The sequence below is a fragment of the Oenanthe melanoleuca genome, chromosome 1 (genome assembly GCF_029582105.1).
Source record: "Oenanthe melanoleuca isolate GR-GAL-2019-014 chromosome 1, OMel1.0, whole genome shotgun sequence".
Lineage (NCBI taxonomy): Eukaryota > Metazoa > Chordata > Aves > Passeriformes > Muscicapidae > Oenanthe > Oenanthe melanoleuca.
Genome location: NC_079333.1, coordinates 900531 through 1115394, shown reverse-complemented (window position 1 = coordinate 1115394; position 214864 = coordinate 900531). Strand labels below are relative to the sequence as shown.

Below are 214864 nucleotides of genomic sequence, written 5' to 3'. Positions count from 1 at the left end.
GGGGGGTTAAATCCCCTTTTCTTTCTCTGAACACACAGTTCTGTGTTGCAACAGCATCCAGGGTCAGAATCCTTCTGCCACAAGCCAGACCCAGTTTATTTTAGTGCCAGCAGAAAGCTTTGCTTTCTTACATTGCTTAGGACTAAAATAGCCTGGCTCAGTTGCAGAAGTCACAAATTGTTGTGGCTGGTGGGTTGTTCAAGTAAAAAACACAAAGAGACCAGTGCTGATTTCACTGGGAAAGAAAAGGAATATTTCTGAGACAGCACACCAAACTTCCCTTATTATGGAATGGTTTGGGTTGAAGGGACACTGAAGATCCCCCAGTGCCACCCCCATGTCCTGTCCCCCATTCCCTGTGTCCTGCCCCCATTCCACATTCTGTTCTGGGGAAATAGAGACATTTCTACCCCAGAAACAGCCAAGCTGCTTCTTGGTAACTTTTCCAGAAAGAAGAAGCTAAAAAACAAATTTATTCAAGCCCTAAGAAATTGCCTTCAGAATTTTACCTGTGCTCTACTAGACCATCATTAGTGACAAAATAAATCTTCAGTGATTGCTGAATTCCTGATTAATTTATGGACATCTCTTTGAAAAATGAAGGCTAAAATATACACAGGTACATGATAATAAATGATGGATTTGAGGAGGGACATGCAAAGGCAGGAATCTGAGCAATCATTTTTCTCTTCTCCATCGTTTCAGATGGAGGATCAAGCTACAATGAGCTCAATATATCACAACCCTGCCTGGGAAACTTTCTATGATTATTAAAAGTAGGAAATATTAAACAATGCAAATGTTTTCCCCTTATTCTGTGCATGTCACACCATTGCACACAGTGAATTTTTTCATTATGTGTGTTAACTCTTTTTTTTTACCCAATTCCTTGCCAGCCAGCCTGGTTTTCCTCTTTATGTGTTACAGGAATCCCACTGCTGCAGAGATCCTTGTCTCCACAACAGCAGATGTGCTGTGGATTCCCTGCACTTTGAGTTTTTCTCTGGAGCTGAAGTGTTAAAAAGATGTTTTAAAGCTCTGCACAATATTCTGACAGCCCCTCCTCCAGGGCAGAAGGATGTTTCTCACACCTGGGCTTTTTTTAGCTTTTATATATATATATATATATATATATATTTTTTTTTTTTTTTTTTTTTTTAACCCTCCCAGCCCTGCCTGAGCTGGTTTGTAGCTCCAGGAAGGTGTAACAGGGTGGCACACACACAGATATCATGGACTGTGACAGGAGGGGCTGCCTTTCCAACCTAAATGATTCTGATTTATGGCATGTGAGCAAAGGTTTTGAGCTCAACAAACAAGCAAGTGCATATGTAGGTCACCCCTTGTGGAGCTCATGCTTTTCCTGCTGAATAAAGGAAGAAAATATTTTTACCTCATTGTGCTGTTGCACAGAGGAAATGTTTAATATATTTAGAAGATTTTTTCAGCACAAACCCTTTGTCCCATTTTTAATCTGGTTTAAGCTGGCTTCTCACCTGGATCTGACTTCTGAGCATAAGGAAAGATGTTTCAACTGGCAGAGTCATCAAATGCTGGCACAGCTGCCCCTGTCCTGGGGGACACTGGAAACCAGCCTGGAAGTGACCCTGAGCACCCTGGTTTGGGAGGAACCAGAGGATCCCCAACTTCAGCATCCAGAGGGGATGCTTGGCTGTGGATCCCACAGTGACCCTGAGCTGTGACTGTGGATCCCACAGTGACCCTGAGCTGTGACTGTGGATCCCACACTGACCCTGAGCACCCTGGTTTGGGTGGAACCAGAGGATCCCCTAAATTCAGCCACTCTGGGATCCAGAGGGGATGCTTGGCTGTGACTGTGGAGCCCACAGCCCTGAATTTAGTGGGAACCTTTGTTAATGATGCCATTGAATGCCTGGTTTTGGAGCCAGATGGAAACACAGGCATGGGAACATGACCTGACACCCCAGCAGGGCCTTCCCAAGGTTTCTCCTCCAAGAAATCCCAGGTGATTATTGGCAGAAGGGCACCTGCTAGCCAGAGCACCTCAACAGTGCCATCCCTTCCATCTCCTTCTGTTGATATTTTACATCTGGAATCTGCCCTCAGCAGCACAGGCTGGCACAGGGAGGCACACAGGGCTGCTCACAGTTATCTTGCCCTGAGTTCTGTGCACAGTTCTAGTGCTGTTAATGTGGATAATCAGGGAGGCTTGTAACAGATCCACTGACAGGCACAAAATAATGAAGCTTTCTCTGCTGCTTTGGGTTTTTGCCCAGTATTTTGTGTGATACCTCTCCATTCTGCTTTCCTCCTTGGTCAAACACACAAAACCAGGAGCGAGAAACAATTTATTTATCATGGTGAGAAAATCAGATTTGTATAAATTACACAAGCAGGAGAGAATCAGGAATTAGTGCTGTGAAAGAAGATTTCAGTAACCCAAAGCAATAAAAATAACTGTGCTGATTAACTTCTCAGCTTGGGCAAGCATTTCATTCATTCCTAAAGACACTGCACAGCCACAGAGGCTGCCCTACATCAACTGGAATATTTCCATTGCACTTCAGGCTACTTAAGAACCACAAAAAAAGTGATCTAGGAATGCTGGCCTTGGGTTTCTCAGTTCCATGGTTTCATAGCTGCTCATCTCCTGCCCCTGCTCTGGGTCACAGAATATCAGTGCCAAGGCTGGAGAGGGAAAAGATGCTCAGAGGCATCTGAATTTGTTATGACAGGGCTTTTTCCAAAGGGATATTTCAGCAACTGATGATGCCAGCCCTAATTTTTTGGCACAGTACAGGGAGGAAAAAGAAGGAGTTTGGGCAGAAATGTGTTATCCTGTCCCAGTTCCAGCAGCAAATGCCCCCAGTGGGTCAATCATGGTCTCTGCTCAGCTGGCTGCAGAGAGCATTCATGCAGCAACACAATGGAGTGGGCAGAATGTGAATTAGCCAGGACAAAAAAAGCCCAAAGCAAACCCAAAAGAGGCAGGACTGGAGGGCAGAGGGAATGTGACTCTTCACCTCACAACACAATGCCAACACCAAAGTCCTCAGCATGGTGGCAAAAAGCAGAACGTGCAAGGAGGGTTTGCAGCTGTGCCAGAACAGCTGGAGGTGGGTGTGAGCCCTGCAGGGAGCCCCAGGACAGCCACACTGCAGGCAGGATGGGCTCTGGGCTGGGCAGGGTGTCCAGCCACACTTCAGGGTAACACACACGTGGGTTCAGGATCTGTTTGTCCCCTCTCACCCCGACTGCAGGAGCTGTGCTCAGGCAGTGTGGGGTTCAAATTGTTGGTTGGATCGTTGCTGGACAGACTCAGGAGCTCTCTATCTTCTGTTCTTCAGGTTTGTAGTTTATTATAAAGGTGTGGGTGTAAGAGAGAGTGCAGAGCATGGAGAGTGAGAGAGTGAGAGATGAGAGCAAGGGGTGAGAGAGAGATTTCCCATTTACAATACAATAAGAATTCTTCTATGATGAATATTCTCATTTCCATTAACCAATCTAATACAACATACTGATTTCCTAATATTTGCATGCAACCTATAGGAACTACTCAATTCCCATGTTTTCTGGCTTTCTGATCTGTAACCCTTATCTCCAGACCTTTCCTGCCAGCCTTGGGACAGGATGTCTGTTGGTTCTTTGGTGTTTGTGGCATTTGGTGTCATCTGAACAAAGGGAGAGGCCTCAAACCTTCCCATGGCTGTTTTCAGCCTCTATGTCAAAGTGTGCCAACATCTCTATTTCAGAACTACTTGCTAACCACTCATAAGATTTTTCTATTCCCTCCCCAACAAGGCAGAGCCCCTCTTGCCATCACAGGTGAGAAACAGCCCAGACATCAGAACACACAGCAGAGCTTGGTGCCAGCCCTGAATCCAGCTCCCAGGATTAAAGTGGCACCTTTACATATAATATATACACAGATTATATTTTGTGTGCAAGGGTGGAATGCACACATCTTAAAATGTTCCAAGTTTCCTTTCAGTTGTGTGCTGGCACATATAAATTTAGACCTGTTTATGCACATACTGAAAAGCCCATCTATTCCTTTTATCACATCTTTTACCTTACGTGGGTATATAAAATAGATCACACAAATGCCAAGGGAGAGACAAAACCCTCCCAGAGTCATCCTTAGAATGCAGAGATTTGGGTTTATTTTGCCAGGGCTATGTAAATGGTGAGGTGGGCTACCAAAGCATGTATTGTTTAAATGGAAACATTCCTGCTTGTGAGCAAACTCTCAGTAATCCTTCAGCACTGGAGCATTTTTATTTTTTTTTCAAACCCCTGTCCCCCATCTGTGGATGAATGGAGAAGGGTCTACAATGCCAGGATGAGGTGAATAAAGTTAATAAGGTGAAACACTCTCTGGTTGGTAAATTAATAAGGTGAAATACTCTTTTGAAGTTAAGTGTGGAAGGAGAAAAATGAGTTAGGACACATTGCAATGATGCTGGCAGAGATTTGGGACAGTCATTAATTCACCCCACCAGCTTGCTCATAATTAAGAGCAACTAATGGCAGAAAAGAGAAATATGCACTGGGAAAACAGAGCAGCAGAATAAAAACACTCAATGAATTCTATTAAATGAATTCTTCTTCTTTCCTCATTATCTGCTGGAAGGTTGTTGGTTTGGGGGGTTGATTTCTCCTGTAAAAAAGGAACTATGGAAAGAGCTCCTTGGAGCAGAAACATAGTTTTGAGTTTAAAAATGAATTTTACCTCCTCACTTACATGGAATTCAGGGGTGTTTTAGTCAGGTGTGGTTAAAGAGAGAGGGGAAAAAATATTCTTATAAAATATTCTTATAAAAATATTCTGTAGTACCTTAAACTGGGCAGGGCCTGCTGGAAGTCCTGAGGGCAACAGGGTTAAAATTTCTCAGAACTTGACCAAAAAAATTGAGAAAACTCTCAGGATTTTTTTTTTAACTTCTACATTTCCCTACACATTAGAATAAACTTGTTTTTGTGATATTGAGGCTGCTCCCAAACTCCAGCCAGAATTCTGGAAGGATACAGAGTGGGAAGGAGGTGTTTTACATCCCCAAATTCAGCCATGAGAATTGCCCAAAATTCAGACCAGGTTTCATCTATCAGTTATATAAACTGCAATTTGTGTCACAATCACACATTGCATCCACCTGGAGTTCCATGTTGTGGAACAAGAGTGAGGACTTCAAATTCCTGTGTAAAGGGCTCTGTCACTGTTGGTAATATCAATGTACACCTGGGTAAACAAACAGGAATTTAACACTGCTGATTTTGGGAGGAAACTGTCCCTGGTGAACCCAAACCATGCCAAAACAAGTGGGGCCCTGAACCCCAAAATACAACATGAGAAATGCAGAGTGGGGCCCTGAACCCCAAAATACAACATGAGAAATGCAGAGTGGGGCTCTGAACCCCAAAATACAACATGAGAAATACAAAGTGGGGCTCTGATCCTCAAAATACAACATGAGAAATGCAGAGTGGGGCTCTGAACCCCAAAACATGCCATGAGAAATACAAAGTGGGGCTCTGATCCTCAAAATACAACATGAGAAATGCACAGTGGGGCTCTGAACCCCAAAATACAACATGAGAAATACAAAGTGGGGCTCTGTCCCCAAATTAGTGTGCACAAAAAATCAAGGGTATGAGGAAAAGTCAGATTTAACATTAAACTACAAAAGCACGAGAGGTTTTTGGCAAGATTCACTCTACTTACAAGAAGGCACAACAAGGAGAGCAAGCAACAACAAAACCAAACAAACCCAGGCAATCAAAGCAGAACTGAATTGAAACCACCTGGGTGTGTGTGTGCTTGTAAAAGTGTAAATAAGGATAAAAACCCACAGCCTAAAGCCTAACAACACTTCAACTTAGCAGTACTTTATCCTCACTGATACCTTAATCTACAGCTTAACCACAACAACATTTAGCAGCACCAGCCTAAGTTAGAGCTCCAGCTTAACCCAGCTTCAGATTTGCTGTGGCACAGGGCTGAGGGGTGCACACGGTGCAGAGGAAGGCAGCTGAGGAAAAACCCCTCGGGGCATCACTGCATGTCCCTGCACCTCCTGGTGGGTGGGTGACTGCTGTGGGGGGATCACAGCCCTGCTGGGCTCTGCTGACAGGGATCAAACCCATCCCAGACCATTTGGGATCACAGCCCTGTTGGGCTCTGCTGATGAGGATCAAACCCATCCCAGAACATTTGGGATCACAGCCCTGTTGGGCTCTGCTGATGAGGATCAAACCCATCCCGGAGCATTTGGGATCACAGCCCTGCTGGGTTCTGCTGATGAGGATCAAACCCATCCCAGAACATTTGGGATCACAGCCCTGCTGGGCTCTGCTGACAGGGATCAAACCCATCCCAGAGCATTTGGGATCACAGCCCTGCTGGGCTCTGCTGGCACGGCTGACCCCGGGCACAGCCGGGGCTCAGTGGCAGTGTCCCAAAGGAATGCTCTGCCATTCCGGCCGCAGCAGGGCTGCTGATGGCCAAAGCGGAGCTGGCCGGGAGCAGGATTTTCGGCAGGCTCGGGGGGAGGCGGGCAGGTGCTGTGAGCAGCCTGTGCCGGGTTACAGCATCCCGGGAAGAGCCGGAGGCAGCGCGCCCGGAGCGCGGAGCGCGGAGCGCGGCTCGGACCGGGATGCTGCCGCGATCTCGGCTCCGGGAACGCTGCAGAGCTCCGGGAACGCTGCAGAGCTCCGGGAGCCCTGCACTGCCCTGGGAACCCTGCACTGCCCTGGGAACCCTGCACTGCCCTGGGAGCCCTGCACTGCTCTGGGATCCCTGCACAGCTCCGGGAGCCCTGCACAGCTCTGGGAACCCTGCACAGCTCTGGGAACCCTGCACAGCTCCGGGAGCCCTGCACTGCTCCGGGAACGCTGCACAGCTCCGGGAACCCTGCACTGCCCTGGGAACCCTGCACAGCTCCGGGAGCCCTGCACAGCTCTGGGAACCCTGCACAGGTCAGGGAGCCCTGCACAGCTCCGGGAGCCCTGCACTGCCCTGGGAGCCCTGCACAGCTCCGGGAGCCCTGCACTGCCCTGGGAGCCCTGCACAGCTCCGGGAGCCCTGCACAGCTCTGGGAACCCTGCACAGCTCCGGGAGCCCTGCACAGCTCTGGGAACCCTGCACAGCTCCGGGAACGCTGCACAGCTCCGGGAACCCTGCACTGCCCTGGGAACCCTGCACAGCTCCGGGAGCCCTGCACGGCTCCGGGAACCCTGCACAGCTCCGGGAACGCTGCACAGCTCCGGGAACCCTGCACTGCCCTGGGAACCCTGCACAGCTCCGGGAGCCCTGCACAGCTCTGGGAACCCTGCACAGGTCAGGGAGCCCTGCACAGCTCCGGGAGCCCTGCACTGCCCTGGGAGCCCTGCACAGCTCCGGGAACGCTGCACTGCCCTGGGAGCCCTGCACAGCTCCGGGAACGCTGCACTGCCCTGGGAGCCCTGCACAGCTCCGGGAGCCCTGCACTGCCCTGGGAGCCCTGCACAGCTCCGGGAGCCCTGCACAGCTCTGGGAACCCTGCACAGCTCCGGGAGCCCTGCACTGCTCCGGGAGCCCTGCACGGCTCCGGGAACCCTGCACAGCTCCGGGAACGCTGCACAGCTCCGGGAACCCTGCACTGCCCTGGGAACCCTGCACAGCTCCGGGAGCCCTGCACAGCTCTGGGAACCCTGCACAGCTCCGGGAGCCCTGCACTGCTCCGGGAGCCCTGCACGGCTCCGGGAACCCTGCACAGCTCCGGGAACGCTGCACAGCTCCGGGAACCCTGCACTGCCCTGGGAACCCTGCACAGCTCCGGGAGCCCTGCACTGCTCCGGGAGCCCTGCACGGCTCCGGGAACCCTGCACAGCTCCGGGAGCCCTGCACTGCTCCGGGAGCCCTGCACAGCTCCGGGAGCCCTGCACGGCTCCGGGAACCCTGCACAGCTCCGGGAACGCTGCACAGCTCCGGGAACCCTGCACTGCCCTGGGAACCCTGCACAGCTCCGGGAGCCCTGCACGGCTCCGGGAACCCTGCACAGCTCCGGGAACGCTGCACAGCTCCGGGAACCCTGCACTGCCCTGGGAACCCTGCACAGCTCTGGGAGCCCTGCACAGCTCTGGGAGCCCTGCACTGCCCTGGGAGCCCTGCACAGCTCTGGGAGCCCTGCACAGCTCTGGGAGCCCTGCACAGCTCTGGGAACCCTGCACGGCTCTGGGAGCCCTGCACTGCTCCGGGAGCCCTGCACTGCCCTGGGAGCCCTGCACAGCTCCGGGAACCCTGCACAGCTCCGGGAACTGCCGGCGGCTCCTTCCAGGATCCACTGGAGGCTGCCTGGCAGACATAACGTGGATGGTTTCCTTTCACTGGACTCCAGCATGTGCTGCCACTGCTCGGAGGAGCTAATGTCTGCAGCAATAGTTAGGCAGGCAGGAGAGGAATACTAAGTAAACAAATCTGAATTATTTCGGTTTTGGATCTCAGCTATGCAGTTTTAGTTCTGTTGCTAGGTGGGAGTCCTTCTCCTCTGGTGGTGTTTTCTTTTTTCAGAGCAGCTCATGACCCATATGTTTACTGTATGGTGAAGCACTCTGACTTTCACTGAATCTTCAATAACCAGGTTAAAAAAATTACTTGAGAACACCAACAAGTCCGCAGGGGAAAGCGATCCGGTGGCCAAGCCAAGGCCAAGGGATGTTATGATCCCTGTGACTGAGAGCTCAGAATCGGCCGGGGGGATTCATCCATGGACACCTGGCCCCAGCCCCGCCGTCCCCTACTGAGGGGACACACGCTTGGGGACAGGCGCTGCGGGGACAGACACATGTCCCGTCCCTTGCTCGGCCGCAGGGCAGCACAGACCCTGCTGGAAGCGCTTCCTTCCCTTCCCCGCGCCCCCAGCCATGTCCCCCAGCCTGCAGAGCTGTGCACCGTCACCCTGGGCCGTGCCAGGTCCGGGACCGAGCTGCCCGCACAGGACACTCCTCCAAAGCCTCGTGCCACCGGGAGGCCAAAAATGAGGAGCTGCGGGGAGAGACCCCGCGGCGACAGGGACAGCCCTGCTGCTCTCCCTGTCCCTGTTTCCCTGTCCCAGAATCACGGAATCCCAGAACCCCAGGGTGGATGGGGTTGGGAAGCACCTCTGGAGAGCGCCCGGGACAAACCCGTGTCGCCACCTGGGGCAGGTGACACAGGCACGCGTCCAGGCGGGTTTGGGATGTCCCCAGGGCGGGACACTCCACGGCCTCCCTGGGCAGCTGTCCCCGTCCCTGTCCCTGTCCCTGTCCCTGTCCCTGTCCCTGTCCCTGTCCCGGTCCCTGTCCCTGCGCGCCCGGACCGCTCCGCGCGTGTGCGCGCGCGTGTCCCCGTGCGCGCGGTCCCGGAGCCGCCTGGCCCCGCCCGGGGCCGCCCCCGGGAGGATCCTCCCACTCCATCCCTCCCTCCCTCCGTCCGTCCGTCCGTCCGTCCCTCGGGCGCGGGGCGCGGGCAGCGCGGCGGCGGCAGCCGGAGCCCCGCGCCATGGGCGGGCGGCGCGGAGCGGCGCGGAGCCGGCCCGCCCGGGGGTAGCCGGCATGAACTGAGCATGGCGAGCGGCCTCGGCCCGCGCTGGCCCCGCCGAGCGGCCCCGGGCGGCGGCGGGGGGCTGCTGCTGCTGCTGCTCTGCGCCGCGGCGGGGCTGCCCCGGAGCGCACAGCAGGTGCTGCGCATCGGTGAGTGCCCATCGCCGGGGCGCGGCGGGGCCTGGCGGGGGCTGCGGCATCCCCCGGCCCGCGGGGGGCTCGCCCGGGCGAGCGGCGGGACCCGCGCGGCTCCCGCTCGGCGCAGCCGCCGCTCCGGAGCCGGGGATGCTCGGGATGCTCGGAGACGTTCAGGGATACTCGGAATGTTCAGGGACGCTCGGGGATGCTCGGGGATGCTCGAGGACGTTTAGGGATGCCCGGGATGTTCAGGGATGCTAGGGATGCTCCGGGGTGCTCGGAATGTTAGGGATGCTCGGGATGCTCGGGGACGCTCGGGGATGCTCGGAATGTTAGGGATGCTCGGGATGTTCAGGGATGCTCGGAATGTTAGGGATGCTCGGGATGTTCAGGGATGCTCGGAATGTTAGGGATGCTCGGGATGTTCAGGGATGCTCGGAATGTTAGGGATGCTCGGGATGCTCGGGGATGCTCGGGATGCTCGGGGACGCTCGGGATGCTCGGGATGTTAGGGATGCTCGGGATGTTCAGGGATGCTCGGAATGTTAGGGATGCTCGGGGACGCTCGGGATGCTCGGGGACGCTCGGGATGCTCGGGATGTTAGGGATGCTCGGGATGTTCAGGGATGCTCGGGGATGCTCGGGATGCTCGGGATGCTCGGGGATGCTCGGGGATGCTCGGGGATGCTGCGCTGCCGGGGCTCCGCGGGGCCGCTGCCCAGAGTTGGCCCCGGTGAGCGCTGCCGGGGAAGTTGGGCGCGGGGATCCCGGCGGAGCATCCCCGGAGCCTGCGGGGCGTCGGCTGCGGGCGCTCCGCGGGACACGGTGCGCGGGGCCCCAGAGCCGGGCGGGCACCTCTGTCCCCGCCGCAGGAAGGGCTCGGTGACCCCAGAGTCTGTGCCGAGGGGTGCGGAGTGTCCCGGCTCGGGGCGCAGGTCCGGAGGGGAACTGGGGGGATGCGGGACGTGTTTGCACTACCCCCGGGCAGGGGCGGCTCCGCGGGGCTGCGCGGAAAACTCCGCGGAACGGGAATTTGTTTTTAAATAGAAAACTCCGCGCCATGGAGACGGGCTCGGCTCACAGGAAGCTTCTCTTCCTACAGTGGGTTTCTTGTGTCAGTCAAGTGAGACGGTGAATACCAAGTATCGGAAGGGTTCGGGGTTAGGAGAGACTGTGGGAAAGATGTAGGCAGAACCTGGCACGCTGCTGTTTCTGTCTATCCCTCCTTCGCTTAGCTAACACTGAACATGAGGCGGGGGAAAAAGGAAACAAACAAACAAACAAAAAAAAGAAAAGGAAAGGAAAGGAAAGAAGCTGTTTGTGGCAGCGGGAGAGCATCCCACGATTCCCAGAGGCGCGCTGCCCTGCGGAGCTAAAGATCGATGGCTTTGACCCGGCAAGCTCAGCTCGCCCGCAGCAGCGCTCCCCGAAACACCTCGGGAGGGCTCCCAGGGCCCGGAGAGCCAAGGACGCGGGGCCGGAGCGTGTGAATGAAGAGCGGTAAATGAAGGAAAGGTGCAGCCCTGCCAAGGGCTGGGCGAAGGCAGCGCGGGCTGCGGGAGCAAAGCGGGGGCACTCAGCGCCCCGCGGCTCAGGGTGTTCCATCAGCTCCCGGCTGTCCCGATTGGGGTTCAGGGGCTCAGGGTGTTCCATCAGCTCGGGCTGTGCCGATCGGGGTTCAGGGGCTCAGGGTGTTCCATCAGCTCGGGCTGTGCCGATCGGGGTGTGCTCAGGGTGTTCCATCAGCTCGGGCTGTGCCGATCGGGGTGCTCAGGGTGTTCCATCAGCTCCCGGCTGTGCCGATCGGGGTGTGCTCAGGGTGTGCCGTCAGCTCGGGCTGTCCCGATCGGGGTGTGCTCAGGGTGTTCCATCAGCTCGGGCTGTGCCGATCGGGGTGTGCTCAGGGTGTTCCATCAGCTCCCGGCTGTGCCGATCGGGGTTCAGGGGCTCAGGTGTTCCATCAGCTCCCGGCTGTGCCGATCGGGGTTCAGGGGCTCAGGATGTTCCATCAGCTCGGGCTGTGCCGATCGGGGTTCAGGGGGCTCAGGGTGTTCCATCAGCTCGGGCTGTGCCGATCGGGGTGCTCAGGGTGTTCCATCAGCTCCCGGCTGTCCCTGATCGGGGTGTGCTCAGGGTGTTCCATCAGCTCGGGCTGTCCCTGATCGGGGTGTGCTCAGGGTGTTCCATCAGCTCGGGCTGTCCCTGATCGGGGTGTGCTCAGGGTGTTCCATCAGCTCCGGGCTGTCCCGATCGGGGTGCTCAGGGTGTTCCATCAGCTCCGGGCTGTCCCCATTGGGGTGCGCTCTCCTTTCCCGAGGGTCTCAAGTCGAGTTTGCCGTTTGTTCCCTGCTCGCCCCTGCTCCGTGCAGAGCTGGGTGATCCCACAGACACCGGGGGCATTCAGGGAAATTCCCCAGTGGAACCTGGGGAAGAAGGTGACGTTCAGATCCCTCAGGCACAGGCACCAGCGGGATGCTCTGGAAATGCACAAAGCGCTGCCTCAGCTTTGGTTTGGTGGGAATAGCCTGGAAGGAAGGAGAAGCGTGCCGGTGTCAAAGGGCTTGAGTTCAGCCTAAATGCCCGTGTGCCGGACCAAAGCTCGGCTTACAGCTGCCTCCAGGCTCGCAGGGAGCCGGGCAGAGCTTTGGGGTCCCCCTTTGCCCCCCGACCCTGCAGAACTCCCGTGCTCCTCTGGAGTGCCCAGCACTGCCCACGCTGCGTGGGGTGCAGGCTGTGCCGGGCGATTTCGGGTCAGAATTGCTCTGAGGGCACGCAGGGATGGAGCCCAGCGCTGACACCCGCGACTGCCCCAGGACAGAAGGAGCCGTGAGCTGACAGACTGCTCTGCTCTCAGTCACACCCATGGACAGGGATGGGCAGGGGAATCGGCGCTCCGGGGCTGGGAATGCATTAAATATTGAGTGTATTCTTCCTGCCTGTAGAGTAATGATGTTATAAAATATTCATCCTTCACATCCCTTAACAGCAGCAAAGTTTCTCCGAGGAGCCTGTCACTCCTGGGGGTGGCAGAGAGGAGGAATGGCAGTAACTCCCCCAAATCTCTTTGTGATAACATCATAAAAATCATCCCAAGCATTTCTGACAGTGGAGGAAATGCCATTAAGCCATCAGATTGTCTTCTCCGTGTTTTAGTTAATTAAGGGAAGAAAAGCCAGACAATGGTGCAGGATTCATACACTGGAGTTTAATTGCATTTGCCACTGTCAGGGAGCTTGTAGATTTATTTTTTATTAGTGTTTTCTTTCTGGCTTGTAATAGAAATGAATGGATTGTCTTGCTGGTGTGTAATTAGTTGAGAAAGGACACGTGAGTGATATGAATTCTAGTTATTCCTCAGCATCTGACTAATGATTCCTTTTCCAGCTCTCTAAACAAAAAATGAGGGATGGCAATGTGACCAGCAAAACTGACTCATTAGGATAAAAGTAATGGATTTTGAGATAATATAGAGTTTTCAGTTTCAGTATTAAAATAAAATGCTGTTGTCTTACTGGGTATTTCTTCCCCACTGCTGTTCAAAATCTTTTCCTTTGGCACATGAGCTAATGGAGCTGTCCAAGGAAACACCAACTTTATCTGCACACCAGATTATATTACATAAAAGTGTATTTAAAGTTCACGACCCCAATATTTCTCATTGAATTCCAAGGAATTTTCAGTTTTTACACCAAGTCCTTCTTATCCATGCTACTTGTACCACTTGTGAAAAATAAAAGATTTCCAAGGAAGAATAGTAATGAACAGGAGCAGATGCTCAGGTGCAGAAACAGCTTCCAAAGACATCTCAGCAACAACAGAATAATCCATTTGTTAGTGCTGGATGCAGAGCTATAATTCCTGGATGTGCATTACAGATCCTGAATTGGTTATAAGGGTAAAATTCAGTGATATTATGTGAAAATTTACAGCTGAGCCCCATTCTGGGTTAGAACTGACCAGCAGCAAGTTCTTAACAAAGCTGGAGTTACTAAAAAAAAGGAATAAGAAGTTGCTTGGATGAATCTTGGAATTCTCTCTGAAATTACCAGCTCCTGGAAATGAAGAAATGGGCAGGAATTGCTCAGGGTGAGGAGATGGAAACCAGGAGGATCTTCAGTAATTTGTGTGTTTCTGTAAATGGAATATTTACATAAGGGTTTGTCCTTTGCACTGGTTTACTCCAGCAAAATCCCCAAATGTAGTGAATTGTCTTTTCCACAATTCCACTGGCCCCATAACGTTTATCTCCAGCTGACAAATATCAGATTTAAACCAAACACGTGCAAGTCACCCTAACCCCCAAATATCAATTTCTAATAAGTTGAAATTTTCAGTAGAGATATCAAAACCTCTGTTGGGTTTCCCCAAGCAGGGCTAAAGCTGTGAGCTCTTTTCCTGTGTGAAATTGCCATTTTCCCCTGATGAGAATGATGAAGACAGAAACCTCATTAATTTCTCTGCAAACCTGCTACCTTTTGCCAAGGTTTTTTAGATTTTATTTGTGAAGGGAATGTTACTAACACACTTCTGAGCTCCATCAGAGTGCAATGGAAAAAACCCTTCTTGGGAAATCTCTTCATGTATTTGTACATCACAAATAAATGTTCATTTACAGGATTTGTTACTAGATATCTACAAGTTATTCTATTTTATGGTGTTATAGGAAGTGGAGATGCATTTTTCTCACCAGATGATGAAACATTAAATAGATTTTGTTCACTAGACTCTGAATGCTCAGTGGTTTATCAATTCTTTGTGATACACTTTGACCAAATTTCCTTATTCTACACTTAGGGAAAACTATTTTGCTGCAAATATTTTTAAAGAATTGTTGCCAAAGCATCCAAAATTTGATTTTCACACCTCTCCCCCCACACTGGATTGAGAGCACTGTACAAGTGGGAGGCAGGGCAGTGTTTGTCTGGCTTCAAATGGGTAATTGAGTTAAAAATCCCTGAAAAGGGCTGGTGAAAAGTGCTGTGCACCCCCAGCAAGGGAGCTCCTGCTGTCCTGGTGCTGGGGGGAGAAAGGGCTGCTCGGGGTTTGGGGAGACTGGGAGGGGACCTGCACTCTCCAGGAAATCAGAAAACTTGGGCCTCCTGTCAGAACATCCCAAGTACCTCTTTGGGCAGGAACAGATGAGCTGGAAGGGTGCAGGATAGTGCTCAGATACTGCACAGAGCAGGGGCTGGGTGGGATTGCAGCACAGATCAGCTGTGCTAACCAAACCAAAGGTGCTCAGATACTGCACAGAGCAGGAGCTGGGTGGGATTGCAGCACAGATCAGGCTGTGCTAACCAAACCAAAGGTGTGAGTGGCTCCTGTGCTGTCCCTGGGCTGCTGCAGGCTGAGGGAGGCAGGCTGGCTTTGCCCAGCTTGGGCAGAGCTGGGGTGGTTCAGGCAGGGCTGGGGGAGAGAAGAGCCTGGAGAGCACACAGTGCAGTGAATCCAGATGTGGCAGGGCTGCAGTGCTATCCAGATGTGTCAGGGCTGCAGTGAACCCAGATGTGTCAGGGCTGCAGCACTCTGTGTCCCCCCAGCCTGGAGCAGCTCACACACACACAGACACACTCACAGAGACACAGAGACACAGACACACACACACAGAGACACAGACAGACAGACACACACACACATACACACACACAGAGACACAGACAGACAGACAGACACACACACAGACACAGACAGACAGACTCACACACACACACACACAGACACACAGAGACACAGAGACACAGACACACACAGAGACACAGACAGACAGACAGACACACACACACACACACACACACACAGAGACACAGACACACAGACACACACACACACACACAGACACAGACACACAGACACACACACAGAGACACAGACAGACATACAGACACACACACACACACACACACACACACACACAGACACACTCACACACTCACACACTCACACACAGACAGACAGACACACAGACACACACACACACACAGACACACAGACACACACAGACAGACACACAGACAGACAGACACACAGACACACACTCTGGGATGTCTGCCATGGGGTGCTCTGGCAGCAGGACGCTCCCTCCCCGCTCCCGTGTGATTCCCAGTCTCTCTGTCTGTGGGGCCCAGGTGTGACACTGCTCCTGGGCTGCCCTGGCTCCCCCAGCCCCATCTCACCCACCCACAGCCCCTCCCCTGCTGCAGCTCCCAGCTCCCCACATGGCCCTGCCTCTCTCCTTCCATCTGGGCTGCAGGCACAATCCCAATGCTGCTTTTCATTACAGCCTGTTCCACAGATCCTGGGCAGTAATGAACCTTAAATCCTGCTCCCCCCTCAATACTTTAAACAACTGCCTCTAATCTTCTTTTCTCAGAAAGGCTTGATTTGACCAACTCAACTCTAGATTGTCCTGCAGCAAAAGAAACAAATCCCATCCCAGAACTGATTAGTTTCAGTGCACAGCTCTGGGGCTGGGACCAGCAAGCCCAGTCTGTCCCAGTTTGGGCTGGCTTTAGGCTTTAGTTGCACTAATGAGTTTATGATCTTGGGCAGGCTTTGCACTGGGAGGTTATTGCCCTTCCCTCTCTCCCTGCTGAAGGTTAGAGGGTATTTTCCAGGACACGATGAGCTCTCAAACGATGAATTTGCTTTCTCAGGGCAAAATCAAAATTCCAAATTAAAACGGCTTTGTTATTCCACACTGGCATTGTTTGCACTTCTGCTACAGGAGCAATTATTTGATAGGGCTGTTAAAGCTTTTCCTTCTTTTCTTTTCTTTTCTTTTCTTTTCTTTTCTTTTCTTTTCTTTTCTTTTCTTTTCTTTTCTTTTCTTTTCTTTTCTTTTCTTTTCTTTTCTTTTCTTTTCTTTTCTTTTCTTTTCTTTTCTTTTCTTCTTCCTTCCTTCCTTCCTTCCTTCCTTCCTTCCTTCCTTCCTTCCTTCCTTCCTTCCTTCCTTCCTTCCTTCCTTCCTTCCTTCCTTCCTTCCTTCCTTCCTTCCTTCCTTCCTTCCTTCCTTCCTTCCTTCCTTTTCTTTCTTTCTCTCTCTCTCTCTCTCTCTTTCTCTCTTTCTCTCTTTTTTTTCAATTCTTCTGACAGTGCAGCAGGTTCCTTAAATACCCTTAGAGCTTCACTAAATTAGAGTGGCACAGAGAGTGGGAAATGGGAATCAGTTCTGTGGCCAAAGAAGCAGAACTGGTGTCCAAGGCTGAGTTTTGAGCTTCTTTTCTGGTTCCATCAGGCTTTTTGCAGTCACACCTTCTAGTTGGGCTGTTGTTGGTTTGGTTTTTTTCCTTTGGGCTTTCAGACTGCACAAGTTTAGAAGAGGAGAGTTATAAACTCCTCTAGCACTGGGATTGTTCCCACATCCTGTCCCTGGCTCTGCCCACCCAAGCTTGGCCTGTTTGAAGGGAAATTCTGTTTGCAGCAGCCTGAGTGTGGCTGGGGCCAGGGCAGCCCTGCTGCAGGCTGGCTGGGGGAAGGGACAGGCAGGAATTGCAGTTTGGGTGGGCAAAGAGCAGCATTACCCCAGGGGCAGTGAGATCAGCACACTCCTGGCTCTGCTGTGGCTCCCAGAGCTCCAGACAAAGCAGAGTGAATGGCAGAGCCCAGGCAGAGCCACTCAGGGCACTGCAGGGATCCCAGGCTGCCCAGTCCCACAGCAGTGTGCTCTTCATCAGAGATGTGGGGCAAGGACCTGGGTCAGCAGGACTGCAGCAGGCAGCTGTAAGAACAGACCTGGCTGAAGATCCCTGTTATTGTCCTCCATGGGAGAGGGAAGGAGCAGGGTCCTGCCAGGGCTCTGGATTAGAAAAGTCAGGATTAGTGTGCTTCAGCAAGCCAGGACTGAGAAGAAAAACTTCTACACCTTAAACTCTGGGATGGTATCATTAGAAGGCAAATCCATGGAAATTGGTGCTTTTGGCCTCTTACAATGCACATTCCCCCCATTCTGACACTCCCAGAGACTTCTCCACCATGGCACACAGGCCTCTGCAATCATACAGAGTTTGGGTACAGCAGCAGCTTTGGGGTTGAAGCCTTTGCAGAAGGGTGTTGTGCACTTTGGGAAGGGAGTGGAGGATTTTCCTGGTCTGTGCTCACTGGCAAGCACAGAGCTGCCCTGAGCTGTTCCCTGCTCGTGTCTGCTCCTGAGCAGAGGCTGCAGGAGCATCCCCAGGGCTGGGGATGTGGGATGTGCCTCCAGATCCCCATCCCACAGCTGCTGGGTGCTCTGGCCTTGGGAGGGCACAGCCCAGTGCTCACAGTCCTTGGCTCTCTCTGCCTCCCTCCCAGCCAGAGGCAGGTCTGCAGGCTGGGTGCACTGACAGGGAAAACAGCCCCACAATAACCTTTTCTGAGCTCCCACCGGGGAAGGAGTGCTGTAGCCAGGTGCACTTTGGAGCTGCTTGCTGTGGCACAGAGCTGCTGCTGCCTGTCCTGGGCAATGCCAGGAGCTGGGGATGAGGGATGGAGCAGCAGGTTCCAGGAGCAGCTCCCAGAGCAGCAGGGCTGCTGCTGACATGTACAACTGCCCTGGCACGTGAAATGCTCCATCAGGAACTTCAGCATCCCAGTGGATCAGCTTAGCTGGCCACAGAAAACAATGGGGCAGCAAACCACCAAGAACTAAGCAAACCATGAGCAAGCCACCTCAGAGTTCCTCCCTGCAGTTTGGAGACAAAATGACAATTCCTGACCGAAGTATTTTTGTTTTGGTTTGCTTTGGCTTGTTTTAATTCATCTTGGAATCGAAGGGATGCTCCTTGACAGCCTGTTGGAACAGGGGAGGAGTGAGTAAATACCTGGTCCAGGCACAAGGAGCAGGCACTGCTGGGCTGCTGGCTCTCAGAATTGTCCAACACACTCTGTGTGAGGAGCTGGGCGTGGGCCCAGCAGCTCCAGGCTGTCTGAGCACAGGGAGTGCCTGGACACCCAGGCCAGGGGGTCCCTGGGGTGCCCAGTGGCTGGACTGGGTGTCCAGGAGCCCTTCCCAGCACAGAGGCCTCAGAGGCTGCTGCAGGCCCAGTTTACTGGCTGCTTTACAAATATGAGATGCAAAATGCCACAGAGAAGGGCTGCAGTAAAAGAGGCAGAAATCCTGTGGTGTGCACAAAAAGTGGAATTTGGAGCTGCTCAGTCACATCAGTGTGTGTTTCCCATCCTCTGGGCTTTTTACACCTTGCATGTTTCTGTTAAAGGCTTGAGGCCAGCCCTCTGTCCCTGTGTGAAAGACCCAGAGTGGTTCTGAGCCTGCCCTTGTCCTGCTGCCCCTCCTGTCCCAGCTGCCTGGCACTGCCCTGGCACTGCCCTGTCACTGTCACTGCCCTGTCACTGCCCAGTCACTGCCTGTCACTGCCCTGTCACTGCCCTGGCACTGCCCTGTCACTGCCCTGTCACTGTCACTGCCCTGTCACTGCCCAGTCACTGCCCTGTCACTGCCCAGTCACTGCCTGTCACTGCCCTGTCACTGCCCTGTAACTGCCCTGTCACTGCCCAGTCACTGCCCTGTCACTGCCCTGTCACTGCCCTGGCACTGCCCTGTCACTGCCCTGTCACTGTCACTGCCCAGTCACTGCCCTGTCACTGCCCTGTCACTGCCCTGTCACTGTCACTGCCCTGTCACTGTCACTGCCCAGTCACCGCCCTGTCACTGCCCAGTCACTGCCCTGTCACTGCCCTGGCACTGCCCTGTCACTGCCCTGGCACTGTCACTGCCCTGTCACTGCCCAGTCACTGCCTGTCACTGTCCTGTCACTGTCACTGCCCTGTCACTGTCACTGCCCTGGCACTGCCCTGGCACTGCCCTGGCACTGTCACTGCCCAGTCACTGCCCAGTCACTGCCCTGTCGCTGCCCAGTCACTGCCCTGTCGCTGCCCAGTCACTGTCACTGTCACTGCCCTGTCACTGTCACTGCCCAGTCACTGCCTGTCACTGCCCAGTCACTGCCCAGTCACTGCCCTGTCACTGCCCAGTCACTGCCCAGTCACTGCCCTGTCGCTGCCCAGTCACTGCCCTGTCGCTGCCCAGTCACTGTCACTGTCACTGCCCTGTCACTGTCACTGCCCAGTCACTGCCTGTCACTGCCCAGTCACTGCCCTGTCACTGCCCTGCCACTGCCCTGTCACTGTCACTGCCCTGTCACTGTCACTGCCCTGGCACTGCCCTGGCACTGCCCTGGCACTGCCCTGCCACTGCCCTGTCACTGTCACTGCCCTGTCACTGCCCTGGCACTGCTCTGGCACTGCCCTGGCACTGCCTGTCACTGTCACTGCCCTGGCACTGCCCTGTCACTGCCCAGTCACTGCCCAGTCACTGCCCTGTCGCTGCCCAGTCACTGTCACTGCCCTGTCACTGCCCTGTCACTGCCCTGTCACTGTCACTGCCCTGTCACTGCCCAGTCACTGCCCAGTCACTGCCCAGTCACTGCCCTGGCACTGCCCTGTCACTGTCACTGCCCTGGCACTGCCCTGGCACTGCTCTGGCACTGCCCTGGCACTGCCTGTCACTGTCACTGCCCTGTCACTGCCCTGTCACTGCCCTGTCACTGTCACTGCCCTGTCACTGTCACTGCCCTGTCACTGTCACTGCCCTGTCACTGCCCAGTCACTGGCCAGTCACTGCCCAGTCACTGCCCTGGCACTGCCCTGTCACTGTCACTGGCCAGTCACTGCCCAGTCACTGCCCTGGCACTGCCCTGTCACTGTCACTGCCCTGTCACTGCCCTGGCACTGCCCTGGCACTGCCCTGGCACTGCCTGTCACTGTCGCTGCCCAGTCACTGTCACTGTCACTGCCCTGTCACTGCCTGTCACTGTCACTGCCCTGTCACTGTCACTGCCCTGTCACTGCCCTGGCACTGCCCTGGCACTGTCACTGCCCTGTCACTGCCTGTCACTGCCCTGTCACTGCCCTGTCACTGTCACTGCCTGTCACTGCCTGTCACTGCCCTGGCACTGCCCTGGCACTGTCACTGCCCAGTCACTGTCCTGGCACTGCCCTGGCACTGCCTGTCACTGTCACTGCCCTGTCACTGCCTGTCACTGCCCTGGCACTGCCCAGTCACTGCCCAGTCACTGCCCTGTCACTGCCCTGTCACTGTCACTGCCCTGTCACTGGCACTGCCCTGGCACTGCCCTGGCACTGCCCTGTGCCTCAGCTCCTCCCCACCCAGCCCTGCAGAGCTCTCCTGTAAAATGATGTCTTTCTTCTTGCTATCTCTGATCCAACAACTTGTACACAAAAAGCTTTTCATTCTTCCTACACCACTTCCTTTCAGCTGTGCCAAACCACCCCAAAACCTTATCAGTGGGCACTGCAGCTGCAGTCTAATGTGAGCTCCTGCTTCCCTGGCTGTGCCTATCTCAGAAAGTTCCAAATTGTTTACTTATCTGCCAGAAACACTCGCCTGGGGGAGTGCAGGCTCTGCTGCCCAAGGTGCTTTTTAAATCAGGGGAGAACTGCTTCAGATATTTCACATTACATCTCCCAGCTTTATCTCTGCTGTAAATTGTGGGGCTGCTCCATTGAGCTGAATGAAGATGAAATTTTGGAGCAGTGTTTTCTGAAGAATGGTGATTTTTCTCTCTGAAATGAAGAGGCTGTCGTGCCCCAGCGTGGCTGCTCCTGCTCTGCTGCCCAAGCCTTTCCTTTCCCTTTCCCTTTCCCTTTCCCTTTCCCTTTCCCTTTCCCTTTCCCTTTCCCTTTCCCTTTCCCTTTCCCTTTCCCTTTCCCTTTCCCTATTTCCCTTTCCCTTTCCCTATTTCCCTTTCCCTTTCCCTTTCCCTTTCCCTTTCCCTTTCCCTTTCCCTTTCCCTATTTCCCTTTCCCTTTCCCTTTCCCTATTTCCCTTTCCCTTTCCCTTTCCCTTTCCCTTTCCCTTTCCCTTCCCTTTCCCTATTTCCCTTTCCCTTTCCCTTTCCCTTTCCCTTTCCCTTTCCCTTTCCCTTTCCCTTTCCCTTTCCCTTTCCCTTTCCCTTTCCCTTTCCCTCTCCCTTTCCTGCTCCAGCCCAGCCTGCCTCTGCTTGTTCTGGCTCCTTGTCCCCTTTCACCATGTTAGAAACCCACTGGCCACAGGCAGAGCCCAGTGAACTCCCAAACAGCTCCTCCAGGAAATTTCAGTGACAGGAGCTTTCAATTTAGTAAATTCAACTGCACAACTTCTTTCAAATCCAAGCCCTTGCTCTTAGCTGTGAGTTCTTACAGAAATCTGTGAGAAAATCGGGCACAAAATCATCCCTTCTGGCTCCCTGCCCTTTGTTTTAAGTGGCAGAGCACTTTTTCTCAGGAAAAAAAAAAAAAGAACAAATGACCCAAAGACTCCTTTAGCTCTGCCTGTGCTGGAGTCAATGGAGCTGCAGCAGTTTATAGTGATGAGGTTCTGGCAAGTGCATTATTCTGGCAGAAGAGAACAGTTGGGCAATTTACTGCAGCTCATCCAAACTGCAAATGAAGGTTCTGTATTCCCTCAGTTTGAGGAAATCAGCAGGAAAAAGCCTTCACTTTTTTTTTTTCTATCTCTTGACGCTGATTTTGCCCAAGTTTCCCACTTCTGCCAAGGTTTCCTTCCCTGCCCTGCCTTTCTCAGCACAGCAGGGAAAGGATGCCAGAATTCCCTGGCTGGAGTAAGAAGCAGTGCTGGTTCCTGGCTGTGAGTTATGGAATTGAAGATGGAATTGAGGAGCTGGGGTGTCTTTTAGCCACAGTCTCTAGAAAGAACATTACTGCTCACATGCACCCCCATGGCTGGAGCCAGGGCAGCAGCAGAGAAGCACAAACCTTTCCCTGGAGAGAAAAATGTTCTCAGAGGAGAATCTGTCCCTGCTCTGTGCAGCCCAGCCCAGAGCTGCCAATTCTGCACACAGATTTATCAAACAGGGTCAAGCATGACACAATTCTGGTCATGCTGAATTCCTGCAGGAGCTAATGTTGTCCCAGCCCTGCTGTGGCTGACATAAAGCTGTCACTTCTTCAGCAGGGTGATTCATGAGAGGCACGGGAGGATCAGTGGAGATAAAAACAGGGAGTGCAGGAGCAGCATCCATCTCATCACCATTTTGCTGGTATTACACTGAGTAACTGATTAAAAGGGTCATATTTAAGCATCATGTGGCTCAGAGAAGAGGGAGAGGGGAGCCCAGCCTGGGGAGCCTTGGGGTGGGAATCCCTCAGCCCTGGGGAAGGGCAGTGGGCACCCCTTTCCCAAAGCCTGGACTCAGCTGCAGAGCTGCAGCAGCCTGGCACACTCCTGCCTGGAGACAGCCAAACTGGAATGGAAAAGGCCCAGAGCTCTGTGCTCAGAGCAGAAAATCCCCTTTGTGTTCATGCCCAGGGAATATTAAAAAAAAAATAAAAAATTCCCCCCAGAGTCAATCTCTAAATGCACAGAGATACTTTCCCCCAGAAAATCTGTCTGAAAAGTGTTTTGGATTTACCTTGCCCATGATTTAGCTCATACCTGGAACAGCCACAGGGCAGGCTTGCCCAGGCTGCACTCTCAGAACAGAGCTGCAGGTGAGGTTTGTGCTTTTGCTGAAGTTAGCTCTGCTGGGATCCTCTTCCTGCTGGCTGAGGTGTGGTGCTGCTTCCAGCCAGGCATGCAGGACTGCACCAGCACCCAGCCCTGGGCGTGGGCACCCAGCAGGGGGAAGAGCCTGGCAGCAGCTCTGGAGCCTCAGCAGCTCCTCTGCCTGCACTGGGGCAAACTGGGATCCAGGGCAGGGAGGCTCAGGAGTGCACTGGTGCTTGTTACTCCATCTGCATCCTCCCCACAGCCCCTCAGCACTGATCTGGGCATGATGAGCATGAAATAAAGAGAGAATTTCCCTCTCCCCTCTGGAGTGCTGCTCTCCTGGCTCAGGGCTGGAGTCCTGCAGCAGCTCTGAGCTGCAGCCTTGCCATCTGTCATCATGGGCTCAAGCACTGGCACACCAAGGGGATAGAGAGGAGGAAATAATGGAAAAAGGCTCAGATAAGAGGGAATTGGCAGGTTGATGATAATCTTAAGTGTGTGGGGCTGTGTTTGTGCCCAGTTTCTAGTGAAACTCCAGTGCTCTCCAGCACGCTTAAGAGATTATGGGATTTAGTGCCAGAGCTGCCAGGAAATTCTCAAACACTCTTCTCTTGCCCTGGCACGTTGTGCTGTGCCCCAGCTTGGGAGAAGGCTGCAGTGGGAGCTCAGGGGATGTGCTCAGAAAACCTGCAGGGCAGCACCAGAATGGAGCTGCAGCTAACAGGGAGTAAGGGGTTCTGCTTTTCCCTTTGGGGATGCTTCTGAATTGAGGCTCAGACATTCAGTGCTTCTTGCCAGGGGGAGGAGAAGCTGTGGCCAGGCTGTGAGGAGTGCAGGGACCCTGTCTCTGGAAGTGCTGAGGTGGAGGGTGGCAGTGCAGGGCAGCCCTGGGGTCACTCACAGCCACCTGCAGGGTTTATTGGGTTTACTGCAGAGCACACAGGCTGCTGCAGGTGACACATCTTTACACGGGGCAATCACCACGGTTTGAGGCCTCTCCCTTTGTTTGGATGACACCAAATGCCACCAAAGAACCAACAGACATCCTGTCCCAAGGCTGGCAGGAAAGGTCTGGAGATAAGGGTTACAGATCAGAAAGCCAGAAAACATGGGAATTGAGTAGTTCCTATAGGTTGCATGCAAATATTAGGAAATCAGTATGTTGTATTAGATTGGTTATTGGAAATGAGAATATTCATCATAGAAGAATTCTTATTGTATTGTAAATGGGAAATCTCTCTCTCACCCCTTGCTCTCATCTCTTACCTTTTACTCTCCATGCTCTGCACTCTGTCTTACACCCACACCTTTATAATAAACTACAAACCTGAAGAACAGAAGACAGAGAGCTCCTGAGTCTGTCCTGAGCATCCAACCCACAAAACCAGCCCCACATCCCACCTTCCTGGAGCCAGAGGGGGTCTGCAGGGGGCCAGGCTGAATGAGCAGGGGTTTAACCTCTCAGGAGGTTTTGGGGACACTGAGGTCACACAGCCTGGCCAGGGGGCTGCAAGTGGCCCCCAGGGCTGGCTCAGAGTCACTGTTGGCTCAGAAACAGAAGGTTAATTTTAGCCAGGTAAATACTGAAATGCAGTTTTACCTCCAAGCTCAGGCAGTTTGTTTTCAGAGAATGGGCACTTCCCAGAAATGGTTCATAAATCAGAGGAATTACAATATGAGCATCCTCTGGAGCTTTTTCATTTGGGTTTTCAATGTCAAACAGCGTTCAGGGGTAGAGGTTTGAAAGGCTGAAATTAGCAACCCTGTAATGGAGTACTATGGAAAGATGTCCCTCAAGGCAGCTCCTCACCCTCCAGTGAGCTCTGCATTTAGTCTCATCTCTGTGACTGGGCTGTTCTCACCCTCCCCAGCCCCTCTTTTCCCGAATCCCCAACCCTGAGGATCACCCTGCAGCAGCACCTTCCCCAGTCAATTATCCTTGTAGCAAACTTTCTTTTATCCCTTTCAAACTCGGCGCCTCCCGTTTCTCCGAGCATCTGTATCCACCGAAATGGAAGGGATCAGCTGGAGAGGATCATCCTCTGCCTGTATCCCTTCTGTTTTCTGTGTCTGCATCCCATTTTCTCTGCCTGTTCCCTCTGGTGGCTGCTCCATCCCCGAAGGCTGGGAGCTCCTTCCCCTCAGTGTTAACTCAGACCCCGTTTTAGTTGGGGTTCAACAAGATGCTTCTCTGCTGAGAGGGGAGCAAAGAACCAGCTAAGAGAACAGAGGGAGGTTGATTTTCCTCCTGGAGTCATCCTACTGGGAATATTTTGGTCCTGAAGGAGGATTCCAAGGTTAAATAACAGCAGCAGGAATTCACAGCTTGGGGTGTGCATCTGTGCTTTTGGTCGTGCTCCCTCTGCTCCCTTTGCCAGAAAAGGATGTCCTGAGAGGAGCAGCATCTCTGATCTCCCCAGATCCCCTTTTCCTGAGTGCCCTGCTGAGGCTCTGTAGATTTTTGGACACAGCACTTCAAGGTGACCCCCCAAGGCACAGAGAGTGTTCCATGTGTAAATCAGGACACAGGGACAGCACCAAGCTTTGCACCCACCCAAAGTTCCCCTTTCTCCAGGGCTGTCCCACTGCAGGCAAGGTTTCCTTTGGGAACAGCTCCCTGCCTTCCATGCAACACTCTGCCTCCTTTTCCTGCTCTGGAGGGGTTTGGTCTCTTTAGGAGAAAGAGAAGTTGGATTCTTGCTGGCTGTGCTTGTCCTCAGATAACTCTGCAAAAGGTGTTTATGAACCTACATGGGAAACACACAGGGACTTTGTGCTTACAGCTATATTAATATTAATATTAATATTAATATTAATAGTAACAGTAACAGTAACAGTAATAGTAATAGTAATAGTAATAGTAATAGTAATAGTAATAGTAATAGTAATATTTTCCAATCCCATTGCTTTCAATTCCCATGCAGGAATTCTGGCACGTGCAGGGCTGCTGAGAATCCATGTTTTACATAAAAAGGAGTTCTTTAAATCCTGAAAGCCACGTCAGGAAGCCATTCTTGGACTTTTTGTTGTGGGGTTTTTGGGGGAAGAGGGATGATAACGGGAGGGATTGACACAGAAGGATCCCTGAGATCATGACAGTCGATTATGTAGCTATTCCCAAAGGATTAGGTATTTACACCTGTTTTACAGCCCCACTGAGGGGGGAGTGCTCCTTTCTTTCCTGACTAGAGAACTGGAATGGGGAATCATTGGAGAACAGAGAGCACAAACCAGGCTGTTTGCCTTTGTTCATGGCCCTGGCCCATGGGCTCCCAGAGCTTCAGGGAGTTCTAAATCCATCCTCCTTTGCCCTTTTGTTTGTCCCTTGTCACAGGGTAAGATGCTGGTGTGGACTCTTTGTTCTTCTTTGCTTTCTGTATTTCCCAGAAGAGTCTGAGGAAGGGGCTGGGAACTTTCCCCCACTGAAAATGCAGTGCAGGGTGAATGCTGGGGTGGTTTTCCCTGGAAGCTGTCCCAGCTGTGTGCTGCTACACAGAAGCTGAAGAAATAGAACTAGAGGATTAAATCCTATTTATACATCTCAATCCTGTGAGTTATAAAGCTCTTTTTATTTTTTTTTTTCCTTGTAAGCTTTGTTTTTACTCTTTTTTGTGGGGTTTTTTGAGGTGTCAGTCACTCAGGTTTGGGAAATGTGCTGGAGTTGTTTGTTGTACAAAGGAGAGCATGGTGGGGAAACCCTTGAGATGAGAATCTTCAGACAGAAGCTCCCCATGAGTGTTTTTGCAATGTGCAAACACATTACCTGCCCCTCAAGCCTGTCTGCATGGAGAGGAAAAAATAATGGCTAAACAAATGAATAAAACCCAAAGAGGCAAATCAAATACTCAGTGAGCCTCTGAGAATGTCCATCCTTCTCCTGAGCCCTGCCTGTGGCTCAGCACTGTCTGGCCTGATGCAGTGCTAAGCACTGAAATGTCACTTTTAAAATTGAAGTTTGAATAGTTTTCCAGAGATAAATGATTGTGGAGCAGAGTGTGGAGGTCACTTGGTGCCTGTGCTGCCTGCCCTGGGACTGGAGGGAGGAGGGACCCCCAGCCAAGCCCTGCCCAGGTCCCACTTCCAGCTCTGTTTGCCAGAACCTCCTCCAGGAGCTCAGGTTTGTGCCAGGATTGTGACAACAGTGGCACACAGTGCTTTTCCTGAAAAATCTGGCAAGATCCATCAATCCCCTGGGATTCTCCCGGCTGCCTCCAGCCCAAATGTGGGCACAGTTCCCCCTCCTGGGTTATTCCTTCCTCTGTGTTTGCTTAGAGATGAACATCAGTCTGCTGCCCTCACATTTAAACATTATTTTGTTATAAATAAGAATATTCTGCTGTGGGGGTGTCCATCTGCTAAAAGCAGAGTTTGTTATGTTTGATTCATGAATAAATAATGAATTTGATGGTTTGTTTTCCATTCTCCTCAATGTCTCCAATTTTCTAATTCCTTAGTCAAAGAAAATTGAAGGATAAATTGCAGTTTGATCTGATGAGGCATTTCCTAGAGGCTGCATCAGCCTCAGGAGCTAAAGTGACCACAGAGGAAGTTGGTGGGGGGAAGAAAAAGCCACTTTGACAGGAGTCATTTGTCAGGATCAGTGGAGTGCAGCCCTGGTAGCTGCAGCTCGTCCCTGGGGAATTGCAGTGATTTTTCCTGCTGCTCTCCCAAGGAGTGTGAGCAGTGCCAGCAGTACCTGTCCAGCCTGAGAGGTACTTGAGTGGCAAATAAAACCTAATTCTCTGAAGGGGTTTTTGTTGTAAGTATGGATTTCACCTAATAGCTTAAACCCTGAGAAATTGCTTCAAATTGCATTTTGTGCTTTGGTTCTGGTCCAGATATTTCTAAGCAGATGTGGTGCTCAAGCAGAAATGAAGTTGTTGGCTCTGCCCTGTGTTTATTTAGTTTTCCTTGTTGCCCTGTGTTTCCACAGTGGCTTTTTCAGCAGAGATGCAGCAAACTGGGCACTTCTCTGCAAGCAAACCCCAGGGTGGGCTCAGCAGGGGAAGGGAAATCAGCCCCTGGCACAGGAATGGCTTTGGTGAGTGCCAGGCAGAGGAGCTGGTGCACGGTGCCTGCAGAGCTGCTCCTCTGGGGATGATGTGTGTGCTCTCAGGTGTGCTGGTCCTGCAGGGATGCTGCTGCTCCTCTGCCTCTCCTGGAGAGCTGGCAAGTCCCTTGGAAGTGCTGCCTCAGCAGAGCAGTGGGTAAGCTGGTGCAGTAATTCCAGTGTGGATAATTTGGTTTTTTGTGGAAAGGCTGCCCAGGGAGGATTGGAGTGCCCAGCCCTGGAGGGGTCCCAGCAATTCCAGCTTGGGCTTTATCTTGGAGAGCCCTAGGAGAGCTCTGGCCACATCTTCCTGGTGCTTCCTTTTCCTCAGGCACAGACTTGTACAACTGGCAGTTTTCCCAGCCAGGCAGGGGCAATGGCATCGTTGGCATATCCTGTGGTGTGTGTCCATCTGTGACAAGGAGTTCATGTCCCTTGGGACAGTCAGTGTCTCTGTGGTGTTATTTCACTGCACCACCTGCCTTTCAGACAGGCTCCCTGACCTCTGTGGCACCCTCCTTTGTGTGAGAATTAGAAGTGAGAATTAATATCCTCTTCCCAGCCTCTCTTCTGTTCTCCCCTCGCTGGTTTTGTTCCCCATCGTGGCCCTGGCACCACACTGGCTCTTCTTTGCTTTCCTGGTTTTATGGATTTCAGCTCCCTGGTGCACATCCACCCTCCCTGCTCAGCCTGCTGCTCCCAGTGACTGTGAGCAAAGTGCTGAGCACTGCACTGAGTGTTTGGGAGAATCAGTGTCCTTCCCTGCTGACTGTCCTCTGTCCCACGGCCCCAGAGGGGGGCACAGTCACCCCACCAGGCTCACACCCCTCCATGTGGAGCAAAGCATTTCTCCAGGAGATTTCCCACTGTGCAGCAGAAAACATCTTCCAGCAGGAAATACCTTTTGTTTTGTAGTCATCAGTTTGGGGCTGGGAAGAAAACCTGCACCCAGAAAATAATTATATGGATGGATATCTAACAGGAGAGAGATCCCTTCTGAGAAATGAGGCTTTTCCTCAGCACTGCTGAGCATGCTGCAAAGATGTGAGACTCAGTGTGCTGAGGAACCTGAGCACACAAAGCATCTCCTTGTTTCCTTCCCAGAGATGTGGCATCCTTAATTTGGGAAATGTGCGTGGACAACACTCCTGGGGATGCACAGAAATATGAAATCCCAGGGAACCCCCTCCCTAAATCTTTGGAGGAAAATGAAAAGAGTGACCCAAAGATTGTATTCCTCCCCTGTTCTTCTGAGCTGATTTTATTCCTCTTTCTGAGGAACATAAAAAAATGAATGAGCCCCAAATTCAATCTCTTCCTTGTGCTCTTATCACAGACATCTCAGTCTGGTGCATTTTTTCTCATCTTGTGTTTGCTGTAAAACTGTAAAGTTGAAAAGCACAAGTAGGAGATCTGTGCCTACCCAAAAACTCTTACGACCCCCAAAAGATACAAATTTAACCCCAAAAATGGTTTTTTTTTCCACTTGTGGCAAGACAAGGAATTTCTTTGTGCTGATAAATCCATGATTTTGCATCCTACTTGATCAAAGGACAAAATAAAAATCAGTTTGCAAATGATTACAATTCATTAAAATGCAATTATTTGTGTACTACCCTGAACTGATGTTCCTGATGAGCTGAGCTAATCCTGTGCCTCTTCCAACCTGAATGGAATTGAAATGCAGAAGTCAGGAATGCCTGGGGACTTTTGGGTAGATGCAAACCATGAAAAGATGAAACATTTCCTGGGACTTAAAGGCCAAGCCAGAAAGCCACAAAAATCTTTAGGTCTCCTAAACATCCTTAGGGATGTTTTGGTAAGAGCAGGAAGGTTTCTGCTGGTGTTTCACACCCACTGGAAGCTGGAGGAGCAGTCACTGCTGGGTTTATCCCAAATGTGCCCCTGCTCTCATCCCTGCTCCCTGCTCCCTGTGCCCTGTGCCCTGGCTGTGCAGCTCTGGTGAGGTGGCACTGAGGTGCCCTGCTCAGCTCAGCTCTCTGCAGAGCTCCCTGGCAGTTTTCTGTGTGGACAGCCCCTCCTGATGAGGAAATCCTGATGAGGAAAAAACACGAGAGGAGGGACAGGGACTGCTTACAAGCAGGGACAGGCCAGGGGAGCAGCTTCCATCTGACAGAGTAGGTTTGTGTGGGGTGTTGGGCAGGAATTGTTCCTGGCAGGGTGGGCAGGGCTGGCACAGCTGTGGCTGCCCAGGACCCCTGGCGGTGCCCAAGGCCAGCCTGGATGGGTTTGGAGCAATGGGACAGTGGGAGGTGTCCCTGCCATGGCAGGGTGGCACTGGGGGGGGTTTAAGGTCCCTTCCACCCAAAGCACCCATGGCTCCATCATCTCCCACAGTCCCTGTGTGCTGGCAGGGTCTGGAGCAGAGCTGCAGTGGGAGCAGCTCCAGTTCTGGCCCCAAGATGCAGCTGAGTGCTCTTTGTGAGTCTCTTTGGCTTTGCAGCCTCATTGTGCCCACGGGGGGGGTTTAAGCATTCTGGATGAATGCTCCTGTGTCCTGTGCTCAGTGATTCCTGCCTATTCCAGGCCCATAATAACAAGGTTTATTATGTTCTTACCCAGCGTGTTGTGACATTATTGCAAAATTATTGTTTTGTTTCTCCTAAACTCAAGATTTTTTTTGTATCAGTAATAATAATAAAAGGCATGCAGGCTGATGAATTATCCACCCTGTCAGACTGCAGCACAGCAGAGTCTGAAATAGCTGAGAGAGTAAAACAGAAAAACATCTCAATTTACGAGTGAAACACTAACACACACTAAACTTTTGCTGCACTATTCCTCATCTGAATTTTAGTTTTCTCTTCACAAGCAGACAAGACTTGGGCTTCTCAGGTGATAAATCCCAAGCAGATTAAAGGGATATTCAGCACAGGCCTTTGGAAAGCATGAACTGTGGGTTTTGTGCAGGGCAGGCTCAGGAACAGCACTGCTCCTCAGCGTGGCCAGAAATGCATTTCCAGATGAATAAACAATCCCAGCTGGTGCACAGGAGATGAGAGATAATGGCTGGTGTGATGTGCCAGGTAGGATGGTCTGCACTGGGCTGCTGCTGGCCACAGGCAGTGGGTGTTCTTCAGGGTGTAACTCACGGGAGGTTTGGGTGTTCTTCAGGTGTAACTCACAGGAGGTTTGGGTGTTCTTCAGGGTGTAATTCACGGGTGGTTTGGGTGTTCTTCAGGGTGTAATTCCCGGGAGGTTTTGGTGTTCTTCAGGGTGTAATTCCCGGGAGGTTTGGGTGTTCTTCAGGGTGTAACTCACGGGAGGTTTGGATGTTTTTCAGGGTGTAATTCACAGGAGGTTTGGGTGTTCCTCAGGGTGTAACTCACGGGAGGTTTGGGTGTTCTTCAGGGTGTAACTCACAGGAGGTTTGGGTGTTCTTCAGGGTGTAACTCATGGGAGGTTTGGGTGTTCTTCAGGGTGTAACTCACAGGAGGTTTGGGTGTTCTTCAGGGTGTAATTCACGGGATTGGTTTGGGTGTTCTTCAGGGTGTAACTCACGGGAGGTTTGGGTGTTCTTCAGGGTGTAATTCACAGGAGGTTTGGGTGTTCTTCAGGGTGTAATTCACGGGATTGGTTTGGGTTTTCTTCAGGGTGTAATTCCCTGGAGGTTTGGGTGTTTTTCAGGGTGTAATTCCCTGGAGGTTTGGGTGTTTTTCAGGGTGTAATTCCTGGGAGGTTTGGGTGTTCTTCAGGGTGTAATTCCCTGGAGGTTTGGGTGTTCTTCAGGGTGTAATTCCTGGGAGGTTTGGGTGTTCTTCAGGGTGTAATTCCCTGGAGGTTTGGGTGTTCTTCAGGGTGTAATTCCCGGGAGGTTTGGGTGTTCTTCAGGGTGTAACTCACAGGAGGTTTTGGTGTTCTTTAGGGTGTAATTCCCTGGAGGTTTGGGTGTTCTTCAGGGTGTAACTCACGGGATTGGTTTGGGTGTTTTTCAGGGTGTAATTCCCGGGAGGTTTGGGTGTTCCTCAGGGTGTAATTCACGGGATTGGTTTGGGTGTTCTTCAGAGTGTAATTCCCGGGAGGTTTGCGTGTTCTTCAGGGTGTAACTCACAGGAGGTTTGGGTGTTCCTCAGGGTGTAATTCACGGGATTGGTTTGGGTGTTCTTCAGGGTGTAATTCATGGGATTGGTTTGGGTGTTCTTCAGGGTGTAATTCCCGGGAGGTTTTGGTGTTCTTCAGGGTGTAACTCACGGGAGGTTTGGGTGTTCCTCAGGGTGTAACTCACGGGAGGTTTGGGTGTTTTTCAGGGTGTAACTCACAGGAGGTTTGGGTGTTCTTCAGGGTGTAATACCCCGGAAGGTTTGGGTGTTTTTCAGGGTGTAACTCACAGGAGGTTTGGGTGTTTTTCAGGGTGTAATTCCCGGGAGGTTTGCGTGTTCTTCAGGGTGTAACTCACAGGAGGTTTGGGTGTTCTTCAGGGTGTAACTCACAGGAGGTTTGGGTGTTCCTCAGGGTGTAATTCACGGGATTGGTTTGGGTGTTCTTCAGGGTGTAATTCATGGGATTGGTTTGGGTGTTCTTCAGGGTGTAATTCCCGGGAGGTTTTGGTGTTCTTCAGGGTGTAACTCACGGGAGGTTTGGGTGTTCTTCAGGGTGTAACTCACGGGAGGTTTGGGTGTTCCTCAGGGTGTAACTCACGGGAGGTTTGGGTGTTTTTCAGGGTGTAACTCACAGGAGGTTTGGGTGTTCCTCAGGGTGTAATTCACGGGATTGGTTTGGGTGTTCTTCAGGGTGTAATTCCCGGGATTGGTTTGGGTGTTCTTCAGGGTGTAACTCACGGGAGGTTTGGGTGTTTTTCAGGGTGTAACTCACGGGAGGTTTGGGTGTTCTTCAGGGTGTAATTCACGGGAGGTTTGGGTGTTTTTCAGGGTGTAATTCCCTGGAGGTTTTGGTGTTCTTCAGGGTGTAATTCACGGGAGGTTTGGGTGTTCCTCAGGGTGTAACTCACGGGAGGTTTGGGTGTTCCTCAGGGTGTAATTCCCGGGAGGTTTGGGTGTTCCTCAGGGTGTAACTCATGGGAGGTTTGGGTGTTCCTCAGGGTGTAATTCCCGGGAGGTTTGGGTGTTCCTCAGGGTGTAATTCACAGGAGGTTTGGGTGTTCCTCAGGGTGTAATTCACGGGAGGTTTGGGTGTTCTTCAGGGTGTAACTCACAGGAGGTTTGGGTGTTCTTCAGGGTGTAACTCATGGGAGGTTTGGGTGTTCTTCAGGTGTAACTCACAGGATTGGTTTGGGTGTTCTTCAGGGTGTAATTCACGGGATTGGTTTGGGTGTTCTTCAGGGTGTAACTCACGGGATTGGTTTGGGTGTTCTTCAGGGTGTAATTCACAGGAGGTTTGGGTGTTCTTCAGGGTGTAACTCACGGGAGGTTTGGGTGTTCTTCAGGGTGTAATTCACGGGATTGGTTTGGGTGTTTTTCAGGGTGTAATTCCCGGGAGGTTTGGATGTTTTTTCAGGGTGTAATTCACGGGAGGTTTGGGTGTTCCTCAGGGTGTAACTCACGGGAGGTTTGGGTGTTCTTCAGGGTGTAACTCACAGGAGGTTTGGGTGTTCTTCAGGGTGTAACTCATGGGAGGTTTGGGTGTTCTTCAGGGTGTAACTCACAGGAGGTTTGGGTGTTCTTCAGGGTGTAATTCACGGGATTGGTTTGGGTGTTCTTCAGGGTGTAACTCACGGGAGGTTTGGGTGTTCTTCAGGGTGTAATTCACAGGAGGTTTTGGGTGTTCTTCAGGGTGTAATTCACGGGATTGGTTTGGGTTTTCTTCAGGGTGTAACTCACAGGAGGTTTTGGTGTTCTTTAGGGTGTAATTCCCTGGAGGTTTGGGTGTTCTTCAGGGTGTAACTCACGGGATTGGTTTGGGTGTTTTTCAGGGTGTAATTCCCGGGAGGTTTGGGTGTTCCTCAGGGTGTAATTCACGGGATTGGTTTGGGTGTTCTTCAGAGTGTAATTCCCGGGAGGTTTGCGTGTTCTTCAGGGTGTAACTCACAGGAGGTTTGGGTGTTCCTCAGGGTGTAATTCACGGGATTGGTTTGGGTGTTCTTCAGGGTGTAATTCATGGGATTGGTTTGGGTGTTCTTCAGGGTGTAATTCCCGGGAGGTTTTGGTGTTCTTCAGGGTGTAACTCACGGGAGGTTTGGGTGTTCTTCAGGGTGTAACTCACGGGAGGTTTGGGTGTTTTTCAGGGTGTAACTCACAGGAGGTTTGGGTGTTCTTCAGGGTGTAATACCCCGGAAGGTTTGGGTGTTTTTCAGGGTGTAACTCACAGGAGGTTTGGGTGTTTTTCAGGGTGTAATTCCCGGGAGGTTTGCGTGTTCTTCAGGGTGTAACTCACAGGAGGTTTGGGTGTTCTTCAGGGTGTAACTCACAGGAGGTTTGGGTGTTCCTCAGGGTGTAATTCACGGGATTGGTTTGGGTGTTCTTCAGGGTGTAATTCATGGGATTGGTTTGGGTGTTCTTCAGGGTGTAATTCCCGGGAGGTTTTGGTGTTCTTCAGGGTGTAACTCACGGGAGGTTTGGGTGTTCTTCAGGGTGTAACTCACGGGAGGTTTGGGTGTTCCTCAGGGTGTAACTCACGGGAGGTTTGGGTGTTTTTCAGGGTGTAACTCACAGGAGGTTTGGGTGTTCCTCAGGGTGTAATTCACGGGATTGGTTTGGGTGTTCTTCAGGGTGTAATTCCCGGGAGATTTGGGTGTTCTTCAGGGTGTAACTCACGGGAGTTTTGGGTGTTTTTCAGGGTGTAACTCACGGGAGGTTTGGGTGTTCTTCAGGGTGTAATTCACGGGAGGTTTGGGTGTTTTTCAGGGTGTAATTCCCTGGAGGTTTTGGTGTTCTTCAGGGTGTAATTCACGGGAGGTTTGGGTGTTCCTCAGGGTGTAACTCACGGGAGGTTTGGGTGTTCCTCAGGGTGTAATTCCCGGGAGGTTTGGGTGTTCCTCAGGGTGTAACTCACAGGAGGTTTGGGTGTTCCTCAGGGTGTAACTCATGGGAGGTTTGGGTGTTCCTCAGGGTGTAATTCACAGGAGGTTTGGGTGTTCTTCAGGGTGTAATTCCCGGGAGGTTTGGGTGTTCTTCAGGGTGTAATTCCCGGGAGGTTTGGGTGTTCCTCAGGTGTAATTCCTGGGATGTTTCCAGCCCAGCCGGGCTGCTGGTGCCATGGTTTGGGCTGAGGGCAGGGCAGGGCTGTGCCTGTGCCTGCTGCCCACCCAGGACAGGTTTATCCCAGCACAGCAGGGAGGGGCTCCAGGCTGCCCTGCCCTGCTCTGCTCCCACAGGTGAGGCTGCAGCCCCTCCTCAGCCTGTGGGACATTCCCAGCTGGACCCCAGCTCTGGGACTGGGCAGGAGCCCTCACTGCCACTGCCCCAGGTGTGTCCTCAGCCCTGAGATCACCTCTGCAGGACATGCAGGTGGTCTGGAACCAGCTCTCTCCAATGCCCATCAATGAGAGACTGCAGGAGCTGTTCTTAGAGGTTTTCATGGTTGTTTATTCTTCCTTATCTCAGGAATGCTTTGTCCAGCCAACAGCAGTCTGCTCGCCAGACGTCCAGGGCAGAATCTGGCTGAGAAAAGCAGGACTTATCTTTTATACTCTAAATTACACACTAGGTATTTACTATTATTTTCCAATACAATACAGCTTTGTTAAACTGTCCAGCTTTGTCTCCATCCAATCTGAAAGTGCCAACGTGTCACCCAGCATGGATGGCACGGAGAAGAAGGAGGAAGAGGTATCCACACCCCAAATTCTCCATGTTGGCCACGTGTCCCTTATCACAAACATTCTAGAAATCTGCTAATTCTACATTCTAACAGTCTAATTTACACTCTATTTATTTTTGTGGCTTGCATTTCTTCTCTCAATGTGGGTAAATTGTTCCAAGCAGCTAAATCCAGCCCCTGAGACACCTGGGTCTCATTTGAGGGTCTTTGGGGGATCTCAAACCTCCCAGGGAAGCCAGAGGAGCACTCTGGGCTGCCACTCTCCCTGCTGTGGGGCTGTGTGAGCAGGAGCTGCCAGCTGGAGGATGGGTGCCCTCAAACCCTCAAACCCTGGCTGCTGGGGAGAGGAGTTAAGTGTCCCCCCAGCCCCAGAGGTGCTGCTGCACTGCCTGCCTTGCAGGTAAATCCCCATGGACATCAGGAGCATGGATAGCTGAGATACCTGAAAAAATTCCTAGCTAAAGGTGGGAGTATTAACTTTCTGGCAAATATGACTTTTTCCAAAAGGAACCAGGTGAGGTTTAACATCCCTGTCCGTGAAAAGATTCCTCCAGACATCCAAAGCCATAATTTATGCAGATCTGCTTCCCTGTCCTTCCTGTTCATCTGCCATATGCTCCACGTCCTCAGTGGATCCCTGTGTGCTTCCCCATGTGCAGAGCCAGCAGGAATCCTCACTCTGGCTGCAGAGCTGGAAGGCAATTTGGCTTTGATTAATTCTGGCTGCCAGTGATTGCAGAACGTGTGTGGGGGCAGCTCCCCTCTAATCTGTGCTCATCCAGAGCTCCCAGCACAGAAATACCAATCATTACCTCCAACTGCACAGGATGAAATGCAGGCTCGCTGATTATGGGGGAAATAACTTTATCACTTGCAATTGGGGAGGTGATGCTTAGTGTTATTGCACTGCAATGAAAAGTGCTTTTCTGTGCAGAAATCCTTGAGGACTGTAAGAGAAGGAGGCCAGGGAAACTACAGGCTGTTTCATCCATCCATCCATCCATCCATCCATCCATCCATCCATCCATCCATCCATCCATCCATCCATCCATCATCCATCCATCATCCATCCATCCATCCATCCAGCTCGTTTGGTGTCACAGAACTCTGGGTGTGGGACCTTTAATGTGCTGGTGCCCGTGGAAGCAGTGGCCAGGGCACCACCCCTCCCACTGGGGCTCTGTGTGGCCATCCCTGCTCTGCCAGGCTCATCCCCTCTCAGCTCTGAGCCAGCAGCTTCCTGCCAGGGCTGCTTCCTCGCTGGAGATTGTGCAGGTGGTTTCAGCAGGAACGGATGAATTGACTCTCTGGGGATGGAGAGGGTGTGGTGGAGTCATGGCAGGGACCCACACTTGCTGTGCCCCCAGTTCTGTCAGATTTACCCAGCATAAAGCAGCTTTTCCTGTCCCTGTGCATTCTGAGGCTCAGGGGGTCTCTCTGTCACTCACCATGGCTGTGAGCAGCCAAACTCTGCCCTCAGGGCCCTGCCAGGGCACCCAGGGATGCACACTGGGATGGAGGGAGCCTGGTCTGGGAGGAAAGGACTGATGGAAATTGCATTCCTGCAGAAAATCCTGCTGCTGCTGAGCAGGACCCAGCTGTGCTGCCTGAACTGAGAAGGGAAACACCAGCTGAAGGGAGTGGGACACAGCAATTGCAAGGCTTTGATCTGGTTTTTACAGCCCATTTGAAACTGATTTTCTTAGCAACACTTCCCCTAAGCTGGGGTTGGGTAAAATAGGGAGTTACTGGAGCTGCTGGTGATTCACATTTGCACAGCATCTTTCCTATGTCTCTATTAAAGAAGGCATTTGGAAGTGCCCCAAATGGTTCAGGTATCTGATTAAGGGACTCAGAAGTGCTAAGCAAAAGTAAACACCAGAAATCACATGTCACAGAGGAAAATGGAGGATATATTAAAGGCAGCTTAATTTTTAATAAGAGTTTTAATTACTTTTTCTTCCACTGTGTCAACATTACCACAGGAAATCCAAAGCCTTGCCTCCTTCTGTGTCCTTTTCAAATAAAGAGCTGCAAAAAATCATTTTTCTCCTCTGTGAGACTGGAGTACAGATCAAGTTCAGTAAAACTTGTCTCTGATCAGACTGCAATAATTTCTCCAAATGGCTCTATAAATTAAAATATTTGCTCTGTGTTGAGCAGCAAGGGAAGACAGATTGTAGCTCATTCACCAGGAAAGGTCAGCAGACCCAAATGAAAATGCAAAAACATCAATTGTTTCCATTCACTAATCACATATAATTGGTCTGGCTCACCTGAACTAGAACACATTTGTTATTATAATGCATAATTAAAGTTCTTTTCATTTTGCTGCTTTCCAGATGCAATTATCTTTCCTTTAACAAAGGCAGAGGAGGAAACTTCTTGTAAAACTGAAGGTACATTTGACAAATTAGTATAATTAAGAAAATGTCCCTGAAAGAGGAAAAACTTTCTAAGCAGGAGCACTGTCAGCTCCCAGGACTTACTGCCTGTCCTTTGTGACTTCGTGGACAGAAGGAATTCTGATTTTTTGGGATGGAAGGCTCTGAGTCAGCAGGGTGAAACATGAACCCCTTTGTTCTGCAATCCTTCCATTCTGCTGTCCCTGCCCAAGGAGGGCAGAGGGAACAGGGGCATCTCTCCCAGCTGTACCCACAGCTTCAGTTCAGTCTCACATTCTGAACCATCTTGCCTCTTTCTGGTGCATAGTTTTGCCTTCTTCTGGTGCATAATGACTTCCTGTAACTTACAGCTGATTTTGAATAACCATGTTAAAGCCAATGATGGGTTAGAGTATCTTCAGGGATCTAAGATTAAAGATTATAATATTAAAAAAATGCATGCAGCCATTAATGCAATTTTGAAGTGTAAAGCCTGTCTAATCTGATTTACTATATTACAGTATGAGCTATAATTTTGACTAATTAAATGTCTCTAGTTAAGCTTCGATTGACCAATATTTACTTTGTTAGGATAGGATTAAACAACTCTGTTCCCAAGAAAAACCTTTAAAAAGTCAAGCATCCCTATTTCCACTGGAGCAAGGAAGGGAAGCCAAGAGCCATTTCAGAGAACCAAAATGTGCTCAGACTGAGCACTGTGTTCACCTAACAAGCACTGTCAAGCTGGTAAAATGAATTAATGGGATGTTTGCAATGCAGAATTTAGGGTGCAGGGAAAGCACATTGCTGTGCTCTGGTCTGTTGTGCAGCTCCCAGAGGGAGGCAGCTCTGGGGCAGGTGGAGGTTCACCTTCTGTGGGTTATTCCAGCCAGACTGGGTAATCACTGTTCTGTGTGCAGAGAGGAGGCTCTGCAGGGAGAAAATGCAGCAAGGCAATTTATTGAGCCCCTCAGTGCTGGTCAGTGCAGAATGGAAGGGGCACTTACAGGCCAGGGAAGGCATCAGGAGATAACAGATAAACAGAGCAGAGAGCCCTGCCTGCACTGGGCTGCCAGCAGCTGTTTCATGGAGCTCATCCTCACCTTTCTAACACACCTGTTCTCTGGAGGAGAAACACCCCTCAGCAACGCCAGCAGCTTCTAACCAGCCACCGAAGGGCAATCACTGTGTGAGTGTGCTGAGTGACCCTGCTCCTGCTCCTGTTCCTGCTCCTGCTCCTGCTCCTGTTCCTGCTCCTGCTCCTGCCCCTGCCCCTGCCCCTATTCCTGCCCCTGCCCTGCTCCTGCTCCTGCCCCTGCTCCTGCTCCTGCCCCTGCTTCTGCTCCTGCTGCCTCCCTCAGCCCAGCCTGCGTGGTCTCGGGGAGGGCAGGACTGGGGAGTGAAAGAGAGGACCTTTTCCCCTTTTCCCCCTTTCTGCTTTTCCCCTTTTCTTTTCCCCTTTTCCCCTTTTCCATTTTCCCCTTTTTCCCCTTTTTCCCCTTTTTCCCCCTTTTTCCCCCTTTTTCCCTTTTTCCCCTTTTCCCCTTTTTCCTTTTTCCCATTTTCCCTTTTTCCCCTTTTCCCCTTTTCTGCTTCTCCCCTTTCCCCCTTTTCTTTTCCCCTTTTCCCTTTTTCCCCCTTTCCCCTTTTCTTTTCCCCTTTTCTTTTCCCCTTTTCTTTTCCCCTTTTCTTTTCCCCTTTTCCCCTTTTCCCCTTTTCCCCTTTTCCCCTTTTCCCCTTTTCCCCTTTTCCCCTTTTCCCCTTTTCTTTTCCCCTTTCCCCTTCTCCCCTTTTTCCTTTTCCCCCTTTAACCCATGTTCCAGCTGGGATGGGGGCTGCTCCAGAGCTGCCTTTGGTTTATTCTCTATGCCCACATCTCCTGTGGCTGTGGCTGTCTCCAGCCTTTCCCTCCACCCAAACTGGGTTCAGGAGGAGAATCCTGCTCTTGCAGCCTTTGTTCTGCTCTCTGAAGGAGCCTTGCTCACCCATCCCCTGCTCCAAAGATGGATTTTTCCATCTGGCACTTGGCATTTCTGCACACCTTGTGGGCTGTGCAGTGCTGGGACAGTGTGCTGGGAGCTCTCAGCAGGAGCTGACACTCTCTGGGATGGAGCATGCAGACACTCCACTCTCCTTGCTGATGGGAGCCCAGTCCCACAGGACAATAGATTTCCACAAAAACCCCAGTCTGCTGCAGCTTTGGCACCCAGTTTAGAGGCTGCCCCTGCTCCAAAGGGAACACAAACATCACCTGCCCCTGCCCAGTGCCCACCTGGGCCTGACTGCACAGGGCACAGCTGAGTTTGTTTGTTTGTTTGTTTGTTTGTTTGTTTGTTTGTTTGTTTGTTTGTTTTCGCCTCTGCCCTGCCCATGGTCATTTTGTTTGGGTGTTCTCTGCAGGCAGCCCTGCAGGGAACAATTCTTTTACTAATATTCCTCATCCCTTACAATTCTGACTCAGCAGACTGTAGCTGGGCTAGCACAGAGCAACTGCAAACAAAGCACAGGGAGGGTTTTCCCCTGAAAATAATTCCATTTCAAAGCATTTTCCTCCCACTTTGCAGTGCAGTGTGCCCCAGTTCAGGAGTGTTGGCAGTAATTGGTTGTGTTTGGTTTGGTAAGGTGTGACCAATGGCACATGCAGCAGTGCACTGTCTGTTTTGGCAGTGGGACATAAATGATCACATTAAATGGATATGATTGCAGTAAATATTACTGGGATGGAAATACAAGTTTGAGCAATTATAGTGAAATGAAGTTAAACCTGAAACGGAAAAATTTCTGTAGCGTAACTGCAAAAAATTCTTCCATAATGTTCTGGATCTTCCACAGCTCTTGTCAGCTCTTACAGTGCTTGCACCTCACTTGAAAAATGATGTTTTCAGCCCAGAGCACTTTGTAAGGGAAAATGTCTTGGTCCCTTGCTGATGAAACAATGCCAGGAATAATGTGCAGGGATGTTTAGCTGTGGGCTGGGACCCATAGAAGACTCTGCATGTGATGGGAATGGCCTGGGGGATGCTCTCCTGGCTGTGGCACAGGGAGGGGATAAATGGACACTCACCAGAGCTCTCCTGTCTGCTGGATCCCAGCCCTGGCAGGCACAGAATGAGCCACAGCCCAGGGACAGCAGTGCCAGCTCCTGCCTGGCTTCTCCCTGGCACCCCAGGAGGGGCCAGAGCTGACCTGGGATGGAATCCTAAATGAATCCTTGCACAGAAAACTGCCTGTGGGTGCAAACCTGAGAGCAAACATCCTATTGCTGATGGAGCATTCTTTGGAGGAATTAGCACCTCCTAATAACCATGCCTGGAGGAATGGGCTCATATATCATCATGCTAAGGATATTTATAAATATATTTATAAGCAGGAGGAGAAGTAGCAGGCAATTTTGCTTCCAGAACATAAGTCAAGTGTGTATTATTAAGCCTAAATAGCCTGGATTAATCAAATGTCATACTGGCACTTCTAATAATGACTTTACATTGCAAATTCCATTACCTGGCTTTACCAGCCAGGAGAGGAGCTACAGAAGATCAATTAAACAAACAGGAAATTACCTTTTCTCTTTATAGCCCATGACTTTCAGCACTTACAGTGGTGCCAAGATCCTGAAAATTAAGCAGCATTTGCATAAGATTAATAACTCCCTTGCTCTCTCCCCGAGTCACTGTGGCTTTTTTAGGACCCCAGAGTTATCCAGTGTCTGCTGGAGAGGCTGGGGATGGTGGGAGCAAATTAAAAATGGCTTAATGTGTCAGAGAGGATCCAGCATTTGAGCAGGAGCTGTGCTGGTGTAAATGCACCTGCAGCACCCCAGAGGTGAATGGTCTCAGCAGGGTTCATGCAGGAGGATGCTGCCTGCAGGTGTCCCTGGGGAATTCCCTGTCCTGGAGTCTTTGTGTCAGGATGGACGTTGTTAGGGACAAAACTCATTCACTCTGTATAAGCTCAAAGTTCCTGTTGCATTTATTGTGAGAGTGAAAGTACAGAGAGCTGGATTGAGTGCTGCCAGCTGCAGCACAGGGCAGGACAAGGAGTGAGAGGGGTTAGAGAGAGCAATGGGATAGAGAGAGAGAGAGCCAGAGGGAGGTCAGAGAGGGGTGGCAGCAGTGAGAGTAAGAGAGCAAGTAAAGAGAGAGATTTCCTGTTTACAATACAATAAATCTTCTTCCATGATGAATATTCTAATTCCCACTAACCAATGTAATACAAGATACAAATTCTGTAGCATTTACATACAGCCTATAAGGATCCTTATATTACCATAGTGTGTTACACTTTAAACTCTAAAAACTGCTCTTTGGACTTGCTCTCTGGCAGAGGGTATTGTTCTATCAAGAGGGGATTACCCCTAGCTGGCTATCCCATTGTTTCATGGTAATTCAGGAACTAAGGCTTGGCATCTCAAACGTGGCTTTCATTTCAATCTGGTTCATGGTTTCTATATTCCCAGAATCTGAGCATTCATATTTGTAAGGTTTTCTTGTTTCATCTTCCCCAGCAGCCTCCCTGTGCTGGGATGGCTGGGAATGATCCCTGGAGAGCTGCAGGGCTTGGGGCAGCACCACTGAGCCATGGGCAGGGAGCAGGGCCAGGCTAATCTCCAGCAGGGCTCATGCTCCTGGTTCAAACCAGGTTCATTCCAAGGGGGCTCTTCAGGGGATTTCTTCTGTCCCACAGAGTTTCCCAGCCCAAGGTTTGCCTTGCTCAGGATGGGGTTTTTGCCACAGCACAGAGGGCAGCAGGTCTGGGATGCTCTGAGCTCCTGCAGCTCAGAGTGTGGCTCAGGCTGGTGCCAGCAGGCACAGGGGCCCTTTGGGGATATCTGGGCTGGGGAACACAATAATCCTGTAGGGAAAACCCAGGGAATGACCATTCTGGTGGCAGATTTGCACACCCTCACCCAGCAGGTCAGGATTTATCTGCAATGGAATAGATGCTGTGGCTGTTCCTCCTGCTGCTCCCCAGTGCTGGTGCTCCCAGCCTGGCTCCTGCAGGTCCAGATGGTGCACTGGGATTACTGGGAAGTGCTTTCCAGAGGGAGCTGAGCCCACACAAACAGCTCCAGGTGCCTGATCTGGTGATCCAGAGCACAGCATCACCCCCAGGGGGGCACTGACCCTAAAACCCTGCAGCTGCCCCTGGGTGTCTGCAGAGCACAGCAGAGCCCTCACCTCTCTGAGGAGGGCTGTGCAGGGGGCAAGGAGGCAAAAGTCCCTTTAGGGCAGCTCTGGAGAGCAGGCACAGAGTGTGGGAAGGCAGGAGATGTGGGGGTGAGGGCAGAGATCCTTACCAATCCAAATGAGAATTCACTTTTGCTTAGGGTGAAGAATTACAGGCAGCTTCATAAAAAAAAAAAAACACCCAAAATCCAAAAAACCTATAATTCCTCATTTTGGTACATGAAATGAATAGACTTAAAAAAAACCCCAGATCAACCAATGAACCAAACCAAATACCCCCAGCAGGATTTGGCAGCTAATTCCTCTGTGATTAAAGGATGCCCAAACACATGAGGCAAAGCCAGGCTCTGAAATGAACCCAGAGACATCTGATAACTGCACAAGCAATTTACTGAGAATGTTCCTTCTGATTCTGATGGCTGAAGGAACATAGGTTTGAGGAACCCCCAAACACAGATTTTTATGTTCATATGGGTGTACAATAGCTGTAAAATGGGAGTTGGAGAGTTTGTTGCTGCTGGGGTTTGGTTTGTATTCTGTGTGTGAAAGGAGATCCCAGCCAGGCAGGGAGGCTGGAGCTGGGCAAGGACTGGGTCTGCAGAGGTCTCTTGGTCCCAGAGTGTGTACAGACTATTTGGGGCAGCAGTGCCTGGATTTTCAGAGTAAGGGAGGCTCAGCAAACACAGCAGGGGTGGTGTGAAGGCTCCTCACACCTCCTGCACTCCAGGTGCAGGGAGGGCACTGGGGGGCTCAGAGGGGCACTGGGAAGTCCTGGGAAGGGATTTGGGGCAGGGAGGGCACTGGGGGGGCTCAGAAGGGCACTGGGAAGTCCTGGGAAGGGATCTGGCAGTGAGGAGGGCAGAGACAGCCCTGGCTGGGGGAGCTGCCCCTCTGTGAGGGTAGGGCTCAGACCCCACTGGCACCAGCAGCTGAACCTGCCCAGAGCTCAGAGCAGCTCCAGGGCAGCCCCAGCATGCTGCTATTTGGAAATATTCAGTTAAATCCTTCTAGTTAACAGTGATCTGCCTTTAAATTAACGAGATGTAGGCACAGCTTCTATGCCACCTTAATCTGCTTTTGTCCCAGCATCTCCTTGGTTTGATTAAAATTTTAATAACTTGTGAAGCAGGGGAGTTATGGCTGATACTGAGTTATGGCTAGGTTAGGAGCTGGTGAGGCTGGAACCTGACTCAGTTCATTTCATTCACAGTTCCAGACTTGATTGTATAGACTGCTTTTACTCTCCTTTTTGGGCTGGAAACTCTATCTGCAGTTGATTTTGAGAATAATAGCAAATTAGGGCTCTTATCTCTGTTCCATTATCCAGCCCCAGGCACCCACTGCTTTGGGATGCAGGGATGAGTTATCTCTCTATCCTTGGCAAAACCTGTGCCAGGAGAGGGAAAAAACTCTTGGATCCTCATGGAAAAGAGGGGGAGAGAGGTGGGGCTGCAGCAGAGCTGCAGTTGGGAAATACAAGAAAAGCTGTGTGGCTGAGGAATGGAAATATAAGGGGAAAAGTGAAGGGGAGGAGGTGAAAGTGAAATGAAAAGTGAGAGGGAAGGGATGGTAACAGAAGGATGATGTGAGCTAAAAACCAAGGCAGGGAGCAGAACAGCTGAATAAGGGCTTGAGAGGAGAACTGTGGAAGCTGTTACCACTTTGGGGCTTTTCAGGGAAAATTTTCTGCAAGAATAAAGAGTAAAATGTGAGATTCAAAGTAATGTTGGTTGGGATGCACTGGAAAGGGAATAAAGTGATTTAGGAAGGAAAATATTGGCAAGGAAAGTAAATATTGGCACAGGGTAAAGGAACAGAAGGGATGAGGGAATAAAAGCAGGTATGAGAAACAGCCTGGGGCACAGAAGGAAACCAAATGGCTTTTTTGGGAGCAGGGACCAGGGCAGTAGCAGGAAGGAACGAGGGGAAAGGAAACTTAATGTGTATACTTTGGATAAAACTTTAAATCCCTCTCCATTTTGGATGGAATTCCTGGTTTTTAGCACATTTTTTATTGACTGAAGTTTCTCCTGTCTGGCATTCCCCAGTAGTACCAAATGGAGGATATGGTGAAGAACATGAAGGGCCCCACTCCAAACATTCCAGTGGAGATCCCAGTTTGAACCCATGCACTGGATGCTGCCCTGATTTAGCTTTTCCTGGGAAATCCATGGAATATTTATGGTTTGAGCCATTTTGCAGGTTTGTGGGTACACATATTGCAATATTCACCAGTTCTGTGGTGCTGACATTAAATCTCAGTGCAGCTGCACCATCTCTGGGAAACAAAAAGTCACCCAGTTATAAAGCAAAGATGGGGCAGGCTACAGAATGGGAGCTCAGCAGGAGATAAAGTTCAGTTTTTCTGAGTGCACTGGGTGCCTCCAGTGGGTCAGAAAACACAAAGAGGTTTTGCTGAGAGGACCTTTCCTGCAGCTGGGTGCAACCTGCAGCACCAGTGCAGGGATATCCCAGCTCCTGGGGTCTATTGGCAGTGCTGCCTCAGGGTCTCACTGCTGCAAATCCACCCACCTGAGGGTGGGGATGGCACCATTCACATGGCAAAAACTCCTTTTACTTTTCTCCAGGAGAGGTGACAGCCCTGACAAAGATGCTGCAGCTGCATTGTGGCTGCACAGGTGGGAAGGGCCCATTTCAGCATCTCCTGCCTCTTGCATGTTGAACAGCAGTGCTGGGGAGGAGGGGCACTACAACCCCTGTCAGACTGGTGGCAATCTGAATTACTCACAATATTAGATGTAAGCACTCTCAAGCCTATGGAGAAGCCTGGAAATGAAGCTTTGTAAAACCCCTGATGCTTTACCTCCTTTAACATAACACCTTTTTATTTTTGTTGTTGTGCTTCTTTTATTTTTTACTTAATGGGGGCCCTATTTCCTTTTTGTAAGTTTACTACTTTAAAATAAAATTATATAATACATATAGCCCATGCTTCATAAATCCAAATGCTGGAAGATGGAAATAGTTTTTAGAACAACATTAAGGAAGATCTGTCTTTTTTATGTGCACCAAAGGCACCACAATGACATTTTTAGGTGAGGCACATAAGTTTGCCAGTGCAGCAGACCCCAGGGAAATTATGCTAACAATAAAGTGCGTATTTAAGGAAAGATTTTAAAGATTTTTAAAGCTCTGTTGCAAAAAAAAAAAAAAAAAAAAAAAAAAAAATATATATATATATATAGTAATTGTATAATTACTGTTTTACTTTTTTGAAGGGTGGGTTTTTTGAGAGGACTTCAAGTCAGGCTCTGATTTTATGGGAGCAGTTTGCCAGAGACAGATTGCTCTGGGAACATTCCCTAGCACAGAACATCTTTCTGTGGGATAATCAGGTAGGCAGAGCCAAAACCTGCCCTTGCCCCTATCTGCCATAAATTGTAATTATTTGCAGGCACAGAGGCTAATCCTGAAAACTGGGGCCATAATACTTGAATAATTCATTGCAGATGGGTTTGGGTGGTTGCAAGCTGTACAGCATCCTGCAGCATTCCTGTGTCCATGTGGAACTGGCCAGCTTGGCTGTGAGAGCAGTTTCATGGTGAGGAGGCACGAGGGCTCTCCCTGGAGTTTCCCAGGCTCTGGGTCAATCCTGGATCCAGCCTCTAACCTGGCACAGACATGCCTGGAGGTCCTGCTCTGCCTGAGCCTCCCTGCAGAGCTGGGGATTCACTCCCAGCCCCTCTCCCTGCCCTTGCAGCTCTGCTCCTGTGGGTTCTGTGGGAATGTTCAGTTCCCTCCCAGGGAGCTGCTGAGCTCTGGGCTCCCCCCCAGCCCATTCCATGATTTGTGCCGTGGCACTGCCCCAGCCAGGAGCCCTTTCCCAGCTGAGCCTGTCCCAGCAAAGCTCCCCAGCTGTCCCCAGGGTCCCTGAGGCTGGAGGGGCCAGGATGGGGATGGCTCTGAATGTCCCTGTGCAGCAGCTGGAACTTCAGCATCACCTCTGCTGGGGAGGGAACAGAAAATGTTATCAGTGCCTGGCAAGTCGTTCTGAAACAAGAGATGAAATAGAGATGTTGGCACACTTTGACATAGAGGCTGAAAACAGCCATGGGAAGGTTTGAGGCCTCTCCCTTTGTTCAGATGACACCAAATGCCACAAACACCAAAGAACCAACAGACATCCTGTCCCAAGGCTGGCAGGAAAGGTCTGGAGATAAGGGTTACAGATCAGAAAGCCAGAAAACATGGGAATTGAGTAGTTCCTATAGGTTGCATGCAAATATTAGGAAATCAGTATGTTGTATTAGATTGGTTATTGGAAATTAGAATATTCATCATAGAAGAATTCTTATTGTATTGTAAATGGGAAATCTCTCTCTCACCCCTTGCTCTCATCTCTTATCTCTTACTCTCTCACTCTCCATGCTCTGCACTCTCTCTTACACCCACACCTTTATAATAAACTACAAACCTGAAGAACAGAAAATAGAGAGCTCCTGAGTCTGTCCTGAGCATCCAACCAACAATTTGAACCCCACAACCCTCAGGTTCATGTTTTCACAGGAATGGTTCTGTTTCCATGGAACTCCTGCACTGGGTGCTGCAAACAGCTCCCCACGGAGCAAAGCTCATCCCTCTGCCTGGGGCTCCACACCACTCTGGATGTTTAAAATAAAGCAAAGAGAAGTTCCCAGTGTTTGCTGGGCTGTGTCCCAGCCTCTGCAGCACAAGGTGTTTTGCTGGCTGAAGAAATCTGTGATTAATCACCACCAAGCCTGAATAATGCAAAGGAAGCACTTTCATCACAGAGCTCCCCACACGAAGGAAAACCTTATTTCTTTAATAAAATAATAAATCTCTGAGTGATTTAATCTTTAAAACCCCACTGCTGCTCGCAGATGATTTAGATACAAGGAACATCTCCAGCACATGCATGATTCAAATACTCTTTTCAAATAAAGTCTTTGGGTGGAATGAGGGAATTAAACATCAAACCCAACATCTCCCAGTTGCCAGAGAGTCCTTGGTGTGACAGCTGGTCAGCTGAGCAGCAGAGAGCTGACAGCTCCATCACTCAATTCATTATTCAAATGCCTCACAACATGGATGATTTTATTAAACCAGTGATGCCCAAGAGAGCAGAAAATGCTCCCTAAAAGCAAAAGAGAAAACACCAAAAATGTGTTTGGCACTCTGGATGGAGCCACACAGCTTCCAGCTGAGCTTTGCTTTTTTTTTTTTTTTTTTTTTTTTTTTTTTTTTTTTTTTTTAATCCTAATGCCACAATATAATTTCATGTGCTAAGGAAAAATCAGTCTCACTGTTAGAACATCAAAGCAAGCCCAGGCCATGCTGTGTTTTAAATAAAAGGACAAACCTTTGGATTCTTCATTTCCTCCTTGCTGCAAAGCTATATCAGCATCTTCCAAAGGCTTGAAATGTGGAAAACACTTTTATTTTTTTAATTTTTGCAAATTCCACTGATTTTCAGGTGGTTCTCACATCTCTCCTTTTTCACTGGAGGATAAAAAGAGGGAGAAAATGAATTAATTTAAGTTTGCAGTGCTGTTGTACAACCCTCCTGATTTCTAATGTTTATTTTGATGCATGTCATGGGGCAGGTTGGGTAAAGTTCATGTCACAATTTCCCAAATCATTTGGATTTGGGAAGGGCATGTGGCCACATTCTGCCCTTCTTGCAGGGCAGGAACAGCATGAAATCCATTTTTACACCTTGGTGTAAAAAGTGCACAAGCTCCACATCAGGAGATTTAACGATCTCCATCCCTTTGAGAAGATGCAGGATGCTCCAGGAGCTCACCAGAAAACACTGCAAGATAAACAGTGGGTTGAGGCAACAGGAGCTTGCCAGTCAGGAACTTTTAGTGACCTTTTTCCTTTTCTCCTGCTCTTCATTTCCTGCCAGTTCTCACACATTGATGGAAATGTGTTGAGGACCAGCAGCAATTTCCTACATTAATGATCTACCTTGGCCCCCTGCTGCAGCTTGAGTGAACAAAAACGAGTTCTAAATGCCCAATAATGTATCTTTGCTGCCTTTTCTGGAATTCAGACTTCAGTCTGCTGCACTTTGGGGTGGGAGTTCCCCTGGCACCCAAATTTCCCTGGTGCCCAGGGCAGAGCCTCCCTGCCCTGCAGAGATCAGCACTGCACCCAGTCTGTCAATTAAGGGTGCCTCAATTCCCTCTTCTGAAACAACTGAGCATTTCCAAGATTTCATTGCTTCAATGGGTGGGAAGGCAGAGGTTTGTCTCAGGAAAAACTCCATGTTTTGTGCAAGGGAGATGCAATAATCATTAGGGAGCAAGGAGGAATGAGAATGAAGCTTTACAAGACATGCACAGGCAGCAAAGTGTGAGATTTCACACTTCCAGTTCTAACTCCTTTATTTAAAGAAGTTTGGTGTTTGTTCTCCTCTCCAGCCCATTTGGCTGATTCCTGTTTAACTCCCTTAAATCCCAGCTGCTTTTCTGTACAGGATTCACTGAGCAAGAGATTTTCTGATGAGCACAGGGCTCAAGCTGGCAGCTCCCTCCCCTCAGGAAAAGCATTTCCAGAATGTTCCTGGGCTGGGGGGGTGCAGGTCTCCCCTGCAGGGGCTGGGTGTGAGATAAAGGGCTCTGGGGGTTTGGGGTCCCCATCCCTGCAGCTGCCCAGGGAGCCATGGACGTGGCACTCAGTGAGAGTGACCCAAACCTGCTGCCAAGGTGCCTTCAAATACTGCAGGTGTTACAATCAATTAAATTAAACAGTCCAGTACCAGGATAGAGCACTTGTGTCCTGGCACCTGCTTCTCCAGCAGGCTCTGGTGGTATGGAGACACAAAAGGGTGGCAGAAGCCCCCAGCTGAGACCCTGCAGCAGAAAAATGGGATGTAGGCAGTGGGTGATCCTCAGCTGGACACAAGCTGCAGGATAAAACATAAGCTTCAATCAGCTCTTGCAAATAATTTGAGCCCAATGCCATAAGTGCCTTAAATTAAATCCCTCTCAGCAGCAGCCAGTCCAGACATTGGAACATGTCACAGAGTGAGCCCCACCACCAGTACAGCCCTGCACACAGCTCCAGTTCCACACTGGGACATGTGAGCCCCATCACCAGTACAGCCCTGCACACAGCCCCAGTTCCACACTGGAACATGTGAGCCCCATCACCAGTACAGCCCTGCACACAGCCCCAGTTCCACACTGGAACATGTGAGCCCCATCACCAGTACAGCCCTGCACACAGCCCCAGTTCCACACTGGGACATGTGAGCCCCACCACCAGTACAGCCCTGCACACAGCCCCAGTTCCACACTGGGACATGTGAGCCCCATCACCAGTACAGCCCTGCACACAGCCCCAGTTCCACACTGGGACATGTGAGCCCCATCACCAGTACAGCCCTGCACACAGCCCCAGTTCCACACTGGGACATGTCACAGAGTGAGCCCCACCACCAGTACAGCCCTGCACACAGCCCCAGTTCCACACTGGAACATGTCACAGAGTGAGCCCATCACCAGTACAGCCCTGCACACAGCCCCAGTTCCACACTGGAACATGTGAGCCCCATCACCAGTACAGCCCTGCACACAGCCCCAGTTCCACACTGGAACATGTGAGCCCCATCACCAGTACAGCCCTGCACACAGCCCCAGTTCCACACTGGAACATGTGAGCCCCATCACCAGTACAGCCCTGCACACAGCCCCAGTTCCACACTGGAACATGTCAGAGTGAGCCCCACCACCAGTACAGCCCTGCACACAGCCCCAGTTCCACACTGGGACATGTGAGCCCCATCACCAGTACAGCCCTGCACACAGCCCCAGTTCCACACTGGAACATGTCACAGAGTGAGCCCCATCACCAGTACAGCCCTGCACACAGCCCCAGTTCCATACTGGAACATGTGAGCCCCATCACCAGTACAGCCCTGCACACAGCCCCAGTTCCACACTGGGACATGTGAGCCCCACCACCAGTACAGCCCTGCACACAGCCCCAGTTCCACACTGGGACATGTCAGAGTGAGCCCCATCACCAGTACAGCCCTGCACACAGCCCCAGTTCCACACTGGAACATGTGAGCCCCATCACCAGTACAGCCCTGCACACAGCCCCAGTTCCACACTGGAACATGTGAGCCCCATCACCAGTACAGCCCTGCACACAGCCCCAGTTCCACACTGGAACATGTGAGCCCCATCACCAGTACAGCCCTGCACACAGCCCCAGCTCACAGGGAGGGCTGCAGGGGGTGTTTGGATTTTCAGTGCTCTGTGTCTCAGTGAGAGCAAGGCTGGGCTGTCACGTCGTTCTGTGGCACCCCCAGCTCTGCCAGGAGCATCCCCCTCCTGCCTGAGCCCCTGGCCAGGTTCAGTGATTTCAGATCCTCTCCCAGCATGAACCAGCAGATTCCTTACCCCAAAATGAGCCCAGTCAGTTCTGCCAAAGACTGAAACCTGTTCAAATGTCAAATCACTGAATGCCCTGAGTGGGAATTCTGACACACACAGAGCAAAGCAAGGAAAAGCATCCCATGTCTCCTTCAGCTGCATTTTAAATTTTAGTTTGGAATTGTTCAATCAGGAGATTGAGGTGATGGCCATTTTGTTTCATCAGTTATGGAAATACTTCATTGAATTGAAGCCCTCTTTACACACTGTACTAATTACAGTTTCCTCTTCGTGGCTAGAGAGTTTCATGGACTTTTGATGGAAATTTATTTCTTACAATGAAGTTACAAGGCTAAAAAATAAACCCTGCAGTATTTATGCCCAGTATCATAAGCTTTTGTATTTTAGAAATATGAGTAACAGTTTAGTAACTCAGATATTCACTTTATGTGGCCTGGAGATGTTGTATTAGTTTTTCAGATAATTGTCTTTTTCTTTCTTTAATATTTTTTATTAATTTTTTAATACAGTTTTAACCCCTGGGTAAAATTATCCAGGATTTTCCTGCTGTTTTTTTCAAAGTATATATTTACTTCCCTCTCCATAAGTCTAATAATTACAACTAAGAAATCTTTTGATGCAATAAATGTAATAACTATAACTACCACGTCTAATTAGCACTAATAATTCCTATAAACAGTGAAGCTGCTGCAGTGGAATGTCCCAGTCTGAGTGTGAGTTGTGGTGAAGGACACTCCTGTGTGCAGATTTGGACATTTTGTGGCTGGGATTTCTCTGGGTGTGGCTCTGCTGCCCCAGGCTTGCCCACACTGCAGAAGGTGTCTCAGCTAAAGGATCCTCCTGTGGCACTGGGTGGGATTTAGGGTCCCTTCCCACCCAAACCAGCCTGGGAGTTCCTTTTTGAGGGAAGCATTCCAAGAAGAAAGTGTTGCTGGAGTTGTTTGGGTTCCCATTCCATCCTTCTGTACAGCTGAGCCCTTGGTGTGCAGCTGCCAGCAGGTGCAGCAGGTTTTGTTTACACCTGGTGCTTTAATATTTGCAAATGTTGAATAAGGCATTCTTCAGACTCAAATGGCCCTTGGTAGGCTGAGGAACAGAAATGTTCCAGGCTGATAATTACCAGGAAAGCTTTAACTGCAGGCAGCTCCTGTAAGTGTCTTTTCAAGAGCCAGCCATCATTATTGTGAGGAAATGGGGCAGCTCAAAGCACAGGTGCTGATTAAACATTCCTCACAAGAGTGGATCTGTTGGAAAATCTGCAGCCCCACCTTGAGAGCATCATCTCAGATGAGCTCCTTGGACACTGCACTTGCCATGGTTGGAAAGGTGCCTTGGTTTCCTTTAAAGCAGCTGCTGCTGGGGCTGCAGGCAAACCATGCCCTGCTTGGGAGGATGGCAGCCCTTTCCTCTGTGTTCCTTCCTGGGACCTGAGAAATGAAGGATGGAAGTGCAGTAATGCCACCAAAGGGAGGCAGAACCATGGGGAAAATACACTGCTCTGAGGTTTAGAGAAAATCCTGAGCAAGTTTCCTCATGTCCCCCAAACACCAACAGTGTGTCTGGAGCTTCAGTGGGAATCCTGGCAACACTGGGATTTACATCCTTCCTCTATGCCAAGGAAAGCTAAAGGGGGGATTTATTTCTTACAGTGAAAATCAATCAAATCACTTATGCCTCTCTGCAGATTTTATTTTAAACTTAAGGTTTATCCTTAATGCCAGGCATGATCTGGAGAGAAGGAGGGATGGGGACAATCCCAGGTGAGCTCCTCTGCACTTTAACTGAATGATTTTAAGCCTTTTCTCCAGGGTGAGAGGAGCAACTCCAAGCCCCAGCATTTTGGATCCTCAGTGTTGGAAGTCCTGCTCAGGCTGTGATTTTTGTGATTTTTTGATGGCTCAAAGTGTGCAGAGCAGTTTGCAGCTGGGGGATCTGCTGCAGCTCCCTCCAGCACCCCTCTCTGGAGGGATGAGCATGGGGACAGTCTGTGATCTGATTTATCTCTGCTTTTTCAGGATAAACTCGGATTTCTGCAGCTTTAATAAAGACCTTATGTTCCTAAGCATCTTAGAGATAATAGTGCTTAATGGGCACTCAGGAGAAGTCAGACTGTGTCATTTTTAAAGATATGACCCTGACATTTATGCACAAAAATGCTGTTTGCTAAATAGCACTCATTTCAAAGCATTGTCTTGGATTTCAAAATGTCTTTCTATTCCTGGCTAACAGCTGGAGAAAGATGGCTCATCCTGAAGCAGTTCCACTGCAAATGCAAACTCCAACTGCTCTGTAGTGGGGCTGCCTTCTCTCCCTGCAGGGCTCTCTCTGGAGTAACTTTCCAGGGCTCTGTGGAGTGAAGGGTTCTGCTTCTAAGGGTCATCTGCTGCCAGAAAAACCTGTATTTACTGCTGCTTTCTCAGTGTCACCTCTTGCAGTCCCTGCAGTGGAAAGCACTTTCTGTACAGATACCCTCCTGATTTAACCAGGTGTCTGTGTCAAAGCAGTGGCAAAACCCCCTCTGAATTCAGTTTTCCTGGCTCTTGTTTGCTGTGGGGGTCTGTATGGCTTTGTTTGGTTGGAGGTTTCCTCAAGTGCAAGGTACAGTTGTGCTGTGCCTGCCCAGAAAATCTCACTGTATTCATAAGGAATTGGACACTTCTGAGATGGACTCAGCTAAAGCAGTAACAAAAACTCCAGCAGTGCCAGCAGTGCCAGCAGTCATCATCCCACCAGCTTGCTTCCACTCTCCTCATCTGCTTTTTACTTCTGCCAAATTCCTTCCCCCTTCCTTTATTCCTCAGTATAAACATTGATTTGTTTCCCTGTGATTGTTCCTTCGTCTCTGCTTCCCTGTTCTCTCTCCATTTCCAGCACTGAGTGTGTCAGGATGTCTGGGTGTCTCACAGGGAAATCCTCTCTCTCAGACACTCAGGAAAAGCAGACCTGTGAGGCAGGGCTCTGGAAGGTTTAGAAAAACAGCAGAAAGCAAGTTTCTTTTCCAGTGGGACTATTTAAGTAGTTACAGCATGGTGGGAGGAATGCTCAGCAGTGAGGGAATTTGATCAAACCCTGCTGGAATCAGGAGAAATGTTTGAAACAGCCCATGGCATAGTGCAGGCAGAGGGAAACAAAAAATGTAAAGGAGAAAAGCAACAGTTTTTAAAGTTCCTATCAAATTGAGAGCTTGCACCCCAAAAGTGATGCTTTAGTTCCTGCCTGCCTAAATCAGGTCAAACAGATTTTTTCACTGTTAGTAGAAAGGAAAAAGTTCATTACTTAGAAATTCTGTAACATGAATCATGCCAATTGTGCCTTTGGGAAATATCTCCACTTGCAAGCTGAAGTGAAATTAATCCCATTGGAAAGGGCAGATCCTTGTATCTTAATAAGCTCAACTTCCTCTATATATACACACACACGTGTATTCTTATCCCTCTGCTTTCCAAAGGATGGCATCAGGGCTGAATGCACTTTTCTGGAGTGCAGACAATTAGAAAAGCCTGCCCTGGCTCTCGTGGGGATATTTTGGGTGGAGAAGCTCTTTGGCATTTGCATTGAGCCCTTTTTTCCTGGGTGATGGGCTCAGCCCCCTCGTGGGGCAGTCACAGCCCACCCTGTCTGAGCCCAGAGTGGGATCTGCAGCAGTTCCATCTCTGGAACTCACCCACACTGCATGAAAAGGGCAGAAAGGCTGAGTGCCCCTGAGAGTTCAGCAAAAAACCAGCAGATTTGGAGCAGCCTTGTGACAGCAGGGAGCAAAGCCTTCACAAAAGCAGCTGGAATAAAACCACATCTGGAGCAGGGGGCTGGATTTGGGCTAGGCAGTTTGGAACGGAGCAGATACCAAATCTGACAAACAGGCAGTGACCTTGCTATAAACAAGCCTGCTCTTCTTTATAAAACCCCATTTGCTGGGTTTGACACTTGGGGCTCAGCCCCTCCCCTGGTCAGGGTTTGGGTCCTGAGCCTGTCCCAGGTCTCAGCCATGGAATGGAGAGTTCAGCCATCACCCAGCCCCAGGGCCAGCCCTGCATTTATTACATTTAAAATCAAAATTTACTCTGTTTGCCTGCAGATTTCTTACAGTCTGGAGAAGCTTGCAATCTGCAGGGACAGGGAGCAAATAACTGCAGAGTTATTTGGGGTGAGGGAGGCTGAGATCCAGGGGGGGTCCAGAGTGGGGCTTTTGCCTTTCTGTGCTCACCATATTCCTCTGAGATTCTATGGCTGAAAACGAGGAGGGGAAGGGGCAGGAAGGACGGGGCAGAGCCCTGGGGTGTGGTTTGAGTGCACCCTGGAGCAGGAGGCACAGACAGTGATGGGGCACAGAGGGGAGGAGGGTCTGGGGGGCACGGGCAGGGCAGTGAGTGTGGCAGGATGGAGCACTCAGGAGGGGACTGGGGCAGCCTGGGCAGGGCAGGGCAGGCAGGAGGGATGCCAAGGGGGGCTTGGGGAGGGTGGAATGGGCTGGAGCAGAGCACAGTGCAGGGGAGGCCTCCAGCACAGCTTGTGGGCAGATTGGAGAGGGGATGCTGCTGGGAAGGGGCTCTGGGCTGCAGGGTGTGTAAATGGGGTGAGAACAGCCCTCAGTCCTGGCTGCTGCAGGCTCAGCCAGGGCCCAGAGCGCTGATGGGCTCAGCCAGGCACTGCCTGTGCTCCAGCTCCAGCAGAGCTGGAAATGCAGGCTGTGAAATGCAAACTGCAGTTCCTGCTCCTGCAGGGCTGGGGATGGCTGCTCACCGTTCTTCCTGAGAAACACCCACATGAGAGCAGCTGACACCTGTCTAAATTAGAGCTAAAGCCAGGTCCTGGATGGCCTTGCACTGCCAGGGAGGGGAAGATTCTGCTGAGCTGTGAGCAAGAACTTCTTTGATGATTTTCTGGGGAGGTGAGTGTGGTGAGTGCACAGGTCCTGGCTCCCAGCTGGGCACCAGGAGAATCTGTCCTTTGCTAAGGGATAAGGATGTGCTTGGAGGGGGCTCCCAGCAGCAGGTGATTTCAGTGCAAGTGGAGCTCTGTCAGAGGCAATTATCTGGAGCAAAAGACTTTCCTCAGCACTGTTCTGCTCCTTTTTGACCCCTCACTCCCACTGAGTGCATGTGATCCAGACTCTATGGAGCCCAAACCCCTGTCAAAGAGCCCAGGGGCAAACCATGTGCTCATTTGGCTTCCTGGATCCCTGACATTAACCTGGCAGCAGCACACAGCTCACTCACATCATTAGGATCTCAGCTCTCTTTCCCTCCAGTGACTGACAGGTGGGTTTTAACGAGGTCTCATGGACCTGTGGAAAGGAGGGGAGGCTTCTCAGAGCAGGAATCCCTGCAGGAAAGGATGTTCAGCTGCTTCCTGCTGGCAAAGCACCTGCCTGTCCTGGCCTGGGAGCTGCTGGTGCTCCCAGCTCGGGGCTGGAGCAGCCCCAGCAGCTCCTGTGCTCCCACATCCCTGATTCTGTGTGCCCAGCACCTGGAGCAGCCCCAGCAGCTCCTGTGCTCCCACATCCCTGATTCCATGTGCCCAGCACCTGGAGCAGCCCCAGCAGCTCCTGTGCTCCCACATCCCTGATTCTGTGTGCCCAGCACCTGGAGCAGCCCCAGCAGCTCCTGTGCTCCCACATCCCTGATTCTGAGTGCCCAGCACCTGGAGCAGCCCCAGCAGCTCCTGTGCTCCCACATCCCTGATTCCATGTGCCCAGCTCCTCCCCAGCTGCACAGCCTGGGGAGAGTCCTTGGAGCCAGGACAGCAAACAGGGATCTCAGCCTCGTGGAAGCAGGGGAAAGAGCCACAGGCTGTAGGATCCCCCTTTGGAAATGGGCTCAGCCCTGTCCTTTGCTGGAACCCCTCAGTCCCTGATGACCCCCTGGAATGGAATATTTGATATTTGCTGTCTGGGAGAGCTGGAGGAGGTTTTGCAGGTGTGCCTGCTGAAGTGAGCTGTGCAGCTGGGACATTTTCCTTGCTGTGGGGAGTTCTGTGCTCAGAGAGGATGGAGCTGAAGCTTTCCCTGTCTGTCCCTTTGCCCCATGGCTCAGCCCCTTTTGGCACTGTCATCCCCTCTTCCCTTCCACTGCTGAATTCCAGGAGGGCAGATACTGGGTTTTCCTTCATCCTTGAAGAAATCATGTTACAAATGAGTTCTGTAAGTGAAAAGTCAGGTCTGCCACTGACCAGGACTCAGCAGCCTTTGGTTTGTTGTGGAGGATTCACTCTCTGACTGAGGGAGGAGGGAACTGAAAGGGAGGACTCCAAAATTTACAATTTTTCTCACCTAAGTGCTTCAGCAGCTCAGCATGAAAGCCAGTGCTTGTTTTCACACTCAGCAATAACATCCATTCCTGGAACATCATTTATGTATTGACTTAGCATCGATTTCTTCTTCCTTCCTTGTATAATGTTAATTTGTTTTTAAAATGTTGTACAGTAATTACTTTATTTAAATGAATCATCTGACAAGCTGCTTCTTCATCAAACTTGTCACTTACTCTGCAATTTTTCTTTTAACCTGGACTTCACAATAAATTCTGAGCTTGGCTGTCAGTCATCAGCAGAAGGAGGAGAGACTATTTCTGGAGTTGCTGGATTTCATTAGGGATGTATGGATGAAAATGTACAGCACAGCTTGTTTGTGATGCAGATTTATTGAGTAATTCAGCTCCTTTTCAGCAGTGGAATGGGCCTGAAGAGAAGAAGCAAGCTCTGATAGGTACAGGCCAAGCCTTTTGAGTGCAATATCCCCAGCTCAGTCACAGGAAGGAATTATTGCCTCCATAACTCCCTCAAGGGCTTTGGCCATGGGATGAGCTTTAAGGGCCCCTCCAACCCCAACCTTTCCATGTTTTACCCAGGATGTCTCACCAGCAAATAAAGTCTCACTCAGAATTCTGTGAGTGCTTTCCTGCTCCCTTAAGGTGTGCAGAAGGAACCTGGAGTGCACTGATGGTGCAGAGTTTGGATTTGTTTGCCCAGGAAACTCATCCACACAAAACTTCCCCTCTTTCCATCACTCCTCCTCTCCCTCCCCCTTCCTGCTGCTCACTGAGCTTGCACTCTTTTCCAAAAGGAAAAATCTGGCAGAATTCTGCTAATGAAGGATAAATAGTTCCTGGTTACACATCATTAATTAAAATTAATCTTCCTTTAATAGGCAGTTGATTAGAGGGATGGAAATAGTTCTGGCCCTAGAATGAGGCAGGGATTGTGTACAGCCAGGTGTGAAGGTTGCCTCAAGGGTGGTGGAATGAAGTAGTTTTAATTAATTAAAAAAAAAAAAAAAAAAAGGCAGGAAGTGGTGGAATGCACAGCAGTAATTTCTGAGGTGGAGGGTTTTTTGCCAGGACCAAATGGCAAGATGCCCATCCTGTTGGGAGTGGGGGGACTGTGGACACCCTTGTTTCCAGGTGATCTCAGGCTGTCCCTGGCTGTGACATCCTGTCCTGATGGAGCAATGCTCTGCAGGGACTCAGGGAAAACAGCACAGCAGCCTTTCTGGCCAAGCCAGGCTGGCATGGCAGCAACTGGAAAGGATTGTCTGCCTTGGGTGAAATGAGGGAAGGATAATTGAATTTAACCACTAAACTTGCTGGGATCATGGTTGGGATGAGGAATTGCAGGACTGGATCTGAAAGGACAGCCTTTAGATTGTTTTCCCTTCAGGTGATCTGAAGTTTGCAGCTCTGGAAAATCCTGCTGGTTTTTAGCATTCCACTCAATGTTTGGCTTCCAAATCCTGCACTTAGACTTTTTTTTTTTTTTTTGGCTGTTTTCGTGTCTCACACTCTCTTGAATTCACTTGGATGTTTTCTGAGGAAGAGGGAAGAAGTGTCTAAGGTCCTGATACCTGCACATTGTACATGAGAAATCCATGGAGGGTACAAGACAATTACTGAGGTTGGCAGATGGTTTAAGCCATGTCAAGGCATTGCTGTGTGTGGGCTCAGGAGATAAAATAATGCTGTTTATTCCAGAGAAGCCAGGGAGAACATCACCAGACTGGGGCTGGCAGCCTCCAGGGTCTTCATTGCTGGATTAAAATTCAAACCAGGCTTTGATTCCAGTGTGTTCCCATTTCTGATAGTCAGCTAATGACTGGACTATTCCTATGTGGGTGCCACCAGAACTGCAGGAGATTGCAGCTCATGAGCTGAATGCATTCAGATGGCCAGAAATTACAGAGAAAGGGGCCTCAAATTCAACATGGGCAAAGGGGAAATATGTAAGTGAGAAATCCAAAGCATTCCCTAGTGACTTGCACTAAATGAGTAAATTATACTTGCAAAACCAAGCACTGAAGCTGGAGATTGCTGTTTAGAGGAGCTGCTTTTTAAAATTAGCTGTGTTTGCTGTGCATTCCTCAAGTCCCACTGCCCCTGGACAGTGGGAATGTGCTGTTGGCATGACAGGGTCTCTAGGGGCTGGAGGTCAGACATCCCAGCCTGGGACAGACACCCTCCCCACCCAGGATGCACTCCAGGGAAGATCACTGCACCTCAAAATTCGGGTTATTTGCAGCCCTCTTTTGGAAGGCCTGCTCACCTCCTTTTTGGAGAGCTGGGCACATGCTGTGTGCACAGGTTCAGCTCTGTTTTCTTGGGAAAAGCAAAACCATCCCCTGTCCCTGAGCAAACTGAGGGGTGACCAGAAAGGCTGCCTGAGGTTTGTGCAAAGCCAGAGGGCACAGAGAGCTCAGGAGGGTCTCAGTGTGTTTGCTCTCAGACTCCTCAGTGGCTCCTGGGCTGCAGAAACACTTCAGGAACATCCACACACCAGTTCCATCTCCAGGTGCAGGTTAGACTGGAGCAGGCAGGGCAAGAGCCCTGCCCATCCCTCCCTGCACTAGCAGGGAGCTGGAGAGTTGTCAGGAGCATTTAGAATGCCCCTCTGAGAAGGCTGGACCATGAACATGTGTCACCTTCCCCAGATGTTTGTGGGCAGCATCACAAGGCTGAGTTAGCCCCAGGGCACAGCAGGGAAACCTGAGCACTGTGCTCTGCTGCAGGCTCTGGGCAGCCCTTCCCTCTGCCTAGGAAAACACTAGGAAATTATGCTCAGCAGTTACTGTTCCCTCCTTCTCATTAAGAGGTGAATAATGCTTCTCATCTGTCTCTGTTCCAACAGGAGGGATATTCGAAACTGTGGAAAATGAACCTGTTAATATTGAAGAATTGGCATTCAAGTTTGCTGTCAGCAACATTAACAGGAACAGAACACTGATGCCTAATACCACATTAACCTATGACATCCAGAGAATTAACCTGTTTGACAGTTTTGAAGCCTCCAGAAGAGGTAAATGTCTCAATTCCTGTCTCACTTACATACCTGCTCTGCACTTTGTACCCTTCCCCAGCCTGATCTCCTTTCCTGCTCTGCTTGTTCCATGTGCACCATGGAATTGATCTCAGAGTGTTTGAACTGAGCACCAGGCTGGGCTTGGGCCTGCCATGTGCTTTCTGAGCAAACCCCTACATCCTGTCTGCATGCTAAGAGCCCCAGATGGCAGGTGGCAAGGCCAAGCCATTTTTCTGTCCAAAAATTAGATTTGCCACCTGGAATTCTGCAGAAAAATGATCACAGACTCGCAGGAAGCACAGTGGGATGTCACAGCCCATAATTAGCACAGATACCCATTACTGGTAATTTATTTCTGTTGTGTTTTAAAGACCAGAGGCCAGTAGCCCCCCTGCCCTGAAATACTAATGCTCAGTGGCCTGGAGACTGAAATAAATTTCTCTGTTATAAACAGCTCTAAGAATTGCAGTGATCAAGTTTGGAAATTTTTTGCCTTTTCTGTTTTTGTTTTTTTTCTTGAGAAGGAAAATCATGGCCCAGTTTACTCCCATCTAATTGACTTGCAGGCCAAAACCAGAGAGGGGTAATAAGTCACAACTTTCCTTAAGCTCCAAGTGTTTCTTGGCCTCTAGGAAGCAAGCTCCAAGTTTGATAAAATGTTATGAAGAGCAGTTCCTGGAACTGGAACATAAAAATCAGAAACCTCATTTCAGAAACCAGGCTGGTGAACTGTGACCATTCAAACATCTACACTACCAAATTTTCCTTGTGCCACTTCAGTTTCTTAGTAAGAGTGGAGAAAAAGAGAATGATTTCAGAGAACATCAAGAAGAGCTTTAATGGCTTTTTGCATCCTTTTTCAGTTATCAGCTTTATTCTGGAGCTATATGCTACAGGATCTCAGGCATGGTGGATTTATAACCCATATATTCCAGGCTGATGCAGTATTTCAGATTCCCTGTAGGGTGAGAATCTCTTCTGTTGTGAAGGTGCCTTCTCTGTTCAATGTGTAGGAAGTTGTTAATCTACGTGCAAGAAACTCACACAGACAGCAGTAATTTCTTCTCATCATGAATTATTGAAGTTATTTATGGAATTTGCACATTAGAACCAGTGTTCCCTTAGAAAGGCTTCTGAATTAAACCTGGAAAGCCTGTGCTGTCTGTGAAACACTCATTTGTAGAATGGAAACAGAAAATAATTGATTTTCTGTCATATTCTATTACAGTCAGAGAGCTAAATAAGATTTAAAGAACCTCAGCTCATTGTGGAAGTTGGTGTACTCAATGTTTCACTCAATCAGAGCAATTTCTCAAGTCCCCACCCTCACAGGGAGAGCAGCCCTGCAGCTCAGGGCAGGGCTTTGTCCCAGTCAGGAGCCTTCTTGGAAACACTGCAGTCAATTTTACCAATGGGCAGAAAAAACTGAGATTACTTCATCTCCTGTCTGTCAGCCTGCAGAGACACAGGAGAGAAAGAAATGCAAAGGCAGCTCTAGGCAGGGCTCTCCAGGCTGAGGCATGGGCACAAGGAGAAGGAAACCTTTGTCATGTGGCTGATTTGGAGGGGTATAAAATGTCAGTATGTGCATGTTCTTTATTTCCCTGTGCTGTTGCCAAGGGCTTTGGGCACTGCTACCTGCCTGGTAAGCACAGCTGATTCTGGAGAGCAGTGAACCCTGTGCCCTGTGCTGCCCCTGCAGCAGCTGAAGGAGAGCAGCTCCCAGGGGCAGAGAGGTGCCAGTCCCAGGGGATCCCTGGAGAGCCTGCAGGGCTCCAGGGGTGCAGTGCCTGACACCTGGAACTTCATTGCTGTGGCTTTCCTTTGGCTCCTGCCTCCTCCAGCATAAAGCCATTCTGAGAAAGGCAGGTCAGGAATCCATGTGATCTGCAAGGCAACGAGCAGAGAAGGTTTTATTTGTAGCAAGCAGGGTCGAGGGTATAAAGCTGATCAGCAAAGCTGTTTTCAGAGCCACAATCAAACCAGAATCACTGAGGTTGGGAAAGATCTCTGAGCCTGATCCCCACCTTGTCCCCAGCCCAGGGCACTCAGTGCCACATCCAGGGATTCCTTGCACACCTCCAGGGATGGGCACTCCAGACCTCCCTGGGCAGCCCTGCCAGTGTTTAAAACCCTTTTCCATGGGGAAATTCCCGTGCCTTGCTATCCAAGCCTCCCCTGGCTCAGCCTGAGGCTGGTCCCTCTCCTCCTGTCCCTGTCCCTGTCCCTGTCCCCCCCGGCTGTCCCCTCCTGTCAGGGAGCTGTGCAGAGCCACAAGGTCCTTTTCTCCAGGATAAACAAGCTCAGCTCCCTCAGCCTCTCCCTGAGCCCTCTGAGTGACCCCTGAACCCCTGGGACCCAGTGGCACATGTCTCATGGGTCTGGGACAGTGCATTTTGGAGTGATGGGGATGGATGGGGATGGCTGGGGATGGATGGGGATGGGTGGGGATGGATGGGGATGGGTTTGGATGGGTGGGGATGGATGGGGATGGATGGGGATGGATGGGATGGATGGGGATGGATGGGGATGGGTGGGGATGGATGGGGATGGGTGGGGATGGATGGGATGGATGGGGATGGATGGGGATGGATGGGGATGGGTGGGATGGATGGGGATGGGTGGGGATGGATGGGATGGATGGTGATGGATGGGGATGGATGGGGATGGATGAGCATGGTTAGGGATGGCTGGGGATGGGTGGTGATGATGGGGATGGGTTTAGATGGCTGGGGATGGATGGGGATGGATGGGATGGGTGGGATGGATGGGGATGGCTGGGGATGGATGGGTGGGGATGGGTTTAGATGGCTGGGGATGGCTGGGGATGGCTGTGGATGGATGAGCATGGTTAGGGATGGCTGGGGATGGGTGGTGATGATGGGGATGGGTTTAGATGGATGGGGATGGCTGGGGATGGCTGGGGATGGATGGGGATGGATGGGATGGATGGGGATGGCTGGGGATGGCTGGGGATGGATGAGCATGGATAGGGATGGCTGGGGATGGAGCTCGGCGAGCCCCAGGCCCGCTGTGCCCCTGAGAGCGGCTGTGTGTCCCTGGCTGGCAGCCTGTGACCAGCTGGCCCTGGGCGTGGCGGCGCTCTTCGGGCCGGCGCACAGCTCGTCGGTCAGCGCCGTGCAGTCCATCTGCAACGCGCTGGAGGTGCCGCACATCCAGACGCGCTGGAAGCACCCCACGGCCGACAGCAGGGACGCCTTCTACATCAACCTGTACCCCGACTACGCCGCCATCAGCCGCGCCGTGCTGGACCTCGTGCTCTACTTCAACTGGAGGGTCGTCACCGTGGTCTACGAGGACAGCACGGGTGAGGGGCAACGCGGCCTGCGCTGCCGGGAGGGCCCGGGAGATCCCTGTGTGCCTGCAGCTGGCCTGAAGGACAGGGGACACCCTGCCCTGATCCCTGTGTGTGCCTGCAGCTGGCCTGGCTGACAGGGGACACCCTGTCCTGATCCCTGTGTGTGCCTGCAGCTGGCCTGAAGGACAGGGGACACCCTGCCCTGATCCCTGTGTGTGCCTGCAGCTGGCCTGAAGGACAGGGGACACCCTGCCCTGATCCCTGTGTGTGCCTGCAGCTGGCCTGGCTGACAGGGGACACCCTGCCCTGATCCCTGTGTGTGCCTGCAGCTGGCCTGAAGGACAGGGGACAAACTGCCCTGATCCCTGTGTGTGCCCACAGCTGGCCTGAAGGACAGGGGACACCCTGTCCTGATCCCTGTGTGTGCCTGCAGCTGGCCTGAAGGACAGGGGACACCCTGCCCTGATCCCTCTGTGTGCCTGCAGCTGGCCTGAAGGACAGGGGACACCCTGCCCTGATCCCTCTGTGTGCCTGCAGCTGGCCTGAAGGACAGGGGACACCCTGCCCTGATCCCTGTGTGTGCCTGCAGATGGCCTGAAGGACAGGGGACACCCTGCCCTGATCCCTGTGTGTGCCTGCAGCTGGCCTGAAGGACAGGGGACACCCTGCCCTGATCCCTGTGTGCCTGCAGCTGGCCTGAAGGACAGGGGACAAACTGCCCTGATCCCTGTGTGTGCCTGCAGCTGGCCTGGCTGACAGGGGACACCCTGCCCTGATCCCTGTGTGCCTGCAGCTGGCCTGAAGGACAGGGGACACCCTGCCCTGATCCCTGTGTGTGCCTGCAGCTGGCCTGAAGGACAGGGGACACCCTGCCCTGATCCCTGTGTGTGCCTGCAGCTGGCCTGAAGGACAGGGGACAAACTGCCCTGATCCCTGTGTGTGCCTGCAGCTGGCCTGGCTGGCAGGGGACACCCTGCCCTGATCCCTGTGTGCCTGCAGCTGGCCTGAGGGACAGGGGACACCCTGCCCTGATCCCTGTGTGTGCCTGCAGCTGGCCTGAGGGACAGGGGACAAACTGCCCTGATCCCTGTGTGTGCCTGCAGCTGGCCTGGCTGGCAGGGGACAAACTGCCCTGATCCCTGTGTGCCCACAGCATGTGTCCTGGCTGACAGGGGACACCCTGCCCTGCTCCTGCCATGGTTTGGGAAAGCTGCTCACCTCACCAGGCCTTGGCAAGGAGCCCTGGGCTTTGGACAGCCAATCCCATTTTGCTTCTGGTGGTGGAACCCATAACACAGCCTCAAACTGGAACCAGATTCTGGAGATCACCCAGCCCAACCCCCCTGCCAAGGAGCAGCTGCCACAGGAATTTGGGATTCTGGGATGTCCCCAGAGATGGAGACTCCACATCTCCCTGGGCAGCTGTTCCAGGGCTCTGCCCCTCCATGGACAGAACTTCTCCCTCAGGTTGGGCTGGAACTTGTTGTGTTCCAGTTCCTGGCCACTGCTCCTCATCCTGTCACTGGCACCACTGAGCAGAGTCTGGCACCTTCCTCTGCCAGCACTTGGGGATATTTGTGCAGATGATGGGATGTTTGTGTGGATTGCTGGGATATTTGTGTGGATTGATGGGATATTTGTGTGGATTGCTGGGATATTTGTGTGGACTGATGGGATATATGTGTGGGTTGCTGGAATATTTGTGTGGATTGATGGTTCCCCTCTCAGCCTTCCCTTGCCCACACTGACCAGGCCCACTCTCACAGCCTCTCCTCACAAGAGAGATGCTCCAGCCTCCTCATCCTCTCTGTGGCCCCCACTGGACATTCTCCAGTAGCTCCTAGATAAACCTTCTACACAGAATAGAAACAAGGAGAGGTCTTTTCCAGCCCACCCCATAACCAAATTGGCATTCCAAAACAGCAAGTGCTGTGTACCTGCTCAGCTACAAAAATGCCTGGTATTAAAGAGATTTCATTTGCAGAGGTATTTACAAAGCAAATTATTCATCAATCATCTTATTAACCCAGAGTCAGGGAAGTAAACATGTCAGCTTTGATCAGTATAAATAGTCCTTGGATTTGGGGTTAGGGTGATGCCAGTCAATGCAAGCTCTTTTATTTCTCATCCCTGATGTTTGACATTGTTGCACCACGAGAAATAAAAGCAGCTTGGCCAGGTTGGAGGGGCTCAGAGTGCCCTGGTCTCGGGGGAGGTGTCCCTGCCCTGGCTCAGGGGCTCAGGCTTTTGCCATGTCCTCCAGAAACACAGCTGCAGTTCTTCCCACTGCTGCTTGCTTCTCCAGGACACACATTCACACCCACACAAGTATTATCCCCACTCCAGCAGGAGAGGCAGGAGTCCCTCCATCTCAATAATTTGTTTGATTTTTGTTCAGGAAGCGCTCCTTGCCTGGGTTCTCTCTCTGCATATTTTTAAGGCAGCCTTTTCCTTTCCCTCAGCAGGAGATCAGGAATTTTTTGTGGGTGAATTGCATTCATGGGTAATGAGAGGCTGTAATCACACACCTCCAAGAGCTCTTAACTATCTTCCCTCGGTTTTGGAGGCAGTGCAAATTACACAGGAGTGCTGAATTTGCCAGTGGAGCTGCACTGTGTCTAAACACTTGGACAAGGCTCTGGCTGAGCTCCACTGACTTCAGCTAAGGCATGTGAAGCTGTGCCAGCTGAGCTCTGAGCCTGAGAAATCACCTGTGCTTGAGGAGGTAGAGCTGCATCTCAAAAGATTCTCTAAGATCTCAGCTGCTGAGGACACCAGGCAGGGAAGTTAGGAGGAGGTTTCCTCAATTTTATCTTCTTGCTGTTTGGTACTGGAATAATAATGAGCTGCACAGGAAGAAGCCTTATTTGCTTTTTATGTCTCAATTTAAACATACTACAGTATGTTTATATTGTATTACATCAATGCAAACACATCCTGTAGTCAACCAGTTAAAAACACCTTTCAAAATATTTGGATGTTGAAGCCAAGTACAAACATGGGAATGGAACTTCTAATAGTATTAGCTAGGAAGGTGGCAAATATGGAAGCAGCAGTTATCCTCAGGGAGTGAGGAGTGTGAGAGACCCTGCTTAGCTGACAGTCAATGCTCGTGCCACAGCATGGTGACTGTGTCCCTGCCTGTCCTTTTGCAGGTCTAATCCGGCTGCAGGAGCTGATCAAAGCCCCCTCCAGGTACAACATTAAAATCAAAATCCGGCAGCTGCCCCCTGGGAACAAGGATGCCAGGCCCCTGCTGAAGGAGATGAAGAAGGGCAAGGAGTTCTATGTGATATTTGACTGCTCACACGAGACAGCTGCAGAGATCCTCAAGCAGGTACTGGGGAGGGGGCAGAGCCTGTGAGCACCAAACCCTGACCCCTGCCAGCCTCTGATTGCACTGCTGGGAGCACCAAACCCTGACCCCTGCCAGCCTCTGATTGCACTGCTGTGAGCCTTGCACCAAACCCTGACCCCTGCCAGCCCCTGATTGCACTGCTGGGAGCACCAAACCCTGACCCCTGCCAGCCTCTGATTGCACTGCTGGGAGCACCAAACCCTGACCCCTGCCAGCCTCTGATTGCACTGCTGTGAGCCTTGCACCAAACCCTGACCCCTGCCAGCCCCTGATTGCACTGCTGGGAGCACCAAACCCTGACCCCTGCCAGCCCCTGATTGCACTGCTGTGAGCACCAAACCCTGACCCCTGCCAGCCCCTGATTGCACTGCTGTGAGCCTTGCACCAAACCCTGACCCCTGCCAGCCCCTGATTGCACTGCTGTGAGCCTTGCACCAAACCCTGACCCCTGCCAGCCCCTGATTGCACTGCTGGGAGCACCAAACCCTGACCCCTGCCAGCCCCTGATTGCACTGCTGTGAGCCTTGCACCAAACCCTGACCCCTGCCAGCCCCTGATTGCACTGCTGTGAGCCTTGCACCAAACCCTGACCCCTGCCAGCCCCTGATTGCACTGCTGGGAGCACCAAACCCTGACCCCTGCCAGCCCCTGATTGCACTGCTGTGAGCCTTGCACCAAACCCTGACCCCTGCCAGCCCCTGATTGCACTGCTGTGAGCCTTGCACCAAACCCTGACCCCTGCCAGCCTCTGATTGCACTGCTGTGAGCACCAAACCCTGACCCCTGCCAGCCCCTGATTGCACTGCTGTGAGCACCAAACCCTGACCCCTGCCAGCCTCTGATTGCACTGCTGGGAGCTCCAGGCCCAAGGGCATCCCCAGCCTGGGCCAGGGACAGAGGTGACAAGCTGAGGTGCAGCAGCCCAGGGCTGCACAGAGCCACCCACATCCCCAGAGAGCCCCAGGTGTTGCCCACAGGAGCAAACAGGCTTTTCTTCCTGACCTTCCATGTCCTGCCTGACTAGGGACATCACCTCATGTGTTCAGCTTGTCCTGGTTTAATCAACAGAATAACAAGCTGTTATTTCTCCTGCCAGTCAGTCTGATGGGATACCCTGATCCCAGAGGAGCACCAGAGGTCTGCTGACTAAATGCCCATACAGGTCCCTTTCTGTTCCCAGCCCAGAAATATGAAATTACTGAATTACTGAAATATGTAAGTTCTGCAGAGCAGCTTTTTGTGCCAAAGTTGGTAAGGCAGGTTACTGCATTTGTGTGTGCAGCCTGGAATCTTCCTCTCCAGGCTGGAGAAACTTGGGCTTGCAGAGTCCTAGAGCAGCTGCAGCAGACAGTTCCTGTGAGCTTGCAGGGTGAGATTCCTGCTCCAGGAATGCTGTCCTGCACCAAACGTTAGGGTTTTCTCAGAGTGAGTGATTTGAGGTGCAGGGCTGGGAGGGCACTGCAGCAGCACTGGTTGGGCAGGGGAGAGGGCTGTCCCCCCACTCTGCTCCCTGCAGGCTGCCCAAAAGCATCCCCAGTTTTGGCTGCTCCAAAAGGAGATCTGTGGGGGAGGAGTTAAGTTGACAACACAGATTTTGAAGGTGCAGATGTCTGGCACCCTGCAGGAGGCACAAAGCTTCCAATATGCCAGGCTGAGCATGGAAACAACCCCAAAAAAACAAAACCTGGGTGTCAAAGGAAGAGGAGGGAGTGCTGAAAGATGCACTGAAGCAGGGCAAAGCAGCAGAGAAGTTTGTGTGGGATGTGGATCAACCAGACAAGTGACAGGCTGCAGACACAGATAATGCTCTCCAGTGCCTGAAGAACTGGGGGAAGGAGGGGGAATGACAGTGTGGGAGAAAACAGGAAAATTGAGAGAGGTGCACCTGTGGGTCAGCACTGTGGGAGAGGAAACAGCATAAATATAGGCTAGAAGGAGAGGAGAGCTGCCTCTGTGGCTGAGGGTAGGTGCTGGAGCAATAACTCAGGGTTGAGCTCCTCCCTGCCAGGGGCAGCTGTGCCTTGTGCAGGTGTGGAGGGCTCTGAGCTCCTGTGGGACTCCTCTGATTGCAGGTTACAAGAGCAGCCCTGCTTCACCTCCCCATCACCATCCCTGCACTCACCAGCCCCTCTGTCATTTTACCTTGGAGGGAAGAAAAATACCAAACCCTGGAGAAATCATTCCAAGGGAACTCTGTGGTGTCAGTACAAGATATGTTTGACTTTGCAAACAATCCAGCAACCATCACAGGAAAAGCAGGTGTTGTTGTTAAACTGTAGATTTCTAACAGGAGCAGGACTCAGGGTCACCTAAAGCTGTCCCCAAGCAACTCCCTCTTGTCTGTTGAGTGTATTTAAGTAATGCAGTAGGTGTTTAGTGGCCCATGGAGCAGGGAGGGGACACCAGCCATGGCACTGCTTGTGACCCAGGGAGAGGTGCCCCAAAGCTCCTCTGGGAGCAGGATTAGCCCAGAGCTCTGCTGGAGCTGTGCTGCAGTGTGTGCACCAGGCACCTCTCCACTCACCTCCTCCAGCCTCTGCATTACAAACCACCACAAAAGACAGACTTCTCTAATTTCTGCTTATTTATGGCTTCCCCTAAAACCCCATCAAGCCACGCTGCCCTGTGTGCACAAGAACAGGTGAATCAATCAAATCAGCCAAAATGCAGAGTCTGAAACAGCTGAACAAGCTGCTCCCTGAAGCATTTCCCCTCATCTCTGACGTGCCCAGAGATCTGGATTTCCTCAGGGGCCTGGCCCTCCTTGCTGGTTATGGCATTGCCTGCAATAGTGGGTGGACAGAGGGCTGGTGCTCTGTCTGCATTACACACACACTCCCTAGTCAATTAAATCTGGCTCTTGTAAATTCTGCTTTATGCACAAATCCTGCAATTTATCCTGCACACTATTCAGTCTGATGTTGCATTTGTATGAGGAACTTGGCTGAAGGGGTTGAGTTGTTGTGCTTAACCCTCAGTTTGTGCTGACACAGGAGTGAGCACAGATTTCACTGCTAGGCAAACTCACCTCAGAAAGTTTGTCCCTGCTAACCTTACATTACCTGCTCCTTTCTTCACACCCCCAAGGTACATTTGAGGAAGCATGCTGTATATTTAATCAGCTTTAAGGCTCTCACAGAGCATCCTGTACAGAGGATGTGACAGACAACGAGCAGAACCATTCATTCAGTTCCTACAGAAAAGCAGGTGTCAGCACAGAGTGCATTCCTGGTACAGTGATAGAAGTGAGAACAGCAAACTTCAGTCCTGACTCTGCTCCTTGGAGGAGCCTGGCAGGTAGGCTGGAGCCCACTCACTGCTAAGAAAAGGCAGGACTAGCTCTGCTCCCACTTCCACAGGAGAAATACCAGTGGCAGATTCCCCAGGTGCCCCATGTGGGTGAGAGCAGGGATGGGCTGGCCTGAGAAAACAGCAGGGCTAATTAATTGGAAAATGAAATGCATTTAATGGTTATGAAATTGAATAATGGCTCGAGTGAGGGAAATGCAGAGTGAAGCACAGGATTTGGTGCAGATCCCACTAATCACTTGCCCATCATTCCAGTTCCAGCCTGCCTCCAAGGCAGACTGACAATGGGTCTAAATGAGGCAGGGAGTTTTTACAAGTTGAACAATTGCAAGTTAGAGCTGGGATGTGATTCAAGCCAGGAACAGGGCACCCAAAAGAGATTTTCAGACATAAGAGAGAGTATTTTTACCCAGGCTCTGCCAGCTCACCATATATAATTTGACCACTGATACTTCCTGGATGCACTTCGTGGTTCATGACCCACAGCTGAAAGTGCACAGCTGCAAGGGACCAGGCTCCTGATCTGGAATGGATAATTAGAGATGGAAGTGTCTGTATCTCCCATTGTCCAAGCATATCTGAGTTTGGCTGAAGAACAAATGTTATACAGGGAAGGCTGGGCAGGAGATGTACAAGGAGAGTATTTGAGGCTGATTTCCCTAGTTTACATTCATCTGAATTCCACTGTAAGTAAAAGCTATTATTATTCAAATAGGACATTTGTATCAGGTGCATAATGATTTACATAATCAGATGCAAAGTTATTTAAATAGCAATGTGCAATGAAACCTCATCCCAGTTTCCTGTGGGCAGGCACACAGACAGAGGGGTTGCCTTCCCCTCTCTCTCCTGGGCTGCTTCTCTTGCAGGTCACCTGTTCTGTGGGAAGCTTTTCTGGCTGCTTCAGGGGTGGCCCAGGCTGAAATCCATCCTTGGTCCAAGCAGGCTCTTAGTGTGCTGCTCCTGGGAGCTGCTGGGAGCTGCTTTCCTGTGTCTGCTTTGCTGCAGGCACTCGGCAGGAGAGCCCTGGAAACTCCTGTTTACACTGACAGGAGCATCCAGGGAGTTCAGGCTTGGAGTTAGTGATGCTTTGGGATGTCCAGCATGATGCTCAGCATTCCTCTGGCTTTTCCTTTCACTCGATTCCTCCTCCTGTTTTCTTGCATCAGAGCATTACATCGTCCTTCAGTGCAAATTTTGCTTAGCAGCCATATTTCTCTTAAACATAAATTATTATTGCAGTCTGTTTGATCCTCGAATAAAAAGCCCCTATTTAGTATCTAATGCACAAGTCATAGCAGTGTGACATGTCAAAGTGCTAAATAGCTGTTAGCTAATTGTCATCCTTAATGATTGAGCCAGGGGAGGACATCCAGGTGAGGCTGTTCTCTCCGGGGCTTTATTTGTTTGTTGTGGGGCTTGGGGGTTTTGCTGGTTTGGGCATTTTTTGTCCCTTGTTTCAGGTGGTTTTGCAGTAAAGAACAAACCTGTAGCATGGCTTGTGCAGCCATGAGCATTCACAGCTGTGTGTGCCCTGCCAGCTCTGCTCACAGATATATATATATATGAATATATTCTCCTGAAGGCTTTCCCCAGAGGGTGTCCAGGAGGCAAACACTCCTTCAGGCTGCTCCCCTGCACCTGGCAGTGCAGCTGCAGCAGCAGAAGCTGGGAAGTGCTTCCCAAACAGACCCCACTGGTAATGGCTGCAGTAACTGTGTCTGGCTGCCTCATGGAAATCTGTGTTTTAGGGCAGGATTGGGGTAGCACTGTCCATGCAGGCAGGCTGGGGTTTGCACTCTCTGCTGCCACAAGTGCAGTGGCTCTCAGCTCTCCTGTCTCAGGCTGCAATCCAGGCTGGGAGGAATCAGAAACTTCAGCCTGGGCACTTGGATCCCCCCGTGTAAACTGGTAAGAACTTGTTTTCACCCTAAAGCACCACCACGGATTGGCTGCAAACATCCTGTAAAGGACCAAAGCTTTGGGCATCTCCTGGGCTTAGACCACGTTTGTTTAACCTGGCAGCTGCCCTGAGCCCCACGGGGGCACAGCTGGGCTGTTCCAGCACAGCTTCAGCTCAAAGGAGATCTGCACCATAAAAACCCCATAAATTTGGCACCTCCTTCAGAAATCCAGTGGCTCCAGGGAGGGGGACTGAGTCCAGACAGGTCAGCTGGAAACAGAGCACACAAGAGTTCCCCTGGAAGAGCCCTGTGTTGTTATCTGTGCATAAACAGGGCAGGAGCAGCAGCTCCAGCTTCTTCTACAGGTAATAAAAGAGCTCCAAGAAACAGAATAGAAGAGGATTAATAAAATCAGAAATAAAAAAGGCAATTTTGATGTGTAAATCCAGTGGAGCATTTCAATGAAATAGTTGCCTTCTGGCTTGACTTTTAGTGGCTGGAAACGGATCAGTTGTTTGTGATTAACACTGAGCTGCTTTTATTATCTGCTGCAGCTCAGAAAGTTCAGGGTTTTCTTTCTCCCTTTCTTTCTTTTTCTTTCTTTCTCTTTTTTTTGTTTATGTGAGGAATTGCCATAGACAATCATGCAACTGATGTTCAGAGGCTTCTGCCAGGAAAGGGAATTTTGGCAAGCCAAATCCCACTGTTTCCCCCTGCCTTTCAAACAGCTCTTCAGGCACTCCAAAAACTGTCCTAAAGGGAATTAGTAAGAGATCCTTACGCTGCTGTGATCAGGACTGAGCAGGAGTTAACCTTGGCCTGTGTTGTTGTTGTGGCAGTGAATTCCTCAGCAGTTCCCCAGTTTGTAATTTCTCCTCCTCACAAGATCCCAGAGAGGGCAGAATTCTCCCATCCTGGTGAGAGCCTGTGGGGATGTGAGGAGGGCAAAATCCTGCCCCTGAGCCCTTCTCCCTACAAACTGTGCTGTCTGCTAATAAATTCCTTTTCAACACTACCAGACTGAAGACTAAAGTATTTTCAAAGTCAGCATCTTGTTATCTGTAGTAATTTTTCTTGTCCTGGAAGTTTTGCAATCTTTAATCTCTTTCCTGAGCAGAGGTGATAAAAACACCATTTCAATACAACAGGATATTTTTGGCTCCTATAGGAAAATGTGGGGTTTATTTCAATCAAGCTCTCATGAGCTGTGATGTGTTTAACCCTTGCTTCTCAGAGGCACTGCAGCACCCTGGGAGCTTTCACAGTAAAGTACCTTTCCATCTCTTTCACAGATTCTCTCCATGGGAATGATGACAGAATACTACCACTACTTTTTTACAACACTGGTAAGGAACACTATAAACATCTGGGGAGGAACTTCCACTGTTTCAGAAAAGACAGCTAAATTTTCCCCTTCTTCTAGGAGATCTTTGTTGCCATTAGTCAAGGAAACCCCTGGAGAATGGGTGCTAACATTCCATAGGAATATCAGGAGCCACAATTTCTTAAGAAAGCTGTTTGGCCCCATTTCTGAGGCTGGCTAACACTTTAATGCAGTGAAAATTATTTGCAGTATGCCAGTTAGTACAGATGGACCAGAGTGAAACAAAACAAAGAATGAATGGCTTTGCACTGTGGGCACTGCTGGTTCATTGCTGTTTAATCGTTTCATTTACTTATAAAAACCCAAAATCACTATAAAAGCACTCAGGAAGTTTTATAATACAAACAAACCTCAGTTTTCTGTGATGGTGCAAACAGCTCAGGAGGGTCCCACATGGTTCAGCCACCCCAAATGCCATGCTTCTGCTGCCCTGTGCATGCCAGGCTCTGGGGCACGTGCAGCCTGCATGCACAGACACACACCCATCCCAGAGCCTGGCAGGGGAGGCAGGGCTGGGGAAATGGCAGCTCTCAACGCATCTCTCGCAATTTTCCTCCCCTGAGCTTAGAAAGGAGCTTGACTCTGGCCAGCTAATCCCTCCTGTTGGCCTGTCAGAGCTGCAGCAGTGCTGTAGATTGACATGTGCAGGTTGCTTGTGCAGCAGCTCTGCTGTGGGGAGCTGATCCTTCCATCCCAAGAGGAGGTGTGTGGCACGTCACCCACCGCACACGGCTTTGGCCCGGCCAGGTTTCAGAGGCAGCCAGGGAAAAGCCCTCAGCTCCCTCCAGAATGGCTCTTGTGTTGTGCTGCTGCTGCAGGACCTGTTTGCCCTGGACCTGGAGCCCTACAGGTACAGCGGGGTGAACATGACGGGGTTCCGGCTGCTCAACATCGAGAACCCGCAGGTGTCGGCCGTGGTGGACAGGTGGTCGATGGAGCGGCTGCAGGCGCCCCCCAGGCCCGAGACGGGGCTGCTGGACGGCATGATGACAGTAAGTGACAGCCAGCCACGCTGAGGGGTGGCACAGGGACCTTCCCTGTCACCGTGCCACCGTCCGCGGGGAGGGATGAACCAGGAAAACCTCACAAATATGAATGCTTAGATTGTGAAAATATGGAAACCATGAGCCAGATTGAAATGAAAGCCCCTTTTGAGATACCAAACCTCAGTCACTGAATAACTTAAAGACAACAGAATTGCCAGCTGAAAGTAATCCCCTCTTGATAGAACAATGCCTGCTGCTGGATAGTGGGTCCAAAGGTCAGGGACATCCCTGCTAGGGTCCAAAGAGCAGTTTTTAGAGTTTAAAGTGTAACACACTATGGTAATGTAAGGATCCTTATAGGTTATATGCAAATGCTACAGAATTTGTATCTTGTATTACACTGGTTATTGGAAATTAGAATATTCATCATAGAAGAAGATTTATTGTATTGTAAACGGGAAATCACTTTCTTGCTTTTACTCTTTCTTACCCGTCTTGCTCTCTGCCTCTTACTCTTACTGCTACCACCCCTCTCTGTCTCTCTCTCTCTCTTACCCCTTTGCCCTCTCTCTCTTACCCCTCTTACCTCTCTTGCTCTTACTCTGTCTCTTACCCCTCTCTCCCTCCTGCTCTCTTTCTCTTCCCCCATTCTCTCTCTGTCCTGCTCTGGGCTGTGGCTGGCAGCCCTCAGCAGGACTCTCTATACCCAGGCCCTTACAATAAACCACAAGTGTGACTCCAGAGCACGTGAGTGTTGTCCCTACGACCGTCGATCCCGACACAAAGGATTGTCATTGCCGTGGGATTGAAACGCTGCCTCGCTGCTCCCAGCGCTGCTGCACTCTGCAGCAGAAAACAGCAGCAAAGGAACTTCCCCAGCAGCTGCAGGACTTGTGACCTGCAGGGCCAGATGCCACACCTGTGGGAAGGGAGCAGCATTTTTAAATGGCCAACGTGCCCTTTCTCTTCATTTCCATCTCGACAGAAACTGTGGCTTTTGAGAAGCAGTGTAAAGATAGATGAGAGTATCATCAAGCCAGGGAATCAGGATTCCTGCCAGCACTCCCCAAGCAGGAAAGAAAAGAATAGGAGCAATTACATAGACAACAGGACTCCATTCAGCTTGGCAGGGTGAAGGGTTGCCATCTCTTTGCAGTATGAGATGATGTATCTCATGGACTGAGTGGCACTTGAGGTGATAAGAAACAGACTTTATTGCAGATGATTGCAGGGAAAATTCAGAAATGTCTTCACATCCTGAGGAGAAATGCATGAAGTGTGCTGTCCCTGGCACTGCACACACTGGTGCTGCTGTGGGCACTGTCACTGTGCCCACTCGTACCCAAAGCAGGGAGAAAGTTGTCCCTGGGAATTCCTGATGAGAATTCACACAGAAATCTCCCAAATACAACACTGGGAAAAGCAGAGCTCTCACCATCCCTTCTGCTCTTCTTGGTGGCCCTGACTCTTGTCCTCCCCTTGGCATCTTCAGGGTGTCAGTGTCCCTGATGCTGTGGCACAGCAGGCTCTCCCTCCTCTGGGATCATTTCCATATTCCCAGCAGGTTCCACCAGTGCCTGGTGTGATGGAGAGCTGCACCACTGCTGCATTCCATTTGGCAGTAAGGCTGTGCCAGGGACAGTGCACAGAGATCAGTACACCCTGTGACTAACTCAGGGTTTATCCCTGAAAGCAGCTTGGGGGAAGTCAGCAGGGCACAAACAAGGCAGCTCTGGTTCACATCCTGCTGGGTGCCCAAACTGCACCCAGAGGCAGAGCTGCTCTAAGGAGATCTCTGCCTTTCTGTGCTTTAAGCAGCACACAAAAATCAGAAAAACAAGTTCCTGGACTGACTCTGAGTCCCTTTCTCCTGACATGAAAGCACAGAAATCAGGGTGAGATGATTGACTTTGGAAAATGAGGTAACCTGTTGCACCCTACAACCCTAAGCAGAGCCACAGTGAGACAATTGACAAGTAATCCAACCCTGAGGGCCCAGTCCAGTGTAAAAACAGAGGCCTGCTGGCATTGGTGGTAATATTTCCATCGATTTTGAGGGATTCAGGGTCAGCCCTCGATTCCCTGAGTGTGCTTGGAACAACTGTCTGTTGTGAGACTTTGCAGTGAGAGCAGCTGGTGTTGTCTCCTCCTGCTTCACTCATCACTTACAATGTTTTCAGATCTCACAATTTGCTTCCATTGTGGAACATTATTTTGGGCAGATTCTGACAAGCACATCAAGCTAGATTCCTCTTCTGCACTATCTTAAGGTTAGTCCTTAAATTCAGATACATTTGAGCAAAACCCTCCAATACTGGTAACACTGATGCTGTTGTAATTTACTCAGGTAAATGGAACAGACGAAGAATCAAATGTATTAATTTCCCAGAGGAATTGCATGGAAAAGAAATAGAAAACTGATCAGCTCTGTAGTTCCTGTAAAGGAGTCCAATTTCTCATCTGCAGAATTACTGCCCTTTTTTTCCAGACCCTGGCTTAATTATCCATTAGGTTTACCTGCAAGGTAATTTGTGCAGCATCATTAAGGGATCCACAGCCATTCCCACCTCACTGTGAGAACACAGAAGCACAGTGAAGGTGAAGGTGAGGCTTTTCTGAAGTGACAAAGTGGGACAGAGTGTGTGATGTCACTTGAGGCCGTGCCTTTAAACCCACAAACCCACTCTCAAAAGAAACACAGAAGCACAAAGAGCATCCAGTAATTCTGGTATCTGAGTCTATGGGGTAATATTCAAGGATCCAAGGGCTGTGGTGGGAAGTTAGATGTGTGAGTCCAGCTTAATCCCCCCCAAAACACACCTCCAAAGCAGAGATCCCCTCTCTCTAGGACACCATTGCACACATTTGTGCCAAAAGCCTGGATCTCTGCCCTTGGAGGCAGCAGGTGTGTGGGCAGTGGGATGTGTTCCAGGTGATCAGTGGGATTGGCTTCCCTGGAAAGCAGGGCCAGCCTGACCTGTGGGGAAGGAGTCAATCCCAAAACTGCCGTGAGAAGAGTGACTCATACACCTGGGACTTCTTAAAATCCCTCTGCAGCCTGCCTGGGACCCCTGAGCTGCCTGAACACCCTGTGAGATAACGTGAAGAGCTCCATGGCGAGGCTTTTCCAGGAGAGGCTTTTCCCTGGGAAGAGGCAGGGAAGGGCAGGCAGGCAGCAGCCCCAGGCAGCAGGCAGCCAGCAGGCAGGAAGGCAGCAGGCAGCAGGCAGCGCAGGGCAGGGCAGGGCAGGGCAGGGCAGGGCAGGGCAGGGCAGGGCAGGCAGGCAGGCAGCAGGCAGCCCAGGGCAGGGCTGGCAGGCAGGTGCCCAGAGCAGGCAGCAGGCAGGCAGGCAGGGTGCCCAGGGCAGGCAGGCAGGCAGCAGGCAGCCCAGGGCAGGCAGCAGGCAGGTGCCCAGAGCAGGGCAGGCAGGCAGGGTGCCCAGGGCAGGCAGGCAGGTGCCCCAGGCAGCAGGCAGGCAGCAGGCAGCCCAGGGCAAGCAGCAGCAGTAACCCCGCTCTCCACGCAGACCCAGGCTGCAGGGCAGCCCAGAGCAGGGCAGGCAGGCAGGCAGGTGCCCAGGGCAGGGCAGGGCAGGCAGGTGCCCAGGGCAGCAGGCAGCAGGCAGGTGCCCAGGACAGGCAGTAACCCCGCTCTCCACGCAGACCCAGGCCGCAGGGCAGGGCAGGGCAGGGCAGGGCAGGCAGGCAGCAGGCAGCAGGCAGGGTGCCCCAGGCAGCAGGCAGGCAGCAGGCAGCCCAGGGCAGGGCAGGGCAGGGCAGGCAGGCAGCAGGCAGCAGGCAGGGTGCCCCAGGCAGCAGGCAGGCAGCAGGCAGCCCAGGGCAGGGCAGGGCAGGCGGCAGGCAGGCAGGTGCCCCAGGCAGCAGGCAGCAGGCAGGTGCCCAGGGCAGGGCAGGGCAGGCAGGTGCCCAGGGCAGCAGGCAGGTGCCCAGGACAGGCAGTAACCCCGCTCTCCGCGCAGACCCAGGCCGCAGGGCAGGGCAGGGCAGGCAGCAGGCAGGGTGCCCAGGGCAGGGCAGGGCAGGCAGGTGCCCCAGGCAGCAGGCAGGTGCCCAGAGCAGGGCAGGGCAGGGCAGGCAGCAGGCAGCCCAGGGCAGGGCAGGGCAGGTGCCCAGGACAGGCAGTAACCCCGCTCTCTGCGCAGACCCAGGCCGCAGGGCAGGGCAGGGCAGGCAGCAGGCAGCCCAGGGCAGGGCAGGGCAGGCAGGGTGCCCCAGGCAGCAGGCAGCCCAGGACAGGCAGTAACCCCGCTCTCCGCAGACCCAGGCCGCGCTGATGTACGACGCCGTGTTCGTGGTGGCCGTGGCGTCGCAGCGAGCCGCCCAGATGACCGTCAGCTCCCTGCAGTGCCACCGCCACAAGCCCTGGCGCTTCGGGCCCAGGTTCATGAACCTCATCAAGGAGGCAAGTGCAGAACCTGCCCCTGCTCCTGCCGCCCTCCTGTGCTCTCCCTGCTCGTCCTGCTCCGTGCTGCTCCTGTTCCTGGCGCTCACGGCCAGATGCTCCCCCAGCTTCGTGGCAAAACCCCCGATTCCTCTGCTCCTCACCCGGGTGTGCAAGGTCTCAGACCAAAACAGAGACACCTCCCAGCTTCTTCACTCCCTTTTTGTTTGTTGGGGACGTTCATGGTTTCTAAACATACGAAGGAACTACTACAGTCGTTCTGGAAACTGAAGGAAAAGTGAGTCTGTAGCTCTGTCCTTGCTTCACTGTGTAATTCCAATTGTTTTGCAGATCAATTGATCAGTGATCAATACCCAGAAAACATTGCAGCCAGCATTTCTAAAGAAGGAAATTGCTTCCTGTAGCAATGCTCTGTCATACAAGAATCCATGACTGAGCTTGATCCAGAGATTCCTAAAAATACACATTTTAGTTGAAATGTCTTCACTCTTTCAAAAGTCCCAGATGTATTTTGATTTTCAAATGGAAATCTTTCCTTTTCTTTTTTTTTTAAATGAAAATTGGAAGTCCCACAGACATTTTACCTTTTCCCCACCTCAGTCCTTGCATTTGAACAATAATTATAATGAAACTGAAAGTTAACAAAAGACTTTGGACCAGGGAATGCCCCTGCAGGGATGCCCTACTTATTTTGGGGGATGCTGAGTATAAAACTAAACTGCAGCCTAACCCAGAGTACTTTGGGTATTCTGGTTATACCAGCAGCCTAAACCAGAGCACTGTGCCCAAGAGTACCAGAGGTACCCCAGCAGATCAATTCAAAGCCTGAACAGTGACACAGCTCCCATTTATCAGGGACAAGCAACTTCTCTTGCATGGAGTGAGATATGGGAGCTAATTACTGATGGCCTTGCAGAGAGAGTCTCTCATCGTCAGTAAAACACTGATTTAAATACTCTGAGAGTCTTATCCTCCTGTGCCTGATGTAGAAAAAACAAAGAGGTGATTGTTAAAAGCACAGGATAAGGTGTAATAAGACCATATTGCATTTCCTGTAAAGCCTAAAACATGAGTTGGAAACAAATAGCAAATACATTTGGACCTCCCTAGATCACGTTGGGGGCTGGTTTGTTCAGCAGGGATAGAGAACTTTATAATTAGGAATCAGTGAACAGGCATGGAGAAAATAAGGTCAAGGAGGCAGAGCAGTAGCTTGGGCCCACATAGGTAGAGATAATTTTCCTGTTTTGTGATGTGGTACTGACATTCTGTGAAGGCATTTTACAGACTGATCTAAAGACAAATATCCAGCACTCCAGTCTAAATAAACCAGTTTCAGACAAAGAATTAGCCTGCAGTGGTTCCTGCAGATGCTGGAGTTAACAAGTGCTTCAGTGGCTCCCTGGTGGGTTTTTGCATTTTATTTTGGTGGTGAAAAGAACTGAGGTCGCCTCATTTGCTTTGTGGGTCAGCACTGTGAAATGTCTGGGATTGAGGCTCTGCAACAGCCCATTAAGGAGCTTTTAATGAAAAGTAAATCCTTGTCAGAAGCTGTGTCTCAGTGACCCAGTGCCATCCACAGCTGAAGGGTGTTCTCATCTTTGAGCCCTTCTGGAGGCGTTTGCAGGGAGTGCCCCTTACCCTGCTCAGGGGAAAAGGAGCCTGTTGTCTGTCTGCAGAGGGGAACAGGGACAGAAAGGATGATCCCACCTCTTCTGAAGGAAAGCTGGGATAAACATGGAATATGTTTATAATTGAATGATCAAGTTCTGCTCATGTCCCCTCTAAAGCATAAGGCCACAGATTATGATTGTTTTTCAATTATCATCAAAACCCACATGAGCTCCCCTTGTTCAAATCCAGCCACAATTAAAAGAAGGATAGAGATGCAGATTGGATTCTGAGTGACTGCTAAATGCCCTCAAGCAGAATCACAAAGAATCTCAGAGACTGAAAGATCTGAGGAGATTTCAGTTCCTGCTGTTTCTGATGAGGTCCATGCCAAGCACTGAGACCAGAAGAGAGCCATCATCCATTCAGAAGGAGAAGGAAGTGGAGGTTTTTCATTACAGAAAAGCAGAAATTTGAATTAAGGCAGAAGGGAAAGCAATCCATCTGCAGAGTATCCACTAATCAGTTCTGTTTCCGATGGGCAGCGTCTCCAGACACAAAGACTCTCCTGAGAGCAGAACATTCCTGCTGCTCTGGCTCTCTGATTACTCCCAGTCAGCTTGTCAGTGCTTCCATGGGCTCCAGCCCTGCCAAGTGGAACAAATTAAAAGGAGAGAGCAGGACCAGGCCTGGTGCCAGCAGAGCCAGGACATCCCCTGCTCCCTGAGACAGGGCTGAAATCTTTGTGCAGTGACTGGGGAAATGACAACCTTTTGCTCCAAAACACGAAATCAAATCTCTTTTCCATTGCATTTTAGCACTGAGCCAGTGGCAGGGTCTGTGGGTGCTGGCTGGTTTTTTCTCTGGGCTCTGGTGCTGCAATATTCACTTACATCAAATTGAAGCACTTGTTTACTTTGGTAGGGCTTCTCTCACCACATAATTTAGGATTAGCACTTGATCCCCTCTCACTAAAACAATCTTTTTTCTTTGTTTCACTTTTCATAACCTTTACTTCTAGTCCATGAAGTGCATTTCTGCTATGAGCCTATTACTGGCTGTTCCTTTGACCTGAAAACTCTTAATTAGGAAGAACAAACAAAACACCTGCCTGACCTGCATCCCATGGTGCTTTATTAGGAAATAAAGCTCAGCTTCCCAAGAAGACAGTGAGGCTGAGGGCAATGTCAATAGGCATTCTCATTCTGCAATCAAATTTCAAGTGGAAAAACACTTATTTATGGAATTATCTATGCCCAGATTGCAAAGTAATTGCAGGATTGCATGTTGAGAATAAATACGCATTGAATTGATGAAAATTGATAAAAAATTATCTGCAAGGTACTGATACTGTGATATCCAAAATCAAAACAAGCTGTTTGACAAAAAGATTACATCTATTTTCTTCCATTTTGTTTTCAGCTCATTAAATGTTACCTGGGCAGTAGATTTGTTTATAAAAAAGAAGCAAGGACTATTATAAAGTGACTTTACCTGAAAATATGGAGGATGTTTTGATATTTGCTGCACAAAACATCTTTTCAGGACATATTTAATACAATACACAGGTCACATTTTCCATGTTCACAGTCCAATATAATTCCACCCCTCCTTTCTGCTTCTCACTCTATTTCCATTCCAGTGCTGCTCAGTGAAAATTCAGGACTTTCCCTGGAGCTCTTCCAAGTAAAAAGGCTGTGGAGCATCATAATTCTCAGTTTATCTCCACAGATAAACCCCTGTGCTGGCGAGTGCTGAAATTCTCTTTACTCCATCAGTTATGCCAGATTTGGAGCAGGATAATGGCAAAGTCATACCCTAACTCAGTGTATTCCACAGTCCTGGGGGATCTCTGTTAATGAGAGGATTAATTGTAAGAGCTGACAAGTTGATGTGTGGCTCATCACACACGACTTCCACCCCAAGGAGAAGCAATATCACTGCCCTTCAATCTGGCAGCTCTCTGCAATGCCAATAAACCAGGGGCTTTCTCTTCCCAAAGGAAAGAGAACCAAAGGAAAATTAACCTGTCCTTGCTCAGCATTTTGGTAGTGGCAGTTATTATTATTAGTAGTAGTAAATAGTAGTATTTTCTTTGTTATAGTAGTATTATAATAACTAATTAGAATATTGCCATTTATGGCCTTGGGAGATTTTGTTTCATAAAAGAGACCTGAGGTGTTCTGAGCATTGTAGGTTAAATATATATACCATGGGTCAAAATAATCCCACAACAAAACAGAGTAGGCAGGAAAATATTGTTATCTCCAATTAGACTCCACTCCAGCTTCTGAGTGTGCTCCTCCCACAGTGACCAGTCCAGGTGACTGATTTCTGACCACACTCCTTGATTGCTTGCCTCTAGGGAAAAGTTTCCCAATTTTCCAGTTGCACTTAAACAGAAAGAGAAGGAAAAAGGAGAGGGAGAATAAAAACTACAGGTCTGTTGTACCAAATAAATAAGTGGATCTGGTCTGCTTGGGGCATTTCTGGAGTCAGTTTGTTCCCCACTCCCAGGGATGCTCAGGGGGGGATTGTTTGGGGCTGTGCAGGGCCAGGGGCTGGGCTGGTCCTGGGGGTCCTTCCCCACTCAGGACATTCCACGATTCTGTGATAAATCTGGAAGCAGCTGAGCTGATTGATTCTGGGGTTGAACTCCTGATGGCTCAGGCTGGAATGGAGGCTGCTGCACTGATCCAGGATGGTGAAGTGGAAATTGATACAAAGACCCTGTGATGGTGGGAATTGATAAAACTCCTCTGGAGTCTTTGACCTTGGAGGCTGAGTCAGCTCCATTCTCCTGTTGTAATTTCCCATCAATCTATTGCTCTGGATTGTGATTGGAATATTTAACCCCAGAGTTCAGCTTTACCCACAATCCTCATCCTTTCAAGCAGTTTTTACTGGGAGTTTCCCAGTGAGAGCAGGGAGTTTCACAGTGAAAGCAAAGCAGGGAATTTCCCAGTGAGAGCAGGCAGTTCCACAGCTCTCACTAGGTTGCTTTGTGTATTTTGGCCATGGCAGGTGCCTGCCAGCCTCTGAAGGTGGCTGGAGTTGTGTCTGTAACCTGTTCTGTCCACTCCCTTCTCTGAGCAGCTGCTCACAGTGATGCTCTTTGATCAATTACCTGATCAGGTTCCAATTCAGCTTTTATTATGTCCTGCAGCACTCAGTGTGTCACCAGAAACATAAAGCTTGCTGTAAATCCTGTGTGTGAAAGCATGAAATCCCATCTCTGTGATACACACACATGCAGCTCCTGGCTTTTCAGGAAGTTCTGCTTCATTTCAGTTAATTAACAAGAACTCTGCATGTGCTGCTTTCTCTGTTTTGGTTTAGAAGCAATAAAATAAAAATCAGAAATTAAATTTAGGATTCAGATGGCATCTGAAGAGTGTTCCTCACCATTAGGGTTTTTAAATCCCATCAGCATTTAACCCTTCTGAGAAACACTCCCTGGCTCCTGTTCCTACTGAAGTCCCATTTGGGTCATTATTTGGTGGTCTGAGTGGGACTGAAGTTGGACACAGCCCCTGTGCACTTGTGTACCAAGTCATTAAGATGGGAAATCTCAGCAAATTTGTTGCCTTAATGCTTTTCCATTCTTATATTACTTGAGTGTGTTTCAAAGTCCTGCTGTTTCCACAAATTCCAAATGCACCAGATTTGCCTGAGACACGTGGTGAGAACTCCCAGCATCCAAGATTAAATCTGGCAGGTTCAGGGGTGGAATTCAGATTAAACAGGGAGGGGAGACACCAGTCTGTAAGTGTGGTGATTTTTAGTGCAGCTTTACTTCTGTCCTCTGTCTCCAATAAATTAAATGAGGCAAGGAACGATGTGTGGTGGAAAAGCTTGTAATTTAAAATTATATGGCCATCATTTATTGCCAGCTTTCCTTGTATCTCTGACAAATTTAATCTAATGGGGGACCCCCCAAAAATGGATTATCAGGATTGTCTGCACTTTGAAACCCATTGCTTTGTTCTGTGGATGAGCACCAGCTCTGGGGACAAACTGGGCTGGGAGGGAGGGAGAGCTCATTTCAGGGCAAACGGGCTGGGAGGGAGGCTCACAAGACAGAGGGCTCAAATTGTGGAGGAAGTTCACCCTTGCCCTTGATCCTTCTGCCTGAAGAAGGGGTCCCCAGCACAGGGAATCCTCCTGGCTGTGCAGGACAGATCTGGTGCCAGTGTTTGAATCAGGATCAGGATTCTCTGGGTTGGGCTGGAGCAGGGAAGTGCTGCTTGGACCAGAGCTGCTCCTCCTGTCTTGTGTGCTGTCCTTCCCCCGGCTGGGACATTCCTTGGCCTTACCCTGCAAAGCTTTTCTGGGGTTTCTGTCACTGGCTGAGCTGCTCCTGGGAGCTCCAAAGTCCAGCCCCACAGCTTGGACAGAGCAGACTCCTTTTTTCTGTTCATTAGTGCATCCTTGTGCAGTGCAGAACTGCCCTGGCTTTGTGCATGTGCAGTTCTCCCTTTCTCTTTAGTCTGTCTGTGGTTTTTTATCAGTACCAGATGGATGGAAATCAGTCTGTATAAACTGTCACAGACTCGTGCCTGGGTACAAAATGTAAAACTTATCAGAAAGAACCTAAACAGCACAAAAGGGGGTTTTGGCAGGGCAGACCTGCTTAGAAAGCCCCGAGTGTGGAAGATTGGGTGCTGTGGTCACTGCAGCTCAGCCCTGCTGTGGGTCAGAGCAGCTCTGGTGCCAGGCAGGTGTTTGTGTCCCCAGGCACGCTGGGAGGGCCTGACCGGGCGCATCACCCTCAACAAAACCGACGGGCTCAGGAAGGACTTCGACCTGGACATCATCAGCCTCAAGGAGGAGGGCACCGAAAAGGTAACAGCCTTTGCAAAACATGGCAGAAATCCCTTTGGCAAGGGCATGGCTCCTCAGCTTGAATCTCCTGTCACTGGGGTAAAAACCACACTGTTCCCAGGTGATTTGAGTTAAAGCAGAGCTGCTAAGATTGGGTTTTATTTTTATTTTACAGTGCACTTCGAGGTATGGGAGAGGAATGGGGGGCAGGCAATACTTATCTAATGGAAAAAATCATTTTAAGTGCACCTCATTTTCAGCTCTTGCCACTGCAACTATGGATGGTAAATTCATACATAGAGATAGATAAATTTATATAGCAGTGCACAGATAAATGTGACAGGGAGAGAGGAGAGAAGGTAGCTGAGTAATAACCTCAGCAAAGTGGAGATGTTGAGAATTCTCCAGGTTTCTGAGGCTAGATTTGTTCTCTTGGCCTTTTCTCAGCCCTCAGCCAGGGCTGTGGGCTGCCCTGGGGGTGTCCCAAGCCCAGCACAGGTGACAGCAGCTCCCCAGGCTGCTGGCCCTTGCTCTGGTGCTGGCTCAGCTCTGGGTGGTAATTGCTGATGGGTTAATTGAGGATTTAACTGTAATTGCTCCCACACAGCTCTCCAGACAGCTTCTCTTTTCATTTTTAATGAAACACTCTGCTCATTTTCCCCTGTACCAAGGCTGCTGGCGAGGGTTCTAACCATTTATACAAAGTGTGGAAGAAGGTTTGTACACAGACAGGTGATGCCAAAACCCTGTGGGCTGGGTTCACACTCAGCCTTTGGGTTTTAATGGTGACTCTCCTGTTGCAGTTTAGAGACAACAGCCTCTCTGAAAGGGGTTTCCTGGTAGGATAAGTTTGTCTCTACTTGAGACACTGTAATTGCAAAGGCTAAGAAGATCTTGGCAGGATTCAGCTTTTTCACCAAAATCAGGGGGGTTTAATTATTATTTTGCTTCTTGGGAGCTGTGCTTTTCCCATCTCTCAGTAGAGGCCCCTGCTGCAGCAAAGCCAGGCTTTTCTCATGTGCCATCCTCCCTGATTCACCTAAAATTTACCCTGAGGGATACAATTACACTGATTTGGATGTGTATTGGCATCAGCTCCAAAGTCTGGTTTAACATGCAGCTTGGGAGTGGTTTTCCCCACACAAACCTCTCAGTGCTGGCAAGCATTGCTGCCTCAAAATTTGGATGAGTGTGTTATTAGCTCCTTACAGAAAATAATAGACATGATTAAGTGGGTGCTGTCATTCACTAACATATGGAAATTGGGGCTAAGCTTGTTTATAAAAGATGGAAATTACCCCAGGAATCTCATCCCTCTTTGAACATAAGGTGCTTAAAACACAAAAGTGGGATTTGGAGACCAGCTCCACGCACTGCTCCCCACAGGACTTACAACCCCTGGCTGCTGTTCCATGAGGAGGAGATAAAAACTGCATCCACTAAGCCTGAAGTGTTCTGCTGTCATGAGACAGAAATTTTTGTAGTGCTTAGAATTGTGTTTTGTCCGTGGTTCACACAGATCTCATTATTCCACACCCCTCCCTCATAGGCAGTTGAGAAAGGTTTTGGGTTGGTGTTGTTTTTGTGAGAACAGAGCAGTGTAAAGCACCTGCTGCTCCTCTCAGTGCTCTCCTGGAGCACATCCTCAGTAAAACCCCAGTTTGATCTGCAGTGGGTCAGGCTGAGGCACAAAGGGCCTGGGGAGGAGTTCATCCCCTGGCAGGCAGGAGCCACCTCCCTTTTGGCTGCAGGCATCTCATGTTCTGCTGAACTGACTGAAACCAAATCACAGAGGTTTCAGAGCCCAGAATCGCTGGGAAGGGCACATGACACCTCTCCACCTTGTCACTAAACTGCAAACCATCCCAGGAGTGCCAGAGTGGTGTCCTCCCTCCCTGGCTGCCCCTTGGCCAGACATGCAGTGCTCTCCTGTGCCCTCTGTGTGCCCTGTGGCCCTGCTGCTCCCTGCTCCATGCCTCCTCCTTCCCTGCTGCCAGCCAGCACACACTCCAGGTCAGTGACAGTGAGCAGAAGGGCTCATCCACCCTGGTGCAAGCCCAAGGACACTGGATATTTACTGTATTCCTGCCATAATAGCCAACATTTTATCTCCTTTGTACATCTGTGCACTTTCCAGATCAGCTTCCCAGCCTGATCGAGTTCTGGAAACAAAGGGAATGACTGACAAATGCTTGGCATAAACTTTTGTTTTTAATGGCATGGATGTCCCACTAAGGATTAGGGAAAAAAAGTTTGTGAGGGGCAAAAGCAATGGCACCTGGGGACACAAACCCTGAGTCTGGGAAATAGGTGTGCTCTCCACAATGCCCAGCACAACCAAACTGCCTGAGCCAGCTCCTCACCTGGAGCTCCTCACATCAGCCCTCAGCCAGGCTGGGCACAAAAATCCAAGGGCAAAACTCTGGAGATGCTTCCAGACTGCATTTAAGTTGGGTAAATATTGATCTGTAGAAATAGTGTGGTTATAATTTCTGCCCCCACAGCATAGATCCAAATCCTCTGAAATCACAAATATCTTCCCTGGAGGCTTTGGACTGGGCAGTAAGTACTGGAAGCTTTCACTGTCTCCAGGGCTAGAAAGAAATTTGCCTTCGGCCACTGATGTTTGCTGAGCAAATCACTGCTCAGGGTGTGACATGGTGCCACCTTGATAGCTCTGGCATATCCAGGAGTCCAGGAATGACAGAACAATCTTTGCTAAACCTGCTGGAGGCACAGGGCAAGCAAAAGGCCAGTGCATCCATCAGTCTGCTCCAATGGAGTTATTCAGGCTTTTAACCTGTTCTGTCAGAAGACAGAGGTCTTGCCACCTGTCTCAACTCCACCATTGACAAAATCTTTTTTAAAAACCATAGAAATAGACATTTGACATTTTTTAGCAGGGAGCTAAGCCAGCATGTTGCACTTTAGCAGCCAGTTGGCCACCCCAGCATGCAGTGCCAAGCCCCATACTCTCACTGCTGCTGGGTTTGCAGTGATGCATCTTGCAGTCGTTCCCTGGCGTTTCTGAATCAGTGCTGCTGCTGCCTTTCTCTGAGCTCCTGCCCTCCTGCAGCCCTGGCTCCTTTCCTGACCCCCCAGGTCAGTGCTCTGGGGGTCTGGGGATCAGGGCAGCTCTGACTCTCTCCTGTGTGCAGATTGGGGTCTGGAACTCCTACAGTGGCCTTAACATGACGGACAGCAACAAGGACCGCTCCACCAACATCACGGACTCGCTGGCCAACCGCACGCTCATCGTCACCACCATCCTGGTAAGGCTGCCAGGGCTGCAGTCAGCCTCAGCACCCACACACCTGCCTGGGACTGGCTCAAAAACACCTCACTGCCAGTGCAAGGCTCCCTGGAACCTCTGCCTCCAAAGCTGTTCCACCTTCCCGGCGCTTCAGACAAACCTGCGCACTTTTCCTGCCAGGAGAACGAGCACACAAACACTCAGCTCTGCAGCCACTGCTTCTGCAGCCTTTGTTTTACTGACAGGGAGACCAAGAGGGCTGAAAGGGAGTGGTAAACAGCAGACAGACAGGTTGAGTCCTTGCTCTTCCTGTGAGCAATGGAAAAGCTGTAACTGGGTGTTCAGGTGCTGCTCTGCCTCGTGCTTTCTACATCCCCAGTAAAGCCACTTTGTTTTCAATTGCTCTGCCTAATTCCTTAGCAGGAGGGAAAGAGCTCAAAGTCTTCTTCTACACTACTTGTCTATTGCCAGAGGTGTTTTGCCACATTAAACTGCTTGCCTAGATCTTCTATCCAAAATCCTGTAACAGCAAAAATGTACTTTGCAATCTGCCTTTGCTGTTGTCCATTCCCTCTTCGCTCCATTTGAAGGTTTTTCTCAGTAAAGACTTACTTTCACAAAATATAAAATGTTAGGTTCTCCTTATGGGTTTTTTTCTGTAATTTAGGGTCCTCTCTCCTTCAGTATCTCTTTCTGTCCCCTAGAGTGGGATAATGTAGGGTCTAGACCTTAGTTCTGAGTTTGGAGCTGCTGGGCACAACTGGAATTAAAGCTCCTGGGAGCCACAAATGGTCCATTCCACTGAAAATTGGGCCCTTATGCCCATCACTAATTCATTCAGTGAGTTTGTTAACACACCTAAAACAGCTTTTAACGCACACAGTAAATTGCTGGTTTTCATGCCCTTGCAGTCCCTTTGGAAAATATTCCCATCGTGTAGAGAAACTGATCTAATCTGAGCCGAGCCTCACGTCTCTCCCTGCCTGTCTGCTGTGCTTTCTGCAGGAAGATCCCTATGTGATGTACAAGAAGTCTGACAAGCCCTTGTATGGCAATGACAGATTCGAGGGGTACTGCCTGGATTTGCTAAAGGAGCTGTCAAACATTTTAGGCTTCATCTATGAGGTCAAGCTCGTTTCTGACGGCAAATACGGAGCCCAGAATGACAAGGGAGAGTGGAATGGGATGGTCAAGGAGCTCATAGATCATGTAAGTCTGAACCCTTCTCTCTCTATTCTCCTTTCATTTCATATCTGAAATCTCTGTGGTGGTTTGCACCTTTTAGAGCCACTGCTGCGTCTGTTTTGCCACCCGTCAGAGTAGGAATGTCTGAATGAGCATTTGCAGGTGTTGGGGGAAACAGCCATCAGTGGCCATGTCCCAAATGTCCCCCTGCCTTGTAAAAAGAGAAACACAATGTCACACCTCCCAAAGTGCCCTAGAAATGTTAAATTGTGTTGAATTTGAGCCCAGATTGGTCCATTTTGGGCAAGGAATGGAGGGAATTGCGGTGGGTTTGCTGAACATGAGGGAGATGAGTATTTCTCCTTTTGTGTTTCCAGAAAGCTGACCTGGCTGTTGCTCCTCTCACCATCACCTATGTCAGAGAGAAAGTGATTGATTTCTCCAAGCCCTTCATGACGCTGGGGATCAGCATCTTGTACCGCAAGCCCAACGGGACCAACCCCGGCGTTTTCTCCTTCCTAAACCCTCTCTCTCCAGATATTTGGATGTATGTTCTCCTGGCCTGCCTTGGAGTCAGCTGTGTCCTCTTTGTCATTGCCAGGTAAGGCCAGGACAGAGTTTTAGACACACCCACAGGTGTTGATGGGCTCTGGAGTACAGGGGTATCAAGTACAGGGGGTTATCCAATTCTAAAACCTTTCTGCCTATTTTCTCATCAGCACTGCTTTTCTGTATTGCACTGAGGTTTTGCTTTCTCTAAGGGCTGTCCCAAGAGAAATATCCAATGGGAAGCATCAGGAGCACCACCCCAGCAGATATGTGCTGACAAGGAGTTTGTTACTTGCATGCAGGCATTTCCCTTTCCCACTCACGTGCACACAGTTAAAGGTGAAGGACCCAGAAGGTGAAACTGGTTTTGCTGGAGGTCCAGCCTCAGAGGTCTGTTCCAGCAGAAATGGTTCTGTGAAGGAGAGGTCACAGGGGACTTCCCAGGGGTGGCCTGAGGTGAAGGAGGAGTTTTCCCCTCCCTGGCAGCTGTGGGGCTGTGTGCAATTACTCATGACTTCCCACAGGCTCCTGCAGTGCCTCACTGTACCATAAATAATAACTCTACTGTACACAGCCCATGATCTCAGTCATGACTAATCTTAAATCTGCTCCTCTCTGGCAGACTGGCTTTTCTGCACTTGTGTGCCAAGACTGAAAACATCCCCCAGCCCTCTCCACCTCACAACAGTGGAAGGGAACACAAATGCTTTCCTTGAGCTGATGCCTGAAAACACTGCCTAGTAAGATTCAGCTGCACAGACTGAGGAAGTGAAATTGTGTTCATGTTAATTTAGATTTATACATTTTAAGCTAAGCTGCTCTTGAAATCCACATCAAGAACTGTCCATATCTCCAAATACATCGAGATTTCTGTAAGATTTGCAAAGTGTTTCAGCAAATATTGGTTGGTTTTAATAACCCCAGAAACCATCCACTTCTTAGCACTGTCACAGTAAATTAAATGGTTACCCACATTTTGACATCAGTTCCTGGAAAACAAATACTTGGGAATAATTTGCACAGACTGGTATAATTCTCCTGTCATTTCTTCCAACTTTTCAGCAGCTGCATAATTTCTCATTTGTCTCAGAGCCTTATGCAGCCCTGTTGTTTTTACATTAATTTTTAAACTCGAGCACTGAAGTTTTTATCACTGTGAAGGGTTGCAGACTGGCAAAGCTCTGTTCCAAGTACGCTGCCAGTGGATGAACAAGGTGCTTTCTGCCAAAATTTCCCTTTCTGCTAATGCCATGTCAGCTGCACTGCTACGTCAGTGGAGGTAGAGACAAGCAGCTGAGCCAATAATTCACACAGACCCTGTGGGAAAAGGTGCTGGGGTGACCTTGAGCATCTCACCTTTATCAGAAACCTCAGCACAGTGCTGCTGAACAAGGAGAAAACCAGGGGGGAAAAGGCCAGGAAAACAGAAGGTCTGAGCAGTGAATTCTGCTGAACTGTAAACCAGAGCTCAGTGCAGCAACAGAAACACGAGAAGAAAATCAGGTTTTGTTTTGAGGTGTAGAAGAGATGTACGCCCTACTAATACATTGAAATATGTACCCAGGGCAGGAAAAATCCTTCCCAGTCTGCAAGACAGGGCTTTGCTGCCAGGATTTTATGGCAAATTTCTAGAAATGGCCCTTTTGCTCTTTCAGTGATGGAGACAATTGTGTCCAACTCACTGAATGTGGTGGTTTTCTGAAACCCTGCAAAATTCCAGCCTTGGGCTTCCCAGGCAGGTCAGGCAGAGGGATTTTTCTTCTTCCTGCCTTGTAAATACTGTGGGGGGAACTCCTCACTCCTAGGGCTGTTGGCAACCTGCTGGTCCTAACTGGGGGTCTCTTGTGAAGGATGTGTTTCCCTCTGTGTGCAGGAACTGAGTTGGGAACAATCTGGTCACTCCACAACACCTGCTTCCGTTATTACAGCAGAAATCTGAAACATCTAACTTGGGAATTGCTTTTCATTTGATGGGTGCATGCAGAACTGTTGTAACTTGAACCTGAAAACTTTGTCTTTTGTCATGATTTTTGATACTCTCGTTCTGGGTGTTGCTGATGGCATCCTAAGCTACATCCTCTCCCAATTAACGGGTTCATTATTACCAGACTTCATTACTTCAGCTAAGCAAGGCACTGCGCTCGCAACCGTGCATAAATTCAATGCTTAATTAGTAATTAGATGTGTTGGGTGAGGCTGTCATTGGAGGTGCATTCCCACGCTCCATGGGCAGCCTGAGGAGGAGCAGCCCGGGGTGCCCGTGCTGGCTGTGCTTAGCCCAGAGCCCTTCCAGGGCGCCCCTGTGCAGCTCCCTCCCCGCAGCCCCATCCCCTGTCCCTGTGGCCTGGGGGCTGCCACTGCTGCCAGCACCTCCCAAGCTGGGAGAGCAGGGTGCTCCCAATGCCCAGGCTGCTCCTGGATGGGCACCTGCTGCAGACCGGGCTCCGTGGTCCTGCCAGCTCCCTGCCAGCTCCCTGCCAGCATCCAGCCGTTCTGGGCATGGTGGGCAGCTGCTGCTGCTGCAGGGAGGGCACTGAGAGCGCTGCTGCTCCTTCCTGGTTCCCAAAACGCGTCCCAGGAGCAGCCCCGGGCTCCCAGCAGTGCCCTGGAGTGGGGCAGGGAGCTGTGGGGCCGTGGCAGGACCAGAGGAGCAGCAGCCCCATGCCAGGCCCAGCCGTGTGCCACCCATGGCTCCACAGCTCATCCACAGCTGGCACGGCCCGGGCTGATGTCCTGGGGACAGCCAGGCTGTCCTGGGCCTGTTCCTCTCTGTCCTGGAACAGCCACAGCTCTGCACCCCGGGCTGTCCCGTTCCTGTTCCTGAGTGTCCTGGGACAGCCACAGCCCTGCACCCCGGGCTGTCCTGGGCCTGTTCCTGAGTGTCCTGGGACACCCCAGCCCTGCACCCCGGGCTGTCCTGGGCCTGTTCCTCTCTGTCCTGGGCACAGCCACAGCTCTGCACCCCGGGCTGTCCCGTTCCTGTTCCTCTCTGTCCTGGGGACACCCCAGCCCTGCACCCCGGGCTGTCCTGGGCCTGTTCCCGAGTGTCCTGGGCACAGCCACAGCCCTGCACCCCGGGCTGTCCTGGGCCTGTTCCTGAGTGTCCTGGGGACACCCCAGCCCTGCACCCTGGGCTGTCCTGGGCCTGTTCCTCTCTGTCCTGGGGACACCCTCCATGCCAAACCCTCCCCTGGCACAGCCACAGCCCTGCACCCCGGGATGTCCTGGGCCTGTTCCTCTCTGTCCTGGGGACACCCCAGCCCTGCACCCTGGGCTGTCCTGGGCCTGTTCCCGAGTGTCCTGGGACAGCCACAGCCCTGCACCCCGGGATGTCCTGGGCCTGTTCCTCTCTGTCCTGGGGACACCCTCCATACCAAACCCTCCCCTGGCACACCCCAGCCCTGCACCCCGGGCTGTCCCGTGCCCGCTCCCTGCGTGGTGCCGTGCCCGGGCGCACCCTCAGCAGGTTTGCTGTGTGTCCTCTGCTCGATGTTTACAGACTGTTTCTGTTGACTGCCACAGGTTTACACCATACGAGTGGTATAACCCCCACCCGTGCAACCCAGACTCAGATGTGGTGGAAAACAATTTTACTTTACTAAATAGTTTCTGGTTTGGAGTTGGAGCTCTCATGCAGCAAGGTACACCGGTTACACTTCGTTCTCGCACACGTCCCACAGTCTGCTCAAGGGCTTCTGTGCTGGTAAACTCCACCCCTGTAAACGCAGCATGTACTGTAAAACCTGACCTCACACAGCAGAGTAGCACAAGGGAGGGAAGCCGTGTGCCACTGCCTCAGGGGAACTGTGCAGCCCAGACCAGGAAGGAGGGCAAGAGAGAGAGGGGAGCGCGCAGGGCCACACGGGAGGTCTGCAGCTCAGATGGAGTCTAATGGCAAGAGGGGTATGAAGTGCTCATGCTGAAGCTGAGTTTACTGGTGTAAGAGTTTTGGCAGCAGGAAAGTGTTGAGCTCCATCCCAACACAAACAGCTTTAGCTGCCCTAGAAGAACTGTTCCAGCTGCCAAACAAAGAAAGATGCCCTTTCTCCAGAAGGGTTGTTGAGTTTGTAGGCACTTGTCAAACGTTGTTTAAAACCAACACCAAACCCTTGTTTTCTATGGCTTTTCTGCAGGTATGAGTCCCATCCTTCTGTAAATGCATCCAACCCTAGAAGCCTTAACTTAGCCCAGTCACAAGCCCCCGTTGCTGATGATTTTGGAAACAGCTGACATTTTATTCAGATGCCAGGGAGGGGCAGTGAAGCTTACTCCATGTGGGAAGTCAAATAGACCTATGTACTAAGCATCACATTTGTTTATGGCATTTATGTTCCAAGGTTTCTAATTAAATCACTTTTCACCAAAACTGGGGCCCACTGAAAAGAGACAAAATGTTTTCTGACAAACATTTCCAGTTGAATCAAAGCTGAACAAAAAAGACCCCACCCCACGACAACCAAAAAGGCAAAGCCCAGCAGTACCTTGGTATTAAATTCCTAAACATTTAAGTAAGGAATGTAAAATCATCTCTGCATTCATACAGGTACAGTTTTTTCTTTCCTGTTTAACAGGCATGAGTAAAAGAAAATAAGAAAAATAAAGAGGATTTTTTCCTAGATACACTAGAGAATAAAGTTTGTATCGACCTAAGATGCACTTGCTTTTAGTGGTGCATTATTGTATTGAGAGGATAAAGAGCTTCCCCACAGAAATTGCTTTGAAGGAGGTTGGATGAAAGAAGAGCATTTCTGCTTTGTTTTGGAGCTTTTTTGTTTTGTTTTCCTTCCAATTTGTCAGTAAAGCACAGGCTGAGGTTTTACAGTATCAGGCAGGTGTGTGTATCTAACTGTGGTTGCCCTGTGTGTGAAAGTGCCCCAGGATTCTGTGTTCCCTGTCCTGCCTTTTTTGGAGTTTACCATCATCCACAGCAAACTGTGGGATGCAGTGTCTGCTCGTTACCACTACCTTGGGTACATGACAGTCAGCCCCAACCAGACTCTGCTTGTCTTTTAAGGAGATTCAAAACAAAACAAAGAAAAAAAGGAAAAAAAAAAAAAAAAAAAAAAACATTTGTAAGGCAACACAAATGTTTCCATGTGCAAACTTGTGGTGTGATTGTCTGTGCCTCATGGTCACGTGAAGAGTTTGGACATGATGGGAGTGGTGGTGGAAGCCTGGGTCCAGCGTTGCGCTCCTCCTCCTTGGCAGCAGCTGCTCGTTATGCTTGACTGGAAGCCACTTGTGGTTCAATTTTAAAATGTGATGATCAGACTTTCTCTTTTCTACAGAGCGTGAGCAAAGTCTGGATCAGGATTGGCTGTCATGTCTGCCATAAAAAGGCACTAGAGAGACTTCAGCAAGTATTGTCTCTGCCCCCGAGTCTTGCTGGCAACATTTTGATTTAGATGCTGCTTCCCCTGTTTTTCCCCTGGAAGTCTCAGATGTGTTTGCATCTTCTAAAAGCATCCAAACAGGGCACATTTCATCCAATCCATCCAGGGGAGCTGCCACTGTCAGAAAGGAGAGCTGTCCCTCCGAGCTCAGCCCAGCCAGGAGCGGGGCAGGCAGGGGCAGGGGCAGGAGCAGGGGCAGGGGCAGGAGCAGGGACAGGGGCAGGAGCAGGGGCAGGGGCAGGGGCAGGGACAGGGCAGGGGCAGGGGCAGGGGCAGGGCAGGGGCAGGGGCCGCGGCAGGAGCAGGAGCAGGAGCAGGGACAGGGGCAGGGACAGGGGCAGGGGCAGGAGCAGAAGCAGGAGCGGGGACAGGAGCGGGGACAGGGGCAGGGGCAGGGACAGGGTCAGGAGCAGTGGCAGGAGCAGGAGAAGGGGCAGGAGCAGGGGAAGGGGCAGGGACAGGGGCAGGGACAGGGACAGGGGCAGGAGCAGGGGCAGGGGCAGGAGCGGGTGCAGGGACCTCCCTGGTGGAGCGAGGGGATGGAGCAGATCCTGTGCTGATCCCACAGCCTGGGCAGCAGGAAGGGGGGATTCTGCCCCTGTGCCCCTCTGCTCAGGCGAGACCCCACCTGCAGGGCTGCCCCAGCCTGGGGCCAGCAGCTGGAGCACGTGGAGCTCATGGAGAGTGTCCAGATGAAGCACAGATCTGCTCCAGGGCTGGAGGCAGGCTGGGAGAGCTGGGGGAGCTCACCTGGAGGGGAGGAGGATCCAGGGAGAGCTCAGAGCCTAAAGAGGCTCCAGGAGAGCTGGAAAGGAGACAAGGGATGGAGGGACAGGACAAGGGGGAATGGTCTCAGACTGACAGAGTAGGTTTAGAGTTGATATTAGGAAGGATTTGTTCCCTGTGAGGGTGGGCAGGCCCAGGCACAGGTGCCCAGAGCAGCTGTGGCTGCCCTGGATCCCTGCAGTGTCCAAGGCCAGGCTGGACCCTGGGGCTGGAGCAGCTGGGATGGTGGAAGGTGTCCCTGCCCATGGCTGGGGTGGCACTGGGTGATCCTTAAGGTCCCTTCCAGCCCAGGCCACCCTATTATTCTGTGATAAACCAATGCTTTTTTCTGGAACCGAGGCACATGGAAAGGTGCCTGTGGGAATAACCATGGGAAGAACAAGATGCTGCCCCACTGGGCTCTGCCAGGAGCAGGGTTTGCTCTCACCTCACCAGAGCAGTCACTCAGGGCAGAATTACCAGGGTGGGAACTGAGCTCTTTCCCACAAGGTTTGGTTGCAGGAAGTCACAGGGGGGTTGGCATCTCACCCCACAAGTGCAGCACACAGGGATTTTCCATCCTCTCCTGAGCAGCACTGGCACAGTCCATGCATGGCACAGCATGGGGGGCCAAATGCAGGAGTTCTCTTTGTATGGCTGCCTAAGCTTAAAAGCAAGAATTCCTTCAGGATGACCTGAATCAGCACAGCTTTTGCAGTTCAAACCCAGCTTAGAGATAGAGAGCAACGACAAAACATTTCATTGCATTGAAAAAAAAATCTAACCAGGGCAGCAGAAACCCAAACACAAACCCAGGCAGAGCTACAGCTCTGGAAACAACTCCATTTGGACTGGAAAATTTCAAGTGAGAGTTTTTGCCTTCAGACTGCTCTCACTGTTTGTCAGTTCTGTCAACACACTCCAACCCTTGGGCTAAGCTTAGCTCTGACCTTTAAGAGACACAGCTCTGTGTTTACAAATACAGCTCCAATCTCTTTGCTGGTTGGTGGGGAAGGTTTTACCCTTTTGGTCTCTGCCCCAAAAATCACATTCAGAGTTTTGCAAAGTCTGAAAATGTTCTCTGAAACGTTGAAATTTCTTGCAGAACTCACTGAATGGCTGAGGAGACATAATATGTCAACATACTTTTCCAGTAATAAAAAAGCCTTTGTCAAATCAAAAGCTTTAGCCCTGAGCATTTTGTTCACAGGCTCTTAAGTATTTTCTTAAATAAGAAATAATTATGCAAAAACTTAACTTTGAAGTCAAATTACTCAGGTGGCTACCTAAGAGCTTTGCTGAGCAGATCCTCAAATCCCACATTAAGCAGAGAACTGAGTGAAACTGGCCCCCCCAGTAAAAGAGCAGAACTTGCCTCAGGATGCTTAGACACACCAGCATCTCTGTGGCTGAAGCAGAGGTTACCTGAGCTGCCTGGAAACACGTGCTGCTCCGTGGGGATTTGTGGCAATGGCAGAGACCTGCTCAAACCCATTCAGAATAACGAGTGGTAAATGCACTGTCCAAAACTTTTCATTGCCCTGAGGATCTGAGGGATGTGTCCACTGACCCTCTGATTTTTCAGATGTGAGGCACATATTGGTAGAAAGAGGTTTCCTGGGGCTGAGCTGAGGCTCACTGCAGGTCACTGGAGCTGCATTGATCTCCCTGTTGGTGCTGAGATGTGTCCAGAGGATGCACAGGGCAGGCTCTCCTGTGAGGTGTTTCTGCCAGGCAGCTGTGAGCAGAAGAGCCTTTGCTAAAGAGCTCTGGTTACAAAATTGATTGCAGCATAAGGGCACAGAAGCAGACAAAAATACCATAGTAGCTTGCTGGGGATATACAAGATTAATATCACAAGGCTGGTTAGCTCAGAGAGGTAAGGGGGCTTAGACCCAAGGATAATTCCATTTGTCATGTATCATGGCACACATCCCCTTCCCAGTGTGTTACCATTATAAATGTCAGCTGTGCATCTGTGAGATTATTGTTGAAATCATTTTATCATGCTGCAGCTCATAAAAGCATTCTGTGCCTGAAACCAGACTGTGGTACCAGGAAAGCCTCATTTTAATATGATTGTTTTGATGGTGTTGTAACAGGATCAGAGCTGATGCCCAAAGCTCTTTCCACCAGAATAGTTGGAGGAATATGGTGGTTTTTCACCTTAATCATAATCTCATCCTATACTGCCAACCTGGCTGCCTTCCTGACCGTGGAGAGGATGGAATCTCCCATCGACTCGGCAGATGACCTGGCAAAGCAAACCAAGATAGAGTACGGGGCTGTCCGAGACGGATCCACCATGACCTTCTTCAAGGTGAGGCAGCCCGGGGCAGCTGCGGGGCGGAGCCGCTCCAGCGGGGCGGGAGGGAGCCGGAGGATTAGCACATCATTCACCCAAACCAGGGCCACAGCACCCGGGGGATTAGCACATCATTCACCCAAACCAGGGCCACAGCATCCGGGGGGATTAGCACATCATTCACCCAAACCAGGGCCACAGCATCCGGGGGGATTAGCACATCATCCACCAAAACCAGGGCCACAGCATCCACCAGGGCCACAGCACCCGGGGGATTAGCACATCATTCACCCAAACCAGGGCCACAGCATCCCGAGGGGTTAGAGGAGAAGGTAAATACATAATTCACTCACAGCCACAACCACAGCATCCCGAGGGATTGCAGGGATAGGTAAATTCACCAGGTACCCAGTCCCAGAGGATCCTTCAGCACCAGGAATGTAAAACCCTGCAGGTTTTCCCCAGGAAATGTGGCAAACCAGCCTGGCAGTGAAGTGCAGTGAGGGGTAAACCCATCTGCCTCTGATGGGAGCCAGGGCATGGACATGGGGATATTCTCCTCCAGCTGGGATTCTATTTCCTTCCAGCCACTTCACTGACAAGCAGCTGGAAAAGTCTGCTTCCCCTTCTGGAAGCCACATTTGCACCACGGTAATTTTACAGGAAAATGCAAGTTAGTTTGTCGCTTTTTTTAATGTTCCATGGTCAATATTACCCAGACCACACACACACCTGAACACACCTGCAAGTGAAGAGTTTTCTGTGGCTAATTGTTTGGTAGACAACTGTGATAACTGACTTTTTTCTTTTTCTTAATTTATTAGTATTAATTACATACAGAATGGATAATCTGATAAAATGTCAGTGTAAAAGCACCAAGCTATAAATGCAGAATAGATGCACAAAAGCACTGTGACAGCCAGAATTAATTAGCAGGGAAGTCAGGCTCAGGATGAGCCCGGCTCAGGCTTTTACCTGTGGTGTCTGAGGAGTCACACACACAGAGCCAGTGGGGCAGAACACATCTGTGACAAGAGATCTTTCCCTCTCTGGGACATCCTAAAAAGGCCCAAATCCCAAATTCCTGTGTCACCTGCTCCAGATGACCCTGCCTTGGCAGGGAGTTGGACTGGATGATCTCCAGAGGTCCCTTCCAACCCAAACCATCCCAGGATTCTGGGATTCTGGGATTCTGTGTGGTCTGTCCCTGCTGGTGCTGCCAAGGGTGAACTGCTCCTGTCAATGCTCTCCTGTGGCTGAACACAAATGTTTCCTTGCTGAAGGAAAAACAACTACAGCATTTTGCTGTAGTGAGCTCCTGAAATGATGAGCTGACATTTCCACTGAGATGGAAATCCACCTGAGATATTCCCCTAAGCAAGCTCTGGATTCTCCTCTGGCTCTTCCATGCCTAAAGAAGCTCAGTGCCATTGATATTCTGAAGTTAAATTTAGCTTCAGAGACAGAACTTCAGATCTTGTTGCATCCCTGCGTTTTTAGAGGAAATAGGTCCTGAAGCTCAGAACAAATTTCCTAGAGCTGTTTTTAGCTTTACACTGATTTCATTTTGCACCATTAATCCCTCAGGCAGAAATATGTAGGCTTAAAAGCATGTGAGCTTCTAAAAGAAAACCTTCAGACAAGGTGGTTAAATATTTATGCACTGCATGTGCCAGCTAACTTGTGCCTGAAATATGTGCATGGAAGCAAGGGGAAGGACAGAAACTGGGGATGGATTCCCTGGCACAGGGATGGTGACACAGTGGAAATGCATGAAAAATGCAATGTATCACACCTGTAGATACTCCATGTTTTATCAAAGGCGTTATGATTTTTATTGTGGAAGCATCTCCAGATCCTCACAGGATTAGGAGTTCTTTGTCCTGCCCAAAACTTGAAATAAAAAATCCTGGAGCAGCTGTCTGTACAAAAACAGCTCCTTCTGTCTGCAAAGGAAGGCTCTGACTTTGCCTCCCTCCGACTGAAATGCTGCATCTACTCCTGGAGCTAAAGCCACACACACACGCCAGGGAGGGGCCTGGGAGCTGGGAGAAGGCAGCAGCAGGGAGTCAATTCGGGGAGCAGCAGGGAGTCAATTCGGGCAGCAAGGAGTCAATTCGGGCAGCAGTTACCGCCCTCCCCGGGCACAGCCCCGTCCCAGCCCCGCGCTCCGGCCCGGTTTGGAGCTGTCCTGGCCCGGGTGCTGAAGCAGCAGGGAGTCAATTCGGGCAGCAGGGAGTTAATTCGGGCAGCAGGGAGTCAATTCGGGCAGCAGCAGGGAGTCAATTCGGGCAGCAGGGAGTCAATTCGGGCAGCAGTTACCGCCCTCCCCGGGCACAGCCCCGTCCCAGCCCCGCGCTCCGGCCCGGTTTGGGAGCTGTCCTGTGCCCAGGATGCTGAAGCAGCAGGGAGTCAATTCGGGGAGCAGCAGGGAGTCAATTCGGGGAGCAGCAGGGAGTTAATTCGGGCAGCAGGGAGTTAATTCGGGCAGCAGGGAGTCAATTCGGGCAGCAGTTACCGCCCTCCCCGGGCACAGCCCCGTCCCAGCCCCGCGCTCCGGCCCGGTTTGGAGCTGTCCTGGCCCGGGTGCTGAAGCGAGAGGGAAACAGGGAGCGAGGCGCAGGGCTGGGGACCTGGGGAGGTCATCACCTCGAGTGCCTTCTCTTGATTTGTCAAATCAAATACTACGAAAGCCAAGGAATGCCAAGGGGAACCGGTTGTTTTTCAGGCCAATATTTTTCAAAGCAAACCACGGCGTGCTGGGCATTCCTGGCTGTAGAGGGGACAGCAGCAAGGGAGGGACATGTAGGACACGAGGTTTTTTAGGGCTGCATGGGACACACATGGAAAAAAAGGGTTTCTGGAGATATCAGGCACAGAAAAAAGACCTTGGCACGAAGCAGGCTCCCAAGAGCTTTGCGTTAGGACTTGGTGCTCAAAGTCGCAGCAGGAAGCTTCTGGCAGATGAGATTGCACAGTGCAACTGCTGGGTGGGATGGAGATTGGGAAGCATGGTAGTAAAGCAAGGTACTCCCACTGCTTTCCTGGGAGCTCCATTTGCATTTATTCCAGCTGGCAGCACTTGTAGTTAGTGGTGTCTGTGAAGCACGTGCTAACAGTTGTGATTGCTCACTGGTTTGGAATGCCTAGCACTGGTGTCTCTGTTGCAATGGTTTCCCCAGAAAAATAATTACTCTAAAGATGAAATATTTTTCAAGGAAGTCACTTTTCTGCAGTGACTTTCAGCCAGTGGAGGCAATAAAAAAAAAAAAGCATTTGGAATTATTTATGGGAGGAAAATGGAGTTCTTACTTTGAAAGGAACCTCAGAATCAGCCTTCTCCCTGTGTAGAGATGCCAGATCTGGCCAGAGCAGATGAAAACCCCAAAAACAGGGCCTGGGCAGCTCAGGACAGTTAAGCCTTGTTGGAGGGCAAGCCAGCAGCACCCCAGGCAGCATTGTCCATCTGTGGGAATGGCCAAATCTGGGAGAAGCCCAGCTGAAGGCAAGATGTTTCCCATCCACAAGCAGTGACACACATCTATTTCTCCAGACTGCTGCCCTGCTCTGTTTCCAGCATGCCCATAAATCTTCCACTGCTTTCTTGCCCCTCCATCATAACACATCTTAGTCCTTTGTTTGTGGCTTGTGCCAGCTCCTGCCTTCTAAAGTGCAGATGTGTTTCCACTGAAATTAATGAAAATTCAAAGGCAAAATTTGGCACAGGATCCATCTTGAAAAAAAAAAAAAAAAAGGAGCTGGCAAGTTGAGAAGCCAAGATCTTTCTTACAAACTCTTCTGAATAAGGAATACATCCTTCCATTAAATTCACTGTCAGACTCAGTCTAGTGCATAAACATAGCATCAATTTCAAAAATATTCCCAACAGAGAAATAAAAATGGTTCCTACTTGTGAAGAGCCACTTAAGCATTGTCAGAGTTTAGTGGTATCTTGTGGCTCACCAAACTGAGGTGGAATTCAGGTGACATTCACAGATACTGAATTTACAGCTGAGGCATATTAGCATTTAAACCTCAAAGTACCAGAAAATCAACTTCTCACAGGAATCCCTCGATGGTGTTTAAAACTGAGCCTGGAATCAGCTGAGATGGCTGTAAGCCAGAGACAGGCTTGAGGGACTGAGGAGAGCTGCCCTTAACCCCTGTGGCAGAAGGATCACCTCCTCGAGTCTGATTGCAATGGGAAGCACAAAGCAGGAGTTGATTTGGTCTGTTTCTAAAACTCATCCCTGAAGTAGGTGGCTTCCAGGCGAGTGATGTGAACACAGCAGGTGCAGATGAATGCTTTGTTCATCCATCACCAGGCTCTTGGAGCCGTGGGTGTGCCCTGGCACAGGAGCAGAGTGTGTGAGGGCAGCAGTGTCCAGGGCAGCAGTGTGTGAGGGCAGCAGTGTGTGAGGGCAGCAGTGTGTGAGGGCAGCAGTGTGTGAGGGCAGCAGTGTCCCAGGGCAGCAGTGTGTGAGGGCAGCAGTGTGTGAGGGCAGCAGTGTGTGAGGGCAGCAGTGTCCCAGGGCAGCAGTGTGTGAAGGCAGCAGTGTGTGAGGGCAGCAGTGTCCCAGGGCAGCAGTGTCCCAGGGCAGCAGTGTGTGAGGGCAGCAGTGTGTGAGGGCAGCAGTGTCCCAGGGCAGCAGTGTGTGAGGGCAGCAGTGTGTGAGGGCAGCAGTGTGTGTGAGGGCAGCAGTGTGTGAGGGCAGCAGTGTCCAGGGCAGCAGTGTGTGAGGGCAGCAGTGTGTGAGAGCAGCAGTGTGTGAGAGCAGCAGTGTGTGAGGGCAGCAGTGTCCAGGGCAGCAGTGTGTGAGGGCAGCAGTGTGTGAGGGCAGCAGTGTGTGAGGGCAGCAGTGTCCCAGGGCAGCAGTGTCCCAGGGCAGCAGTGTCCAGGGCAGCAGTGTCCAGGGCAGCAGTGAGTGAGAGCAGCAGTGTGTGAGGGCAGCAGTGTCCAGGGCAGCAGTGTGTGAGGGCAGCAGTGTCCAGGGCAGCAGTGTGTGAAGGCAGCAGTGTGTGAGGGCAGCAGTGTGTGAGGGCAGCAGTGTGTGAGGGCAGCAGTGTCCCAGGGCAGCAGTGTCCCAGGGCAGCAGTGTCCAGGGCAGCAGTGTCCAGGGCAGCAGTGAGTGAGAGCAGCAGTGTGTGAGGGCAGCAGTGTCCAGGGCAGCAGTGTCCAGGGCAGCAGTGAGTGAGAGCAGCAGTGTGTGAGGGCAGCAGTGTGTGAGGGCAGCAGTGTGTGAGGGCAGCAGTGTCCAGGGCAGCAGTGTGTGAGGGCAGCAGTGTGTGAGGGCAGCAGTGTGTGACGGCAGCAGTGTGTGAGGGCAGCAGTGTCCAGGGCAGCAGTGTGTGAGGGCAGCAGTGTGTGAGGGCAGCAGTGTGTGAGGGCAGCAGTGTCCCAGGGCAGCAGTGTCCAGGGCAGCAGTGAGTGAGAGCAGCAGTGAGTGAGAGCAGCAGTGTGTGAGGGCAGCAGTGTGTGAGGGCAGCAGTGTGTGAGGGCAGCAGTGTCCAGGGCAGCAGTGTGTGAGGGCAGCAGTGTGTGAGGGCAGCAGTGTGTGAGGGCAGCAGTGTCCAGGGCAGCAGTGTGTGAGGGCAGCAGTGTGTGAGGGCAGCAGTGTGTGAGGGCAGCAGTGTCCCAGGGCAGCAGTGTGTGAGGGCAGCAGTGTCCCAGGGCAGCAGTGTGTGAGGGCAGCAGTGTCCCAGGGCAGCAGTGTGTGAGGGCAGCAGTGTGTGAGGGCAGCAGTGTGTGAGGGCAGCAGTGTCCAGGGCAGCAGTGTGTGAGGGCAGCAGTGTGTGAGGGCAGCAGTGTGTGAGGGCAGCAGTGTCCAGGGCAGCAGTGTGTGAGGGCAGCAGTGTGTGAGGGCAGCAGTGTCCAGGGCAGCAGTGTGTGAGGGCAGCAGTGTGTGAGGGCAGCAGTGTGTGAGGGCAGCAGTGTGTGAGGGCAGCAGTGTCCCAGGGCAGCAGTGTGTGAGGGCAGCAGTGTGTGAGGGCAGCAGTGTGTGAGGGCAGCAGTGTCCAGGGCAGCAGTGTGTGAGGGCAGCAGTGTGTGAGGGCAGCAGTGTGTGAGGGCAGCAGTGTCCAGGGCAGCAGTGTGTGAGGGCAGCAGTGTCCAGGGCAGCAGTGTGTGAGGGCAGCAGTGTGTGAGAGCAGCAGTGTGTGAGAGCAGCAGTGTGTGAGGGCAGCAGTGTCCAGGGCAGCAGTGTGTGAGGGCAGCAGTGTGTGAGGGCAGCAGTGTGTGAGGGCAGCAGTGTCCAGGGCAGCAGTGTGTGAGGGCAGCAGTGTCCCAGGGCAGCAGTGTCCCAGGGCAGCAGTGTCCAGGGCAGCAGTGTCCAGGGCAGCAGTGAGTGAGAGCAGCAGTGTGTGAGGGCAGCAGTGTGTGAGGGCAGCAGTGTGTGAGGGCAGCAGTGTCCAGGGCAGCAGTGTGTGAGGGCAGCAGTGTGTGAGAGCAGCAGTGTGTGAGAGCAGCAGTGTGTGAGGGCAGCAGTGTCCAGGGCAGCAGTGTGTGAGGGCAGCAGTGTGTGAGGGCAGCAGTGTGTGAGGGCAGCAGTGTCCCAGGGCAGCAGTGTCCCAGGGCAGCAGTGTCCAGGGCAGCAGTGTCCAGGGCAGCAGTGAGTGAGAGCAGCAGTGTGTGAGGGCAGCAGTGTCCCAGGGCAGCAGTGTCCAGGGCAGCAGTGTCCAGGGCAGCAGTGAGTGAGAGCAGCAGTGTGTGAGGGCAGCAGTGTGTGAGGGCAGCAGTGTCCAGGGCAGCAGTGTGTGAGGGCAGCAGTGTGTGAGGGCAGCAGTGTGTGAGGGCAGCAGTGTCCCAGGGCAGCAGTGCCCAGGGCAGCAGTGTGTGAGGGCAGCAGTGTGTGAGGGCAGCAGTGTGTGAGGGCAGCAGTGTCCCAGGGCAGCAGTGCCCAGGGCAGCAGTGCCCAGGGCAGCAGTGAGTGAGAGCAGCAGTGTGTGAGGGCAGCAGTGTGTGAGGGCAGCAGTGTGTGAGGGCAGCAGTGTCCAGGGCAGCAGTGTGTGAGGGCAGCAGTGTGTGAGGGCAGCAGTGTGTGAGGGCAGCAGTGTGTGAGGGCAGCAGTGTCCAGGGCAGCAGTGTCCAGGGCAGCAGTGTGTGAGGGCAGCAGTGTGTGAGAGCAGCAGTGTGTGAGGGCAGCAGTGTCCCAGGGCAGCAGTGTCCAGGGCAGCAGTGTCCAGGGCAGCAGTGTCCAGGGCAGCAGTGTGTGAGGGCAGCAGTGTGTGAGGGCAGCAGTGTCCAGGGCAGCAGTGTGTGAGGGCAGCAGTGTCCAGGGCAGCAGTGTGTGAGGGCAGCAGTGTGTGAAGGCAGCAGTGTGTGAGGGCAGCAGTGTGTGAAGGCAGCAGTGTCCAGGGCAGCAGTGTGTGAGGGCAGCAGTGTCCAGGGCAGCAGTGAGTGAGAGCAGCAGTGTGTGAGGGCAGCAGTGTCCAGGGCAGCAGTGTGTGAAGGCAGCAGTGTCCAGGGCAGCAGTGTGTGAGGGCAGCAGTGTCCAGGGCAGCAGTGTGTGAGGGCAGCAGTGTGTGAGGGCAGCAGTGTGTGAGGGCAGCAGTGTGTGAGGGCAGCAGTGTGTGAGGGCAGCAGTGTCCAGGGCAGCAGTGTGTGAGGGCAGCAGTGTCCCAGGGCAGCAGTGTCCAGGGCAGCAGTGTCCCAGGGCAGCAGTGTGTGAGGGCAGCAGTGTGTGAGGGCAGCAGTGTGTGAGGGCAGCAGTGTCCCAGGGCAGCAGTGTGTGAGGGCAGCAGTGTGTGAGGGCAGCAGTGTGTGAAGGCAGCAGTGTCCAGGGCAGCAGTGTCCAGGGCAGCAGTGTGTGAAGGCAGCAGTGTGTGAGGGCAGCAGTGCCCAGGGCAGCAGTGTCCAGGGCAGCAGTGTGTGAGGGCAGCAGTGTGTGAGGGCAGCAGTGTCCAGGGCAGCAGTGTCCAGGGCAGCAGTGTCCAGCTGCCTGTGTGCTGCAGTCCAGGGAACAGCATGTCCCAAAAAGCTTCAGAGCACCTTCCAGCCAGGCCAGTAACAGGGTTCCAGGCACTGCAGAGAGAGTGGGAAACCACAGGAGATTCCTCAGCAGGAAGCCCAGCAGGAGGGAGATGCTGCGGGAACGAAAGCCCTGCCCCAGGTCGGCTGAGACTCCAGATGTGGCGCTGGCATTGAGGCTGGCAGGCTGAGGAACATCTGGCCAGCAGTGGGGGTGCTGGTGTGACTCTGTGCCTCTTCTCCCCGCAGAAATCCAAGATCTCGACCTACGAGAAGATGTGGGCGTTCATGAGCAGCCGGCAGCAGACGGCGCTGGTGAAGAACAACGACGAGGGCATCCAGCGCGTGCTCACCACCGACTACGCCCTGCTGATGGAGTCCACCAGCATCGAGTACGTGACCCAGAGGAACTGCAACCTGACCCAGATCGGGGGGCTCATCGACTCCAAGGGCTACGGCGTGGGCACCCCCATCGGTGAGAGTCGGGCTGGGCTGGGGCACAGCGCACGGAGACCGTTCCACTGGGGCTCAGCCACGGGCCAGGGACAGTGCATCACCCTGGCTCGGATGGGTACAGGGGAGGGGGCTGAGGGCCTGGCACAGGGTGCAGCTGTGGCTGCCCCTGGACCCCTGCCAGTGTCCAAGGCCAGGCTGGATGGAGCTCTGAGATACTGGGACAGGGGAAGGTGTCCCTGCCCACCCACACCATTCTGGGATTCTGTATGTGCCCCAAAGAAAACTGCTTATTCAAAACACTGACATCCCTGATGCAGAGCCTTGCAGTTGATCCTCACTGCTCCTCGGTGTTGCTCTGAGGTCATGAACTAAATCAGAAATTCATCTCCTTTAATGCACAGCTTTAAGACTCCCAGTTTCTCTGAACTCTCTCTGAGTCAGACCTTTTCTAGCATGTCCAGTACCCTTTCTAAGACCCTCTAATAGTACAGCATTAAAAATTGTATCAGATTTTTGTGCTGTGCACTTGTGAATAATTGGCACTGGGGAGCCAGGTTTTGTCCTGTGGTTATAGAATTATGGAATTATGGAACCACAGAAGGGTTTGGGTTGGAAAGAATCTCAAAGCCCACCCAGTGCCACCCCCTGCCATGGGCAGGAACACCTCCCACTATCCCAGGTTGCTCCAAGCCCTGTCCAGCTGGAGATCAGTTCATCCATTGCTTGACAGAGCAGATATAAATAATGGAGAAACACCTCTGCACTTGGAACTGTCATTCTTTGTGGTGCTGAGCACCGCAGACAGATTGTCACAGACATGACAGCCCAAGTCTGTTTTTCCACTGGCGGGGTGAGAACAGCCTTGGCACCCTGAGGAAAGTGATACAAAAGCTAAAATCCCCAAGAATGACAAACTCATGGCAAGAGTTTCCTTGAGGTTATAAAACTGCCACAGTTTAAACCAAGAACAATGAAGGAATAATTGGAACAGATGGCAATCCTCAAAGACAGTGCAGCCACTGGAAATGCAGCTGTGAAATATATTTATATAAAATGTTCCTTGTATGAGAAGTGCACCTTTATTTTTTTTAAGAAAAACCTGCAAAATTCAGGGGAATAGATATCTCCAAGCACTGTAGAATAATCCAGCACCATCAAGCACCTCATAAACAACTGATTTCATAAACAAGATAAACCTGCCACTATTCAGAGGGACCCCCAAGGCTCTGCCATTTCTCTCAGAGCATTCAGGAGTATTGATTGCAGAGACTGTATGGAAAATTTAAAAAACAAAACAAAAATGGCTTGTCTGTGACCCTAAAAACCACAGAGCCAGTCACTCCAGAATTTCCAGTGAGAGAGCTGGGCAGCACCTTATGGCTCCCAAAGAAACAGGGAGGAGAATTCTTGAATCTGGGAAATGTATTATTTTATCAGAGCATCTTCTGCAAGTAAAATGCAGCAGCTATAGGCATCAGCAGGAATTTCCCCATGGAAAGGGTGGCCAGGCCTTGGCAGGGGCATCCAGGGGGGTTTGGAGTGCCCATCCCTGGAGGTGTCCAAGGAACTCCTGGAGGTGGCACTGAGTGCTCTGGGCTGGGGACAAGGTGGGCATGGGGCACAGGCTGGATTCAGTGCTCTCAGCTCTTTTCCACCCTCAGTGGTTCTGGGATTCTGTGATGTGTGTGTCAGGGCAGGTTTAACTCCAGGATCAGTGCCAGTGCTGATGCAGGTAATTCTAACACCAAAGCTCTTCTCAGTTCCTTGGGAAACTGCTAAGAAAGTAGATAAATGCATTTATTGGCCTAAGAGGTTTGTTAATAGCTCAGAGGCCATAAGTAATGTGCTGAATATTAGAAGAGGTGTGGAGATGGATTTGTGGGTGGTGTTAGAGCTCAGCAATAAACCACCACCAGTGTAGCTCTCCAGGCACTCTTGACAAACTCTAAAAGCCCATGCAGAAATATGGAGGTGCCTGCTGCCCTCTAGATGAATTGTGGTAATCCTGATGGCAACATAAACACCACAGGAAAGAAAGAACAGCCCCACAAATCCTGTGTTGTGACTCTGGCTGCTCCACTTTACCTCCCAGCTGTCCTTCCAGGCAGGGGAAATGGATGAGTCCTGCATCCTTACACATTGCAGGGGACAAGCCTCTCCTAAGGCACAAACAATTCTGCTCTCTCTTTTGTGAGGCACTGCTCTTTTCAGGGGTGATAATTCACTCCTCTGTGCAAAGCCAGCTTTTGGAGGTGTTTCTGGCCTGTTTTCTGTGCTGTTATTTTTGGGTCTTTAACAGCAAGCACACAAATCATCCATTCTTACAGCAGGCACGTTTTGCTCTCAGGGCTGGCTGCCTCCAGCAGTGCTGGTCTCTGCCTTCCCAGATGGATTTGGGATGGTGTGACACATGTCTCCTGGCAGCTGTGGTCACAGCAGGCCCAGTGCTGGCAGTGCTCTGCCCCAGCACAGCAAGTGTTGGCACAGCAAATGAGGGATTGCAATGTTCCTCACGCTGGTTTGCTCAGGCAGGGCTGGGGGATGGAGGAGATGGAGGGGACATGTATCCACAGGACAAGGATTTTTAACAGTGTCCTGCACAGCAAAATAAGGGGGAAAACTGAAGCTTGAGGCCGAATTTCCAAGGCTATTTCGATGCATAAGGAGTCAGGAGTGGTGCCTCAGTGAGACTTTTCTGATTTTTCAAGTGCCATGTGATCCTGCAATTCTGGCACACACCTGCCTTAAAGCTTGGTTTGCCTTGATGGAGTTGAGTTTGCAACACCTTTAATGTGCAGCAAAATGTGACTTTGGCAAAATAGCACTTGAAGAAAATCTGGGAATCACAGAATGGCCTGGATTGGGAGGGACCTTAAAGCCCATGCAGTGTCCCCCCTGCCATGGGCAGGGACACCTCCCACTGTCCCATCCAACCTGGCCTTGGCCACGTCCAGGGGCAGCCACAGCTTCTCTGGGCAGCTGTGCCAGGGCAGGGACACCCTCACAGGGAACACTTCTTTCCAGCATCCCACCTAATCCTGCCCTCTGGCAGTGGGAAGCCTTCCCCCTGTCCTGTCCCTCCATGTCTTATTAATGTGCTGCTAATGGAAGGGAAGGGTGGGCAGGAGCAGCTGCAGGGCTTTCAGCTCTGCATTTCAGCCCAGCCCTGAATGTTTCCAGCTGCAGGGAGTCCAGCATGGCAGGATTTGGGAGCGCACATGTGCCTTTGGAGCCAAACAGCATCTCACAGAATCACAGAACCATTCTTGCCTCCCCTCCTTGCTACCACAAAATCCTGGTCCCACAAAGAAAAGTCTCTTTCACAAACACTGGCTGCAGGATTTTGGAAGATGGAGAGCTGAGCAGAATGTGAGAGAGCAAATCTAAGCAGACTGAGCCACCCAGTGTGACCCCAGTCTTCACCAGACACTGCCCAGGTCCATAAAGCTGCAGAGCCTGCACACACATCATTTAGCAAATGGTGGCCTGCAAACCACAAGCATGAAATTTTTGCTATTTTCAGCTTTCAGGGCCCCTATTGTTGCAAATCACAATAAAAAGGACTTGTCCACACAGTGTTCTTACAAGCTGTAGGTGTGATGCAGGTGTAAATGAGAAGAGAAAGTGTCTGAGTGACTCTGGACTCCTCTGAGTCTGCCACTCATTTACAGGCAGCAGGAAAAACCAACAGGTGCTGAAGTCAATGGAAGGGATGCAAAGTGGAAATTCTCATATTCAAATTTGATGTGGAGGAATGCCTTAGCAAGAAAATCCACTGCCAAGGCTTAAACAAACCTCACTAGGAGACCCTAAAATCATCATGGATTCCCAAATAACTGCACAAGTGGAGCCTTCTGTTCCCCAGTCCCCAGGGCAGACTCCAGCAGAGATTCCAGCTGGAATGATCCCTCCAGTGATAAGGGAGGTTTCTGCCTCGGCGGGCGGCAGCTGCTCCCTGCAGCAGTGCCAGCCTCGCCGTCCCCTCGCAGGGTCCCCGTACAGGGACAAGATCACCATCGCCATCCTGCAGCTGCAGGAGGAGGGCAAGCTGCACATGATGAAGGAGAAGTGGTGGCGAGGCAACGGCTGCCCCGAGGAGGACAGCAAGGAGGCGAGCGCCCTGGGGGTGGAGAACATCGGCGGCATCTTCATCGTGCTGGCGGCGGGGCTGGTGCTCTCCGTGTTCGTGGCCATCGGCGAGTTCATCTACAAATCGCGCAAGAACAGCGACATCGAGCAGGTGCGTGCGGCTCCTGCGCTGCCATGGGCTCTGCAGGGGAGGCTCTGCAGCACAGGGCACTGCAGGGGAGGGCACTGCAGCACAGGGCACTGCACCTCACTGCACTGCAGCACAGGGCTCTGCAGGGGAGGCTCTGCAGCACAGGGCACTGCAGCACAGGGCGCTGCACCTCACTGCACTGCAGCACAGGGCACTGCAGGGGAGGGCACTGCAGCACAGGGCACTGCACCTCACTGCACTGCAGCACAAGGCACTGCAGCACAGGGCGCTGCACCTCACTGCACTGCACCTCACTGCACTGCAGCACAAGGCACTGCAGCACAGGGCGCTGCACCTCACTGCACTGCAGCACAGGGCTCTGCAGGGGAGGGCACTGCACCTCACTGCACTGCAGTGCAGGGCACTGCAGCACAGGGCACTGCAGCACAGGGCGCTGCACCTCACTGCACTGCAGCACAGGGCACTGCAGCACAGGGCTCTGCAGGGGCTCTGCAGCACAGGGCACTGCACCTTTCCTGTGCTGTGCTGGGCTCTGCAGGGAAGAGTTCTGCAGCACAGGGCACTGCAGCACACTGCACTGCACTGCACCTTTCCTGTGCTGCAGCTGGGCTCTGCACCTCACTGCACTGCACCTCGCTGCACTGCACCTCTCCTGCTGCTCAGCCCTCACCAGGCTCTAATGGCAGCTCATTTATTAATAACAACAGGGAGGTGCCTCACCCACAGGCCAATTAGTGCTGCGTAGCAGAGCAGTGCAGAACACGGGCAATTAATTTCTCAAACAGTTTCTGCTTGAATTTCTGGACTTCCAGCATGAATTACATTGGAAAGGAATAAATCACAACTGGGATGTTTTTTTTATATGGCATTAACACAAACTGCCTGAGGAACCCAGAAAAGCCCATCCAAATCCCAAGAGTCATTCTCCTCTTGCTCTAGAAAGGACCTTTTTTCAGAACCAGGGGTTTACAAGTTGTGCTGAAGGATGCACTTCAAAGCAGGGAGATCTACTGAGAGGTGATGGATGCCACTGTAAAGTAAGATTATGGAGCCAAAGAAATTCTGGTTATAGCTCCACTGAAGTGTAATGAGCTATTTAAAAGGGCAGAAGGAGAACAAAGGAAATGCTGTGTGTAAATCATGGCGTTAGAGCAGTTTGTGAGGAGGGATCAAGCCTTAAAATCGAGTGTAAACACCCCCTTAGAGAACCATGGGGCCTGTGAAAGAGGCAGGGCTGAGCAGGAACCTGGAGAGTGTTCCTGAAGCTGTCAGCCAGCCTCTCCTGCCCTGGGGCACTGTGTCCTGGCTCTGTCCTGGACCTGCTGTGGCCCTGTGTGGCTCCTCTTCTCTCCTCCAGGACTTTCCCGAGGGACAGGGGGACCCCACCCTGCAGGCCCAGGGGGTGGCCCTGAATCCCCAGGGAATCCCCATTTCCTCACTCCAGGCTCCCAGACGTGAGGCACCCACCTCGAAACGGGTTAAGTTCCCTTTGCACTTGGAGGTGGGAAAGGCTGGAGCTTTTCCAAGGGGGATTCGCCCTGCCCACCCAAGGTGGCATCCTGCAAGGGTGGTGACAAGAGACAGCAGTGCCTGTTGAGGCAAACAGCCTCCCCGAGGGCAGCAGGGACGAGTGCAAGGAGAAGAGAACATTTTGGACTCACTCTGCAGGTGCAGTTTGCAGTGAAAACACCTCACTGTCCACAGAAAGCAGATGCAGCTCATGGAGCAATCCCAGGACATGCCAGTCAAAGGGCCCCTGGTTTGGGATAAGGCAGAGATAAAGGATTAATGTACTTGCACATATTGCAGCTTTCTAATTAGCACTTTAGCCCGTTTTAGCACAAAATGCATAAAAAATGTATTGGTATCTTTGTTTTGTTCATGTCTCGGGAGATCATTTATTCAAATATGTTTTGGAGAACAGTTGCAGCTAATTAAAATATTTAGTATAATTAAAATGTTTAGTTAAAGTGCTAACATGGTGTAGAATATCCTGGAAACTTTGCAGGAGTCTGTGCAAGGCAGTGCCTCCCTGAAGCCAGGACTGAGTAACCTAAAGCTTGAGGCCAGGGGTGATAATTCACTGAGCAATCTGTGGGGTGAATAGCAGAATTCGGGGTTGCACACACGTGTGCACAGCCCCCATTTCTGCACCTCAATAATTAGAATCATTAAGTGAGTTAATGTGGCACATCCTGCTTCTTTTCCAGAAGCAATTTCACAGAGAGCACACCACCAGTGATTCCAGGTTTTCTCCTGGGATTGTTTTCTCTTTTCCCTGGTGAGATAAGCAGCTTAGATGGGAAATGCTGTGCAGGGTGTGTTATCACTAAGCTAATCCAAAGCATCGTTGAATACAATCTGTGACTTTTTCTGTTTCCATAAGTGGAGTCTCTTTTGATTTAAATGGCTTTTGAATCATTCTCATGCTTGTTTTCAGTTTTGCTTCGTTCATTTATTTACTTTCTCCATTTCTCTTCTTTTGCATGCAAGGCCTTTTGTTTCTTTTACGGACTGCAGTGTAAGCAACCCCACCCGTCCAACTCCACCTCTGGCACCACCTTATCCACGGAGTTAGACTGTGGCAAGTTAATCCGGGAGGAGCGAGGGATCCGAGCGCAGCCCTCGATCCACACGGTGTAGTCAGGAGAGGAGCCAGGTGTGTCCGGGCGAGCATCGCAGCCGGGCGGGGCTCAGCCTGCCGAGGGTTCTCCCAGGGCACAGACTGCTCTAGGGGAAACCAGCCGAGCCCCCAAATCCGGGCAAATAATTACCCCCCAGCAGGGAGCTCGGCAGAGCCTCTCAGATTTGTCACAGTCTCTCATGTGCAATTGTCACCTTGTCATTTCCCGGGGTAAATCACCTGCTTCAGGTAAGAAAAATCATTTACCTGCTCTTCATCTCCTCCCCATCCCGAGCTGAACAGTGCAGCCTGCTGGCTGGAACAGGGAGGAACATTCAGCTGGGTCTTGCTGCAGGAGGGCCGGGCAGCTCTGCATTCAGGAACCTCCCAAACACCTGCAGGGCTCCATTAACTTCATGGACCACTGCTACAAGCAGCCGGAGATGTCGAGCTGGCATCTCTTATTGCCTGTGTCAATATTTAATGAATTTTAATTCCTCCATTTAAAATTCATCACTCAAAGCCTGCAAGTAACTATCGCAGCACAAAATCAGAGCCATCAGTTACATTTTATGCCGTGTAACCATTAAGGACATATTCAACAGGAGCACCCTCAGGCAACACCCGCACAGACCATTAATGGAGCAGCTCCATTGGCTTCTTCGAGCAATGCACAACGTTCATTTGTAACAGAAATCTCCTTTGTGGGAAATTCGGGCATCAGTTTATCCCAGACAGCCAAGCCCTGGCATTGCTCTGCATATTGAACCCCGGTGGGATGGTTTGTGTAGGAGGCTGGCACGGGATGTGTTTCACACCCTGGAAGGACAGCACTCGGATTTCCTCCAGCCCTCGGCCAGCCAGGGACTGACAGGGCAGGGGACAATGGGCTGGATGTGGTTTTGCCACCAAAAAACGTATGTCAACAATTTGAGGTGCAGAAGTGCAGAGAAATGCCAGCACGAGGGATGTCATGAACTGTGGCAAACCCCAGAGTTCCCAAACCCTTGTACCTGTGTTCCACTGTGTGCCAGATCCCCATCAGCCTCCCCAGCTCATCTCCCTCCCCTCACCCTCACCCCTATTGATGTTTCCTGCCCAGAGGAGCTCCTGCCATCAGACAATCACTGCTCTGTTTTCCTGGGGCCGTTTCTGCCCCAGCTGCACTCAGGGGAACTGACTTTGGTGGGAGCCTTCACAGCAGAGTGCTCCCCTGGAAGGGGCTGTGTGCCTGGCTCCCGAGGGCAGCCAGAGCAGACAGTGCCTGTGATTCCCTCTCCCCTGGTCATGCTGATGCTGCTGGCAGCAGGCTGGAGCGGCTTGTGACAAATTGTGTACCAATTCTCCTCTGCTCATCCAGGCTGGCAGTTTATGCTGCACTCCAGATGCTGTAAGAAATTGTCTTGCTCACAATGGGCTCTTAACTTGTTTGAATGGAGCCTTGAAAGCTTTGGCTCTCCATAAAATGCTCCTTCTTGCCAGCAAAGACCTGAATTAGGTCCTCTGAATACCTGATTTTATGAAAGCACTGTTTATTTGCAGCTTCCCAGTAGAAGAGACTTAAAACTAATTAAATTCAGCTGCTCTCAGCTCTCAGAGGAGAAGGAAGATGCCTAATGTGTTTATCTCCATCAATGCCCCACACAAGAAATCCTCTGGGTGCAGCCTGGACGGTTTGTAACTGCTCCTTAGATGAGTGTGGGATCCAGAGCGTTTCTGTCACCTGCTGGGCAAGCATGTCCCAGCTGGCAGTGACAGCCCTCCTCCCCTGGCTGCAGCTGTCCCAGGCAGCAGCTCCTGCATCCCTGACAGAGCCTCAGCTACAAAAAGAGTTATCAAAACCCATCACTGGTGCTCAGGTGATGTGGGAGAGCAGCAAGCAGCTTTGCTGACTTTTCTTGTGAACAGAGCACAAGGGAACAGTTTCTGTAGGTGAGGGGAGTTAAATTAATCCCTGGATTACTGTCACACTGCTTCGACAGTCACTGCTCAATAGACAGGCAGGTTAAAGGAGTCAATTGGGGATCTCCTCCTGCCTTCAGTGACAGAATACCCACACACATCCTTAATGTGCCCCAGCAGCAGGTTTTGCTCACTGAAAGAAACTATTTTGGATATTTTTCCTTCTGTGAAAAATAAATCCATTTTCTTTCAGCACAAGACACAGGTCAGTGTCCCAGCCATGGGTGCAGGAGAAAACTCCTGACTTCTGCTCTTCCTCCTCTGGCCCTGAGCTGCTCAGGAGTTCTTCCAGAGTGAAATCTGCCCCACATCCTTTGATTTTCACAGTTCTCAGCGCTCCAACAGCACACTTGGGTGGCTTTTTTATTGTTATTGTTATTTGGTTGGATTTGCAAGGCATTAATAAAATGCCTTGTCCTCAGTAGTAGCCCAGCAGCAGAAGCAACAGACTGATAAATCCAGGCTACAACTATTTTTTTTTCATTGTTTCTACTTTATTTTGTGTTCTTTATTTATTTATTTTTAAATCTGAATCTGTAATTCTCCTAAAGCTTAGCACAGAGCTCTGCATGGGAGTGTAAGGAAGGATTTGGGAGCTTCATGACTAAGCTTTAGCAGTTGCTGAAATGACTAAAAGGCACAAAGAAAGAGCCCCACATCACACAGAGAGCAGAACCTATTCTGCTTTTAAAGGATGACATTTGCTTTTACATGCCATGGCCTGCAGCATTTTGACACTGCCAGAATGAGAAAGTTAAGCTGGCTGAAAGCAAAATGTTAAATTCATTTCTGAGTTGTAAAAGGGATTGATGTGTGCTCTTGTTCTGCACACTCCTCAGCAGTGGACTGACCAGCATGGAAATAAAAGGGGTTTTAAAGCAAACATTTTAGTCTGGCCACCAGAATACGAGACAAAAGAACAGTATATTACCCTTTAAAATGGAATTTTGATGCCAACATCCCCTTTATGAACACTGCTTTGCAGGTGCTGCTCAGAGGGCTTGTGCTCAGGCTCACTGGGTTTCCCATGGGGTGTGTTCCTTGTCCATGGCTTTCCTGTGAACCCCACACCTTTCTGGCTGAGGCTGTGCTTGCTCTGCACCACTGTTCCTAAGAATAACTAGAAGTCTTCCTGATAATGATTATTTTAAAATTCAGAGAAGCTGGAAATGGAGCCATTGGGCACTCCACAATCAGATATTAAAAACCTCCCAGCAATATGTTCTGTGTATCTGTCTGCAGATGCAAAATGAATTTCATGGGGCTGTTTTGTGGAGATGAATGGGAAAGGCGTTGTGGTTATTGCACAGTCTGAGTAGTAGAGATCCTTTTGGAAAATTAAAGTACCAGCTATTAACAAGGCAGTAAAATGCACTCTTTCACCTGCAGAAATCATCCCTGGCTGCACTCTGCAGAGTAATGGCTGGGATTAAATACAACACATTAGGAGGTTAGTGAGAAACACAGGGAAACAAGGTAAAAATAAGACTGATCAACCCTACGAAGGGTTAATAGGATCCTGTTCCTATTTACCGTGGAGTTCTGGATTCACCTTGCAATCCAGATTTTAAAAACTCAGTTAAAGCTGAGACCACAGAGAGCAGCAATCAAGGCCAAGTCAGCCACTCAGAATTTGTGTCCATTAGTTTGGGCACCGGTTTGCTCTCCAGAAAAGCTCGGAGCAGTGCAGAAAGGGTGTTGGGAGGAGACCCGCTGCTCCTGCTGCTTGCAGGGAAGGAATGCTGGAATGCCTGGGTCACATTGCCAGAGGGAGGGTATTTAAATGGTAATTGCCCATGGACTCTGGGCAGTGGCACGAACTGACAGGAGCCGGGTTGAGCCGAAGCAGCTCAGAGAATGAGCACACCGAGCTAGGAAGGTGCCCGCTCTGGGAGCTGAGGTGGCACACACAGCACCCCGAATTCACAGCACCCCTGATTCACAGCACCCCGAATTCACAGCACCCCGAATTCACAGCATCCCGAGTTCACAGCACCCCGAATTCACAGCACCCCGAATTCACAGCACCCAAATTCACAGCACCCCAGATTCACAGCACCCCAGATTCACAGCACCCCGAATTCACAGCACCCCGAGTTCACAGCACCCAAATTCACAGCACCCCAGATTCACAGCACCCCGAATTCACAACACCCAAATTCACAGCACCCCGAATTCACAGCACCCCGAATTCACAGCGCCCAAATTCAATTCACAGCACCCCAGATTCACAGCACCCCGAATTCACAGCACCCCGAATTCACAGCACCCCAGATTCACAGCACCCCGAATTCACAGCGCCCAAATTCAATTCACAGCACCCCAGATTCACAGCACCCCAGATTCACAGCACTCTGAATTCACAGCACTCTGAATTCACAGCACCCCGAATTCACAGCACCCCAGATTCACAGCACCCCGAATTCACAGCACCCCAAATTCAATTCACAGCACCCCAGATTCACAGCACCCCAGATTCACAGCACCCCAAATTCAATTCACAGCACCCCAGATTCACAGCACCCCGAGGCACTGCGGGCAGGAGCTGCTGCAGAGCCTGCACACCCTGTGCTCAGCCACTGAAGCTTCCAGCTTGGTTCCCCTGCTGCCATCATTTCATTCTGTACACAAATCATCCATTCATGGGTATTTGCACAGAACAATTACTGTGGGTTTGTTTTGTTTGTTTTGTTTTTTGTTTTTGTTTTTTTTGCAAAGCCACGTACTTCCACTTAAAGGCTACTTGTGTTTCTTTGTGCTATATGTAATTATACCAGCTGTGGGTTTTAAAAGATGTTTCCACTTACCCCAAATGTCTTTGTCAACGCTGTGATGGTGGGAAGAACGAAGATTCTTCTTTCTTTCTTTCCAAGCCATTCAGCTCCCTTATTCTTGTGGTAATTATCTCCTTTCTTCAAAACACAATATTTGAAAAGATTCTTTCCAAAGAAAAGAAGAAGAAGATTGAGGGCTGTGCTATATTTGAGAAATGTCTGTTCATTTCATGAGGGAAAAATAACTAACCCACAAAGAAATCTTCAAAAACCTCTTTGTTTTCTCCAGCACGCTCATGGTTTTTTGTCACTAAGGTATATGGTGTTTAAAACAAGGTCTTTTCTCTTGTAAGGTCAGAGGCAAATGAGAAAGGGTCAGTTTTGTGATGCAAAGCCACCAAAACATGGCAAAGGCTCCTGTGGGGAATTTCAGAAACATCCATAAGCAGCTGTAGTTGAGCCAAGGTTAAATGAAAGTCCCTGGAAGCTGAGTTAGGGAAAAACCCTTGCTGTGTGCAGTCACCTGTTGTATCCAGGGATTTAATCCCAGCTGGATCTCCTGAGTAGCTCCTGAGCCCTGTGAGGGCCAAAACCGAGCTTTGGCTTCTTCTGAGGAGCTCCTGGAGCTCCATGAGGGCCAAAACTGAGCTTTGGCTTCTCCTGAGGAGTTCAGAGTTCCCAGAGCTCCATGAGGGCCAAAACTGAGTTTGGCTTCTCCTGAGGAGGTCCCAAAGCCTCGTGAGGGCCAAAACCAAGTTTTGGCTTCTCCTGAGGAGCGTCCGAGCCCCGTGAGGGCCAACACCAAGTTTTGGACTCTCCTGAGGAGTTCCCAGAGCTCCGTGAGGGCCCAGGCTGAACTTTTGCTTCTTCTGAGGAGCTCCCGAGCCCCTTGAAGGCCAAAACCAAGCTTTGGCTTCTCCTGAGGAGCTGCTGGAGCTCCATGAGGCCCAAGACCGAACTTTGGCTCCTCCTGAGGAGCTCCCGAGCCCCGTGAGGCCCAGGCTGGGCTTTGGCTCCTCCTGAGGAGCTCCCGAGCCCCGTGAGGCCCAGGCTGGGCTTTGGCTCCTCCTGAGGAGCTCCTGAGCCCCGTGAGGCCCAGGCTGGGCTTTGGCTCCTCCTGAGGAGCTCCCGAGCCCCGTGAGGCCCAGGCTGGGCTTTGGCTCCTCCTGAGGAGCTCCCGAGCCCCGTGAGGCCCAGGCTGGGCTTTGGCTCCTCCTGAGGAGCTCCCGAGCCCCGTGAGGCCCAGGCTGGGCTTTGGCTCCTCCTGAGGAGCTCCTGAGCCCCGTGAGGCCCAGGCTGGGCTTTGGCCGGGCTCCCCGCGGTGGAAAGTGTTTAATGCCATCCCCTCTCTCCACAGTGTCTTTCGTTCAACGCCATCATGGAGGAGCTGGGCATTTCCCTGAAGCAGCAGAAGAAGCTGAAGAAGAGGTCGAGGGCGAAGGGGAAGTCGTCCTTCCCGAGCATCCTGAGCTGCCAGCAGCGGCGCACGCCGAGGAAGGAAAGCATGGCGTGAGTGGGGCAGGGCAGCCCTGCCAGGGACACCAGCAGCTCCTCACAGCTCTCCGTGGTTTGGTTTAATCTGGAGCACAGCAGCTGAAGTGCTCACCTGCGCTGATGTGCTCCTGTCCTCCAGCGGGTGTCTGGCTCCTCCTCTGGGCTGCATTTCTCTGCTCACCTCATCTGCATCCTGTCCCCTCCCCGTGCACCGCTGTATGTGCTTTCTAAATAAATCAATAAACAACTGACAGGGTTCTCTTTTCCAAGAATCTGGGAGTGAAACTTTTCTTTTCCCGTCTGAGGCAGAGATTGCAGCTCTGAGGACTCAGCTCTGCTGAGCACGGCTGTTTAGGAGCCAGGCTCCAGACACCAAAGGGAAAATCCACCCCATGAGCTCACAAACTGACCACACAAATGCATGAAGTACAAGGGCATCCAACAACAAGGCTTTTCTATTTTGTCTGACACTGTAAGGAACACTCTGCAGGCCCTTTCCTCTCAGCAGCTTGCTTGCCACCATCTTTTCCCTTCTCCTTTTCTTTTAAAACCTGATTATTTGGTAATATCACTGCACCAGGTGATACCATCAGCAGGTGCTGGTGTTTAAAAAGAAAAATCAAAATCCTACAAGGAGTGATCAGTAAACAACACTGACACAATCACACTGCCACATCCCTCAGATCCTGATGCCAATACAGCAATTCTTGGTTAGGGAGTGAAAATCTCTGAGAAATTAGGGCTGAGAATGCCCAGTTTATAACAAGGCTATAACAATACCTTTATTAACCACCAAGGTGACAGACAATCTGGCCTGGGTTGGGTGACTCCTCTGTGGTGCAGCCTGGGTTTAAGGACATCAAAGGCTTTTTAAGGACCCTTCCCTCTCCCATGGAGGGTCAAGTTCTTGAAGAAGGAAATTCATCAGATTAACAAGGCCTAGTTTTGACAGACTCATATTAATTCCTGTTCATTTCCTCCCTCTTACTTAAAAATAGTTATTTCATGCAAGCACTTGTCAGGCAACACAAAGTTCCCCAGGTTCTTCCTTTCCTTCCTCAGAAAACAGGAATTACTGTTGGTGTTTCCCAGCGTTTCCAGGAGGTGTGGGTCAGTGGGACAGGTGAGAGCAGGTCTCCTGCAGGTGCCTCCAGCTCTGTGCCTGCTTTGGGCAGCTCAGTCTGCTGCAGAGGCTGGGCTGGTGAGCAGGAGCTGGGGCAAGCAGCCCCTGGCTGGGAGAGTTCACAGACAACCTGACAATGGGCAGCTTCAGTGCCTTGTGTCACCATCACCTCACAAACAGACCTTGCAGACCCCCAGCACCACTGTGCGGTAGAAAAGCAACTTATTATTGGAATAATGATTGGAAAGCAGGTTATTAGTTTCCAGTGGGTGTAAGTCTATTGCTCTGCCATCCATGGCCCTCAGCTAAGGTATTTTTAAATTACTCTGTTAAAAATTATAAAAGATTTATGATCAAGCCTTTTTTTTTTTTTTTTTTTTTTTTTTTTTTTTTTTTTTTTTTCCTGTGGCTTAGACCTTGAGATTTAAGATTTCCAAGTTCAATTTTTTAAAAAATCTGCTCATGTTGGCCTGAAAGTAAGAGACAGCACTTTGGTTACTTTTTACAGTTGTACATGTGGGTGTAGGAGCATATTTGCAGTGACCTTCTCCCTGTATCCCAGTAAGTCCCATTTTCCTGCCTTTTTCTCAATGGGAGTAGAGAAGCCTGGTTAGAGATTAGGAAGGGCAATGTCCTCGTTGGGCTGATAGGACAAGGGGGAATGTATTCCCAGTGCCAGAGGGCAGGGCTGGATGGGATGTTGGGAAGGAATTCCTCCCTGGGAGGATGGAAAAGCCCAGGCACCCAGAGCAGCTGTGCTGCCCCTGGATCCCTGGCAGTGCCCAAGGTTGGACACTGGGGTTTGGAACTGCCTGCTCTTTTTATTTCCAATAAAGCAGCATCTTTTGAGAAGGCAGCACCTTAAATGTCCAGAGGAGGAGAAACGGGCTGCCTGAGATGCAAAGAGGCAGAAATCCTGCTGCCAAAGCTCTCCCAAAGCACGAGCCCGTGTGCAGGTCAGCATGTCTGATGGCCAGGGCAGTCATTTTTAACGGGCTGCCAGCTCCAAACGAAAAGGGAGGCTTGGCCTCCGGAGGAGTGATGTGCTACAGCTAATCTCTCTAATCACGAGGGTTCTAATGCTAACACCCCGTGAGGCTGGCTGGGGATGAACGCCCTGCACAGAGGCACAGGCATGGCAGAGCAGCTGCATGCCACAAACCCTGCAGGGATCCCACTCCTGGAGGGGCTGGGCTGCCCCAGCACTGCCCCAACCTGCCCCAGCACTGCCCAGCTCTACCCAGCACTGCCCCAGCACTGCCCAACACTGCCCCAGCACTGCCCCAGCACTGCCCCAGCACTGCCCAGCACTGCCCAGCACTGCCCCAGCACTGCCCAGCACTGCCCCAACCTGCCCCAGCACTGCCCAACACTGCCCCAACACTGCCCAACACTGCCCCAACCTGCCCCAGCACTGCCCAGCGCTGCCCAGCACTGCCCCAGCACTGCCCAGCACTGCCCAGCACTGCCCAGCACTGCCCAACACTGCCCAGCACTGCCCCAACCTGCCCCAGCACTGCCCAGCACTGCCCAACACTGCCCCAGCACTGCCCCAGCACTGCCCAGCACTGCCCAAACACTGCCCCAGCACTACCCAACACTGCCCCAACCTGCCCCAGCACTGCCCCAACCTGCCCCAGCACTGCCCAACACTGCCCAACACTGCCCAACACTGCCCAGCACTGCCCAGCACTGCCCAACACTGCCCAGCACTGCCCCAACCTGCCCCAGCACTGCCCAACACTGCCCCAACACTGCCCAGCACTGCCCCAACACTGCCCAACACTGCCCAACACTGCCCCAGCACTGCCCAGCACTGCCCCAGCACTGCCCCAACCTGCCCCAGCACTGCCCCAGCACTGCCCAACACTGCCCCAACACTGCCCAGCACTGCCCAGCACTGCCCCAGCACTGCCCCAACCTGCCCCAACACTGCCCAACACTGCCCAACACTGCCCCAGCACTGCCCAGCACTGCCCAACACTGCCCAACACTGCCCCAACACTGCCCAACACTGCCCAACACTGCCCCAGCACTGCCCAGCACTGCCCCAGCACTGCCCCAACCTGCCCCAGCACTGCCCCAGCACTGCCCCAACACTGCCCAGCACTGCCCAGCACTGCCCCAACCTGCCCCAGCACTGCCCAGCACTGCCCAACACTGCCCAGCACTGCCCAGCACTGCCCCAGCACTGCCCATGCACTGCCCAGCACTGCCCAGCACTGCCCCAGCACTGCCCCAACACTGCCCCAGCACTGCCCCAGCACTGCCCCAGCACTGCCCCAACCTGCCCCAGCACTGCCCAGCACTGCCCCAACACTGCTCCAGCACTGCCCAACACTGCCCCAACACTGCCCAGCACTGCCCAACACTGCCCCAACACTGCCCCAGCACTGCCCCAACCTGCCCCAGCACTGCCCAGCACTGCCCAGCGCTGCCCCAACACTGCCCAGCACTGCCCAGCACTGCCCAGCACTGCCCAACACTGCCCCAACACTGCCCAGCACTGCCCAGCACTGCCCCAACACTGCCCAGCACTGCCCCAACACTGCCCCAACACTGCCCAACACTGCCCCAACACTGCCCAGCACTGCCCCAGCACTGCCCCAGCACTGCCCAGCACTGCCCCAGCACTGCCCCAGCCCTGCCCCAGCACTGCCCAGCACTGCCCAACACTGCCCAGCACTGCCCCAGCACTGCCCCAGCACTGCCCCAACACTGCCCAGCACTGCGCAGCACTGCCCAGCACTGCCCAACACTGCCCCAGCACTGCCCCAGCACTGCCCAACACTGCCCCAGCACTGCCCCAACACTGCCCCAGCACTGCCCCAGCACTGCCCAACACTGCCCCAACACTGCCCCAACACTGCCCAGCACTGCCCCAACACTGCCCCAGCACTGCCCCAGCACTGCCCAACACTGCCCCAACACTGCCCCAGCACTGCCCAACACTGCCCCAACACTGCCCAGCACTGCCCAGCACTGCCCCAACACTGCCCAGCACTGCCCAGCACTGCCCAGCACTGCCCAGCTCTGCCCAGCACTGCCCAGCACTGCCCAGCGCTGCCCAGCACTGCCCCAGCACTGCCCAGCACTGCCCCAACACTGCCCCAGCACTGCCCAGCACTGCCCAGCACTGCCCCAGCACTGCCCAGCACTGCCCAGCACTGCCCAGCGCTGGCCAGCACTGCCCCAGCACTGCCCAGCACTGCCCCAGCACTGCCCCAACACTGCCCCAACACTGCCCCAACACTGCCCCAGCACTGCCCAACACTGCCCCAGCACTGCTCCAGCACTGCCCAGCACTGCCCAACACTGCCCCAGCACTGCCCCAGCACTGCCCAACGCTGCCCCAACACTGCCCCAGCACTGCCCCAACACTGCCCAGCACTGCCCAACACTGCCCCAGCACTGCCCAACACTGCCCCAACACTGCCCCAGCACTGCCCCAACACTGCCCAGCACTGCCCCAACACTGCCCCAACACTGCCCAACACTGCCCCAACACTGCCCCAGCACTGCCCAGCACTGCCCAGCACTGCCCCAACACTGCCCAGCACTGCCCCAGCACTGCCCAGCACTGCCCCAACACTGCCCAGCACTGCCCCAACACTGCCCCAACACTGCCCAACACTGCCCCAACACTGCCCAGCACTGCCCCAGCACTGCCCCAGCACTGCCCAGCACTGCCCAGCACTGCCCAACACTGCCCAGCACTGCCCCAACCTGCCCCAGCACTGCCCAGCACTGCCCCAGCACTGCCCAGCACAGCCCAGCACTGCCCAGCACTGCCCCAGCACTGCCCAGCACTGCCCCAGCACTGCCCAACACTGCCCCAACACTGCCCCAGCACTGCCCAACACTGCCCCAGCACTGCCCCAGCACTGCCCCAGCACTGCCCAACACTGCCCCAACACTGCCCCAGCACTGCCCAACACTGCCCCAACACTGCCCAGCACTGCCCCAGCACTGCCCCAGCACTGCCCAACACTGCCCCAACACTGCCCAGCACTGCCCAGCACTGCCCAACACTGCCCAGCACTGCCCCAACACTGCCCCAACACTGCCCAGCACTGCCCAGCACTGCCCCAGCACTGCCCCAGCACTGCCCAACACTGCCCAACACTGCCCCAGCACTGCCCAGCACTGCCCCAACACTGCCCAACACTGCCCAACACTGCCCCAGCACTGCCCAGCCCTGCCCCAGCACTGCCCCAACCTGCCCCAGCACTGCCCCAGCACTGCCCCAACACTGCCCAGCACTGCCCAGCACTGCCCCAACCTGCCCCAGCACTGCCCAGCACTGCCCAACACTGCCCAGCACTGCCCAGCACTGCCCCAGCACTGCCCAGCACTGCCCAGCACTGCCCAGCACTGCCCCAGCACTGCCCCAACACTGCCCCAGCACTGCCCCAGCACTGCCCCAGCACTGCCCCAACCTGCCCCAGCACTGCCCAGCACTGCCCCAACACTGCTCCAGCACTGCCCAACACTGCCCCAACACTGCCCAGCACTGCCCAACACTGCCCCAACACTGCCCCAGCACTGCCCCAACCTGCCCCAGCACTGCCCAGCACTGCCCAGCGCTGCCCAGCACTGCCCCAACACTGCCCCAGCACTGCCCCAGCACTGCCCCAGCACTGCCCCAACCTGCCCCAGCACTGCCCAGCACTGCCCAACACTGCCCCAACACTGCCCAGCACTGCCCAGCACTGCCCCAACACTGCCCAGCACTGCCCCAACACTGCCCCAACACTGCCCAACACTGCCCCAACACTGCCCAGCACTGCCCCAGCACTGCCCCAGCACTGCCCAGCACTGCCCCAGCACTGCCCCAGCCCTGCCCCAGCACTGCCCAGCACTGCCCCAACACTGCCCCAGCACTGCCCCAGCACTGCCCAACACTGCCCAACACTGCCCAACACTGCCCAGCACTGCCCCCAGCACTCCCAGCACTGCCCAACACTGCCCAGCACTGCCCAACACTGCCCAGCACTGCCCCAACACTGCCCCAGCACTGCCCCAGCACTGCCCAGCACTGCCCAGCACTGCCCAGCACTGCCCAGCACTGCCCAGCACTGCCCAGCACTGCCCAGCACTGCCCCAGCACTGCCCCAGCACTGCCCAACACTGCCCCAGCACTGCCCCAACACTGCCCCAGCACTGCCCCAGCACTGCCCAACACTGCCCCAACACTGCCCCAACACTGCCCAGCACTGCCCCAACACTGCCCCAGCACTGCCCCAGCACTGCCCAACACTGCCCCAACACTGCCCCAGCACTGCCCAACACTGCCCCAGCACTGCCCAGCACTGCCCAGCACTGCCCCAGCACTGCCCAGCACTGCCCAGCACTGCCCAGCGCTGGCCAGCACTGCCCCAGCACTGCCCAGCACTGCCCCAGCACTGCCCCAACACTGCCCCAACACTGCCCCAACACTGCCCCAGCACTGCCCAACACTGCCCCAGCACTGCTCCAGCACTGCCCAGCACTGCCCAACACTGCCCCAGCACTGCCCCAGCACTGCCCAACGCTGCCCCAACACTGCCCCAGCACTGCCCCAACACTGCCCAGCACTGCCCAACACTGCCCCAGCACTGCCCAACACTGCCCCAACACTGCCCCAGCACTGCCCCAACACTGCCCAGCACTGCCCCAACACTGCCCCAACACTGCCCAACACTGCCCCAACACTGCCCCAGCACTGCCCAACACTGCCCCAACACTGCCCAGCACTGCCCCAGCACTGCCCAGCACTGCCCCAACACTGCCCAGCACTGCCCCAACACTGCCCCAACACTGCCCAACACTGCCCCAACACTGCCCAGCACTGCCCCAGCACTGCCCAGCACTGCCCCAACAGTGCCCAGCACTGCCCCAACACTGCCCCAACACTGCCCAGCACTGCCCCAGCACTGCCCCAGCACTGCCCAGCACTGCCCCTGCACTGCCCCAACACTGCCCAGCACTGCCCAACACTGCCCCAGCACTGCCCAGCACTGCCCCGCACTGCCCAGCACTGCCCAGCACTGCCCCAGCACTGCCCCAGCACTGCCCCAGCACTGCCCAACACTGCCCCAACACTGCCCCAGCACTGCCCAACACTGCCCCAACACTGCCCAGCACTGCCCCAGCACTGCCCCAGCACTGCCCAACACTGCCCCAACACTGCCCAGCACTGCCCAGCACTGCCCCAACACTGCCCAGCACTGCCCCAACACTGCCCCAACACTGCCCAGCACTGCCCAGCACTGCCCCAGCACTGCCCCAGCACTGCCCAACACTGCCCAACACTGCCCCAGCACTGCCCAGCACTGCCCAGCACTGCCCCTCGCCCCTCACAGGCACTGCTCACAGCCCTGAACCTCCCTCCAGGAGCTCTGGGCTGTGCTCAGAGGGCTGTTCAGGGCTGTTCTGGGCTGTTCAGGACTCTTCAGGGCTGTTCAGGACTGTTCAGGACTGTTCAGGGCTGTTCAGGGCTGTTCAGGGGCTCTGCTGCTTCGGAGGGACAGCAAGCACAAGGACCAAGGTCTCACCTGCTGGACACAGGCTCCTCCTGTCACAGGATGTCACCACGGGATGTCCCCAGCAAGGACAGCTTTCTGTCAGACACACCTGCCTCCTGATTCCCCTCCAAAATGAACAGAAAATTACTTCTCTTTTAAAAATTCAACCCCAGCTTCATGATTGATTAAATAATCTTTCTCTGCTGAATAAATCACTCTGAGCATCCCTAGGGGATGCTCTGAGGCTCAAGGAAATCTCTTCCAGCATGCTGTCACTGTCCCCACTTTTCCCAGATTATAACCTCCCTTTCTTCAGACAGAAACGTCACCCCAGCCAGACTGAGCCCTCCTGCAAGGGGATCTTTGCTCTCCTCTAGACCCCAAAGTTATCTCCTCATTTCAGTGCATACCTGGAGCTCAAGAGCTGCAATCCTTTCAAAAGACCCAGGGTTATAAAGCCAAATACAAATCTCATCTGACTATAGAATTAAAGACAGTGACCTTGCCCAGCTATTGATGGCTAAATTCCCTTTTTCAGTTTCTGCTCTTCCCATGCTAAGTGCCCACACCTCCAGGCCCCTGCCCAGAGCTGCACTGGGCACCCAGAGCTGGTATTTCAAGGGTCAAGGCTTGCTCAGGTAGGAAGAAAAATTAACTGGGAGACCATCCCTGCCAGCAGCACTTGGTGACAGCTGGCATTATCAAAATAAAATTGCTTTAAATAAATTCCTAAGCAGTGTGACCTATTTGCCACTTCATTATCTACAGGCTAAACTCAGTAAATACATGGCCTTTTGTTCTTGCTCCTTCTATTGATTTTAATGAGGTCCCGTGCTAAGGAAGGACATTCAACAGGAGGGCTCATTCATTATCTCTGGGGGCTGCATCCCCAGCAGAGCTCCCTCAGACCTGCTTTTACTCAGCAAAGAGCTATTGGCACAGTCCTGCTAATAAAATCAACCAGGGCCTTTCAGTCTCAGCCACACGTCTGCAATTATTCCAATCAGAGTTTTGCCCAGCCTAATTCAGCCAAGGCAAGTGCAGGAAGTGACTTAAAGCATTACCTGCATTTAGCTGAGCTGAACAATTCCCTGAAGTTTCCAGGGGAACCTGCATCCCATTTGCAATTGATTAACTATTATTTGGCAGCTCTTTGGGCAATGGATTGCTGACATTTGAAAAGGGCTATTTGATGATCTAACACAGACTGAAAACGTGGCCTTTGCTTTATACAAAATGCATAGAAGTGGGTAAAATGAGGGGCTGAACTTCCTGCATCCATCTTGGCTGATTTTTTTTCTCCTTTCCTCACCTCCCTCCCAAGTTCTCTGTGGAGAGATCTGGGGAGACTTTTCAGGTACAGGTTTGAGCATCATCCATTCTGCAGAGCTGTTTCCAAACGTGAATAAATGATGATGCTGATCCAGAGCCAAAGCAGCAAGACGTGCCAGTCTTAATATTAATAGATGATCAATGTTTATTCAACTCAGGCAGTGTTGGGGCTTGCTTTAATAAATGGCTGCACTTGTGTGGTTGTTTAAAATCCAACAGCAGCTTGGGAGTTAAGGGTTGTAAAGGGAATTTCCCTTCAAATCTGGTCTTCCAGTGCTATTGGAAGTAGCAGAATATATATATATATACACACATACATACAGGACCTTTTCTGCTCTTTCTAGACATATTCCAATGTCCTACATAGGGAAGGCAGAAAATTGAACTGGAAGGAGTCCTGAGAGGTCCCTCACTCCCCCACACAAAAACAGAGCTGCAGGTATCCCTGTGTTCCTGACAGATGTTGATATTTAATTCCCCCAACCAAAGAGAATCTAAACATATCTTCCTCTGGGAAAGGAATAGGGATATCAGTGGTTTCCTGATAAGGGTTTTCCAATGGATATCAAGGTAATAAAGAAATTGTGACTATTTTTTGTTGCTGTTGCCTAGGTCAGTAGCAGATGAAGGGAAGATATAGGGTGCTTGGGTCACAAATCTAATGCCATAAACTAAGGCAAGCCCCTGGGAACAGAAGGAGACAAATTATCCTCAGTCTGCAGTGCATGGACACGACTGTCTCTGCTTTCCCAAGGAGCAATTTCAGCCCAAATCGTGATTGCAAAGCATATCCCAGCTTCATGGCCCTCAAACTGCTGCAAGCCAAAATTTGGGGTTACAATCTGAAACTTGTTCACTTTTCATCCAGCCCTGCCCATCCCATTCCATCCCTGACTCCAGGAAATACCCAAACCTGCAGTGCTGGGACACTGCAGGAACAACAGCAGAGGTGCCAAAGGAGACTTTTCAACCAATATAAACAGATGAACCAAATCTGGTTCTGCAACTCAACCAATGGCCCAAGAAATCCCTGCAAGAGCCAGCATGGTCCTGGCTTTGCACACTTAGATAGTCCCAGAGGCAATAATTACTGACAGGAGTGTGACACTGGGGCTGGAAACCTGCTCTGGGAATTTCCAGAGATTCCTCCCCAGGTTTCTGTCTTAGTTTGGCCAAGGCAGAAGGACTGTGATTGATAACAGCCTCCCAGAAACCCAGCCCTTTGAACCTGCAGGCTGCTCCACCTCTGAGGGAAGCTGGATTCACAGCTTTTCACTGAGAGCTATGCATTGAAACCCCAGGTTCCTCACAGAGAATTAAACCTTCTTCTCTCATGTCAGCTTCTCCAGCACCCATCATGTATTCCAGCATTTAAACTGCAGTCTCTGTGGCAGGGCAAGGCAGGTCCCATTGTGCTGAGCCCTGCTCAGGAGTGAAAGCAGAGGGAAATCCACCCCCAGGAATTCCCCCGGGTGGAAATTCCGTTCCAGAGGTGTTCAGCACCTGGCCAGGGGCATCCCAGGCATCAGTGACAGAGCCAAGACCAACACTGGGAATAGCAAAGTCTCTGAGGAATTTCTGAACCAATTTGTCTTCTCCTTATTTAATTCCCTAAATAATGACAAAATTCCTTATTAGACACCTTCCCCATTAGCTTTTTCTCTTTTTTTTTAAGGCTGATGTCAAATGGTTGTGTTCAACCACAAAACCCCATGCAAAAAAAAAAAAAAAAAAAAAAAAAACACAACCAAAACCAAACAAACAAAAAAACAAACAAACAAAAAAAAAAAAAAACAAGCAAACAAAAAAACCAACCAAACAAAACCAAACAAACCACCAAAAACAAATAACCACCACAGCCAGATTTTTGCCATCCAGTGGAAAAATTGGGTGTTCCTGGCTCTGACTGAAAAGCCCCAGCTCTGCCTGCTGAAGGCAGGAGCACAACCCAGAGGCCCAGGGAGGGGCTGCTGCCTGAGCTGGCTTTGAAAAAGGTGCTCTTCACATCCAATAAAAATAAATGTGTTCACAGTAATAGCTTGTACAGATTCTCTACTGTTCTAAATCACAAATGCACTTTTTTGTCTCCAGGTTCAAATATGCAGATTTCCAGCAAGTAGCCAAAACAAACAAGCCAAAAAGAAAGCCAAGAGGAAGGCTATTGTAAAAAGCACAATTTGAACTGCACTTTCCCTCTAAATTAATGATGAAAATATTTAAAAATCATCAGAAAATGAGATTGTAGGATGATTTTTCTTTTTTACAGAGGCAGCAGTGGTTAAAAGGACCTGAGTATTCCCAGCTAAAAGACTTTCCACCAGAGCATATTCCTGACATTTATCAGGCTATAAACAAACACCCACTGAAGAGCAGCACGTTATCCTTAATTAAACAACAGCAGTTGGATGGGGGAGGGAGCGGGAGAAGGAAATAATAGTGGTTTAGTTTAACTGGGGAAACGTGAACAGACTTGTAATGCAGCCACAGATCCAGCAGTGACCCGAAGCCACAGAGTCGGGATTGGGAACGGGGCATTGATAAGACACAGAGATGTTAAAAAGTGGGCTCAAAATCTTGGAATTGTTGTACTTCACTCGTACAAAAAGTTCGGAGGCCTGAGATGCAAATTTGGGAATGGCTCACTTGGCACAGTACCTTACAAGGCAGAGTAACCTCACATGAAAGCTTTAATTGGCACAGCATTTAGCGAGGTTAGTGAGTTATCGTTTGTGGGGAGAGCCCTGTAGTTGGCCTTCCAACTCCATAAATAAGAAATGGGGAGGGCACGATTTATTATCCTGAAAAGCATTGACTGTAATGCATTAGAGCTTTAAATGACAACTGTGGCACTTTGCAGGATGTGCTCTCAGAGCAGCCCTTCGCATCAGCACATCCCTGGGCAGCAGCAGCTGCTCCCGGGCTCCCTGTGATCCAGGAAGGTGTGAGCATCACTCAGGAACTTTGGGGCTCATTTTCGGGTACCTAGAGGCGAATAACACCGTGGCCTCATCCCCTGGTGTCTCCGTTTCTCCCAGGACTTTGGGATCAGTCGAAGTGGGATGTATTAAATCCTTGGGATGTATTCATTCCTTGGGATGTATTCATTCCTTGGGATGTATTTATTCCTTGGGATGCATTCATCCCTCGGGAATATTTATCCCTTTATTCCCCAGGATGTATGTATCCCTTTATTCCCCGGGAATATTTATCCCTTTGTTCCCCGGGAAGTATTTATCCCTTTATTCTCCGGGATGTATTTATCCCTTTATTCCCGGGGAATATTTATCCCTGTATTCCCGGGATGTATTTACCCCTTTATCCCCCGGGATGTATTTACCCCTGTATTCCCCGGGATGTTTTTATCCCTTTATTCCCCGGGATGTATTTACCCCTGTATTCCCGGGATGTTTTTATCCCTTTATCCCCCGGGATGTTTTTACCCCTGTATCCCCGGGATGTATTTACCCCTTTATCCCCCGGGATGTTTTTACCCCTGTATTCCCCGGGAATATTTACCCCTGTATTCCCGGGATGCATTTATCCCTGTATTCCCGGGATGTATTTACCCCTTTATCCCCCGGGATGTATTTATCCCTGTATCCCCGGGATATATTTATCCCTTTATCCCCCGGGATGTATTTACCCCTGTATCCCCGGGATGTTTTTATCCCTTTATCCCCCGGGATGTTTTTACCCCTTTATCCCCCGGGATGTTTTTACCCCTGTATTCCCGGGATGCATTTATCCCTGTATTCCCGTGGTGTGAGTGCCTGGGAGCGTTTTCCAGGCTGTGCTGGCCGCGCACCGGCAGGCAGCGCGATCCCAGAGCAGGGCTGGGAGCGCAGGGAAGCGCCGGGGGCTCCGGTGGGATCAGCTCTGCAGAGCGGACAATGCTGGGTTTGTGCCGGGGGCACAGAGCTCAGCAGGGAATAAACAACGTTATTGGCGAGGAGAGGACATCAAATCAGGGTAGGGGAGCTTTGCACTAATCCTGTGTTGTAATGACAGCTTAAAAATTTGGGACTTTGATGAGTTCTGAGATTGATTTAAAGCTCTTTAATTTGGCTTCCTGGTATTTAATCTCTTAACTTTGCATTCTTAATCAGAACTCCGGGCGGATCTTTAATCTTGTGAGTGCAGCCTGGCAGATTAGAGGCCCTGAGCTGCCTCTGGCACACAGCTGGAGCCTCCCTTTGCTTCTGCTGCCCTCGGAGCCCAGGCCCGGGCAGAGCTCTGGGGACACACGGGAAACTCCAGGAATATCCACGGCAGAGAGCAACTCCTCAGCAAGGCGTTAAAATCCATCAGAGCCTCCGTGTGTGTTTGTTTTAAAACACTCCACAGTTCATTTTCAATTCCCTCCACTTTCCAGCAGAGTCCTGGAAACACTTTATTTCACCTCATTGTTACTGCTGGTCATCCTGGTTTATCTGTTCCTGAATTATTCCAATCACTTAAACAGAGGCAAAATCTATGGAAAAGCAATTTCCTGAAGTTCAGTAGGAGTTTTGAACTGTTTTCAACTTAGTTTGATGCCAGTGAGCCAGAATTAAACTTTTCTTAATCTGGATTGTTTCCTCACAGAGCACAAGTTATCTGGGGTTTATGTAGAGGAGCAGGGAGAGGTCAGAAGGAAAAAGACATTTGCAATACAGACCAGCAAATAAACACAGGAAAAACTGCTCAGTGAATAAAAGGAACGTTTCCAGTGTGGCTTCTGACACGCTGATGTTTGGGCAGTGCCTTTGCAACGCAAATGTTCCTCACAGAATACAAGGATTAGCATGAGATCTTCCTCCCTCCCCTGAGGAAGATTAGGGAACTTTTAAGAAACATCCCTGAAAGCTGAAACGATTAATTCATTGTTTTAAAACCTGTGTTAAGCCGTTTTTGAAACTGTGGGGAGCAATGACCAATGTTTCATCACTTTTCCCTGTTCTTCAGGTTGTCCAAATAGCACAAAATACATTTTTTAAGGGATGAAAACCAGCAGAAGGGCATCAGCAAAAGGGCAAGACTTCTCTTCAGTCTTGCACAAAATCTTTCTGAGATATATTTTTTTTTCTGATAAATATATATAAATTATACTTCCTTCTCCTGCTCCTTCCCCCATCCAACTGCTGTTGTTTAATTAAGGATAACATGCTGCTCTTCAGTGGGTGTTTGTTTATATGCAGGAACATGATCTGATGGGAAGTCTTTTATTCTGACAAATACATATTTATATTTATATTTATATTTATATTTATATTTATATTTATATTTATATTTATATTTATATTTATATTTATATTTATATTTATATGCAGAACTGTTTGGTTATATGATGGGGCAGAAATAATTGCTTGATGGCTTAAATAAAGCATTCTTCAAAGCTATTTTTGAGATTGGAATTATACACAGGTCATTTTCCCTTACTAAGAAAAAGCATGTGAAGTACTTGGAAATTTCTCATAACTGTAAAGCAATAATCACCTTTGAGAAAATTATTTTCTTTTTATGACACCAGTACCCTCTTGCTTTAAATATTTGCATTTTAATACCTCAAGAACAAAGACTTTCCCACACATTGTCCAAACAAAAAGCTGCTTTCCAGTCTAGCTTGTAAATTTTCAATCAAATCAGTAACCCTAAACGCACTTTTATTGCTGAGGGTATTTGAAGAGTTTTGTAAAAAGATAGTTGTATTTTCTGTAATATTGTGGGGAGAAATTTCCACATAGATGTGAACTGACAAGTTTGGGGAGTTTTTAACTGGTGGGTAACAAGGAAAAGTTCCTGCCAGCACCTGAGTGCTGTGAGTTGACAAGTACTTCACCCGTGTGAGCAGATAAAAACGGGCTCGGAAATTCTTCATTCTGCTTTAACTCCACTCAGTTGATCTGGCACAGCGCTCGTGTGACAGATCCCACCGAGCTTCTCGGCAGAACAACGAGACAATTCACCGTCTGCGATGGGTAACGCGGGTTTTATCGGCACCAACTCCTCGGAGGCAGCAGCTCAGAGCTGGAGTGATGCTGTGTAAACGGGCGAACTGCAAATCTTCTCCTCTGAATCTGAAAACTTCTCCTTCACACGGGAGCAACACAAGCTCCTTGAACTAACAGCGCATTTCATATTGAAAAGTGCCTAAATGCCTTTAGGCATCCAAATGCAGGACGTGGCACCTTGCCCTTTCTTTTGTCCTGTTTGTGTACGAATGGTTTAAATCCACTTTCCCGCTCGGTTTCTCCGGGGGGTTTAGGGCAGAAATTTGGAGGCAGCAATTCCCGGGGTCGTGCTGCCACCTGCGGTTCCGAGCTGGAAAGGAACGGGCATGGACACCTTCACTAGCCCAGGACACTTCCAGGAACGCGGCAGACACTTTTACAATAAAAAAAAAAAAAAGAAAAAAAAATTAAATTGTGATAAATCTCCACCAAAACAAAACCAGAAAACTTCTTTTTTTTTTTTTTTTTAAGTAATTTTTGGATGTGGAAATCCTGTGATTTCCCAATTCCTGTTTCCCAGAAAATCTGACACATCCTGGTCTTATTTCCTTTGGCGGTGGTTTGGGATTTCTCATTAAACAGAAGACAAATGATTCACCTTGGTTCTGACGGAAAGCCCAAAAGCAGATGACCCTTTCCTGTTGGAAATGCTCTCCAGGCATTACAAATAGATGCATTAAAAGGCAGATCCAAGCAGGGGTTCAGGAGGCAATCCCCAAATTCCCTGAGGCAAGGCAGCTGGCTGCCCCCAGGAACCTTCAAATCCCAGCTCTGCAGAGAGTTTCTGCAGAATCCCAAACTTTGTGTCCCAGCCTTTGGCAGAGCCCAGAGCTGACATCCCTCCCTCACCCAGCTGGCTTTTCCCAGCCCCACGGGCAGCAGAGGATCAGCCCCAGCCCCACAAGAGGCCACAAGTCCCATTTCCACACAGGACTCGGAGCTGCCCCTTCCCAACCCCGGCTGGACTCCTGAGCCAAGAGCAGGGCTGGAATGAGCAGCAGAACCTGGGCAGTCCTGGGATCCCAATGTGCCTTTCTAGGCTGGATTTCTTCATCTCTGCACACCTGCAGTCTCTACGTGTGGGACTGGCAATCTCTCTGCACAAGTGCTGCTGACATTTCCTGCAAACTGCCCCCAGAGATCCAAGGAAATCCCACTCCTGACAGCACACCCTCCAGAGGGATCAACACCCTCACCTGGCCGAGCACTGCCTGTGCCACGCGGGAATTACTGCTGGCGTTTAATAGCAACTGTCCTTTGGGATGGATGGATGGATGGATGGATGGATGATGGATGATGGATGGATGATGGATGGATGGATGGATGGATGGATGGATGGATGGATGGATGGATGGATGGATGATGGATGGATGGATGATGGATGATGGATGGATGGATGGATGATGGATGGATGGATGATGGATGATGGATGATGGATGGATGATGGATGAATGGATGGATGGATGGATGGATGGATGGATGGATGATGGATGGATGATGGATGAATGGATGGATGGATGGATGGATGATGGATGGATGATGGATGGATGGATGGATGGATGGATGGATGGATGATGGATGATGGATGGATGGATGGATGGATGGATGGATGGATGGATGGATGGAGGGATGGATGGATGATGGATGGATGATGGATGATGGATGGATGGATGATGGATGGATGATGGATGAATGGATGGATGATGGATGGATGAGGGATGGATGATGGATGATGGATGGATGGATGGATGATGGATGGATGGATGGATGGATGATGGATGGATGGATGGATGGATGATGGATGGATGATGGATGGATGGATGGATGGATGGATGGATGGATGGATGGATGATGGATGGATGGATGGATGGATGGATGGATGATGGATGGATGGATGGATGGATAGATGGATGGATGGATGATGGATGGATGGATGGATGGATGGATGGATGGATAGATGGATGGATGGATGGATGATGAGCATCCTTTGGGGAGGCCACCGGGATGTCCCAGAGCTGGGACACGGGGCAGCCGCCCGGGAGCAGCGGGACAAGGTGCTGTGGCAGCCCTGGCCGTGGGAGGGAGCAGCTGCCTGAGGAGCTGCAGAGCTGCAGGAGCCGTGCGGGCTCAGGGCAGCTCGGAGCCGGGGAATTCACTAGATGGTGCTCTTCCTTCATGGATCCCCGCAGTGCAGACTCCCGCCTCTCCGTTCCTGATATCCGCCTTCCCTGCCGCTCTCCAGGCGTGGCGGCGAGGATCCCCTCTCGGGGCTCTTTGGGGTGCCTGTCTCATGCTCCCCTGCAGCCTCCTCTTCCCCTGGGTTACTTATGAAATCCAAGTGTGAATGTGCCCTGGCAAAGCTTGTCTGGGTTTGTGCACCTGCCTGCTGGGAGAGCTGGGGGTGCTCACCTGGAGAGCAGAAGGATCCCGGGAGAGCCTAAAGGGGCTCCAGGAGAGCTGGAGAGGGACTGGGGACATGCGATGGACAGGACACAGGGAATGGCTCCCACTGCAGAGGGCAGGGCTGGACGGGGCTGCCTGTTTTTAACTTTCCAGCTCTCGTCTGGAGAAGCCTCAGTGCTCAGAGCAGGAGAGTATGGGGAGACTTTGAAAATAAATAGTCTGGGGTTAGATAAACAACGTTTCCCTCTCCCAAATCCCAGGGCTGCACCACAGCTTCTAAATTTACAGGAAAAAAAGCCCAACAAACTATAATCAAGCGAATTGAACAAGAAAATGACCACGAGGAGGAATGGGCGCCTTGCAGGGAGGGGAGAGGGGACTGGAGCCGAGGGACGGAGGCAAAGCCAAGCGCAGTTTGGACTGGGACTGGGTGAGCAACTCGCAAATCCCTGGCCTAGCAAACCGCACAGCTCCGTCATTCTGGGATTGCAGCTTCAGGGGGGAAGAAAGCAAACACAAAAATAAAATAAATCCTATTGAAAGGGACTGCAAAATTGAGTGCGCTCCGTCCTTTAAAAGTTCGGCGAAGCCCCACCTCCGCACACCCATCCCAACCCATCCCATCCCATCCCATCCCATCCCCACCTCCAGGCGGGCAGAGAAGGAGCGCACGGCTGGGCTCTGCTGGGCGGGACAGCCCTGGCCCGGGACAGCCCTGGCTCTGCTGGCCCTGGCTCTGCTGGGCGGGACAGCCTTGATCCGGGACAGCCCTGGCTCTGCTGACCCGGGACAGCCCTGGCTCTGCTGATCCAGGACAGCCCTGGCTCTGCTGGGCGGGACAGCCCTGATCCGGGACAGCCCTGGCTCTGCTGGGCGGGACAGCCCTGATCCGGGACAGCCCTGGCTCTGCTGACCCGGACAGCCCTGGCTCTGCTGGGCGGCACAGCCCTGGCTCGGGACAGCCTGGACCCGTGAGTACACAGCTGCTCTGCCGGGCATCCCCCCGGGGAGGTGGGCAGGGGAACCTCCTCACGCTGCTTTCCCGGACCCGCCGGGCTCGCAGCAGCACTCAGAGCGGTGCCTCCTGCACGTGTGTTTTGTCGCTTCCTCTTTGCTTCTGCTTGTTTATTTGAGGGTCTGTTTTTCCCCCGGTCCGGCAGCTCCACTTATTTCTCCCGTCGCAGGGAATTTTCTCGGTTTTCCCAAAGCCTGAGGCTGCCCCGGTGGGTTTCTCTTATGGTTTCACTTCTCCTATAATGGCAATGGCTCTTTGCAGCGCCGATCTTGGGAAGGTGCCAGGCAGCCCTGGGTCTGTGCTGCTGTCACCGGGAGAGAGAGCCTGGCCACTGCTTGGGAGGAGAGCTGGTCCATCCAGCCCTGGAATCACTGAGGGGTCTGTGGGGAGAATGATCCATCCAGCCCTGGGGTCACTGAGGGGTCTGTGGGGAGAATGATCCATCCAGCCCTGGGGTCACTGAGGGGTCTGTGGGGAGAATGATCCATCCAGCCCTGGGGTCATTGAGGGGTCTGTGGGGAGAATGATCCATCCAGCCCTGGAATCACTGAGGGGTCTGGGAGGAGAATGATCCATCCAGCCCTGGGGTCACTGAGGGGTCTGTGGGGAGAATGATCCATCCAGCCCTGGAATCACTGAGGGGTCTGGGAGGAGAATGATCCATCCAGCCCTGGAATCACTCAGGGGTCTGGGAGGAGAGCTGGTCCATCCAGCCCTGCAGTCACTGAGGGGTCTGGGAGGAGAATGATCCATCCAGCCCTGCAGTCACTGAGGGGTCTGGGGGGAGAATGATCCATCCAGCCCTGGAATCACTCAGGGGTCTGGGAGGAGAATGATCCATCCAGCCCTGCAGTCACTGAGGGGTCTGGTCAGGGCTGAGCTGCTCCTCTGCCTGTCCTGCCCAGCTTTTCCTGGCTGCAGGCTCTGGGAGCAGCAGGCTCTGCTGGGTTCTGCACATGGGGAGCTGCTGTGTCCCTTCAAGCCTTTGGGGTGGGAATATCCCCCGGGAACAGCCTGTCCTCCCTGGAACAGGGGTTTTGTGTTTGGGGTGAGGGGGGTGGCAGCTGTGGTGTCCCTGCTGGCATGGGGACAGCAGCGCTGGTCTGCAGGGATGGGAGGCACCTGTCCCACCCTGTGTGGGGGCTGCTGCAGCCCTCTGATGCCAGCCCCTCTGGATGGGGATGGGTGTCCCAGGGCAAGGATAGCCCTGGGGGGGCAGCTCCTGTCTCGGGAGGGAATGGCACTGCATGTCCCAAAAGTGGTGGCTGCCCCAGAGCCCTGGAACTGTTGCAGGCCGGGTGGGACAGGGCTTGGAGCCGCCTGGGACAATGGAAGGTGTCCCTGCCTCGGCACTGGAGGGGATTTAACGTGCCTGCAGCCCAAGCCCTTCTGTGAGCGCTGGGCAGTGCAGCCTGAGCGAGGCTCTCCCCACCTTGGCAGCACAGACACATCCAGAGCTCTCCCTGCTCGGCCAGTTCCCTCAGACAGCTCCTGTGAGAGCCCTCGTGCCTGCCAGCCTCCTGCTTCTGATTCCTTTGTGCCTGTTTTACAACACACTCTCCTTTCCCTTGGTGTGCCCTCCTGCTTTTGCATTTCCCCGTGTTTTCCAGCCATCCCTGCAGTGCCTCCCCCAGACCCCCAAACCCTGCAGGGCTGCTCCCTGCCTGCCCTTCCCGGGCTCCCTGGGGACCTGGAGTGGTCACAGCTGGGTCCCAGCCCCTGCTCTGTGGTTCCAGTCTGCTCCCAGTGGCTCCCTGGGGCTGCTGCTCTGCTCTGTGCCCTGTCCTGGACCTGCCACGCGTGCCCTGCTGCGGGCACACTAATATTGAGTGTCCTGGCTGAATGTGGATCTGAGGGAGGCTGGGGAGCTGCATTTCCCACCCCAGCAGCCGCCATTGCCCCGCAGGCCTTGGGAAAGGTGATTTCCAAGGAAATGGAGGCAGTGTGGAGGCAGCGCGGCGCTGAGGGGAATTCCTGGCTCCAGACGTGGCTCTGGGGTGCCCTCCAGGAGGGCTGAGCGGTGCCTGGCTGGAGGAGCCCCAGCACCAGCCCGTGCCAGGGGTGCAGGAGAGGCTCGGTGCTGCCAGCAGCTTGGCTGGCACAGCTGTGCCTCCAGCTGCAGCCCCGGGCACTGCCAGGAGATAATCTCCATCCCACTGGGCTTGTGGTGCCTCTGAGGGTGCAGTGCAGTCCACTCATGGTAACTGAGGGCAGAGGGACACTGGGTGGCTCCCCTGCTGTCCAGAGTGCCGTGTTTCCTCCTCCTCCTGTGCCAGCCCCAGCCCCTCCAGCTGCTCTGGGCTGGGGCTCCACTCCAGCTCTGCTCCTTGTCCATCTTCACCAGAACTGTCACCAGCTCTCTCCCACCCCCAGTGTTTCCTCTGCTGTTCACAGCCAGCTCCTCTCTTGCTGGCTGAGGAATTCTCTCACTTCTCCTAACTCTACTCAGTTCCCTTTCCTGGCAGCAGCATTTCCCTGCTCCTGCTCTTCCATCCATCTCTTTTGGCCAGCACCATTCCCAGCTCCTGCTGAGGCAGATTTTACTGGCCACCTCCAAAATTTGGGGATGCTGTGGTTGTTAATCCCTGGCTTAGTGTGGAGGGAGTAAGGAGCTGCCCTTGAATGTCCCTTGGAAATAAATGCTCAGGATTGGGATGCAGCTGCTCCTCGTGGAACACTCAGTGTGAGGAGCAGGTCCTGGGCAGACTGCAAGTGAAGATGGAGGACCTGGCTTTGTTGGGACCTTTTTCTCAGAAGTTACAGATAATAAATAGCAAACAAGCTCTGGTTTGCTCCAGGAGGGCTCAGCTCCAGGGAGCTGCTGGGGGTTCCACTCAGGATGTGTGTTCAAGACACAGAGCTGTTGCAGGGCCCCTTGCTTCTTGTTTGCAGCAGCTTCCCCTTCAAAAAGTTCATTTTCCTTACCGGAGGTGTCTGTGTCCCTGGAGCCGCTCTGGCTCTGCCCATTTCCTCCAGCTGCTCCTTGCACTGCAAACTCTCACAGCTTTCAGGGGGACTCGGCAAAAATCTGTGCTTTTCTCAGTCTCACTCCTGTCCAGTGAAGTGCAGAGGGGAAAAAACATCAGGAAGGTATTTATGGTGTATGAAACCCCGAACTGGGGAAACTGTGGTTGGGGATCACTTCCCTTCAGGCTTCCCTTGGCAGGTGTTTGTCCACAGGGCCTGCAGCCTGTGGAAAGGCAGATTCCTGCTGGAACCTGGCTCTTCATCCTTCCCTCAGCACTTTAACTCCCAGCCAGGGGTTGGAGCAGCTTGAAGCAGGAAGGTTTCCCTGCCAAACACAGAGGAGGTGGCGCTAAAACAGCAAATCCCGCTGAGGACACGAGAGGAGGCAGCACAGCCTCATCAGCCATCCCAGGACAGGGGCTGGGGGTTCAGCACCTGGCTCCATCCAGGGGTCAGGGGGGACGATTTTACTCAAGATGCTGAATAAAACTTGAAGGGAAGGAGTAAATCTGGCAGAGCTGGGACACCCTGGTTTGGCAAATCTCACAAACCCTTGAGGCACACACAGACCCACGGGTGACAGGAGGAAGGAGCAGCTCAGTGGAGCTGCTGGTGCAGGGAGGGGCTGCACCCACAGGGTGAGGAGGGGTCCTGGGGGGCTGCAGAGCCCTGGGCAGCCCCCGAGAGCAAAGGCAAGGCAGTGACTGAGGGAATGATGCAGTTCCAGCCTGGATGATTCTGTAACCCCAGAGCATCTCCCTCAGCCAGGGGCTCTGGGATTCCCTCATCTCAGAGCCACCAGGGCACTGCCCCAGGAGGAAATCATGGATGGATGGATGGATGGATGGATGATGGATGGATGGATGGATGGATGGATGGATGGATGGATGATGGATGATGGATGGATGGATGGATGGATGGATGGATGGATGGATGATGGATGGATGGATGATGGATGGATGATGGATGGATGGATGGATGATGGATGGATGGATGGATGGATGATGGATGGATGATGGATGATGGATGGATGGATGGATGATGGATGATGGATGGATGGATGGATGGATGATGGATGGATGGATGGATGGATGGATGGATGGATGGATGGATGATGGATGGATGATGGATGATGGATGGATGGATGGATGGATGGATGGATGATGGATGGATGGATGGATGGATGATGGATGGATGATGGATGATGGATGGATGGATGATGGATGGATGATGGATGATGGATGGATGATGGATGGATGGATGGATGGATGGATGGATGATGGATGGATGGATGATGGATGGAGGGATGGATGATGGATGGATGATGGATGGATGATGGATGATGGATGGATGGATGGATGGATGAATGGATGATGGATGGATGATGGATGGATGGATGGATGGATGGATGGATGGATGGATGGATGGATAGATGGATGGATGGATGATGGATGGATGGATGGATGGATGGATGGATGGATGGATGGATGGATGATGGATGGATGGATGATGGATGGATGGATGGATGGATGATGGATGGATGATGGATGGATGGATGATGGATGGATGATGGATGGATGGATGGATGGATGGATGGATGGATGGATGGATGATGGATGGATGGATGGATGATGGATGGATGGATGGATGGATGGATGGATGATGGATGGATGGATGGATGATGGATGGATGGATGGATGGATGGATGATGGATGGATGATGGATGGATGGATGGATGGATGGATGGATGGATGGATGATGGATGGATGGATGATGGATGGATGGATGGATGGATGATGGATGGATGATGGATGGATGGATGATGGATGGATGATGGATGGATGGATGGATGGATGGATGGATGGATGGATGATGGATGATGGATGGATGATGGATGGATGGATGGATGATGGATGATGGATGGATGGATGGATGATGGATGGATGGATGGATGGATGGATGGATGATGGATGGATGGATGGGTGGATGATGGATGGATGATGGATGATGGATGGATGATGGATGGATGATGGATGGATGGATGATGGATGGATGGATGGATGGATGGATGGATGGATGATGGATGGATGGATGGATGGATGATGGATGGATGATGGATGGATGGATGATGGATGGATGATGGATGGATGGATGGATGGATGGATGGATGATGGATGGATGGATGGATGGATGGATGGATGGATGATGGATGGATGGATGGATGGATGATGGATGGATGGATGATGGATGGATGGATGGATGGATGGATGGATGGATGGATGATGGATGGATGGATGGATGGATGGATGGATGGATGGATGATGGATGGATGAATGAATGATGGATCTCTGGGAGACCTCACACATGGGGAGCATGGCTTCATCCCTCCCGAGGCAGGGGGGTACCAGAGCAGGGCTGCAGCCTCTCCCTCATTGCCTCTGCTTGCATGTCATGTTTCAACACCAGTTTTCCTTTTTCCTCTAATTTTTAACCTCCAGTAACATTTTCCTGCTCTAACTTCTTTTCAGATTTCTGGCATGTGTCATCTGTGGCCCATTTCTCATTACACTGAGCTGGGCCAATATCATTTTAACTTTCTTTTTTCCACTTGGTGCAAGACAGAAACAGCTCTTGGGCACATCTCTGCATCCCTTTTATTCCCTCTGTGTTTTTTCAGGGAGGGCATGATGTGCATCCACTGCCTTTTCCTCCTGTTGTGTTATAAAGCATCTTTGCACCCAGGTTTTCCGAGCCAGCTTCCCTTCACCCCAGGCACCCTCATAAATACACACCCTGACACCATCCCAGCCATGCTGCCAGCAAGGGAAAATTATTTAGGAGGAGGGGGACAGATTTGGGAATATTTGCTGGCATTTGGAGTCCCCTGCTGGGATTTAATTTGCTGTGTTCCATTGGCTGTTATTTACTCACGCTCTGCTGAGCCCAGCGTGCCTCTCCTCCTCAGGGCAGGGGGCAGCTGTTAGTGAAGGTGTGGGGTGCAGGCACACCCCAGCGGTGGGACAGGCTGCTGTGGCACCAGCCCAGAGCTGCTCTCACAGCCAGGACATGCTGCAGGTCCCACACAGGGTGTGGTGTGGGGCATCTCAAAGAAAAGTCAGCCTGGGGACAAGTGGAGCACCTTCATCAGGGCAGCAAAGGGTTTGTGAGATTGTCTCAGATACAGGCACAGACAGGACACAGGGAATGGTTCCCATGCCAGAGGGCAGGATTAGGTGGGATCTTGGGCAGGAATTGTTCCTGGCAGGGTGGGCAGGGCTGGCACAGGTGCCCAGAGCAGCTGTGGCTGCCCAGGATCCCTGGCAGTGCCCAAGGCCAGGCTGGACACTGGGGCTGGATCAGCCTGGGGCAGTGGGAGGCGTCCCTGCCCTGGCAGGGGTGGCACTGGTGGGATTTGAGGTCCCTCCCATCCCAAAGCAGTCTGGGATTCCCTGCACAGGTGTGGGTTATTCCCAGCCTGCAGCTCCCTGCAGTCACTGTGCTGGGAGCAGGGGGAGGTGAGGCAGGCGAGCTGCCATTCCTGGCACAGTTTAGTGCCATCAGCTGCTGTGAGGCTGGGCTCAGCTCCCCGTGCCCACTGCACCCAGGGATTGCACTGCCGGCCCTTTCTCAGGGCTGCAGTGACCCAGGGCAGAAGGGGGAAGAAAATTGGGTTTGAGGACAAATCCTGCACCTGGAGCTGAAGGAATAACAGCCACTGATGGATCTGCAATGGTCTGAACACGCATCCATCCATCCATCCATCCATCCATCCATCCAACATCCATCCATCCATCCATCCATCCATCCATCATCCATCCATCCATCCATCCATCCAACATCCATCCATCCATCCATCCATCCATCATCCATCCATCCATCCATCATCCATCCATCCATCCATCCATCCATCATCCATCCATCCATCCATCCATCCAACATCCATCCAACATCCATCCATCCATCCATCATCCATCCATCCATCATCCATCCATCCATCCATCCATCCATCATCCATCCATCCATCCATCATCCATCATCCATCCATCCATCATCCATCCATCCATCCATCCATCCATCATCCATCCATCCATCCATCATCCATCCATCCATCATCCATCCATCCATCCATCATCCATCCATCCATCCATCCATCATCCATCCATCCATCATCCATCCATCCATCCATCCATCCATCATCCATCCATCCATCCATCATCCATCCATCCATCCATCCATCCATCATCCATCCATCCATCATCCATCCATCCATCCATCCATCCATCTATCATCCATCCATCCATCCATCCATCCATCCATCCATCCATCATCCATCCATCCAACATCCATCCATCCAACCAACATCCATCCATCCATCCATCTATCCATCCATCCATCCATCCATCCATCCATCCATCCATCCATCCATCATCCATCCATCCATCCCCCATCCCTGCAGTGACACCATGGCTGTGTGTTCCCTGCTGTTTGTGTCCCTGCAGTGACCCCATCACGGGTGGCCCTTGGGAGTCCTGGCCAGCTGTGCCTCCCTGGCCCCAGTGCAGCTGCTGAGCAGGGAACGCTGCTCTGTGTTTTTGGAGGAGCAGTTCCCTGGGAGGTCCCTTGCAGGCTCACAGACAGGCTGAGCTCTGCTCCCTGGAGCTGCCCAGGATGGCAGGCCTGCCTGGTGCCACTGCCGGAGGATGCTGCTGGGCTGGGCTCCATCCAGTCCAGAGCAGTGAGAATCAAACTGCCCTTAACCTGCTGCTGTCCTCATGCTGGGGTTTTGTTTCTCTTTTTTTGTTTAAATCAATAAGTCTTATCTGCGTCCGTTGTTATTTGATGTGCTCCTTGTCCTTTCTGCTGGATCAAAGTACTTTTCTGTTTGTTTTTGTTCCTAAAGCAGAGCTGTGGGTGGCTGGGATCTGAGGCAATGGGTTTATCCTCAGTCTGATCTGCTGGCAAGCCCTGTGGTGTTTAGATCTGTGCTGAGCTTTGCCCTGGGCTCAGCCCCGTCCCTCTTGCACACGTTTACAGGGAAGGGTGGGCAGAGGAACAGCACTGCACACCGCTGGGTTTGTGGAGTGCAGCTCTGCTGAGGGATGAAGACATGAGCACAGTTAACAGGCCGTGGAGCCTGCAGTGCTCCCAGCTCCATGAGCATTCCCATCCCTGGAAATCCAGGCGCAGGCTCCTCTGGGTGTGCCACCCTTGTCCTGTCCCGTGTCCCTCCTGAGCCCCCCAGGGAGGGCTCTCAATAATTCTTGGGGCTGGAGCCAGGCAGGTGCCTCTGCCCCAGCACTGCCAAACCCTCCAGGGGCCGGGGAGCTTTTCCTGCCTGCTCTCATTTACCATCAAATTCACTTTATTGATCCCATCCTGGATTTGTTGTAGCAATATCGCTCGGATAGGGCTGCGGGCAGCAATTGCTGTGTGCAGAGGCTGCTGTGGCGCTCGAATCGTGCAGGTCCCCTCTGGAATTCACCTCTCCTGTGCTCTGTGCTGAAGGGCTGGTAAACACCACGCTTAAGGCAGTCTCCTCCTGTAGAAGGTACATCAGCCCCTGCATTTGTTAATTTGTTGGAGGCTGCGGGTCCTCGCTCCTTCGCTTCCCATCACGGGGGAAACAATTACACAAAGCAATAATGGGAAGCCTTTCACCCCATTTGCTGCGGAGATGAGAACATCTATTAGAATGTGCTGAACAACAAGTTAAAGCCTAATGGGTTTAACGTGCCTCCAAACAATGCAGCTTCCTGAGCAGGAAGCCTGGGTAGTACAACCCAACAAAGACATCAGCGGTCCCTGGGGAGGAGGGACCGAGCGGCCAGACAGGGGGAAGGAGATGTGCGGGCGGGGAGGGCTGTGCTGCCTTCCCACCGCTGAAATCTCCTCCGTGGTTGTGTTTGGGTGGTGGCTGGGAGTCCGAAAGGGAGCGTGGAGGGACCTTCAGAGGAGATGCACAAACACCGTGGGTGAAAATGGGATGCACAGGAACGCAGGGCTTTAATCCATCAGAGCCCAGCACAGGGAGGATGGGGAAGGGGCTGAGCCCCCCGTGTGCGGCAGGAGCAGAGGGATCCATCCCGAAGGATGGGGAAGGGCAGGAGCAGAGGGATCCCTGCTGAGGGATGGGAAGGGCAGGAGCAGAGGGATCCCTGCTGAGGGATGGGAAGGGCAGGAGCAGAGGGATCTCTCCTGAGGGATGCAGAGGGCAGGAGCAGAGGGATCCATCCCAAGGGATGGGGAAGGGCAGGAGCAGAGGGATCCCTGCTGAGGGATGCAGAGGGCAGGAGCAGAGGGATCCATCCCAAGGGATGGGGAAGGGCAGGAGCAGAGGGATCCATCCTGAGGGATGGGAAGGGCAGGAGCAGAGGGATCCATCCTGAGGGATGGGAAGGGCAGGAGCAGAGGGATCCATCCCGAGGGATGGGGAAGGGCAGGAGCAGAGGGTTCCCTGCTGAGGGATGGGAAGGGCAGGAGCAGAGGGATCCATCCTGAGGGATGGGGAAGGGCAGGAGCAGAGGGATCCATCCTGAGGGATGGGGAAGGGCAGGAGCAGAGGGATCCATCCCAAGGGATGGGAAGGGCAGGAGCAGAGGGATCCATCCTGAGGGATGGGAAGGGCAGGAGCAGAGGGATCCCTGCTGAGGGATGGGGAAGGGCAGGAGCAGAGGGATCCATCCCGAGGGATGGGAAGGGCAGGAGCAGAGGGATCCATCCTGAGGGATGGGGAAGGGCAGGAGCAGAGGGATCTCTCCTGAGGGATAGGGAAGGGCAGGAGCAGAGGGATCCATCCTGAGGGATGGGGAAGGGCAGGAGCAGAGGGTTCCCTGCTGAGGGATGGGAAGGGCAGGAGCAGAGGGATCCCTGCTGAGGGATGGGAAGGGCAGGAGCAGGGGGATCCATCCTGAGGGATGGGGAAGGGCAGGAGCAGAGGGATCCATCCCGAGGGATGGGAAGGGCAGGAGCAGAGGGATCCATCCTGAGGGATGGGAAGGGCAGGAGCAGAGGGATCCATCCCAAGGGATGGGAAGGGCAGGAGCAGAGGGATCCCTGCTGAGGGATGGGAAGGGCAGGAGCAGAGGGATCCATCCCGAGGGATGGGAAGGGCAGGAGCAGAGGGATCCATCCTGAGGAATGGGAAGGGCAGGAGCAGGGGGATCCATCCCGAGGGATGGGGAAGGGCAGGAACAGAGGGATCCCTGCTGAGGGATGGGAAGGGCAGGAGCAGAGGGATCCATCCTGAGGAATGGGAAGGGCAGGAGCAGGGGGATCCCTGCTGAGGGATGGGAAGGGCAGGAGCAGAGGGATCCCTGCTGAGGGATGCAGAGGGCAGGCAGGGCAGGGCCAGGACTTTGCACTGCATCCCCTTGAACTGCACGGGGCTCTGCAGCCCGCTGAGATCCCTCTGGAGGCCCGTTCGTGCCGGTGTCCTTGGATTCCCTTTGTCCAGGCAGCCGAGGTGCCTCTGGATGGCAGCACAGCCACCAGCTGTGCCAGCTGCTGTCCCGTGCTGGGCCACCGAGGCTGCCCGTGCCCACCACGCTGGTGGGGATGTCACACCGACCCAGCAGTGTTTCACAGCGCTGTCCTGGCTCTGCTGAGCAGTCTCACCTCCAGCCCCTGGTGTTGCACACTTTGCAGGCTGGATGGTCGTGCTGCCAGCGGAGGAAGCCCAGCAGCAATCAGGGGCTGTGCCTGCCGTGGGGGTGTTTGCAGAGCAGGACCGAGCTGCCAGGCAGGGGCATTCAGGCCCAGCAGAGTGCTGAGTGTGCTGAGTGCTTTCTTTCTGGCAGGCTGACAGCATGACAAGCCCAGCTCCGAGGAGCAGCCGCCCAGACATGGCCAGGAGAAGCCTCTGCAGGAGCCCCTTCCTCAGCATCAAGGTAAAGACCTGCTGCTGGCCCAGCACCCTGGGGCACAGCCTGGCAAAGGGCAGCTCAGCCTGCTGCAGGAGGCACTGGGAGCATTTCTGGGTGCCAGCTGTGCTTGGGAAGTGCTCCCTGCGTTCCCATGGCAAAAGAGCCTTTGGTGTGGGGCTGTCTCCATTCAGCACAGCAATGTTTCAATGCAGGTTTGGCTCCAGGTGGGATGGGTGGGAGGGACCTTAAACTCGTCCAGATTCACCCATTCCATGGCAGGGACTCCTCCCACTGTCCCAGCTGCTCCCAGCCCCAATGTCCAGCCTGGCCTTGGGCACTGCCAGGGATCCAGGGGCAGCCACAGCTGCTCTGTCACCCTGTGCCAGCCCTGCCCACCCTCACAGGGAACAATTCCTGCCCAATACCCCACCCAGCCCTGGCTTTGTCAGTGTGGAGCCTCTCTTCTAAGTCCTGCGTGCTCCTGGATTCAGTGAGACCCCAGACCCTGCAGTGAGTGTCAGAGGAGCTCTGCAGAACCCCAGGCTGCTCCTGGGATGGCTCCCTCTGTCCTGCAGCATCTGCTCCAGCCCCTTCTGGCTCAACAGTTCCTTCTTATCAGTAGTGGCAGCCCTAGCATCAGTTTATTACGACATTCAGTGTAGCTGGAAGCCAATTACCTGGCTCACTAGAGAATCTCACCAGGCCAGAGAGCAAAAGATGACAGTCAGTTTTAAAGGCTCAGGATTTCTCTGTCACTTTTGTGGGGAACATTTGGGGTTTTGAGGGTTTTTGTACAAATGCTGGTGCAGTGAGTCACTGGGGCAGAGGCTACCAGGGCACAGAGGCTGGAGACAGAGCCATGTCCTGGGGCTCCTTCCCCAATCTCACTCCAGCCCATTCAGCTGCTCTTTATCTGCTAGGGTTTGGTTTTCCTTTATTTGCCAGCAAGGTTATCTTTACCAGTATGACCCCACTGACTTTTACTTGAGGAGAAGTTTTAAAGGGGTTCAAAGATAAAACCAGTGAGAGGCAAAGTCAGCTCAGGGCTGTGAGCAGAATCAAGCTGTATTTCTGGGGGTAGATCCTAAAATCCCAGACTGTTTGAGTCTGGGGGACTTTAAAGACCCCCTTGTTGCCAGCCCTGCTGCGGGCAGCTGTGGGGGAAGCTCATGTGTGTCACCAAGGACACAGTTATCCTCAGCACAGGATGCTTTCCCCTCGGCTCTTGGGGTTTTTCAAGAAGTTAGGCCACCCTGTCCGGTTTCTAAATGACTTCCTCAGAAAACAAAACTTCCAGCCCGGGGTTTGAATGGTTCTTGCAGAACACAGAACCATTGCACAATGTGGCTGGATGTGTTTGAAGTGGCTGAAGTGCCAAAACTCACAGCTCTGCAGTTCTTATGTATATTTATATCTCCAGAGAGCGTGCCACAAAAACCACATGTCAAAATGCAACTAGGGGACTAAAACCACCTTGTTTGGCTTCGAGGAGCATTATGATTTAGATGAGATACTGGGCAGGAATTGTTCCCTGTGAGGGTGGGCAGGGCTGGCACAGGTGCCCAGAGCAGCTGTGGCTGCCCCTGGATCCCTGGAATGCCCAGGGCCAGGCTGGACACTGGGGTTGGAGCAGCCTGGGATGGTGGGAGTGTCCCTGCCCTGGAATGGGTGAGTCTGGATGAGCTTTGAGCTCCCTTCCAGCTGCAGGCCCAGCCAAACTGGTTCCAGCTGTTTCCTGCTGCACAATCAACATTACAGACACTGGCAGCCTTTGTAAGAGGGATTTTTTTTCCCAGACCACCAGGAGAGGAAATACTGGTGTTCAACTCCCAGGTGTGTGATTTACTGGCTGCATAGGATGGAGGGTGGTTCTCTCTTCTCTTGCACGTGTGAGGTGGGAGCAGCAGTGTTTGGATTCTCTGAGCTGCTGTGGTTGTAGAGGGAAGGCTTTGCAAGCATGGCTCAGCCCTCCCAGGGAAAGCTGGGCTGCTGAGCTTGGGCTCCCAGCCCTGGGGCTGCTCCTGGTGTCCTGCTCTGTCCTGCTGGCAGGGACAAGGTCTTGGGAAAGCCTGGTGTCTGCCAGACCAGGTCACCTGCTGGGCCAGCACATCAGTCCCACCAGTCCAGCAGGTCCAAAGGCCAGGAAAAGTCTGTCCTTTCTTTTCCTGACAAAAAATTGATGGCTGAGAGCAAAGAGCCCCTGGAGTCTTTGTCCAAGCCACTGCAGGCCCTGTGCATCTCTCCAGCCAGCCAGGGCAGAATAAAATGGCAGAATAAAATAGCAGATTCCCACCCCATTCTGAGCTGAAGGGGCAGTGCTGGGCAGCTGCTGAGCTGCTGTGAGCCCCTGAAGGTCCTGGATTTGGGCACTCAGGGGGCTGTGTGATGCCTGGAACAAACAGATCTGCTTTCAGCCTTTCCCTCTGAGCTGCTGTGTCCAGGAAGCAGAGCCTGGACACAGCCAGCCACTTGCAGGAGCGTAGGAGGTGCAGCACAGCTGCCTCTGGGGACGCTTTCCCTTGGCTGGGTGACATTTCCCCGGTCCAGGCACGTTGCAGGCAGCAGTGGTGACAGGAGCCTGGGAGGGGACGGTCCTGGCTGGTGTCCTGGCGTGTGTGGTGCCAGCCCATCACTCTGGGGGCACTGAGCACAGCCCAGCACACAGCTCCCCAGGACCAGGGGCTTGTTTGAGCGTCCCCCGTGTCCCTGTTTGTGCTCTGGGTGTTGCCTTGGCTGACAGAGCAGGCCAGCTTGGCACTGACCCTGCTCCAGGCCTGGATCAGAGCAGGACCTGGCAGAAATCCAGGCTGAGCAGTGGTGGGAGCTGCTGCAAAACTCGTGGAGCAGGAGCAGTGCCCGGGGGTTTGGGCATCACCCAGGGCTGAGGGCAGCAGCTCTGGAAGGAGCCAGGGCCATCCAGCCTGGCCTGCAGGGAGCTGAGGGGCTGTGACTGTCTGGGCTGGGTATTTGAGCTCCTTGGGGGCTGGAGGGATGCTTGGGAGAGCTGCAGGGCAGCAGGAGGGAGGATGGAGATGAGGGCAGATTATTATCTGGGAGATGGTGGAAGAGAACCATCATATTTTCCAGAGGAGATGTGTTTTACATCTAGGGCTTTGTGAGAAGCAGAGGAAAGCAGTCTGAGTTATTCTCCCTGACCTTCTGCTGACTTTCTGTGAAGGAGTTGTTTGTTGCTGTGTTTGGAAGGGCTCGTTCCTGCCCCAGAAGAGCTCCCAGCCCTGGGGATGGCTGCCTGCCTCTGGCTGAATGGGAGCAGGAATGTTGTGCAACCTCCCTTCTGCTGCTGCATCCTGGGGACCGGGCCAGCACAAACAGGCATCACCCCAACCCAGGGCATGTCCAAAGCCACTTCCCAGCTGAGGAAATCACAGCCTGCTTGCACATACTGCTGTTACTTTTGGCAGAGGGCGATTCTGTGGCTCTGACTAATTCCTGAAGATTTCCCTGGTGGTAGAGCAGGGGTGATTTCCCAAGGCTGTGGTCAGAGGTTTGTGCTGGTGCCTTCCTCAGGGGGATGCAGTTCGTGTGCTGCAGCTCTCGGTGCCCCTCTGGGGACTCTGTCTGTGTTGGCAGTTCTTTGTGTGCTGCCACGGGCTGCTGCAGCTCTCCCAGCTCCTGGTCTCGGGCTACCTGAAGAGCTCCATCTCCACCATCGAGAGACGCTACGGGCTCTCCAGCCAGACCTCGGGGCTGCTGGCCTCCTTCAACGAGGTGAGGGCCTGGCCTGGCCCTGTCCTTATCCCTGGCCCTGGCCCTGGCCCTGTCCTTATCCCTGGCCCTGTCGTTATCCCTGGCCCTGCTCCTGGCCCTGGCCCTGTCCTTATCCCTGGCCCTGGCCCTGGCCTTATCCCTGGCCCTGGCCCTGGCCCTGTCCCTGGCCCTGGCCCTGTCCTTATCCCTGGCCCTGTCCTTATCCCTGGCCCTGTCCTTATCCCTGGCCCTGGCCCTGTCCTTATCCCTGGCCCTGTCCTTATCCCTGGCCCTCTCCCTGTCCCTGGCCCTGGCCCTGGCCCTGGCCCTGGCCCTTTTCCTGGCCCTGGCCCTTTTCCTGGCCCTGTCCTTATCCCTGGCCCTGTCCCTGGCCCTGGCCCTGTCCTTATCCCTGTCCCTGTCCCTGTCCCTGTCCCTGTCCCTGTCCCTGTCCCATCCCCGTCCCTGTCCCGTCCCTGTGCCCCTCTGCTCCCCGGGGACGCTCTGCTCTCTGTGCGGGTGGAACACTCTGCTCTCTGTGCGGGTGGAACACTGCTCTCTGTGCAGGTGGGACGCTCTGCTCTCTCTGCAGGTGGGGAACACGCTGCTGATCGTGTTTGTCAGCTACCTGGGCAGCCGCGTGCACCGGCCGCGCCTGATCGGCTGCGGGGCGCTGCTGGTGGCGCTGGCCGGGCTGCTGATGGCGCTGCCCCACTTCCTCACCGGGCCCTACCGCTACGGCCGCCCCGCGCCCGGTGAGTGCCGCAGCCGCGCCTCAGGGCCGTCTCCTTCAGCCCTGGCCAGGGAACAGGGACACCTTCCATCCAGCCTGGCCTGGGCACTGCCAGGATCCAGCACCTCCCAGGAGCAATCCCTTCCCCACATCCCACCCATCCCCACCCCTGCTGGAAATGACCTTCACCCCGGGCACTGGCAGCTGCACGCTGTTGGCTTCTCCTCCAGAAATTCTGTTTTTCTGAGAATGAAATCATCTCAACCCAAGAGGCAACAGCTACTGGTGGAAAGCAGAACCAGGGGATGTGGGAACCATGGGAAAGGGCAGGAAAATAATCAAAACACAGTCTGTGCCTGTGATTCCCCTTGTTAGCTGCACATCCAACCTCACCTGCCTTTCCTGCTCCAGCTGGGCTGTCTTTGAGGTTTTAGACCCCACCAGAATATCAGCCTCCCTTGAGAAACATGCAGGTCTAAATCCCTTGTGGGGGGAACAGGACATGGTGGGTTTGGGGTCTTCTCCCTGAAGGAAAATGAAGGCATGAGAAAAGAAAGAAAGAAAGGAGAAAAGCAGTTATTTGCTACCTTTCCAATTCCTGCCATGAAGCTCCAGTGCATCTTCTAGAAGTCTCCACTGGGCAGCTTTCCTTTGGCTCACCAGAGGGAATGCAGCTGGTTCAGGCAACTGCAGACACCAAAGGAAGGCTGAATAGGTGAAAAATAGCTGGCTGCAGAGCCCAGCTGGGAAAGAATAAGTTGGTATTTCAGCAGTGCTGCTGCAGGTGGCCCCATGTCCGAGCACTTGAGTTCCATGGGGTTTGAGCTATCACCGTGGAAATCCTGCTAACAGCACCACCACCCCCTGCCCAGGGTTCTAGGGAAGATGAGGGTGCACTTGGGCAGCTTTTCTGAGGAAAATGAGTCCTCATTACAAAATCTGCAGGGGTTCTGGAAGGGCTGTCAAAGGTCCTGGGAGTGACCTCAGCTCCACTTCCTGAACAGGAAAAGCCTTGCAGGCTTTCTGTGGCACATGAACCCATCTCTGTGAACATCAGGGCAATGATCTTTGCACCTTCCTTGTGTTTCCTTTCACCTGCCATCTAAGGATAGGATAAGGATGGGAGCTGCTGGAGCAAATCAGAGCAGGTCACGGAGCTGCCCCAGGGCTGGAGCCCCTGTGCTCTGGAGCCAGGCTGGGAGAGCTGGGAGAGAAGGCTCCAGGGAGAGCTCAGAGCCCCTTGCAGTGCCTGAAGAGAGAAGTTCTTTCTCCAGACCAAGCTCCTCAGACCTGTTCCCATGTCACCACAGGCACCTCCAGCAACACCACTGACCTGTGCCAGCCCGGGGCCCCAGGGGCCTGGGCCAACCTCAGCCAGGCCAGCTGTGCCCCCCACACCTCCAGGGAGAGCCACGAGGTGCTCCTGGTCATGTTCATGGCCCAGGCACTGCTGGGCATCGGTGGTGTGCCCATCCAGCCCTTCGGCATCTCCTACATCGATGACTTCGCCAGCGAGAGGAACTCGCCCCTCTACCTGGGTAAGGAACTGCCCCTGTACCTGGGTGAGGAACTGCCCCTGTACCTGGGTAAGGGACTGCCCCTCTACCTGGGTGGGGAACTGCCCCTGTACCTGGGTGAGGAACTGCCCCTCTACCTGGGTGAGGAATTGCCCCTGTACCTGGGTGAGGAACTGCCCCTTACCTGGGTAAGGAACTGCCCCTGTACATGGGTGAGGAACTGCCCCTTACCTGGGTAAGGAACTGCCCCTGTACATGGGTGAGGAACTGCCCCTCTACCTGGGTAAGGAACTGCCCCTGTACCTGGGTGAGGAACTGCCCCTTACCTGGGTAAGGAACTGCCCCTGTACATGGGTGAGGAACTGCCCCTCTACCTGGGTGAGGAGCTGCCCCTGTACCTGGGTAAGGAACTGCCCCCGTACCTGGGTGAGGAACTGCCCCTCTACCTGGGTAAGGAACTGCCCCTGTACCTGGGTAAGAAACTGCCCCTGTACCTGGGTGAGGAACTGCCCCTGTACCTGGGTAAGGAACTGCCCCTGTACCTGGGTGAGGAACTGCCCCCGTACCTGGGTGAGGAACTGCCCCTCTACCTGGGTAAGGAACTGCCCCTGTACCTGGGTAAGGAACTGCCCCTGTACCTGGGTAAGGAACTGCCCCTGTACCTGGGTGGGGAACTGCCCCCGTACCTGGGTGAGGGACTGCCCCTGTACCTGGGTAAGGAACTGCCCCTGTACCTGAGTGAGGAACCCACTCCCCTCTACCTGGGTAAGGAGCTGCCCCCGTACCTGGGTAAGGGACTCGCTCCCCCCGTACCTGGGTAAGGAGCTGCCCCCGTACCTGGGTGAGGGACTCGCTCCCCCCGTACCTGGGTAAGGAGCTGCCCCCGTACCTGGGTAAGGAACTGCCCCCGTACCTGGGTGGGGAACTGCCCCCGTACCTGGGTAAGGGACTCGCTCCCCCCGTACCTGGGTAAGGAACTGCCTGTGTGAGAGGACTGTGGGGAGCACAGGGCTGCTGCTCTTGGAGGCCAGGGAGCTGCAGGGAAGTGGCTGTGCTGGAGGCAGGCACAGCCCAGCCTGGTCCCACAGGAGGCCCCTCTGTCCCCGTGGCTGCTGTGCTGGCTGAGCCCTGCCCTGCTGTTTCCTCTGCAGGGATCCTGTTCTCCCTGACGGTCGTTGGCCCGGGGGTGGCCTTCATGCTGGGCTCTGCCATGCTGAGGTTCTACGTGGACATCGACAAAGTCAGCGCAGGTGAGGGCGGGTCCTGCCAGGACCTCTGCAGCCGGGGGCTCCAGCCTCCTGTGGGTTCTGAGACCCTGGGCCAGGGTGGCCAGCAGGGCATCCCTGTCCCTGCTGTCCCCCTCCAAAGGCTGAGCGGCTCTTTGGACACGCTGGGGACAGCAGTGAATGGGAAGGGGACAGTGCAATGTGCTTTGGTGATGGGATGGCTGGGGCAAACGCTGCCCAGGCCCCAGAGCCAGCACCTTGGGGCTGATGGGTGCTGGGGTGCGCTGGGTGCCTGTCCTGCCCCAGCACTGCTCTGATGCCCTCTCCTGTCCTCTCCTCTCGTGTTGCAGCCGAGGTGCAGCTCACCAGCCAGGACCCGCGCTGGGTGGGGGCCTGGTGGCTCGGCTTCCTGGTGGCCGCCAGCCTGGTGGCCCTGTGTGCCCTGCCGTACTTCTTCTTCCCACGGGAGATGCCCAAGGAGGTAGGAGAGGCCCTGCACACACACACACACACCAGTGCAGCCCGGTGGAGCTGGCAGCTCTGCTCCTTGCAAGGGAGGATGCAGCCCCACGCTCCTGCTCACCAGAGCTGTGCCAGGGCAGGGGGAGGGCAGCCAGCTCTGTCCTGGCAGCGTTTGTCTGGGAGCAGTGATGAACTTTGGAGGTGGCACTGAAGTTTCATCCTCGGGCAGATGAGGACAGCTGTTCTGCAGCAGCACCTGGGGAGCAGGGCTGGGCAGGGCAGGGCTGTGCGGGGAGCAGGGCTGTGCAGGGAGCAGGGCTGTGCAGGGCAGTGCAGGGCAGGGCTGTGCAGGGCTGTGCAGGGCAGTGCAGGGCAGTGCAGGGCTGTGCAGGGCAGGGCAGGGCTGTGCAGGGCTGTGCAGGGAGCACGGCTGTGCAGGGCTGTGCAGGGCAGGGCTGTGCAGGGCAGGGCTGTGCAGGGAGCAGGGCTGTGCAGGGCTGTGCAGGGCAGTGCAGGGCAGGGCTGTGCAGGGAGCAGGGCTGTGCAGGGCAGGGCTGTGCAGGGCAGGGCTGTGCAGGGCTGTGCAGGGCAGGGCTGTGCAGGGAGCAGGGCTGTGCAGGGCAGAGCTGCACTCAGGCCGTGGCACAGCTCAGGAGTTCCCTGCACATCCCAGCAGTGGAGCAGGAGGAGCTGTGCTTGCACAGGAGGTGTTCCTGCGGCTGGGACGCTGCTGGAGCTGCTGGGACTCGCTCAGCAGCCTGTGCTCATCCCTTGGCCCTGCTCTCAGTGCTGTCACTGCCCTCCACGAGTGCTGCACCTTGAGGCAGCAGCCAAACCCTCCTGTCTGAACAAGCCTGTGCCCCGGTGCACAGCAATCCTTCACTTCTCCTGACCCTGCCCAATTTCCACGGGAGTGACTGGGGGTTTGGGGTCCCCAGCCTGTTTTACCAGCTCAGGGGGGGATGCAGTGATTTACTGCAGGCTGTGATTTACTGGGCTGGGGGGTGATGGACTGGCAGGATGGGGTGATCCCAGTGCAGGGACCTGACTGCTCCTCCTGCAGGGCAGGATTCTCTGGAGCCTTGGGAAGGGCTGTGTTAGCAGGGTCTGCTCAGCATGCCACGCTCCATCTTAGGGAAGGGTTCTTCATTAGGGCTGATGGGAATATTAATTTCATAAAGGCCTCTTGAGAGAAAACAGTGCACTTCCAGCTAAAGCAGCTGCACTTCCTGGCACTGCTGCACTCTGAGTTTGGAAGGGTTTAGGGGGAACGGCTGGAAATTGATTTTGGAAAGAGCAGGAGGATTTCAGCCTGCTCTGCTGGCTGGGATCTGCAGGGAACACTCCCACATGGCTGAGCACCCACATGTCCCTCTGCAGCACGTGGATTTCTGGAATTCTTGGATTTCTCCTCATTTTCCCATCTCCCTCAGAAAGCTCTTGGGATCTACTGACAATTAAAAATAATAACAATAATATGAAAGTACAGTAAATAGCCAAATTCTGCCCTCCTTGCAGAATGGTAGGGCCAGCCATGCCTGTCCCACAGGGGTATCAGCAGCAGCAAGAAAGCCTGCTTGAAAAATTCAGATAAAACCTCTGTAGAAAGTTTGCCACTAGCCAAGACACATCTACATTTTTCATTCCACAGCCACATTCCAGCTTTACCTTTTTTTGATGAATTCTTTCTTTGAAGTTCTTGGAATGGCTTGTGTTATCATTAATGATAGTGTGGGGCTGCTCTTTTGATCTTTTTTTTTTTTTTTTGTAAATTAGTCACTCCAAATGCAGAACATTTTTATTTCTCTGCTTTGCTGCTTGTCAGTTGGCTTCTAGCACCAAAGTATCCTGAATAATCCTATTGAGGGCTGATCATGGCAAAGCCAAGAGGTTGTCATGAAATCAGGAAGGGGATGAGAGGATGAGGCTCTTATACTGGAAAACCTGTTTTCAGTCAAGAAGAGCTTTTTTCCCCAGTAACTCCAGTTTGATCCTGCCTCCATGAGCCTGAAGCATCCCCTGGATTGGAACTTTAGGCCCTCTCCAGTTGCTGTGTAGCCAGTGGAGCTCATGCTTTGCCCTCTGCTGCTGTTGCTGCATCCCAGGCAGCAGTATTGCCACGATATTGCAGCGTCTCTGAGTCACTCAGCACTGCTGGGGTTGGAAAAACTTATGGCAGGAGGTTGCACAAACTTACTTCCCTGCATGATGCAGGGACACCTTCCACAATCCCAGATTACAGCCTGCCTTGGGCACTGCCAGGGATCCAGGAGCAGCCACAGCTGCTCTGGAAGAAGAGAAGCTTTTCCATCCTCACAGGGAACAATTCCTGCCCAATATCCCATCCAATCCTGCCCTCCTTCATCTTAAAGTCATTCCCCCTTGTCCTGTCCCTTCCTGTCCAACTCTCCTTGGTGAAACTTAAATTTTCAAACCATTAGGTGCTGGAAATCAAGGTCTTTCTCTGGAAAGATGCTCTGGGTGCCTCACTAAAGCTCCCAAAGCAGCAGCCCAGGAGTGCAGGGAACAAGGGAACAGAGAGGGCCAAGTGGCAGGACAGGCTGCAGCAATGGGCTGGTCTGTACAGCTGGATTTTCCCCAGGGAGCTTTAAAGACAGGCACAAACAGCAGCTAAAAATAATCCTCCCATTTGGTGGGAGCAAGGTGCCCCCAGCTGGTTATTTTAGCACTCCTGGAAACAGGGTCCCTGGAGGGACCCACACATGCTGGAAGAGGCATAATGAAGTGTTTGTAGGGAGCCTGACCTTGTCAGAAGGAAAATAATTCTTTTCCAAGCCGTGAGGTTTTGCACTTTGTTTGTCTAATATGAAAATAACTTCTCTGACCTTACTTTTCAGTGAGCTGGGAGTGCCAGGTTCTGTTCACAGCCAGAGGGAAACTCTGCAGACACCTCAAAATAAACAAGAAAACCTCTCTGTCACAGAGCAGGTCATTTATCCTGTTTCCAGGGTGTGTTTGGATAAACCCAGGCTGCTGGCACCTCTGGCTGCCCTTCTCACAGGTGCAGTAGCAGGTGGGGAGAGCAGGAGCTGCCAGGAAAAGCTGCTTTCATTTCCTTTCCTGCAGAGCCCTGCTCAGCCATCCCTGGATTTATTCCTGTCTGTGCAGGGAAATGGGGATTTCCCCAGGCCAAGGTCAGCCTGGGGATGCTCTTCCTGGGGCAAAATGTGTGGGAGCTCCATTCTCCTTCCTCCAAAGCCTGTGTGCCTCCTCCATCCCCTGTGAGGGTGCCAGTGGTGCCAGTGGCTCTGCAATCACGGCATGGGTGACCTTAAAGCCACCCCTGCCGTGGGCAGTGACACATTCCAGTGTCCCAGGTGCCCCAAGCCCCTTCCAGCCTGGCCTGGGACACTTCCAGGGATCCAGGGGCAGCCACAGCTGCTGGGCTAAATCATCCATGCAGACAAAATCTCATTGCAAAATCGTGAGATGCAATGAGTGGCACCAAGGAGCTGAGTCCTTTAAGGAATGTCCAGGAAAATCCAAGAGTGGGGGCATTTTGCAAGCTTAGTTTGCTTCTCAGTCTGATGCTGGGGCAGGGCTGAGCAGCCAGCCCATGTTAGCCACCATTCCAGCCCCACCCCAGCACCATCTGCAGCAAGCAAGCAGGATTCCCGTTTCTCCTTCTGCCCCTGCTTTCCTTCATCCCAGAGGAAGGTATTTCCTGACCCTTCCAGGCAGCACAAAAGCCACACCAAGGCCAAGGCAGCACAGGGAGAGGAGCTTTCCCCTGTGTGAGGGCTTTGCTCCACATGCTTCTGAGCCAGCACAGAAACATCCCCTGCAAGGGTCACACACAGGGACATCCCAGCCTGGGGGTTTGGGGAGCTGGGGCTTTGTCTGGATGTGCAGGCTGTTGACTCTCAGAAGTACAAACAGCTGGAAGCTGAGGAAGCCACAGTCAGGAACAGCTTGAATGTATTTTGGGAAAATGCTGCAGTTTCAGAGCAGGGAGAAGAGCCCCTGTAACACAATTGAAAAGTGAAAGGGAGCCGGATTTTATCTTTGCATTTGAAAAGTGTATGAAAGCCTGACCTCCAGCAATGCAAAACAGGAAAGGAGTTTCATTGCTCTTGCCTTTAGAAGGGGCAGGTGGCACCCAGAGCACAGACACTGTGAGCTGGCTGTGGTTTAATGACCACTCTCAGAGGAGAGCAAAGGAGGTGATTCCAGCCCAGAGCTGCCATTTCCTCCTGGCCATTACAGGTCTCTAATTGCTGCTGGATGACTCTTGTCCAGCTCAGGCTGGTGCAGGAGCTGCAGCAGAGCTCTTCCTCCATCCAAACCAGTGCCCAAAGCTGTGCAGGTGGGATCCAGCCTGTGGTGTGCCCACACACAGAGCTCTGGGGCAGAAAACCATCCCTGTGGCCATCCAGCTTTCCTGCAGAGGTGTGCACTCCTGGGTGTGGGTAGCTGAGTCAGGGAGTTGGTACTGATGGAGGCTGATCCAGCAGTGTCAGGAGAGCTGGGAGAACTCTGCAGCGTGGATGTGGTGGATGTGTCAGCCCACTGGAGCAGCAGCTGGACACACACAGGGCACCGTGGGCCATGCTCTGGGGGAGAGGCAAGGGCAGGGGAGCTGGGCAGGGTGTGAGCAGTGACTGTTCTGTGTCAGGGTGTAAGCAGTGACAGCTCTGTGTCAGGGTGTGAGCAGTGACTGTCCTGTGTCAGGGTGTGAGCAGTGACTGTTCTGTGTCAGGGTGAGTGCAGTGACTGCTCTGTGTCAGGGTGAGTGCAGTGACAGCTCTGTGTCAGGGTGTGAGCAGTGACAGCTCTGTGTCAGGGTGAGTGCAGTGACTGTTCTGTGTCAGGGTGAGTGCAGTGACTGCTCTGTGTCAGGGTGAGTGCAGTGACTGCTCTGTGTCAGGGTGTGTGCAGTGACTGTTCTGTGTTAGGGTGTGAGCAGTGACAGCTCTGTGTCAGGGTGAGTGCAGTGACTGTTCTGTGTCAGGGTGTGAGCAGTGACTGTCCTGTGTCAGGGTGTGTGCAGTGACAGCTCTGTGTCAGGGTGTGTGCAGTGACAGCTCTGTGTCAGGGTGTGAGTCTGTGTCAGGGTGTGAGCAGTGAGTTCTGTGTCAGGGTGAGTGCAGTGACTGCTCTGTGTCAGGGTGTGAGCAGTGACTGTTCTGTGTCAGGGTGAGTGCAGTGACTGTTTTGTTCAGGGTGTGTGCAGTGACTGTTCTGTGTCAGGGTGTGAGCAGTGACTGTTCTGTGGCAGGGTGAATGCAGTGACTGTTCTGTGTCAGGGTGAGTGCAGTGACTGTTCTGTGTCAGGGTGAGTGCAGTGACTGTTCTGTGTCAGGGTGTGAGCAGTGACAGCTCTGTGTCAGGGTGAGTGCAGTGACAGTTCTGTGTCAGGGTGTGAGCAGTGACAGCTCTGGCAGGGTGTGAGCAGTGACAGCTCTGTGTCAGGGTGTGAGCAGTGACTGTTCTGTGTCAGGGTGTGTGCAGTGACAGCTCTGTGTCAGGGTGTGAGCAGTGACTGCTCTGTGTCAGGGTGTGTGCAGTGACTGTTCTGTGTCAGGGTGAGTGCAGTGACTGTTCTGTGTCAGGGTGTGAGCAGTGACAGCTCTGTGTCAGGGTGTGTGTAGTGACTGTCCTGTGTCAGGGTGTGAGCAGTGACTGTTCTGTGGCAGGGTGTGAGCAGTGACTGTTCTGTGTCAGGGTGAGTGCAGTGACAGCTCTGGCAGGGTGTGAGCAGTGACAGCTCTGGCAGGGTGTGAGCAGTGACTGTTCTGTGTCAGAGTGAGTGCAGTGACTGTCCTGTGTCAGGGTGTGAGCAGTGACTGTTCTGTGTCAGGGTGAGTGCAGTGACTGTCCTGTGTCAGGGTGTGAGCAGTGACAGCTCTGGCAGGGTGTGAGCAGTGACAGCTCTGTGTCAGGGTGTGAGCAGTGACTGTTCTGTGTCAGGGTGTGAGCAGTGACTGTTCTGTGTCAGGGTGAGTGCAGTGACTGTCCTGTGTCAGGGTGTGAGCAGTGACTGTTCTGTGTCAGGGTGAGTGCAGTGACTGTTCTGTGTCAGGGTGTGAGCAGTGACAGCTCTGTGTCAGGGTGTGAGCAGTGACAGCTCTGTGTGGGTGTGTGCAGTGACAGCTCTGTGTCAGGGTGTGAGCAGTGACAGCTCTGGCAGGGTGTGAGCAGTGACTGTCCTGTGTCAGGGTGTGAGCAGTGACTGTTCTGTGACAGGGTGAGTGCAGTGACAGCTCTGTGTCAGGGTGTGTGCAGTGACAGCTCTGTGACAGGGTGTGAGCAGTGACTGTCCTGTGTCAGGGTGTGAGCAGTGACAGCTCTGGCAGGGTGTGAGCAGTGACAGCTCTGTGTGTCCCCAGGTGGTCAGAGGGAAGGCCAGGCACAGCAGCAGGAGGGAGGACATGCTCAGCCAGCTCAGGCCGAGCTCCCAGCACATGGAGAGCCTCTCCCTCCCGGAGTTCATCAGACGTAAGTGTGTGAATCCCTGACCCCACGTTCCTGCTGCAGGACACACGGCCAGGCTGGCCCTGCCAGGGCTGCAGTGCTGCCAGGGAACATTCCCCCTGAGCTCAGCCCAGCTCCTGGATCAGCCCCTGAGAGGCACCTTAGGCTCAGTGCTGGGTTTAACCCCTCTGCTCCCAGCCTGCCCTCTCTGCCCTGCTGCACCTCATGACAGCCAGAGCACCTGGCCTTGGTCACTCTGGGTGTCACATCCTGCCCTGGAGTGTCCCAGGCCAGGCTGGGCAGGGCTTGGAGCAGCCTGGCTGGTGGAAGGTGTCCCTGCCATGGCAGGGCTGGGATGGGCTTTAAGGTCCCTTCAGCCCAAACCCCTCTGTGATTTATGGCTCATGGGCAGTAGGAATCAGGCCAGAATCTCACCAGAGCCCAAATCCAGGCAGGGAGGAGGGGTGCCAGCTGTGAGCCTGGAGCAGAGCTGTGGGAAGGGAGAGAACCCTTCAGTCAGAGGGGTCTGGGTGCATGCAGCTGCTCTTGCTCAGTTCTCAGGCCATGGCAGGAATCAGACCTGCAGCAGCACTGGCAACGTTTCATCCCCAAAAAGCCTCATCACACTCTCTCCTCAAGGCTGACCTGGCTCTCCAAGCCAGGCTGACCTCCAGTCCCACTCAGAGTGGCCAGTGCTGCCTTGGCCAGGCTCTGAGCACTTCAAATCCACAGGGAGATTTGAATCCAGTGCAATTAAGTTGTTTGGAAATGAGTGGGCTCTTTGTGCTGACGGGGATCAGCCGGCCTTTAGTCTCTGGAGGCATCTGCTAATGGTTGGGATGTTTGGCTTTTTTAAATACTCTGCACTTTGACAGCTACTTATGAAATGTGGCCCTCTGAAGGCACTCCTGCCAGCTTCCCCCATATTTCCCAGATATTATCCGGTTAATTTATTGGAAATTCTCTGGTTCTGAAGGTCAGTGCAGGGCAGGCACAGCCAGGCAGGCGTGGGCAGGTTGTTCCCCCGCTGCTGGCAGCGTTACTCGTCAGCCTAATGCTCAATTAGAGGAGGCACTCGGGGGTTTCTTCCCCCCCTGACCTTGTGGCACTGTCATTTAGAAACCTGTGTGATGGAAGCAGTTGCGTGGGAGCAGATTGATAGTGCTCAGATGGGATTTTCACACCAGCACTCTGCTCTGTGCCTCTGAAACACGAATAAAGATGAGTCCTGGGTGCAGAGAGGAGGAAATATCTTGCTCTGCTCCAGCTGCAGCTTTGGATCAGGGCTTGAAGCAGTGTTGCTGTGTCAGGGCTGTGCTAATAAATTCATTATTTCTGAGAATTTATCCCCCAAGCCTGGTTCTGAAATAAATGAAGTGTCTGGTTTATGTCAGGAGAGCAATCTTGCTGAAATCACCTGGATCTCTAACACAAAACTCTTTTCAGAGGCAGGAACGGGGTGGCAGGGAGTGTGTGATGGTTAGATGAGACAAAAAGGGTGAAGCATAAAGACTTCAGGGCTGGCTCATCTGCAAATCACTGGAAAGAGAATTCCCTTCCCATTTCATCCATCTCCTGCTTCTTTTGTTTCCTCTCTCTGTTTCTCTTTCTACTGTTATTTTCTACATGGTAATTTATGAAAGCAGCGTTTGGAGATGAGATTCTCCAGCCTGAATCTCCCTGGCAGTGCCCAAGGCCAGGCTGGGCACTGGGGCTGGAGCAATGGGACAGTGGGAGGTGTCCCTGCCATGGCAGGGGTGGCACTGGGGGGGCTTTAAGGTCCCTGCACCCCAAACCATTCCATGGTTACAGAGAAGGAAACGTGGTGCTGCTGCTTGGGGGATAAGCAGAGAGCAAAATCCCTCTTGTGGCAATTTTGGAAGCAGAACAAGGGTGGGTGGGGCCCATGGCAGAGGGGCCCTGTCTGAGCCCCCTGGCAGCGCTGGGGGCTGTGCCTCGGGCAGAGCAGGGCCAGGACGGGCTGTGTGCAGGCTGGGGGCTCAGCTCTCTCTGGGGACGCTCCAGGCACTGAGGTCACCCAGCCCAGGGGCAGCAGCTCCTCTGTCCTCACTCAGAGCTGCTGGGAGAGATCTTGGCTCTGGCACAGATGCTCTGCCTGTCACTGGCTTGCACCCTGCTCCTCACACTCACACATTCCTCCTTCTGCAGGCACTGGATCTTCCTGCAGTAAGGAAAGAAGTAGGATTTAGCTTGCCTGAAGTCATTTCCATTGCTAATTTCCAGGCTTCTGTTGAAGACACCTGGGAGGATGTGCAGCTTCTGCTGCACATACTGGGAATTAGCCCATTAAAGGTGATCTTCAAAGCAATTGCAACGCTGCACTCGTGACTTGTTTTTTGTCTCTTATGTTCCCTAAAGGTAGTTTCAAGGATATTTTTTTTTACTATTATTTTAAAGTTTCCACTTGCTTTTGCTGTCTGCCCAGCTTCCTCTCTGGAGCTGTGAGGAGGCTCCAGTTAGTGCTGGGGTGGGGATTGCAGAGGATGGAAATCTTGCTGCTCCCATCATGAAGTGGGTACCTGCTCAGCTTTTTACCCCTGATCTGGGGTGGCAGCAGGGGTGTGGCTTGATTAAAAAGAGCAGAGACCTCCAGAGGAAAGGACATTTCAGTGGAAGATTCCCACAAAAGGCTGGGTTGGCTCTCAGGAGATTTTTCAGCAAGCAAGCTGAGGTTTCCTATCTGCAATATGGCTGAGCAATTCCAGGTATGCTCTTCAAAAACCAGCACCTTTAGTGGCACAGCAAAACCATGTCCCCTGTTGGGTTCACGCTGGTGAAATGCAGCTCTTCCCTCCCCACTGACTGCAGCCTCCCCAGGTCAGTGTTCCAGGGTCCCTGAGCATGCTTTGTATGCTTGCACCCCTTTTGCAGCTGCACGATTTTGGGCTGCTGCCTGAGCTGAGGGCAGAGTGCTGAGCTGGAGGGGCTGCTGCCACGGAGTTTTGCCCACTGCACCCACAGAGGGTCCTTTTGTCCTTGCCAGAACATTTAGGGCAGAAATCCATCCCCATCTGGGGCCAGCCCCCAGACAAGCCCCAGAGAGCTCCTGGTGCCGCTGTGCTGCAGCAGATAGAAAGATTGTCCCAGTTGTTTGTCAGCTGCCAAGAATTAACACCATTAATTTATGGCAGTCCTTTGCATTAATCCTGGCTGTTAATTCCTTATCTCTGCTCCAGCATATTGGCTGCCCAAGCCCTCATCTGGGAAACTCATCAGCAGTTTGTTTGGAAGTTGCCCTTTGCGTGGCAGCCAGGGCAGAGCAGGAGCAGAAAGGGGGTTTGGGGTGTGCAGGAAGGGACATCGCCCCAGGATGGACACTGGGGCACCCCAGGCCCCTGGCAGCAGGGGCTGCAGACCTCTCAAGGGTTCAGCCCTAGGGCAGTTTGCTGGAGCATTTTGTGCCTGTCATCAAAAAATGCGTTTTGCATGATGGAAACAAAAAGGACACTGAAACTGCGACCGCAGCAAACAAATAAATTAACTTTTAATGGCTTCCCATCTACTTTTGTAATTGTTTCAGCAGGAGCTCTGCCAGAAAGCTGCAAGGAAAGGGGTGGAATGAGATGAGCCCTGCAGTTCCAGCCCAGACTCTTGTGGGATGGATATTTTCTGTGCCCTGCTCTGTGTGCAGCAGGTCCCCCTTGTCCTTCCAGGTTTCCCTGCGGTGCTGCTGAGGAACCTGCGGCACCCCGTGTACCTGCTGGTGGTGCTGGCTCAGGTCAACATCTCTGCCATGGTTGCTGGGTTAGCAACCTTCATGGGCAAGTTCCTGGAGAGACAGTTCTCCCTCACAGCCTCCCTGGCCAACATGATCATTGGTAAGTGTTGCTGGGCTTCTGGCCCCTTAAAAAGTAATCCAGGGCTTAGGGAGAATTGCTCTGGAATAAAGCCTCCCTCTCAGAACTGGTTGGAGAGTTCAGAGATCCTGCCACAGAAGGGTTTAAAACACATTTTTGAGCAAACAGCACCTCAGGGAAAGAGGCCTCTGAGGTCTGCAGCAGATAGATGAGAGCAAAGTGAGCAGAGCAGACAGGCAGTGCCCAGGGCTGGGTGCAGGAAGGTTAAATGCTGAAGCAGGGCCCAGCTGAGCTGTTCCCAGCCTTCATTTACCCTCTGCTTCAGGTCAGCACCGTGCTCCAGATTCATTTCTCTGGCCTTTGTTCTCACTACTGAGTCTTGCTTGGCCTTTTTTTTTCAGATCAAAAAGCTTTCTGTAGCTGGAAATTCCTTCCTTGCGTGGGTATTTATGGGCTGAAAGCACCTCCCCATTGATCCTTAGCTGAATTAAACATTTTGCATATCTCTAGCTGAACTTTGGTGTCCCCCCCAAAACACCCAAAACATGGGGGTTACATAAATGGGGTTTTTACAGAAATGGGCACAGTCCTGCACTGCACAGAAATTAAACATCCTCCCCAGGCTTACTTGGTGTTTCTTCCTGTCGACACTGAAAAATCACATTTTGCTGGGTGAAGCACAGCTTTCCACTGCTCCTGACATCTTGCATGCATGGATACATAAGGCACCAGTTTGCTGATTTTTCATAGCCTTATTCCACCAGTCCCTGCAAAAACCTTGTTCCCTGCTGAATCACCTGTGCTGAGAAATAGGAACCTGGTTAGAATAGGAGCTCTGGGTCTTTGCTGTGAGAAGGAACTGGTACAGATCAGAGGTGGAAAGCAAGGGACAGTGATAGGACAGGGGGAATGGCTTTGGGTTGGGTGTTGGAGGGAGCTGCTCCCAGGGAGGGTGGCACAGGGTGCCCAGAGATGCTGGGGCTGCCCCTGAAGTGTCCGGGCCCGGCTGGGTGGGGCAGTGTGGGGCGGTGGAAGGGGTGGGACTGTGATGCTCAAGCCGCCCAAGGCACTCTGTGGTGCCCTGAGCCGGTGCCCTGCCTTTCCCCAGGCGCTGTGAACATCCCCGGGGCCATGGTCGGCATCGTGGTGGGCGGCGCCATCCTGAAGCGCTTCCAGATGTCGCTGAGGCAGTGCAGTGCCCTGTGCCTGCTGGGCATGCTGCTGTGCCTGCTCGCAGCCTTTCCCCTGCTCTTCCTGGGCTGCCCCACGCAGAGGGTGGCAGGTGTCACCTACTGGGACAGGTACCACAGCTGGGCACGGGGCAGCCAGGCAGGATCCCCAGAAAGGGGTTTGTGCCCTCAGCAGAGGCAGCTGATGGAGATAAAGTAAGGGATTCTTGTGGGTAAACACAAGTGTGCTGCATCCTCAGGTTTAGGCCAGCCTTTGTGACCTCTTCCACACATGGTGGAGTCATTTCAGATGATCTCCTTGGGGGTAAAACCTTTTACACACGAGGTTTTTGGGAGCAGGGTTATGTGAGTTCCACCAGTGAGATTTCCTACTGAGGAGCAAGCGTGGAACCCAAAGTAAACACGCTTTTTGGCACAAACAGCACGAGTTTTCATCTTGGAAAGTGTGGTGGATGAATCATTGAGGCAGGAGCCATGCCCTGGGATCACACCATCCAAGCTGTGGCAGTTCAGTGTGGGCAGGACCTTCTCGTGTGCCCTCAAGGCTTGATCCAGATCTCTGAACTCCCTGTTCTGTGTGCTGTGGTCCCAGCCCTTAGGAGGAATCTCCCTCCCTCCCTCCCACAGCTGTGTTGCAAGAACCCCAGAGCCCAGTATGAAGGAGGTGGGTGGCTGCCGTGCCCGTTTGAGGTTGGGATGCCTTGCCCGGGCAGAGCAGAGGTTTGGGGTGATGGTGGAATTCCCCGGGTCCTCACTGACACACGGGGAAGGGTTTGCTGTGCAGCCAGGTGGTTTTTTGGTGTCTCAGCACACACGCAGCTGGTTTTCTCTGTAAGATGCACTGTGGTGATGCTCCCCAGCTGGCATTAACCCTTTCCTCGTGCTCAGCTCCGGGTTTGGACCGCACAGCCTGGAGTGCAGCGCGCAGTGCCGCTGCCCCGAGACGGGCTTCAACCCGGTGTGCGGCTCGGACGGCGTGGAGTTCACCTCGCCCTGCTCTGCCGGCTGCAGCAGCGCCCACAGCCCCGCTGCCGGCTCCATCCTGGTGAGTCCTGCGGCCAGGCTGCCGGGGGAGCACTGCCAGAGGGGCAGGGGCTGCCTGGGAGGGCGGGGAGAGCGGGCTTTGCTCCCAGCCCTGCTTTGCTCCCAGCCCTGCCTTGCTTTGGGTCCCTCTGCTGCCCTGTGCTGCTCCCTCCTGTGCTGCCCCCCGCCTGTCACTGGGGCCTGGCAGCTCTGAGTGACCCAGCAGCTCTGCTGGCTCTGCAGGAGCTCACAGCCCCGCCTGAGGAAGGCTCTGCCGTGCAGACACAGGTCCTCAGCAGCCCGTGTGGGATGGGTGGCTGTGTGCTGCACTCTCGGCACAGGATGGAATGGCAGCCCGGGACTGTCTGGGCAGTTTGCAGCAGCATTTTGTTATTAACAGCACTTGATTTTAGTATCAATTATGATTTCTGCCAGAGCTTAGTCCCAGGTGTGCTCTCCTGCACCCCCACGCCTGCCTTTTGTACAGCAGATCCTTTCCAACTGCTTTTTTCCTCCTCAACCATGCCTCTCTCTTCCAGCCCTGCTTTCTTGGAAATTTTACTCTTTTCTTGCCCTTCTCAGTATCTCAGCCAGTACAGGGACCTCTGGCACTCATTGCCTACTGCCTTCCTGGAAAGGGTTTCCAGGAACTCCCAGCCTGCAGAAAACCCTACAGGTGTGTGCCCAGCTTTGCTGCAGCCCTTCCAGAGGGCACCATGTAAGCTTGGATGTAGGAACGAGGGTTTGGGAGACCCTGCCTCTGGGGTCACCCTTCTGCAAACTGCCACCCCCTCTGGCAACCAAAAGATCCTGCTCATTTTATTTAAAGGTCTCTTAAAAAAGAAAACAACAAACTCAGGAGTTTCTTGTTTTAAACAACAAGAAAAAAAAAGAATCATGACTAAAAAATAGAGAAAAGGAAAAATTCCTCATCCATCACTCCAGGGCACCTTTTCTTTGCTATAAGGCTCTGCTAGTTATTTATGAGCCTCTCTCAAAGGTGAGGTTTGACATGTTTGATTTAACACTGCCCTGATCTTGGGCTCTGGCTGTGGCTGCAGCTCTGCCCTGCACACAGCCCTGGGTGAAGGGGCTCACAGCAGGACACTGCCTGGGCACAGGGGCAGCAATGCCTTCCCAATACCCATCCAGCCCTGCCCTCTGTCAGTCTGAAGCCATTCCCATGTCCTGTCCCTCCAGCCCTTGTCTCCAGTCCCTCTGCAGCTCTCCTGGAGCACCGGACGGGGCTCTGAGCTCTCCCCAAGCACTGAGTGCTAATTACTGCTCATCATTTCCAGACAAATCTACCCCTCTCCTTCTCCTGGCAGCTGGCAGCGTTCCCTCCCTCTGCAGGTGCAGGGCCCGTGAGCAGCAGTGGTGTCTCTCCTCTTTGCAGAACTACTCGGGGTGCAGCTGCGTGGCGGGGCCCGCGGGGCTGGCGCGGCCGGGCTCCTGCGGCACCGGCTGCTCCCACCTCCTGGTGCCCTTCGTGGTGCTGTCCTGCCTGGCTGGGATCCTCGCCAGCACGTCCCACACGCCCTCCTTCATGCTCATCCTCAGGTGGGACCCCCTGGCCACAGTCCTGGGCAGCCACACAGGGCGTGCTTGGCTCAGGAGACAGGGTTTGTCCACTGCGGGACTGGGGATGGCATGGCCTGGCTGGGGCTACACCAGCCCTGGGCTAAACCAGCCCTGGGCTAAACCAGTCATGGGTTAAACCAGCCCTGGGTTAAACCAGCCCTGGATAAAACCAGCTTTGGGTTAAAACAGCCCTGGGTTAAAACAGCCCTGGGTTACACCAGCCCTGGGTTAAACCAGCTTTGGGTTAAACCAGCCATGGGCTAAACCAGCCCTGGGTTACACCAGCTCTGGGTTACAGCAGCCCTGGGCTAAACCAGCCCTGGGTTAAACCAGCCCTAAGTTAAATCAGTCCTGGGTTAACCCAGCCCTGGGCTGCACCTCGTGCCCTGTTCCTGCTGTGGCTTTAGCTCAGCACAAGATGCACCATGAACTCAGCAGTAATCCAGCACAGCAGCATTTGGGCTCTTCTTAAGGCAGCCCTGTGAGAAGTTAAGAAGTTAATTCCCTTCCTCTGCTTGAAAGCAGCCTGCCCTCCCAGTGCAGAGAGGCAATTAGGGCTCCAGCTTCCCACACCCTGGGAGAGGTGCCTGTGGGGTGGCAGCAGGATGGAGCCAGCCCAGATGTGAGCCCAGGCTGGTGGGGCTGGACCCTGGAGTGGGTAAAGCTGAGGCAGAGGGGAAAGCTGTGATGGAATCTCTGTCTTAGTCTGTAAATGGTACTTTCAAGCTCTTCCTGGGTCTGGCAGGATTTCCAGACCAAAAAAAGGAAGGGAAGCATCCATCCTGCTGGGATTGCCAGAGGGCACGTTGCATTTTGTTTTTCAGGAGCATCCAGCCTGAAGACAAATCATTCGCTGTTGGGATACAGTTCATGCTGCTGAGAGTTTTAGGTAAATTGAAATGTGTTAAAATCCCATCCTGGAAAGCAATGGCAGCTCCTGGAGAGGGCTTTCCCAGGGCAGGGAAAGATGCCGCCCTGCAGGGTCTGGGGCTGCACGTGGGGGATGAGACAAGGCAGCTCCAAGGGCTCCATCTCCGTGTGTAAACAAAGGAGGGCTGGGAGTGACTTCAGGTGCAGGAGCTCAGGCTGTGTGCAGACACTGCTCTGTGCACCTCCAGCTCATCAGGGGGCTCCACACCCTGTCCTGTCATCCCACCAGTAGCTTTTCCAAGGGGGAAAATTCATGTTGCCCTGGAGGCCCCCAGGAAATGCCTCAGCAGCCGTGGGAAGGAGCAATAAATGCTCAGTGGGTGGAGGAGGTGAGCAGGAACAGGCTGCCTGGGGTGGTGGTGGAGTGTCTGTCACTGAGGGGTGCAGGAGGTACCTGCCGGTGGCACCGGGGGCCGTGGTTTGGGCTGTGGCACCCACTTGGGGCCGTGGTTCAGGCTGTGGCACTCACCTGGGGCCGTGGTTTGGGCCGTGGCACCCACTTTGGGCTGTGGTTTGGGCTGTGGTTTGGGCTGTGGCACTTACCTGGGGCCGTGGTTCAGGCTGTGGCACTCACCTGGGGCCGTGGTTTGGGCTGTGGTTTGGGCTGTGGCACCTGGGGCCATGGTTTGGGTCATGGTTTGGGCCATGGTTTGGGCTGTGGTTTGGGCTGTGGCACCTGGGGCCGTGGTTTGGGTCATGGTTTGGGCCATGGTTTGGGCTGTGGTTTAGGCCGCAGTTTAGGCCGCAATTTAGGCTGCAGCACCTGGGGCATGGTTTGGGCTGTAGTTTAGGCTGTGGAACCCAGGGCTATGGTTTTGGGGTGGCTGAGGCACCTGAGGCCATGGTTTGTGTCGTGGTTTGGGCTGTGGCACTCACCCAGGGCCCTGGTTTAGGCCACGGTTTGGGCCATGTTTTAGGCCGTGGCACCTGGGGCCCTGGTTTGGGCCCTGTTTTGGGGGTGTCTGTGGCACTCAGGGCCCTGGTTTGGGCCCTGTTTTGGGGGTGTCTGTGGCACTCAGGGCCCTGGTTTGGGCCCTGTTTTTGGGGTGGCTGCGGCACTCAGGGCCCTGGTTTGGGCCCTGTTTTTGGGGTGGCTGCGGCACCCACCCAGAGCCCCGCTTTGGGGTGCCTGTGGCGGGAGCCCAGCCCAGCCCAGCCCTGCCTTGCAGCGTGGATGCCGGGCCCGGTGCTGTACGGCAGCGCCATCGACACGGCGTGCGTGCTGTGGGAGCGGCGCTGCGAGCGCCGGGCTGCCTGCAGGTACTACGACAACACCCTCTTCAGGCACAGGTAGGGCTGGGCGCGGGGCAGAGGCTCCCCCTGAACGCCCCGGGTGCCAGGAGCTGCCCTGAGCCCGTGTGCACACAGGTACCTGGGGCTGCAGCTCTTCTTCGAGGTGGGCGCCTTCCTGTGCTTCGGGGCCGTGTACGCCATCCTCAGCAAGCAGGAGCGGCACGCCGGCCGGGCAGGGGGGGCAAAGGCACAGCCAGAGAAGGAGAAGCTGGCAGGAAACTCCCTGAAGAGCCCAGAATCCAAGGTGTGACACCGAGGAGTGAGCTGGGAGCTGTCTGGGGAGCTGAGGCCACAGCCACAGCCGAGCCGTGCCTGGGATGGAGCTGGGGCTGCCTCCAATCCACTGCCATGGAGATCTCCACTGCTCTGCAGTGCTGTGGGCCCCCCACACGCTGTTCTCCACCTCAGGGGTGCAGCTTGTTCCTCACAGGGATTGCTCCACAGCCCTGGACTCTGCAGCCTCCTGGATTCCTGTCCTTCACAGCGGTTTTTCCTGCTGACTGTCTCGGTGATGCCAGCAGTGAGCATTAGCCATAAACCTGAAAGGTTTTGCAGTGTGGGGTTTTTTTTTAATAAATCATTTTTAAGAAATGGATTTTTCTGAACCCGTAGATCTCTGTGACTGATGATTATCATTACAATTCTTATTTTCTGTGTTATCAGCACTTATTTTCTGATAGTCAGTGTTTATCACAGGAGCTCAGAGGAGCCCGAGGGAGTTCAGGTGCATTCCTGGTTTGCAGTTTGAGAAGGACAGAACTTTTCTCAGGGTTGCAGGATCAGGGGACAAGGTTGGAGCCACTCCAGACTGGGTAGAGCTTGTGGCTGAGCCATCTGAGCCCAGCACCAGCCAGCCCCTGGCTCCCTGAAGGGGGTTCTGGCTGTAATTATGGGGTGGAAGCCCAGCCTGGTGCTATTTTGGTTCAGCTGCCTCCATTTCCTGCATTCTTCCCGTCCTGGGGCTCCTTCCCACCCAAGAGTGAATTGTGTTGCTCCTACCACCAGCGAGCAGCCACAGCCACTGGGTAACTTTGTCACTTTTGGCTCCAGGATGGAATTTAGTAGAGAAAACAAAACTTGTAAGTTCAATGCAAATATGCAGAAAAGAAATACATGGAGGGCAAAATTAATTCCCTCCTCCCACCCTGGCAAATATCCTCTGGGAAAGGCTGGGTGTGCAGGAAGTGGAAGGGAGAAGGCCTGTGGTGAAGTGACTGAATTTAGCTGCTCCCCAAAGTGCTTGCCCAGCCATTCTGAGGGACCCAGTTACCTCAGTGCAGACTGAGAGGCTGATTGCAGTTTTTCAGGGGTTTGGGTTGGGCTTTTTTTTCCTGTTTTTGCCTTGTGTTTACTGAGTTGAGAATTTACAGCCCTGTTCAGGGTACCAAGAAGGATGTCTGGCTTCAGAGGGGGTTCTGGAAGGCAGAGGTGTGCGTGGATGTTGCAGGGATGGAGCTGGAGCCATCCAAGGAAGGACGAGCAGTGTTTGCTGACCATGACCTTCGGAGTTCTGCACTGTCCTGTTTTCCCAGCCATGGCCAGGCAGCAGGAGAGGAATGGGAGCGAGGCTCTTGGGCAGGAGGAGGGAAGGGACAGCCCACATGCCCACGGTGGCAGTTCCAGCTGCTGGCAGCCCAGAGTCTGAGGAGAAGAAGGTTCTTTCCTGGCTGAGCACAAGCCGTGGCTCACAGGCGCTTTCCTGCTGAGCTCAGCTGGATCCCAAGGCTCCCCAGGGTACTTTCCACACACCATAGGCAGCCAACAACAGCACAGCTTGTTCCCTGGGGAGCTGCCGTGGCCTTGGCCAGGAATCTGCCCGTGGAAGTGTGCAAGCCCAGGCTGGATGGGACTTGGAGCAGCCTGGGACAGTGGAAGGTGGCCTTGCCCATGGCAGGGGATGATCTTTAGGGCCTTTCCAACCAAAGCCATTCTGTGATTCCATGGCTCTCTGCCCATCCCACTGGAGCCCCTCAGGGCTGTGCAGCCTCTCTGAAAGGCCCTCAAGCCACCAAAAGCAGCGGCTCCATTTACAGAAAGGAGGGGGAAAGGGCATGGTTAACCCCTTTCCCGAAATAAACAGGGAGTTTAATTGCCTGTGGTGCAGGTGGCAGGCAGGCTGCGCATCCCTCTCGTGCCTGGTTGGGATCAGCCTGGATTCTGCCTTCCCTCCAGCACAGGACAGATCTCTCTGGATAAGCATCCAAGGCACTTGCAAATGTCCCAGCTCTAGGCTTGTTATTCTGCTTTTGCTCTGGGAATTTCCATCAGTTTGGGCTGGAGTTTCTATAAAGAGACACAAACCCCCATTTGCCATCCCCTCCCCTGTGCTCTTTGAGAACATGGTTGAAAGGCAGTGACTTGCCAGGGAAGATTAAAGAGAAGCACTTTGGGAAGGCTGCTCCCACCTCCCATACAGGGGGGGAGAGAAATCCCAGGGAATATGAAAGGGCTGGCAGCAGCAGGGAGCAGCAGGAGCAGTGTTTGATGCAGAGCAGGGGCAGGCAGGTGGGAGGGCTGCAAAGGAAGAAAGCAAAGGAAGGGTGGAAGCAGCAAAACCCACCCTGTGCTGTTTGTGTTCTGTAAAACAGAATTTACAGGGCACCAAGGGTACAGCTGGGGTACAGCCAGGAACTGCACTGGGGGGTTAGCAGGAGCTCATCCAGCTGGGCCAGAGCTCCATGGGCTTCCTGGAACTGAGCACGGGGTTTTCATGCAGCACTTTGTGGTACCAGGGTCACAGACCTGGAGGCTGAACAGTGCCTTTAAGGGTGGTGAGAATTGCACAGGGTCAGGAGAAGGAATTAAAACAGGAGCCAAGGGCTGCTTTAGAGCCATTCCTCTGGAAAAGGAGCAAAGCTGAAGATTTAAATCACCTTGGTGTGTCTAGCCAGGCAGATCTGTCCCTGGGGTGCTCCTGGCCCTGCTGCAGCCTGACCCAAAGGGTTTCTCCTGGCTTGCTGCTGCTGTCACGGGGCAGGCTCTCCAGCACAGGGACAGGGATGGTCCCAGGTGGATTCAGTGGCTGTTTGTAGGGCACCAACAGAGCATGGATCAAAACCCACTGAATTCTTGTCTTAAAACTCACTCGAGCTGCCTCTGGCAACCTGAAATCTGTTCTCAGGAAATGCTCGCTGAGGGGACACAGTTTGTAGCCCAGAGACAAAGAATTGCTGTGCCTGGGACTGAGGCAGAGCTGGGGATGGGATCCAGTCCCCAGGCTGGGGAAGAGGAAGGCAAATAAACCAAAGATGTTACCCTGAAGTTCAAGAAAATCTGGGAAGTTCCCAGAGCGATACTGAAAAGGTGAGCCAGGGAATCACTGAAATGGTACCAATTAAAACCACAATTCCCAGAAACTGGAGGTTTCCAGGGGTCTCAGAAGGGGAAAACAGAGCAATCAGGCAGATCCAGACCCAGCTCAGCTCTGGTCCCTGGAAAGATGCTGAAGAAGTGACTCCTCCATGTGCAGCCACTTGGATAAGGATGTCATGGATTGCCTCCCACAGATCACATCAAACATTTCATTTCTCCTGTCCCACCTGGGGAAGCTGTGCTACCTCTGACTGAAGGAAGGATTTTGACCCTGTCCCACCTTGTTCCCATAAACCAATTATCAGCCAGATGGAGATATGCAGGGAGGAGAAAAAGAGGAGAAAAAAGCAGGCTTAATTGAAAAGCTTCAGCTCCAGGAGCTGCAGGTAGTTTGCTGCCTATCCAAAATAATTTATCTACAGGAATCTCACCAGGGTCTGTCCTGTCTCTAGGACTAATCAATATTTTAATTAATTACTTGGACAATGAGAGAAGCAGGAGCTAATAAAATTTCTGCTTATGGTTGTGAGTGCTGTGAGCGGCACGACTGGAATCCAAATCATTCCCAGGTGGAAGAAAGGGTGTGAAATGGATAATACTGGGATTTAGCATCAAAACAGTGGTGCAGGGGAAGGGGGCTGGGGTGCAAAGTCTGCCCTGTGGGAAAGGGGATGTGGCACCAGCTCATATGGAGCAGAAGAGTTTTAAGCTCATATTGTCCCTTTGAATTAAATTGGCATTCACCACAATTCATTGTGAGGGGAAGATACGACCCCTGGCACACAAAATTATCTCCCCACATTGCTGAAGTGAGAAAGTTTCCCTGCTCATTGCCAAGTGCATCTCCTCTCGAAGGTCCAGGCAAACAGAGCAGAGCAAGTCAGGAATTATCTCCTGTGTTTAGAGACAGGTTGAGTAATGATTGCTCCTGAAATACAGAATTCATCTTGGGGGCTTAATGGGATTGCAATGGAGTTGTGCAGGAGCTGGCTGCTGAAGGTTCTGAAGTGACTGTGCATGGGAGAGCATCCTTTATCCTGCAGTGTTCAGGAGCTGCATCCTTTATCCTGCAGTGTGAGAGGGGCTGATCCTTTATCCTGCAGTGTGAGAGAACCTACATCCTTTATCCTGCAGTGTTCAGGAACTGCATCCTTTATCCTGCAGTGTGAGAGAACCTGCATCCTTTATCCTGCAGTGTTCAGGAACTGCATCCTTTATCCTGCAGTGTGACAGGAGCTGATCCTTTATCCTGCAGTTTGACAGGAGCTGATCCTTTATCCTGCAGTGTTCAGGAGCTGATCCTTTATCCTGCAGTGTGACAGGAGCTGATCCTTTATCCTGCAGTGTGATAAGAGCTGCATCCTTTATCCTGCAGTGTTCAGGAGCTGCATCCTTTATCCTGCAGTGTTCAGGAGCTGATCCTTTACCCTGCAGTGTGAGAGGAGCTGATCCTTTATCCTGCAGTGTTCAGGAGCTGATCCTTTATCCTGCAGTGTTCAGGAGCTGATCCTTTATCCTGCAGTGTGAGAGGAGCTGATCCTTTATCCTGCAGTGTGACAGGAGCTGATCCTTTACCCTGCAGTGTGAGAGGAGCTGATCCTTTATCCTGCAGTGTGACAGGAGCTGATCCTTTATCCTGCACTGTGAGAGGAGCTGATCCTTTATCCTGCAGTGTTCAGGAGCTGATCCTTTATCCTGCAGTGTGAGAGGAGCTGATCCTTTATCCTGCAGTGTGAGAGAACCTACATCCTTTATCCTGCAGTGTTCAGGAGCTGATCCTTTATCCTGCAGTGTTCAGGAGCTGATCCTTTATCCTGCAGTGTGACAGGAGCTGATCCTTTATCCTGCAGTGTGACAGGAGCTGATCCTTTATCCTGCAGTGTGAGAGGGGCTGATCCTTTATCCTGCAGTGTGAGAGGGGCTGATCCTTTATCCTGCAGTGTGACAGGAGCTGATCCTTTATCCTGCAGTGTTCAAGAGTTGATCCTTTATCCTGCAGTGTGACAGGATCTGATCCTTTATCCTGCTGTGTTCAGGACCTGATCCTTTATCCTGCAGTGTTCAGGAGCTGATCCTTTATCCTGCAGTGTGACAGGAGCTGATCCTTTATCCTGCAGTGTGACAGGAGCTGATCCTTTATCCTGCAGTGTGAGAGGAGCTGATGCTGCTCCCTGACACCATTCCCAGCCCCAGCCCAGCCCAGCCTCAGCCTCATCTGCTGCTTCCAGGGTGCTGAAGGACAGAAGTGCTTTCACACAGCACTGATCAAGGCTGCCAGAACATTTTAATCCCTCTCCCCTCACTTTTCAAGGTGGAATGTCATTTGCTAAAGCGACCAGAACCTGAGATGGTTCCAAGCTGTGCACACTGGGACAACTTCCTGAGCAAACTCAGGAAAAAATAACTTTCCCTAGATAAATTGAATTGTTCTTGCTATTGAATTCTTCTGGAAGGCTTCCCTTTCCACCCTCCCCACCTCCTGCTGTCCCAGTGCCATGACCTGGTTACACACTGGGCACTGAATGTGTCCAAATGGCACTCATGAGGCTTTGGGGACACTGAGCTCATCTCTCTGTTCCCCCAGTCTCTGATTTCCCGTGGCTGAGGAGTGCAGGAGCAGGGGCTGGGCACAGATAATGAGACACTCCAGAACCTGTGGTCTGGAGGTGGGAAATGCCTGAGTGTGACAGCACCTGCAGGAACAATCAGTGCAGGAGGATGGGGGTGGCACACTGAGAAATGGGGGCACTAGTGATGGAAATCCAACTGGGAGCACTGGGGAAAGCCCCATTCCCAGCAGGGCTGATGGGGTACAGCCCCACAAGCCCAAGGCAGGGCAGAGCCATGCCCAGCCCTGGGGCAGGAGCTGGAAGCTGTGCCTGACCCACAAAACCCAAAACAAGCACGATTTCAAGGACACCAGCTCCACGCCCTTCCAAGAACTATCAGTTACTGCAAACAAAGAGGAATCCAAGGAAGATGGAAAGGCCCAGCTATTCTGGAGGGCTTGTCTCATTGCTGGGATGATCCTGAGCAGCCTGAGACACAGGTCTTGGCACAGCAGGCGTGTGGGAGGCAGAGGGGGAAGTCCAGGAGCAGGAATCAGCTGCACTGCAAGCAGAGTCCCTTTCCAGCCCCAAGGTCTCCAGTGAATCCTGCTGCACCTGCAGCACAGGGGCACAGCCCAGCAGGGAGGTGACAGCTCCAGCTGCCCCAGGGCTGGGCTGGGGCTCACCCAGCACGATGTGCAGGCACACATCAGTCTGCAGCCTGAGAGACAGCAAGCCCAGAGGAAACCACAGCTCTCTGCTCTCCAGGGAGCTGGGGGGAAAGCTGTGGTTAACAGCTGGAATGTCGTTCCCTGAAGTCCCAGCTGCAAAGTTTCCTGCGTTTCTCATTCCTCAGGGGAGCCCTTGCAGAAGCTGTTGTGGGAACAGAGGATGCAGGGGTGAGCAGTGCCTAAAAAAGGCTGTGAGAGTGTGGCAGCTCCAGCCACGGGTCTCTGCAGGGAGCAGCACCCAGCAGGCTCACCCTGATCTGCTGGGCAGCCTCCCTTCCAATCCCATCCCATCCCATCCCATCCCATCCCATCCCATCCCATCCCATCCCATCCCATCCCATCCCATCCCATCCCATCCCATCCCATTGATCCCATCCCATCATCCCATTGATCCCATCCCATCCCATCCCATCCCATCCCATTATCCCATCCCACTGATCCCATTGATCCCATCCCATCCCATCCCATCCCATCCCATCCCATCCCATCCCAGCCCTGCTGGGTAGATCCCAGTGGGCTCAGGATCCAGTGGTGCCCCAGGTACTGGAAGGTGCTGGCAGTTTCCACACAAACCTGCAGCTTTAATTTAGAGGCAGCCTTGGAGCCACAGGACACCACTCGTGGTCTGGGTATGGTTAAATAATGGAAAGGAGGGAGAAATCAGGCAGAAAACGTGCATATTAATAATGAATATGGCAGGAGAAATAACTGAGCACGAGCAAAGGCAGGGGTGAAACACAGAGAGGGAGAGGCACAGGAGCCCTCCCAGCACATGGGCTTGGCTCTCTGGAACAGCTCCAGTGCCAGGAGGGTGGGAGCAGCAGGTGCCAGGGGAGCTGCAGGCTCCTGCTTTCTGAGGGGCAAAAACAATAATAATTTAAAAAATGAAATGCTTCTGCTGTGCCCCGTGTGCTGCTACTGCTGGCTCCCCTGGGAGCCTCCTCCTTCCATCACACAAACCATCTCAGCTGGGCAGCTCAGTGAGGGTCTGGGGCTGCTCCTGGGGCTGCCATCCAGCTCCCTGCACCTCATTCCCTCAGGCACAGCAAGAATAACTGAGCTCAAAGTCCTAAACCAGGAATACATCATGACACGGGTGACACTTGTAATTGAGAGTTTCTTAATTGCTGTGTTTGATTAAAGAGAGCTGCCAGCTTTGTGCATAAAAGGCAGAGATCCAGAAACCCGGGGTAGGAAGAAAAGAGGATGAGAAAATGATGGGAACAGAAAAAAGCCAGATCAAGGAGAAGAAAGACTCGGGAGAAATCTTGTTGGGGTACCAGAGATAAGGGAGACAAAAATAGAACGAGTGGCTTCACTTGTGACTACATCCATGTGTATTTCTGCCCTGTGGGGCAGGAATACAGGGATTTGTGCTCTCCTGGTGTGAAATGCAGCAGCTGTTTAGCACCACAAAGCACCAAAGATAAAGGCAGCATATCAAAAAGAACTAAAACCGACGGGGAAATTGCTTTTTTTTTTTGTTGAAATAAGCGCCAGGGGAATAGGAAAACCTTTCATCAGAACTTTGGTGGCTGCTCTGCCAGGAGGGCAATGCTCCAGGAAGGCAGGAGCTGCACCCCGTGGGGCCAGCAGTGGCTCCTGCCAAGGGCAGGGACACATCCCTGTGCAGCTCAGGCCCTTTCTGGAGGGGAAATCCCTTCCCGGGTGCCATTCCCTCCCTTTCCCAGGGGAGCAGGGCGGGTGAGGAGCCCAGAGGGGTCCAGCTGCAGGAACAGCGGGGCCAGCACAGGATATGTCACCCTTCCCTTCTCAGACCTTCCTCTCCTCCTGCCCACCATTCCCCCCTTTCCAGAGGAACTGCACAGAGAGGAGCCTGGTCTGTCCTGGTTGGATGGGGTGGGTGGGAATGGCAATGCTGCCTGGAGGCTGCCAGGGTGAGCCTGGCCCAGGTAAACCCTCCATCCTGCACAGAGCTCTTCCAGCTCAGGCGACTTTTGTCTTTGTATGAACTCCTCAGCACTGACCTCACTGCCCCCAGGTGGAAGCTGGAGGTTTGGTGACACTGCAGGAATGAAAATACTCCATTTCCTCCTGCTTCCACTGCTGCCCTGGCTGCTGCCTCCAGGCAGCTCTGGGCAAGCCTGTCCTGAATGGAAATAATATCCCTGCTGTGGGCCAGGGGAGAGGGAGGAGAAGGAGAGCTGTGCCTGGGCTGGGGCCATGGTGGGGCAGCCAGCTCTGACCTGGGGACCCACAGATAAATAAATGCACAAACAGCTCCAGCTGCAGCCAAACCCAGGAGACCCCAGAGGCTGCCTTGGCTGGCTGTACAGGGGCTTTCAACGTGCTGCCAGTCACTGCTCAAGCTTCCTGCTGGAAATCTGACCCTGAGGAATCTTTGCCTTGAGCTAGAACAGCCTGAAGAGTGCAAAATTTGGGGTGCTCTCTAAAGAGCTTTTCTCCCTTCCCTTTAAAAAACCTTCAATTACAGGGTATGGTTTTAATGAAAACCAGCTCCCCAACAATAATCTGCAGCACAGGCTCATAAAATTGCCAGACTCATTAATTTAGAGACTCATCACCCAAAAAAGCCGGGGTTTGGTGATTCCTAATGACTTCTAATGGTTTCCTTTGTGAGCAGAGAGTCTAATTGAGCTGCCTTGTTCCTACAGCTCCCACTGATGGGCTTTTCCCCGGATCACTTCTGTCTGTGTCTCCTTAAGCTCTGACAAATGTGAGGGCTGCTGGCACAGACAAATGGTGCATCAGGCTTTTGGAAAGCTCGAGAGCATCTTCATTTCCTGGCTCTTGTCACATCCTCAGCCTTCCTGCCTGTGGCAGCAGCGTTCCCAGGAGTTTCAGCCAGGCTGGGGTGGAGATCCCCAGAGGCTGCTGCCCTTTCCACACCCCAGGGGCTGCAGGAAGGTGGGGACAGACGTTTGAGTAGTGAGAGGACTAGGGGGAGGCTTTGACCTGAAAGAGGGAAGCTGCAGACCAGATAAGAGGATTTTTGACTGGGCACAGGCACAGAGAGGTGCTGGCTGCCCCTGGACCCCTGGAACCACCCAAGGAGGGGCTGGGCAGGGCTCTGGGCTGGGCAGGGGAAGGGTCCCTGGGCTGGGCAGGGCTCTGGGCTGGGCAGGGCTCTGGGCAGGATGATCTGGGGAAGGGTCCCTGGGCTGGGCAGGGCTCTGGGCAGGATGGTCCGGGGAAGGGTCCCTGGGCTGGGCAGGGCTCTGAGCTGGCCGGTCCGGGGAGGGTCCCTGGGCTGCCCCAGGTGCCAGCCCACGCTGGGATCGCCGCGGGCTGGGGTGCAGGAGCAGCCCCCCTCCCTGTGCCCCCTTTCTTTGCCCTCCCTGTGCCCCGAGCTCGGGGATCGCTGCGGCTGGCACACGGAGCAGGGACACTGCGGGCACTGTGCCCCTGCAGCCCGGCTGGGTCCGGTGTCAGCGCCCAAGGACTCGAGTGCAGAACAGGGATCTCTGCAGGGAACATGAGCCACGGGAAGCGTCGGTGTCACTCCATCCGGAGGAGGACGCTGACAGGAGACAGAGGCGGTTCAATTATGCAAAAGGTCATTGCCAGGGGGATGGAGCTTCCAGGCACTGCAGCAGAGCCAGGACCCCAAATTATAGCGGGAGGGGGGAGGGAGGGGTCAGCCAGGAGGGGTCTCATGGCACTGACCCTTTTGGGATGCTCTCTTGTGAGTGGGCAGCTCAGGGGCCCTGGAAGAATCCCCAGCAAAGGTGCTGGCAAAATTGCTTTCAACATCACCTCAGGAAAACGCAGTGAAAGCTCGATGGCAAGGGTCCCTGTTCTATCCACATGTCCCTGTGCTCTCCACATGTCCCTGTGTGCTCTCCACATGTCCCTGTGCTCTCCACATGTCTCTGTGTGTTCTCCACATGTCCCTGTGTGCTCTCCACATGTCCCTGTGTGCTCTCCACATGTCCCTGTGCTCTCCACACGTCCCTGTGTGCTCTCCACATGTCCCTGTGCTCCCCACATGTCCCTGTGTGCTCTCCACATGTCCCTGTGCTCTCCACATGTCCCTGTGTGTTCTCCACATGTCTCTGTGTGTTCTCCACATGTCTCTGTGCTCTCCACATGTCCCTGTGTGCTCTCCACATGTCTCTGTGTGTTCTCCACATGTCCCTGTGCTCTCCACATGTCCCTGTGCTCTCCACATGTCCCTGTGTGTTCTCCACGTCTCTGTGCTCTCCACATGTCCCTGTGCTCTCCACATGTCCCTGTGTCTATCCACATGTCCCTGTGTGCTCTCCACATGTCCCTGTGCTCTCCACATGTCCCTGTGCTCTCCACATGTCTCTGTGTGCTCTCCACATGTCCCTGTGTCTATCCATATGTCTCTGTGTGTTCTCCACATGTCCCTGTGCTCTCCACATGTCCCTGTGCTCTCCACATGTCCCTGTGTGCTCTCCACATGTCTCTGTGTGCTCTCCACACGTCCCTGTGTCTATCCACATGTCCCTGTGCTCTCTACATGTCCCTGTGCTCTCCACATGTCCCTGTGCTCCCCACATGTCCCTGTGCTCCCCACATGTCCCTGTGTTCTCCACATGTCCCTGTGTGCTCTCCACATGTCCCTGTGTGCTCTCCACATGTCCCTGTGTGCTCTCCACATGTCTCTGTGCTCTCCACATGTCCCTGTCCCAAGCTCACACACTCACTGCCCCTGGGCCACTCTCTGCTTTGGGGCATTCCTGGAAGGATTCCTGGCTCAGGTTTGGGCTGTGTCCATTGTCCATTAAAATGGAGACAAAACCCCAAAAAAAAGTCATTAGCAGTTGAGCAGAGGGTCAGAAAGCAGGTTATTGACTTGCTTTATCACAGCTCCAAATCCTCCTAAGAACAGAGCACTTTAGATTAATTGGGGGGAAAATGGATTGGAAAGTTGCAATTAAGCTGATGTCATAATTCTGGAAAAAAAACAAACCAGGTGTTCTGCTACAGCTGTAGTTCTCTCCCTGACTTTAATTGCTGTGCCAGTCCCAGTTGTCTGTATTGATAAAATGCTGTCCATTTAAAAAATGTATAATTAGCATTGGTTTAAAAGGTACAAACATTTTAAAGGAAAAAAATATGATTAAAAGCCAGAAAAACTTCAACACTTTTTTTTCCTTTAACCTTTCAGAAGTTTGGGGTAACTGTCTCAGCCCTGTGCAGGAGTGAGGGAGAGCAAGTCTCTGGCAGCACAGAGGAGCTCCAGAGGAAGCAGGGCTCATGTCAGTGCCTCTGCTGGCATCCCAGTCCTGCTGGCACCAGGACAGTCCCCGAGGGCTCCCTGGGGCTCGGGGATGCTGCAGGGCTGGGCACAGACTCCAGGCACTGAGGGGAAATGCCTCTGCCTGGTCACAGCCAAACCCTCCCTGCACTCAGGTCGAGGGGTGGGTCTGGGAGGGCGCACCCTGACAGCCTCAGGCTGGCCAAGGGCAACTCCCAGGGCTGGCCCTGAGCTCTCCCAGGGCTTCTGCTCAAATCCCCACCTCAGCAGTGCCACCACCTCCTTTTGGTGTTTAACCCTTCAAACCACCCTGCAAGGCCTCAGGCTCTCCTTTGCCATCACTCCCTCGAGCTGTCACATGAACTCCTCTAACCTTGCCCAGTAAATCGCTGCCTGCCAGCCCTTCACCATGGTCAGGGCTGCTCCAGAGCCCCTTTGGGACGCTGCACCCATCAGGAGCTGGGTTAATGAGGAGGTGGCAGAGCCCTGCACTCCTGGAGCACAGCCTGGGAGGGAAAGGGAGGGGAAGGGCAGGTCTGAGTGCTGGAGGGCAGAGAGGAGCTGGGGAGGGAGAGGAGAGAAGGAGCCCTGTTCCTCTGGGAAGGGCTTGTGCAAGAGCCTGCGGGCTCACCTGGCACAGGTGGGGCCAAACCCTGACCAGATCCCCCTTCAACAGCTCACCCAGCAGGGATCCCCTTCTCCCAGCCCTGCCTCCTCCAGAAGAGAGGAGGGAGCTCAAAGCAGGGCTGTGCACTGGGGCTGAGCAGTGAGTGTCACCTTGCAGGGCCAGGAAAGGGGTGAGGACACGGCTGAGAGCAAGATTTATTAACCTCTTGTTCCCTTTTTTAGCACTCTCCAGGTCACCAATGTGCTTCTGCACCACTTCCAAAACAGGAGAGAGTGGCAGGTGCTGATAGCATCTGCCTTGTCTGATTTGCTGAAAACTGGGAGATAAAGGAAGGAAGGAAGCTGGTCCAGGCTCTACCCACGGGGACAGGAGCCCTGGGGACACCACCAGGCACAGAGAGCTCCCACAGAACGTCCCCAGAGAAGCTGGGCTGCCCCTGGAAGCCTTCCAGGCCAGGCTGGACACCCTGGGACAGCAGGAGGTGTCCCTGCCATGGCAGGGGTGGCACTGGGGGGGCTTTGAGGTCACCTCCCACCTCCCTTCTCCTGGGACGAGGAGAATTGCTGAACTTGGGTGGGGAGAAAATGCCAGATAACTGTGTGAAGCTGTCAGTCCATCCCTAGGATCCCTCAGTGCCTGCCCTGCGAGGAGCACGAGAGCAGGAACGAGCAGGTTTTTGTGAGGATGTACAAACAGCACCATGCAGAGGTTATTTCTGGGAATAAGGCTGGTGACCTCTGCAGGCAAGGAGTCCATCTGCCTGGAGCTGGTGCACACAATGAACCTGAGAGACAGTGTATGGACAGTGTGCTGCTTTCTGCTGAAAGGGAGGGAGAAAAAACCTCCTCAAATACCAGCAGCCAAGAGAAAACCTGGTGGGGAGGTGAAGGGCAGGGTTTGCAGGGAGTGCAGGTATCCACAGAGGCTGGGGAGGTGTGAGCAAGGATGCAAGGCCAAGGAGAGCCAAAAACCACTCAGAGCTGGAGAGGCTGTGGGAGGGCTTGGGGCATTCTGTCACTTCTGAACAAGAGCAAGGGCTTTGCCTCCAGTACTGAGGCAGAAAGCAAAGGATGCTTAGGAGGGTCTCTTGAGCCTGGCTGTGCTTGCTCACTCTCAGGGAAGCAGCAGGACCCTGCTCTGCTGTACCCCTGTGTGCTCAGCCCCACAGCCAGCAGAGAGGGGCTCAGCACAGCAGCAGCTCCTGCCACCCATCCCCTGCCTCAGCACAGCAGCTCCTGCCACCCATCCCCTGCCTCAGCACAGCAGCAGCAGCTCCTGCCACCCATCCCCTGCCCCAGCACAGCAGCTCCTGCCACCCATCCCCTGCCCCAGCACAGCAGCTCCTGCCACCCATCCCCTGCCCCAGCACAGCAGCTCCTGCCACCCATCCCCTGCCCCAGCACAGCAGCTCCTGCCACCCATCCCCTGCCCCAGCACAGCAGCAGCTCCTGCCGCCCATCCCCTGCCCCAGCACAGCAGCAGCTCCTGCCACCCATCCCCTGCCCCAGCACAGCAGCAGCTCCTGCCACCCATCCCCTGCCCCAGCACAGCAGCAGCAGCTCCTGCCACCCATCCCCTGCCCCAGCACAGCAGCTCCTGCCACCCATCCCCTGCCCCAGCACAGCAGCTCCTGCCACCCATCCCCTGCCCCAGCACAGCAGCAGCTCCTGCCACCCATCCCCTGCCCCAGCACAGCAGCAGCAGCTCCTGCCACCCATCCCCTGCCCCAGCACAGCAGCTCCTGCCACCCATCCCCTGCCCCAGCACAGCAGCTCCTGCCACCCATCCCCTGCCCCAGCACAGCAGCAGCTCCTGCCACCCATCCCCTGCCCCAGCACAGCAGCAGCAGCTCCTGCCGCCCATCCCCTGCCCCAGCACAGCAGCTCCTGCCAGAGCAGCCGTGCCCTGCCTGCTCCCCAGGGGTGACATCCACGGGGACACAGGGCAGGACAGGCTGGGGACAGGGAGGGGCTGTCCTGGCAGGGCAGGGCAAGGAGGCAGGAATGTTTTTTTACACATCCTGCAGAGGGATGCTGTGCTGGGGCAGGATCCCAGAGATTCCCCCTGCAGCTCCTGCTCCTGAGCCTGCTCTGGGGACAGGAGAGGGGAGATGTGCCTCAGCTCCTGGGCCTGGGGAGATGTGCTGTGCTGCCCCTGTCCCTCCTTCCCTCGGTGTCCCTGTGCTGTAACAGCCCCAGGCAGCTGCTGGCTGCTCCTGTACTGAGCGTGGGGGGAAACCCAGGGTGAGAGGCTGTTCCCAGCCCTGGGGATGGAGGTCAGGGGGAGGAGAAGCTGCACAGCCCGTGCAGGAGGGAGGGTGCCCAGCCCTGCAGGGTGTGCTGATCCATGGACAGGCACTGCTGCTCTGGCACCTCCACCTTGGCTCCCACGGCCCCTCCCCAGCTCTGGATTCCACGAGGGATTTCACTTCCCACAAAAAGGGCTTTCTTCTGCCGACTCTGACCCCGGTTTCTCTGTGTGGAGAGCTCTCTTGGGAGGAGGGTCTGCTTTAGGAATGCTCCTGTCCTGGCAGGATTGGAGTGTCCAGGACACCTGTGCTGTCCTTGACACCACACAGCCAGGAGATGTGTCCGAGCCAGGCACGCACCCTCCTGCCCCCTCTCTGACAGCGTGTGAGCAGGACCTCCCTGCTGGCCCCTGTCACCGAGGGGAGCAGCAGGTCCTGCAGCACTCTGTGTTCGTGCCTGAGCAGCACTGCAGTGCCTGTGTGACATCCCAGCCCTGCCCTGAGCTGCTGCAGCACAGCTGCCTCTGGCTGTTTGGGGCAGCCTGAAGCACAGCATGGCTTTGCAGGGATGCTGTTCCCCCAGGGAAAAGACAAAAGGAAGGATGAAGATGGGGATGGCGTCTCGGGTTGGGGTATCTGAGTAACTCTCTTCCCTCCTACCCACAGAGTTTGAAGAGAAAGCAGCCAGCTAAACCCCCCCTGTGTCCCCAGGTCCTGGGGAAGCCTCTGTGCCCCTGCAGGGTCTGCTGGGAGGGGGCTGGATCCTCCAGAGCTGGTATTGCTGTCCCGGGGAGGAATCCAGGGCGAGGTGTGCCAGCCCCAGCCCACCCCCTGCCCAAACCTTTCCTGCTGGGTGCCCAGCCCTGGCTGGTGTAAAACACCCCCTGCCCAGGTGCCCAGCCCTGGGATGGTGTAAAACACCCCCTGCCCAGGTGCCCAGCCCTGGGATGGTGTAAAACACCCCCTGCCCAGGGTACCCAGCCCTGGCTCCTGTAAAACACCCCCTGCCCAGGGTACCCAGCCCTGGGATGGTGTGAAACACCCCCTGCCCAGGGTGCCCAGCCCTGGCTCCTGTAAAACACCCCCTGCCCAGGGTGCCCAGCCCTGGGATGGTGTGAAACACCCCCTGCCCAGGGTACCCAGCCCTGGCTCCTGTAAAACACCCCCTGCCCAGGGTGCCCAGCCCTGGGATGGTGTGAAACACCCCCTGCCCAGGGTGCCCAGCCCTGGCTGGTGTAAAACACCCCCTGCCCAGGGTGCCCAGCCCTGGCTGGTGTAAAACACCCCCTGCCCAGGGTGCCCAGCCCTGGGATGGTGTGAAACACCCCCTGCCCAGGGTGCCCAGCCCTGGGATGGTGTGAAACACCCCCTGCCCAGGGTACCCAGCCCTGGGATGGTGTGAAACACCCCCTGCCCAGGGTGCCCAGCCCTGGCTCCTGTAAAACACCCCCTGCCCAGGGTGCCCAGCCCTGGGATGGTGTAAAACACCCCCTGCCCAGGGTACCCAGCCCTGGGATGGTGTAAAACACCCCCTGCCCAGGGTACCCAGCCCTGGGATGGTGTAAAACACCCCCTGCCCAGGGTGCCCAGCCCTGGTTGCATTTCCTCCCCGGGGCATGCACATCCTCACCCCAGCTCGTCGGGCACAGCGCCTGGAAGAAGGCGCTTAATCCTTATCAGCTGAGCAGAATTCCATCGGAGGGCGGCCGTGGGGAATGGAAAAGCAGGGATACATAATTCATGGCACATTTAACAGCTGTGCTCGGCACCCCGCTCGCCGTGCCGGGACGGTGCCGGGTCACTCGGGATCAGCTCTTTGTTCTCCGGGCCCCACCCGAGCATCCCGAGCCCGGAGCTCTGGTCAGGCAGAGCAGCTCATTTACACACAAATGGGGAGGGGAATATCAAACACATCCCAGGGAGCGGCGTCTTATCGGCAATTTCCTTCTGTCATAGGCAGGGCCGAGATCACCCGCCCCAAATGCAGCTCCAGGGACCGTCACTGGGATGGGATGATCCCAAATGCAGCTCCAGGGACCAGCACTGGGATGGGATGGGATGGGATGGGATGGGATGGGATGGGATGGGATGGGATGGGATGGGATGGGATGGGATGGGATGGGATGGGATGGGATGGGATGGGATGGGATGGGATGGGATGGGATGGGATGGGATGGGATGGGATGGGATGGGATGGGATGGGATGGGATGGGATGGGATGGGATGGGATGGGATGGGATGGGATGGGATGATCCCAAATGCAGCTCCAGGCAGTGATCCCTGCCTGTCCTGCTCAGCAGAGCCAGGGCTGTTTCTGTTTTTTTGGGACTTCTCTCCTGCTCTAAGGAAGGCAGCACTTCCCATTTGACAGTGGGGAATATGGGAAGGATGAAAAACACAGTCTGGCACCTCCTTCCACTGCCACTGAAACACCAAAATACCCTTCCAGGTTCCTCCCAGCCACCCGAGGGAGGGGTTTTCTCCTTCCCCTGCTCAGATTCCAGGCAGAGGCAGGAATGCCCGTTCCCGGGCTGGGAAGGGGAGCACTCAGAGCTCCATCTGCACAGCACTGCTCCCTCTAGACACATGCTCTGAACAGGAAAACAGAAAGTTTTAGTTTTAGTTTTAGTTTTGTTTTAATTTTTTATTTTTATCTTTATTTTTACTTTTATTTTTATTTTTATTTTTGTCTTTATCTTTTTTATTTTTATTTTTATTTTTATTTTTATTTTTATTTTTATTTTTATTTTTATTTTTATTTTTATTTTTATTTTTATTTTTATTATTTCAGTCCTATTTCTATTTCTTTTTCCTTTCTTTCTTTATACTTTTCTTTTTCATAATTTTTTTTCTTTTTTCCTTTATCGATTTCTTTTTCTTCTTTTCCTTTGTTTCCTCTTTCTTTCCTTTTTTCTTTCTTTCTTTCTTTCTTTCTTTCTTTCTTTCTTTCTTTCTTTCTTTCTTTCTTTCTTTCTTTCTTTCTTTCTTTCTTTCTTTCTTTCTTTCTCCTTTCCTTTCCTTTCCTTTCCTTTCCTTTCCTTTCCTTTCCTTTCCTTTCCTTTCCTTTCCTTTCCTTTCCTTTCCTTTCCTTTCCTTTCCTTTCCTTTCCTTTCCTTTCCTTTCCTTTCCTTTCCTTTCCTTTCCTTTTTCCCCTCTCTACTTTTCAGCTTCCATTTCCCGTTTCTCCCCTCCCAGTCTCCCGTGGCTGTTCAGTTGCTCGGGCGGTTCTGAGCATCCCAGGCGGGCCCTGCTGTGCCCTGGGCACGGCTCTGGCCCCGCTGCTCTGCCGGGCTGGGCACTGCCCTGTGCCCTCACCGCTCCATCCCCAGCTCTCCAGGTGTGCCTCAGTGCCAGCACTGGGCTCAGGACTCTCCGTTTGCCCCTCTGAGAGACAACCTGAGCAATTACAAATGAATAATTGACGCAGTGTTTATCTGCACATTATAAATGTGTAAACGTGCTCCTGCTGCGGGGAGAGGTGCTGGGCTGGATCATCCCCACGGCTCCCAGCACACGGGGTGATCCAACCCCAGCTCCCCCAGATCACTCAAACCCAATCCCCAGTGCTGCTGTGGGGCCCTGCAGCAGCAGAGGCCACGGCTGGCTGGGATGCAGGGAAATCCGGAATTCGGGAATTCACTGTGTGACACGGGGGATGGCCCCAGCCTGGTCCCTGCAGCAGCAGCAGAGGACACGGCTGGCTGGGATGCAGGGAAATCCGGGATTCGGGAATTCACTGTGTGACACGGGGGATGGACCTCAGCGTGGTCCCTGCAGCAGCAGCAGAGGACACGGCTCGCTGGGATGCAGGGAAATCCGGGATTCGGGAATTCACTGTGTGACACGGGGGACGGCCCCAGCGTGGTCCCTGCAGCAGCAGCAGAGGACACGGCTGGCTGGGATGCAGGGAAATCCGGGATTCAGGAATTCACTGTGTGACACGGGGGCTGGTCCCTGCAGCCAGGGCTGCTCGCTGTGCTGGAGGGTGCCTCAGGCTGAGCCAGGCTTGCCCTGCTGCCTCTGTTTGCCCGTACAGCCTCGTCAGCCCGTTCCACCGGCCGCCCATTATTCACGGTGACACCTCCGGGCTCCCTCTGCGGGCTGCTGTCCCTCCGGGGAGCAGAGGAGCCCCGAGCCCCGGCAAGGGCAGAGCCCCCAGGAAGGGCACAGCCCCCAGGAAGGGCAGAGCCCCCAGCCCCAGCAAGGGCAGAGCCCCGAGCCCCAGCAAGGGCAGAGCCCCGGAGCCCCAGCAAGGGCAGAGCCCCAGCAAGGGCAGAGCCCCAGCAAGGGCAGAGCCCCCAGCCCCAGCAAGGGCAGAGCCCCAGCAAGGGCAGAGCCCCCAGCCCCAGGAAGGGCAGAGCCCCAGCAAGGGCAGAGCCCCCAGCCCCAGGAAGGGCAGAGCCCCAGCAAGGGCAGAGCCCCCAGCCCCAGCAAGGGCAGAGCCCCCAGCCCCAGCAAGGGCAGAGCCCCAGCAAGGGCAGAGCCCCCAGCCCCAGGAAGGGCAGAGCCCCAGCAAGGGCAGAGCCCCCAGCCCCAGCAAGGGCAGAGCCCCGGAGCCCCAGCAAGGGCAGAGCCCCAGCAAGGGCAGAGCCCCCAGCCCCAGCCAGGGCAGAGCCCCAGCAAGGGCAGAGCCCCGGAGCCCCAGCAAGGGCAGAGCCCCAGCAAGGGCAGAGCCCCCAGCCCAGCAAGGGCAGAGCCCCAGGAAGGGCAGAGCCCCCAGCCCAGCAAGGGCAGAGCCCCAGCCAGGGCAGAGCCCCCAGCCCAGCCAGGGCAGAGCCCCAGGAAGGGCAGAGCCCCCAGGAAGGGCAGAGCCCCCAGCCCGGGCCAGGGCTCCTCCGCAGCCCCAGCAAGGGCAGAGCCCCCAGCCCCAGCAAGGGCAGAGCCCCAGCAAGGGCAGAGCCCCCAGGAAGGGCAGAGCCCCCAGCCCAGGAAGGGCAGAGCCCCAGCCAGGGCAGAGCCCCCAGCCCAGCCAGGGCAGAGCCCCCAGCCCCAGCTCCTCCGCAGCCCCAGCAGGGTCGGGCACACCCGGCGCTCCCCGCACCCCGGGCAGGCTGCGGCACGTGGGTCCCCAAAGGCACCCCAGGAACAGCAAACACCCGCTTCTGCTGGGGCTTCCTGCTCCTCCCTGCAGCTGTGCAGCAATCCGTTTTTGTTCTGTTTAGGTGTTTGAGCACGGCAGAGCCCGGCTGGGGGCTCACCCAGACCCGTGAGCCTGCAGAGCGTTCCCAGAGCAAAACCCTCCTAGGGGAAGATCCCTGCCCTCCATCCCCGTGATGGGGCACAAAGGGATATTCCCCCTCCTCCCCTGGGAGCTCCCGAGTGCTTTTCCTCAAGTGAAACGAAGCGATTTGAGACGTTGTGGCTGTGCCCCGGTTCAGATGCCCCAGGCCAGAGGCTGTGCAGAGCAGGGAGAGGAAAGCGGCGAGCAGCCCTGGTTTTCCTGCTCTGGATCCTGTGGTCAGCACCCCAAATCTAACGAGCGGGGCAGGATGCTCTGATTCCCCTGCAGGGGATCACCATGCTGCAGGGGGAATGGAGGGCCGTGCTAATGTGGCAAGAATTAATGAAACGTAGCCAGACCTTCATGTAATTAAAGCAGTAATTGCTGGGAAGATGGCTCATGCAAAGCGCTGGGCTGGGGGTGGGCAGGGTTGATTAAATCTGGTGACTGGCTACAAATGATTAGATTAAAATCAATTAACTGTAGAATTGCTGTCTGGCATATGGAAGGATAATTCAGTTACGTAACTGACAGCGGGATTTGCACTTTGCAAATGTTGTTTCGGTGCATCTGACCAAGCTTAGGCAGCTGGTTATTTAACAGGGCACGCTTGCGGTGCCTGGTTATCGGGCGGGGTTTGGGAGCGGACGCGAGGCAGAGCCGCGCCCGGGGCTGCTCCCTCCGGCTCCAGAGGGAGAGGCCAGAGGCGGCTCCGGCCCTGCTCCGGGCTCTTATCTGTGAACAGGAGCTCTTGTCATCGCTCTTGTAAAGACGGGCTGGATTAAGGCAGCATTAGCGCAATTCACGGCTCGGCGCGTCCCTCCTGCCGGGAGGCTGCTGGTGGCGGTGCCCATTAGCGCTAATGCAGCATTAGCACGTGGGGAGCAGCCCTGGCTCCAGCATCCCTGATTCACTGCATCCCTGCATCCCTGCCTCGATTCACTGCATCCCTGCATCCCTGCCCCACAGCATCCCTGATTCACTGCATCCCTGCATCCCTGCCTCGATTCACTGCATCCCTGCATCCCTGCATCCCTGATTCACTGCATCCCTGCATCCCTGCATCCCTGCATCCCTGCATCCCTGCATCCCTGCATTCCTGCCTCGATTCACTGCATCCCTGCATCTCTGCATCCCTGCATCCCTGATTCACTGCATCCCTGCATCCCTGCCTCGATTCACTGCATCCCTGCATCCCTGCCCCACAGCATCCCTGATTCACTGCATCCCTGCATCCCTGCATCCCTACATCCCTGCATCCCTGCATCCCTGCATCCCTACATCCCTGATTCACTGCATCCCTGCCTCGATTCGCTGCATCCCTGCATCCCTGCCCCACAGCATCTCTGATTCACTGCATCCCTGCCTAGATTCACTGCACCCCTGATTCACTGCATCCCTGCATCCCTGCCTCGATTCACTGCATCCCTGCATCCCTGCCTGCAGCCTCCCTGCCCCACAGCATCCCTGCCTCCTGCATCCCTGCCTGCAGCTCCTCTGCCCCCCTCAGCCCCGCAGAACAGGCTGGAGCCCTGCTGGGGACAGGGAGGAGCTGGAGGCAGGGTGGGGCTGTCGGTGCTGCCAGGGCTCTGCAGGTGACCCTGAGCCAGCTGGGGGATGCTGGGGTGCCAGGGCAGTGCTGGCAGGGCAGGGTTACACCTGAGCAGGACTGGGTGCTGCTGGGATCCTGGGCTGGCTCACCTCGGATACACCCCGCTCCAGACCCGCCCTCTCTTGCACAGCCTGGTGTCAGCAGACATCTGGTCTGTCCCGAGCTCCTCTGTGGCCAGAGAAGAAGCACATGGTGACAGCCCTGTCACCACCACCGTGACACGGGGACAAAGCAGCTTCTCTTTGGGAATTGTTCCAAGGGCTGGACACAGGGCTGGAGCAGCCTGGGACAGTGGGAGGTGTCCCTGGCCTGGGTGGGCTCTGAGGTCCCTTCCACCCCAAACCATTCCAGGATTCTCTTCCTGGTGGGCTGCACTCCAAGCCCACCTTGTCCCCAAGGCCAAGAGCTGCACAAGGGCGTGGCTCCCAAATCTTGGAGGGGTGCAGAGGTTCCAGCTGTGCACTGAGCTTGGCCCAGCTGCCCCTGTGTGCTCAGGAGGGAGAGCTGCTGGTTCTGTGCCTGCAGAGAGCCTGGCAGGGTCCCTGTCCCACCAGGGGAGGCAGTGGGCTTCCCCCACTCCTTTCTCAGAACTGCTCTGGAAATCTCCCACACCAGCAAAATACGTGTGCTTTCTGTAGAAGAGGCAAAAGTAGATTTAGGTCAAAAATTGCTATGTATAGAGCAGAGAAACATCTCCTGAGCCATCTGCCATGCACCAAAGCCAAACTCTGCTTAGAGCCTGATGAGGCTTTAAAATAAACATAAAAACCTGACTGGCTTCCATTCAGGGCTTTCAAAGCACTTCTGCTCTTTATAGGGCTGTTCAGACATGGCTCCACTAAGCTGCTGCCCATCATCAATAAGCTCCTGGTTCTTGCTGTCAAGGAGAGCATTAACCCCACTCCTGCCTCTCTGCTCCAGGGAGGAGCTCCTTGGAAGGGCCCCCGTGCCCAGCCCCAGCTGTGCCAGGCTGGTGGAGCACACCTTCCATTCCCTGCTCCTCCAGAGGTCCTGGCAGGAACCTCTGCAAACAGTGAGGAAAGATTTTATTCCATTAACCTGCCCTGGTAATCTCCATGGAGATCCTGCTTCTCTTCCCTTTGTCTGCTCTTGTGTTTGCTGATCCTGGATCGATGCAAAATCCCTTTATCCTTGCTCTCCACTTTCCATGCTTCACTCACAGCCCATCCATGATTTCTAGATCTCAGCCAGGATGTTTTTTCCTGCTTGTTTGTCCCCTCCATGCCCAGCAGCAATGCAGAAACATCTGGATGCCTTTCTGAAGACTTGGCAGTGCCACAGCAGCATCCCCATGCATGGCCACGTTCTTGCTGCATAAATCCCATGCCAGGGGAGCTCTGCAAATCAGCAGCAAGCCAGCCTTCAGTCCTTTCATCGTGCAGAGATGAGTAATCATTTCCCTCCCTGAGTGAGATGCAGCAGATTTATTGTCCTGACTCAGCCCCCAAGTTTATGGGAAGGAGCAAGGTCAGGACACAGTTTACAAACCCTGTCAATATTCCTGCCCTAGGAGGTTTTCTTCTCCCTGACAAAGTGGTTCAGCAGTGCTGGTTGCTTGCTGGATGCCTTTAGCAAAGGCAGAAGGACATAGATATTTTGCTGGTATTTCACTGGTAATTGCAGTGCATCCACACCATGGAAATCATGGCAGATCCTGGAAAATCACTCTGTCCTCTCCAGCTCTTGGGTCACACCCAACCCCAGATGAGGACAAAAACTTATCTGAGCTCCTGTTTCAAAATAATCTGAAAAAATCTGTCCAGAAGCCAAATAATCCTGTTCTGGTTGTGATTTGAAGAGAACTGCTCTAGTTTGGGACTTTTAAAACTATTATCACACACTTAAATTAAAGCTCCAAGCAGAAGTCCCAAAGGGGAAATGAACCTGCTCCATTTCCACTTTACAGGAACACTTTGCTCTGGGGTTTTCCAAAATCCAAGTTTTCAAAATTAAGCACGTCTTTGAATGTCTCTTGAGTAATCCCATGGCCCATTCCACCCCAGCATCCCTTGTTGGATGAGCTCTGATGTCCAAGCCATTCCCTGAGTCCTGTCCCTCCATCCCTGTCCCCAGTTCCTCCCCAGCTCTTCTGAGGCCCTGGCAGGGCTCTGAGCTCTCCCTGGATCCTTCTCCCCTCCAGGTGAGCACCCCCAGCTCTCCCAGCCCTGGAGCAGCTCTGTGCCTCCCCAGGACTCTCCCCATGAGCTCCACGTGCTGCTGCTCTGCAGGTGGGGTCTCACCTGAGCTCGGGGCACAGGGACAGAATCCCCCCTGTCCTCAGCCCAGGGCATGGGGCATGTCCAGCCCCTCACCCACCACCCCCCAAATCCTGCTGGCAGGGCTCCCAGCCTGGGTCCCTCCTGTGTGTCCCCCTCTGCTCTCAGCTCACTCTGGGGCACACTCTGTGTTTGGAGCATCCCAGGCCGGCTCTGGCTGTCCCAGCCTGTGCTGGCTCCTGGGCAGCTGCAGGCTGGAAGGCTCATCCAGGGAAGCACAGCTCCCTGCAGGTGTGGGGCTCTGTCAGCTCCAGCAGGGCAGTCACACAGGGCTGAAGGGAACACAGGATCTGTGGTGGCTGAGCTGTGTCACTCCTGCAGCACCCCTGACCTGCCAGGAGCCAGCTGCAATCCTGGTCTCCCACGTCTGGGACAAGGACGTGTGTCCTGCCCTGCTCTGGGCACAGCAGGGCAGCAGCTCCTGGGGCTCAGCAAGGCTGGAGGGTCTCAGTGCCCAGGGATGGCTGGGGGAGCTGGGGGGCTCAGCCTGGAGGGGACACACTGAGAGAGGCTCAGCCTGGGTGTCCCTGGGTGTCACCGGGTGTCCCTGGGTGTCACTGGGTGACCCTGGGTGTCCCTGTGTGTCCCTGTGTGTCCCTCTCTGTCCCTGTGTGTCCCTCTCTGTCACTGTGTGTCCCTGTCTGTCCCTGTGTGTCCCTGGGTGTCCCTGTGTGTCCCTCTCTGTCCCTGTCTGTCCCTGTGTGTCCCTGGGTGTCCCTGTGTCCCTGGGTGTCCCTGTGTGTCCCTCTCTGTCCCTGTCTGTCCCTGGGTGTCCCTGGGTGTCCCTTTCACTCTCTGTCCCTGTGTGTCCCTGGGTGTCACTGGGTGTCCCTGTGTGTCCCTCTCTGTCCCTGTGTGTCCCTGGGTGTCACTGGGTGTCCCTGGGTGCCCTGGGTGTCCCTGTGTGTCCCTGTGTGTCCCTGTCTGTCCCTGTGTGTCCCTGTGTGTCCCTGGGTGTCCCTGGGTGTCCCTGGTGTCCCTGTCTCTCTGTCTGTCCCTGTCTGTCCCTGGTGTCCCTGTCTCTCTGTCTGTCCCTGTGTGTCCCTGTCTGTCCCTGTCTGTCCCTGGGTGTCCCTGTCTGTCCCTGTTGTCCCTGTCTGTCCCTGTGTGTCCCTGGGTGTCCCTCTCTCTGTCTGTCCCTGGGTGTCACTGTGTGTCCCTGGGTGCCCTGGGTGTCCTTGTGTGTCCCTGTGTGTCCCTCTCTGTCCCTGGGTGTCCCTGTGTGTCCCTCTCTGTCCCTGGGTCTCTGTCTGTCCCTGGGTGTCCCTGGGTGTCCCTGGTGTCCCTGTCTCTCTGTCTGTCCCTGTCTGTCCCTGTCTGTCCCTGTCTCTCTGTCTGTCCCTGTCTGTCCCTGGGTGTCCCTGTGTGTCCCTGTCTGTCCCTGGGTGCCCTGGGTGTCCCTGTCTGTCCCTGTCTGTCCCTGGCTGCAGGAGGGTCAGGGCAGGGCCAGGCTCTGCTCCAGGGCACCAGAGGAATGGGCAGGAATTGCAGCCCAGGGAGTTCACCTGGAAGGAGGCAGAGCTCCTGCCCTGGCAGTGCCCACAAATGAACAGATTCCCAGGGAGGAGTGGAGTCCCTGTCCCTGGGATATCCCACACCCCTCTGGACACCTTCCTGTGCCCTGAGCTCTGGGGTGGCCCTGCTGGGGCAGGGAGCTGGCACCAGCTGAGCCACTGTGCCAATTCAGCCTGACCCATCCAGGAATTTGTAATTCTGTGATTCTGTGATCTGGGATTCTGGGATTCTGGGATTCTATGATTCTGTGACTCTGTGATTCTCTAATTCTGTGATCTGTGATTCTGTGATTCTGTAATTTTGTGATTTTGTGTTTCTGTGATTCTGTAATTCTGTAATTCTGTGATTCTGTGATCTGAATTCCATAATTCTGTAATTCTGTGACTCTGTGACTCTGTGACTCTGTGATCTGGGATTCTGGGATTCTTTGATTCTGTAATTCTGTGATCTGTAACTCCATAATTCCATAATTCTGTGATTCTGTGATTCTGTAATTCCGTAATTCTGTAATTCTGTGTTTCTGTGACCTGTGGAATGGAAGAGCCCCATCCCAGCTGTCTGGGAGCTTGCAGGTGGCAGGCACTGCTCTGAGGGGTTAGTGTCACCCAAGCCCAGCTCTCCTCTCCCAGGAGGGGCCAAGTGTTTTTGAACAACTCCCCACCACGGTGACTCAGCCATCTTTATGTCCCAGTATTTGCACTCCCCAGTGGTGAGGTGATGGGATTAATGTCTCCAGGGCCCCATTGCATCCCTAAACACACATCCCATTGTGCTGTGAGCTGCCTTCACCATACCCCGAGCTGACTGCAGGCATCAGTCAGCCTGTGGTAAACACACACTGCCCTAAAATCATTTCCCAGGCTGTGAAGAGCCTGATCTCAGCTCTGCTGGAGCCAGATGGAGGAGGCAGTTTGGGATAGAGACTCACACTCTGTTAAATGTATGTGACACTTAATTATGACTGCAAGAGCTGCTCTCCCATCCAGGGTAACAGGCTGAATTCTGCAAATGGCAGGAGAACCCAGAACCCAGCTCACTCAGGCTGTGCTGCCCCAGCCTGGGCACTCCCTGGTGCACTCTGCAGCACAGCCCTGCTCCCAGAGGGCTGACTGTCTCAATGCTGCATCACACAGACACCAGGAGCTGCTCAGGCTCAGGAATAACCTGCCTGAGTCCCTGGGGAGTGCCCGGGGCTTTGCAGCCCTGCCAGGAGCTGGAGCACAGCCCCAGCTGGTCTCTGGCCACTTCTGCTGGGGAGCAGCCCAGGGGACACAAAACCTGCAGGGTGGGCACTGGGAGGGCATCAGGGCTGTTCCAGGGGACAGGGGGGGTCCCAGGACCCCAAAACTGCAGGGTGGGCACTGGGAGGGCATCAGGGCTGTTCCAGGAGACCCCAGGACCCCACAGGTGCAGGGTGGGCTCTGGGTGGGCATCAGGGCTGTTCCAGGGGACAGGGGGGTCCCAGGACCCCACAAGGGCAAGGTGGGCTCTGGTGGGCAATCAGGGCTGTTCCAAGTCCCAGGTGGATGGGGAATCATCCCAGGCAGGTGCAGCCCCAGGAGGCCGTTCTGGAGGGATCCCTGGGATCCAGCTGCTCCCAGGGCTCCAGGGTGAATCTCAGCTCCACAGCAGCAATGGCAGGAGAGCAGGGTGGGCACTGAAGGGTTTAAACCAGGCAGGAACAGCTCATGCTGCTCTGGCAGTGATGTGTGCTCAGGGAAAGGCCAGCAAATCAAAAGGAACACACAGCTGAAAATCCTCTTGGTGACTTCTATTTTCTCCTGATATCCTTGGTGGAATCAAGGTCTTTCTTCTTTTCTTTTTTTTTTTTTTTTTTTTTTTTTTCAGCAGGTGGAAAGCACAAATATCAGTAAACAGGAGCCCATTTAGCAGCAGACTTTTAGCAATGGCTAAGCCTCAATCCGGCCCTTAAATTCTGATAATGATCTGCTCCCCAAAGGCCTGCTTTCCAAAATAATAAAGCCCTTTTCTCCAATAAAGCATAGCCTTTAGGCAGCTTTGAGGGTGGCAGGACAGAAATAGGAGCAATTTGTTTCATGCCTGGAGGAATCTTTCTTTTCTGGCAAAGGACTCTCAGACAGGCAGTGTGTGAAAATACAACTTTCCTGCACGGGGGCAGAGCTGGGCCAGGGAGGATTCCTGGGATCACAGGTGGTTTTGGCTGGAAAAGACCTGAAAGCTCCTTCCATTCCCACCCCCTGCACGGCCCAGGGTGCCCCAGCAGCTCCAGCTCCTGCCAGGCTGGGGAAGGTTCCACACCCAAATCCTCTAAAGCCTCCTGTCCCACCAGTGTCCCAGGCCAGGCAAGCCCCAAGGGCAGGATGAGGCTCCTCGGACTGGGGGGTTTCTGTTCCCCCTGCAGGAAGGTTTAATAAATTTCCCCATTCCCAGCACAGCTGGCAGATCAGAACAACGCCCAGAGTCAGAAATAAATGGGCTGAATAATTCAGTGGGCTCTGGAACAGGGGAATGGCAGAGAGCACTGTCAGGAATAGGAAAGCACAGCTAATAAAAGCAAGAGACAGAGGGAAATTTATTAAACATTTTTCAGACAAGAACATTTTGCCCCTCGCAGAAAAAAAAAAAAATATTAAGCTGGAAATGAGGGAAATTTTGTTCACAGATGGGCTTTTTGATAGGAACTATATAAAAAGCAGAAGAAACATTTGATTAAAGATTGGGAGAGAAAGGCTTTCTGAAGAATGAGCAAGGAGGGGTCTACAGCTTAATTTGGATTTTCTGAGGACAGATCCATTCCTGTGGGCCCTGCAGTGGGGACAAGCCTGGCACTGGTGATTTTGGGGTGCAGAGAATTCCTCACCCGGCCTTGGGCCCCAGTCCCACCTGCAGGGGGTCCAGCTCAGCCCCTCTTGGTGCTTTTGGAGCCCTCTGGCACTCTGCCCTTCCCAGGAGAGCACTGCTGTCCCATGTACACCTGTGACCAGGAAAATCCCTCACTGGGAGCAAGGAGCACAGAGATCCCTCTCCAGGGCCAGGGGACACACACAGCTCTGGATTGTCCCCATCACACATCACCCCCATTTCTCCTCTTTCTCCTCCTCCCTCACCCACAGCCCTTTCTCTGAACCTGCAGGACTCTGAATTCACTTCTAGCTGCTGCTTTAACATCAGAATGGGTCACTGCTGTCACCCTTTCCTCTCTGTTTGCAAACTCTGCTGCTCCTGACATTTAGAGACTAAACAAGCCAGGCTAAAATCTTCTGGTCCTTGCAAGAATAATGATTGCAAGGGTGATCAAACCAATCGATGCTCTCAAGCAAATATGTGTGAGCAATCCCAAGTGCTCCTGGCAGCCTGGCAAACAAACCAGAGCAGACAGGGGCTGGAAAAAGAGGTGCTGGGACTGGAGCAGGGATAAAATCCCCAGACCAGGGAAACTCTCCCTTGGAGCAGCAGCTTCACCTGTGCAGTGGGAGGAAAGGAGCAGCTCCATCTCAGGATTCATTTCCTGTGGCTCGTGGAGCAGGGGTGGCTGGGAGGCTTAACTGGTTTTTTATTTGGGCTGGCCTGAAGGAAAACGAGAATTTCTGTCCCAGCAGCCTCTTTTCTTTTTTTATTTTCTTTCACTAAGTGCCTAGCTGGCAGGGAAGAAATGGGGCTCTAAAGGAAACCAAGACTTCTCCACCACAGGTGGGTATCAGTGTGATCTTCCAGGCCACAAATCCCAGTTAATCCAGCAGGAGAGTCCAGCTGAGCTCCCCTTCCTGGGCACAGAGGGCTGCCTGCTCTACCCAGGTACCTGCTCATGGTTCTTGTGGCACTGAGGCTTTACCTACCAATCCCCCTCCCCTTAAATTAGCATTTATTGAGATCTCTACTCCACCTCAAAGCAGATCCACTTCCCTTACAGGTCTGTTTTACCAAGGGAAATGTGAATATTTATCAGCCTCAGATATAGAGACATTGGGAAAAACAAGAAATTACCATTCTAAGGCTTCTTTTCACTGCTTTTCTTCTCCCAGTGCCACTTTTCTGCTAAAGCAGGAGTGACAGCCCTCTGACAGACTGGGCTGTTCTGCACAGCAGAGGAAGGACTGATCACAAACCCTCAGCTGGATCCCCTGGATCCCCCCAGGAGGGAGGGGAACTGGGGGAAACCCTCCCTGCACGGGGATTTTAACTTCACTACAACATGGAAAGCACATTTCATTTATTGTCTGGGCCAGTCTGCTGGCGGAGAGCCGACATTTGGGGCTGAATGTACGACCCAGGTGCAAAAGTTGCACTCCCTCATTCCCATTATTCCCTCAGTCTTCATTCCCATTATTCCCTCACACCTTCATTCCCGTTATTCCCATTATTCCCTCACTCTCATTACTCTCTCACACCTTCATTCCCATTATTCCCATTATTCCCATTATTCCCATTATTCCCATTATTCCCATTATGCCCTCACTCCCATTATTCCCTCACACCTTCATTCCCATTACCTCCCATTATTCCCTCATTCCTCATTCCCATTATTCCCTCACACCTTCATTCCCATTATTCCCTCACTCCCATTATTCCCTCACACCTTTATTCCCATTATTCCCATTATTCCCTCACTCCCATTATTCCCTCACACCTTCATTCCCATTATTCCCATTATTCCCTCACTCTCATTACTCTCTCATTATTCATTCCCATTATTCCCTCATTCTTCATTCCCATTATTCCCTCACTCCCATTACTCCCTCACACCTTCATTCCCGTTATTCCCATTATTCCCTTACTCTCATTACTCTCTCACGCCTTCATTCCCATTATTCCCATTATTCCCTTATTCCCATTATTCCCTCACTCCCATTATTCCCTCACTCCCATTATTCCCATTATTCCCATTATTCCCATTATTCCCTCACTCCCATTATTCCCTCACTCCCATTATTCCCATTATTCCCATTATTCCCATTATTCCCTCACTCCCATTACTCCCTCACACCTTCATTCCCGTTATTCCCATTATTCCCTTACTTCCATTATTCCCTCACACTCTCAGCCCCATTATTCCCTCACTCCCATTATTCCCCCATCCCCATTATCCCCTCACATTCCCGTTCCAGCCCCATTTCTCCATCTGCCCTGTGCTGTCAGGGCCGTGGCAGCCGCTGTTCCCAAGCCCAGCATCCCCATGGGTAAGTTTTGTTAACTTTATGTTTAATACAGGATCAGTATCAAAGTGTCTCCAGTGTGAATTGCCCGGGGAGGGACGATCCTGTTTCTGGCCAGCCGTAACCTCAGCGTGTCCTGTGATTTGTACAGCTCGATTCCCGGTCTCTGCCACCTGCCTCATCCTTCCCTGTCCCACCTGCCTCATCCTTCCCTGTCCCACCTTCTCCTTCCCTGTCCCACCTGCCTCATCCTTCCCTGTCCCACCTGCCTCATCCTTCCCTGTCCCACCTGCCTCATCCTTCCCTGTCCCACCTGCCTCATCCTTCCCTGTCCCACCTTCTCCTTCCCTGTCCCACCTGCCTCATCCATCCCTGTCCCACCTTCCTCATCCTTCCCTGTCCCACCTGCCTTATCCATCCCTGTCCCACCCGCCTTATCCATCCCTGTCCCACCTGCCTCATCCTTCCCTGTCCCACCTGCCTCCTTCCCTTTCCCATCTTCCTCCTTCCCCGCCTTTTCCATCAGCAGCGCGCAGCAACCGTGTTTAATTCCGTGTTAACTCCGTGTTTAATTCTGTGTTTAATTCCGTGTTTAACTCCGTGTTTAATTCCGTGTTTAATTCCATGTTTAACTCCGTGTTTAATTAATTCCGTGTTTAATTAATTCCGTGTTCAATTCCCAGCGCCAGTCGCACTGTGCTGTGCTGCCTCTGGGTGTGGGTCCCAGGGTTTCTCACTGCCCGAGGGCAGGAATTGTTCCCTTTGAGGATGGAAAAGCCTGGCACAGGTGCCCCTGGATCCCTGGAGTGCCCGAGGCCAGGCTGGACCCTGGGATGGGATGGGATGGGATGGGATGGGATGGGATGGGATGGGATGGGATGGGATGGGATGGGATGGGATGGGATGGGATGGGATGGGATGGGATGGGATGGGACGGGACGGGACGGGACGGGACGGGACGGGACGGGACGGGACGGGACCGGACGGGACGGGACGGGACGGGACGGGATGTGATGGACTGGACTGTCCCTCCCAGCCCAACCAGGCTGTGATTCCGTGATTTCTCTCCCAGAAGGGCCAGCCCGTGCACTCCTCAGGCGCTGCTCATCGTCCCCACCCCAGGGAATTTCCAGGTGTCCGGGCCCTTCCCAGCCGTGCACCCGAGCGCTCGCTGCAATGCCATTTCCAGCGCTCAGCTCCTCGTTAGGATGTGTTAACTCCTCTAATTCTCTCCCAGGACACAAAGCTCCTGTGTAATGAGCTCTGGCAGAGCCGGAGCTGTGTGGGGAGATGTAAGGTGTGGCTAACGCTGCTCTGCAGTGCGCTCCGCAGGGACAGGAGCTCCGTGCCCCGCACGGGGCTAAGCTGCGCCTTGGAGAGCAGAGCCCGCTCCCTCCCAGCCAGGGCAGCCGGACGGGAGGGGTGCAGGACACCCATCCTCTCTGCGGCCAGGGCTGGGCTCAGGCACCAGTGCTGACCTGAACTGGGGATGGAGCCCTGGAGCTGGCTCACCAGCATTCCCAAGCCTTGGAACAGCAGGGTGGCTGCCGTGTGCTCCTCAACACCACAGCCTGTTCCTACGGAAAGGAGGATGCTCTGGGGTGAGCCCCAGCGCCAGGGATGTCCCTGGGAGGGGATTCCCAGCTAGACACCCTCACTCCTACTGCCTGCGCTCCCGGGGGTACCCAAACAGCCCGGACATGCCTTTTCCTTGCTCCCCTTGGCACTTTTCCTGCAGTCAGTAGTTAAACCTTTGCATCCAAACTCATTTACCAAGCCCTGGCTGCTGACAACCCCCTTCCCCAGCCCCTGGGGCTGCACACCCCGGGCAGGTTTATTCCCTTTTTAATGCTGAAGCGTGTTCCCAGCCCTTCCCTGGTGCACTGCACCTTGTGCAGCAGCAGAGCCCCGCCGTGCTCGGGTTTGGCACGCACAGTGCCCAGGGAGCTGCGGCACAGCTGGAAGCACTGGGACATCACTGGGACATCACTGGGACATCACTGGGACACGGCTGCTGCTGCGCTGGGCAGCATTTGGGCTCTGTGCAGGGCTGGGGCTCTCAGCACTCCTCAAGCCTGCACAGCTGAGTTTGCAGAGGCCATCAGCCTCCAGCAGTGGCATTTACCCAGCCCTGCCAGGGGAGCACTGGGGCTGCAGAATGTCACGCTGCTCGGTGCCGGCTGTAAAAGCACGGCTTCCCCAGGTGGATCGTATTTCTGTGCCACTAGCCAGGAAGGCTGTTTAACTCTGCAGTGCCTGGCACGGGGTCACCTTCCCACAGCACCAGCAGCACAGCCAGCTGCAATCATCCCTGCATTTCCTCTCCTGGCCCCAAAGGGGTTTTTCACCCACTGTTGTGCAGGAGCCATAAATCCCTTCAATCCACTCACCTGCTCCTTTCCCCCCACTGTCTCTGATTCAGGGAGAGCTGGGGGTGACACCTGGAGAGGAGAAGGATCCAAGGAGAGCTCAGAGCTCTGCCAGCCTAAAGGGGCTCCAGGAGAGCTGCAGAGGGACTGGGGACAGGGATGGAGGGACAGGACTCAGGGATGGATTCCCAGAGGGCAGGGATGGATGGGATAGTGGGCAGGAGCTGTTCCTGGGAGGGTGGGGAGCCCCTGGGCCAGGCCTGGAGCACCTGGGACAGGGGAAGGTGTCCCTGGCCAGGGCAGCCCTGGGAGCATCCTTTGGGGTGGTGGCACGTTTCCAGCAGGCACACAGATCACCCCCTGCTGGAGCTCAGCCTGATGCAGCACCCTCACTCCCACTGTGCACTGCTCCCTTCCTCCCCATCCCTCTTCATAGCACGCAGACCTTTCCCCCTCAGCTGCTTATTGATGCCTTAGTGCCCCTTGATTCCCAGAGGGCTCTCAGAGCCCTTGCTGTGCATGCTCAGGATTCCCTGTGCTCCTTGGCAGCCCCTGCCTGCCTCTCCTGCAGACACCTCTCTGTGCTCTGCCCTCGTGTGTCAGAGCCCTCCCATCTCCCAGAGGTGATTCCTGGAGGGATCTCCCTCCTCCTGCCCAGCAGCCGTTCCACCTGACCTCCTTTCCTGGATGAGCAGGGAGAAGGGATCACAACCTCCCTGGACACTGGTGTTTGCTGTTTAACAGGCAGTTTTCCCTGAGCCATTCCCTTTCCAAGGTGTTTAGCTGCTGCTGCCAGGTCTGGTGCACCTCCAGCTTCACCAAAATTCCTGCTGTGGGAGCCAGAGCTGCCCCTCTGCAGTGCCCATGGGCTTGTTCTTTCCTGTGGGTGGATGAAGATGGAACTCCTTCAGAGGCAGCCAAAGGGCCTGTCTAGACTAATGTGATCTCCCAGCTACTCACTGAGGCTGTTTTCCATGCCCAAAGCACAGATATTTTAACTTGCTCCTTAATCTGCTCCTTAAAGCAGTTAGCAGAATCCCAATCATCAATCAGCCCTGGCAGCCCATCCAAGAGGCATGGCAGGAACTGTGCATTAATTGGGAATGCTCTGCTGAATTTACTGCATGGCAGCACCGAATTTCTCACCCTGAGATGAAGCATGGACGTGCTGCTTGGCACAATCAATCCTTTTCTGGGTTGCTAGGAAATTATCAGGGGCTCAGTGCCCACGTGTGGGTATCACCACCCTGCCTGGCAATGCACAGAAATGTCCCAGCTCCTTCCTGCAGTGGGGCATCCTTGTCACCACATTCTGGGGGGCCACTGACAAGGTGGAGATTCCCTTGGACAGAAGGGATGAGGGGTACTGGGTGCAGTTTTTTCCCCTGGGGATATTCCAGCTAGACACAACAGGATGATTTTCCTCAGTGAGAAGAACAAGCCACTGCAATAAACTCCCAGAGAAGCAGAGGATTCCTGGAACCCAGAGCTGCAGGCATGTTGGTTTTTCAGGACAAACAAAAACCTCTCACTTCCTGGAGAATGAGTGGGGGGGTCACAGGTATGTCCCAAACATGGGCTTGTGCTTTTGCCATCCTTGGAGCAGCTGCCAACCCAAGATGCCCACAGGAGATCCAGAGGCATCACTCCCTTTTAATCAGCCTTAGCTGGCCAGCTTGTTAAATTTTATTTATCTTAACCCAGCTGTGTTCCTCTTCAATTAAAGTGAAGCCAGGCCTTTGCTCAGCCCTGGAGCTGTGACTGCCCATGGATGCCCAGAGCCCCCTGATGGTGTCACTGCGTCCCAGAGGGAGCTGTGTGCTCCTCCTGCTCTCACAAAAGCCTGGCCAAAGGCCACGACCTCTTGCTTTTCCCCAAAACTCGGGTCACCAGAGCCTCAGGATTTGCTGGTCCCATTCCCAGCACTTCAACCCTTTGCTGCTCAGGCTCACAGGACAGAGCAGGCATTTTTCATTCATTGCAGTCAACAGAGCCCTAATCCAGGCCCTTAAATCTGTCTAGATTTTGCAATAATTACAAGCAGCCTCCTAACTTGTACAAAGTTTGATTTAAGCCTTAATTTAATGGTTTATCTGGAGAGCAGGAAGTAAGCTGGCACTGCCAATTAGGAGCCATCTGTTTCCTCCTAATCCTGTGCAGGCTCAGCCCAGTGACAGGGGCCACCCAGCTGGCCCGTGGTGGCAGCAGGGCTGCCCCTGGCTGTCCTGGGCTGGTGGGTGACACAACCCTGCTCCCACGCCCTCGGGGCAGCCCAGAGCCAAGCCTTCTGCAAGCAGGAGCCTGGGCAAGGCCGTGCTGCCCTTTTGCTTCCCCTCTGGACTCGGGAGATGATTTGTGTCACCGAATAATGCAGTGCCTCAGCAGCTGGAGGACAGGAGTTCCCGGAGGAACGCTCCATCCTGCCTGCACTGTGCCCACAGGAGGAGCTCTGAGCCCAGCCCTGCCTCAGGCAGGAAACCAGGACTCCACAGCTCCAGCTCAGGTGTCTGTGAGTGGGAACTTAACATTCCTCAGGGGCTGTGTGCTCTCCCAGGTGAGCCTGCAGTTTGTCAGAGCTCCATTATTAATTGCCAGCTCCAGTGTGAGTAATTGTGACCCCAGCTGCAGGCCTGGGGACATTTATCCCTTTTCATTTGCCCGGTGTGGTGTGGGGAGCTCAGCAGGCTGGCAGTGAGGAACGGGCAGGGGAGCCCTGCTGGGGAGGAGGAGGCACTCAGCACCAGCAGTGCCTGCTCCCCATGGCAGCACCCCGGCTGCCACCTGCCTGCAGGGTCTGGGAGGCTCCAGCAGCCCTGCATCGGCACCACTGCGATCAGAGCCCAGCCCCGAGCTGCCCCCACTGCTCCTGCACCTCCTGCCCACCTCTTCTCATCACTGGGGCCTCTAGCCCACACCTTGCTCTGCCAGTGGGCTTGAACTCTGGGAAGCAGGAAACAGCAGCTCTCCAAAGAAATGCAGGAAGATACAGCCTGAAGGGCTCAGGGAGGAGGGTAGGAGAGGGGAATCAGAGTGGACAGAGGTGCCTGTTCCCTGCACTCCAGCAATCCCATTTATTATCCTTTTGGAAAGGATCTTCATGGCCTAGGTTGTCTTATCAAAGAGATGCACTCTTGACATTTCAGACTGGCCCCCTGGTTTGGAGATGGCTGGGGGAGATCCAGGAAATACAAAGCACCTGAAATTTTATGGGGACGTTTTTTTTCTGCTTTTAGCAGCTCAAATACACAAATCACAGAATCTCAGAATGGTTTGGCTCCTCCAGTCCCACCCCCTGCCATGGCAGGGACACCTTCCACTCTCCCAGCTGCTCCCAGCCCCAGTGTCCAGCCTGGCCTTGGGCACTGCCAGGGATCCAGGGGCAGCCACAGCTGCTCTGGGCACCTGTGCCAGGGCTGCCCACCCTGCCAGGGAACAATTCCTTCCTAATGCCCAATCCAACCCTTCTCTCTGGCAGTTTAAAGGCATTCCCCTCGGTGCTGTCACTCCAGTGGATGTTCCTGAAGGAGAGCTGCTCTCCAGCATCCATTGAGATCCTGGAAGGGGCTGTGGGATTTCCAACAACCTCCTCTTCTCGAGGCTGAACAGCCCCAGCTCTCCCATAGGGGAGGGGCTCCCCTCTCCTTATCAACTCTGTGCCCTCCTCGGGACTCGCTCCAACACTTCCATGTCCTTATTGTGTGCACGGGACTGCAGGCAGGGCCCCGCAGGGGCAGAGCAGAGGAATCAGGGCAGGAGCCCGTCCAGGTCAGCAGCCCCGGGCTGAGAACTGGTACCAGCCCCGCAGAGAGACCGGCTGGGCTGCCCCGCTCCAGCCAGGCTCGGCTCATCCCTGAACCCCGCTCCAGCCAGGCTCGGCTCATCCCTGAATCCCGCTCCAGCCAGGCTGGGCACACCCCTGAATCCCGCTCCAGCCAGGCTGGGCTCATCCCTGAATCCCCGCTCCAGCCAGGCTGGGCTCATCCCTGAACCCCGCTCCAGCCAGGCTGGGCTCATCCCTGAATCCCGCTCCAGCCAGGCTCGGCTCATCCCTGAATCCCGCTCCAGCCAGGCTGGGCTCATCCCTGAATCCCCGCTCCAGCCAGGCTGGGCTCATCCCTGAATCCCGCTCCAGCCAGGCTGGGCTCATCCCTGAATCCCGCTCCAGCCAGGCTGGGCTCATCCCTGAATCCCGCTCCAGCCAGGCTGGGCTCATCCCTGAATCCCCGCTCCAGCCAGGCTGGGCTCATCCCTGAATCCCGCTCCTAGCCAGGCTCGGCTCATCCCTGAATCCCGCTCCAGCCAGGCTGGGCTCATCCCTGAATCCCCGCTCCAGCCAGGCTCGGCTCATCCCTGAATCCCGCTCCAGCCAGGCTCGGCTCATCCCTGAATCCCCGCTCCAGCCAGGCTGGGCTCATCCCTGAATCCCGCTCCAGCCAGGCTCGGCTCATCCCTGAATCCCGCTCCAGCCAGGCTGGGCTCATCCCTGAATCCCCGCTCCAGCCAGGCTGGGCTCATCCCTGAATCCCGCTCCTAGTGATGCTCGGCTCATCCCTGAATCCCCGCTCCGAGCCAGGCTGGGCTCATCCCTGAATCCCCGCTCCTAGTGATGCTGGGCTCATCCCTGAATCCCTCTCCAGCCAGGCTCGGCTCATCCCTGAATCCCGCTCCAGCCAGGCTGGGCTCATCCCTAAATCCCCGCTCCAGCCAGGCTGGGCTCATCCCTGAATCCCGCTCCTAGTGATGCTCGGCTCATCCCTGAATCCCCGCTCCCAGCGATGCTCCGCTCCTCCCTGATCCCCGCCGAGCCCGGCTGGCTGCAGGCTGCCCGGGGACACGCTGCCTGCCGGGCTCCGTGCCCGAGCCCCTCGCTCAGCACACGGCCCCAGCAGACCGTGACACTCGGATTTGCCGGTGGCTGACCCCGGGCCGGGCTGGCCCGCTCCCAAATCCATCTCCGGCAGCTGCAGGCGGAGCCGGGCACTCGGAGAGCTCAGCCCTTTCCTCTCCCGAGGCAGAGCCGCCCCGGAGCTGCTCGCAGCCAGGTGATGAATTGGTGCCCGGCTCTGCCAGGGCAGGCTGCAGGAGCAGAGCCCAGCTTGTTCTCCGAGCCCTGCTCTCCTCTCCAGGAGGTCGCTGGACCCTGGGATGTATCACTGACAGCCGGTACCAGGAAGGTTTGGTTTCATTTGGGGTTGTGAGCAGCCCGTGGGAGCAGCACAGGACCCTCCTGCCTGACCCGGCCGACTCCTTCAACTCCCAGCACAAGTCTCCTGCACAGATGATCCCACGTCACATCCATAAGTTCATTAAATCCCTCATTTAATCACCCACACGTCAGATGGGTGTCCATGCCACCCCTTGGGACCATCTGTGGGCATGGTCACCGTGGGGATGGGGACAATCCCCCCAGCCTGGGAACGGGCCACCTCCAGCAGTGACTTTTGGGGACGATAGCCAGCTGGCATGGCTCAACACTTCAGCTGCCTGCAAGGGGGACAAACCTCCCGAATCAGGGTGCTCAGGCTTTCCGGGATGGAGTGTGCTGGGGAGAGGACTCTGCCTCCTTGGGAGGGTCAGCCCTTGCAGGCAGAGGAGATCACAGCCAAAAACGCTGACGCAGGCAATTCCAGCGTGCCGTCGGGAGGAAGACTCTGCCCTCCCGACTATTTTTGGTGTGTTTTTGCCGATCTGGAGGCACTGATCTGTGGTGCTGTCCCTGCTGTGACTCAGGGCTCTGCAGTGGAGCTACATCGAGCCGGACTCGGAGGGAGGGACGCGCGAGGCTCTCGGGGACCGGTAATGGGAGAGAGCCCTGCACCTCCTGTTTACACTTTAATGCCCGTCCAGGCTATCCATTATTTATTGCTGGTGTATTTATAGAGCACTACCAGCACTCCCAGGCTCTGCAGGCTGGGGAGAAGGTGCTCTCCCTTTGATGGGGTGGTTTAAACAGTGGTTAAACAGCCCCGGGCTCCGTACCCAGCCCTGGCACTCCATCCCTCCCCTCCCCTCCTGCATCCTGTGCCTTTGCCATGAGGGATTGTCGTGTCCCTGCTGGGCTGGGTGGCATTTCCTCCACTGGGCCCTGGACACAGCAGAGCCAAGCCTGGCTCTGAGCACCCAAAAGGAAGGCAGCACAGCCCAGCACCGCAGGGTTCCCTGATTTGGGGTGAAAAACCACCCTGGAGACTCCACTGCCTTCCCTTGCCTCCCTCCACCACTCTTCAGGAAGCAGCTCTTGGCTCTGTGGGGCTGACCCCAGGAGCAGCCCCCTGCAGCTGCCCTTGCACGTCTGTCATGTTTAAATGCAAAAGCTTCGATAGCATCTTAAAATATGCACCAGTTAGCTCAGCCGTGTCCAGTTCCACCTGGGTTAGCACCAGGAATCCATTAGTGGGGCTGGAGCAGTGGCACTGGCCACTGGGCTGCCAAAGGAGCAAGGGCAAAGCCAAGAGTGTAGTGACAAACCTCTGCAAATACACTGAAAGAAAATTTCCAACAGTTTCATGTGGGAAACATCAAAAAGATAATTTCTTTTATTCCAGCATTTTTCCAAGCGTGCTCCCACAGGGAAATGGGCAGTTCCAGTGTCACAGGTGTGAATTTTAAAGGGATACTGCAGTGTGGGAGAGGAACCAGAGCTTGCACATCCCCAGTGTGCAAAACCAAAACTAAGCTGGGCCACCAGTGCCGAGGGTGAAGAGAAGTGATGTCACAGAGCAGGTGACAGCTCTGCCAGCAGTTACCCAAGACATGGCAACACCAATCAATTCCCCTGGAAGCCTCCAGGAGATAACGAGGTAATGGTAACGGTCTGCATGGAATTGTGGAACAAATCACATCAGCCTGACCTAATCTCATCCCAGACATGGCAATGGCAGATGCACCTCCCGGCCCTTAGCCACAGGAAGTCTTCAATGCTGCTCCAAATGCAGAATTATGGGCGGGGGGTGGTGCAGGAGGCTCTCGGATGGATCCCAGCCCATCAGGGGTTGAGGTCTGTACACAGCACGTTTGAGGGGCCCCAGCTCCAGCACGGCCACTGGAATGAATCACATCGGCTGCTGGGATGCTGGTGGATGCAGGGAGCTCAGACCTGCACACAGGCTGCACAGCCCTGGCTGCCCGAAGGCTCACTGCCCTGCTGAGCTGGATGCTGGCACTCCACCCCCCCAGCCATCCCTGGGGTGTCAGGGACATCACTTGCAGCAGGCCAGGAAGCCACCATGGTGCCACCAGGCAGGAGCCCCCACGTCCCAAAGTCACCCTGCCACAGCACAGCCCTGGAACTGCCGTGCCCTCCAAACCTCGGAGCATCTCCACCCTTCAAAGTCAAAGGGGGCAGCTGCAGAGAGCCTCCTGCTCTCCCATACCCTCCCACATCACTCACCCGCCGTGTTTTATGGCTTTTGGATCGGGAGGGAAGGTGCCTGTCTGTTTTTACGGCAGCTCCTTGTCCCAGGAGCCCGGGGCAGGGCTGAGAGGATCCAGGATCCTTGCAGGCTGGTGAGAGCTGCCAGGACCTGGTTCACCCGGCCTCACCTCTGCCTTGTCTCCCAGAGTGCTACCAGTTCTTTATATATAGCAATTAAATGTGATAAATGGGCTGCAAAGCGCTATTTTGGGAG

At 53.2% G+C, this 214864-nt stretch overlaps 2 protein-coding genes across 5 annotated transcripts; both read left to right on the top strand.

Moving 5' to 3' along the window:
* Positions 1-9480: 9480 nt before the first annotated feature.
* On the top strand, positions 9481-121563 carry LOC130250951 (glutamate receptor ionotropic, kainate 1). Of its 4 annotated transcripts, none has more exons than XM_056487169.1 (17): positions 9481-9690; positions 61044-61211; positions 64285-64542; positions 67689-67870; positions 74397-74450; positions 75307-75480; positions 79753-79896; positions 86245-86352; positions 87003-87047; positions 89490-89603; positions 90590-90793; positions 91147-91370; positions 94841-94959; positions 99579-99796; positions 107997-108222; positions 112193-112443; positions 121160-121563. In XM_056487169.1, exons 1-17 carry the CDS (start codon positions 9564-9566, stop codon positions 121313-121315), a joined length of 2772 nt encoding a protein of 923 aa, XP_056343144.1. In that variant the 5' UTR covers positions 9481-9563; the 3' UTR covers positions 121316-121563. The 4 variants fall into 4 exon arrangements, 3 of the variants coding, with proteins under 3 accessions (XP_056343144.1, XP_056343158.1, XP_056343148.1); XM_056487183.1 differs by lacking the exon at positions 87003-87047 and adding an exon at positions 114937-115102 and having other exon boundaries at positions 121160-121240; XM_056487173.1 differs by lacking the exon at positions 87003-87047.
* Positions 121564-139429: 17866 nt separating this feature from the next.
* On the top strand, positions 139430-175005 carry SLCO2B1 (solute carrier organic anion transporter family member 2B1). Its single transcript, XM_056487200.1, has 16 exons — positions 139430-139458; positions 139564-139621; positions 150429-150518; positions 154086-154223; positions 154795-154957; positions 156246-156473; positions 157604-157702; positions 158029-158159; positions 164491-164599; positions 168250-168414; positions 169502-169694; positions 170472-170628; positions 172003-172166; positions 173012-173076; positions 174287-174407; positions 174486-175005. Exons 3-16 carry the CDS (start codon positions 150438-150440, stop codon positions 174658-174660), a joined length of 1989 nt encoding a protein of 662 aa, XP_056343175.1. The 5' UTR covers positions 139430-139458; positions 139564-139621; positions 150429-150437; the 3' UTR covers positions 174661-175005.
* The last annotated feature ends 39859 nt before the right edge of the window (positions 175006-214864 follow it).

Bases quoted from the DNA above. Each gene is read 5' to 3' on its own strand.
- LOC130250951 (XM_056487169.1), top strand. From the start codon at position 9,564: ATGGCGAGCGGCCTCGGCCCGCGCTGGCCCCGCCGAGCGGCCCCGGGC. The intron at 74,451-75,306 runs GTAAGGAACACT...CTGCTGCTGCAG, and splicing joins ACTACTTTTTTACAACACTG to GACCTGTTTGCCCTGGACCT. The intron at 79,897-86,244 runs GCAAGTGCAGAA...TTGTGTCCCCAG, and splicing joins TCATGAACCTCATCAAGGAG to GCACGCTGGGAGGGCCTGAC.
- SLCO2B1 (XM_056487200.1), top strand. From the start codon at position 150,438: ATGACAAGCCCAGCTCCGAGGAGCAGCCGCCCAGACATGGCCAGGAGA. The intron at 164,600-168,249 runs GTAAGTGTGTGA...TTGTCCTTCCAG, and splicing joins CCTCCCGGAGTTCATCAGAC to GTTTCCCTGCGGTGCTGCTG. The intron at 174,408-174,485 runs GTAGGGCTGGGC...GTGTGCACACAG, and splicing joins AACACCCTCTTCAGGCACAG to GTACCTGGGGCTGCAGCTCT.